This window comes from Gambusia affinis, linkage group LG21 (genome assembly GCF_019740435.1).
Source record: "Gambusia affinis linkage group LG21, SWU_Gaff_1.0, whole genome shotgun sequence".
NCBI classification, from domain to species: domain Eukaryota; kingdom Metazoa; phylum Chordata; class Actinopteri; order Cyprinodontiformes; family Poeciliidae; genus Gambusia; species Gambusia affinis.
Window position 1 is genome coordinate 8,251,632 of NC_057888.1, and position 264,740 is coordinate 8,516,371.

At 38.0% G+C, this 264,740-nt stretch overlaps 7 protein-coding genes across 16 annotated transcripts; 3 read left to right on the plus strand and 4 right to left on the minus strand.

The window, feature by feature from the left end:
- Nucleotides 1-932: 932 nt before the first annotated feature.
- Nucleotides 933-4,406, minus strand: si:ch73-174h16.4 (leucine-rich repeat-containing protein 14). Its single transcript, XM_044104329.1, has 3 exons — nt 3,822-4,406; nt 2,466-3,296; nt 933-2,016 (listed from the first exon to the last, which is right to left on the minus strand). Exons 1-3 carry the CDS (start codon nt 4,097-4,099, stop codon nt 1,449-1,451), a joined length of 1,677 nt encoding a protein of 558 aa, XP_043960264.1. The 5' UTR covers nt 4,100-4,406; the 3' UTR covers nt 933-1,448.
- A 1,263-nt stretch (nt 4,407-5,669) lies between these two features.
- wdr97 (WD repeat domain 97) lies at nt 5,670-16,092 on the minus strand. The gene is made up of 21 exons (XM_044104330.1): nt 15,862-16,092; nt 15,583-15,722; nt 14,930-15,507; nt 13,493-13,614; nt 12,678-13,398; nt 11,959-12,107; nt 11,642-11,878; nt 11,461-11,551; nt 10,965-11,094; nt 10,809-10,885; nt 10,651-10,732; nt 10,404-10,565; nt 9,417-9,548; nt 8,188-8,262; nt 7,902-8,114; nt 7,620-7,823; nt 7,404-7,528; nt 7,138-7,306; nt 6,495-6,664; nt 6,017-6,087; nt 5,670-5,937 (listed from the first exon to the last, which is right to left on the minus strand). The coding sequence occupies exons 2-21, from the start codon at nt 15,649-15,651 to the stop codon at nt 5,684-5,686; spliced, it is 3,831 nt and encodes a 1,276-aa protein (XP_043960265.1). The 5' UTR covers nt 15,652-15,722; nt 15,862-16,092; the 3' UTR covers nt 5,670-5,683.
- A 740-nt stretch (nt 16,093-16,832) lies between these two features.
- Nucleotides 16,833-25,913, minus strand: dync2i1 (dynein 2 intermediate chain 1). Of its 3 annotated transcripts, none has more exons than XM_044104332.1 (23): nt 25,784-25,913; nt 25,542-25,595; nt 23,751-24,381; nt 23,613-23,680; nt 23,254-23,505; nt 23,095-23,145; nt 22,734-22,781; nt 22,328-22,535; nt 22,122-22,224; nt 21,908-22,037; nt 21,690-21,801; nt 20,725-20,819; nt 20,453-20,582; nt 20,083-20,255; nt 19,703-19,865; nt 19,254-19,367; nt 19,102-19,163; nt 18,615-18,666; nt 18,445-18,505; nt 18,126-18,225; nt 17,914-18,045; nt 17,210-17,433; nt 16,833-17,124 (listed from the first exon to the last, which is right to left on the minus strand). In XM_044104332.1, the coding sequence occupies exons 1-23, from the start codon at nt 25,796-25,798 to the stop codon at nt 16,929-16,931; spliced, it is 3,174 nt and encodes a 1,057-aa protein (XP_043960267.1). In that variant the 5' UTR covers nt 25,799-25,913; the 3' UTR covers nt 16,833-16,928. The 3 variants fall into 3 exon arrangements, with proteins under 3 accessions (XP_043960267.1, XP_043960266.1, XP_043960268.1); XM_044104331.1 differs by having other exon boundaries at nt 23,751-24,420; XM_044104333.1 differs by lacking the exon at nt 22,734-22,781 and having other exon boundaries at nt 23,751-24,420.
- An 830-nt stretch (nt 25,914-26,743) lies between these two features.
- esyt2b (extended synaptotagmin-like protein 2b) lies at nt 26,744-63,147 on the plus strand. Of its 4 annotated transcripts, XM_044104335.1 has the most exons (24): nt 26,744-27,345; nt 31,495-31,536; nt 32,022-32,156; nt 32,435-32,511; nt 33,876-33,948; nt 35,678-35,767; nt 42,822-42,877; nt 47,266-47,386; nt 48,471-48,647; nt 48,886-48,968; nt 49,331-49,379; nt 50,630-50,719; nt 50,790-50,885; nt 51,914-52,015; nt 53,657-53,719; nt 55,629-55,703; nt 56,913-56,999; nt 57,073-57,222; nt 59,237-59,589; nt 59,710-59,808; nt 59,960-60,091; nt 60,614-60,719; nt 61,700-61,749; nt 61,848-63,147. In XM_044104335.1, the coding sequence occupies exons 1-24, from the start codon at nt 26,950-26,952 to the stop codon at nt 61,918-61,920; spliced, it is 2,775 nt and encodes a 924-aa protein (XP_043960270.1). In that variant the 5' UTR covers nt 26,744-26,949; the 3' UTR covers nt 61,921-63,147. The 4 variants fall into 4 exon arrangements, with proteins under 4 accessions (XP_043960270.1, XP_043960271.1, XP_043960272.1 ...); XM_044104336.1 differs by lacking the exon at nt 53,657-53,719; XM_044104337.1 differs by lacking the exon at nt 51,914-52,015.
- Nucleotides 63,148-63,565: 418 nt separating this feature from the next.
- ncapg2 (non-SMC condensin II complex, subunit G2) lies at nt 63,566-76,363 on the plus strand. 3 transcript variants are annotated; one of them, XM_044104340.1, is made up of 27 exons: nt 63,566-63,657; nt 63,861-63,970; nt 64,818-64,988; nt 65,138-65,252; nt 66,611-66,768; nt 66,936-67,070; nt 67,148-67,242; nt 67,323-67,479; nt 67,940-68,032; nt 68,120-68,245; nt 68,602-68,781; nt 69,404-69,556; nt 70,152-70,374; nt 70,474-70,571; nt 70,903-71,076; nt 71,165-71,235; nt 71,318-71,471; nt 71,599-71,772; nt 71,865-71,981; nt 72,940-73,080; nt 74,193-74,292; nt 74,428-74,618; nt 75,157-75,291; nt 75,417-75,520; nt 75,604-75,704; nt 75,788-75,887; nt 76,013-76,363. In XM_044104340.1, the coding sequence occupies exons 2-27, from the start codon at nt 63,893-63,895 to the stop codon at nt 76,062-76,064; spliced, it is 3,396 nt and encodes a 1,131-aa protein (XP_043960275.1). In that variant the 5' UTR covers nt 63,566-63,657; nt 63,861-63,892; the 3' UTR covers nt 76,065-76,363. The 3 variants fall into 3 exon arrangements, with proteins under 3 accessions (XP_043960275.1, XP_043960274.1, XP_043960276.1); XM_044104339.1 differs by lacking the exon at nt 63,566-63,657 and adding an exon at nt 63,658-63,752; XM_044104341.1 differs by lacking the exon at nt 63,566-63,657 and adding an exon at nt 63,658-63,752 and having other exon boundaries at nt 70,906-71,076.
- Nucleotides 76,364-77,674: 1,311 nt separating this feature from the next.
- Nucleotides 77,675-222,625, plus strand: ptprn2 (protein tyrosine phosphatase receptor type N2). Its single transcript, XM_044104342.1, has 22 exons — nt 77,675-77,984; nt 94,946-94,996; nt 103,563-103,676; nt 111,589-111,833; nt 114,173-114,620; nt 114,901-115,197; nt 115,401-115,441; nt 115,825-116,249; nt 120,961-121,047; nt 128,892-128,971; nt 161,188-161,252; nt 188,470-188,685; nt 191,526-191,729; nt 199,622-199,769; nt 201,803-201,876; nt 205,049-205,126; nt 208,746-208,865; nt 210,450-210,616; nt 213,204-213,257; nt 214,213-214,277; nt 216,815-216,888; nt 220,590-222,625. The coding sequence occupies exons 1-22, from the start codon at nt 77,900-77,902 to the stop codon at nt 220,659-220,661; spliced, it is 3,210 nt and encodes a 1,069-aa protein (XP_043960277.1). The 5' UTR covers nt 77,675-77,899; the 3' UTR covers nt 220,662-222,625.
- A 14,571-nt stretch (nt 222,626-237,196) lies between these two features.
- Nucleotides 237,197-263,548, minus strand: dnajb6b (DnaJ heat shock protein family (Hsp40) member B6b). 3 transcript variants are annotated; one of them, XM_044104343.1, is made up of 10 exons: nt 263,371-263,547; nt 257,870-257,984; nt 254,303-254,412; nt 252,419-252,472; nt 252,093-252,197; nt 247,697-247,831; nt 247,431-247,578; nt 246,528-246,598; nt 239,543-239,701; nt 237,197-237,803 (listed from the first exon to the last, which is right to left on the minus strand). In XM_044104343.1, exons 2-10 carry the CDS (start codon nt 257,932-257,934, stop codon nt 237,694-237,696), a joined length of 957 nt encoding a protein of 318 aa, XP_043960278.1. In that variant the 5' UTR covers nt 257,935-257,984; nt 263,371-263,547; the 3' UTR covers nt 237,197-237,693. The 3 variants fall into 3 exon arrangements, with proteins under 3 accessions (XP_043960278.1, XP_043960280.1, XP_043960281.1); XM_044104345.1 differs by lacking the exon at nt 263,371-263,547 and adding an exon at nt 258,606-258,710; XM_044104346.1 differs by lacking the exons at nt 237,197-237,803; nt 239,543-239,701 and having other exon boundaries at nt 245,959-246,598; nt 263,371-263,548.
- Between the last annotated feature and the right edge of the window lie 1,192 nt (nt 263,549-264,740).

Here is a 264,740-nt window from a genome sequence, read left to right on the forward strand (position 1 = left end):
GACGAGAGCCATTTGAACACGTTTTTAGGTGTTCTAAACCTCCAACCATCAGACAGAAATCATATCATCACTGGGAACAAGCACACAGTGCTTTGTAAAAGTTTTCATAGCCCTGTAAATATTTCACGTTTCGTGGCTTTAATTTTGGTAAATATTGCGAAGGTGAAATAAGTTGTGATCTTAGCCTATTTGCATGTTTTCTATCCATCTCATTTCTGCTTCCTACTCTGTGATCTTTAGCATTTTGGGCAAAATCATTGGCATCCTGTCTGAGCATCTGCTGCTGTGAGACTTGACATTACATTAGCACGTACAACTTAATTCAACACTTGGAATATATTAGCCAATAACTACTGCATTCCAAACACACTTAGCAACATAAACATTACAAAAATGATATGGTATATTTGCAATATATTGTGCTGCCCTGTCATGCAGCATCCTGTAGCTTATAACGAAAAAGGAAAATTTCAGAAATGTTTACAAATAAAATGTAACAGAGGTCACATATTGAGATTTTAATTTGTTAAACATTTATAAGCAATATATAATCTTCCTTTCATGTCACCATTATGCACTACTTAGTGTGGATCCACTGCATTAAATCCCAATAAAATACAGTTAGGTTTATGGTTGTAAAGTGGCAAAATGTTTAAGGGATGTAAATACTGTCAATCGAACTGTAATTGATCTAAACTGGTTGAATTAACCCTAAATATTCCATTTTATGTTGTTTTGGCAGCACCAGGCAAAGTGAAACAGATCAACAGTGGATACCATCTGCGATGTCATGGTTTCGTGTGCTTCATTTAGTAAAATTTGCCACGCCCTGACTATGAAAATAATTTATGACTTTCAGTATACATATCAGTTCTAGAAAAATAAAACTGGCTTTATTTCAGTCTTCAGTAAAGACAGAGTAAAAATGGAAGTAAAAGAGAACGTATCATCAACTTTTATTAAGACAAACTACATAGTAATAAAAGTTTTGTTTTCAAACACAAGAAAGTTATTGTCTTATTACATGCTGCTAGATTCTCATATGAACAGCAATTTAAGACTTATTTATTCTAAATTGATCCTGACATTTTGAAAAAGTATATTGGTAGGTGAGTGTCGAAGCATAAAATTGTGCATTTTATATGCTACAGATAGACTGTAACTGTGTAGTCAAACCCTGAAAGCGTCACATACCGGGCCAGATTAAGATTTGTGTGGATTTAGCTCTTGCTACACACATCTTTTTTTTCAACTCAGAAGAAAATAAAATACGGTTAACCAGGATTGTCTTATGAAACAGACTCAGAAGGGGAAAATATGTATGAAAAATTACAACGTGCTTGTAAAAAATTACAAAGCCTTTCCACAGTTTCTCATGAGGTTTAACATGATTGTCAGGTTTTCTTTCGCTGGTTTGATAAAATAATTAAAACCTCCTTGTCCCTTCTCTAGTCCACCATGTCTTTATCAAAATTAAGCAGGTCACAGGTCAAGAGAAGGTCAGAACGTCCGCTGTCCATCACCACCTTGCTGAGCTTGTTGCTGGTTGTGTTATTGTCTATGGATTCATCCAGAGGCCACTCCAATAGCTGGGTGCTAGAAGGCAGCTCAGGCAGCCCTGGCTGGTAATCTTCCAGAGGGTTTGGATAGAGCAACAGTCGCAGGCAGGGCATTCTTGCTGCCGTTTGCATCAAATCACAGAGACCTGCCCTGGACAGGGGGTTCAGGGCTAACGCCAGGCTCTTTAGGGCCCAGCAGCCGCCCAGTGAGGACAGCAGCATGCCCAGCAGGCCATCGGTCAGACCACAGCCGCTCAGAGAGAGGTGCTGCAGGCTGCTGGAGGCCTGACACAGGAGGCGGCGGATTGAGGGCACCGTGGTTTCATCCAGACAGTTCTCACTGAGATCCAGCTGCAGCAGAGAGGAGACATGATGGCTGCAGGACAGATAGGCGAGGTCGGCTGGTCTCAGGCTTAAATAGGGAAGCTCCAGGACCTCCAAAGGCTGAGGCAACGAGCTGTGGGAGAAGAAAAAGTTAAAATCTTTAATATGATGTTCTGTTTTTGCTTCTCATTTTAAAGGTAGTCTATATTTTACGGCATTTTAGTACTACAACATAGGGTATAGCTACAGAGTGAAAAGATTTTTTTAAACAAAATGATTCTGAAAAGTGTGGTGTGCATGTGTATTCAGCCCAACAGAGTCTACTTTGCAGAATGACTTTTCACTGCAATGACACCTGCAAATGTTATGGTTTCTACCAGCTTGCTGCATGTAGTTAATGAGATTTTGCTTTTTTTTCCTTTGCCAACTGCTCAACTTAAAAGTCTTTCCACAGTTTCTCATTCTAAATAAAATCGGGAATTTGCTTTGCTCATTCTAACACACAAATACTTGTTTTTTCATGCAAGCCAACTATATATATTAAAAAAATTTTTTTTAAATCATATGAGGAGATCGAAATACCTGAGCAACACCCGCAGCTGTCCTGGCAGCCGCAGGGCAGTGAGGCTGAGCTGTCGCAGTTCTTGCAGGTTTGAAAGCCCCTGTGACAGGTCCCTCAGGAGCCCCTCCTGAGCGAAGTTGTCTCTACGAATGTCCAGGTTGCAGTAATGCAGCCGCAGAGAGTTCAGCTCGGGGAAGGTGGAGAGAAGAGGTAACAGTTCAGCTAACCCGGCCACACCGAGGCTGCTGTAACGAATGTCGATGCCTAAGAGCGCCCTGCGAGGCAGAAGGTTTAGCAGAGTCCTGATGCTTGTCACTGAAATCTCTTCCACTCGCAGGTATCTGCACTGCAGCTTCAAGGGTCCTGATGTGCTCAGAGCCAAGCGAACACGCTCCCAAGAACGGGCGTTCACAAAAATATCTGCCCTAACCTGTACTAACACGTCCCAGTCTGCCTCTTTTTCTTCTGTTTCAGGTTTACTGCCTCCTGAGCCCGTCACTACAACCCCTCTTTTTCTTTCCATCTCCATCCTCCTTCTGATCCCTTTTATAAGCTCTTCATCACCGACAGGACTCTTGGATCTTGTCCTCTCTCTGCAAGTCCCATCGTCCTTTAACTCCTTCTCTCCCATCCTCTGCCCTCTTTCTCTTTTTAAATCTCTTTCCCTGTCGAGGGCTGAGAATCGTTTCCTGTCTCTGTCTCCTTCTTTCCTCTGAGTCCTGTGTGCTCCAGCTTTGGCCTGTACGACCATGGTGCAAAGGGCCACAGTAAGCGACCAGCCTCCCATCGGGTCCCCCATTCCTCCCTCGTCTCCCTGCAGACTACAAACGTCCAGTACCTGCAGGGCTGACCTGGAGAAATACAGTACACAGATCGAGATCTTAGTTCCAGTACTTCACAGACATATTCATGCAACTTCAAGCATTTTCAATGACACAACCACAAATGTTACTGCATTTTATAAGAATTTTGTGTAATAAGGCAACACAAAAAAAGTGAATAATTGAGGATCGAGATTATCAGATTATTTGAGGTTTGTGGTTATAATGTGACAAAAGCTCAAGGGATAGGGTTTCAGAGATTAGGGGTGGGCAATGTGGCTTAGAATTTTATTACAATATTTTGTGAACAATAACGCTGACAATACAAAAAACTAGAATATTTTAGGTAACTGTGTGCCCCGGCCTTCATAGCGCCACAAACAAAAATATTGGTATCTTGGTAACACAATTAATCACATAAAAGTTTAAGCAAACTGCATTTTTGATACTGACATAATGCGTCAGGGAAACTTTTTCCCGACAATGCTAAATTTTAAGAAATGCAAATAAATAAATAAATGAATAAATAAGATAAGAAAAACAACCAATTATCACCTTTGGTCCGTCAGTCCTCTGACCACAGCCAGTAATAGAGCCTGGATGCAGAGCCTACTGGGCGCAGTCTGCCCAGTTTTCCTCCGTCCTCCGACGCGCAGAGTTCGCTCGGGCCACCGCTGCACCAGTTCGCCCACCGCCAGCGGTCTGTAGCAGGCGAAAGCGGCCTCCAGCAGCGCCCCGTAAAGTTCCCTGGGAACCCAGCAAAGCCAGGTGGGTGACGAGCTGTGGTCACTGACCACCTCCCTGGCACAAAGTCTCACCAACGAATGCACCATGTTAAACAAAAGCAGGACAAATGATCTGTGACACGGTCTGTTAATACATCTGACAGGAAGCTAGCTGAGCTAATACAGCTCGAACAAGGCTAAGTTCATGGCAGCAACTAGATACGGTCTAGTGAAAAAATGATTTCATGACTTCACCTGACAGCTAAAGTAATAGAGAGCAAAAATAACTTATACAGGCTTAGTTAAACATTCCTCATGGTGGAAAGCAGACAGATCATGTTTGCTAACTCTGAGGCCCACCGGCTGCTACTGGAGAAGGTGTTTCCATTACTCAGACGCCAGGCAGTGACGTAACACGCACAGGCATTCTCAATGTGAAATATAAATAAATTAAAAAAATTAAATAATAATAGTAATGACTTTACTTGCGCTCCTGTTTACAAATTAAAAAATAGAAATAAACAATGACCGAAATATAATTGGAAAAAAGTTGCTTATTCAAAAGGCAAAGGTTAAAGTCTCGTTTAATCAGCGTTCAGGAAAGAGTTTAAAGCATAATAAAATGAGTCAAGCAAAAGTTTAAAATCCCTTCAAACATCTATTGTTTCTGTCCTATTTGATAATTTTATGTAATTGTCTGGACTGTTTTGTATAACCATGGCCAGAACATTAATGAAAACATCTAATTACTGGTAAACAATGTTTATATATTAGCAAATCACATTCATTTATCAATTTCAGGTGGTGGGAGACAGAAAAACTCTGGCTAAAATAATATCACTGTTGGGCAATATTTTTTTTTAATTTTTTTTTTTATCAACATTTATTTAATTAGGTAAAAAAGCCTATTAAGACCATTGAGGCCTCTTTTACAAGGGCAACCTGTCCAAGATGTCAGCAACACACACTTTGGAAACACAGATTGGTTTAAAACAGTACCTTAACATATAAAGTTACACAGATTTAAGACATTAATATTCAAAAACCAATGCAATGTCTCACACACCTTGAATATAGTCTGTGCTGATCTGAAGAGCTCCTTCTGTGACAGAGTGCGGCATCCTTACTGCAGATCGTTCCTTGAAGCAACTATAAGACTCTATAATCATTACTACTTCCAACCAACTCAATATGTCTTTATAAATTATAACAAATTCATGATTTTCACTTGTTTTATTGAAAGCAGCATGTATGTGGTGTAAATGAAAAAAAAGTTCCGTATATGGTCATTATCTTTGTATAAATGTTTAATAAATACACATCTTATGTAAATTAGAGTGGGCAGAGCAAACAAGCCTTTAGCTATAGAAGCAACTAAATCCTATGTTTAAAATTGATTCTTTCAACATTTACAGTTTTCAATCCAAATTATTGGACAATGTTTCATTATACACTAAAAAATAATCAGTCTTTAGAATAAGAAGAGAAAACATTAATGGCTGTGTCATTGAAGATTTCTTACTTCTTTCTTCCGTTTAAGAGGACCTGAATGTTGGCATGTTTGAGGCCCGAGTCCATTAACCAGGTCAACAAAATGCTGCAGGACAGTAAACACTCCCAACCTTGAAAGATGACTTCATACTTTTATTCTGAAAGTATAATATTATTTGAACTCATACCAACTATTAATTTTTATTTATTTTTGAATAATGTTAGGTCAGGAGTAGGTGGTGGAGTGACGGGTTGATGGGGTGGTGGTGGTGAGGCTATTACAGGCCTGTTTTTGAATTTTCGCCTGTAGTACTCCAGTGTAGACTGTTGAGGGACGAAGTAGGTTCGGGTAGGGAGCCTCACCAAGCGCTCATACGAGTTTGTATGAAACGGACGCAGGTTGACACGAGACAGAGGCAGGTGGATCCAATTGGGAAAGTTAGGCTCAAAAACACCTGCAATTACACAAGTCACACTTGAAGTTGACTTTCTTTTTAAGGCATTAAATAATAAGTGTCTGCTGACAGTACTGACAGTATCTTGTCTTCTTCCATTTTCTGGTCATGGTGTATGTCTCTCCCAGGCGAAAAATTGGTTTGTAACTCCTGCGAGAATACAAAACGTAACAGTAATCAGAATACTTTTGAACTATTCAGTGCTCTATTTACTTCAGCTTAAAATCAAAAACTGACCACAGAAATATTGTTAGATACTGATGTATGAAGTATTGCCAGTGCAGAAATTCATAAAGTGCATTTTTAAATGTAATATTTATCTAACTTATCCACCAGACTATATTCTACAATAACATTTCATATTTGTGTCTAAATGTTTCACTGCACCTTAGAAACACCTTAGAATTAGAAATTGGATTAAAATGATGCAACAAAACACAACTACTTTAAACTGTAGATGGAAAAATGTATCTAGAGTTAATTCGACTAAATCTTATAAAAAAAAATGTCTTCTATCTACAGAGGAAAACAACTATTTTAAATGTACATTCACATACCACTTCTGTTGAGGCACAAACACTTTGTATTTTTGGGCAGCAGGAATAAAGCAGGCCCTTCTGATCTCTTCTTTTTTAATCAAACAGAAAAATTTCAGGACATCCAATCCGCAGAAGGTGGGCTGTCTCCACTGCGATGAAGTTTCAATGTTCAGAAAGCGGTTATAATCCTGTGTTGCATAGAATGGAATCAAATGATGCAAATAATCATTCAAGGTATGTTTTCTGTAGTTTTGCCCCCACCCCGACCCTTTTCCATATAATTGCTGTTCCTGCTGATCATTATGTATATTTATCTATTTGCATGCAAATGTGTAGTTTGGTAGTTTCTGTCCATCCATTCAACAGCATCAACTTAACATAAAGCCGGCATCGCCACATCCATTCCAGAAATTTATTTATGCAAATAATGTCTTTTTTTTGTTTGTTTTTCATTAAATGCAAATATCCCCACTTTATACAATTAAAACAATTATATTTTAACTTCCTTGCACAAAGATTCATACCAGCAGGTTGAAAAATTACCTGTCCATTCTTTACCTTTCACTGAAAGTTAATTTAATGAATTTTAATATTGAACAAAATAAACATTTTGACATTGTTAGAGAAACAGGATAAGAATAAAATGAAAAGAGGAACTAACTTTGAATTTTGTGGTCCAATGCTCCATCCAGCAGTCTACTTTTTTGTTAATTATCTCCATCTTTTTAGGGTTGCCTTCCAATCCCTGACCCCAGTTGCTAAACTCGCGTTCCAGGAATTGCTGTGCCTGACGCACACCCAAACCCTCAAGGAGGCGGAGTATTGGTCTCCTATTGACAAAGAAACAGAATTTTTTGCCGTCTCTTAATAAAACAAACAAACAAAAAACACCACTTTTCTTCCAAATTAATGCTGTTAGGAACTCACTGGACATTCAGTTCCTTATTTGCCAGAAGAATTATAAGTTTTCTTGTAACATCGTAACTGACTTCCGATTTCAAATCCACCAGCAAATTCAACATCTCAACAACCACATCGCGTGCTTGATTTGACTGAAACGTGCAAAAAAAGCAAAACAATAATATATTAGCAAAGCTGTCAGTTGTAACTCAAGCTGTAGTTTCAATACTGGTTTCACTTTACCATTGATGGCTGTATGAATTTCTGCCAAGTCTCGGTAAGGATTTTGTACTGTTTATCTGTGACATCAAAGAGGTTCTGGCTTTGCAGAGCTTGCGCTGTACGAACTGCTCCAAGGACCTTGGAGTTTACTTTGCCGCCGGAGTCGTGCAGGTATTTTAGTAGCTGCTGGAAGACGTCCTCAGGAGAAATGTTGCTTGTGATATGCTGCAAACATTCAATCATCTATGCCTGAGCAGCATTCATCATCAAGGATGCATGTTTTTTCATATTTCTTTTTATTACCTTTCTGTCAGGAAACACATCAGAAAACCAGTCCATACGTGAAAACTGACTGAGGAAAGAAGATGGAGTATCCTGGGACATTTTCTGGAGTTGAGCTGGTGTTGTGGTAGGAACAGTAGAGACCCTCAACAGAGCTTGGGATCTCTGTCGAGATCCCAAGGATCTCGACCGGCGCACCTGGGTTGCATCCGCTGAACTTGAGACCCTTTTAACCTGCAAGAAAAAGTCTGATAAAATGCCACTGCCTGATCCAGTCCCAAAATGTATGAATATGTCTTGTTTTTACCTTCTCCATTTTGACTTGTTTTGCAAGTATAGCTTTCAACACTGGAGCCTTTTTGGTCACCTTTGTCTTCATAATCTGTATATTTTTCGGTTTTATGTTATACAGTGCTTTAGAAAAGTTATTAAACAAATTTGATAACAATTAGGTGGAAAAAAAAAATCTACCCAGAACAACGTTGCTACATGTGAAACTTAACTACCCCCTACACCTAATAATTAAGAGTGGTTGTTCCCATCTTGGTAGAAACAACTGCTATGAAGCACTTATGATAACTGGCAATAACTCTTTACTATCACTGTGGAGGAATACTCTTTAGATTATTGCTGCATAACCTTATTGTGCTTGATGTCAACATTACAAACTGGTGGATTTCTCCTTCAGAATTTCTACTGGAGTGGAAAATTTATGGTAATTTATGTGAGGTTTTTTTGTGTGCATTACATAAACAAAATAAGTGAGACCTTCACGATACAACTCCCTTGACTGTAGACATCATGTTCTTTTTCTTAAAAGATGTTAAAGCTATTGATGTTGCTGAGCAAATGTACAATCAGCCTTAATGTTCTTTGTCATCAGCACTATGTAAGTCATTTGTCCAAATGCTCCTGGAAGGCTCACTACTGTTCCAAAGTTTCTGCATTTCCTGTTATCGGCCACTTTTTCCAGAGTGTTACAGTAGCTAGGCAACCTTCTTATCTCCTCTTGAATTTCTTTAGATTGGAGCACAATGTTTTGGTTTTTGACACCTTTAAGCCTGCTTCATGTTGTTAGACAAGTTCTCAAGTTATTTCTTGGTCCTACAGATCTGGCAGTAATCAAACCTGCATGTAGCTTGTGAAATTGAACTCGGCTTTCCTACAGTAAAATGCAGTCAATTACAGATAAAGTATCTTTTAACAAGGGCCGCATATTTTCACATAGAGCAACATTGGTCAATATAGCTTTTCCCTTCTATTAATTGTAAAACATCAGTTCAAAATTGTTGTTTGCATTTACTATTTGTTCTATTTCTCTGATATTGACAATGGTTCAATGATCTGAAACATTAAAGAAGCAAAGCTAAAACAAACTTAAGAATGAGGAAAATGCTGTGATTACAAATGGGAAAAAAGAGAATGATACAAGTGTCATAGATTTTCTCCTAAAGCTATCACTTTGCTATCTGTTACAGGAAAATAAAAATCAACATTAATAGATAAAAAAAATATTGACGTTGTAAAGATTAATACCTCTTTTTCTGGAAGCACTTCAGTGGCCACAGGACTGACCGCTGGTTTTGGCTTTGGAACGAAAATGGTTCGCAGTAAACGTGCTTTGCTCTTCATTAAAATATCATCAAAATCATCTTCATCTAGACCAGACTGAAAAGCAGAATGTTTAACAGCCATTAACAGAAATTTGTATGATTTTTGCAAATGTTCTTAACATAAAAAATAAAGTAGCAAAACAAAAAAAAAAGATCTTTTGCATGTAAATAACAAACAGGATGTCCAATGTGTAAACAACCCTGGTGTACAATTATACACGTGGGGAGCAGATGGGTAATTCTTTTATTTTTTATGGATTTGTTTTTATTGATCTGTACAGCACTTTGAGCTGCTTTTAGTACGAAAGGTGCTTTTTAAATAAAATTGATTGATTGGTAAATACTGATAAATGATTTCTCTACATTTTCCACCTTAAATTTGACATGCTCTCTGTTGCCAAAAACCTGGTCATTTTTTACATGTTATGATGCAAATGAGAAAATGTATGAAAAAAAAAAACTATTGAGAGAGTAAATCTTAATTTCAGGTTGATCTCATTATGGAAAGTTTACTGTAAACAAATTAAATCTGCTTCAACAATGGGAAGTTTAAGGGCTTGCCCACTTCTTCCTTCTATACAGAATGTTTCATCTTCAAAAAAAAAAACAACAACAAACATTTCACTCCTAAAGGAGCTGTCATATATGTCCCATTCATCTGGTCTTATGACATCACAAAACCTGGCCATTTAACTGGGATGTGCATTAATGTATTTATTTGACCTTTCTTTAAACAGGTTGTCTCAATGAGATCCAAGATTTACTTTTCAAGAGAGATCTGCTTTTGAGGATCACTGAAAACTAGTCCAGTATATTAGAGGTTTATATACTGGACTGTTTGACAGTTTCATTTATTTTCAAGTACTTGAGAAAATCAGGTGGAAAAAAAAAAGTTTTTGCTGAAATATACCTGCTCACAAGGTGTCAATCCATATAACTCATGCATGTATTGGTCAAAGGCCTCTTTCTTGGTTTGTTTTGTACTGTGAGTTTTCTTTTGTGGGCAATTTACGTCTCCCTTTATTAGAGCCTGCAGGTCCATTTCTAGGATCACTGACGCCTCCTGACGCAGCTGGGAAAAAATTTATTTATGAGCTAGGTATTTTAATTACTACTGTGTTCAGCAGATCTTAAAATGTACCTTTTTATATACTCACCCTTTCCTGCTGCAGGTATATGTTCATTACGTTATTGCTACTGATAGCTTCCTTTATTATTTCTGCCTCACTAATTGATGTGCTAGAATACAAAAGTGCTCAGAATTTATTCAGATAATTGCATTGTCATTGTAACCTGAAAGTAGAATCTGTCTTACTCTGCTTTGTCGGGTGTTTCTTCAACCTCAGAAGGAGGCAGCTCAGAAAGGACATTTTCAAAATAGTAGCAACGAAGCTGAAAAAAAAAATCAGGCATAGTGATGATAAAACTTTCTTTTAAATTCAGGGAAATAATAAGCAGCTAATAGTTGCACCATTCGTTGGTATTTCTTTGGTAGAAACTGTGCAAACTCTAGCCTGTACAGGTCCCCATTCATGCCCAGAAATAGCTCCCCGTTTCCACTGTATTCCATACACTGAGGTGCTCCCACAAGCTGTTGCACCCTGAAAACAAAATATGTGGTCTTTGAATATTTATTCTAAAATGTGCAATGTCTTGCAAAAGTGTTAATGCCCCTTGAACTTGTTCCTATTTTGTTGTACACCAACACAAAGGAGGTTAGGGGGACGAAATGTGAACTTTACCTTTTTAAACAACATTTTGCATAGTGATCATATATTTTACTTTTGTACTCTTTTGGTATAAATTTAACACCCTTCCCTTCACAGAGTTGCACATTGAAGTCTGTGGTTGTAATGTGACAAAATCGGAAAAAGTTCAAGTAGTGTGGATAATTTTAGAACCCTAATCCAAAACTTCTAAACATTCTGGTAAACAGGGTTTAAAAGAAGATATGAAGTAAGTCCAACCAGATGAGCTTATTCTTCTCATTCCAGATGCGCACTGTCTTATCCAGACTGCAGGAAGCAAACGCATTTATTTCAGGAATCGCACACACTCCTGCAAAACAAAAACAAACCGAAAAAACGAGTCACTCAGGTAAAAATCCTCATTGCAGTTTCCCATGTAGAGGTTATACCAAGCTGTGACCTGTGAGGGAATCTATATGTGCATTTTTTTGCTGACATTCTGCTCGTTTCAGGTTTTCCAAATGGTAGAGTTGTAGGCTGTAGGACTTGCTGTTAGGCTCTTGAAACGCCAGGGCCACCTGCAGCTCCAGTGCCGCCAGGTAGACCTGAGGCTCATAACATATCACCGTCTGGCAATGGGTGAGACACGTTGCACCATCGGGGTGAATTTTCCACACCACCACCGCGAAGTCCTTACCTTGATGATTAGATTTAAAGCAATCAAACCTTCTTTGAAAAAGACGTGTGAGGTTAAATAAATGTTTGATTGAAATTCACCAGAAGAGAGGAGGTAGTTGTTGTTTGGGTAGGCCTTCATTGCTGTGACATCCTTGCCGTTGTGTGCCGGGGTTCTGAACAGGACCGTCCCATCATCCATTGCGAGGACACTCACACAGCCACCACTTTGGCCAATGATAACCCAAAATCTGATTCAAACACAAAATGTATAAAAGATTTCACACAATAGAACAACTTCTAGCAGTTCAAATGCACTACCGTATAATACCATAGGTGTTCACTCATCTGACTTCACACACATTCCTGAGTGACATCCCATTTTTAATCTGTGGAGTTTAATATGTCTGCTTCTCCTCCATTAGCACGGATTCCTTTGCCATTAGCACATAGAGCAGCACGAACATAAGCCTGATTGACAGTTTTTTCACAGAATATCACAGGTCTATTAAATATGTAAGCAACATACTATTTACAAAACTTGCATGCTGCACCTTTAATACCACTACAGCTGATGGTAAAATATTCAGCAGGGAGGACATTTAATGACTGGACTTGTTGTACACGAGGCATCCTATTATGATACTACACTGAAATTTCACTGAGTTCCTGAGGGCAATTCATTTGTAGAAGCAATTTGCGTGCTGAAGTGCTGGATTTTATACACCTGTGGCAACTGAGACACCTGGATTTAATGATCTGGAACTGGGAGCGAAAATATCTGGCAATATACTACTTTTATGTAAAGAGAAGCTGCTTACCTATTCTTGAAATGATCAATATGTCTGCTGTCCCTCTGACTGCTGCCTCTTCCACTTTGTAAACTTTTCCACTTCTCTAAAGCCTTCTCAGGGTCTCCCAAGGAGCTGTAAACCACCATGCAACAGGCGGGGCCAGGCATCGGCAGATTTTGGACATCTTTTTTACTTAGAGTGTCTGATGTTGGCCAGGGACTCTGGCCTCTGCCTTCCCATTCTTGTATCAAAGTGGCTGGATTAGCGAGTGGGTTGACTTGCAGTAAGGTACCACCCTGAGTCAAGACAAACAAAAGTTCTTTTTGAAGGCAGTAGGCAGCATATAATACCTTCTTTCCTGCCTTAAAGGAGGTCAGCATTTCTCCTGTTCCAGCAGAAATTAGATAGACATGATCATCTTCACTGACACAAGTCACTCGGGTTGGGTAGCAAGGAGGCAAATGTGAGACTAAGATTTGTTTCAAGGCGATGTCTTCATCCTCTTTGATCTTTGTGTGGAGGGTGTACCAAGCTGTTAGAAACCAAAGATCCACACCTTTGTGTGAAAAAGAGAAAAACGGGTGTTCGTTCTTTATGCCTCCCAAACACAGCGGAGGGGTGTTCTGGTCTGTGTGGAAGCAATCGATTGCCAAGTTCTTTTTTACATCCCAGCTACGGATGGTGCAGTCTGCAGAGCATGAGATCAGCAGGTTTGTTTTGGAGCAATAGAATAGCGAATTCACCCCACCTAAGTAGAACAAACAAATAGAAGTTAGACAAAATGAAGTCAATTGGTTATATAAGTAAATATTGAACCTGAAGCAGTTTAATCTTAAAGTTACCTTCATGTCCAAAAAATGTCACACGTGGAACCCAGTCAAGACCCCAGACTGTGATGGCGTAATCTTGGAAACCAGTGATCAAACAGTCAAGTTGGGTGCAGAACAACATTGCGGTGATTTCACTGTGAGAGAAAAAGTCTTTTAAAACAGTGCTCAGCAATACCCTTCTATATCGTTTTTAAATAACTTACCAGCTTATGACATAAGGATCTGTTTTTCAAATTAACACATATAAAATAATGATGGCTGGTTAAATAAAAAAATAAAAAATACGTAAATGAAAGGAAAAACTAAGTCATGCCGTAAAACATGCAGATAGGATTTCTATAAAATTATGGTGCTGATGCCACCAATATTTATGTCAGAAATAGATTACTAACATCAAGTGTCATGCAAAATTTATTTAAAGCCCTTTAACTTTTCACACTTTGTCATACTAAAATCACAATGCTAGACAAACACAAAATAGCACACAATTGAAAGGGGAGCATGAGGTTCATCACTAAACATACAACCTGACAAAATGATTTATGAAAAATTAATATTGTCCTGGGATGCTCCAGTCGAAGTCCAACTGAGAAATTTCAGCCTAGATGTGCAACGCCAGTAGCCATGGAGGCTGCAATCAAACTAAAAGGTGGCTTAACAACAGCAAGGGCGAAAGGTTCGAGACAGTGGCAGCAGCCAGAAACTGCCACAGCTTAGTAGTGGCAACTTTCAGCAGCTGATGCAAGGACGCCAGAGCTTCCACGAGTGCTGCTGCTATTTAGGTGAATGCTGACAACGATTTTCTCAAAACATGTTAGTTATATTGTCTGTTTGTAAATAATTATTTTTGAAATGATAATGTTTTTGGTTATTAAATCATGTAAGACCTATTTTGACTGCACTTGATGTAAAGTGACAGTTCTGGTGACAGCTGCCATTGCTTGTTACTACTTTGGTTTGGTAGCAGTGGAACTTAGTGGGATAATTAATATTTTGTTTTATTTATTTACAACAAATAGTTGAAACAAATATATTCATATTTACGTTCAATCAGTGCCAGCTGCCACAGTTTCAGTGGCACCTACTGGCAGCTGACACTGGACCTGCCATTACCACAAATTGAGCTTGTTTCTCTTTAACAAAGCATTGACTCTGGTGGGCAACATAAAACTGCAAAGTTATGTGTAAAACATTATTGAAATGCACTATTTTGTAGGACACATAAAATGTTGTGGTTGTAATTTAAGACAATAAAAAAAGTAAAACGAGTACATTTACATTTTACAGCTCTTCAAACTGAGGAAAATTTAGTCGTTTATATGCTTTCATGCTCCAGCTACGAAGGTGGTGCATAAGATTGCAAACCAAAGAATGAACTCAACAAAGGTAAAACTGCATAGATACCACAAAACCAATAATTGTGCATAACATCATCATGATTCTGCAGACCTTGGACAGAGTTCCTGCTGGTGTTCCTGAACCATCCCATCATCGAGGTTGATCACAGTCACATCCATTCCACATGCAACAAAGGCAAGGTGAGGCCTCTTCTTCTGTGGAGGAGCCAATGCCATATGAGTGAAAGCACTCAGTGGCAGCCCTTCCTTGATCGTCACTCTGCACCTCATGAGCATCACCGACCACACACACACGTTCCCAAAGCCTGCAGTAACCAGCTCCCAGGAATGCTCCGCTGCTTCACACAGTCGAATATCAAGAGCGTTGTCTGCAGTATCCAAATGCCGCAATTCGTTATCCAGGAGAGTGAAGATGGGCCCGGGGCCCCAGCCTATTATCCATCCCAGGATCTTTGTAGGAGTCAGGCCCAAAAAGGGCATTTTTCTCCAGATGGTCTCCCTGTAGCATTTAGGTCTGAAAAGGCTTACTTTGTTGTCTTCGTGGAGGCTAATGAAGGCACGAATTGCAGGTAAGTGTAACATGAAACGCACTGGACTCTCACAGGGGAAATGCTTAAAGTGATAGAACCCATGAACAAGGTAGTGCTCATCTTCTTCAAAGGCAAAAACCTGCAGACACAAATAGAATGCTTTGCTGACAGTTACTGCACTAATTTCCTGATAACCACCTTCAAGCTGATCTACCTTGTTTCCAGTCTCTCTTTTATCGCAAATGAGAAATTTCTGAATTTCCTGTTCTGTTAGTTCTGTCATCTTAGAGAGCTAAGATAACACCCTCTATGCTGAACCTTGGATGATTTGCTGTTCTGTCCAGGAGTCACTACCTGAAAGTTTTCATTTCAAAGTTAAAATCATTTCTCAATTATCTCAAATCCTTCATACTTAATTTGTGCAACTGATACTACTGCTACTACTACTACTACTACTAATCATAATAATAATAATAATAGTGCAATACAATACCAAGTTATGCATAGGTATCCAACATCCAATGGGTGTAAATCTCTGATGTTGTATTTTTTTGTTGGTAATTTGTAAAATATTAAAAAAGTACTGTTTGAGTCTATGAAAAATAAACAATAAAATCCAAAAAGTTGAATCTCTTTGAGCTGCAAGATTGCAGATTACTACTCTCATTTTGTATTTCTTTAAATTGTTTCCCTTGTTCTTTGCTTGTTTCCCGGCAACCATAGTTACTTGGCAGCAAAAACTCTTGCTTTATTTCAAAAATATTTTTTTTTTAAATTCAATTACATTCTAAAATAGTTTATTAGTCCCAAAAGGAAGATAAATGTTGTTGTGATTCATATCCCCCAAAGTTTTTCAAAAAGTATATGCTAAAAGCTGTTGATAGGATCTTCTGTAGCAGTCTGTATTACAGCTAATATAAAGAAGTCTCCACCTGAAGACACTCTGTTGTTGTCCAGTTTTATGATTTTGTTTGATGTACTGAAGTACTGTTTGTAATTTTCCTTGAATCGTGTAAAGTGTGAGTTTTTAGGAAAGTACTATATAAATAACATGTATTATTATTATTATTATTAGTATTATTATTATACTCCTGAACCATTTCCACTTCTTCTCCTATGGTGCAGTTAGTGTCTAACCTAATTCTGCTTCTGTGGAGTTAAGTCAAATGGAGTAATTTTACACATGACATTACTTTATGGTGTGATATGTATATGAAAGGAAATATAAAACCCAACATTGTATATACATATTTACTATATTTATTTAAAATAACTCACCTTGTAATAAAAATATTTTATAGCCAGAAAGTAGAAATATTTTTCATATATCCACAAATGTGTACAATATTCTTTTGAAACTAAGGACAATCAACAAATTGACAAAAATCCCCTTATGGTCATGTTCACCCCATGTTTGGTTAATTTCCCATTAAACTATAAAATAAAGAAACAGCAAGGTATATAGGTGATGTCTATAGAAGTTGTATTTGTTGAACGTTTTGCTCCTTCTGTGTTTAAAAATGAATTGAACCTTTAAAGTAACACTAAAGTGAGCCGGTATCAGTATAAAGTCAAGGTGGAGGGTTTCAAAAGGCCTGTCATTAAGCTCTCCAACTTTCCCTCCTCTGCAGGGTTGGGCAACGTCAAAGACTGAGTGAAATATTGCAGCTCTATGTTTCCTGACTCGTGTGCCAGCACAATTCCTGAGTATGTGTTTTGTTGTCCTGAGTCTCCAAACACAGCCATAGCTGTTACCCTAAAAACACAAAGCACACACCTGATATGAACACAGGATGGCATAACATTTTTGTTATATATGTCAATCATTTAATTGGTGTTACCTATCAGCACGAAATGTCTCTGTCATAACAGGCTGCCCATCATCTTTCAACATGTCCCATATGTGAAGGTTAGAAGCCGCGTCGAGGACACAAAACACAGCAGGCCTGGTCTGGGTCCACTGCAGCGAGATCACCGCTTCTCCACTGGTGCTGGTCATCCATTCTGCCACAGGCTGATTGTGGCTGACTGCATGCATCCTGATGCTGCCATCTGCACAGCCCACCTACAAAAAGGGAAGAAAAAACTCACAGTAAGGTACTAAAATACACCCTTGCACCAAAATATGAATCAAAGTACCTGGAATTCATCATTTCAGAGTAACATGAGAAGAATCTTCTTCGGAGGAGGGAACAGAATAAGGGAAATATTTGTGTAACTTAGTCTGCTTATTAATTATAAGCTTTTTAATTATTGTCTTGACTTAGAGAAATCTTTTCCAAGCTAAGAATCTTGAAGGGTACCGATGTTTTCAGGAGTAAGGATTTTGTTAAAAACAGTTATTTCATTATATGCAATTTGCTTTCAATCTGAACAATTGTCCCTAAATAAAAGTAAACATTTTCTAATGTTTTTCAGTGTGAAAGTATGACACTGCAATCAAAGATTAACATAAGTGTTTTATATATCAAGAAGCAGCACTAGTATGTGTGCAGAAGGCTGCATGTCTTAAAACTGATTCAGTTTGAAAAGGAACACTTCCTACCAGGAAGAGATTTGGTCTGAAAGGAGAAAAGTGGATTGAGTTGATGTCAACAGTTCTTTCTTCCACTTCCTGGGACTTGTAAAACTGTGGAGGAGCTTTCAAACCGTGACTTGTTCCATGTCTGACCAGACCCTGGAAAGAAACAGGAAGTCAAAACATTTCCCAAAAGGAACTAGGGATCACTAATCTGAATTGGGATATATTTTGCTCACCAGATTGGTGCCAATAAAGAAATGATTGGAGTCTGTCGGATGGTATTTTAAAAGCAGCGTCTGAAACGGCCTTGTTTTTGCTGCCTCTTTTAGTGACGGCCTTGGAGATGAAGAGAGCACATTAGATCTCACAAACTCTCCTGTCACATCGTGTCCCCACAGCCTGTACAGTACATGACCTCCAGAGACATGTCGAGGGGACAAACACTGGCTCATGTGACCATGAGAACAGCTGCATCCCACTGGGTCAAGCCACTGTGAGGTATTTTTAAGGCCAGCGGCTGACAAGTGCTCGTCATGAGCTATTTATCAATCTAACCTCGGAACAGTGAGGAGGGAGGAACTGTGAAGCAGCTTCACTCTTCCCCCGGGACGGAGACCTGCAGGGTGGGAAACACAAGACAGACTTAAGGCCGAAACACGTGTGGAAGAAATATGAGCATGTTTACTGGATAGAACAGGGAGGCCTATAAAATGTGACTCAATTACCTAAATCTGTTGGTGAGCCTGCCTCGTTGCCTTTAGGGAGCTCCACCACCACCTATAGGATGCAAAGAGGAAAACACATAAAAGTGTCAGTACATCAGGTACCCTGATGAATAATAATGATGCCAAACATTACATTTCCAAACAAATTTTCAGATGTTCCACTCAATATTAAGGGAATCTTTTTTTATATTTTATGCAGATCTGTACATAGGCACAACAGCTAACCTGGAGTAAAAGGGGTGACAGTGGCTCAGGAGGCAGGAGTTCAACCCCATGGTGGTAGAGAACATTAATAAACAAACATGATCATGAAGACCAAGAAACAAAGCAGACAAGTCATAGAATATGACATAAAAGAAATTTGTGTTGACGTTTTTAAGAGAAAAGTAATTTGCGGATAACAAATTAATAAAATAACCAAACGCTACAATGTTGCACCTCTCCGGATCACTTCATTAAACTTGTTTCTCTTTGTTGCCTAACCTACCCAGAAATTTAAAATCCCGCTTTCATCCAAGGAGGCAAGCTGGAACGACAATCCTGATGATTCTGAGTGATAAAAAATGTAATTTTAGTTGATTGATTTTGATTGAAGTAATGACACACCAATATTCAGTCACTGTGTAAAGAAAGTCACACCTTCCTCAGAGGCTAACAGTGGGACCTCTGGTCTCGGTCCTCCAGCAACAAAGGAGGGAACGACCTCTATGGAGGTGACAGGCGAAACATGGCCTGAGCCGGACATCACTGCATCTGTGTTGACAGAACAACAAAAGACAAGATGTCAGCACTCACTGCGTTTGTTCTGTTTATGTAGATAAACAGCTTCTGCACTGGAGGGATGCTGTAAAGGATACGCAAAAAAATCAACAAAAATAAAAACCTGGATTTAATAGAGACAGTTTATGAGTTTTATGTTTTGAAATACTGAAACAAATGTGATTATCTAATTTCTTAAAGCAACCCTGCATTTGGCGCACGTTTGCAAGAACAAAAACATTTCTAAAATATTTAACATGAAAATGAATATTAAGGAAACATCTATGTTTAATGAACATTTTAAGTGAATAAAACTTTTCCTGACATACCGGTGGAAAAGGTGGGATGTCTGAAGGTCCACTCATAATCGCCAATCTTTAATCTGTAATGGTTACTGGCAAACTCCCTCAGGTCCCACAGCACCACAGAACCAACCAGTGTTCCTGCAAACACCAGAGTGGACTTTCCTGGGCTGAAGCAGCAGCACTGGACCTGCAAGGAGCAAAAATGTTACAAGCGTTCGCTGTTATTGGTGTTAAATGTGGCTTTTCTGGGATTTTGTTTTTCTTATTAGCTTGGCTGTTCTTGTCTCAATTATTTTGGCCAAACTTTGATCAACTGGTGCAGAACAACATCTCTGTAAGGCAAGTATTATTCTAAAGTCAAGCAGACTTTGCTGAAGCTGAAATTCGATTGTGTAAATGTGAACCTCTGATTCATAGATGAGTATCTTCTGAGGTGTGGATGGCTCCCAGATGTTCCAAACACAGATGATGGTGCAGCTGTCGAGGTTGATAGTGCTGGCTTTGGATGAGGGCATGTGGACAGACAGCATGATGTGCTTCTGAACCTCAGAGAACTGCACCAAACTAATCTGTCGACCTGTGATTGAAAAATTAAGCCCAACTTTGTTATTTTCTGAATGGTGTACAGCATTCTGATAATATTAGGATTTTGTATTAAAAAAACTAAATACCACAAGTAGAATTAGGAGAAAAAAACAATGTTAAAGCAATGTGTGATCACCCTGAGTGTATTACTAAAGATTGTTTTTGGAATAGTTTTGCATGGTACTATACCTAAAAGAAAAGGGAACTTAGTGTTGAGTTGCAAACTTCCATCGGTAAAAGAAAGCGAATCTGTTTGAGTCTTCAGCTTTCTTAGGGATTTCTTCTCTGCCTGATCTTCCTCCAGTAGCACCACCATGACCTGCGTTGGGTCAAGAAGCACAACAAGTCGCTGCTTACAACTCAAAGAAAAAGCTTGAAATAACACATTTTATAACTTTATAAAGAATGACACAATGAAGAAATAATAATAATAAAAAAACCAGTTATAAAATATGTAAAACCTGTGAGGCTGAGCGCAGAAACGACATCAGACATTGTGAATCGAGAAGGAGGTCAATCCTGCTTTTGTCTTGTGCGTCATGAGAGAAGTTTGGATCTGCAAAATACAAAGGTGCAACATCACTGCCTATAATCAATCCACTTCTTCACTTTTTGCCCTATGCTTCAAAGTGATTAATTGGGATTTTATGTGATAAACCAACACAATGTGGCAAATTATTAAGTGGATAGGAAATGATTCATGGTTTTCAAACAGTTTCACAAATAAAAATCTAAAAAAAAAATAAAAATGAGACATGCATTTTTATTCACTCCCTTGGCCTCACAACTCTTTAAAAAATCCAACTTTCTGTGAAGGCCTCACAAAAGACAGCATCATGGAGCCCAGGAAACTCAGCAAAAAAGTGAAGGAAAAAAGTTTTAGAAAAGTTTAAAACAGGGTTATGTGATAAAACAATCTCTCAATCTCTGAGAATCTCCCTTAGCAGTGTTCAATCCATCATTTTCAAATGGAAAGCGTGTGGAACGCTACAAACCGTTTGAGACGTAAACATTCCCCTTAATCTAAATGGCTGAACAAGAACAGCCAGAGTTACAATTGAACTGTTGCAGAGATTCATAACACAATAATGGAGACAAAGCATTAGTCATGTACTCCACATATTGGACTTTGATTGGACAACAGTAAAAAAAAAACAAAGAAGACAAAGATGATCTCATGTTTGTCCTAACACTGCACTTCACCCTCCAGCAGCATAGTAACTCTAAACACTCAGGCAGAACTACATTGGAATGGTTAAAATCATAGGATGTTCATGTTTTAGGATCACCCAGTCAAGTGATAATCCAATAATCCGACAGAAAAACTGCAGTTAAACTTGAAAACTTCTGCAGTCTGTAAAAGTTGCTACTGTTGTTGGGTTGCAACCTGACAAAATGTGAAAAACCTTAAGAGACTCGTTCTTACCTCCACAAGCTCTATTGTATTCAGGGGGATGCTGAGTCCACTTTTCACATATTTCTACTTCCTCAGTCTGGATGGATCGGTCTGCGTTGTCCTCGTTACACTGAACGTAAGCCTGGGAGGAAGACAGTCCCATTTCTCATTCAAATGGGCCGTTTTCTTTTTATACTTGTATCTCAGGTGTTTCGTCACAGACTCAAAAAACAGAAAATGAACCTGACCTGCTTGGTGTTGGCATTTCCAAAGCTCTTTATGTACATTTCATATTCACTGACAGGAGGGATGTCCAGGAGGGAGAACGTCATGGAAAAATCCAGATCAATTAAACGAAGCAGCTCTGTACTTCGCTTCCTGTTGTTGGAGAACATTTACCGTCTTATAAAACATTATATCAAACTGCTTGAGGAATAATATTTTAGTTTTAAATTAACGTACTTCTGCTTTGTGGCAACTTTCTTGCTGATTTCACGTTGCTTTGCAGCCACAAAGTTGATAAATTTGCCATGCCGAGAAGTTTTACTCTCATCCCTTTCAGAGCCTTTAAACAATTGATTTTGATTAATTACATTGACCACAATGTCACATAAAACTTTGTTGAATTATCTAAGTTGTGTGTATGGTATTGAACATAAAGAGAGCACCTTTGGACCATTTGGGCCAGTTCTGCTCCTCCTCTCTGGCCGTACTACTCCTGGACTGAGCCGTTCCAACTCTCTCGTTCTCCTCAGCCATGGCTCTCCGGATCGCCTCAGTCTCTTTTCTTTGTTCTGCAGTCTGCCCCTCTTCTTCTTCATCATCCTCACCTTCATCAGCATTCTCATCCACATCTTCAAAATCCTCTTCATAATCCTTTGAGGAAATAAAGCAATGTTTACACAAGCAACACAGTGTAGCAAAAAAAAAGTCCAGCGCTGACTTCTTACCAGTCTCTTAGAATGTAAATCGATAAAAGCGTGCAAAAGTAAACAATTAAATGTTAAAAATGAAGATGTTGACAAAATAAAAGATGGAAGAGAACAGAATTAGATATTTCTGCTCCTCCTTCACCTCAAAATCCTCTTCATATGCTTGCTCTGCTGGATCTGCATTTTCTATCTGCAGATGAAAAAAAACAAACCATACGGAGAAAGGCAGAATGCAAGAACCGTGTGCAGTGATACATGCTGCACAGAAAGCACAAGCTGTGAATAAATGACCCATTGAAGAAAAAACAATCAACGCTTGATCTATGAAGGGATATTTTTGATACATAGGTTCAGGAATTGTGTCAAATCAGTAAACCTTCTGGTCATGTTGAATCTCTGTGATCTTATATAATGTTATTTTTTCCTAGTTTCTTTCCTTTACAATCATCAGGTCACTTTTCTGCAACACTTTATGTCCTCCTCAGTTTTGTGGTCAAACTTACATGGTCCTCTCCTTGTTGTCTGTCTGCTGTCTGCTGCTGCTCTTTCTCATCCTAGTTATTTGGAAGTAACGCAAAGAAGGAAAATGACAGGATATCATCAGAAAATAATTTTAAAATGAACAAAAACAGGTTTTAAGGAGAATTTAGGTACCAACTAACCTTTTTCTCTTCCTTCCTTTTGTCTGATGAGGATTTCTTGGAACTGCTTTTCTCTACATCCTCTTCCTCTGCCTCCTTGTGTCGTCTGTCTTTATGCCTTCCATCTGCACTGTCCTCCTCTTTTTTATGTTTTTCTTTGTGCTTGTCCCTTAACATTTGATCCCTGTCATCATGGTAACTCCGCACATCACCATCAGGTTTTTTCAAGTCTTGACGTTCCTTGGATTCACTTCCGTGTTTCCGTTTCTCATCCTGTAGAGCATCAGAGCAACAATATAACTCGATCCCACATTATTGAAGCAAATGTGACCAAAAAAACAAAAACAGAAGAAAGGAGGAAATTATTATCATTGTCCTACATGATGTCTTCTCTCCTTGTGTCTTCTTTCTCCTTCCTCTTTACGTCGTCTGTGGTCTTCTTTACGCACTACAGTAAAAAAGCTTTTCAATCAAATGGACAACCCAAACATAGGAAAATTGAGTTTAAGGAAGCCTACCTCCATCTTCTGTCTGCTCTGAACGCCTTCTTTCTTCTTGAACATCTTTGTCTCTTCGTTTGTCTTCATATTCACCTCTGTGCTGCCTGTCCCTCAGCTCTCTGTATAGTTTTTCAGTCTGACCTCTACCTATTTCACTCCTTTCATCATGTCGCCTTCTCTCTCTCCTGTGCTCCCTTTCCAGGCCTTCTCTTCTTCTTTCTGTTTCTCTTTCTTCTCTCCTTTTGTCCCTGACCTCCTCCCTTACTTTTAGTTCATCTTTCTCCTTATGTTTGTGTCTGTCCTTGATATCTCTACCATCAACTATCTGTTTTCTCCTGTCCTCATCATCTCGTCTCTCCCGGTCTTTGTCACCTCTCGTGTCACGAGATCCGTCCTTCCTTCGCTCGGGATGTCTGTCTCTACTGTCTCCTTGTCGTCTCTCTCTACTGTCTCCATGTCGTCTCTCTCTACTGTCTCCATGTCGTCTCTCTCTACTGTCTCCATGTCGTCTCTCTCTTTCCTTGAGCTCGTCTCTATCTCGTCTGGATTCATCTGGATCTCTGTGCCGTCTCTCTACGGACTCTCCACCACGGTGCTTTCTTTCATTGTCTTCTTTTCGTCTTGAATAGCCATCACCATTGTCCTTTTCCTTACAAACACATAAATGTAAGGCTATTGATTTTGATCCCTTTTGTGAAAAAAATAGGCCAGAAGTTTAAATCTACTCATCATGGGCAGGAATGTAATTTCAAGTTTTGGTTTTCAAAAATTCTTTTGATGCACAAGTTAAAACTTATTGTGCGTTTTATTTGGTCTCCACAGAGCATAAATGGTCAAGCTCAAATATACACATATATTCCAACTAATATTTCCATAAATGTTCTTTGGCAAATTGCACAATGGAAGGTCAAGCCAAAGTTTAATAATTTTACTTTAACCACCCTAGATTCAGCTGTGATGTGTCTTCATCCAGCAGGTCGTTGAAGGTTTTTATTCCATATCAGTTTTTTATATGTCAATTAGGGAGCAGGGCCTCTTTAATGGTCAGAATCAGCTGCCTTTATTATTATGAATCTATTTAATGTAGTATATAATCCTAAATATACTGAAACTGAAATGTTGATGTATTTTCTCTGAAAACATTTGTGTTTCAGATTTTCACATTTTTAAAACACTCATCTCTCTCTTATTCATGTCTGTTTATCCTACTTGTTTGACAATTCACTAATATTGTTTAGCAGTTTTTGTTGATTGGTTTGATTTGTTATTTTTAAATGCTTCTTGTTTTAGCCTCTCTGTCATGCGCTTTCTTGCATTTGATTGTATGAAAAGTGCTCTTTAAATAAAAACTGATTCAAAGGGCAATTTTTATTGTACTCCTCTTTGATTATGATATCGAAGAGGAGAATTGTACTCCTCTTCTTGATATCAAAGAGGAGTACAATTTGGCAAAGACATAAATTGACTGGATGTGTTCTCTAAAGGATAATCTAATGAGGGGCAAAGAGAAACAACAGACTATACTTAATGATGATCCCTAAGGAGGAGTTAATAAATCCTAATCTTGTCAAATTAAAATACACTCTGAAGCCTTTAACATCACATGCTACAAAGTTTGGGTGGATGTATGAAAAAAGCTAAATTAATTTTTGTGTGGACACAATATTCACAAACATGAGTATCAAACGTTCGTTTTTTAAAAATATTTCAGCTTAATGTTGTGTGACTATTTTATATTGGATAAATAACTAATGAAATAATCATTACAACCTCCAGAATAATCTGATTATTTAAGAACCTTTGACTTACCCTGAGGTATCTTTTCAGCTCAGCAGGTCTCCATGTGTCTTCCTTAGTTAATTTCTAGGAAAATATATTATCTGTGTTTACTATTTTATAACAGTGAGATTCACTTAGACCAGGATAAACATGGTTCAAATAGGAAAAAGTCAAATTTACTCAACAAGACTACGTCCCGAGTCTGAGATAAGAGATTTAACAAATCTCTGGCTTTTATTTGCCAACAGTAATGATAAACGTCAACCACTTACCTTATCACTGTGCATGTTTTCCTCGTTGTTTGGGGATTTCAAGCTCTTAATACTCTAAAAACAACATTACACTTTTGTATACGCGACGCCATAGTGATAACTGTCTAGACCGCATGCGCAGTGGGTTGAAACCATGGCGAACGCGTCACTTCGGCTTGACAACAGACCTCACTAATCATTGCAGGAGCAATCGATGCTCAAAAGTCAGTTTCCATGGCAGCGGTCCCGGCTTTATAGTCAAACTTGATTTCTTTTTCGTATACAAATCAATTGACGTTTTTCTAGTGCTGAACAAATAGCGATGATGTCTTTTTGTTAGTTTCCTCAACATCTTAGTCTCTTTTTTCTTCACTGTGGGACTTTTTAAGCTTTTGCTAATTTTGTCTGGAGTGTTACCAATCTGTCTTTTATAGCTGTTTTGTTATATTAGTTTCTAATATGTCTCAGTTTCTTCTCTATTTTATCCTAAATAGGTAATGCCATCTAGACACACATAAATAAATTAACTGCGATTTAAAAGCAGTCACATTACTGCCAGATCTACAGTATTAAACTTAAATGGGACCTGTCTAACTAAATGTAGCCTAAGATCTTAAACAGTGTCACATTATGCCCTGACAATGAAATTCAAGAACAGGTAACAAAGCTCATCTTGTATGGATATGGAGAGCCATTTCAGCCAGAAATAGTAAATCTGGGAATAAATAAATGTATAAATGAATAAATAAAAATGGAAATGAAGAGGCCAATTACTAATTTGTTTATTTATTTATTTTACCCATTCATTTGACTTTGGCTCAAGTTTGGCTCCATAGTCTTGACCTACTTTCAAGAAAAATAAAATAAAATAGCTTCAATTGTCAGCATTGAACACCAGATGGCGGTGTTTCTCGTTTTTAAGTTTTCAGAATCCATTAGCGTTCTTGGAAATGTTTATTTCCACCTCCCAGAGCCACCCCTGTGTAGGCAGGGTGAGCAGAACAGTGGACAGTACAGACATGCATTTTGCAAGCGGCTCTCGTTGAAAACTAATAAAGCAGATGTCAGCGCAGCCTCACAGGACCATGGGAGGTTGCGCAGGTGAGCCGACGTGAAACGCAACGCTCCGCACATGGGACTGTATTGTTCGACCTGACCCGCACTGTGACAGTTTGAGGACAAGAGACATGTCAGGAGACACAATGACAGCAGTCCGCGGAGCCCACTCAAACAATGCGAGCCCTGTGACTCCAAAGGAGAACGGACACAGCTTCCAACATGCGTCCAACTTTCCCCATACCTCTCCAGGGAGCGCACTCGACGACACCCCGGTGTATTCCAGCAGCGAGCTCACCCACACATGGGTCCACTTCGTCAAGACTTTTGTCATAATTTTCCCAATTTACGCCCTGGGGTATTTTGAATTCAGTTTTAGCTGGCTGCTGATTGGACTTTTTATCTTTTTCTGCTGGAGGAGAAACGCAGGAGGGAAGCTCAGCCGGCTGAGCCGAGCGCTTGCTTTCTTTGACCAAGAGGAGCGATGTGCCAAACATAGCCTAACCAGTTCTGATTTACCACCATGGGTAAGATATGTTGCTTGTACATTACCGAGCCGCCTTTCTCAGAAGCATTTATGCAGTTCTTGTGAACAGTTTGTTTTGAGCTTCCAGGAAAATAAACAATCACCTGACCAGATCAGGCGTTGCAGGTTTGAGCTGTAAAGCCGCGATGAAACAGCTGTTCACCCCCCTAGACTGTGACATGAGACCCCGGCCCCATTCTAAATACAGAATGGTACAATGGTCTCCACGCTGGGAGAGAAACATGCCCACTAAGTCTCTGTTATTTTAGGATCCATGCAGATTTACTGTCTCTCCTTAAGAAATTCCTCCTATTTCTGCACTATTTATGTTAGAAGGGCTTGAATTAATAATCAATGAAAACCCATTAGTGTTTCAAAAATAACTAGGACGCTATTGATAAGCTAGCATCCAAATATAGAATAATGAAAATCTGGTATATAACATGATAATAGGCTCTGAATGTTTTGTTCGCTGGTATCAAAATGTAGGGTTTTTAAGGATTTAAAAATCAAGTTGAAGTATTTCTGTTGCAAAACTGAGCATTAAATATTCTTCAGATACTATGAATGTGGAATTCCATAGGGTTCTGTTCATGGATCTATTGTATTTGTGCTCAATTGGCTTCCTTTTGTAATAATTTAAGATCAGTCTTGGACATCCCCTTCTTCTGTATAAGACTACTACAAATCCTTGGTCAGTATCAATTGATTCATATTACAAAATAACTATTTGTACAACAAATTTAAACAACATACATTATAGCACAGAGGCAAAGTCACTGAACTTTTTAACAGTTAAAGTTTCAAAATTGTTTTTTAAGTAATATTAACTTCAGATAATTGCTGGTTACGCTTATACAGGAAGTTCCACAAGGTTCTGTTCATGATCCTATTTAGTTTGTGTTTTTATTTTGTTCCTTATGCTTTGTCTTAAGGTCTTTCAGTGATATCTCCGGTTTACCACAGGTCAATTTGTCCCTTCGGCAATTTGTACCATTATCTCTTATCAAATCAATGCATTACCTTTTCTACATTCTTCCATTTCATAGCCATGAGTAAATGAACTAATGCCTAAACTTTGATCAATTTGCATTTAACCATTTTTAATGTTATAGAGATGAATTGTCAAAGAAAATTCTTCAATTTTACTTTCAATTTAATTTAATTGTATTAAATTTTCTGAAAAAATTCTAATACATCAGATTCACATTTATTTGGGTTGTTATTCCTGTTTCAGCCAGTTTTCTCTTCCTGCTTTCTGCTGGCATATATATTAGTAATTAGAGTCATATTACCACATTTTCATACTGTACAGTAGGAAAATATGAAAGCTCTTTTGAAAGGTCAATTGTCGACATTGGTGGGAAGTATTCCCCTTTTAGGTATGAAGTGATGCAAAACTTTCAGTTTTAAAGAAAATAAATGAGATCAACTTATACATTTGTGTCACAAATATCTTTGTAGCTATGAAAAAAATGTATTTATTGTCACTCAATTCCTTTATTGAAACGAAGAGATTCTTTCTTCGCCTGTCAAACATGTAACTTTTGCATAACATTTCATAGAACTGAACCGTTTAGTAGAAGAATTTTAATTTAGCTTTTTATGTTCTAAAAATATGAGTTCAAAACAGGACATTTACTAAGAATTATCTTTTTAAGAGCATCAGAGAGAGGGATTTCAACATTTGTACATGGTTTGAATTTAATATCTGGTGTATCTGGCCAGGTTCTTGCAGTGAGCTGCTTTATGGATTTACAACATGAAGTTGTGGTTTAAGAATTGAATTGCTTTACATAAGTCTTTTTTTCTATTTTTTTTTAAGCTTTTTTCAACATTACTGTTCATGCTTTTCTTGAGTGGAAATATTTCCAAGCTTCCAAATGTCTTCTTCTTGAGAGCCTTCTTTTTGCCAGCTGACTGGTAAAGTGGATCTAAAACAAAATGGCTCTGAAACAAGTCAAAATATTGAGACTTAAAGACAAAACTGCCAGGAAATCTGAGGTGCACTGTATAATTTGAGTCTCGATTGTGGAGGAAGATGTACTGAAGGCCAATGAGTTGGAGTTATTGAGTTCAAGCATCAATAGTTTGGCAGCAAGGTGCTTAATATTAGGATGTGATGGAACTGTTCAATGTTTTGATGATAAATTTGATTGATACACTTTCTCAACTCTATTCTTTCTCAACAGCTTTCATCACTCTCTGTGGCCTTTAGCATGTTAGGTACCGTCATGGTCCACTACAATGATCCTTGAGTGTTACTGACACTCAATGTTTACATTTACACTAAGAGGAGTACAATAGGCTGCAATTTCAAGAATATCCGACAGCTCTTTGTGATTGAACAAAATGTTTGGCCTATGGAGCTGCAAGGTAGGAGGGAAAGACAAAAATGAAAAAAGCAAGAATCGGTAAAGGAGGATTTGCAGAAGATTGTTGTGACTGAGGACGAAGTTAGGGGGAGGATCAGGTGGAGGCAGATGATCTGAAAATTAATTGTTGTAGTACGTAGATCTATTTGATATTTTAAAAATCATTTAAAAATGTCAAACCACCATTCAGGGTGCCTTTCTCTTAGGGGGTGATATGAATGTTTAAACAAGGGAGAAGTTATATCATCTACACCCACAGCAAGTTTTCCATTGCTTCATTCTTGATGCAGTAAGGTATGTTAAAGCCTCTCCGACACCGAAGATGATATTTTAGTTTAGATTCCTATCAGCTGCTATGCTAAAAAGCCATTTCAGAGTTTTTAAGAAATCTTTGACTGAATATGATTTTCTTCAGAATAAAGCCTACAATTGTATTTAAGCTGATACTGATTAAACCTGAACCTCATATTTTTAGATTGAACATAGAATTTTTTATAAACATAACTTAAGAATCATAAACCTTTCATCTTGTGTGAGTGTGTGTGTGTGTGTGTGTGTGTATTAAAAGATGGCAATAATGTAATTTTATATGAACGAAACCAGTGTGTTAGACATAGTTTAATGATCTCAAAGTCTTTTAAGTTTAGCACCACCTCAACATTGATGTCATAAACTGAATAATCAATATTCTCACTCCTATATGACTCTACTTGATAACTTTATTCAACTATCAACCTGACTTAAATATTAGCTGAAACTTTATGCTCCCCATTACCCTGCTCTTGTCACTTTACTGTCCACATTTTGACATGAATGCTGAGTCTTGAGAAATAGTGCTGTCTCTTGAAGCTGTTCCATCACATGTCAAATCTTATCTGAAAGCCACTCACATCAGTTCAACCGTTTTATGATAGGTTTTAAACCCCCAAAATCTCAAACACAACTTTCAGAATTATATACTACTTTTCAGGACACTCAAAGATCCTTTGCAGTGAAATAAGTTAGTCCCATTCATGCCCATCATCATGTTATCAAGCTACTGGATTGTAGCACCAGCTGACAGTTCAGGCACCTATTTCGTGCCATCTGCCCTTCTGACCACCACCAGCAGGCAAGGTGAGTGAAGTGTTTTACCCAAGGGCATTAGACGGATGCTCAAATCAGCGACCCACTGATTGCAGGATGAACTTCTACCTCTGTTGCCACCATAACTTAAATTATTTTAACAGAAAACCACTGACTCAGTCCACAATGCTCCACAAAATGCTGTTACTATTAATTGTGCTTTCTTTTTATTAGCTTTCTTCATCTTGTTACGATTTTGTGACAATACTGTTGGCTCCCATTGCTGAGTAAACTTCCAAATTGATCCATAAACGGTTCCATACATTACTTGTTTCTGTAAGCAGTGCACTGCTGTGCGACGGCAACGTTCTTCTGTGCATGCGGACTTCTTTGGGGTTATAAATCATTGACACTGACGTCTGATTGCGGTAGCATATAAATAATAGTATGAATGACCTTGCAAAAAAAGAAAAAAAAAAAGAAAATCAAACTTAAGCAAAACATTGGTAGTGAGCATTAAGACCTGCTGTGTGAATGTAGCCTTATTTTCTTAAAAAGAGAAAACATGAATAAAAACATACAGATGCATTAACATATGGAGCAAATATTTACTTACCTGCCAACAAGCAGAGCTGCAAAACTATTATGATTTTGTAAATTAGAATTGTATGTATTCTTTAAATGAACATGTCCTCTGTTCTTCACTGCAGGTCCATTTCCCAGATGTAGAGCGGGTGGAGTGGTTAAACAAGGTAAATAAATTGAACATCTGCCTCTTTTGCTTTATTTACTTCAGTGAATCTTTATTTTCCCCTTTTTTATTGATGTTTCCTAGACTGAAAGTCTATTACCCTGCTACCATTTCCTTTTCTCACTCTGTCTGTCACACTGCATCAAATTTAACTTAAACATGCAGCCTTGTGTCTGCACCAGTGTGAGAAGCATGCTGTACCCACTGTGAATCCCCATGGCAACAACCAGGATGTGCATTAGAAGTCACGCATGAGCATATATTAAAATAGTTGTGGCATTCTGAAGAGGGGTGATGAATAAAAATTGCATGCTCTGACGTCCCAGTTGATGGGTTCAATTCTGACCCCGCTTTCCTAAAATAGAAGTACATTTTCAATATTTTAAACCTATATGTCATTCACAGAGTGACACTAGCAGCAACGCATCTGAAGGATTTTACTTAAGTCGTCCTTAAAAAGTGACATATGCTTTTATTTTTCTGCAGACTGTCATGCAGATGTGGCCGTACATCTGTCAATTTGTGGAAAAACTGTTCCGTGAGATGATCGAGCCGGCGGTGAAGGAGTGCCACGTCCATCTCAGCACCTTCTGCTTCAGTAAGATCGACATAGGAAACAAAGTGAGTGTTACAAAAAGTGCCGATGTGTTCCTCTAGAAGTTATAAAACAGGCCGCTGTCAGCAGGTGCTGTCTGGCAGCTGGGGGAGGTTCTAACTCAACCATGAAAATACACGACAGAGAGGTCAGTGTCACAAATAGTTTCCATGGATGGGTGGGTGGGGAGTTGGAAAACAGGTCGACCTTGTGCCAAACGTGTGAGAGTTGAGGGGGTGTTGTCATAGTGTTAATCAGCTGGAGTGGTGTGGTTGCCATAATGGTTACTTTTGTTATTTTCTAGCCGCTCAGGATCAATGGAGTCAAGGTTTATACAGAAAATGTGGACCGGAGGCAGATCATCATGGACCTGCAGATCAGGTGAGTCAATAATATTTGCCATTTTGATTTGTTAAGATATTACTCCTGGCCAGAATAGTAACACATTTAGCACTGACAGCAAACTCTCAGTGAACCTTGTTTCAGAAAGTCAAGTTTTGCCAAGACTAAACTTCTCCATCATCTATTTAATTGCTTCTTGCTTTTCACATCTCCTCCAACTTTTGTGACCCTTAACTTGGCAGTTACTGAGAAATTGATAAATAATCAAAAGCATCCATGTTGGCACTGACTTTTGGCTTGCAAACTGCCCAGAAAGATCTCTGAGGGAAAATAGAATCAGTAAAGTATTTATTCTTTATGAAATGCCTATAGTTCCCTCCATAGTAATTGGCAGTAATCGTAAAAATGCTGAAGTTTTTTTGCTGTGGCATTCTCTCACACTGGAAAAATTTGAAAAAATCAGATTTTTACCAGTGAGGAAATTAATCCAATGTTAATAAATAAATAAAGGTTTCCAATGGGCTTTGATGGGAAACACAAAGGCCATTGGCCCACAGCATAAGAATTTCCACCATACTTAAAACTGGGCATGGGATGCTTTTTTATGTATTCATCTCCTGGTTAAGACAAGAGAAACCTGCACTGCCTATTGCTGTAAAACTGAATGTTAGGATCATCTGATCAAAACACACATTTTGATCAGCTGATCACATCAAAATGTATAGAAAGTGTATTTTTGATGGTTGTACATAAATTATTATTATTTTTTCTCCAAAATAACCTGCAGTTCTTAGCTACAGATGCTGACTTTACTTTAAGGTTTTTTACACATCCACTGAGGAGAGAATAAGCTTGGAGGATGTATAAGCATGGAAGCTAACTTTGAAATCTATTTAAGTATAATCCTTCAAAAATAACAGAGCTTGTTTTTAAGTAGTTATTTGTACTTAGAAAAGTCTGTTTTCTCAATGGCGGTCATGCAAAAATTTTCCTTTTTTTGACTGGAATCAAGAGAGTTACACAACAGAGTAATTAAAGCTGAAAATACTTTGTCAAGAAACATCCCTCACTGAGCACTCTATTACTATAATACAGTATTGAATTGTGTAGTCTACACTATAAACTATTGACTCATAAGTAGTTGTCGTGGCAATGACTCTAAATAATAAAATGGAGTGTAACAACAGTTTTATTTTTCTCAAACTAACATAAAAATAATAGAATAATCAACTTTTGTTCACTCGAAAGTTATTGGCTACAGTTTCGCCTGTTCTCAGTTTCCATGTATATTTTTTTAAGAGCATTCGATTTTTTGAACATTGTAACATAAAATCCTAAAAGAAATAAATCAAGAGCTGAAAATTGATATAAAAAGTTGATAAGATTTTGTCCCTGCCTCCTAGCTTTGTTGGGAACACTGAGATTGATGTGGACATCAAACGCTACTACTGCAAAGCTGGGATCAAGAGCATTCAGGTGAGGAAAATCCCAATGGTTTGATTCATTTCTCTCTTTTTGCTGAGGTACTTCCTCTCTTTCTCTTGAGTTTTGGTCTCAGCAAAAACCATCAAACAAAAGTCATACAGCAGCAGATAGAGAGGGACACAGAGATGGGAGGTAGAGGTCTGTCTTGTCGTTTCTTATTTATAAGACTATTCTGTAAAGCATATAAAGCCAGAATTATTTTAGGGAAATGTATAGAGCACAGCTGTCAAACTCCAGTCCTCAAGGGCCGGTGTCCTGCAGTTCTTAGATGTGTTACAGGTACAAAACACTGAAATTAAATGGGTTAATTACCTCTTCCTTGTGTAGATCAGTTCCCCAGAGCCTTGCTAATGACCTAATTATTGTATTCAGGTGTAGTGCAGCAGACTCTATACCCCTGGTATAGAGTCATAACAACATGATCAAGGCACTAAGGGAGCAGATTTATTCTTACAAACATTTTTACTTGGCACATAAATTATTATTAAATCATGTGTTCCAGTGCGTTGAATGGTTTCCTTGTTGATTATCATTAATAAGTATAAAGACAATTGTAATATTGCTTCACTGTAGAAATTGTTGTCAATATGTTCCCATATTGATGTCTAAACCTATCATTACTTATTTCTATTCCTGTTGACGATCATTAGGCGGTAGGAGAAATCTGCATAATTCCTCAGAGTGCTTTTATATCTTCTCCTGAGGAAACATTTGTTGCACCATGCTGCCATTATGCAGCTCATGGAGACCTGAAAAGAGCATCTCTTTTACAGTCATCATGAACAGCTCTAATTCAAGTGGTTGTTTTGCTTCAGGAGCACTTGGATTAAATCCTATTGGTCATTGATCATACAGTACATAATTAGCTTTCTGTGGGGTCAGACGTCAGTTTATCTTTTAAACCAGAAGCTGTATTCAGTTTAAGTCATTATTCTTCGTCGAATAGACCTTTGTGAAGAAAATCCATTCACAATGGTCTATCTATTGGTATAGAGTGGTCTATACCAATCACTCTGTTCTTTATTTTTATATTGTTCATTGAGACAATTTGTTCAATAATTTTATCAACAGTGTTAATATAAGATCTATATCAGAGGTGTGAAAGTTGGCACCGATTTTAGTTCACAAATGTGTGATGTTCTTGCACTCCAAAATTATGCTAATATACTCGTACTTTAATCTTTGTTATTTAAATTTGTTTTTTCTTAGGGACACAAAAACACTGTCAAGGACAAGTTTTCCTTGCCAGGTCAGGGGAAGTTATGTTTCCCCCTACACTTTCTTATAATGAATAACCTAAAAGAGATTTGAAAGAAAAAGTAGAAGTATTTTGTGTAAAACTGGAAGTAAGTTTTCAATCAGGAAATACATCTTCAACCAAAATGTCATTGCTGGAATTTAAATTTCCTTTGTACCCTGCTGGTGCTCTCAGCAGCATTTTGTTTACCACACAACACAACTAAACCTTTTCAGATTCTATAATCCCAGCAATTTCCATAAAACAATATGGAAAAGGGGGAGGATGAAACTGACAGGTGCAAAGCCTGACAGTGATCGAGTTTCCAGTCTATCGTGTGTGTGCGTGTGTGGGCGTGTGTGTGTGTGTGTGTGTGCCAGCTCTGGCCGCTCCACTGCTCAGGAATGTCGAGCGCCAACTCTCTTAAGCTTCCTTCTCTCATGTCCACATGCATTACTCTTGTTCTCTCCTGTGTTTCCATAGATCCATGGTGTGATGAGAGTGGTGATGGAGCCCTTGCTGGGGGATGTGCCTCTAGTTGGAGGACTGTCCCTGTTTTTCCTCAAGAAGCCAGTAAGTGCAAATCACATTAGGTTTGGGAATTAATCAATTTAACATGCTAAACAGAGAGCAATTATCAGAACAGATAACTTAAATGTGGAAATATGGGACCAGATATCTTCTGGATCTATTCCAGAACCTGTGTTGTAAAAATCATTCAGTATTATATTTGCATTTGTAATGCATGCATTAAAGGAGATAAAAACTGCCAGCACCATTCGGTTTGCCCATCTTGTTGACCTAATTACTGACACCAATTCAACCATAAAAGGTATTTTATATAGTATTTCCATAAAGTGGAAGAATTTTACGCATGAGAATCTGAAAGTGCCTAAATAAAGTCCAGTGGTAACAGTTGTCTTAGATACATGCAATTTGTCCACTGTGTGTGAAGACCTCAGAGAACGTTCTTAAGCAAACAGCATCATGACAACCAAGGAATACAACAAACAGCACAGGGATAAATTTGTGGAGAAGTTTGAAGTGATGATACAAAACAATATGTGAGCTTCATAGGGAGGCAGCAAAATGTTTGCCTTCATTTTACTGCCTTGAGAGCTTTAGTATGAAGGCATCTCCTCTAAATTAAGAGGCTGGGATGAGAGAGCAATATAGAAATGTTAACAAGAAGAGGTTAATATTTATATTTATATTTTATATTGTATTTTATTTATTCTGGAGTAACCTCATTGGAACCTCAAAACATTGACCTGAGCCGTATGCAACGAAATTTCATTCTGTATACACCCCTGTGTGCATACAAAATGACAATAAAGTCAGTCTAAGTCTAAGTCTAAGTTCAGAGATTCTCAGCTCAAGTTGGAAAATCCATTGATGGTCCAACTATTTGCCATGCATTATGGAAATATGTAGGTCTCCGTACAATCTGATGGAGCTTGAACTAATTTTACAAGAAGAATTGACAAAAATTACTCCATAACCTGAAAGAGCTGCAGTTGCATTTGCAGAAAGAAATAGTTTTGGCCCAACGTGGTCGAATACAAACATAAGGCACAATTTCAGATTGTAGTTGTAAAAAAGATTTTAGGACCATATATCATTTTATATCAATGTTTGTCCGTCATCTTAAGACATGTACGGTGACGTGTGTGATTGAATTTCAGTAAAAGGAGGGAAAAGTACTTTTCCCATGGACTGTATGTTACATCTTATGAGCCAGTTGTTGCTTCTCTTTTAACAATTTGGAAAAAATCCCCCCTTAATCACTTAATAAGGTGCCTAGATTATATTTTAGTGCTTCAATTTCCTGATAGATGCCAGTTATTTTCTCCCTTTGTTTCAAATGCAATCAAACACTGTCTGATAAAGTCATCTGGCATGATTTGCCTCCACATTGTTGGTATTTTCCAGTGTATGCGCTCTATCGATCTCACAATTCAACACCTCTGTTGAGCCGCCGCTGCAATGCTTAAAATTGTTTGACCGATTTATAGCAAATGCTTGGACTCAGTGGAGCTTTACTGGCGCTTTAAATAGCTGCAGATCAAGCCAGACCTACTTTGGCAGATTTCTTTACCCCAAGCACCGAGCTAAAGTTGAGCTATTACTCCTCTACAGGAGGCAGATTGAAGAAGCTGCTTCAGGCCATAAATTATGATGTAATCCCACACGTAAACAAATGGTAGTATAACAGCATTAGTTTAGTGTAACAAATGACATGCTAAATCAGCAAACCTCTGATATAAAAAATAAACAAAGTCACAAGAATTTGTGTGGTCCAGACTTTAAATAATATATTCTCCTCTCCTCCAAGGCTGGTCGCTGAATAATAAATGAGACATTCCCAGATCCCGTGAGGTCTTAGCCATGTCTGTGTGTGATCACAATAGATGTGACTCGGTGCGGTGTAAATAGAAGATGCAACACATTCTGCAGTGAGATTTTACTGCTGCAGCTCTGATGAACAAACACTTTGTTTAATGACTGCTGAAGCCGAGGACTGCAGTCGAGGATCCGTGGAGGATTCTTGTCCTGCAAACATGATTATTTCATTGTTAGTTTCAACGTGCATTTTTGGATTGAATAAATTAATCACACATTGAAGAGCTTTCACACACGCGGTTTGTTCACCGAAGATGTTGCTCAGCATTATGGGAAATTGCTGACATTTCCTCATTAAAAAAGTGTTTTGAGCTAATTTCCTGATTCTCTTAAGTTGTAATAGAATAAACATCATCATTTAAGCTAAACAGCTGCAATTCAGTGGTAGGCCACTTTAAAATCATGGAGTGGGATCTGCAGAGGCTGGGATACAGAATGTGCAGAGGTCACCAAATGTCTGAAGAGTCAGCAACTAAGTACCTCTAAACTTCATGTGGTCCTCAGATTATGTCAGTATCAGTACATAGAGAGCGCTCTGTTATGGATCGCCATGGCTTAATAGCTGCATACAAGCCTTTGTTTCTAATTGCATTGCAAAGCATCAGATGCAGTGATATAAAGCAGCAGAGACATGTTCTCTGAAGGGACAAATTATGCTTCTTTGTCTGGCAATCCAATGAATAGGTCTGGGTTTGACAGTTGCTAGGCAAACAATATTTTTCTGATTACACTTTGTCAAGTGTAAAGTTTTGTGCAGAGGCGATTGTGGTGTGGAGCTGTTTTTCAATCCCTTCGTTTCAGTAAGTAGAGCTTTTAATTCTTCAGCATATTCAAGTCATTCTGGTCAATTTTATGAGCAGTTTGAGGAAGGCCCCTACTTGTTCCAACATTACTGCACATGCTAATGCACAAATCAAGGTCTGTACCGACATGGATGAGCGAATTTGATGTGAAGGAACAGGACTGGTTTGCATCAACTTCATAGAAAATCTTTAAATGACCTTTTGCACCAAATCTTCACGCGTCACTGACAGATGCTTGCAGTTAGATGAAGAATATGTCAATTAAACACAGACTGCAGCATCTCTGACTCAGAGTTATTGTTTTAAATGAAATTAGTGAAAATTTGTATAATCCTCATCACCAAAATGTAATCAATAGCACTTTGTTTCCTTTTTAGAAACTAGGAATAAGGCACACATCCCTCATAAATTGTATCACCCACCGGAGACTTGGTGGGTGAGAACAGCTAATGTGCTTTCACCATAACAAATTTTGCCGGATGATATGTTGTCCCAGTACTTATTGCGATAAACGATTATGTTGTTTTGAGACCATTTTCAAGTAACATACTGATAACAGAATAATAATAATTTAAGTTTACCCTCTCAAAGACATATACATTTCAATCTTGAAAGAACACTTAAGACTGGCACTGGAAGATATTATAAATATCCAAAGTAAAACAACAACCAGAAACATTAATAAAATCGAAATAAAAAAACACAATCAAAAGCAAAAATAAAGTGAATTTTGATTTGTCTATAAGTATTAAGAAATATTAATCGTCAGAATGGAAATTATCAAGTTCATTTAAAATTGTCATGCAATTAATTGATTATATACTTATGATAGGCTTAATCCCGATTGTATTTATTATTTATTCAAATATCTGCTCCCACGTAATATGAAGAGTGCATTCAAGTCTTTCAGCAAAAGAGACTGTGTGGTTTGGTGTACAGTATCTCATTTGACCAAATGTAGGCAAAACAGGACCGAGTGTACAGTAGATATTGGCTCTGCTCTCTGGTATTCAGATATTAGTATTCCACACTGGAAGCTCAAAAATATTGACTGTGATCCCCAGAGATGTTCTTTTTAAAATATGCCCAATGGGTTGCAGATTGAGTGCTCACAAAGTTTTATTGATTAAAATCTCTGCAAGACAGCAGAGCAAACATGTCTGTGTGGAGGTCTAGGTGTTTCCTAAATTTGCTCTTATTAAAAAAACAAATTGTGTTTAAGAACAAAAAAAGTAGCAGTTGTGTGCAGGAGACGAAGTCAGTGATTAACCTTCAAAAATGCAATCTTTCCTGTTTTATCCATCACATCAACCAAGCCATCTCCAAAAGCTTCATTGTAGAATATTTTCTCAGCACACTTGTTTTGTCAACGAGCAAGAGTTTTGTATCTACACCACCCGATCATTCACATTCCCGCAGTCCTCCGCCTCCGCCTTGCAGCGTTTGGTGTTGTGTCCTGTAGTCTGCTGCAGAATAAGCAGGGGAGCCTGAGAACAAGAGTGAGAAAGGCTCATTAAGAAATCGCTGCTTTTAGAGCTCAGAGCCAGAAGCAGATCAAAGCCCTTTGAGAGGTTGATTCTGCTTGCATCCCTGTGCAATACTTTGATTCGTTTTTATCACAAACCTTCCCCTGTCCTTTTCTTATTGGAACTGGTAGGTTTCATGTGATCACAAATAACATTGATAGTAGCTTTTCCATGCAGCAAGAGTACAATGTCCCTCACCTCATTATTCTGAAAACTAATGAGACCCCAGACAGTCTCCGTGGCTTTTGTGAATATATCATTAAGCAGGTGTTTTATGTTCATTTCTGTTCAGGGATATGTGCTTTTAATGCTGTTTCTTAAAGCTGTAAACTCTGTCTAATGTTGAATGCATCATTTGTTTTAATCCTTAAGAACATATTCTTTCCTCTAGTTTCTGTAAATGTCCAACACTTTCATTTAGCTCTTTTTCTGCAGTTCTATGCAGAGAAATATCCAAGCTTACTCTCACTCTGTTTATATTGATATTGATGGTGATCAGGGTATGCTCTTGGTGTCAATTTTGTAACACAGGGTTACAAATTGCTGTTCTATTGGGACTTTCACACACGTCATCTTAAGACTTTGCAAACAAAGTTCCAAAGCAGGTAGCATTTCCAGAGGCCAAAGGATAACAGGTAAACTGGTTTAACATGACTGGAAGGCAAAAATAGCTCAATAGCAAAAATAGCTTGTTAAATACAAGGTGCATTGAATACCCTTGTATTGTATAGTTTAAAATGTGACATTTCAACACTTAAATGAGATGGGCTGTAGCAGTAGGATACAATGCAGGGGTGCAACTACCATCAGTTACTGTACAAAGAAAAAATGTGGCTGCATGTCACAATTTGACAATAGAAAATTTTATGACCATACTGTACTAATCTCCTAACAGTTACTGTAAGCAGGGTAGTGTACCATGATGGGAAATTTGTCTTCCAATCCCCCAATTAGCTATCTAACCAGACCATCCTTGAAATGTAGTGAAACAAGAAATTCACATAATAGATGTACAGCACACAGATCTACAGAAACCCCTTGATGTAATCATGTCTTTACAGAACAAAAGCTCCAAGAAATATTTGTGATTTCTTTTTGAATTTCTATGACTGATTAAGGCAGTTTTGAAAGGAAAATAATGTCAAAATATGTACTTGCAAGCTGAACCTAGTAAAGACAAGTGTGGTTTAAAAGAAATTGTGTTTATTTGTGTGGTGAAAATTGTGAAGTGGTATCTTCTTTCAGATGTTGTCAAACCAGCAGCATTCGGGAGGGCAGCAGCAGTTAGTATGTCACTTGACGCCCAAGCAACAGAAGGACTTGCCTACTGTCTGTGGACTGTCTGTCCACCAGCTTTTCTATCATTTTTATTCCTCGATATGTTTGTTGCATTGAGTATTTTACATAGTGTTTCACTGACATTATGGAGCCAAGTATCCTCTAGTTGGCCCCGAAGGTAGAAAAGACATTAAACTAACAAATGCTATTTTGTAAGAATGAGATAAAAAGGCAGAATGTTTTCTTTTATTCTGAGCTGGTTGATAATAGTCACCAGAACCCTACAGATGCTTTTTTGTTACAGTTATATCACCAAGTGGACAGAAGAGTTTCTAAATTCCACTTTAGGAATGTAGAGTTCTTATTAGAAAGTCATGTGACACCAGCTAGACTAACTGAAAAGGGTTAACTGGTGGACTACCCCTAAAACAGGTCTTTTGGATTCTTCCATTTTGACAAATTAGCTCTGGAATATTTCCCACTTACATAACCAGGTCTGGCTGCAGCATTTCATGACTTTCATGAGTTGTGGATTTGGTTGACAAATATTTGAAGTTTCCACACAGCATTTTTTAGTGATGACGATGATTGTCCTGTTGTTAACCTCTTACACCCTAAGCGAGCCGAGGTCACATGGCAGCTGGACCCACCGGTGGGTCCGTCGGGTTCTAGAGGTTAAGCTGGCTCCTCTAAAAAAATTCCTTTTTTCTTATCGCTTTTCATTGTCTAATGGAGGGTAGTCTCACATTTTTATAAAAATATTCTCTTAAGGTTTTAGCTTGGTTTTCAATTTGAGATTTCTAAAACAGAGATTAATACTGAGATGTTTGCTTTGTTACATATACATTTATGTTCTTCCAATCTAAAATCCTTAAAGAAAAACTTATTTCTAAAAAAAGATTTAAAACGTTTCTTACAAATTATCCTATCATGTAGGGGTTATTGCTTCCATCCCACATGTTACCCCCTTATGGAGCAATATATTGCAGCGTAAAAAGGACAGATGATGGTTTTAAAACTTCTACACAAAACTAAAGAACTTTATCAACATTGTCATAAATTAAAAATCCTATTAATTTAAATTAAAGTATAAAGATACATTTTTTAGTTGATGAAAATGTTGATATTACAGAGTAGTCAGTCAGGCCTGACTCCAAAATAGTTTTCTTTGTCACTGTGTGCTGTTTACTATTTAAACCTGTGAGAAAAAGAAGTTAATCCATTTTAAGATGAGTCAGAAAACTCTGATGTCAAGGGCCTAAAAGAGGTTGACAATGTTTTATAGGTGCTCCATCTGGGTGAGGCTTAGATAATAAATATGACATAATTATGAGGAAAGAAAAGTTTGTTGGAACCAAATAAGAGCAACTTTTCCAAGAAAACTTATAAGTTTGCTACTGCTTGAGACAAGTTTTCTGTGTGTGCTGTAATCAATCAAGTTTATTGGTCAAAAAACATGAAGCCTAGTGGTAAATGGAGGTTGGTGGCAGAAAACAATAACGTTAAGTGTTTGAATCCAGTTGAAGTCATTCACACTCTTTGTTCCTACAGTCTTACCCATGGGTATATGTGTAAGGTCTCATTGTTTTTTTTGTTTTTTTTTTTCCTATGGTTTAGCTTCTAGACATAAACTGGACTGGCCTCTCAAACATCCTGGACATTCCTGGGCTCAAGTAAGACAATGCAAACTTGATTTTCTTGTTCTTCCACAAAAAAGCAGCTCTTTTAAGACATGATGGAAGTTCTCAGTGCTACATCTTAGGGACATTAGAGGCATCTTTGTTTTGCTTTTCTGTAAACCTGTACCTTCATTATTTTAGTCATTTTAGACAAAGACAAGCAGTCACATGTTCCTAGGTAACACTTTGATATCTATGCTTATATTTAAAGCAAATTATCTAACTGAGCACAAGAAGGCTAGAAAAATGTGTATTTTGTAAACTCTTTCCTTGTCATTGCTCTTTATTCTTTAACTTTTTCCCCTTGGTTATTAACTAGGCAGGATAGAGAGCAAATGGGAGCTAATTAAGAACCACTTTCATCCAGACACAATTACTCGCTTCCATCTTGAGTCGGTTCCTATATTATTTAAACTGCTTTGAAAGTGACAGAGTCATTAATTTTGCATGTAATTTTCTGGGATTTCAATCTCTTGTCACGTACAGAGGTGGGGCAGAAAGACCTGTTGACAGAAGCAGAGCCCAGTGGATGCTGTCTTTCGTCCCTTTGTTCCTTTGCTCTGTTGCATTTTTCTCAAGTAAATGTTTTTTGCTTCATTTGTGCTTTGGATTCACAAGAGTTTTGCCACAAACACATCAGATATAGATGTTATCTGTTATTTTAAATCAATAGATGTGCCCTGGTACTGCCCTGCTATTTAGATATTATATAAAAATGATAGTGTACAGACAAGGTTTTACAAGGTTGATGTTAAAAATCCCTAAGAATAACCTAAAAAGAGAGCTGGATTCAACCTCATGTAAGACACTAAGATTATATTTCTTCCTTTAGAAAAATAATCTAACTTCTTAGTCCTTTCTTGGCATCCATTCAGAAGGTTCTAAGGTTCAGACAAAAATGTTTTCACCCCCTTCAGATTTCTTCAACATTAGTTTTTTTTTTGTCACACTTTCAATTCAGTTCATCTAATTTTACAAAACAAACAGGTCTTACTCATATTCAGATATGTATAACCATTTTCATTCGTATAGATAGATTCAAATATATTTACTTACTCTCCTATTTGATCTTGGTTATAAAACAACACAATGATAATAAACACTGAAAATATATCTTTATGTAGGCACAGGTTAGTTTGCATACATTTTAGCTCACTGTAAATAAAATTAACATAATAAAATTGCCTTTTGGAAATACTGAAATTATCTTTGTCTGATATTGAAGTTTGTTTGAAAATCTTAGACATGTAAATTTCACAAAAACAGAATTAACCGACAAAAGAGCCAGTACTTGATCACAATGCTGCACATTTAAACCTCTGCCATTGGAGAATGCGTAAAAAGATTTCTTGGGAGAGTTGTGAATATCTGTTACACCCTAATATAGGTGCCAATGAGTTGTGCTGATGAGGGAACATTTTACTGTGTAACTGAAAACATTTATATCTTCATTGTGCAAGAGGGCACATTCAGGGACTATTAAAGCCAACAACATTTATCGTCTGTGGACGATGAATGTTTGTTCTATAACATAGATTTTATGGCAGTCTGGTAGCTGCTACAGCAAAAATGATGAAGGGACTGGCACAACAATTAGTACAAATCTTACACTAGCACGGCGAAGGCGTTGAAATTTGTATGACTCAATGGTTTGTAAAAACCATTACCATAATGTTGTAAATTGCTGGTAAAGTGCATATACAGTATGCATGCAGTCCGTAGAAGTATACTAACATAAATAACTCACACACATAGATATGTGGCTGTTCTGGTGTTTATGCCAGGAGAGCAGAAATATGCCACTACAAGCACTAATGCAGCAGGAATCCTTTTGACTCTTTTTTCTAGAAATGTTTCACATAACCGTTTCCCTCAATGATTAACTGATGATGGATAAATTGAGAATTTCCTCTTGGCAACAGACCAGAGAGAAAGAAAGTCTCCGTTGAGAAGTAAATTTGCCTTATATTTCAGTTTCTAATTATTTTAATGAACCAGATAATGTTTCAGAAACATTTATTTGTAATTATTTATTATGGCTGTGCATTATTAATCACTTCTTGTTTACTTGTAATGAAGGGTTATATTTCACCTGTTTAATTAGTGGGTTTTGACCTTGTTGGTCTTATAATGTTACAATGCATAAAGCTGAAACAAATTAGGGAAGGGCCCTTAGTCCTTTGCAAATATGAAAGAAGTGGAGAAAGTTTATGATAAAGTTAATTATCACAAACTTTAAAAACAACTGCAAATCTGTATTAGATTTTAAGCATTTGAATGAAAGTTACTGTTAATTTATTAGTTTTAAAAAAATTGTTATTCTGTCATGTTAAAAACAGTAAGTATTTTAATAATTGCAATTAAAATCACTCAGAGGAGCCTGTTTGTAAAATTTGGGAGTAATTCTTACTATTCTTACCTGTAAGTTGTGCCAAATAAAACATATTTACTTGACTTTTATTTGACCAAAAATAGTGCAATGTAAAAGGATCCACAACTCTGGAATCTTTTCATATTTTTGCCACTTTACTAAACTACCTCAAACTCAATCTGATTAGACAGAGAACATATTTGAAAAGCAATTTTTTCACATTGCCACAGATTTTTAATCAGAATTGACTTTGATTGGGCCATTCTAGGCAGAACGTTGATCTAAACCCTTTCATAGCTCTGGGTATAATGTGGTCTGCTAAAATCTGAAACTAAGCCACAACCTCAAGTTTGTTGCAGGCTCGAACATTTTCTATTTCAGAATAACACAATATTAACCTCAATCAATTCTTAAAGTGTTGCCTTGATGCTTTCTTTTATGTCTGAGGAATCCTTTAATCTCCCGTAGCAACCATTCAGCTGTCCAAAAAGCCTTGCTGGACTTAGCACCGTCTTCAAGTTTTGTTTGAAACATGTTAAAACTTCACAGTTATACAGTAAATTCTATTGGTGAAACACACTTAAAATGTGAAAGAATACAAAGAGCAGGAATACTTTTGCAAGCCGCTGTAAATCAAATAAAATTAAATGTCAGTTCCCATACAACTAGTACATTTGTATTTTGTTTTAATTTACAGTTTGAAATGAATGTGAAACTCTTTGCTGACATTAGATTTATGTTGATTATTGAGTATTTACTAAACCTGCAGGTTTTCTAAACTAGCATGACTCTAAAAATAGTTGCAAATAAGCAGAAGTTTTTTCCTCTCATAATGCAAACGAGCAGTGTCAACGAACCCATATATAATATTATACTATTTTTTAACTTGATATAAAAATAAGAGTCAGAGAGATCATTTAGTGGATAGAAAGCATGTTGCATTGTGCTCACTGTTTAGAGACATAAATCATGCTAAAGACTGCAGCATTAAAAGCATTCTCTGACAACAGGATGACGCTGCTCCTCTGTAACCCAATCTGTCAGCACTCAAGCGTTTGTGTTGCACAGCATTCTGTCTTGTTGTTGTTTTGTCATAGTAGTCTTGGATTGCTTAAAGCTAACTGATCTTTAAGCTGAGCATGACAGTCATTTCTTAATGCAGCCATAAAATTAACTCAATACTGCTTATCCAACCACATAACTTGTGAACTCTGGATATGGAACAGAAAACCAGATCTCATTCTCTTTATTCTGTGAAACCCCCATTAACATGTCTTTCAAATAAATCCATCGGAAGTTTATTACTTTTTTTTTTTTATGATTACACTTGGATTTTTGGGATGTAGTCTATCAGGCTGTGGGTGTGATTCAAAAGTGCAAGGAATGAAACAGTTGTAGCCTAGGTCCTGAAGTTGTTGGTTCGTGATGCAATGACAGTCACAGGGAATGAACTCATTAAGTTCTGTGTGACAAGATGTTATTTGCTTTTGCAGCCTGATCATGTTTCCTGGAGCCAATGATGTATTTTCCCTGTTTGGCTGATTAGTGCTGAGAAATCACTCCCGAGACCTTTTCAGGATTGCATCTAATTCTAATCCTAAGCAATAATTTTCAACAGAATAGACACATCATGTTATTCGAGCACTTGCTTGGTAATAATAACCATCTATCTTAGAGGAGAAGCCTGACCAGTTGATGAAAATTCATTCTAATTACAGTTCTCAGTGATTATAATTTTCCAGTTTTGCCTCAGAAGTTAGCTTAATAAAAGAGTAGCACTGCACAATTTTGTTTTGCCACTTCACCATTGTTGTTATGCATCTCTGAAATATCAGAATCATCTGGAAGAAGCATAAACCAGCTCAAGCAATGTTCCTATATACCACAAAATAATTAGACAGTAAGGGGATATTTATAGCCACAGAATAGTCTTCCTGCCTTTGTTGTAAATCTAAATACCTCAGCCTGTTTATCTTCCTTTCCTCCATCTCTGTCCTTCCTGTCCCTACAGCGGCTTCTCTAACAATTTGATTCAAGACATAATCTACAGTTATTTGGTTTTACCCAACCGAATCACTATCCCTCTGGTTGGTGTGGAGGACCTGGCCAAGCTACGATTTCCAATGCCTAAGGTACTGAAGCAAGTCATAGTTCTAAAATCTGTGCTCAACCTTAGCTGACTTTAGTGCCACATTTAATTCAATGAAATGTATGTTCTTTGAGCCTTACTTTTATCAGAAAATGAAAGCGCTCTAGGCTATTCAGAAGATATATAGTATTTTGCTGAGAAAAGTCAAAGCTTTTCCACTCAAATGTTTATCGATGGCAGTAAGTTTGGAAATTTGCAGGTTTGATTTGATAGTTTCTGCTGGAAATTACACACATTTGCATTTTTATAAGAGCTATTACAGATAAGATTTTAATGTGAGATCAGATAATAATAAATTGTATTATAAATAAAAGATTAGGTTAATCTTTTATTTGTGCAAACGTTGCCATGAAATAGGATAAGATGATTTGAACCTTAGCTGACTTTAGTGCCACATTTAATTCAATGAAATGTTTGTTCTTTGAGCACTTTCATCAGAAAATGAAAGAGCTCCAGGCTATTCAGAAGATATATAGTATTTTGCTGAGAAAAGTCAAAGCTTTTCCACTCAAAAGATGAGTGGAAAGTGTATTTTTTTTACCCCTTACCTAATCACAAAATTAGGGTTATGTACAAAAACAACATATGAAATTGAACAAAAGAGACATGAAATGTTATGTTTACTGGTAAGATTATGTCCCTTTATACCTTTTATGTAAAGATGTTTTAAAACATTTGAGAAAGTAGCACCATGATCACTATCTTGCATTATTAATGTGTGAACAGGACTAACTCTTGACGAGGTCTGATTAAAGACCCATGGCTACCAGGAGCTCATAGAGACCAACAATTGTTTAATAGATAATTAAACATTTGTATATTTATTAAAATAATGTGTTGGAAATAATGAGCACACATATTGTGTGTGGACAATTTAAATTAACTTTTTTCTGTTACCAATTATTATGAATTTTCTTCTTAGCTATTCTGTTCATGCTTCTTTTAAACTTTTCACAAAGTTGGTGTCTCTCCAGGTGAGACAATCAAAAGCTATTAACAACAAGTAACTCCAGGAACTTCACTTAACAGTAAAACAATTTAGCCCTCTGGTCTGCATCTCTCCACAGGGAGTGCTAAGGATTCACTTCCTCGAGGCTCAAGATCTGGAAGGCAAGGATCAATTTCTCGGAGGACTCATCAAGGGAAAGTCGGACCCTTATGGCATCCTGCATGTCAGCAACCAAATGTTTCAGAGCAAGACGATTAAGGAGAGCCTCCATCCCAAGTGGAATGAGGTTTATGAGGTGCAATGCTTCTCAAGACAAAGGGCTTTTCTTAATCTTATAATCTCAGGGAGAACACTGTGATTGATTTGGTTAGGGGGAAACTGACATTGTTAGTTTCCTCTTATGGACGTTCACTAAGCCCCTTTTTAATTTCCAAATATTAGGATCGTCTTCTCCCAGATTGCTTTAGTTCAAAATCTATCTACTGATTAGTAGTTTAAGCAAGCCTCCCTCTGCGTGTTTCTGTGTCTATCAGGCTCTTGTGTATGAACCTTCTGGTCAGCATCTGGAGATTGAGCTGTTTGATGAAGATCCAGACAAAGATGATTTCCTTGGAAGGTTTGCTGCCCTTATTTCCTACCCTGCTGTGTTTTTATCACACATCGTTTAAAATGAAACAGGATTTGTTGCACCTCATCTGTTCAGCTGATGGATAAACAAAACTCCTTGTAATGCAGCTATTTATTAACATTCTTTTCACGTAGAGCTTATTCATAATGAGCCAGTGATTATCCCTCAGTTATTGCCCCACTAGTAAATTTTATAGATTAATTTGTGGTAAAGCTATAACTCTGCACTCAGTGCTACAACGCTGAGCAGCAAATCAATATCTGTCTACCTCTACTGTAATTAATTGGCCTCATTATATGTTTCCTGTTTTCTGCTTTGAATTTTCACTGATTATTAGTTATTATTTGCAGCCTCCTGATTGATTTGACCAAGGTATACAATGAACAAAAAGTTGATGAGGTAAGATTTGTTTTCTAATGTTTATTTTTAACATTTGGCCTGTAAAAAACCCATTTCAAAATATTTTGCTGTTCTTGCAGGAGAAAGGGGAAAAAAATTATTTAGTCCTGCTTTGGATATAGCTTAGGACCAAACTAAAAACAAGAAAAAACAGATACCCTTAATCTGTCAGAAATGATTAATTTCAACCACCGATGAACACATTTGGCCTATGTCCACAGCTGGGTTTTTTTTTCTCTGTGAGGCCAAATAGAAAGCAGTGCTAAAAGCAATAGTTTACACTTTTTACTCCAAGAAGCCACTCCTTTCTCTTAGTGTGACCTCTCTCTTACTGCCCAACTACAAATAAATAGTAAGACAGGATTTACTGATCTTTTGGATGACAAATTTGGAAAACTAAAATTTGCTCAGGCTGTATTTTGCTACCCATCAATCATTTTAAGAGAGGAATCGCCTACTGTCTATCTGTTTTTGTATACAACTTAAAACAGTTAACCAGACCTGTTCAGTTTATATAGTCTTGTAGAGGTAAAATATACAAATAATAATAACAAAAAATATATTTTTATTGTGTTCATATTTAAATTCTGTGATTTTGTTGAGGTGAAACACTGAGTCAATCAATAATAAATCAAAATGTATTTTGATTATTATTTTATTAAGAAATTAAGCAAAGAATATGAACAATATCTCCCCTGGCTAGTTCAGGGAAATGAAGAGAAGATGAAAATGCATTGCTTTTAATATTCTCCAGCTCTTTTACAAGGAGGAGAGAGAAAGCGAGGATCCCACCAGTTTCAGTTTACTTCACAACTCTGGGTTTTTGCACCTGCAGGTTGTGACTCTGGACGGTTCAAACCCAGTCCAGAAATACCCTTTATTTTGTGTTTCCATCGAGCTGCCTCCAACATGCAGGGTGCTTTATAGATAAAATTTACTGATTGCTTGATTGATTGAAAGAAAAACAAAGTTTTGTCATAACAAAAGCCAATCTTAAAATCCGATAACTTTAACTAAAGCAGACATAAAAGTTTGTTCAAACTATGTGTTTGTTAAGCCACAACAAAAAACCTGTGAATTTTTGAATTTTGTTTCATTAACTGAAAAGGAAAATAAAAGCTGCTCAGAAAATATTTAACCTGTTATTCTGGGAAGAGAGCCAGACATAATAAAATTAACTTCTTGCTTTGTGTGTCACAAAATAAGACCAAAATATTCATTCTGATTATTCTTTTTGGCTATTGTTTTAGTGGTTTGAACTGGAAGAAACCCCTACAGGGAAACTCCATTTAAAACTGGAGTGGCTGTCTCTATTCTCCACCCCAGAGAAGCTGGACCAGGTAACACTAAGTTATTATTTTTTTACTGAATGTAATTATGACATGTTAATGCATATTCCTGTATCCACAGGTTTTAAGATGTGTGCGTGCAGATAGAAGCCCAGCAAAAGATGGACTCTCGTCAGCACTATTAGTGGTCTTTCTGGACTCGGCAAAGAATTTGCCGGTAAGTCACTAAAGTCTCCTTATTTATATGCTGGTGATTTAACAGTTCTAGATGAATAGTTTGTGCTATTGCTTTCCTGTTTAGCAGGCTTCATATTTTCCATCTGAAGCATACATGCTTCAGACCTACAAATAAGTATTATTATTGTTCCGGTTTAAAGCCGAAAAAACCCCCCCAAAAAAAACATAAGGTGCAAATATACTGTCAATTTGAAGGCAGCAGAAATGCAAGTAAATTTTTATTACCATCACTATGTTTTGACAGTGACAGAATTTTATTGCTATTTGCTGTCAAAGACATTTTGATACAGTAAAATCTTTGTGCTGTCGATACACCAGGCATTTCTATGTACAGTTTTCTTGCAATAGTATTCACCCTTTGTGAATGTTTTCACATTTGATAACATTACAAGCTCAAATTAAATGTTTTTATTTGGATTCTAGGCATAGGATCGACTGAAATGTCACAACATAAGCGTGTTGTAGAGGGAAATTATGTTTTTCAAAATTCTACTACTTTTCTGATTTTTTTAATTTGTAGTGAATGGGGCTCAAAAGCAATGTCCTGCACTGCATACCTTTCAGATTTGTTTTTGTGAAAAATGTGAAACCATGAAGTATTTTCCTTACTGACAATTATGTCCACTTTTTATTTACTTATCTTATAACATTTAATTAAAATAAATTAAAGTTTGAGACTGACAAAATGTGAAAAGACATTCAAGAAGTTTGAATAGGGATTGCAAACACAATTTGAATGTAGAAATGTCTGCATTTAGTGCTTGCCGCTCAAGGACTCGATCTAATAAAAACATTTGTGGTCACTATTGTTAAAGGAGAGCCTTGGATGAATAAAACTTTTAGTTTTCAAAATCTCTCTTGAGATTTTCTTCAGCAAATGAACAAAACAACCCACATGTAGTCCTTCATTTTCTTAGCCAAATGGATTTACATGAATGTGTCAGAAATACGGAATCGATTTGAACTATCTTTCTGTTTCCTCTTTATTCTCCTGCGTCTCCACCCCAGGGTGTCTTCACAGGCAGCTTAGGCTGTGGAAACTTGAGTGAGAGGAGAGCTTCTGGCTTAATCTTTTGTGAAAGCGATACTTCTGAGTGTAGTGCAAATTTTGTGAGTCCACCGATGCTCCTGCATCTTTGTAACCTTAGCATTAGCACCGTGTGATGACATGGATTGAACCATAACGAGCTCTTTCAAGGTGTTCTTTTAGAGCATGTGTTAGCTGCATGCATTTTTGTGTAAAAAAATCCAATAACCATTAACATGAAAAAGACTTTTGGAAACCACAAGATCAAGCCATCCAAATAGCCCCTAGGTGCTTCTTTGTTACATTATGGCATTATTGTGCCACATAGTGCTCTGCTCAAGGCTGGAGTGAGATAGCTTCAGCACTAACACTACTGGCAGAGTTTCTAATGATCTGTCAGTGCTCATGTGGAGATTCATGCTCGGGTACAGAAAGCCTGCAGCGTGTGAGGTAGTCACACAGGGTCTTAAATTAATTCCACCTGGTCTTTTCTGTGGGGAATGCTTTTATTACGATGTTATTGTCAGATCCTAGCAGTGTCATAAAGACCAGCCCCATACATCCTGGTCTTTATTGTTAAACTGTACTATTCATACATATCATGTGCAATTTTGACACAAAGATGCATCTCAATTAATCAGAGTATTTTCAAAAAGTAAATTTTCATTTACTCAGTTCAATGAGAAAAACTTGTATTTTACATACATTGAGTGCACACAGTGGGATTTCTTTCTAAAGTGCTTTTTTCTGTTAATTTGAATGATTATGGCTCACATCTAATGGAAATTATTTCACACATAGCAGTAGATAGGAATAATGAAAATTATTTCTAATTTAACTGAAACGTATACTCATGTAATGTGCAGGTGTAGTTCTGGTTATGTTTATGCGGTGGATTTCAAAGCACTGACTCCAGGCTGAGTTGGCTGCTTTTATATCTGAGCCAAACTTGGCTGGAGAATATAGATGATGGTCAGCTGTACAATCTATCTTCCCCAGTAGGCAGGCTTAGTAATTATCCTCCAAATTCTTCAGTGGTCTTTGCTTCACAGTCCTTTGAAGACATTTTTCTTCCATTCAACTTTCCATTGATATGCTTGGATACAACACTATAAAAAGCCAAGTTTATTTAGCATTGATCTGTTGTGGTTTATATCAATGTCTGTGCATTAACATTCTCCAAACTCCACCAAACTATTGTTTCACAGTTGTTTCAAGGCTGGAGTTTTTTCTTCCATCCATCCATCCATCTTCTAACACCCTTGTCCCAAGTGGGGTCAGGATGGGTGCGAGTGCCTATCACCAGCGAAGATTCCACTAAGCTTCCCATGGAAAATTGAGTGGAAGGAACAAGTGCTTGGATGCAACTTTGTGAATAGCTAGGGTGTTGAATACTGCTCTTTTGTCACATACCCATCGTGGATGATGACAATTATTTGTGTTTTAAAAATCATTTTCTTATTGATCTAATATATGTATATTTTAATTGTCAAAACTTTCATTTGTTGCAAATCATAATCATCAAAATAAGACATAGATACACTTGAAATATATCATTCTGTTTGTAACACGTTTATGCAATGCATTGATATTCTAATTTATTCAGATTCACCTGTAATTTTTGGGGGTCTTTTTGTTCCCAGTGACAATTTTTGTTCCCCACGACTCATTTCAACTAACCACGGGTGTGATTTTTCTCCCTCAAATCTCCTTGTGGCTTAAAGATCAACCTGTCAGATATCACCCATGACGGGTTGAAGCAAGTCTCGGTCTTTAAGGCCCTGAAGGTAATGTGGGAGGAATGGTCTGCATGTCAAGATCACAACGCTACACTGGAATGCTGGGCCACAGCTGTGTCACCCTCTGTTGAGTGATTGTGATGATTATCAAGGTGTCAAAGTGAAACTGTGCATGACAATGACATGATTGTTGAATAAGGGTTTTCATTTCCTAACCCCCAGCTTGCATGCAGATGGTTTATATGACACAAAAACTCACTAATGTGATTGTTACTTCTCTGCTTGTCTGAGTATTTCTCTTGCTTTGCTGTTGACTTGAACTATGACTTTCATTTTACAAAAAAAACCAACCTGCAGAACCAGCCAGCTTCAGAGCAACATACGTGCATGTTTGCTAATCAGGAACATGGTAGTGTTGGAATTTGTGGTTCAGGATCCAGGACAAGATTGTCATGCCTGTTGGTTGGCTTTTTGTAATTTTCCAATGCAGTGATTCCAAGTTTCTTTGGAATGTGTACCATCTAAATTCTGACAGTGCGGGTAAATAGAAAAAAGGTTTGACAGCTGTAGTTGGATTTAGAAACAGCCCTGTTAACCTGCTCACACAATTATGATTGTTATGCTCTGCACTTCCAGAAGCAGGTAGATTGTAACAAAGTCTACAGTCCCTTACTTAGAAATCAGCTGTTGCACATTTCCAGTTAGTGTTTCGCTGTTTCTTCTTAGAAATTTCCAGCTTGCAATTGTTCCTCATACAGTGGCACTCCCTTTACCTTTCTATGGTGGTAGTTCAGTAGGTAAAAAAAAAACCCTTACACCCATATTCCGGCTTGACATTAACATTTCTCCAGAGTTTGTCAGCTTTAAGAATGAGTGTTCAGATTTTCCAATAAAACTATGGCTGACTACTTTGTGTTACAAATACTCTGAAAGAAAACATATAACATATGGAATCCTGACCCTGGATCAAATATGGACTAATACTGTACTATGTTCATGAGAGGAATAAGAGTTAATTTTTCAGCTCTAAAACTGGGTAAAAGTACCAAATCCAGGGTGTTTAACATGCAGCCTGGGGGGTATTTGAATGATTTTGTGCATCTATTGATCTAAAGTAGCAGAAACCTGGTTTGCTAACCCTTTTGATGCAAATACATAAAAACCCCGTTGTGGTGAAATGTCCACTACTTTGAAGCCTTCCAAAAAAAGATGCAGACAAATAAAAGATACTCAAAATGAACAATTTAAATATACTATTAATTGTTTGTTTGAATTTTCTTGCATTTTAATTTGTATGTTTGTTGTACAGCCCTACATCCTCCAAACACAATGATTCAAATAAATCAGTACATGCTCACTGTGCAAATGAAGTTTATGCCCTTGATAAAGCCTCTGACTGGAGCTGTGCACACTGTGCCTTCCATAATTATTTTTGCACATCTGTTAAAGATGTGCAAAAAGCCTATAAATAAAGAGATACCAGTCTTCAAAGATGTCTGTGTTTGTACACTACAGTAACAGATCTTGCATTAGGTCTGCTGTTTTTCTTTTGTATATTTTGTATAACCCTGCATAGTAAATGGTTGTGTTAATGAGCATTCAACAATAGGCCTAATCATATGCTGGTGAGAAATGGAAGACCTTTTCTCTCTTTTCAAATCATCTGGGTCTTTAATAATAGGGGCACAATCCTTCCGTGAGGAATACTGATTAATTCCCAGCTATTTAAACTCATCATGCTAAATTTAACCTGTAGACAAGACAAAGCCCTGCAGCGTCTTGGCATCCTGTCTGCCTGCAGCCTTACCAGTCTAATAATCTTTCCTCCTCTCCGTGGTGTGTGTTGTGCTGATTGTGTCCTCTAACATGTAGTGTGATTGTGCTGTCCGTCACTGAATTGTGTTTCACGCTGTTGGTGGTTACCTAACACCTCTCTCTTTCTCTGATTGTCTAATAGTCAGCCAAGAAGAACAGCAGTGAACCCAGCCCTTATGTCCACTTCACAGTTGGGCACAAAACCCTTGAGAGTAAGGTGGGTACTTGAAATACTTGCTTGAATTTCTCAATATTTTTTTTTTTTTTGCTTTCAGTTCTTTGTTTACTTTCAGTCTCACATCTTCATTTGAACTGATGACTGATTTATTGACAACTCACTCTGGCAAATGTTACTTGTTTGGCTTAGAGGAAGAAGAACATTTGTCACCCTTCCTGCTGTGTGCTATATTTAGTTATACATCATTTATTCAATATAAATGTCAGCTAGAAGAACTCAAGGGCTGAAACACTCACAGCTCCTTAATAATTGAATTAAAATATTTCCCAAATTAAAGTTTACAAGCTCCATGAGCAAGAATAATTAACACATTAAACACATAAAGGGCTAGTTGAATAACAGAAAAAACTTCATACTATGACACAGTTAAAGGTGTTACAGTTATAACATTAATATATTGGTGATGCTTGGTATTTCAATGAAACCTCAAGATAGCATAATCTGTTGCTTGCAGTTTTTACTGTGTTTGGAGTATTGTCAAAATGTCAATTCATTTCAGCCGCTCTATTAATGAAGCACAGCTCATGAATTAAAAAAAGACTCATTACAGTTATATACTCAATTTCCCTAAAACTTTTATTACATCAGACCAGATGTCAGTGCTGCTGATGCACATTTTTTACCACAGGTTTTCCTTTCACCCAACTTTCTGCTAATATGCTTGGTTAGATTATTCTGTTAATCCCAAAAGACTGCAAATTTTACTTACAGATGGGGAAGAGTGCTGAGTTGGTTATTTTTAAACAGCCACTGCCACAAATAGACATTGCAAAGCAAGCCTGCTCACAGAGTGCTATTTGACAACATATAAAGAGAAAGTTGAATGAAAGGAAAAAAAGGTGCACACAGAACAGAGTTCACTGGTATAATGTTTCAATATCCTTTATGTCCAGGCCTTTTTTTCAGGCGGTGCCTAACCACAGGAATGTGTCTATGTTGGCTCTCAAGTTTGTTGTTGGCCTTTTGTGATATTCTAATTTTCTAAGAAGATACATTTTGGGTTTGCATGAAGTTGCATGTCATAATCTTCAGTATTAATAGAAATGAGTTGTTTAAATAAATCAGTGTGTATACTGAATCTATATCAGTTTCATTTTTAGAATTCAGTTAATAAAAAAAATAAACTTTTTTGATATCCCAGTTCATTGACTATGTTTCTATGTTTCTTTCTTATATTTCTCCATCAAGGTCCGTTACAAGACCAGAGAGCCTCTGTGGGAGGATTCCTTCTCTTTCCTTGTTCACAATCCGACAAGGCAAGAGCTTGAAGTGGAGGTAAAGCCACACCAAAAAAAATGTGAGAATATATACTCCATGAAATGAAGGTTATACGGTTTTTTTGTTGCAGATAAAGGATGATAAGCAAAAATGTACACTGGGTATCTTACGGGTGCCTTTGAGTAACCTGCTGTCGGAGGAGGACATGACTCTGGCTCAGTGCTTTCCTCTGAAGAACTCTGGACCCAGCTCCACCATCAAACTAAAGATGACTTTAAGGGTAAGAACAGACTTTACACAGGTTCTGTCTGTGTGCCTGAGTCATTTACAGTTGATGTCACCCATAACAAATGTTCAGAAAAAGCCAAACAGCAAATAAATTATGTGAGATTATTTGTATTAATGATGCAAAATGTTTTATCTAAATAACTTTCTGCTCTCAGCTAGTTTCTTTCAAACTTTTTACCTCCCTCTTCTTTGTTTCATCAAATTTTTCAGACACCGGATTAATACACAACTATTTTAGGCCTTGTCATAAATGATCTTTCTTGCCTTCATAAAAATCAGTGCAGCTGTTTGTGACATTTGCTTATATTTATATTTGCGTGAGTGTTTTGGTACACTTTGCCTCATTATTGCCATGAATGCAGGTCTGGTGATGTACCACACTCTAACTTCTATGCAGAGTTTAGCATGTGGTAGAAAAAAGTTCATCACCCCTTACAGATTTTGATTATACATAAATGTTAAAGGCCATCACACATTTTAATTACAGGCAAGGACTAGCTGAGTAGATAAAAAAGTGTTTTTTTAATTATTTCCTTCATTAAGCTTTCTTAATCAATTCCTTTGTGTCAAAACAATTCCTTCCTGACATAAAGTTATAAATCTTTCTCAATATGTTTGACTTTGAGTTTAGTTGAATTTTTTTTACATTATATTGTTCCCTCTGATATTTCATTTTATTTCTGTGTTCCTGATTACTAGTGTTACTTTTACCTCAGTTCCTCAGAGTCCTGCTCTTTTGCACCTGTTTTCTATCTGCTCATTTACTCACCTCTGTTGCATCCAATAATGAAGACCCCAGTATATATACTTCTCAAGCTGGTTTTATGTCTGTTCAGTTCTTTAAAAAAAGTGCTTTTCATCTTTCTGTCCTCTGCATTTGGGTTGTCCATAGCTTACAACATGACAGAATAATTTGCAGTAACACATTTTTAAGTAGAACTTGTTTGACACTAGGAAGTAAACTAAGAGATCTCAAAAGACTACACATCATGCCCCGGTCCAAAGAATTTCAAGAACATTTGCCAGTGTATCAATGATTCATACAGGAGGTCACAAAAATACCCATAAAGCACTGCAGCCTCTCTTACTTCGGTTAATGTCAGCACTCATGTCTCAACAATAAGGAAGAAACTGGGCAAAAATGGCATCCAAAGGAGTTCAAATGTCCTCCTTTGCCAAAAATATCTTAGGGATTCTCAAGACTTTTGAATGAGTTAGTGCAGATAGCTCAAATGAAAAAACAAAACACAAGCAAGGTGTGAATGTCCTCTAGGTGTTGTGGTATGATCTAAAGCATGCCATTAGTGGTTGAAAAGTGTCCTTTGGTAAATTAAAACTTTCATGCAAAAAACGTGGATAAGAATGCCTTCACAGTGATGTAAAAGACCTATTGTTGTTACCCCAACAACCCTTAATTGTAAGATAAGTTGTTTAAGATAAGATAATCCTTTGACATTTTCTAACTAAATAAAATCCTTACTCAAAAGCTGAATTTTCTGTTCACTCAGGTTATCTTTGACTGATATTAGAAACTTTCTTGACAGTCTAAGCATTTAAAGAGTGATAACAAGAAGCAAAAACAGAAGAAAATCTCTCTGGAAGCAAATAGTTTTTCACATCCATTACTGATGCAGGTATTTCAGTTAGTAGTCAGTTACTACCTTGAATCACTGGGCATTAAGTTGAATTGTCTTTCCTTTGGCTGAAACTTAAGTTCATTAAATTGTTCTGAGCCACCACTAATCAGATTAAAAAGAAAAATGCATCCACATTAACGGATGTACTTCAAATTAGACTTTTTCAATTGAAGCCCAAGTAGTGTAGAAGTAATCAAGAATAACGTTGTTATTGTAAGTACAGATTTTAGTTTTAAACTACCTCATTTTAGACTGAAACACAGTACTTTTCTCTGATCATGGTTTCCTCAAACTTTCACTTACGCTATTGAAATTGCATTAAATATTTTACGGTTCTTTAAGCCTGCTATTGATTTCCTGTCTCCTCAGATACTTTCACTGGAGAAGCAGTTTTCTTCAGACCTGCCCTCTGCGGTCCAGGTCAGGAAGTCCAGTGTTCCCCAGACAGCTCCGGCCCCCTCATTGTGTCAGTCCGCTTCAGAGTCCCAGCTGCTTTCTGCCACGCCTTCAAAGCCAGTACGCGCCTCCACTCTCACCCTCCAGGACCCCGACGGCGAGCCGTACTCCGCCAGCCCTCGCCGCAGCACACCCAACCTGAGCACCAGTATGTCTAGTTCCCAGAAGTACCTGCCTCACAAGGAGTCCACCCCCAGCCTGGCGTCGGACATCTCTCTGCCCATCGCCACCCTGGAGCTTCAGCAAAGACTTCATCAGCTGCAGAAGTAAGACACAAAGACCAATGGATTTCCCTAACCCTACGTGCTCTGTGACCCTTCTATCCTTTTTTTATGGACACATTCTATGTCTGAAAGTGATCCTGACTGACTATGGTGTGTTTATAGTGGCTCGGCCTCCAGCCAGTACCCGCTGGGTAAGATCCAGCTCACTGTTCGGCACAGCTCCCAGAGGAACAAACTTGTTGTGGTGGTGCACTCTTGCCAGTGAGTTTTAAACCTGCTCTTGTAGCCAAGCATGGCTTAAGTTATTATTTAGCATACTTAATAGCTTATTATTCAGATTACATTATGAATAAATGAAGCCCCAAAGCCAGGCAGCATGACCATGACACAGTTTTGTTCAACCTTTCCGCAGAAACCTGATAGCCTTCACCAAAGACGGCTCAGATCCCTTCATACGGCTGTACTTGCTGCCTGACAAGAGCCGGTCGGGAAGGCGGAAGACGAGCACGATGAAGAAGACTCTTAACCCGGTTTATGATCAAACGTAGGTTTAGCACTCTCCTGTCAACATTTCTGCCACACAGCTATTAAATCTAAATAAAACAACTACCCACCTATATTTTCCACACCCAGACCTTTACTTTGTTTTACTTATATACCGTAATTATAATAACGCTGGTCCAAATACAGCTTTATGTCTGAAGTGATGCACCACAAGGGAAACAATGAGGCAAACAGATACAGGAGACTGAGATCTTACTGGTGAAAACTTAATAATATGTTTTAGAAGTTAAAGTTTCAGATGACGTAAATCTGACATCATCACTTCTTCCTCATTGCTTGTAGCATTCATATTCATAGAAAAATATCAACTTTTATTTTACAACCTTCTTCAAACCATCTCAAATGTAGTGAAAATTTAGTGTACAGTAATCTAAACTGCAATCTACCACTTTAGAGTACAGGTTCACATTTCAGGTGGACTTTAGATGTCACTAAATGATCTACAGGTTTTGATTTGAGTCTTTATAATGTTGATATTAAATGTATGAACTTGTGTCTGTAGGTTTGAGTTCAATGTTTCCACGGTGGAGCTGCACAGGAGAACTCTGGATGTAGCGGTAAAGAATGGAAGGAGCATCTTGTCCAAACACAAAGGCCTTTTGGGAAAGGTAACAGTAACACTGACAGGTGTTTTTAAGTACAGCACAGTATGTCTATGTCTGTGAAGGTTTTCTAAGCATCACATATGTTGAATTATAGAAATACACAAAATGAAGACAAAACACAATTCTCCTTGGTTGTCTTTTTAGGCTCTTTTAAGTGTCAGAATAATTTTAAATTAAATTTATTTTAAGATTTAAAATAGATTAAATTACTTTGACATCTTTCTTTTTGTCCAAACTTAACAAAAACAAAACTAAAATTGTAACAGCCTGACCCAGGACAAATCTGGGACACTGCTAGTCTATAAATGACGAAAGAACTTTAACATCTGGAAATATTAAAATAATACTTTTGAGAAACCGATTAAATTACAAAAGAAAGTCAATTTAGTCATGCAAGGTGTTTAAAGAACTAATTTATTTGTGCAATTTGTTTGTATATGAAATATTGTGATTGTTGTCCTTGGTCTCTTTTCTATGAACCAGTTTTTTTTATTACATTTGTGATAATATTAATAAATAAAGACGTTTTCAGATTAAGAAAAACATACATTTCTTTAATTTTTTTCTTTTTTGCCCAAATGCGGTGAACGCTTCAAACATTGCACAAAACTGGGACTACAGCAACAAAAACAAACACCAAATCGACCAGTATCAGAAGAACAACTAAATAAAAAACACATGATTTAACCTCTCAATATATTTGAAAAGAAAGCTGAAATAAGAACAAAATCTACATTTAAAAAGATGACAAAACAGCAGCAATATCTGAGAAAACATTTTTAAGTTTTTAAGGTTTTTCTGTAAGGGACGAAATAACATAAGACGTATAGAAATATCATGGAAAAACATTATCTCAAAAGATAGATCAAATGTTACTAATTAATTCATGTATTGATTAACTCATTCAATGTTTATTTCTGTACCTACATGTTTTATGTTTTTATTTATTATAAATTTAATACATTTCTTGTCCAAATTTGCAGGTGCTGGTAGATTTAAGTGGAGACGATATAACAAAAGGCTTCACTCAGTGGTAATCAAACCTTTTAATCTGAATTCTTACTCTTTACTTTTATTCAATGATTTGAAGAGAATCTTATCATGTTAGCTCTTTAATATTTTGTTCTGCAGGTATAATTTAACGGAAGATGGTTCATCATCTCAAGATTTGAGAAGAAGTCAAGAATCTCTCATCACCCAGTGAAACCTCTCTGTACTCTAAACAGTTATCTTATTTTTCAGACTGTTTATTATGTTTATTATGAAATTCAAATGAATTTGGGCATTTAAGAGATTTTCTTTCTTTCTTTTTTTTTAGAAAAACGGCTAAAGACACACTGTACTATAAAGTAGTAAAAAATGCAAACTGTCTTGTTTTTGTTTGCCAAGTTTTATGTAAATATCAAGATTGTGCATATTTATATAATAAAAATAACAATTTGCAGACTTTTTCATGGAATTATGTTTCCTTAATGGAAGTTTTGTTGAAATATGTCCAAATTCCTAGATATTTCTGTGACATTTATGCAAAACTGAGACAAAATCTGTTTGTGAAAATGAACCAAAGGAATAGATACAATCCTACGCATTGGCCTCATAAGTAGCACTCCTTTTTTGTTATTTATTTTAGTTTTGTTTTAATTTTTTGTCATGCAGTGTTATTGATTGTTTACGTCCTATTGTTCTTTATGCCTGTTAGAAAAATACATGTGATGCATGTATGCAAATTGGATTTATTTTTGGAGATTTGTACAATATTTGTGATTTTGAATTTTATCTGAGATGCTGAAGAAAGTGGCATTTAGGGCTATGAACAAACTACATAAGTATATAAAAGAGGATACTTGAATAAGAGTTTGAAGAGTTTCAAACCAAATGTGAGTAATGTAAACAAAGGAAGGTAACTTTTCAGGTTGCTGCAACATGTTGAGATGATGCATCTTTGGCTATGTGCTTGTAAATGTTTTGCCTTGCAATTTTAACTGTTTGTTGCAACTTTTCAACACATTTCTTCTGATCTATCTTGTGCCTTAAAAACCTGCGATGTGAGTTTTTGTTTTTTCTTCTAAAATATTAACATTTTCAAATTACCTGATGCCTAGTGGCTTTGAATAAATATATATGTTCTTTTGGAAAAGTCTGATTATTTTTTATCATTGTAATAAATACTATATTACTTGTATTAGAAACATGACTGCAATGATTGTGTTTGATTGTGTTTGCACAATCTCTTTAGATCAGATTCCCAGGTTTTATGCTCTTTTTTCTTCAGCTCACCTTGCAGGTTTTATATAGGATTACAGTCTGAGTGAGCTGTGAAGGAAGGTTCATTTTGCCTCCAGTGAATCATTTCTGTGTTGATTTTGCCTTGTTTTAAATGACTGTCCTGCTGAAACCCTTTCTAACAACAATCCAATAAAAATGTTTAAAACATGAGTCACAGATCTAAATGTTTTGAAACTTTGAAGACAAGATTTTGATTTTTCAAGATCTTAAACATTTTATCCAATTTTGCCAAATTGCCATAATGCATTGTGATGGATAAACCTTTTAAGTGTTTCTGTGTTATGAGGAAAATTCATTTTTACAACTACAATATCAAATTTAACTTGTGGAATTAGGTCTTTCTGAAAACATTTGGGTTCTTATGTATATATGTTATAGTAAGACCTCCTTATTGGTTTTACAGACGTTAATATTTTTATTTTATTTTAAAGCGTCTATGTAGGAGAGTATCTCAAAGTTGAGTTGCTGTGGAGGAAATATTTATGTGGTAGTTTGTCGCCCTCAAGTGGTTGAGAAATGTAACAACTCCTACGTCAAAAACAAACGCTTTGACGTCAGGACGGAAACAGTCTATCCAAATTTGCGCGGGTTAAATGCAGTTATTGTCGGCTGTCATTTCTTCCCGGTTCCAGATTACAATAACATAAACAAAAAGGTAACTAACAACTGAGCTTACTTTACGTCAGATTAATTATTCATTAGCTAGCTCGGAACTATCTGGTAACCAGAGAGGAGTTAAATTTATCAAAGGTAGTGTTAAATGTGGTCGACTAACAGTCGGCCGTAGTTGTTTTGGTTTGGCAATTACTCCGCCTGCTTATGAAGAAGTCAATGTTCTCACTTCTTTCAAATATTCAGGTCACTTCACATCGTTTGGATAACCCGGAATAATGTCCAAGCGAGAGGTGTTTTTAGAGGCTACCTCTAAGGAAAAGGTGGAGGACTTTCTTCGCTTTATTCAGCTTCATGTAAGTGGCAAACTTCGTTTTCTGTATTTTATTCCAGCGAACTATAGACTTAGACATCAGTAGCTTAATTTTCGGGTTATGCATTGTCTTAACACATGCCAGGGCTTTGATATACGGGTTTCAACATGTTTTTGTTTGTTCTAGCTGTTATAGACGTGTCCCTTCTCCAGTAGAATTGGTCCAAATGCTTGAATTAGTTCCCCAAAATGTTACCATCATTTTATTTAGGTGTGTCAAAACTATGAAAGATCTGAAACATAGATAACTTCACAAGTTTTTAGTAATAAATTTTGATTGTGATGAGCATAAGTTGACAACATGAATAAAAGAGTTTCTTTTAGAGAAAAATGTAGGTATGTCAAAAATGCTTTTCGAATATGAGAGTCTTTCAAAACATGAAAGTATTGCATTAAAACATAATTTGAGTCATCATGAAAATAATAATGTTGCTAATAATGCTGCAGTTACTTTTGCTTGGGTGCAAACATAACTTTAGCTGTTTTAAATGTAAATAGTTATGTTAAACAATGCCACTATCATTCCACTGGCCTGTAAAAAAAGGCATAACCCAGTCCAATTAAGGACTTTTTACATTACATAGGTATAATTAATATTTAATTATTGAATGAAAATAACAAAGGCTAATGCTTACCCTTCAGGTTTGGATGTATTTACCTCTGATTTCATCCAGTTTCGGTGCCAGAGATGCAGACAAATCTTTAACAAAATTGCAGCAAAAGTTAATGACATGCAAATGATAAAAACATGGTGCCCCAGCTTGCATCCTGGGTTTGTTTCAGGACATGTAAAACCCTGAATCTTCTTTATTTTTTTTTTTTCTGAGCAGAAGGACAAAACTGAGCCCTTCGATATTGAAGAGGTGGTACAGGAGATGCCCAGAGAGCAGAGGGAGGCTCTCTGGAGTCAGCTGGACTCACTCCTCCAGGAGATTCTGATGGATTTACCTCCAGATCGCTGGGAGGAGGACGCGATGCAGCAGGAGTCGGCTCCTGATCCTGTGAGTTTATCAGTCACTTCCTGTTCAGCTGGACGACATGAATCAAGTGTTACTTAAAGTACCTTCAATGTCTTGTTTTCTGATGGTTTTGAAATCTATGTCACATAATTTCTTCTCTTGATGATCGTATAAAAACCTCTTTTATTCAGAAGCATGTCATGGCGGTGGTGGACGGTGTGACCCAGGTGGCTGCTGTGTCTCTAAAGGTTTTACAGGATGGAGACACGTACAGCTCACTTTTAGATATCGCCCACAGACTTCATGGTGAGAATTGTCTTGTTCTGTGATTTGACAGATTTAATGGTAATTGTACTGGGCTGCACAGTTGGTAGCACTGTTGCTTTGCAGCAAGAAGGTCCTGGGTTCGATTCCCTGCCCAGGGTCTTTCTGCATGGAGTTTGCATGTTCTTCCTGTGCATGCGTGGGTTCTCTCCGGGTTCTCCGGCTTCCTCCCACAGTCCAAAAACATGACTGTCAGGTAAATTGGTCTCTCTAAATTCTCCCTAGGTGTGAGTGTGTGTGTGCATGGTTGTTTGTCCTGTCTGTCTCTGAGTTGCCCTGCAACAGACTGGTGACCTGTTCAGGGTGTACCCGAAACGTTCGCTGGAGATAGGCACCAGCACCCCTCACGAGCCCACAAGGGACAAGAGTGTTAGAAAATGGATGGATGTACTGAATCTTATATAGTACTTTTCTACTGACACCCACCACTCAAAGTGCTTTCACCCTCTGTTTAGACTTTTCCTCAACAATCTGAATGGGTTTGGAAGTCGATTTCAGGAAATTTCATGTCACATTCATCCGTCTCTCTGTTAAGGCTGGACAATATATCATGAATATATTGTCATTGTAAGATCATTGTGTTCAATATTCATTTCTCAAATGTATGTTTGGGGTGCAATAATAACTGACATTTTAATATTATATGTAGTCAGTCAGAGTCTAATGGCAGCAGATGCTCAAACAGGACACTAATGACATTGTCCAATATGCTAAAGGTCAAGAGAGATGGAAGCACAGATGAGAAAGAGAGGATAGAATAAAATGGGTTTCACAACTGATGTCGCTTTGCAAAATTTACCAATAATATTACCAGCACTGCAAGAATTTCTAATATCGTACAGCCCCAGTCTGTGTGTCTGTCGGTCTATCAGTCCATCCATGTGTCCTTTCCTGCCATTGCAGGAATGCCTGACATAAATTAACTCGGAATCTTTGGGTTTAAAACCACAGATTCTTAGATTGCAGAATATTTAAGAAATTAGCTGTTTATGTATTGTCTTGAATTGGATTTCAGCTTTTTCCAAGTCGAGCTAAGTATGAGAAAGGAAAAGATGCATATGGAAAATAAAAAAAATGTTTTTCCACACTTCTATTCCCTTGTTCTTATTCTTTTTTGTGTCTTTCTTTCTTTAGGTTTTTCCTTCCCCCCTTCTTTCCATTTATCCTTCATTATAGTCTCTGCAATCTTCAGTTTTTGATGCTTTAAAATGTATGTTTAAAGCAGAAATTTTAAGCTGTGACATCATGAACCTGTAACATCAGAACTGGGAGATGTTACAGGTTCTCTTGTGCCTCTCTGTGATTGTAGCTGTTTGTGTTTAATTTTTTTTCCCCATCAGATGTTTTGGTGTCCCTCCCTGTGTCCGAGGCGCCGCTGCAGCTCCACATACAGACGCTGTTTGAAACCTGGTGGAAGAAGGAACTGCTGGAGAGGGAAAAGTTTGGTCGCACCTCTTTCCTCATCTCCCTCCAGAAGAGCTTCATCTTAAAGAAACCGGTCAGTGTATTCTCCCAGGATGTCCAGTATTTTTAGAAACATGAGAGACATTTTCTGGCTGAGGGTAAGATCATTCTGACAGGCAGGAGGAGAGAAAGCCACAAGCACAACCTCCAAAAAATTCAGGACTGAAGACCTAATAGTCTCATCTCTGATCTCTTTGTCAGGCTGCTGAGATCCAAAGAGTGTGGAGTCTTCACAACGTTCTTAAGAGTCTGGAGTACACATCAGAAAACAACAAGCAGATAATCGACTTGCTGCTTCAGTGCTTTCACCATCCTACTCACATTAGAAACGATGATGTGAGTGGAGGCAGTCGTTATCGCAGTTGCGACTTTGTCCTTGAGCTGTCAGCCTGACGGTGTGTTTACTGTCGCAGGGAAAGCGATTCCTGGTGTTCCTTTTCAGCTGGAACGTTGATTTTATCTGGCTTATCCACGGCACCATTAAAAACCAGCTGGAGTTTTATCACAAGTAAGAAGTGCTCTTTATACTCAGTGACTGCAGTCAATATATATCAGGGACTTTAATTATTTGTTTTGCTTTATTCTCAGGAACCTAGTTACTCATATCGCAGAGATCTACTTTCGAGCCTGGAAGAAGGCTAGCGGTGACTTCCTGGAGACGATTGAGAGTACATGCATTCAGGATTTCATGCAGAATGCCATTTTGCTTCAAAGAACATCACCGGTTCACAGCAAAGTTAGAGAGGTCTGCCTCATTACAGCTTGTTCACATTTTGTCGTATCATAACAGTAGAGTCAGGATTTACAAATAAGTACAAAAAATCTGAAAAATTATGTAGATTTCTGCTTAGACCCCTCTAATATGATACTAAAATCCTTTGGCCTTCAGAAGACAAATAATTAGTGAGGCCTTTTTGCAAAAACACTGCTTGTAATAGAAAACTGCACTCTAAACATAACATACCCATTGTGAAACATGGGGGGGGACGTCTTGCTGTGGGGATGCTTTTCAAATTATGCTTTAAAAAATCCAAACATGTTTCCTTTACCTCCTTCTTCCCAATCATGTCCTATTTTTAAAGGTTTACAACATAAAATCCAAGTTAAATGCGAAAAGTCTGAAGTTTTCCTGTGATAAAATGAAGAGTAGTATCCTGTTTTGTTTTCAGTGTGTTCTGACTGATCCTTTTTCTTATTTCATGTAGATTGTGAGCTATTTTCACTCAAGGAAAGGATGCCCCAGTGTAGACAAGATGCTATACAACCTCTACAAGCCGATTCTCTGGAAGTCTCTCAGTGTAGGCAACACACACAAATAGTTTCTGGGATCATTCAGACTGTGCTTACATGCTCTTCTACTGTTAATGTCTGCTTGACGCCTTCAGGTTTCTAACTTTGAGGTGCGAGCAAACGCCACTTTGCTTTTCACCGAGGCCTTCCCAGTCCATGACCCGGATCTAAGCAACGAAAATGTGGACATGAACATTCAAAAGCAGCTGGACTCGGCAATGGTGGGGATTATTTTAAGAAATCAGGATGGAGTTTAGTTTTTGTGCCCTAATCAGTTCTTCCATCCTTCTTTTTTTTTATGACTTTTTATGAGTTTTTACAAATTTCATATATGAAGCCTGACAAATGCAGAAATATTTTCTTGAGGAAATCAACAGAACTCTTTATTCTTTTAAGAATGATTGAAAATGCCAGAGAACTTTGAACACTGGTGTTGAGAAAAGAAAAGTGCGACTTCTACATATGAAGATTGAGGGAAGGCTGAGATTTCCACCCTTGTTTTATTGTTTCAGCAGAAAACAATCACTTTAAGGGGTGAGCAAATTTTCACACAAATCTAAATATCTGTCCTCCTCAGGCGCTCCTAGATGACCCTCACCCCACTGTGCGCTCCAATGCTACGCTGGGGGTCTGTAAGATCCTGGCAAAATGCTGGGAGCTCCTTCCTCCAACGATCATCACAGATTTCCTGAAGAAGCTGGTAATGGAGCTGGCCGCTGACAGCAGCTCTCCTGATGTGCGCTGCTCAGTCTTTAAGGTAGAATGCATGGCCTTAGTCCATCTAAAGTCAATCTATAACCGAAAAATCCTGGAAATTACATTTTGGGGACTTTTTTTCCAAAGACATACAAGTATTCATGGAGTTCAGAGGCTCACAAGACTAACTTAGAAAATCAGTGTCTTTGCTTATGTGACTGATATTTGATTTCTTAACTAGATTTTTTTTTTATTTTAATCTTTTTGTGTTTGTTTTATTAAAAGAATCTACAGCCTCAATTTTATTTGACGTATCCCAAAATATCCCATATCAGTGAAAAACCTTTATTTACCAACATTTTAGATACTAGACAAAAAGCACAAAAACCCAATTTGTATCAGTATTGCAGAAAAAATGGGGGATTTACTTGTAATTCATATCTCTGACCTATAAAAATGAATAGAAAAGTGAAAAGTTGTTTGTTTTTTTTTCACCGCTTTACATTTGATCAAAGTGAAATCTTACCCACAATCAGCCAGACACAGGTCAACAACTACAATCTTTAAGGAATGTAATAAAGAGTCATTTTTGTTTCGTAAAACTTGTTACCATGAAAGGCCCCTATTGTTTTCATATGTATGTCTTTTTATGGATTCTTATGTTTCTTTTTTTTCTCTTGCAGTGCCTGAATATCGTCCTGGACAACCCACAGAGTCATCCACTGCTGGAAAAGCTGCTGCCCACTGTCAAGTACAGTCTCCACGACAACTCTGAGAAAGTCCGCACGTCGTTCCTCGACCTGCTCATCAAGGTTAAAGCAGTTCGTGCTGCCAAGGTGCGGTTTGTTTGGAGAAGAAAATATAGTTGCATTTTCATTCTGATATTCAGATCTGGAAGACTCGACAAAAAGTGCTCAAAAGGTGCAGCGATGTGAGGCTGAATCTAATCATTAGTCATCCATGATTTGCTTCAGTGTTTCTTGTTGTAAAAAGTGGTATTACAAAAACAAACAGTGAAGAATAAAACTGATTTAAGAAAAAAAAAAAAACATGAATTACCACTAACCTTCGGGATGGCTAAAAAGCAATCCTTAAAAATATTTTAAAAACTTCAGATTTCTCTTGTGTTACTGGCTTCTTACGGTAGACCCGCAAAAGCTGCTTACATAAATAAAAAATGTCTTAGATTATTTTTGTACTTTAAAATAAATATTGATTAATCCCAAAGTTATAACTTCTTTTTAAATGCAGATTTAGAAACTGACTCACTTAATGGCTTTTGTAAGAAAGAAAGTAATGGTAGTCAATCCATTACTATTATTTCTGAAATACATTTTCTATCACAAAGTCATTTCTAATTTAATCAAGATCCACTGATTAAGCAAGTGGAGGCTTTTCTCCTCACCCTCTCCTCTTTCTGTCTCCTTCCAGTTCTGGGATGTCTGCAGCATGGACCACCTGCTGGCCCGCCTTGCCATCGACTCGCTTTCTGTCTCCAAGCGAATCGTCGACCTGCTCTTCAAGTCCTTCTTCCCCGTCAACGAACCGGAGAAGGAGTGGTGCTGCAGATGCATCACCCTCATCCAGATGAACCCCATGGCTGCCAGGAAGTTCTACCAGTTTGCTCACAAACACACAGCTGCCACTAACATCAGTGAGGAACAAAAGTTTGTTTTTATGAGATCACATGACGGGCTGGAGTACTGAATAATTTAGTTGCTGTTTTTTGTTTGTTTGTTTTTTAATATTCCAGTAAAACTGATTCTGGCTATTCGTCGCACTCTGAACAACTGCATCCAGGTTGACTTTGACGTGACGGAGATTAACGACAACAACAAGGAGAACAGTACAGTAAGACGGAAACATTTGTAGACTCTGTTGAACTAATAAGAAGTGCATAAGTGAGAAGAACATGTTACATAGTATTCATCTCCATTCCTTCTGAATTAAATTTGGTGTAATAAACTGTCTACAGCTTAGGAGGGAGAACCCATAGACTATATACTTATGAGAAATGGACTAAAATGCATTGAAGTTTGTGTTATGGGATAAAATGTGAAAAAGTGGTTATGAAGACTCTTGCAGTCGATGCAGAACCAATTTAAACTTGATGCTCTGTCGCCAGCAAGCTCTAGAGTAACACTAAACTCTGTGTCAATAAACATGTGTTTGTTGCTCTCAGCAGGGCGGGCCGCTGGTGTTGGGACAGGATTTGTCCGTTGTGTCCAGTTTGCTGGAAGTCGTGGTCATCCTGTGGAGAAGTGTTGAGAAGGCGCTGAAGCAAAACGAAGAGGCACAAAAGTACATAGTTGCCAAGTTTGGAAATGTCATGGCCAAGTATTTCCAGGCTTTTGAGGTAAAATAGCTGCAGTCCATTATTATTTTAACGTTTTTCTAAACAACAGCATAAATGTTTTTTTTATTACTGTTTTTTTTTTTTTTAGGATGAGCGCTGCACTGTACCTCTAATCCAGCTGGCCTCTTTTATGCCTCCAGCTGCAGCTCCAACATTTAGGTGGACTATAATGCTGATTGCACTTGATTGTATCTCGATGTAAAACAGTCTAACTTGATTGTCTTGTGTTGAAATGTCCTAGCTGTGGCGTGCTGTCCAGACTGAGGAGGATGGAGTCAGGATCTACTCCTTCTCAGTTCAGCCAGCTGCTGGACTGCATCTGCAGCTGGGGTCAGGCGGCCGACGTTCTTGAACTGGTCTCTGATTGGCTGGGCGAGGCCGTTCCCAAGCAAGGGGTCAGTGATCAAGGCTGCATTATCTATGCTGTCTGGAAAAGTATAGCCCAAAAGTTTGAAGACCACCTTAAAAGTATTGAATTTTGCCAGAAGAAGTGTGTAAAATGTCGCCTGCTCCCAACACTAGGACAAGGTCACTAAAAGCAGAAAGGTGCGAATCCAGGAGACAGTGGAGGCCAAACCAGACCTGGCTCTGGCGTATCTGGAATACCTTTTCAGCCACACTTCCACACGGGAGAAAGTCCTAGCTTTGGGTGAGGGGCCCCTGAAGGAGCTGCACATGCTTTTAGGGAACTGGAAGGTATTTTATAAAACAGAAAGGTTGAAACACAACAGTGAATCCATTACAGCCTTCCTCTACTAGTAACATGTTTCTCTGTTTTGTCTTGGCAGTCGGTTCTCTACACTCACCTCAGATCCTCCACAGAAGACCCAAAAAGACCCAAAGTGGAGACGGCGCTGAAAGCCTTCGTTTACCATGGTCGCCTTGGTGCTCATCTCCAACATCACGCAAGTCTCTCTCTTGATTAGCATCTGTTGTCCGCCTGCTCATTTGTTTTGCTGAAATGAATGCTCCTTTTTCTAGCCAGTTATAGTTTGCTGAAACACAGTGGAAGAAACCTTTCTCTGTTTGATTGATTTCATGAATACATAAAAATGAACCTGTAAATGTTAGAATTTGTTCTTCTGGAAAAGAAACAGCAGTTTATGTGTAAGCCAAGATTTTGCTCACAAGTTCAATTATAAACATGCATGCAGCTCCATAGCATGATGCTGCCACCAACATGCTTGACATTAAGTACATTGTTTTTCTTCTTTGTTTTGGAAGCTTCACTTTGACAAATGCAAATATGCTTCTCATTATTATTTTCAATCTGCTAAATGGCCAATCATTTTCCTCCTGAGGGAATTTGGCCTCTTTAGTTTTCCACCAGTTTCCGGTTCAAGGCAGGCTCGATGTTTGGTTCTTCCTGGGTTGTTCCTCAACATCCCAACCAGTTTCCTTTCATCTGACTGTGGCTGTTTGTGTCTTCCAGGCCTCAGCAAAGTGGTGACACATCCTAGTAAATCACATTTATGTACATTTGTTTGAAACAATAATTTCTGGAACCATTGTTGTGTAGAAATTGCTCCAGAATCCTTCTTCAAACCTGCAATTCTTCTTAGATGTATTTATTTATTTTTTCTTAAGAAGTATTTTGTTTTCAGCTCCCTGAAAATATTCATAATATTCAAAATGAAGATGAAAGTTGCTTCATCTTCATTTTGAATAAACATCAACACCGTAGATAATTTCCTCGCCTGAGCTATTACCTTGAGCAGCTTCCAGACATCTTTCCAGATGACAGATTTTTATTTATTTATTTATTTTTAAGCCAATTTATTCCTAGCGATGAGCCCGCTCCTTCTGTCTTCAGCTTGACGAGAAGCTAAAATAAAAACAGGAAGTGTTTTCTCTGCCTGCCAGTCGACAGCAGGTCGGGAATACCTGGCCTCCATGGAGCGTGTGGCGGCGTGGGTCGCAGAGAGGATCCTGCCCTTCCTCACCAGGAGCGATGACGGCGAGGTCTCTGAGAAGTCGCGGAAGCTCGCCACACAGATAACCGAGGTGAACTTCACTGTTATCTCTTTCTGAAACACACAGATAAGCTGCAAAAAAAGAACTGCAGCTTATTTGCTTTGTGAGATTTGGTTCCATTAGGGCTCTGTAGTTATTAAACTTCTGCTGACCTTAATAATTACAGAATGGAGAATGGTTCTCATTAGGCACATATTAAAATTAACCCAAGAAGTAATGTGATCTTCTTCCATTTTCATTTTAAAACTGAATTTGTATTTGCATGATTGATGACTAAATAATCTTGTATTCTCAGACAGACAGAGCTGTTATTTTTAAAATAGTGCCTTTTCGTTCCTGGTATTTGACATGTTGAAGAACTCTGATGTTTTTTTTTTTCCCTACATCCAACATGATACAGATTTTCTATTTTCTCTTGGAGGAGCTAAATATGACGTGAATGTGCATCAAGCTGGAATCTGGAGTCTATTTATATGATAACTAAGGCATTTTAGACATCAAATCTGACATTATGCTGAGTTTAATATGCAGTATGGAAAAGTATGAGAGGGAAAATAGTTTTATTCATGTAAATATGGGTGCAAAGCCCATATGGCATTCAGTTTGATCAATAATTGGTTTGTCCATCTGTTTCAAAGTCTGTCAGTTTCTCCTTCGATTTGTGTCAATTTATTTGTTTTCCTTTAATTCATTCATCCATCCTGTTCTCCATCCAAATGTTGGTCCATCCATCTTTTCTACTTTTAAACTGGGTCAAAAATAGGCTGAGAAGTCTGGAGAAGTCTGGAATTTGGACATAAAAATGAGTTGAATTTCCTGACTTCAGCTGCTCCTTCCAACTTATATTTTTATTTTGCTTACTTCCACTCCGGCTCATAACCCGGATCAAAAGGAAGCATGCTGTTACCTTGTTATCCTGGATGTTTGATTCCGTTTAGCTTGTGTTCTTCCTCCATCTGGGACTCGGAGCGCTGCTCAGTAAATTTAGAATCCTCATTGATTTTTCTGCTCCAGTCCACACACACTGTTGTATGCATCCCTCCTTCTGTTCTGACTACTGAAACGGGTTGTTTTCCCATTTCTCCTATCAATCCCACTGTTTCGTCAGATCTTTAGAGTAACTGCAGATGTTTTTTGATCAGAGTTTCCTGAAGGTGTGCCGTGACATTTTCCTCGTCGGTTTGGGGGACGAGACGTTCAAAGGCCAAATCCTCCACCTGTGCTCACTCATCCTCCTCTCAGGTGAGAATATCATGATATGTGAAGGAGATGTTGCAGTTTGCCAAAACAGACAAGAAGGAGGCCGTTTCCCTGAGGTTTAGCTCGTCTACTCTTGAACATCTTACAGGGAAGTAACGGCAGCGTTTGTGTTTTCAGAGGCAGGCTACACGTGTATCCCAGCAGTGCTGCCGATTCTAAAGGAGGTGGCAAACAGCTTTGTGCCTGATGATAACAGCCAGGATCAGGAGTCCAACTTGGTCATTTTGGGTGTGGTGGCCAACATTTTCCAAAAGATCATAGAGTTGTTGGCACGTTGCCTGAGGAAAGAACCGGAAGAGGAAAAACTTGTAAGGAGTGTTTTATTTTTTTTATTATTGTCATTCAAATAATTCTGTTTTCTGTTTCAGTGGATTGCAAAAGTATTGACACAAAATATGAATTAGTGTGAAAATTTATCCATTTCTTACAAATAGAAATCTGATAAGTTTGGGTTGTTTTTTACCAATGGTCTCCATTTAGAGACTGAATTTTTTAATTTTTTTTAAAATTTATTTATACTGAAGTTAAATTACACAAACTTAGACTCTTTCTAGCTAAAGGACTTAATACAATTAGTTTTCCTGGATTTCATTTAGAGGCATCAAAGTACAGAGGTCTGACTGTATATTTGATATATTTGAATGTTAATATGTTTAAAAAAAAACCAACCTTGTAGCATATTGTCACATAAGAGCCATTTAAGTTGGGCATTATAACATTATAAAATGTAAAATGGATCACCAGGTATAAATACTTTTGCATAAAGTAGCAAGACAAGCAATGTGTAATAAGCTGCTGACCGTGGTTCTGGTTTTTGATATCATGAAACTCTCTGGTCCATTTCAGCTGTGTCAGTCAGCCGTTCCTGGCCTGTCGGACTTCCTCCAAGTGGCACAGACGTGGGACGCGGCGCTTCTTAGCGGGGTGCACTCCACCATGTTTGCGGCCATCATTGTGGAGAAGAGACATTTACTTCAGAAGGTAAAAAATGGCACAGAACAGAGCCAGTCAAAAGGATGGAAGTTACCTGCTTTCATCAACTTTAGTTGATGGAACCCTAACCTTTTGAAAGATGTATTAAATGGTTTGGGTTTGTTTATTTGAAGCTTACCTATCCTGAAGAGGTTGTCATGCCGCAGTCTGTTGATGAAATGCCTCCTTTGTCCAGCTTACTGCTGTCTGTCATCCTCAAATCCCCCTCTATCACAAGGTATTCACACCGAAGGCTGCTGATTTAGTCAAATTTGCAAGACGTTTTGTAGTTTTTGTTTTCTTTATGAATCCCTTCTTTAGGTCATTTTTGGCAGAGGTCTCGTCATCTTTGGAGTCGGACGCCCTTGACAGTCTCTCTGAGCTGGCGGCAGTTCTGCACGTCTTGGCGGTCGTTAAAGAAAGTACGTTTTCATGCCTCAAACGTTCACATTAAAATTTGCATGTTACTGTTTATTGAAAATGAATGTGGTTTGTTGTTCATTAGCGGGACACTCCAAAGGCGGCATAAAGAGAGCTGCTGTGTCTGTCCAGCAGCACCTTCATAAACATGCAGGCTGTTCTGTGGACAGCAGAGAAACCCAGAGGTGAGTTCTCTTTTTTTCTTCAATCAGGGTTTCTGTGAAGGATTGGAAAAATGGTTTTAAAGTAATTGTGAATATTTGACTGTTTACGGAGCTTAACAGTTTTTCTTTTTTTTTCTCCCCCAAAGGGTTATGTATGACTCTTCAGTGAAGACCTTGAATGCTCTTCTGCATTTCTAATCTTCCACCAATTAAAAATTATGAGTTTGTATGGCGTGTTTTCTTACATCTTGTCGTGTTCTTCAGATTTTAACTGTATCAACCTGTGGAGAATTTATATGAAAAATTCCAGTTTTTACATTTATAGTATTCACCCTAACAGTTTAGAGACTTCTTGTTTCCTTGTACACTTTTCAAAGCTCTCGTTTGTGTCTTCATATTTAAAATATATTTTTGATGTGTCTGTATTTGTCTTTATATCTGTTGGGTTGTCAGCCCAATTTTTCATCTGAAATAAAATGAACAGCTTGATGAACTTATACAAGGTGATTATTATTTATGGTTAAACAGGACACTTTGCATGATGTTCGTACGTACTAATATTACTATACCTGCAACCCATATTTTTTGAGTTCAGGCCACCTTAACATTTATATTTTTATACATCCCCTAATTCATTTATTAGATTTAGAGGGTAAGAATATAGGTGTTATTATTTTTTTGACTAAATAACATACTTCAGCCATAAGAAGTATGTAACTTACAATATCCTTCAGATTTGCTTAATGATAAAATCTAAAATACTTGCAAAAACTAGATTTAAAAACAAATATGATTAAGGGCATTAAAATAAAATCAACAAACAAAAATATATTGGACGTTTGATACGTTTTGAACTCAAATGCAAATGTATAAACGATAAGAAAATTGGTAAATTTGTAACCCTTTGGGGTTTCCTTATGTTGTGCTCCACCTTTTGAAAATTGACATTTAAATATCAGCACTGTCTTCATAACTACCATTATTAATTTCCTTGCAATTCACAACGCTTACTGTTTATGTTTGTTGTTTTGAAAGTACAAAAATAAGGGCTGATTTTTTTTTTCCTCTGCGTGTAAAATCTAGTTTCTTAAAGGTAGTAATAAATGAGAGTGAGAAAGTCAGCAATTCTTTTCCACTTTCATCAAAAGATGACATTTTGTTTTTTTCTGCATAATTCTTATTAATCCAAAAGTAGTTGTTTTTTTAAAATCCTTATATGCAAATTGGGATATTTGCAGTGCACCAGAAAAATATTTTCATCTAATGAAACTCAGTAAAACTTTTGAATGGATGTTCAAATCAAATTAAACCCCTCCAGAAAGGTTGTATATATTTTTTGGTATGTTAGTAAATAGCATCTAAACATACAGATTATCACAGGTATTAGGTCTTCTCTCCAAATAAGTAAATTTAGATCCAGTCATGAAATATTCTCTCCACTAAATATTTCACAGTCAACTGGTGTTGATTCATGGGGTCATGTGTGAGTTTGATCCTAATATAACACATTATTTGAGACTTTACAGAAAAGAAGGCAAGTTGACCTTTTCTCTTCCAACATTAGAAATGCACTTCTGGAATCACAGTCAAAACTCCCTCCAAAGTATTTTGTGATGACACAACAATGTGTGTGAAGGCAGGCGAGTGAATATTTTTTACTTGTATATGTATCACAAATCAATGTGTTTTGAGTACTTTCCAACATAATCAAATGTATATGCCTTCACGCCGTTTCGGGGTTTCATTTATAGTTCCTCCTGCTATCAGTCTCCTCTCCTCTCGCCATGTGTGCTGCTTGACGTCAGGACCCGAGGAGGGGCTCCTCCGTCAAACTGGTCGCTGTTCGTGGTGCTGAAACAACGCCTGGCTTCGGTTGTGCCTGAGCGAATCGTTCCGCCTCTCCCTGTTGTTCCTTCTCCCATCACTTTTAATCTCCTGTCCTGTGCAGCCGACCTCCCCCTGACGTCGAGGCTGAAAGCATGCAGTTTTAGTGAAGGTGTGCGGAATGGATTAATGCTGTAGGCAGGAGCGGTATGGATTCTCCTCGGTGTCCCGTCCTCGTCGCCGCGCTGGTCGTCTGCCTCTGCTCCTCACCTGCCGTCTCTGACAGGAAATTCGGTAAGAATCCGCTTTTTATTTATTTACTTTTAACATTATTCCACGGTCGTTCCCAAATTACACTTTTACCCGAGTGGGATCGTTTCTGCTTTGTTCCGTCGTCAGACTGTGGAGCTAAATCTCCAGATGCGTAAAAATAACAAAAAACAAAAAGAGACATTTAGTCTCTTTGCAAAACTTCAGGGGAAATCTGAGCGTGCAAACGCAATTATCTCGCAGAGTTTGCACATTGATGAAGGAGGTTGGATGAAGTCCGAAGATCCATCATTAGGAAAAGTTACGTAATCTCGCAGGCCTAATTGACGAGATGTTTCCTGTGGGACTTCTTCTCTACTTTCTACCCTATGTGTTTTGAACTGCACATCTGTGGCCCTCATTGTATATTTAATAGTAACCCACAGTGATTTATTTCCAGAATTTATTTAAATGAGCTAAAATTTATGGGAAATGTGTCAAATAGAGCGAAGTTTGGTTTGATGGACGTTTTTGGTGATGAGACAATGATAGTCATACAAGTGCTTCATGTTTTTTTTTTATTTCATTAACTCAATTCAATAATCAACACCTATTTAATTATGTGCAGATTGATTGCACAGCACAAAAACAACAAAAAAGATAGATGACAGAGGGATTCCAAGCACCAAGCGGCTTCTAAAAGCAAATTTTTTCCAGTTTTGGCCACTGAAGTCACTTGCTGTATCTTGGTGGGTAATTGGAAAATATGGAAAATTTGATGGAGGGACAAAGTTGGTGAAAATAGATATAACTGCTGTGTTGAATGATAGAAACTTCTGACATAAATTCACTGGTCCAAATCTATCAGGTGAGGTAAATGTGCTGTATCCTTTAAGAACAAGGTGAAGTTTGCATTAAAGACTGATCTCTTTCATGCCACATTAATGCTGCTATTTAAATAAAGGAGCAATGGCAACGTATTGTGTGCATACTTGGACATATCCCTGTATTAATAATGCATCTGTGTCAGTCTTAAATATTGGGTTAAGTCAGCTGTATATAATCGTTACACTTGACAGACAAATGTTTCATTTTTTGAATTGAAATACTAAAATAAATGACCTTTTAGACGTTGTTCTGATTTGTTTAGGTACACTTGTAGCAGAAAAATTCTGAAAATGTGCTAAAATTAATGTCATGAATAATATAAGAAATATGCAAAAGATAATTAAAAATAATACAAATTGTCAAACAACTGATAAACATCCACTATCATCTGTAAAACAAAATTAGTAAGTACGATAAATATTGTTATTTTAAAAAATATCTGAAGCTAAATTAAAAATATAACTACAGTTACAGTTGGATTGAAAATCAGGTTAAATGAAATGTACATTATTAACAAAAGAGTGAAAAGTCTTACATTTGTTTTTAAAAACATGGATGGTCTCTGCTGGTTTTCACAGAAGGCTTTTCCAGAGGCCAGAACTGAAATTCATGCCTCTCACTGTGTTTTTTCTCTCACTTGAGGAATAATCAGGGAAGATCTTCTTATAAGCTCTGGGGATCTGTATAACAAAGATGATAAGTACAAATCTTATTTTAAAATTTCTAAAATTCTAAAACATACAGAAAACATTTGCAAAAACCTTTACATAATTTTTATGCAAGCTTTGTTTCTGGTCCTCACAAACATCTTTGCTGGTGATTTTTCAGTCTGAGAGCAGTGGGAATACAAAACAAACCCCAAAAAACAGAGCTTCATTAAATGCAACACCAGGAAGCACATACAAGATCCATGAGCAGTCTGGAAAAGTTTGGAATTTGATTTTAGGGGTCTTCAGGACAGGAAATGAAAATTGGACCAAGGAAAATATTCCTATTTTCTTTTTACCTTCTTCCTTTGTGCTATTTGTTTGTTTATTTGTTTGTTTGTTTCTTTCCTTCTTTCTACCCCATGTCCTTCCTTCCTCCCTCTCTCAGCTTTATTATCTATATATATTTTTATATAGATATAGATATAGATCCATATCTATATCTATGTCTATATCTATATAATATATATATATATATATATATATATATATATATATATATATATATATAGATAGATAGATAGATAGATAGATAGATAGATAGATAGATAGATAGATAGATAGATAGATATATTTTACAGCGTACAGTAGAACATCTGTTGTGATAGCTGAATTTCCCCAGTTTTTCTCACTTCTTATCACACCTACTGCTTCATTCTGTGCTGCCAGAACACATGACACATGATGAGCACAAACTGGATCATGAACAGGAGGCAAATAAAGGTTTCCGGTCGGCATCCGAGATCTGCGATGATTCATACAGACATCGAACGAACTGCATCATAGTCAGTATATTTAGAGCAGGGGTGTGCCATTTCCCCCTTTTATTTAAATCAGCATTCGAGCCTCTTCTTCTGTCTTCCTTCTAATCTCATACTGTTTTTATGTTTTATTTTTTCCACGATGTTTGTGAGGTTATGGATGAGGATATTTGGTAATGATCCCGTGCTTATTCCCCATGTGAGTTATTTAAAAAGAATTTTCACACTGCAGTTCTGAAACACTAAGCTCTTGATTGTGAGTGTTGCGGAAAGCTGGAAATTCTTTCTTTTTTTTTTTTTTCATTAAATAAGGCCCCTTGCGATTTACAGCATGTAGAGCTCTGATTCAAAGTAAGCTAGTGTGATTAGTATGTGATGGTATAAATAGTTCTACGGATACATATTTATGCAGTTTGTGTGGGAGAGAGACAGAAAGGGTGTGTGGTGCGTAGGAGTCCAGAATGTCTGAGAGCAAATGAAAGCCACATTAGGAGTTTTAGTCTGCAGCTTATTGTTTTAATAATGCAAATATTCAAATACCTTTTATATATCTAATTTATAAACAGAATGTGCCTGTGTTTAAGTTAATCTCAACACAAACCCAGCTGTTCTGTGGACACTTTAAATGAAGACCAAGGAAGCAGACAGACTGGGGAGAGACTTGAAAGGAAGAGTAAAACCTATCATCTGACAATGGAAAGAGGGATGAAACCTGAAATCTATCAAGTCATGGTCGTTCAATGGGTGAAGGGAAAATTAATCAGCCAAGCAGCCAAGAGATTAATGGTAACTGCAGAGTAGGGGAGTTACTCAAGAACTACTGTCCTGCAACTTTCAGCAGGTCATTCAGTAATGAGATGTTAATTCAGCTGTTAGAGCAGGAATGCATCTTAAGGCTGCAGCATGGTGGTCCAGCCCTGCTCTATCTGGACAACCTGTAGAGACGTTCAGATACTGTTGGAAAATCCATTATCAGTTGTCTTTTCAGCATACAGGCTTTTATCTGAAGACCCATACACCTGGAGGGCACAGGAATTTGTTATTATGCTTGAGGTGGCTAAAACAATAGTCTGTTCATCTTTTTTTTCTGGCCAGAAAATGTCTTAAACTCACGTACAGAACTTTTGGAATGTCTCAATAGCTCCCTCCCAGACGAGTCAGGAACACGGAAATATATGGAGGAAGGTGCTCAGGTTAGATGAGAATAGCACTGAAATTTTAAGCCTGTATTCAATATGCTATGTGTGCCTCAAAACTAACACTTAATAATGTTAAATGGTAATTGCACTTACTCTGGTTAATGAGTAAAACAATTTGCAAATCCCACTGTTTTTTCTGATTTGATACCAGAACACGATCAACTGTGGTGTGATGTTATGCTCAGATCGAAGTTCCAACCTCTGAGGAAATGGAGCTCAGCTGAACCTCATCACCCCCACGAAACATGGTGGTAGCAGCATCATGCTGTGGGGATACTTCTCTTAAGCAGATACAGGGAAGCTTGAAATCAGAGTTGAAGATTCACTTTCCAGCAGTACGGTGACCCTAAAGTTCTAGTCACATCTAAAATGAAATGGCCTACATTATAGCATACTTGTGGGTTAGAACGGTCTAGTTAAAGTCCAGATCTAAGTCCAGTAGAAAATCCCTGGCAAGGCTTTAAAATTGCTGTTCACAATTTCTGTCCATCCCAACTGACTAAGTTTGAGCTGTTTTACAAAAATAAATAAATAAATAAATAATGAGCAACAAATGTCTAAATTTGACCAAACTGGTAGAGAAATTCTCCACAAAACTTGCATCTCGCTCAATAAAGTATTGATGTGAGCCAAACCTAACTGCACTGAATAAATTTTATATTTTTATTTGCAAAAGTAAAACAAAACAGCAACAACAACACAAAACACCACAATGTGTTGTCTTCATTGCGTGTCACATTTCCACATTTATTTTGTGTTATTCTGTCATATAAAATCCAGATAAAGCAAGTTTGTTCAGGGGATATCAATACTTTTGCAAGGGTCAATTTTTCCAGCCAGTTGATAAATTTGCAATTGTCTGCATCTATAAACAGTTAACATGTGTAATATCCACATTGAAATACCTGAGATGATGCACTGTTTGTTCACTGTGAGTCAAATGATGTCAGAGCTGCTTCTTTTCGGCCTTCGCTCAATGAAACGAGACCATAAAAGGGTTAAAGTGTTAACTTCCTGCCCAGATGACTCACCAGCCATTCTCCAGTCTGACGCCTGTAAGTGTCATTCAAAACCAGGCTTGTGAATTAATCGCAAACTAAGGTATTTTCTAATTTCAGCACTATTACTCACACGAAACATAATTATTTAGATCACAGCATGCTGTTATAAAAGAAATAGGAAAAATGCTTGACAAAGACTGATACAACCTACGTTTGAGGGGTGGCAGAAACTTATTCTGAGAAAGTCATTAAAAAGCCTCCTTTGAATAATGACTGTGTTGTCACCTGAGCAGTCTTTACCCAATGGAAAATGTGCAGAAATTGATTTTGGTGTGCAGCAACACTCCACTGCTTTGCCTTTCAGATTTGCTATCAGGAATGTCGTTAAGATTCCGTGCGGCGTCTCCGGTCTGTTTGCAAGGGGTACGGCAGTGCTTGGAATCCCAATAACAGCTACGGAAAATCCCAACAGATTTCTTTTCAAAAAGACAGTCGTTCTCTAGCTGCGAGGTCACGCTTTGAATCATGGAACATGAAAGTACAGATCCATGAAGACATGTGTCATGGATTTGGCAAAATGAAACATGTCAGTGTAAGTCTTATGGAAATAGCCCTTTGTACAGAAATGGCGAACAGAGGATTTATTGCCGAGACTGAGGCTTTCACTGCTGTGTGTTGATTAAGGTGATAACTACAGGCTTTTAAGGACTTCAAAACCCTGTTTACAGAAACAGCTCACTTATACTCTCATTCTAAGATGCAGTACAAGTGTTATCTCCAGTAAATACATAAATATATGGTACTCTAAGCTTCTGCTGCAGGAGCTTTTCATTGCACATGGCTATCAGCAACCATCTTCAAATGCACACAGACAAGTTAGAGTTGATTCATGGGCTATCTGTTTTGCCACAGGCCTCCTTCAGGTGATAGATTGCAGAACTGAGTAGTGACATCAAATTCTTATAAAGGTGCTAAGTCATCAAAGGGGGATGAAAAATGATTTGATGTAAAGGTTCATACTTCACTGGCTTGGTCAAGTGGGCCTCGCCTTACTGAATTTTCACCATTTTGTTCCATCATGCAAAGTAAAAGCAGGAGAATTCACATAAAAAACAGGTGTAACTTCAACTGTAGTGTTTGTGAGGGAAAACAATCAAAATGGAAACTTAATTATAGTCTCAATGTTTATTGGCGTCCTTGCTAAGATGTGCAAAATCTTTGATATAATCAGATGATGCTCCGATTATACTTCAGGTGGGTTTGGAAGAGAATACAGGATCGATATTTGGAACAGCACTAATGGCCACTTTTAAATTCTAGAGTTGCACCTCTCATGGTGGCAGTATTTTGGAGTTTCTCTGTTACATTTGTTCTGATTTGCTCTTTTTGGAAACTTTTATTTATATTTTTTTGGTTGAGGTGTTGCATGTTTGGACAATTGTTTCTTCTGGTTTTGTTTGTTGTGCATCTGAAAGGATTTCTGCTCTTACTTTCTTACTTTCTTACTTTCGTACAGTTGCTGTGTTGCATAACTATGGCAACAATTTATTGTTTTTACCACTGGGAGCAGCTGATTAGCATTTCAATAGCTCAAATAATACCTGAACTATAACTCCAAAACCCAGAAAACCTGAAATGGAGACTGGATGCAGAACAAGCCCAAAGAGCAGAAAGAGAAAGAGGAAATTCAAGCAATTTCCTTCATCCATCTTGATAGACAAGAATCATATCCCCAACGCTAACATAACATCTCTGCTCAACTTTTTAACTGTACAGCCAGACAGAGATTTAAAGAGGAGCAGCAAAAGCAAATAAGGTGGATTAGCAGTGCTTCCCAACTACTGATGATGTCATCCAGGACATGTTTCTGCTTGCATGTCATGACAGCCATGAGACTGTCACACAGATCCTTTCTACCCAAAGCATCACCATCCATAACTCGTTGAAGATACTTGGATGATATGAGTTGTGCCACAGCTACAATTTTGACACATTCAAATCACAAACGTAAACGGAATTCAATATGACTGGAGAGGAAGGAAAATGCTACACATATATTTTAAAAAGTAAAACCCAGAATGTGTAGTATCATTATGTAATACACATAATGATTCTCTACTTCTGTGTTTCCTAACCCTGTTCCTCAAGGCAAACTGCCCTGCATGTTTTAGATGTTCCCTTGCTTGATCCCTTCCTGATTTGGCAGATTCAGTTCCCTGTTTGCTCATGTTTTTGCCAGTTAATGATATGGAATGTTTAGACTTGATGATTGTAATCACAGTTAACAATCTGGTTAAACAAAACAACTTTTTGAGGTTCCTATGGTTTTCTGACCAAGGTTTTAAGGCTGTACCATGTATGAAGCTATAATCTTTTTTTCCCATTTTTATTACTTTAGTTAATAAATAACTGAATGTAGTAATTTGTCTCATGTAGTTTTAAATCTTGTTTTGTAAGACACTTTGTGATTTCATGTTTCAAAAGGTGCCATGTAGGTTTTACTTACTCCTTTTACTCACGTTTCCATGTAATGAAACCTCATTTTTCACAGCTCTGATGGAAGTGAAAACATAGATCCAAAGAGAGGCGCTAATAGTACTGCAAAACTAATATAACCCCTCTCTCATGCTCTCAATAAAGGTTGTGGGGCAATTTTTGCCTGCCTTGGGATTTCTGAGTCATCCTGTCAGATTTGTTAGAGGGTCAAAGTGAAGCACAGCGTGTTCAGTTGAGACTTTATTGACACTTTGAAAGCAAAACCTCTCTGGAATTCTCTAACAGCGTCTGCTCAATAATAACCTTTTGGTTGGAGCTTTATTTTACAGAACATCCTCTCTTTGTGTGCAGGATGGTTAAATGAGCATCCCGTGTGCTATTTGCAAAACCCATTTGCCAAAATAAATGAGCTCCACAGCTGCTGCAGTCATTGTGAGAGCCATTGATCAACATTAGGATTTTCTGGTATCATCTGCTGTTGGGCATTATATATGCCTAGTCTTAATAGTAAACACTTTACAGCGTTAAAAAAAAGAACATTTACTTAGATAAAAACTTTTTTTTAATGCAAATTGTTTTTTTGGACAATACCAATCGTGCACTTGGTGATTAATTCAGCTAAGTTATTAACCCTCCTGTTATGTTTGTTTCTGAGGTACAGCATAATGTTCATGGGTCAGTTTGACATGGGGAGTGTTCAATCATGCAATAGTGTCAGAAACCAAAAATTTCCTCCAAAACATGTTTGTATCTGATTATTAACTCCAATACTACACATTTCAATCCATATTTGTGCAATGAGTTTTTTTTATTTCTCACAAATAAAGGCTCAATGACGACAACTTACTCATTTGGAGATAAAAAATGGAATTTAATTTTTTTTTGTCCACTGAAAAACACACTTAAAGCTGTAAGAACTGATTTTCTGATCAAGAAAATAACAGGCAGTATGCTGTATATTTATGTTTTGTGAATCGGTGACAGCTGACATGACAATAAGCAGTAGCACATTAAGAGGAAAGTGGTTTTCTCCTGTCTCTTTGTCAAACATTAGAAGCTCTTAAGGGAAATGGCTCAAGCTGTGTCAAGTAGACATGTTAAGAGAGTATGTATATTTTTTCAGACTCATCTCTGCTTTGGTTTTAAGATAAAATTTGCCGATAATCTGAGTCCAGGAGGAAAAATATAACCTGAGAAGGAGAATGGTGAAAAGAGCTGTTCAAATGTAAGTTGATAAACTACAGCAATTAATCTATTGATAAACAAGAAGAGTATGAATTTTCTTGTTGCCTTCAATCTCTCTGCTGGGAGACATTGAGTCCTCACTTTCATGCAACTATAACTATGATATGCACTTAAGCACTGCTGCAGACCAAGCACATCTTTATGCAGTATTAATACCCTTCGGCATATTGACGTGTTACGACTACAAACTTCAGTATATTTTTACTGGGATTTAAGCTGGCAGGCAAACTCAAAGTAGTTGACTTTGTAGACTGTTATATAAATAGCCATAGTTTTTAAAATGATGTACAAATCTAAAATCTAAAATGTGACTTACATATGTACAGTATTAACCCACCACTACTTTGATAACTCTAAATAAGGTCTGGTACAACCAATTGCTGCAACCTTATTTGAATTCATCTGCATAGATTAATCTGAGTAATATACTGTTCGGTGAAAGCCTCAGAGTTTTATTAGGGGATATTAGTGAACAAACAGCATCATTCAGACCAAGGAACACAGCAGACAGGAGAAGGAATATTGGAATAAAAACACCATCCTGTCAGTGGATCAGTTCCCCACACATCAGTGCCACCAACACCCCAGTAGTGGCTGGTGGCTACTGTAGCTGAGATCTATGAATTTCTAGGTTGGAAATTTGGCAGTTGACTATTTTAGTGTTCAACAAGAAGTTTTTATCGCTCAGAGAGAATCTCAGTGAGTGACCGTGATGCATGGACTCATCTTCTCCTGAGTTTCACTTGGGGACACAGACTACATAGTATTCTCATGTCTAGCTTTTGATAAGACCATGTAGAAGTTCTCTTGCATATTTCTGCATCTATTTTTTTGTTTTAGATTGAATGCTGCTAGTGAATGAATCAGCCTGAAAGTCATTTGTGTGTTGATCGAAGTAGATGACAGTGATGCTTTTGTGAAGATTCAGAAAGATCTCCATGCTTAGCATAAAGTAATCAATACTGCTTCAGCTGTGATTAAAGCAGTAATCAGGCCTGTTTTGTCTCCTGGAGATGTTGATAATTACTTTACACAATTTATCAGTGCAGAGAAGAGGTATTTTTCTCTTAGCGACTAATTTATTTTCCTGTTCTCTGTTTCTTGTTTTATATTAGTCGTGTTCTTCCTATATTCTGCTAAGATCCATTCCAATTTGCAGCACTTTACAAAAGTATTCCTACCCCTAAAACTTTTTCACATCATGTTGAAACTGCATTGAATTGTAGTTCACCTTCAAGCAGTACAGTAATCATAAGCATAGAGCTGGAGCTAGAGTAAAATGGTAAAGATTAAAGCTTATGTGCTAGAATGGCCCAGAGAAAACTGGGTCTGAAGATTGGATGGATTTCTATTTTCATCAGGTGCTTTTCTGCTAGATTTGACTAAGGTTCATTGACATGCATTTAATTTGTTCCATTGACCAAGTGCTTTTGTCCTGCTTTGGGTTAGGACATCCGGATGAAAATACTAGCAGCACTAGTTGCGATGCTAATTCAGAAACTCTAAAGCAACATGTAGTGAAAATGTACATTAATATAGCTGAAATGGGAACTGAAGCTTCTTTTGCAAAGAAATATTTTTTTCCCTTGGTGGCATTTGGTGTTATTAAGTCACCAACTCCATGCTGAACCAGAACCTTGACATTTTTCATTTCCCCTGCATTTGCATGTCAGTTGGTTTCGCATGTGCAGAAAATTGGATCCCAGGATCACTGCAATGCTGGAATGACCTGCAGTTTATTTTGGGTTCAAGTGGCAGTAAACCCTTCCCCTCATCTGGAGAACTTGATATTTCCTTCCTGGCCAGGTTGATTCACTCGGAGCTCCTTGGAGCGTGACAAGGAGGATGCTTAAGTGTTTGACTTGCTCCGGTTCTGCACTTCAACACTCAATCACGTCTCAGATGAGGGGAAGAAAATCAAACGTCTGACTCACTCAGAGCAGGTCGGGGAAAAGGTCAAGCTAGCCTATTTCTGGGTCCTCAGTTGCCACGGTGATGCCATCTTTAATTCATGGCGGTCGTCGGGAGCTGTCGCCTCAAGCTGGCAACTGAGTGACTGAGAGTGACCTGCTTGAGAGGGAATTCGGACAGAATTGTTTTTGGTTACGCTCATCCAGATGTCAGGTGGTGTCAGGTCCTCTCTGTAGTCACGGTGACCTCAATATCTGAGCCTCAACCATTGGCTAATTACTCTCCTAGGCTTTTCATTTGTATTTTTGTGCTGCAGGAGAAGTTCTGCTCTCTGGAAACAAATTTGTGACTTGTGTCAAAACTTTTTTTTTAATTAATTTGAATAACCAATTAAGCTAAACAGAGCAAACAATTTAACCAGTTTTCCTTTATATTGACTCTGATTGAGAATTATTTATATTTCTTTTGAATTCAAATACTGAAGAAAATGGTGTTTTCATCCAGAACATGATCTCCCAGACTTTTCTTTCTGCACATGTTACGGACATGGACTCATGATGCTGTGGGCTTGTTAACCACACTCATAATTTACTTTCTTCATTTTACTAACACATCTACTTTCAGGACAAAATGTTACCCTGCTTCCCACTTTATTCCACTCACTAATTGACCCTATTACACAGAATTTATTTCTAATTTTTATTTTGCTGTCATTTTTTTTTATTTGGAGCTAATGAAAATAATTTTATTCCCACTTCCCCCTCATTAAATGATATTCCCTATATGCACCTTTAATCCGCTGTAGTTATCATGTCAGACCACTATGTGGCGCTGTGATACTTAGCGCCTCATTTAGAAAACTGCAACCTGTTTCTGAGGAAGCAACTGCGCATGTAACACTTTTATTGTCATATCAGAAGTTGCGTTAACCTGAACAGGTAAAGTAGCACATCACAGCATAATGCTATCCGCCATTGTTTTTGTTGTTATTTGTCTATGCATTCGTAGAAGAAACGCTGCAGCCATGTGTTCTGTGCTTTCGCCGCTTTTACGCCTGCGCAGGAGGGCACACCTCAGTGGGGGCTGTTCCCGAAAAGTTCTGAGATGAGACTTTGTTTCAAAAAGACTCTATTCTTTTTGAAACAAAGATCAGTTTCCATCGTGGCTGGATCGCAACAAAAATGTCAGGGTTTCACTAAAGAGCTGCTTCGTATAAATGGGGTAATTGACTGAGCGTCCATGATTTCCAAACATTTTTCTCAAAGAATGAAAAATGTTTTCCTCAAAAAATGCAAAATGTCCTTTGGTTTCATTTGCAGACAGAACACAATTATTTATCTTCCTATTTCTTTTTCAGTTAAAATTCTACTAACAGAGGCTCAAATCCAATTTCTGGTTTTCTTCTAAGTCTAACCTTCTGGTTTTGATTTTGGAAGACTGGTTCATTTTTATAATAAATATACTCTTCCTAAAACAAAACATCATCTGAGCATAATTTCCCTTTTAAGCAAGATGACTTGATTTGACTTATGTAATGCCAAGCCTACTGGAGCTACTTTAATTTTAGAAAGGGAAAGCCATAATGACTCAAGCTGTTTCAATGTAGACATGGTGTCAGGCGTGCGGTGATTTGCTTGCAGGTGATGTTCTCTGCTGTCCCTGCTGCAGCCATGCTCTCCCTACTCTGCTCCCTTGTGCTTTTATTGCAGTTGTCACCCACTGCGGCGTTCCAAAATGGCTTTTTTGGCAGGCAGCACATGTGAGTGTGTGCGTTTGATTAGGAATGAGTCAGGTGTCCTTGCTGGTAGCTTATATTTATTGTAAAGGCTCCCAGAGAGTGGATGAAATATATCTCTTAGCTGCAGCAGGCTCTGGGAGTGGCTGTCCTTGCTGCCAGGTTCCCAGCATCCTTCCTTGGCCCCCTCTGATATCGCAGATGGTAGCCCAGCACTGGCCAACCACCTGTGAGGGAAACTATCACAGGCTTCTTATTCAGGATTTGGTTTTGCCTCATGGGGACGTTTTTAATGTTCCCGGCAAGGTCAGCCAATCACAGCCAGATTTGTCAAATCTACAATTTAACTGATGGATTAATGGGTTTGAAATATGTACGGTACTTTTACTGTTTTTATTGCGAGATTTTTTCTTAAGGTGACATTCAGAATTCTTTTCCTTCCTCTTTGCTTTCACGCCTCTTAGGCTGGACACCCACACACTTTGTCCCTGACACACAGGGAGATTTAAGTTAAAGGTTCATAGTTTGTGAGAGTGTCTCTACGCAGACGTATGTGTCACCCTTGGGTATAAAACCAAGATACAGGTCATAGAGTCCAAGCTGTACATGAATTTTGGGAAGTTTTTGATTTTAAACAATACAAAGAAAACAGTTTTATTAAAATATATAGTGCTGTCATTTTGTTTTTATTGTACCAAATTTTAGCTACCTTCTGCTAAAAGGAACTGCATCACTAACTCACTTCAACTGCTGACCTGATCCTGGTGGATTCTCCCTGCATGCTGTGTTTATGAATCAGGTCACATAACGTCTATTTCTGGAGGGGGAAGCTTCTGCACATTTAGAACACCTGCCGCTAGCTCACAACAAGAGCTGCCACTTAAGTAAAACAAAAAGCCAAAAAAAAAAAAAACCAAAAAAACAAATCAACAACCTAAGCTGCTTGTTTCCATGGCCAAATATCAAATTGTCATTTTACAGTGTTGAATGAATCAACACTGTAAAACGTTCTAACATTATAACACAAGAATAGTGTTTGACCTAAACAATTGCACTCTGTGTTTAGGGTCATTGCCCTGCTGGAACGTGAACCTCCACTTGGAGCCTCTAATCTCTTTAGATGCATTTTTATTTAGCTTTCCATCAACCCAAAGCAGCTTCTCTGCCATTCTGTAAAAAAAGCACCCCCACAGCATTGTACTGCCATCACCATGTTACTGAATCTAAATCAATCTCCTCAGAGGTCAACTTAGATTTGGAATAACTTAAAACCTTAAATAGCTATTTTGCTTGTGTAAAGTTGAAAAAATATCAGTTTTCTTATTGTTGTGCTCATTAACTAAGCTAACAGCAATTAGCATTACAAACATTTAACCGTATGTGCTAAGTTTTTTGGGCACATAGTGTGTTAAAGTTCAGGGATGATCTGTTTTGACTGGAGTACCTTTTTCCACATTGTTAGAAAATAACTTGTGGTAATTTTCAAATTAGATTTCTTTAGATATCTTGTTATCCCATTAGTGCAGGTATCTATATCTTTTAGTTGCATATAGCATCCAACATTCCCACCTCAAGAAAACGTTGATGTTTTAAATTTGAATGTTTTCGTTTGTGTAAAATTGAAATTCATAATTTAGCTGGATCGTTCAGCGACAAGAGCATTCCTTATTTCTATTCATATTTTTAATAAAAACTCTTGAAAAGCCCAAATCCTGTTATGTTGTTGCAGAACAGTAGTGCTTTAAAAATCTGTTGTTTTACTGAGGTTGCGTTTATTATGAAAAAGTTAAAAACCACGGCACTAAAAGAAAAGGCTGTCACAGATGGAAAAAGTTAAAAACACTGACATGAGAGTTAAATCGCAAGCAGATAAACAATTCAAAGTTATCTTTTTTGGTCACTGTGCACAAACTACTTCCACTCAAATCCCTTCATTAATCTTAATTTATTGATGAGCTGTCTAATTATCGTAATGGTGACCAGATCAAAAAAAAATATATTGTTTTTTTCTTTTTTAAAGAAACATCATATTTGTTAAATTATCTTGTAAACTTGTTCTAGAATTAAATTAGATGATCCGGCTTGGCTTTGCCTGGATGTCTCATTAAGATTTACATTCTCGTTTTTTCTCCTAACAAACATTTTTTCCCAGCCTCAGGTAATCGGCAGCATCCACTGATTGCATTTTAATTAAAAAGCGCATTTTAATCATCCCTGCACTGACATGTCGCGGAGGGTGGATGTCCCATTTTCAGTGCCGTGTCCCTGCCTTTCACACAAACATACACGCACATTATATCTGAATGACTGTGCCTGGCTGGGTGCGTCATTAGTTTAAAGTCGTAATTAATATTGAGAGCTGACAACGCCTCCCTGAGAAGCCGTTGAATTATGCAGGGAAGTGATGAGGAGGTAAAGTTGAACTGACTGACACTAATTGCAGAATACAGAGATGCACGGTCAAGAGGGACAGAGTGAGTCCTTCAGCACTAAATGAGGCTTTCACACAACTTGGGTCTTGTGTTTCTGGTCTCACCACAGAGTTGTGTGACTTTTATTTTACACATTTCCAATTTGTGTGAAATGGGGAAACCTTGACGAAACACCAGACTCGTCTCCTGACGCCCTGATTTCAATATGCTCAAGTAAATATGCAATTTCCTCTTTTACACATGCCAAATTTGATCAAAGGCTTTGGCATAGACATCAGCTGCCCTTTCAGTGACAACGTTGAAGTCTACATAGACACATGAACCATTCTGGGTTTAAATTCAAACATTAAGCTTAAAGGTGATTAAAAAATATTTTTTTAACTGTTTTGAACTGCAGAGATGTTTATGTGTACAGAATTCACAAAAGGGTACATTTTTATTTTTATTCTAATAGCGTTTACGTGACTGAGTTCCTTATTTTTCATTTAGAAATTCATATCTTCATCACACTTGTTATGAAGCCTGGGCGCAAATTCAAACTGGAAGACTCTTTAGCCCCACCTGGCTCATCCTATCGGAGCATCCCGCCCATCACCGCTGTCCTATCAACGCTGGACCAAGCCACGTCACGTCCAATCGCCTTCCAAGGCCCAGCTGAAAAGGACCTCCATCCTCCTTCCGCATCCCAACCGCGCTCAACCCTCCTCCACCCCTTCTCCACCTTCCCTCGCCCGGATCCTCAAGCTCGCATCCTTCTCCGACCTCCACCACCAGGGTCGGTCCCGGGGGGATGACATTCCTATCCTACATCGGGAATGCTCATCCAAGCTTATTGCAATTCACAGCTTGATGACCACAGCTGGGGCCCGAGCGCCAAAGTACTTTAAATTCATGTCTGTCAATAAACCTTTTTTAATCGCTGTTCATTTTCTCTGTCTGAGTCTCTCCAGATTGAACTGGTCTTCTCATTGCAAAGTACTGCTTTCTGTCTGTCCATTAGTATGATGAGTACACCGTGTATGGAACAAAATAATATTCAGTAGCTTCTTCTGAGTTCAGGACATTCTGCTTTTCGTTACCGAGAGCTTAGTGACCCTGCAGCACAGTGATGATGCCTCCCTCTGCATCATTAAAGAGCCATTTTGCTGACATATCAAGGCCATTACCTCTGAAAGGAACAATTTCATGAAAAGCACCCTCTGCTCCTAAGTAAGATAGCTTTTCAGCATCTGTATAATTATATTTCCACACATGTGTGGCCAGAAAAAATTAAAACGGAACAGATTAATGATGTTGATGCCAAATCCGTAAGTGGGGAAACTTGAACAAACTTCGGTAACTTTCTCTCTCGTCCACACCTGTCCTCATTATCTGTCCTTTCTGTGTCAATCGATTAACGGGCCTGCTGCACTGGTCTCTTCTCATTATTAAAGAATTCTGACAGAGACGTCTCCTCCTTCCCAGCCTGTTCTTCGCTCACGGTCATGAGCTTCTCATTGTCGTCCATCGAGGCTATCGGACCAAGAGTGTGCATCCAATTCTGTCACTCAGCCTGATGAGCACAGGAGGGAAATAATAAAGATAAAAGACTAGCTGAGAGGCAGCCGAGGCTTGGCTCAGTTGTTTGTATTTCTCATCTTCGTTGCCAAACTGCAAACTCCACGAACTCTGATCTGTGCCTGTCCTTTTCTCAGATTTTGTGAGAGGTTTAGAAACTCATTTAGAGTTGTGTTTTCTCTACGATTCAGGACTAGACTTTGACTGGACCAAGTCTAAAGACTTGCTTCTACTGCACGCACCTTTTCCAGGAATTAAGGTAGTTTTCTGGGGTTATGCCCTTTTCCGATGCATTTACCAGGATTAAAAAACAAGTTAGCAGGGTAGAAAGTTTCCGCTTAAGAAAGGATGTTAGCTGGAGGTTGAGCCTCCACCCCAATCCTGGCATGATGCTGCCACCAATATTGCCAATAACTAGGTTACTACTGAAAGCAATTAGCTGGACTGTTTTTTTTTTTTTTTTTAACTAATAGGTACCAAAGTAAAACACACACTTACTACGTGTGTGGGTCTACGGTTCAATCCATTGCAGTGTGTGGGTGTAACATGACATCATGCAAAATTCTTAAAGAGACCTTCATTCACATGACAGCTAAACTGAAATACGTATCCACATTCAGCAGGTCCTCTTTGGTTCTTAAAAAATGTAAAATGTGCAAGATCACCTTTGCTGATCAGCAAGCAGAACAATGAGCCCTCTTTTATTTGCTGCCTCTCCCCAGAGAGAGATATGAATGCAGACAAGAGCTTCTCATAATGCTGCCGCCATCTGTTCTTTTATTAGTCTGGAACATCGGTTCTCCATCTGAGAGAACCGATGCGTTAAAGTTCATTAATATTCATACAACATTCATATAGTGAAACGTTGCCAATGGAGTTCTGGTATTAGTGTCAGTCAGCATAGGACAAGTCACATTAATTGATGACTGAACTATTAGCTTCGAGGCTCTTGGTCCAAGTCAGTGTACCACTTTAACTAATTTTATGGCTTCTTCTGAACAAACAATTTGACATTCTTGAGACATTTTGAAATGTGTTTTAATTGGCTCTTCTCTCTGTTTCACTGCCCTTAAGGTTGCCTGTTTGAAGATGAGCTCTGTGCACCGTATGAGTTCTGCGTCAACGGTAAGAATAACTGTAATGTACATTACTTCTCCATGTCCTGGTTCTCTCTACTTTTTAAAAATAAAGTACTAAATTTTTGTGGTAGCATCAACCATTACAGTTACACACAGTTGCCCAAAGCATAGGTATGATTTTTGCTGTAAAGCTGGTAGATAAAGGTTGCATACTGTAAACTGTGACCAACGGGTTAGATCTTGACACACTCTGTTTTTGCTCAGTTCAGATGGAGTCAGAGGGGAAAAGCTCTAAAATAGGAACACATCTACATCAGCAAAGCATCACAGTAACTGCAGCATTGATTGATATTGTAACTGGTTTCCCTTCACATGATGAGGTTTTCCCTGCACGCCGAGAACCTCTTATACAAACCATTTTGTGCTGGAAGATGGATGTGTCTGTCCCCGTGGTTGCCATGACAATGTGTCGCCTGATGAATGCATGAATGAAGAGGGGAAATGTCAGGTCTCCTAGACGAATCACACAGCAGATTGTAATTTTGAAGGGAATTGATAGGAGGTGGATATTGAAGATTGTCTTCATGTCAGAGCCAAGGGGACTGCAAATGTATTCCCCTATGCTGGGAGATTTTTATGTATGGAATAATCCTTTTTCTGCTGCTTTTTTCCCTGCAAACATTTTCACCAAATGTCTTTTCGCTGAGGTGGTTTTGTAGTTCACTTCATTTACTGTCTGCAATGTCTTGACTAAGTGCACCTCTTACACATCAAGACGAAGCAAGCCAGGGCTCGACTTGTAGTTGATAGACAGTAGGCCTGCTGAAGAACATAATGTGACTGAATATTGGAACCAGAAAAAAGAACTAGAGCTGAAAAAGATAGGACAGGTAGAATTTGTTAATTTAAAATAAAAGTAAGACTTTTGGAATATAACAATTGACATTTATTGTATTATTTTGATGCAGGTTTTTTTTTGTATGCCATGATAATCTAATAATAATACATTATTAGAGAATGCTATGGATAAAAAAATGGTTAGATTGGGTTTCAGAATAGCTTTTTTCATGTATATTTAGATTCAGTTAAGCTTCCTGAATTATACATAACTCTTAAAACCTTAAATACTAATAAGTAAGATAGCTTAATTTCAAAGGAAATGACTCTTTTTGTCAAAGATAACTACAAATATAGAACATTATGCAAGTTCACTGTTAAAAAATAAATGATTCCAAGTTGCTTAAAGACGATTAAAATTCTAATATTTATTATTTTAATTCCTCATCTATACATTCTGAGCTAGGTTCATCACCTTGAACATGAACTGGTTCAAATTCATTTCAAAATTCTGTCAAAATAAATAAATACATTGAGTTTACTCCTTGTTTTCTTGGTGTTCCGTAGAGGGTTTTTTATGTCTAGAATGAGTTGAATTCGCTAATGTTCTTTGATCTTTTAATTAAATAAAATCATGAAAAATGATCACTGTTATGATATATGGTTTTAGTTCAGTATTTTTTAAATTATTTACTCAAGCTTGACAGGTATTTAAATCCGTCCTGAAGAAAATATAAAATGTTATGATTTCTGTTTTTTGTTTTTGTTTTTTTTTAACTACACAGTTTCCTGACATGATGCAAAAATAATACTGTTCATATTGGATGTTTAGCATGAAAAATAAAGCTAGGGGACCTATAAAATACCTCAACCATACTCAGTTGATCTATTGTGTTTGGATGTGCACTGTATTGGAGCAGCAAATGTGGAGCCCTGCTCACTTATTTCCATATTAACCCAGTTTCAGGGGAACTGGGTTGGGAGGCAGGGCCGAGGAGAAGCCACTTTAATTACAGATCCTGCATTTGTTCAGAGGGGAGACTAATCGAGGAAAAATGCTGACAGCTTAATAACAAAATATCTACTGGCAGAAAGAAGGTTCTTCCTTAGTGTAGATGCATTAGCATATAATTCATGTTAATGATGTGTATTCACACCACTGTCTCTATCCGACTTAAATGGAATGTCAGCAATAAGCTGCGGATTTGTGCTATAAAAGTACCGTAAAGCGAAAGACATAAATAGTGTGTGTGTTTTCCACACAGTATGTAAATTAGCAGATATTAATGAGTTGTGTCACAACCCTCTGTGGCTGCAATGTGTCTGGCCTCTTTCACTCACCACTGGACTCTCAGTGAGAAGCAGCCACAGCACAGACAGATGATGAGTGGGAGTAACTAGGTCTGCCACTTTCACTCTCTCAAAGTCCCTGATGGAGTAACCTGGTTTATTCTGGGCTGGGCCAAACGCTTTCTTCTTCACCCGAGCTGTTGCCATGCAGGGTGGTTCGGGGGGTGGAGGGGTGGTGTTGGAAAAAGAGGTTCAAAATGACCAGATATTCTAGCGATTATGAGCTAAAGTGTAAATATCTTGCAGGTAATTCGGATCTACAGTGTCCCTTGGAACTTTTTCACATTTTATAAAACCATTCATTTTAGTGTGTTTTATTAGGATTTTATTTCCTAACACAAAATAGTGCAAAATGAAACAACAGCATCTCTGTGTGTGAGCAGAGAAAGGTCTAACAAGGGCAGGACTCTTGATGATTAGAGCTGGACACACCTGTCTTGCATGATGTAGAAAGCGCTGCGTCATCTCAGTTTAGAGAAACAGAAAATAGATGTCATTAAAACATGAGGTAATGCCTTTTTAGATATCTTAGATATTTTTACAGTGGGCCTTTGACTATTTGTGTATCTTATTGCATTTGTAGATTTTTTTGTGGAACATGACTCCAAATTATTCACGGAAATTTTTTCTGTACAGCATATCTAAATATTTGAAAGAAAATTCAGCTCGGGAATCTAATATCCCTCGGCGGATGCTTCTTGGCATATCATTGGTTGACATTTGCAAAGCTGCCAGTCCAGGAACGCCATTAATTTTCCTTGGCTGTGATTGGCTGACGCCCCAAAAGTGGAGATAAAAAACACTTGGTTTCTGCAGTAGTGCTAAGGCTGTGTGTGCTAATACCTATTAAAGTATATTTGTTGTTTGAGCTATAATAACAGTGTTTTTAGAGCAGGGTCTCAAGTATTAATGGGGCATGTAAAATCATGACTGCTGATAACTGCTCAGTATGACCCTAATAAGCATCATAGTCCTTATCAGGACTAATACTTAAAAGTAAATTTAGAAGGAGTGTCTTTAGTATTTAACAAAATTACTATCATTGATTTAATAAATCCATCATTCAATCTCTTGCTGTCAACTCACTCTCTTCAAAATCTTCGGAATAGTGCTGCTCTAGACATTTTTCTTAAAAGATAAGTGATTACCTGGAAAGGCATTTTAATTTGCTACTCTCCAGAGTGTTTGACTTACTAGTTGAATAGGCTCAAACCAAAGTGCAGTGGATAAGTGCTGGATGTTTCCCTCGGGGCGTCGGTTGGCTCCTATTAAACACTCAAACCAACAGTGCTGCATCGATCTGCGGTTATCCCACCTCCTCTCGGGCCAATACTGTCTGAAACGTCTACTCTGTATTTTAAACTTAAGTGATTTAGGTGATGCTTCTATTGATCAATGAGTTGAACTGCAGAGTAAACATAAAAGATGCAAATATCAAAGTCTGTACGAACTGAACAGAGGAGGCTGAAGTTCTGTATTTAAAGATGAAGAGACTGTTAGAAGAATAGAAATGCAGTAATTAAGCTTATTTATGCAGCAAAAGTGAATCCAGTTGGCAGGATGTTTTTGTTGCAGCATGGAGAGAGCTTATTTATTCCTCCATTTAAATGTGCATGAATACAATTATCATTTCAAAGCTACAACTGTCATAGCTAAAAGGCCAAAATAGCCCGTAAACACTCCATTAATCATAGCCTGATCACTTTAGCTTTTGTTCCTGAACCTTTTCTTCATTAGCTGACCGCATCTGATCCAGTCTCGGGGCATTGATTTAAGCCCATTCATTTTCATGACAAGACCTACACAACTAATACACCTGTTCCACTCCGTCTTAATTTGTCTCCCGGGTCCGTTCGACTCTCCTCCTGACATACAGTCTTTTACAGACGCTGTGCTGACTGTCAGCTTTAGTACAAGCTCCTGTTATCCTCCAGCATTAGCTTTCACAGTTTAAATAGCTTTAGAGTCAGAATGGTGTCGCTGTCTGTCACAGTGCGAAGAGAGACAGCGTCTGGATTTGAAGCTCCTTTTTTTTTCTAGTAGGAAATCTTCTTTTTTCTTGTCAACACACTGCTTATTTACATGAGGTGCTCTACTGTGAAAGTGCTGCTATTGGGTAGTGTTCTATACCTATAAAGAGTTTCATTGATCAAAGTGTTTTTTTTTTATATTGTTCATTCCATTATAAAAAGGCATAAATCACCCTAAAATAGTGCTGTAAAAATATTTTTTTATCAAATTTTAATATCAGACAGTTAAATTAGGAGAATAGACTATTCAGACCAACTTGGATGTAAGAAAAAAAACAAATCCCTCCCATATTGATTTAGTTGTTAGTTATTAATCTAATATACCTTCTTTGTATATAGTTTTTTCAAGCTACACCCTGATTTCATAACTACCCCAACTGTAGAATCAAGAAATCACATAACTTGGACCTCTCTGACATCTTGATGCAGACTAAAAGATCTGAAACAGCAATGATGTCCTGATCTAAAGAAATTCAACAGATGAGAAACAAAGGCAACAAAATTTATGAGTCTTTAAAACGTTTCTACAGGCAGTTTCTAAGACTTCAGGATTAAACGACCCACAGCAGAGCCACAAACTGCAAAAATTAAAAAGTGGTTAACCTTTCCTGGAGAGGTTGATCTCCTAAAATTACTCAAGAGTACAATAATGACCCGTCCAGAAGATCACAAAACCCCAGAGCAACCTAATGCTGCAGGCCTCAATTTCCACAGTCTAGGTCACTGTTCATAATTTTTTTTTTAAAAAGAGAGACCGGGAAAAATGTACTTACCAATAGTAACTTAAAGGACACCTTAGAGTTGCTAAAAAAACATATGATTACCCTCGAGACTTTTGGAGAAGTACTATGTATGCTGATGAAATAAAAGTGAACGTTTGTGGACGGTCAGCATCTCATTATTACTGGTGCAAAACTGAAACAGTATTTCTGAAAAAGAACATCATTACTTCAGAATCTTAACAAGCCGAATTTCCAACCATCGGTTTAGTCCAAGCATAAGTGGCTTATGTAGCAGGACAATGATTCGAAGTCCAACAGCAAGTACACATCTGAATGAGTACTAAAAAAAAGGTAAATATGACTGGAGAAGCTTCTATGTGACTGTGATTAGAGGCCCTCTGAGGTGACTGAACAGAAACAATTGCTAAAATCCTCATTGAAAAACTGTTTTGTATTTGTCTTTGATATTAAAGTTGGTTACGTGATCTCATACCAATTTCAGTGTAACAAAAAATAGAGGAGAAAGATGTCAGGGTGACATTTTTGCAGTACTGCATAGGATTTATATTTATATGTATGTTGTTGATCAAGGCCTTTAATTATTACTTAAAGACAAGCCAAAAAAAATCATCCTCATGCTAAGTATTTCCACACAAATGTTGACACATTTTAGTACGAACTCCCCGCTATTTGATTTGCTCAGCCTCTCTGTGCGTTATTCTCAGCTTCTGACAAGCCTCTATGGATGCAACACATGCTGCACTCCTCCAGGCCTGAAATTAAAATGTTGCTTTTCGCTGTCAAAAATAGCGTGGGGGAAAAAGCGGGTTTGTTTTTTTTGTTTTTTTTCTCCGAGCTGTCAACTGCAATGAGCCTTGTTCTGATCCCTCTGGTGTCAGGAAAGCGCGCAGAAAAGTGACAGAACAAATCTCTGTGTTTGGCGCCACCTCGATAATTCAATCACTTGTTAACGTTTGCCAAACAAGGATTTCTTTGTTGCAAAGCACCTTGAGCCTCTATATTCAAGGCTCCGAATCCCTGAACATCTCTTTGCTAACAGGAATATCCCTGAAAATGGACATGCGACATCTGCCATCAGCAAGAAAACTGGAGAGTTTAGAACATCAGACAGTGAGCGGTTATCACTTTCAGAATGTTTTTCTGTTTGTGACAGGAAAAATTGGGGATTCATTTTGTGAGTTATGTCATCAGGGATGGTTAGAATAGATTTCTGGCAAACAAAGTGAGCGAACAAAAGGCAGTTGGTGTGCTTTGATGCACAAAATTCTGTGGGTGGAAAGTTTCCTCTGCTCAAAATATCTGCTGAATATTATACTCTCTTGAGTGATGTTTCTCTGGCTCCTCCAAGCTTTGTCTGTTCAGAATTGCTATTTGAGAAGGAGACATGTAGAAAACACCCACTCCTCCTCTAGGATATGATTATAATTGCCAACTGTCAGATTTCATAATTTATGTAATAATTTCTCACTGAATTGTACTCTAAGCACAAAGCACAAGAAAAATATGACACTTTCAAATGGAAATCTCTTTGGAATTACCTGGTTTAAGGGGGAAATTATTTTCAGCAAGCTAAACTTAACTGGGCTGCTCTTTGTTTTTCTGAGGATCTTGAAGTTATTATGTCTTTTTGTGGTGACTCAAAATCACACTTCATACCACAGTCGGCCAAATTCTAGATTCAAATTTTATATATATATATATATATATATATATATATATATATATATATATATATATATATATATATATATATATATATATATATATATATATATATATATATATATATATATATATATATATATATATATATATATATATATATATATATATATATATATATATATATATATATATATTTATTTTTTTTTTTTTTGCACATCTTTTTTCTGACATCTCTGACTTGTTTGTGAAACTCTGGCTGAAATGGTTGCAATCGAGTCCAAATATCTGACATTTTTCTGATTTCTGTCACCTGTAACAATAGAAAAAATGAAAAGGGGGAAAATGGAAATAGGTTGGCAAGAATCAGATTCCAGATGTTATCGATCATGCTTCTTATTTGAGATCGAATGACATAGGATAAAAACTCAGACGTCTCTCTCCCCCAACAACATGCTCCAACTCAATTGTGGCTCAAGAGGATAATCCAAGCTAGAAGATCTATCATATAATCCCTTTCAGATACAGATGCATCTAAAAAATTTGAATACCAGGAAAAGGAAGCATGTTTTTTGTTCCTTATTTCATAAAATTAAACTCACATAATTTATAGATTCACTACACATAGAGTGAATTACTTCAAGACTTTATTTCTAGCAATTTCGTAAATTACGACTTGGAGATAATAAAAACAAAGAATCTGTGTCTTAAAAGTTAATATATGTGATCATTCTGTCTTGGTCTTTGTGGACACATATTAGATTGCAAGAGCCAAAGTTCTGCAGTTCAGTTTAATTCGTCTTACTTCAGTGTAAGGCACATGGTTGCATGTACGCTCATCACCTCCTGTGTGAAAGCTGCTAGAAATTAAATGACCGTGTAGGAGTCAGGTGAAGAGGTCATGTGATCAGGGTATTTCCTTTTGAGTCAGGGACAGACTCCAGGAGACACACACACCAGGCTGGAGAGACCATGAGTCCCCTCTTGTTCTGAAATGCCTTGGCATCCATCAGAGGTAGCTGTATAGTGTCGCTGGACCTGCTAGCCCTGCGATCCAATGCCAGATAATCACAAGTCAATGAATTGATAAAAATCTATGAGCTTTGCAATCATATGTTTTCCTGCTAAAGTGTTCAAACTGAATTAGAAGTGAAAAGAGAAAACCACAGCGTGTAATGAGCATTAACTCTTGTTTGTTTTGTGGTTCCAGGCATGTAGCCGAGCATCCGTCTTATTGATGTCTGCTGTCACTCCTCAATGTCTTGAGGCTAATTAATGAGAGGCTGTGGTGTATGACCAAGTGCTGAAGCACATCATTAGTCCCCACCTAATCATGGCACCATACCTTACACAGGCTCAGACGACTGCATTGCTGATGGCTCTCCTATGTGCACACAGGAGACGGCTCTGACTTCATCTCCTGCCTCTCTGCTGAACTTTGCATTCTGCAAGCTTTCGTCAACGAGGTGCAGGAATTCATCCTCCTGTTGGAGAAAACATGGCAGCTCAGTTCATTTAAATTCCAGGCCTTGTGTACGCTTACTGCTGCCTGACCCCCACATGCCTCCCTAAGCCTCTGCATCCTTCAGAGGTCCACACCAGTCATTGAATTATGTGTTGATAGTCTGTCTGTGGCGTTGGTTGCCTGGCAACCCAAGCGGGAGGCCTGCTGATAGGAAGATTACCAAGGTCTCAGATAAAGTCCCTTCTGCCATAAATGTCTGCTTATCGTGGAGCTGTCTGAGGAAGAAATGTCAGCTATTACCCCCCTTCACAAAAGAACACAACACAGGAAATCAGATGTACAAAACACTGCAGGAGCCTCACAGCGAAAGCTTTTCATCTGAGCCAGCAGATGTTATTTGACATCAACAGAACAGTCGAAAGAGTGCAGAAAAACGTGTACCGTGTGCACTTCTCACTTTGAGGTGCAATACAACACCTCATGAACCTGTTTTCACCGTTTCCCCTCTGTCTCCTTCCGCTGTAGATGGAGTGTTTGGAAGGTGCCAGGAGTTGGCCGGGACAGATCTGTACTCGTACGATATCTCATCCTCCGCTCTCCAGCGCCTCAGGATCCTCCTACAGAAGCTGGCTCACAGAGGTACAAGCTTTGTCTGAGAGTCTATCTTTTGCATTCGTCATCTATCGGTGGGTCACACAGACAATGCCTTTTCGCATGAGGCAAGCCAAATCAGCCAAGCTGTCTCTTTGGCAGGCACAACACACTGCCACAGAGCTAGAACGGGTCATTTGACTCATATCAGCCCATTGTTTGGCTGTCCACGCTTAACACCAATAGCCAGTCTTGTTGGCTCTTGTACTAGTTGGACATTTAGAGCTAATTTTGTGGTTGGGTAATTGTGAGGTGTGCAGGACAACCACATCAGTCTCTCCCACCCAGCCAGTGGCTGATGATGAGCTTTAAAGCAGCTTACAGCTTCAGGCAGTTTATAAACATCTATGTGATGAACTTGCAGTGCCTTGCACATCCCATGAATCTTTCAATATGTTGTTGCATAACATTCAACAAACTTAAGTTTGTTGAATGCTTAAGTTCAACACATTTAAGTATATTATGGCTCATTTATATTATGAGTGAGATCAATATAAATGAGTGCAAAATTGTAAGGTGTACTTTTTTTATGTTTTTGAGATCTGAATGGTGTGGCATGAAGCTGTATTCACTGCTCTAGGTCAGTATTTCTTTTTAGATCTGCAACTCTTGGGTCAGTGGTTTTTACCATCTTTGCCCATTTTTCCTCAACAGCTCCATCAGATTGGATGGAGAAAGTCAAGAAACACCAATCTCCAGGTCTTTCTACAGATTCTCAGTTTGGATTTTAATCTGGGCCATTTTTACACATAAATAAAATTTGGATGACGTGTTAGACATGATGTGCAGTATTAGTTGTTTTTACTTCCCATTTAGCTCCAAAGTTGAATTTTGTTCTCATCTGATCAGAGCACCTTCTGGAATTTACAATTTGCAGAAGAAAATTATAAATTGAGGTATTTTCTTTCTTTCACTTCACAAATAATTTCTGCTTTCTTTCTGAAACAGAAATTCCTGATAAAATACATTAAATACATCACATTTGTGACTCTGTCATCATGAAATAAGAAACTATCACTAGCCTAATATTATCTAGTGTCTTTATAACAGCTGCAAAAAAAAAAAAAAATATAGAACCAACAAAAATTTTGCCTGCATGTAAATTATATGGAGATATGTATTGTGATTAAAAGTTAAAAAAACAGATGCACTTAGTTTCTCTTATGGCTTCATGCTCCTGCACTGACAGTTATGCCCCACCAGGGAGCAGTAGAAACCTTTAACAAGACCATAACCACAGATGTCCTCCATCCAAATTGTTTTTGCAGGTCACTCTGAGCCTGATTCTCTTAAGCAGGCGTGGACAAATGTTGAAATTTATTAGAAGCGTGGGTAAAGTGGGAAGAAAAGAAGCATGAAATAATGGATAATTATTCAAAACAAGCCTGCATATTTGTAATAATTCATAATTGGAAATAAACGCATAAAAATGAGGAGGATGACAGCCAGATATGTAGTTGGGATTTTTTTAGATCCAATTCTTTAAATGATTTTCCTTATTCGTTGACCTTGTGCTTTAAGACAGCCTTCTACAGACATGACATCATCACTTTGAAACATTTCTCCCCCTCAACCGTCTGTAAGACTCCCGTCCACAGATGGCCGTTATCTGGCGTTGAGTCCACAATGCGTAGTTAATGCTCTGTGGCATGTTATTCTTATCAGCTCAGCAGCTATTGAAGTGTCATCTTTGAGGTGTGTAGGTTTGGGGCGTGGGGTCCTTTTTGAGCTTAGACAGGTTTGTAGAGACCATTGTACTGTTAGCTAAATTGAAGAGATGAAGGAGAGGGAAAAAAAAAACAGGACGAGCATCAGTGAAATCGATTTACAATCCTCTTTATCTTGCATCAGAGTAGGTAGAAATCACACAATCTCTGCTCACTGCACAACACGAATGTCAGTCAGATCAATAGAAATTGACCCTGGAACAAAGGGGGCTCGGGTTGTCTGGATGCGTCCCCATCGGCACGGCACATTGTCTAGTATTAAATTTTCATCACAATACCTGCGAATCCAAGGCACACTCATCCATCTGCAAATGACTTTCATATTTTACAGGCAGCACCCAAAGCAAAGCAACTTTAATATTCACTGTGTGCATTCACAGTCTGTCCACACGGTTTATAAGCACGAACGCCGCTGTCATACTGCTTAGGACTCATTAAAGCTCCACTAAATATTTGTGTTTGCCTAGCCTCGTACAGAGAATAACTTTGGTTGCTGCGGTTAATTGAATTTGATATACAGTCTTTTAAAATTAAATATTTGCTTTGCATCTTCCTAAACGTCCAGCCTGAACAGACATTGTTCAGTTGACAACAATCACTGAGCAAGCAGTCTGCCGGAGCTGTTCTGGCTGAGGCAATAATCTGGAGGTTGGAATAAGAAAAGCGTTTTGTTTCTCACACTTTCCAAGACTAACAAACATGTGCAATTTCTTCAGTTTTGTTTTTTTATTTGTTTATTTTTTATCACTCTTAAATGTTTTGTATTATCCACATAATTCCATTATAAGAGAAAGATTATTTGAGATACAAATTAGCAAATGATAATTTATTAAGGGGAGGAAAAAAGCAATCCCATCTTTCCATTGACAATAACCAGGCAACATAGAGACAACAACTATGCACACTCACACCTCATGATAACTTAGAGAGCCCACTCTACCAAACGGTCATGTTTTTGGACTGTAGGAGGAAGCTGGAGTACCTGGAGAGAACCTACACATGAAAAGTGAGAACCTAAGCTTGGCTTCGAACAGAGGACCTTCTTGCTTCAAAGCAACAGTCCTAACAACTGTGCCTTTGTCCATCCTGTTATGAGTAGCAAAACTATCCAAACAAACTTATTTTTTGCCGCTGAAAATCCATCTTTTGCATCCCAGTAAAGGAATTTTGGCCCACTCGTGCAGAATTGTTTTAATTCAGCAACAGTGGAGGAGCTATTTTGTGCACCAAACTAAGAGTCATGCTAGAACTTCTCAGTCAGATTTAAACTATGCCTTGCTGATGTTGAAATTGGGCTTTAGGGGGATTTTTGAAAGTAGACTCTTCTCTAATATAAAGGGGTAGGTTACTCCAGAGTTGAGGAGCAGCAACAGAGAAGGGCCTGAACCCTCCGAGCTTCCCCTAGACCTTGTTCCTTACAGGGACCAAGCAGGTGAGTAGAGATGAAGACGCTCAGAGAGGAATGAAGAGAAAAGATCTTAAGACATTTAAAAGCAGAAAGGAAGGATTTCAAACTTAACTCTAAATAGCTCAGGCAACTAATGGAGTGAGGGGAAATAGGGGTGATGTGTTGTGTTCTTTGAGAATCAGTTAAAAGACTTGCAGCAGTGTTTTGGAACAGAGGGCAAAGACTGGCATGAAGTCCATTTCAGTAATCTTAAGTGGGATTAAATAAAAGCATGGATCACACTTTCAAATAGTTTCCTTTACAGAAAAGATTAGACTATTGCCATCTGCCTTAAATGATTAAAGCAGGACTTTACAGCTGCCAATATCAAATCACTATAATATAATGTGTTGCAATGTTTACCTGAAAACCCTAATCTTTATTTCTGGAACCAAAAGGATGAAAACTCGGCTTTCTGCTTCAGCTAACACACAGTTGTTATGGACAGAGTGTTATAGCAGCTCAAACTACAGAGCAGACGGGACTCAGCAGAATGCACTACAGCATGAATCCTTTCACAAAGTAATTGTGATTTAGTTGATGGACCATGTTAAACTACAGTGGCCTGCAGTCGATTGTCCTCTCGACCTGCATGGTACAGCAGATATATTCTCATTGCAGAGACAAGTAAAGATGATGCGTTGTGACATTTGTATTAGCTTTATTGACAGGAACTGTCTATCAAGAAGAGTCATTGACCATAAACTGACATCAAAGAAACTCTCTTATTTTAACTTTGTTGCAATAATAATAAAAAAAAAAAAAGATTTCCGAAGAGCAAAAAAAACCCCAACTGTTCCTTCTCAACCTTGCTGGACAGAGTGGAAGATTTTAAACAGTGACTAGCACGCATGATAGAAACTGCTACAACTAAGAAAAAGAAGGTATAGGACTCCAGGAACAAGCTGCTTCTTCCCTTTCTTACAGAAAGGCACAAAACCAGAAGGAATTGGGAAATTACAAGATTTTTATTAAGTTAAATAAAGTTGGTTAGAATTTGTAATCTAACTACACAATTTAATTCTATCCAGGTATTATACAATATGGTCATATTCGGTAGATCATGATCTAGAATATAATCTTTCTATCAAAGCGGCTTCCCTTCCTGAGCAATCATGGGGCAGCAGTGGAGAGGAAAGACAGGAGAAAAACCCAATTAGAAACAGGCTAAAATTGAGCTATCACCACTGGCTGATTGATTGGATAAGAAAGATGGACAAAGATTAAGCACTGATGCACTTGGCCATGACCATCAATTAGTGGCAAAAAATAGACAGATAATGAATAAATGTTAATGTCAGCAAATAGTGTCATGACTGTAGAGTTTAGGGAATCCCAGCCCCTGTAACTTTTAGCCTTGTCAAAATTTTGAACTTCAGTGAAATCAGTGTCTGGTTCTCAAAGAAGACTGGGAGCTTGTTTCACAGAAGAGCCTGATGACTGAAAGATCTGCCTCCCGCTCTTCCTGTAAAACTTCTAGGAACCTGTAGAACCTCTGTACAACCTGCCAGATTTCAGGTAAACATGAAGTCAGACTCTGCAAGGTGGAGGATGAAGGTTTATTTATGAGATAATAGTTTTAGATTCTTTTATGGATTTAAATCTGAGCCAATGAAAAAACGCAACATGAAGAATTAAGACCTCCTTATATGTCTTGTATTTATTGTTGCAGCATTTGTTTTGTTTTGTTCAGCCCAGAAGTAACAAATGACAGACTAGTTTTTCTGCATCACTCAGAAAAAGATGTTCCTAACGTTGACAATATAGTGCAGGGGAAAGTGAAGGTAATTACAACATGCTTCTTGTCAAATTTTTGAACAAAATACCACAGTTGTAGTCTTGATTTATTGTCCACTCAAGGCAGAGTAAAAAAATAAATAAAAAATCAAAGAAAACATTGATGTATTTTTATTTATCATTAATATGATAATTTAAAAAGAAAAGTAAGCTTAGCACCATATTTAACTCTTTCTTAATCCTTTTCATTTATTTACTTTAGTAACACATTGCCAAACCACATTATGCATGCACAGAACCTCCATTTAGTAAACCGTACGGCTTATAAATTGACCAAGCAGAAGCAGGCTCAACATGGTAATAGTATCATTTTCAAAACTACAGCGATTGATCTATTTAGTTTCTAAATGCTTACAGACAGCTTTTAAGAAATGTTTCAACATGGTAGTAAATATCAAAATGTCACATAATGTGTGTTGCATGCATTCATAGTGAAGTACAGTATTACACAGAGATTTGTTTAACTATTGTGATTATTTTACATTCCATATTCACTGTAATTGATGAGTAATTGTAAACTGTTTTACTGATGAATTAGCGCTTTTTAAAATTTTATTATTAATTCAAAGGTCAAATTTATGTAATAAAAGTAAAATATATATATTTTTTATAAAATACGATTGTGAAATGCTTTATAAAATAAAATTATCTTATATATTCAAAACACCAAAATATGACATGGATGTGTTGTATTTTGCTGCTTGACTTCTCAATGGGGTATTTGTTACATTCGTGTGTCAAACTCAGAGTGACACATTTCATTTTGGCTAATTAGGCCCAACTTGCTGCTAAATTATTCACAGTCTTTTCAATTAATGCCTTTAAAATCAGTCGGTGGACAGACGTAAAGGAAAGGGGAAAATCTGCATTTCAAAAACACCAGATGAAGCAAGAAGACTTGTAGACAGGATATCATCTAATAGGCTTTGAATATGTAGGAGACCCCCCTCTCTGCCTCTCTGTGTCACACAGAAAACAGACAGGAGGCCAACTGAAATATCATGCTTGTTTGAAAGCTGTGCTAATGGCAAAGCGTTAATTAACGGAGGTGTTTGCCCGAGCTGGGATGCTACCGTTAACAGGCAGAAAGTGGCAGCACTTGACGACAAAGTCTGCTCTGACTCCGGAGTTATCGAGGATATTGCATGGCATTTGACTCTTCACTTCCAGATTAATCCGCCTACAGGTCCATTGAGAGAAATCCAACCATAAAAGCCACATCAGCGCTCTCGTTGGCTTTATTTCTGTACAAAATAGCTCGTTTTGGCTCTGTAATTAGTGTTGACATACCTTTTCCCCTCAAGGGTGCCCATCAGAGGCTCAGAAAGGCTGGTACGTATGGAAATGAGTGCATCCCCAGGAGATAAAGGGATAGAGGTGACACAGCCAATGAAGCTAGTCTCACCCCGTTTAGGGTGCAATAACACATTTACTCTGGAAGCGTTTAACCAGCTGCAGTAAACTGCAGGTAGCATATGGAACGCCAGCTCCAAGTTCCCCACTGACACTGATAATAGCGTAAACGATCATCACTGTGGCAACGTATAGTCAGCAGGCCCCACATTGGGTAAGCCATGGGTAGTTAACTGTCATTGTTTTGCGGATGGATGGCTGAGCTGCGTTCCAGAACGGTGACAACATACGCTGCTTTGTGCTCCGTTCAGCGCTGCCAAGATTGACTGGAGGCATCGACAGCTCCTCTGCATCGCTCAGATCCTCATCTGTGCTCATGGATGCCTTTGAAAATATCTTGTGTGGGTGGGAAACCAGGCTAATGAAGACATTCTGCGGCGTTAATACCTTCATGTTTCATATCTCCACAGTGACTTGTTAGTTCATTGATATTAAGCATGTCCACGTCATTAACGGAGGCATTGTTCTTTTATGAGTCCTGAAAATAAATCTTAATCTCTACTGCTGTGGATGTAGTTGTTCCTCATTAAAAAATGCTTATGTGCTGCAACCAAAGTGCCATCAGTGGGTATCTTGGCTCCAATGGAACGTATACCATCTAAGGTATGTCGATCTGCTTTGCCGATGGAATTCTGCGCCTCTTGGCATGTTGGGAAAAGAGCCATACTTTGGGTGTCTGCTTTGCTTGGGTAGCTCCATCTGGTCCTGGCACCGCTGTTCTTCGCCCCTGCCCAGGAGTTCTGCATCACAGCTATGTGTTGGCAATTAGCAGAGATGCTGGCAAGACATCAGGCCACTGAGCGGCATTCTCCCCGGGTCTGTTGAATGGCTGTTCTATGCATCTTTTCTTTCTTTACTGTCATTCTACAGCTTAATGTCAAGCACTGTGTATGTTAAGAACCAGTCAAAGCAAACTCAAAACGTAAGGTAATAGACTTTAGGGGCTGCAGGGAAGGCAAGTCCCAAAAACATAAAGACATAAAGGGAATGAACATAACCAACAAAACCAAGTAGAGTACATAATGAAGGAAGTAATGACTGAAATTTCTGGTGCAGGTAATGCAAAAAAGCCAAACAACCTAGCAAAAAACCAAAGCAAACCAAATAAACAAAACTGGAGTTTGCTGTCAGTTACAGTCTTTTATTTCATATTTGTCTTGAATGGCTCTTGTTTTCCCATTGCTTTTATAGCTTTACATAATCCACATGTCACCTTTAGAGATTTGAGTTGATTAGTTTGTAAGTAGATTTTATGTTTCCATCATATTTCCAGATCAAAGGTTTTATACAGTCAGCTCTGCTTCTGCTCCTTTTTCCGTAGGAGCTCTGTTCCACTATTTCAATTTATTTTCAAGAAGACTGACCAACATTAAGTGCTTGTACTTGGGGTTATTCTATATAGCTTTTTATTACCTTAAAAAAATTTACTTTTAACATTTTTTTTTATTTGACGTTCTTGTGAAATGAACACCTAAAATCCAAAGACTGAACAGTTTTCACCTTGACCCCTTTCCAGGTTTGACGTGGCGGGACGACATAACTCAGCAGGTTATCTCCAGAGAGCTCTCCAAACTGAGGAACATCCCTGTACGCCAGCAGAGCCCCTCTCCGAGTCAGCTGACGGCATACAGTAGCTCCAGAAACAGGAAGCTGAGACCGACTCAGGCAGAGCTGAGCAGAAACCTTCAGCAGTATTTGACGGGGTTGGGCTTTATGCCAGACGCTGACACAAAGCAACAAGAAAATCAACCAGTCATTCAGGTGAGATCCCAGTACTGTAAAAGAAATGAATACCTGTGACGAACAAGAAAAATTAAAAAAGCTACTTAAGAATGAGAAAAGAGATTTGGTATTAAAATTTGAGAGTTGTGCTATCAGGTCTTCACATCAATATGTCTTTTTGATCAATTTATTGAAAACTCAATGTGAAAGATTTTGAAACGTTTTGACATATAAAGTAAATTGAGTTTTCAATTCTGTTCAAAAGTATTTTATTAATCCTAGAGAAAAATTAACTAGACATAATTTCCCTCTGTTTTACAAGTAAATGCCAGTTTGTGCTCGTCTATCCCATAAGCTACCTATAAAATGTATTAATTTGTAGTTGTAACGGGATGATATGTGGTTCTTTATTAAATGTGACATATAAAGACTTTTGCGAAAGACTTTACATCTCCATTCTCAATGAAACATGTAAACAAAAAGTCATTTGGTGGTATAGTGAGAAAGGATATCTTCCTATCATACCTCTGGTGCAGAAGAGTCATTTATTGTCTTTTGCATTTGTCCTCTTGTCGCTGCTTTGCTTTTGTTTCTCTCTCTCCCACTGAGTGGGGACCCTTTTTACACAAAGGTCCTCCATCACCTCTTTACATTATTCAACTATAATATTTAGGGTGGACGTCCCGCTTTGTGCAAGATATGACTGGAATCTCTTATATGTGGACTGCTTCCTGCTGCTGTGTCACTGCATCCATAATGCAAAGTTGAAGAGTTCAAGACCTTTCTTAGAGATGGAACGGCATCCTTTGTGGTGTGGCGTGATGGAAAGAGGCAAACATGGTTAGCATGAATGGCAGAGCACCTCCGTCTTGCTGAGCTAATGCCATTATGGGTCTCTCTGTATGCTGGCCGTGGAAAGACTGACATTTTCTCTGTATACATTTGAAAGACAGAAAATGGCACCAGGGGAGAGAGCTAGTATTAGTGTTGCGGTGACATGGATAATAATGCTTTTCAGTGCATCAGATGTACTGTATGCTGTGTGCGTGGGCTCGTCTGACTCAGATGGAAAGAATGATTTGCCATTCTCACAGGACAGAATCACAAAAAAAGGACAAAATCACTCTGTTTGGTGCCAGTATCAACTCCATCTTCATTGCCAAATGGTTAAAAAGACCTCTAAATGTCTGTGTACGTAGCAGCGCATTGTAATGCAAATACATGTTTCATCATGTGTGAAATATAAACTCATAGGGGTAACTTTGAAATCATTTTTTTCCCCATTTAGATAAGGGATTGCCGCTACTTCTCACACTGGGAGGATATGCTTTTAAAGTTTGTGGTGTGTTGTGGAAATGCATGAAATTACTCTTTGAGTGACACTATCTCATCTGGGATTTCCATAATGCAATTTCCAAGGGCAGTTGTCTTTGATCTAGAATCCCTATTCATATCCTGCCCTGTCTGGTGGAGTGCAGGTTGCTTCTCTTCTTATTCTGAAGCTTGTCACATCAGCTCTGACCCCTACTGCAGCTCATTTGATGTTCTTGTTGAGCCAAATAGTTATTGAAGAGCCCAGGCCAGGATGAAAATGCATCCTGTGAATTTTCCCAAGTATCCCTTCTATAAAAGTGCAAAAGAAAACATTAGGTTTGCAATTGTTGATTATAACATACAGATGTTTTCAAAGTTCACCTTTTAACTAAGGTGGTATCTATACTGTTTTATACATTAGTCATAATAAAAATCTTCGTTCATTGTTGTGACATGCTGTCTCTTGTCATTTCACACATTTTGTTTCTGAGCTTAATGTTGTAATATGCTGTTTACAATATTCCACAAATCAGAATGTGATGCTTTTAGCATTGTAACATGTATTATTTATGTGTATTATTTTATCCACTGCTGTTTGATGCTACACTTCAAAATCTTATCTTATTATGACAAGTATGTATATTACTGAAACATTTAACATCCGATGCTAAAGGACACAATATGTTCATTTAAACACCTGATCATTCACATTTAAAAACTGAGAACCTAAGGAAAATTTGATACTAAGACGCTCTGTTACTGGCCACTTTTCTAAAACCCCAAAGTATTCATATTGTTTGAAGTAAATTTAAATACTTCAAAAAGTAAAGGATTTTTCTTTATATTGGCTAAAAGACAATCACAAATCCTAGCTCCTCCAACAAGCTGATTCCCAGTTAGTTATTACCTCAAACCTTTGCAAAAAAAATTAAGATGAAATTGAATAGTATTTGTCTTTTTAACAAGTTTTACTACAATTTTGGTTCATAACCTCCACTGGTTTCATGAAAATGGTTACACATACTAATAATGCTCTAAAACTGACTGCTGACAATGTGTTGTAGAATGAAGATATCACACCCGAGGCTCTGAAAAAGGTCAGCCAGCCAAAACCAAAGCAGACCTGGAAGGAAACCACCATCTACAGCCTCCAGAAAGGAGCTGGCCAACCTCCAGTTACCAAAGTCGTTACCAAGAGTGGCGATGGCAGACACCCCAAACTCAGTACAACGTACTTGAGCCATGAACCTGACAGGAGCAAACTCCTTTCCAACCATCTGCAGCAGCTTCTTCCCGAGGCATCAAGCACTCAGCAGGGCATCACTGATGGAGAGCCTGTATGGCCAAAGGGGAAACTCCACTACCTCAGCTACCTTCAGCCTACTCAGAGCAATCATGCAGACCCACAGATTGCTTTTGGCTCCAATACGGCAAAGCCTAATCTAGACAGACTGCTCTTCAAATCTGGCCCAAATCGGCTCCCTGCAAAAGACCCTCATAGCCTCATGGATGGTAGGTGCAGTTGTTTTGTAGCTTTGGTTTACAGATTTTACACTCCAATACTGATGCCAGGAGCTTTTAAATGGGGTGGTTCAGACGCAGCATGCAAAGAGATATTTAACTGAATGTGACGGAGGATGTATGTATACATTTGAGCTTGTATGTCTTAATTTTGACCATTCGTCAATTAGAATTTTTTTTTCAGAAAATTCATTTGAGTTTCTGGTAGTATATGAAACCCAACTGTAAAGTAAAATTATAAATAATCTGTTCTCTGTTCCTGTTTTTCCAGATCATCTCATCCTTAATGCGGTGAATCAGCTGGGGAGGCACAGCCTTAACATGGAGGCTTTGATGGGCAAAGATCTGGACCATCTTGCTGAGGTCATCACAGGAGCTCTGCAGGAGGCGGATGAGGAGCAGCTTACTGATGGGGTCGAGCCAGTACCCGGTGCTGGTGACCACAGGGGGGAGATGAGGGTTAACCAGGAGAAGCCGGCAGGAATGCTTCTGAATCAAGACCAGAATCTGAAATCAAATGAAGGACTGAATCCAAAACCTAAGGAAACTCTGACATTAAAACAACAAGGTTAGTGTTTATGTACGATATTATGTATAATAATGTACGAGTACAAGGCATTGTTGGTTTTGCATGTGTAATACTCATACAAAATACTGCTAAATACATTTCTCACTCTTTTAGATTTCTGTCATAATTTGTTTTTCTCTGCTAAACAAAGGAGGAACCTTGTTTCTGTACAATGCACTGACATACATTGTGTTTGTTTCCAGGCCAACGAATAGACGTTGCAGAAAAAGAGTCCACTGACAAGGTGAATTATAAATTACTCTGCTACAAAACAAATAGTGTTTTTATTTTTTATTTTTTTGAATGAGACGTGACCAAGACACAGTTTTGTTTACTTGTTCCTGCTGCTTTTAAAGGAGGATTTGAATAGACATGTAGTTTGAATTCGAAAGACACCACCCTACACAATTTCAGATTTTGTCTTCAGCATTTTCATCAACAGACAAGAGAAACTAATTAATGTGACCTTTATTATTTGTAAGGAAAAAAAAATATTATTCCTCTCTCAGTAAATGTGAAAGATGTATCATATATGTATCCCTTTTAACAACTAATTCTGTTCAATTTATTCCTAAAAACACAAATGTCCTCTTGATTTCTAAAATAAAATTGTTCTTACTCAAACAGCATGGGGCCATATTTTCCAAGCTGCTTGACTACCTCAACAAGGAGCCCTTTGGTGGTGCGCCGGGGGTCAAGAGCAGGCCGCCAGCTCCTCTCCAGAAAATGGTTGGACTGGAGAGAGTCCACAGCATAACGAGGCAGGGTCAAGTTCCTGCCCCTTACCGCTCAGAGGAGAAGATCGTGACCATCCCCGCGAAGGAAGGGTCCACCCTGCGGCTGAGTGGTGGAGCAGAGAGGCCTGATGGGAGGGTGGACTCTGAGATCCAGAGGTGGATGCAGGCCGACCAGGCCCCCGAGGGGGCTGCACAGCCAGAGGAGGCGCAGAAGAAGGACGTGAAGATTAAAACCCAGCTGGTCCACGTGGGAGTGAAGGAGTTTTCCAGCAGAGGGAAGGACAGACACTTTGGCTACATCATCACCAACTCAGAGTGAGTTTTTGATGATACAATTCAGAATGTTGCTTTTAGGCTATGCATCCTACTATTTTAAGATTGCCAATTTATTAAATTTGTACTGAACTGGATTATAAATGGGTAGTTTTGTTTGCACTGATGAGTTGAAGCCATCACTAATTTCTTTGCTTCCAACAAGTCAGATTTTCTTGCTTTCTTCTAAAATGAGGTCTTGAACTGTAGTTTTGCATGCTTCCTAGAGCTCTTTTACAGATTTTCTTGGCTCGATTTGTTTTCACTCGTTTTCTGTCTGTTCTTGTACCTGACCATGATGTCTTATTATGCAGTATGGCTTCTAAAATAAGACAAAGAGCTTACTCAAGGTTTTGGAGATGCATCATCCTTCGTCTGATTCATCTGATTCATTTGATTCATCTGCAATATGTTTTTAGTGTTTTAGATAAACATTGATGCCAGACTGCTGGTACAAAAGGATCCTTTTTAAAATTGATTTTTTGTTAGATTGAACTACTGACATGTCCGTGGTTCATCTCCTGTATTCAGGAGCATTTTTGTATTTAAATGGTTTATATGTTGAATAAAGAGACTTGCCTAAGAAATTTCATCATAAAAGGGCAAAGTAACACAGAAAAGCAGCTAAAATAATAATAATAAAAAAACTTTAAAAACTCTTAGAATGTTAGTAGACAATCAAGACAACTTAAATGATTACAAGAAAGTCCGATGCAACTTGACATGACTTTTGCACATCACTTCATTGTAGATCCATAATTTTGCATTTATCACATCATGATATGCTTATACTGGCAAAGAACCTCTGCTAATTAAGAGTTGCTAATGAACAGTTTACCAAGAGGAATTGGTTGGAACAGGTTGTCACTATGACCCCCATTTACACTTGATTGAGTGTAAATGCAGTCTCCAAGATATTTTCAACCATTTAAAAATGCCTGGATCATAGAAAAGGTGAAACGTCATATTTCTGTATAAAGAAAATAATGATGATACAATTTTATTAGTCCAGTCTATATGTGTTTGGAGGTAAGGGGTTTTAGTTCATCTGCAATATAATCAATATTCAACACCATCACCTACTTGGAAGTTTTTTTTTGCTATTATTTTTTGGGCATCAGTACTGATTTCTAGCTGAAAACATCTCAATGTTGTGGAGTGTTCATTGGGATGTGGAGCATAGACTGATCAGTGCAACGACATGATAAGATTTTCTTTAGCTAGGGGTCAGAGTAGAGATGGTTCACGTTGTGCATTGCAGGTGAGAGTGTTACAATACCTTACTTTGAGGACTGAGAGTCCTTGTGGACTTGATGAGTTTGAAGCCTTGACATGAGGACACAATGGCCTGTCCACCTTTAAATCCTACCTGCACCTCTTGATAAGCTGCCATCCTGGTCTCTCTGTGAAAATTTTGTGCATTTTTAAACTGAAAAGAACTTCTACACTACAAAATGAGCTCACTGCCTTTTGATGCACCCAGAGGATCTCTCTCTATCCCTGGAAAAACTTTCAATATTCTCTTTCATTTGTAACATTGTAGTATTGTTCAAATCTGGGGTAAAGTTGTCTTTATCTTTTTAAACATTTTAGAAACATTACTGTTTGGGCCTATTATGTTTGTGTTGCCTCTGCATTTGGATATAGTTTTTGTAAATTTACCAATATTGTGAAGTAACATCATGTTTGTCTAACACTTTATTTACTAAAAATGCCAAATTTGGATTGCTGAAAGCACAGATTTAAAGAAACAATCACTCTTTATTTAGTGTTAACTGTAACACTTTGCAGTTAGTGCTACAGTTAATTTTGGAAGTGAAATGTAACAATAAACATGAACGCTTTTCACATAAATGACAGCTGTCCTTGAGATGGCAGAATAACTTGGGTATTGGTTTGTGACCACATTTGCTGCACATTTCCTCTTGATGTATTTCAGACACATTAAATCAGATTTTGCACAAAAGCATGTAGGCAGCACAATCAGATGTAAATGCCCTTTTACTCTTAATGCTACCTGACTTGACACCAAAGTCCAAGTCTTCTTTGTAATGTAGTGTTTTGCTTCTGACATACTAATGGATTTGTTTCAAGTACACTCATTTTTGCACCAAGCATATGTCTGCTTTGTTCGCTTACTGACACAGCCTTTAAAAGCTCAGTTTCTGTCAAAGCCACCTACATATTCCCATCTTCATGGAATAGGGACTCTGTGGTTTTGACTCTTTTGTGTGTGCTGTACCTGATTACAATAGCGGAGATGATAAACTCCTCAGTGTGAGAGCATTACTGTGCAGCATTACAGCCTTAATGATGATACTTTGTGGGGAAGAGGAGCCAAGTTTCCGCCTCCCTTTCTCTCTTACCTCTGGCTCGGCTCCATCTCAACAGAGATAAGTTTCTATCGACTCCGTCTTTGCCCCTGGCACTCTCTCAAATCTCTTTATGGTGTTATCAAGTCTGGTGTCAGTGGGTTGTCCTTCACCTGATCAACAAACGCAGCCTCGTAAAGGTCCGATATGGGTCCGGTCGTTGTCACCGTGCAAATAGAAGTAGCAGATTACATACGGTATATATCAGGAAAGAAACGGGTCACCTTCCTTTTTTCTTCGCTGTCCTCTTGGCGGACACCCACAGTAGACCTACGAAGGTGTCTCTGCATTTGCTTCAGATGTCATGGCTGCACAGTTGTTATCCCCTTCTTCACATGCCATGAGGCCACACAGAGCTGCTTATCCAACAGCATCTGATATTGCTTTGGTTGTAGAGAAGTGGTGGGGGGTGAGATGTAGGAGGAGGAGGCTGCCTTGGCTTTGGGGTGGTATGTGTGGATGCTTTAGGGAGGTGAGATGGGGGTGGGAAAGGTATGGATTCAGGAGAATGAGAAAGAAAACCCCAAGGGGGAAAAGTTCTAGCATCAACAACCAAGTCACTCCTGAAGCTCTCCAGTTGCTCGAATTACCACAGAGGGATGGGGACGTGTCTGGAATTGCTTTGGTAAAGCTTTAACTTGTAAAACTCCACAAAAATTGCAGAAGAACGAACTTTGCACCCACTTAAGTGCACAGAAAACCAGCCACTTAGGCACAGCACGCTGTTACATCTGTTAGAAAATGTGGCTGAGATCCAAATGCAGACCAAGCACTAATGTATGAAAATAATCTGACTTAGATAAAGATGTACCACACACAATTCTTTGCAAAAGTATTTAGACACCTGAAACTTTTTCATATTTGTTTCATATTAAATCAATACCTTTTTATATTTTATATGTTAAACCAAGACAAAGTAGCACATAATTTTGAAGTAGAAGACATTTTTTGTTAATAAATCAGCCTGAATATAGCATCCTGACACATGGTGATGACAAAATCATAGACTGTTCTATGATACAGGAACAGAAAAGCTAGTGGGAGTCAACGGGAAGATGGATGGCCCTTACTTCTGTGGAATCCTGAAAGAAAACTTCGCAGAGGCTGCAAAGGACTTGAATGTAGGTTGAAGGTTCACCTAAAACATACAGCCAGAGCTCCAATTGAATGGTTAGGATCAAGGCAAATTCATGTAGGTATGGTCCAGTCAAAGCCCAGACTGACTGAGTTTCAGCCATTAAGCAAAAAAAAAATTGTACAAACTTTCTGACTCCAGCTGGTAAAAACAAATACCATAAAAGACATGCTGCTGTAACTGGAGCAAACATTGATGCTAAAAATTATTGATACAGGGAGCTAAACGCAAAATGCACACCATGCTACTTTATGTTGATCTTTCTTCTGAAATCCCAATAAAATGCTTTTGAGGTTTGTGGTTGTGGTGTGAAAAAGTTCAATAGTCTGTACAGATTTTTGAAAGGAACTGTATGCAGTAAATGATCTTGCACTCAATGCCCAGGCCTCCATGAAATTGTTTCCCTGCTTATTTCACATTTCTCCATTATATGGAATGGAGACAAAATTTAAAGATTGTCTCATCGCGATCCATGACCTCTTGCTGCATATCACCTTGCAGTCACCTGACAGCAATTCCCAGTGATTCCTGGTTAAGCCGTCAGGGGAAAAAAAGTAGCTTTTCTGATAGCGCTTGTGAGGAAGCACCTCTCATCTCCTGCGTACGAAGTTCAGCGTCCGGCAGATTGCCTTTGTTTGGTCTATTTCCTCCCTGAGTGAGAAAGCAGCCATAGACTGAGCTGAGATGAGGCATGGCTTTATCAGACCACCATTGCACTTCACCTCGATTTCATTTGCACCTTATTATTCTCATCTCAACGTGAAGGCGCGTGCGTGACCCCAGTGTGTTTGCGTTGTGTGTTTTATTTTTCGAGGGCGCGGCACATGCAGGATTGGCGAAAATGTCAATGCAGAAGGAAGGAGAAAAATGAGAGAAGGAAAAGAGAGAGAAAGGAGTGTCTGTATGATGCACCCATTACACCTCATGCAGGTTCCATTTGCACCTTATTGTTTGTATCATCGCTGGAAAAAAGCAGGTGATTTAGCAAGCCCGGAGAGGCAGCTGATCCCTTTTCCCTCGACACAGTGCTTTGTGTGTTTTTATTTGTGATTGTCTGCAATGTTTTCTCTCTTTTTTTGCACTACATCCACTCTGACAAGCATGCATTTTGCTTGTGTGCAATGACCCGTTGGCGGGAATGAAATGTGAAAGCATTTTCTTGGAAAAGCAGCATTTTAACACCTTAATATTTGGGTGTCTCTTCCAGCTCCCTCACCAATGACCGGGCCTCAGACCTGATGGATCGGCTGACCCAGAGGCTGAACCTCCACACGGCAGATCTCACGCAGCTCTCGTATGTACAAACACTGGTTTACCATGCAGTAGAATTATGAATATTTAAAGCATTTGAAACTTTTTGCATTGGAGTCTTTGAGTTTAGTTGAATAGGGTGACATTTTTTCCATTCCCTGAAAGAATTGTTTATGCAAAAACAGAAAAGTGCAGGAGTCTGTTGACGTTTGCTGTTTTTCTGACCTTTTGGGGTGTTTGACTTCATGCAGCGAGAGAAATCAGGCCTAATTACCTCTAGACCCACACTGATGTCTCTGCTGTATTCAAAACAGCTCTGTGACACTGCCACAGCACCTCTTGTCAAAAAATAGCAGTGCAGCCGTCAAACATTTTTTTTTTAGTTAAAGGCAAAGAGAGAAAACTGGAAGTACCAGTGGATACAGAGAAAAGGACTCAATGAGGAGGCGGTTAATATATTAATGAGCGTGCAAACTGTCCTTGAACCGGACTGATTTGTGTTTTTAACGTGGTTCTTCTGCCCGCTCGGTGTCAGATTGCGTGGGCGGCAGAGGAGACGTGTTCGTCTGAGATCTGACGAGCCTTTTGAAATGCTCCGGCAGGGAGAAGTGAAGTCTGTGTGGCTCAATAACACCTGCAGCATGAGAACAACAAAGCCAGACGACTGCAGTGTTCGTGCCAAACACTCCAACACAAGATGAAGCTTGCATAACGCTTCCTAAATAAAAACACAGTGACCTTAGCGTCAACGCCAGCTGCAGAGGCATTCAGATTTTCAATTCAACCTCCACATTTGGCGCTGCTGAGCCAAAACACCGGGACATGTAATATTGCTGGCAGCGGTTTTGTTAATTTTTGTTAATACACCTGTCATTTCACATCACATGGAATCAACTCTTGACGCACGACATGATTAATGCCTTCTCTCTTGATGCTAATGAAAGGTCTGAGGCATTATTGAACTGAACTCTTCTTCAGAGAGCGCAGTGGTGAACTTCTCACATGTAAATGAGAGACAGCCACTTAATCAAAGATACAGTTCCTGCATTAAAAGTAATTTATTCCAAAGTTCTGTTAAACGTCTGAAAACTAGCAGCTATTTTTCTTACTTTTAAGGCATTACTTCTAAGGACTGTAAAAAGACAACTGTCCAACATTAAATCAGGCAAACACAACACCAAGACAACACAACAGCCATTTACACAAACCCCTGGCTATTTTAACATTTTAAAAAAAAGGTACCTTGTAAACATGTGGAATAAGATAGATGAAATTGACATACTAATCCATTTTCTCTTAAAGATTGGAGAGAGGACCCAAACTCTGATCATGTACTTTATATATGGTGTCAAATTCCTGACCAAAACCTGAGGACTGCAATAAGCAATCATTACAGCACACTAATTAACTGAGATAATGGATAGCTCTGAATGATTTATGCTGAATTATTTATAGTAGTTATCCAATACTTTACCAATATAGAGTGTCAAAATAAGTCCTAATCAGAATGACTATTGTAGTGTTTTATGAGGAAATGGTTCCTTAATAACAGTACAGTCATTCTACTTATAAAATAACTAAATGAGTACCGGTAATGTTTTTTTTTTTTTTTTTTCCGTACATCCACTGCTGAAAGGAATATGTTACTTTTTAGTACAGAATTTCTAAAGGAACTTTGCTGCATTATGTTGCTATTTTGCAGTTAAATCGGTGTAAAAGCCGGCGTCAAATAAGGATTCTGCTGTGTCTTTGCACCTCAAATTTATTTTTTCTGTTCCAAAGACAAATAGAGAAAATGTTCCCTTTTGTTTGGCTTGTTTACCGCAGTTCTTTTTCATTTTTACAAAGCAATGAAAGCACATTCATTTAGAAATAGCCAAGGCGAAGGACATGACGCGAGCTTTTTTGTGCACCTTGTGAAATGCGTGCGACAGATGAGTGTTTGAAAGCTTATGCCTGAATATGTGCAGGCTGAAAGAAAGAGAGCCGGGTCAGAGCACGCTGTCCTGCTTTGTTTGGAGGGTGGAAGTTCTCACTTTCAGAAGCTCTGATAAGTCCTGACAAATGAAAAGAAACACTCAAATATGACCAAAGGGACAGGATTTTCAGAGCAGAGAGTTGAAATGTGTGAGGTTTTCTTTTAGATTTTAAATTTCGGGGACACTTAAGTTCACAGTTCCTGCATGTTTTTCATGTAAATAAGCTTGACACATTTCCAGATTTAAATTTCCAGTGTGAGAACTTTTGTCCTTTATGGCAATCTTAGAATCCTAAAGGAATTAAATAAGGATCCTGCAAATACCACAGTCTGGAAAGAACAACACAAGGATTGAAGGGAGAGGACGGACTAAAGAGAGAAAGAAAAGAAAGAAAACCGAAAGGAGGGAAAAAAAGATGAAGCGAGGAAGGGTTGATTTTTTTAGGCAAGGAAGGGAGTAAATAAAGTTTGAATATTCCACTTCCAAACTTTTCCAGATTGTGTTAGATCAACGCATAGAGGTGAGAACCACCTCTATGCTGTGGTTCTCACCACCACAGTTGTCAGTATGAAGCATTTCTTTTAAACTCAAGTTCTTGATGTTGATGGATCTTTTTCAGATGACGTAAGTGTTTTACTGCTCAACAGCACTAGGGGGAGTTGGACACACACTCACAAATCTGTGCTCACACAGTCTGTGAAAGTCAGCCCCCCACCCCCGACAAGACAAACTGCCATGCACACAGACACTCATCATGTCCCACCAGTAGAGCTAAAATGAAGTCCAGGCTCACACATTCAATAACAAAAGGGGCAGGATGAATTCCTCCAGATAAGTTATCTATCTCAGCTTCATCTCCCAACTATAGCAGTGTTTCCCTCCTTGGTATATTCAAATAATATTGGTGTGGTGTGGCTTGAGAGAGAAAAAAAAAAAGTCAATTCAATTTGAGATGCATTGTGATCTCAGTCAGGGCACCCTTGGCCAGGGAGAATTGAGGCAGGAGTAAAGATTGTGGAAACATTGACATTTACAAGAGCAAACTGAAGCCCAGGTGAAGGTGCTGTTGGGGGAAGGGCATATTTCTTTTCAGAGCAGTGTGTTTTCCCTTCTGCGTGTGCCCGAGCATGTGTATAATCATGTTCATAAATGCATTGTTGCATGGTCGGGTCCATCTGTTGAGAAGGATTGGCTCATATATTGCTCCTGGCTGGACCAGTGGAGCTGCGTCTGTAGCAGGCTGACTGATGGCGAGTGGGTCTGGGTCACAGCTCTCCGGCAGTCTGATGAATCTCCCTTTATGCCGCACAGGTTGGCAGTGAAGTATAGTAAAAACATATGTGCACTTTTCAGGACATTACAGAGCTGATACGACAGCATACTGAAGGACTAAGGCGTGTAGAAAAATGAGACACGCATAGATCGGTCACTTCCTTATAACCAAAGGGCAACAATGCTGTCAGTTAAATATAGTTTTATATGTGCAGCATTATCTGGTTTGAATAGTGAGCGATGCATTGGTAGGCCTTCAATAAACTTTATGAAAGTAGAACTGAAACATCTGTTTCAGTCAGCCTAGATTAGTACATTTAATACATTTTCACGTCTTTTTTATAAGCTGTTATGGTCAAGTTTGATTTCGGTACTGCAGAGCTGCTATCAGAAGGCAGTATGTTAACTGGAATAGATAGCAGGGGTAGATCTACCTTGGGAAGATTTAAGATGTGTGAGCAGGAAGAGTTTCCAGATTTATTTTAAATTTCATTTATATTCAAATGAATTTAGTGAGAATTGTTGCTTTAAAATGGTATGAGTCATTCATCTACTACAACCACAGAACATGGTTAAACACTAGCTTATTTCTCCTTTGTTCTTATCTTTAGATAAACTCTTATCAACTATAGGGCAAACAGCGACTATTAATAATTAGATGTATCAAAGAAAAGTGTTTATCAGTTGGCAGATATCGGAAATTAATACCTTGCTTATCTTTTCCATCAACAAGTATCAATGCAAAGCAAATCTAAAACGTTATGAGGAGAGAGTGGAATAAAACATGGCAGAAAAAGATGATAATGGTAGTTAAAACTGTCAGGAAACTGCCTCCAACTCTGGCCTCTCTTTCTGCAGAACTGTTTGGTTTGGCAATTTAATAAGCTAAATGATGTAAACCAGGGGTTTTCAAAGTATGAAAGGGTGAGCCCCCCTCCAAGGAGCCCAATGCCTGCCCCCCGTTGAAAAAGTAACTTTAATCGGACTACTGATTACTCCTTGAAAAAGTAACTTAGTTAGATTACTGACTACTTGATTTGGAAAGTAACTAAGTTACATTAAAAGTAACTTTTTAGTTACTTTCAGCAACTGCTAACAACAATGCTCCGCCTCCTGTGAAAATCACATTGATCTTTGCTAATACTTAATTATCAGCTATTTTATAATGGTAACATCAACAATGTGTCTCCACTGATAAGGTTGAACTAAAGAGGAGATTGTACACAAAATAAAAAACGTGAGTAATTTGTGTGGTCCACTGTTGTCTGGAAAACTCTAAGTAGGATTTTAAAGCCCCTCTCCCCCCAGCCTCCAGATTCTGCGTTACGGCCCTGCGTTTGGTGTCACAGCGCACAGAGCTCCTCCTGCAGCTCCACAGCTCAGATGGCTGCACAGATTTGTGACACTTACAGTAATATTAATAATTATAACGGTGCTAACTTGCCATTATAATTATTTCCAACTACGGACACGTTCATTCGTGGCTGTTTTTACGTTTATTGCGCTGTTCATATTGGTCTCGATGTTTGCAGTTTTCTGGAGCGCAACGCGAAGCTCGATGTCATTCAGAGGTAATATATTAACTTGACATTAACAAAGACACAGCGGGATGGATCATCCGGGAAATGATGGACAGGGAGAGACTGACTAAAACTAGCTTAATGACGGACAAATTCTGGGATTTATTATGAGTCTCTGCTGATTCCCAAGCCCAAATGAGTAACCAAAAAGGCGCAACCAGCAACTCGTTAAATTTTCAAGCGACTTTAAAAAATGAAGCCCAAAGCTGCTTATAATAATCGGACTTGTCGACAGAAACTCAAAATAGTTCCAGTTTTTCCACCGACAAAATGCGCATCTCCCTCCATTGTTTACATTTCTGTTGCATAGAGACGTCGGTCACTCGACAAGACGAGTAGAGGAAATACGATTAAATAACAAAAGAAGATAGTAACGCACAGTAACGCAAAAATGATTTTGAGAAGTAACTGTAGCCTGACTACTGGATTTGAAATAGCAACGCGTTAGATTACTCGTTACTGAAAAAAGTGGTCCGACGTCAGTAACGTTACTGACATCACTGGCCAAAACATCCTCTAAGGTGAGAAACATTTCCACTGATCCCCGCTCCACACGCGCACCCCACTACCAACTTTTTCCTAAATCCACAGAGTTGATCGTGTGCGTAAAAGACGTTTCTCTCACATCAGTAGATGGCAAGCAGATAGCTTTTCCGGTTTACTTTTTCCCTCGCACCGCGCCTCCCCTAAAGTGCTCTGGCGGCCCCCAGGGGAGGCGCGCCTCACACTTTGAAAACCGCCGATGTAAACAGTTTACACTCCACTAAATTTGGTTTACATTAACAACCAGTCTTAAGAACAATATGGATTTTTCCATATAAAGAACATCCAAACTTCACTAATTTACTAAGGCAAACTATTAAAATCGGCTCAATCTAAATTTTAATACTAAAGAAATCTGAGTAAAAAACTTTGGTTCAGAGGGAGTGTTTCACAATGCAGTTAATAAAAGTGCCTAAAATGCAGTGATGAACACTGAGGTTTCATGACAGGTGAGGCACTGACTCCTCTTGAGTCTGATGTGCAAACATTTGAAACCCAAAATTTAAGCCCATATATGAAATTACCTCTTAATTGTTACATTTGTTTGTCTTAAAAACTTTTATTTATGTTTTAACCCTTTAACTGTCATGATGACATCAGTATGGTATGAAATAGGTAGACTGTGAACAAGAAAAGTCAAGCTTCTCTGCTGTCTCGTATTGGTCCCAATGGTGACTGAGAGTTACACCACTCGGTCAGAAACGACCAATCAAAGCCAAAAGGACGGTATTAGCGCTGTCATGCTTGTGTATGTGCCGCTCAGGTCCTCCCTGTTCTCTTTGCTGTGCTACAGTTTCTTTCCAATGCCAAAGTCTGCCATGAAGGATCAGGCTAGTTAGCATAGCCACCTATGACGTCGGACATATAGTTTTTCTGTTGCGGTAAGTTGTTTATCCACCATTAACACATTGGGCAGAGCATACGTGACTGACAGCACCAAGAAACTCCCCCTGGCCCTGACTACTTCTTTTTGACCGGGAGCAATTCATTTCTGTAGATGACATTAAAAACATGAACATAAAAAAAACTTTTTTTATACATATTCCCTACTGCAGTGTTAATATGAAGCCAAATTAGATTCTTATTATTCTGTTTTTGGCTGATCTCACTTTTATTACAATTGAAAATAGTGTTTGATCTGTTATTTCTAGCCCATGTGCCTCTATTCTTGTTCTTGTTTGCCTTCAATGGTAAAAATCTGGATGGTGGAGTTGATCATCAAGGAAAGAGTCATCCTATAATAGTTCAATTACAACTGTGCTTTCAGTTTTTTTTTCCAATATGTTCAGTGTTTTCAGTGTTGAAATTGAAATTCTTCTATTTCAATTTCAATAGAAGAACACCTGTTGCCCATTATATCTCTGAGGCTCAGCACTTCCACAATACTTTTCCCTCACCCTCTCCATCCATAAGGCTTATTTTGCCACACACACATCTATGTATTTGAATATGTAATTGTATATACTTTTGTTAGTGTTCTCTAACAAATGCTAACTGTGTCCCAGTTGGAAGTTCATGTGTTGCGCTTTGTTTTTTTAGGGTTTTTGGCTTTTATTTGAAACAAGTGGGATTGTTGTCTTATATTACCATTTGGGTTTTTAAGATACTCAAAGCACTTGTTAACAAGTTGAATCATCAGCTCTTGCAATATAAAAATTTGCCTCACTATTAAGGGCCAATGCATTTGGCTTGTACAGCAATATTTTTTGCACATGCATTGTTTGGTCCTTAGTGTCTCAAGCTAGAGCCAATTATCTCAGTGTTTCATTGTGAAAAAAAACTTTATTTGTTGTTGATATTTCCTTTGAGTTTTCATCATTCATGGGGAATAAAATGTGTTTCATTAGTTTGTTGATCGTTGTTATGAAACTGAGACACAGTAAAGGTTTCTTTAGCAAAAAATAGCCTTTAGTTTAAATTAGCCTTTTAATTTATGCTTTCTGATTTATAAAAAATATTTTCGTTTATGATATAAGCAGGTCTACTAGACATGAGTGGGGTATTTCTTTACACATTGTTAGACTGTTATTTTTCTCCCCTGTGACTATCTCCAGGGATCGTACCAGAGCGTGTAGAAGTTGTTAGATTTTATTCCATGACCAACCTCGGGGACCTTCAGCAATTATTTTGCTCCAGGGAGAGAAGTCTGTAGCTGACTCAAGGCCAGACAGAAGAGAATGGGTGCAAAGAGTACAAGCTTCAGTGTTATAGTAAAGGGGTGCAGGGTTGCTCAGCCAATGACTGTAATTTGCGCTTTGGACATACTCAAACTGAAATGGAGCACAAAACCTATAGTGACTCACACCATCTTCAGAAAAATTCAAGTACTAAATTCACATATTGAGACTTTATTTTTCCTCCAGTTAGTAAGGTATACATTAAAATTGGGGCCTGAAAATGTTAATGCATGGTCCTTTACAAAGCTCTTTGAATCACTAGATAGAATTTGCTTCCGCCTTACACTCAGCTACATCAGAATAACTATTAGGACACTGTTTACTTGTCGTCTGCAGAGTTCTGGGTCCTGCAATGACATTCAGGGTCGGCCCAAATCCTAAAAACGTGACCACTGGAGACCTGGTTCAAGCTGCAGGTAAGACCAACATACATGGTCCATTTATCACCCTCACAGAATGATCCCATTGATGACATTCATTCCAACTCACCTCACCTTCACAAGGCAGTTCACTTTGTCACAGCTTTTGCTTCAGCATACAGTTCAGGTCTGTGGGTTTTCATCATCTCCAGTCCTTAAGAGGATTGTCAACACTGAGCATCAGCAACAGAAATGATGATCCCACCATCCTTCCTCTGCCATGCTTGCACACAATGCACAGGACAGTTTGTTTGGTTTGTTAGGTCCAGCAGACTGACAGCTTGGAAACAGGTTTGTGTTGGCCAGTCTGAGTTTGTATGTCTGCTGTGTGCACTGGATTGATGTAGACTGATGGGGATCTGTCACCCAGCGACAGGTCGCTGTCAGTACGCTCCTCTGCTTATTGTCAGTGCTCCGGTCAGTCAGCCAAGTGTGTTTGTTCAAAGTGTCTCCTTATTTCAGCCGGAAATGACTTCGAGCAGAACAGCAAAGTTTCAGTATGATCCAATATTCCCCTCGTGGAATCAAAATGGTGTTGTTATTGGCAGAGTTGTGTTGCTGCTCCTAGTCTCTGAAGCAACAAACATTTGTTGTCACTTTTCTGTTGGAGAAAGTCTGGGCAATGAGTGATGGGTTTAGATTGGCAGGTTTGAAGTTGTTCATCTGTTTTTTTCTTTTTTCTTTTCCTTTTTTGCTTCTCCTACCACATGTGACGGATTGTGATGAGGTTTCGTGTGGTGAGAGCTAATGACAGCCACGAGCTGGGCTGAAATGTCAGACCAAATGTTATGTCAACATGATCATGAGCCTGGTCCACAGTGATGAATTATGAGCACAGCCAGCTTGAATAGTAATTTGTTAAAGTGGAGGGAAGGGCTTTTCATAATTTAAAAAAAAATCACTTTCATCCCAAATAAACATGAGATGTGGTTCTGAAACACATTAAAATGGCACCAACAGATCATAGAGGGGACAGATTAAGAGTCCTGGCGCAGGCTTTATTCCCTGTATTCCCAAAACAGTGTGAAGTGGACAGGAGTTCCCACCCTCCTCCTGATGTTCTAAGCAATCTGAAATAAAAGCGTTCATCTTCACTTTCCAGCGACACAAAGCAATCACTGACATTGACTTCAACACGATGTGGCAAAGGCGCGATGATTTTCAAGCCATCACCGGGTTGCAGAGGAGCACCATGGTTTGGGCGCGATCTGAAAATCAAAGTGACGCCCACATACAGTGGCCACCTGGGTAATCCTGGCTGACCTTTGCCTTATGTGTGACTGTGCATAAGTGACGTGGCCTCCTAATGAACTCATCAAAAACCCCTGCTGCATTCAGAACTCAGTCTGCTGTGAGAAGCTTTGTATTAGTTAAGCAAAGAGCAAAAAAAAAAAAAAAAAAAAAAATCCAGAAAATTCTGCAATTCTTATGAAGACATTTATTTATTTTTTAAACCAGTAGCAAATGAAGATGTTTTGTCTTGTTTTTTTTTTCTTTCTCATTCATTACCTCTGAAAGAAGACGTGTTTTGCATTTATGTAAATGCTTCATTTGTTTTTTTGTTGTTTTTTTTTTTATCATGCTTGCAGTCTATCTGGTAGCCCATTGATGGTTATGTTCAATGAAAATCCACAAACTATCCCCATTGCTTCTTCCCAGTCAGCCATGTTTGTTTACGCTGAACTCATGTTTGGTCATGAGAGGTTTTGTTAGATTTCCTGTCTGACATCTGAATGTTGGTGAGTGAAATCGATTTCTGTGTGATGTGTCGCTCCTGTCCTGTTATTTCTAAGATATTTTTTTATCATCCTATGTGGTCTCTCAGGGTCTATCTCTACTTAGTCATTGTTTATAAATAATTTAACTAGAAAAAACACCAAATTGTCACAAGCATTTTCAGTGTTTATTGATTTTGAAACAATAAACACAACAACTTCTTATCAGGAGTCATTGTGTATCCTACATTTACTATTTAAATTCCAGCTATTGACAATTTAAAAAATCAATTATGTTTCTTGCAATGTTTTTTGTCTTTAAAGGTCAGAAAATTGGAGGAGTGTTTGTTTCAATTACTTAGTCTATATTGCAGCATAAATTAAACCTCCATGGTTGATAAGTTCACTGTACTCTGTGGTATCTAAACAAGATTAATATGGCTCTGCTACATTCTGCTGTCCATCTATCTGCCCATCAGTTCCATTCGATGCGTTCAATGCCCCATTGAAAGGAAAAGACAAAAAGACTTGGCTGAAAGGCACGGACAGTATAGAGGAGATTTGATAACTCATTGAAAAGCATCTTTTTTCTGCAGCAGGTTCTTAGCGGCTGTGCGGTGAAAGGCCTGCTGGGAGGTCTGACTGTATTAGTAGAGGTAGAGTTCTCTTGTGTGCTGCTCAACTGGAAAACTGCAGGACAAAGCCCGGCACTGCCTAATCCCTGCTCGGCTACGAAACAAAGGAGAAAGCTGCTGCTTTATCAAAACTACAAGGCATTCTGTGTGTCCGTGTTTGTTCGTGCGTGTGTGTGGATGTGTGCAACTCTAATTTTTTTTTTTTTTTGCAGCTGTGTTCATACTGCGCCAAGAAAATGATTTATTCAATATTTGATGAAGTGGCAGCCAAGCTGCTAAAAGCGACACTGGAATGAGTTGTTTAGAACTCTACTTTTTCTTGCTTCCTCGCAGTGATTTCTAAACATGTAAATCACCTTCGGTGGGGGATAATAGATCTGCCAGAGCTGCTTTTGCTCACCGCAGAGTGACGTTTTGTCGCCGATGATGGATTTGATCCACTTACACGTTGGTGCTCTTCGCAAGTATGTAGGCGGTTTTATATGTAGGATGAGTGCTTTGGCTTCATAAAGTGTTATTGTACAATTATATCCTGGCGGGATTGTTTCTTTTTATTTGTGATATATGCCACTTTTATAGCTGTGATTATAAGTACGCCTAATGAATTTGAGTGCTTTGCATGAAAAAAAATTGAAGCATAATCACTCAGATGGGATCAAGATGTCCAGACCAAACACCGGTATTTGTGATGGGATATGTGTGTCTTAACCATGGCTGATAGGTGGAGGGTGGGTAGCTGGGTGAGGACACTCCTATTGTCTTGGCTGTCATGGCTGGGCGACCCCGGAGCCCTTTAGAGGCCTCAAAGGCCCCAGAGGCCAAGCCACAGCAATGAGCCGGCAGGCCCCCAGGCCGTGAGAACCCCGGCCTTGGTCAATGAACGCTGGGATCATAAGGACCATGGGAGCAACTTGCTGGGCCATCTGGAAAAGAGAGCAGGGACCCTGACACATGGCTGTCACCCCGAGGGAGACACGCAGAGATGTGGACGCAGACAATGTCGGCCCCCGTCTTTCCTGCCTCAGCTTCTGTCTTTTTTGTCTTCCACACACACAGAGTCACACGTAAGTGAAAACCAAGGAGGTGACGAGTGAGACGGAAAACTTTGTTGAGAAAATTTCAAAGTAAATCAAGTGGAAAAAGAGCAGAATTCAGAACTTATTTATATAATGAAACACTGCATTAAAAGCTACAGCTACATTAAAAGCTGCAGAAAAAATATTGAATAAGATCTTGTATTTGCATGTTTCTGAAACTGTTTAAATGAAGAGTGGAAAAGCCCAATCCAAAGGTCGAAATACACCAGAGAAGCCACTGCAGCAGATCAGCAATTGGGGAAGGGTTACAAGGGTAACAGATGGTGCAATGTCCAGAGAAATTGCAACAAATATTAACAGATACTGCCATGTACTCTCCAAAGACAATGTGGCAGAGTGGCATGGCTTTCCAAAATTGGATCTGAATAAACAACAAACTTCAAAAAGAGAAAATAAAAGAGAAGTATAGTTGTTTAGTCATAATGCACAGCTTCATGTCTGGTCAAAATCAAATGCAGCATATCAATGAAACATCTTGTAGCAACTATAAATCAAGGAAGTGGTATGGTGGTGGTTTGGGTTTGTGTCTCCTACAGTCTAATGTGATGTTATTTATTATTGATAAAGATGCTCTGCAGGAATGTATCTAGTTTTAGCTTTCAGATTTTTTTCTTCCTTCTTTGATAAATAGTGACATATAGAATTCAGCTGTGTGCCTTTGTCCCCTCTAGGTTAGATTTATATCATTTAATAATTGGAAAATACATTTTAGGAATGACCTTGATACATAGAACTATAGAAATTGACAAAAGGGTGTACTTTTTTTTTTTTTTTAACCACACCTTAGACATACAGTATATAATGTATCTTTTATATCGTTGCTGGGGGTCATTTTAGGAAACAAACATTTTCAGTGACATCAGAATAGAAATGACCATCTTTCCCCAGCAGGTACTGATATGTGTGGTCAGGATCTGCCCTGATAATTAAAAAAAGACTGATACCTGTCCAGACCAATCAACTCCGTTTCACCTTTTCTATTTTCCTTTTATATGGTCCGTCTACAAATAATTCTGGAAAAAAAAGCTATAGAATAAATAGGAAATAATTTCAATGACACAAAAGCATAAACTAGAGGTGCGGTGTGTTAAATATGACCGGTTGCTTTGTACTAAAGACATGTGAGAGGCATCCTATGTATGACTTGAATTCTTTCACCTGTCACTCCAGTTGTCTGTCTGTGCGCCTGGTTCTGGCTGTCTTTTCTGTCTCCTCTTTGGAGGCCATGTAAGATGTGCTCAGAGGCCCACGCACTTGTGCTCACCCTCTTTCAAACGCACACAAGAACCCTTGCAGACAACTCTAAAATGGAAACACTGTGACTGCGTGATGGAGCCAGCTACCATTTGAGTGGTGAGTGGTAGTCTTTTCCAGCTGAGCAGATTAGCATAGATCTCCCACGCAGACAGAGTTGACCTTCACTCTGGCAAACACTTGTCAAAATGCCAGCGATAATTACCTGTTCTCTTCGCAAACAGCACCATGGTTTATCCACCTGCATCTCAGGAGAGGAGGATGAATCTGTATCTCCGTTGGCTCCCCATCTTACAATGAATACTGCTGTTATTTTCATGTGGCTTTAATTTTTCATCATTTTGTCAAACTACAATCTCAAATTCTTACGAATCTTAAGGAACATGTGTGAAGCGGTATAAAAACAATTTACCAGTCAAAAAAATATTTACCAAATGTTTGTATTCAGCCTCCTTTACTCTGACACCTCTAAATAAAATCCAGTTCAACAAATTACCTTTAGAAGTCACATTATTAATAAAGAGTACTCTCTTGTGTGTATTTGAGCCATTGCCTTAATACAATGAACCCCCACCTATTTTCACTTCGGTATTTAAGGATTCAATTTTTCTGTGGAAAATAATTAAAATTATTTGTGCAAAATCCACCTATTTGCAGATTCTTTCATAGAACTTTTCTAAAATAGTCAAATGAATTGCATCTCGGGAAGCTGACGTTTTTAGACAAAAAGCTATTTGACGTGCTTACTGCCTGGCGTTTGCAAAGAGGAGTGCCATGTATTTTTCTTTGCACTGATTGTCTCTAAATCTAAGAGTATAAATGAGGAAATCAATAGGTATTGCCTTGTTAGCTTGTGCCATCATGTTGAAATATGTCAGTTGCAAGTGTTCCTAGAGGGATCCTGAAGCAGGTCTCAGCTATTTACTGACAGTTGTGGTTTCTAATTTCCATGAATGTCAGGGTCCACTGCTTTGTAAAAGTCTTGGAGGTCATTAGAGGTCCAACAGCTTCCTTCATTCTAATAACCCAAAGGTTTAGTAACTTGTTCTAAAAATAAATCATAAGAAGTCCCATAATCACAGTACTAAAATTTCAGTATTTCAATGCAATGCTGAGAAAAATATATAGCAAGAACATGTCTATTTGAAACAGTTTTGATAAAAGATTGTATGTTTGTTTTATTTTTTTTTTTTAGTATTGAATATATGTTCAAATAGAAATTATTTTGACAACATTAGCCATGACTCCAATAGGGGACACAACAGTTACTAGGAAAAAGGTGTCCTGGTCCCGGGCAAAGTTCAGATCTATTTTCAAGGAAGTACGGTAGCTGTGGCAAGAGTCAAAACTTGCTGTTCAGAGAAGTTCTCCATCTAGATTGACTGAGCTTGAGAAGAAAAAAAAATGGGCTAATCACACATATATACAACACTTTTCATGCTTTTGTTTGCAAAGATATGAAGATTTCCATGTCACAATTATTTACTGGTTTATGTTGGTTTATCACACATGCCTAATTTTGTGGATCTAGGTGTGAATACTTTTGGATGGCACTATGATCTGTAGGGATTCCTGTGTGACACACCTGTGTCTCTGCTTGGTGTTGCAGCGTATTAACCCTTCAGAAGTCAGCAAGCCGCCAGCAGCTGAAGAAATAAGTGTGAATCAAATCTTGGGAATGCTGCTTGTTTTTGGGGCGCTCATGTCCAGGCACATAGGGGCTGAAATGAAATTACTTTTGTCAGTTATGGTTTGGCTCCATCACGAATCATGTCAGGAAAAACATTGCTGGTTTTAGAGCATGGCTGGATTCGTGCTGGATGCCTGATCACCTGTATGTTCATACCTTAACATCTGTATCAATGAGTGCAGAGGTCAGAAACAACAGAATTCCTTTCTCCTCATCTCCCCCTCCCTCGCCCCCTCCTCTTTTCTTCCTCCCTGGGTACTCTCCTCCTCATCACTGGCTGCCCTCTCTGGTTGAGTGCTTGAATGTGCTCAGTTCGGTGATCAAAGTCTTCCTCAGTCTCTTCTCCTCCATTGCCCCCAGCTCTGTGAGTGAGTGAGCGTGTGGAAAAAAAACCTGTGTGTATGTGTCATTCGGCTACAAACATACTTCTCAGTCGTCACTCCTGCTATGTTCTCTCAGTCTCTCTGGTACTTTTTTTGGCTTCTGTGCACCATCCACCCGCCTGCTAGAGGGCAAACACACCTGCATATACATATATACAGTATGTACATGCACACATGAATATATAAACCTGAAGTGATGCTTATCCGATATGACACATCCTACTTTCCTGTCTTATGCATTGTTGATCACAGAAATCTTTACTCACTGTTACCGTAGGTAATTTATGCACTGCACACACACGTGCATCTGTCTGTGTGTGTGTGTGTGTATGTATGCATGCTGCAGGGCGCCTGATAACCAGAGCTGCATGACTCACAGTAAACGATTAAATATTGTGTGTTTGTTTCAGCAGAAACGCAGCGTTAAACATCTTTTTAATTCCAAGGTCACATTTATTTATTTATTTATTTTTCATCCTCATGCTCCTCCAGGAACAGAAAATAGTTGAAATTGTCAAAGACAAGTGTTTAAAAAAAAAAAAAAGAAAAAAGAAAAACATTCCAGTAACTGTAAATCAGTCTTAAACGTCTTGTTTTTGTGCTTACATCTAACCCCGGAGAGCGAGGATTCGTCACCACTGACTCCTTTCGTTTGTCACAGTGAAAGGAGATGTCATGTGCTGGAAATTTCCGATCTGAGACTGTTCCAGAAGATGAATCTGGGCCTTGTCTCACACTTTTCCTTCATCCTGTTTATCCTTGTCACTCATATTCTTCCAGTTCTTGCTCTGTTCCTCTCTATTTTGCCTCTGTATTATTCCCGCACCTTTAGTTCGGGGTCAAAGAGGCGGCACTTTAAACGTGTTTACTGTGTCGATGCTGCTGTTGCGAGTCAGCCGAAGACAGTAACAGGTGCCTGTCAACAGCCGGCCTGATCTCCAGTGCATTAAAAGGATCTGTGCAATAGATGAGGATTAGTGTCGCCTGGCATTGTTTATTTGCTAATTCCATCTCCAAGGTATTTGTGGAAAATGGGCGTGAATAATTGAAAGCAATTTCTAGTGGACACAACGAAGCTATCAGCGAACTGTGGGAGATTAATGAGTAGGGGGTGAAACACGGTGCTCCAAACCTTTCCCAAACACCCACAGAGACCATGAGCTTGTAAACAAAAACTGAATATGCATTGTTTCAGAGGTGGATAAAAGCTTTGAAACGGAAAGCAGGCATGGATCAGGAAGGAAACAGAGCAGTCGGCTTAAACACAGAATGTGTCAAAGCATGATGGTAAAGCATTAAGGTGCCTTTTACTTATTAGCAATTAGCATTTCTAAATTGTACCAGTACATTCCAGATCCTTAAACTGTGCTTGTGGCTAAACTCCTGATTCGAGATCAGAAGGAAAATCTTGCAAATTTAAATTCATTGTTCTTGAGGAAAAAGCTTTAATTGTTTAACTTTAGGTTTTAAAAAAATATTTTCACAGATTTATTTTAATATCAGTCTGGATACTGGCACTGTCGTAAGCTGAGCTATTTAGCAACAAGAATGTTTTAATTTTAAATTGTGTTCTCCCCGTGCATACCTGGGTTTTCTCTGCAAACTCTGGTCTCCTCCCACAGTCCATAAACATGATTGTTGGGTTAATTGCTGATTCAAATATTGCCCTTGGCTGTGAGTAGGTGGTTACATGGTTGTTTTGTCCTGTTTGTCTTTCTTTTGCCCTGTGATGGACACTTTACTGTGAAATGCATTACTTTGTATCTCTTATGCTACATGATGATGGTGTTGCACTGTCCCACATCAAACGAAGTACAAGTGGAGCACAGTGAGAAACTTAGTAACCCTTGTTGAACACTGATCATGGAACACTGCAGCGAATAGTTGCGAAGCAAATAGACACAAGATTTCTCTCAAACTGCGCCAGAAATTAGTCGGTCAGTGAAAAACCCCCCCACTTTTTTTCAACTCTACATTGCTCTTTGGGTCATACTTTATCTTCTAGTGTAAACATGAAGGGGTAGACCATTCAATTCAACAACCTACATGATTGAAAGAACTTTTTCTACCCCCCACAAGTTCCTTGGCTATGTTGTCTTTATACCAAACCTGTACTTGTGACAATTAGAGCCTCTGTGGCATCTTTCAAATCAGCTTTTTACAGCCGCTGATGGGAGTTCTCAGTATCTCAGCCACTTTTTGAGTCTGCCAATGGCTCATGCTGTGCAGGGACGTACTCTTTCATAGAGTTTGCTTGTCTTTCTCTTTTTCCACCATGAGTTTCTGCTGCCTGAGGCATTTGCTTTGCAGTTTGTTGCTGGGGGCCATTTTCCTGATCTAGTCCTGGATCTTTGAGCTTTTGTCCTGCATAGTGGCCTTGAGATTCTCTACCCACTGCCTCAATCCACGTGCTTTGTGTCATAGTCAGAACGTGCTCGACTTGAATTGAAACCTTCCATTCCCTGTAAGGAGCTTTGTTGCCTTCATTTTTGTAGCTTTTATGTCACATTAATACCAAGGATGTATCTGGTGACCAACGGGACAAATTTGTTTATTATTACCATTTAGGAGGCTATTCTGGATCTGGATTGGTCACTATCAATGTCGCGTTCATGGTATGTCTTGATCTAAGTCGTTTTATTTTATCTTTTTCTTTTCATACCTAGTCTTTTTGCTAAAAGCATTTCAGTGGTTTTGAAAGTCTGCCAAGTTGATTCCTGATAGTAATGTTTTTTACCATCCTGCCTTTCACAATAAATAGCTCTCAAATAAAGACATGTAAAAATCCTTAAAAATTTTACTTCTGCAATACTGTAATCTAACTTTGAATTTTGTATTTTTAATGTTTGAAAAATACAAAATTTGTTTTGAGTCCATTAATGACTAGAGAAAAAAAATGCTTCTTCCTTTTTACCATCATAAATGTAAATGTATTTAATTTGTTATACATTAACGCTGTCCTGCCTAAAAGGAGGGAGAAGAGACCAGCTCCAAGACAAAGGCAATGCTGAACTTCTTTCAACATCATTGCTGTAATCATTTAGTTGTTGTTGCAAATATTTCAAGAAAATCTACCTGTGGCAGGTCATCAGCAGGGTAACGTATAAGAAGTCTCCAGACTAACTGCTTGGTCTGATATTTTTTTTTTCTGATTTCTGACATTTAGGTGAGAACAACCTGGTATAAAAGCACATCCTAACAGCATCCCACTGGTACAAATAATTCTGAGATGCTGGTAGCAAGGTAAAAAGACAACACTGTGGAATGCATACATCCAGCCAGAACTTAGTTGAGATATTACTATCGAGAGCAGAGATGAGAGGTGGAGCTGGAGGACTTAACTTACTATTCTGCTTTCTGCATTTTCTACACACAGAAAATGTTTGTAGAAACATTTGTAAATTTGCACAAGAAAATGTTTCCCCTGCTTAATTTCTCATCCCTCTAATATTCAGCATGTAGGAGCAAATGGTAGCACAATTAAATTTTCAAAGTAAAAATATTTATTGTTTGCATTGAACCAGGAGTTTCACAGTAACTTGTAGTAAAAAAGGAGATAACGTTGGTCCTAACTTTTCTTGAAAGAAGTCCAGCACATCCGACACCTAGATAAGGCAAATACTTTAAAAGTCTCACAGCAATACTGCTGGTATTTTACCTGTCGGTCAGATGAGACTAAGAATAAGTGTGTTTAACAACTGACGATTTAGGTGAATGCAAAACCAGGGATGATATGTGCAGCAACACCTCAGCCTACTGGAGTTTCTGTGTTGTGGGCCTGTTTCTCCTTCAAAAACCCAGGAACCTCGTTACCATTAACAGAATTATGGGTTCTTAAAGATGAATGGACATTTTCACAAAAAAAAAAAAAAGCAACAAGAGTGACCTCTGCCAGAAAACTGAATAGCAGTTTACATTAAACATATGCCAAAATCAATACAGAAATAATTCACAGGACACAAAATGTATTTTTATGGCCATTTCACCTCAGACAAAAATCATTCAATGAGAATACACATGTTTTCAACAGTACAGCCTTTTATGCTGATCCTATTCCCAAATACATATCTGCGCATAGAGCTGATAAACATGTTGTTGGCCCTCGGGTAAAAAGAACTCCAGTTAGCAGAGACTCGTTATTATGCGACACCAAATTTTATAATGAATTCCAGCTGGGTTTGAGCCAAAGAGTGGATGATGCCATTTTTATCTGACCGAGGAATTTGCCATAATTTAATTTTCCAGCTAAGCCCTGCACTGGCACTAGAACATTTCTCACACATGGTGGTGAAGTTAATGACAAAATGGCTCACTAGCTTCATGTTCTGTGAACTGACAAAACAACATGTTTTACCTCAAAGCTGTAATGATGGTTAACTGAATATGATCTGCAGAACTGACCTGATGTCTTTTGCATTGGGAAAAGGCTACATAAGCTTCTCTAAAATCAGCAGTTTGAAAAGGTTTTGTTCTCGGTAGTTCATAGGGATGAAGGCATACAACTCTCTGTGTCTGTTTGCAGGAAATCCAACCTTCACTTCAGTCCTGTCGACAGTGGTGATCTCTCACTTTCTCTTTGCTTCATCTTGACCCTTTCAACCCCCATCTCTCTATATATTCCCCTGTCCCTTCATCTTCCATGCCCATGCCCTTAGTGATAGCTACTCAGATTGAGAGACCATGTGCCGATGGTCCTTATGTCAAGAACAGCGGGTACTCATAGCATGTTTCCTCTGTGCGCAGTGGTTTGTATACTCAATGGATGCTACTTTATGAAACAGCCGATACAAACAGCTATGCAAATGAAATTCTTCCTCACTCCTGCTACGAGCCATATTCAACAACAGGCAAATCAGAGAATATTAATCATCATGCTGTATTATACTGAGCATTTCTGAGGGAAAAACAGGCTTCGCTAAGTCCCCTGTGTTCATTCCAAATGCCAGAATGAGCACTGATGCTTTATTGATTTAAAGCTTTACACACTGTACCATTCTCAGCGAGGGTGAAGATAGGCACGCTTTGGTTACACAGGGGTGAAAATTGTTTGCTTATGTACTCAGGTAGACCGGAACACCCTGTTACGGTGACTCCAAGATTTGACTTCTGTAGCGATACCTTTCTCTATTCTCTGATTGCAATAAGTAGTTATGTAAGTTACTATTACATTTATTTGTCTCTAAAGCAGCCTGGTCATTGTTCTCTAAGAAGACACTCACTGGATGCTAACGTCTAATTTAGGCAATCAGTCCTTATTAGGTTGGTAGAAAATCCGAGCGATCAGCTGAAAAACTCCCAACCAGCTGCTGGGCACAAATGACCGAGCCACATTTAAAGAAACTTGGATCACATTTACTCCCCGCTCTGAAGCCTGCTCTCAGCTCCACTGCATTGTCTTGATCATAACTGAAGGCCTAATTGCACTGAGTTACCACCAAGTGACTGGCTGATTAGATGTTTGCTTTAAAGAGGATCCTAAATGTTGCAGTCAGGGAAGTTCCCATTGACTACTAGTGAAGCCAAACTTGCATATAGTACATTTTGTATGGAATGGAAATGCCATTATTCTGCCTCATGATGGCAGAAAATACAAAGAGATTCCAAAAGACAGAAATGAAATGATTGATGGAGAAAAAAATAATAATTCTTTTATATTACTGATGTTTTTAGTTATATAAAACATAATGTTTATATAACTAAATTCATCCCCCCCTGAAAAAAGTTGCACTGTTATGTTATCTAAAAATAACATTTTACATGAGTCTAAATGAAAGGAGTGAGTTGGGATGAAAATTGGGGAAGAATTTATAATTTATTGCTAGAAAAGACAGAGTAAGTTAGTTTGATAGTGATTGATATAGGCTATACGGACATTTACTCAGTAATGTATAGAAATAGGGGATGCACACAAACATATAAAAAACATACATAATCTGTGATAACAACTTAATTTTTTCTTGGCCCAGAAATTAGGTGATTTTCTGCATTTTGATTGGTTGGGTAGAGACAGAAGGAGAAAGGCAAGGGCACCGAGCAAACAAGAAACTCTACTGTTTGTACATAAAACCACAAAGACTTTAAATAAAATAAATCTCATCTACATGGTTTCACTTTCTGTATTCCTGTGTATTCGGATTATGTTGACAACAAATAAAGTCAGAGAGAATTATACAATGAATGTAGTAGTCAAAGTAATTATTTTATCTCGACCAGAGCAATCGCTGTTGTTTTTCAGCTTTAAGTAAAGGTAATTAGATCATGTTATTCACTTTGTTTCTTGGTTTTACACTTGTGTTTTTAATTGAGTGAAAATCTTATTGCATGCCTATGCACAATGTATGTTGTGTTTTTAAGTCGTGATGCTCAAACGAAGGAAATTTTGGACTGAATGTGTAGCAGACTAGGTTGGATGATTTTTCATTCTTTTTTGTTTTTTCTAATGGGTTTTTTTATATTAATCTTACTGAATGATCACTAATGAATTATCAATAAAAAGACTGCTTCACTGAGATTAGCATGTATCCTGAGGATAAACAAACTTTTTTGGAAGATGTTCCCATTAATGGACCAACAGACCTGTATCAGTCTATTAAAGAGGCCTCAGATGACACTTCAGTTGCTGAAACCACAAAGGCTTGGAACAAATCAAAGGGGGACAGCCGTACATCTGCTCAATGAACCCAGGTGTGTGTACGTCTTCATCTGTCTTTGTATTTCTGCAGTAGATTACTCTCTAAGCTTGTGTGTTTGGGTGAGTGTTGTGCGTTTTTTGTTCTTCTTAATGGTACATCCATGCTAAATTGGCCCCTCAATGCATTGCTCTGTGTCAGTGGTTTTTGTGAGCTACAAGTGTAGAGAAACAAAGCAAGCCAGGGAGCTTCAAAGCAGGTGGGTGACATTTTGGGCTTTCAATCTTCAAAGCTCTATTTGCTTTTGTAGTTCCTCTTTGACTATAATTATATATTTTTTTCTCTAAAGGTTTACAGCTGTCTGAAAACGTGGAGTAGAAGTTGAGGGCCATTTCATAAGAACATCATTCGAGGTTTAACAATGAGCTGTCTTTGTTTTTTAATACATTAACACCTGTAAAATAGGTAGTTCTGAATGCATTTCAACCTTAAAGCAACATATAGAAAGCGATGTCACAGTGATGCTCTTTATTATTATTGGTACTATTGACTTTGAATTGATCACGACCCCCCCACCCCTTTCCTCACCAGTGAGTGCCTCCAGATGGGGTATATGTGGAACCTATCCCATCCCCTTATTTCCATTCACCTCTCCTCTTCTTCTCTTCCTTCCAAGTGCCTCTCTATAATTCATGTCCAGGTGCAGGAGCAGCTTTCTTTGGCAGGGGGGCTTGAAAAGGAAAAAGGGGACAGATGTTCAATTTTCACTTCCTTTGTGCCGCTCTCCATACATGTCCATATGTGGGCACACCTCTTGTTGCCCATGATGCAGATTGCGGTGTCTCTGTACTTCAACCAAAGCAGTAATTAAATCGAGTCACGGCCATGACTAACTGCTGGACGATGCTCCATGTGGATCCATGGATATGACATGGTTTGCATGTTGTATAAGTAAAAATAATGAACAAGGGTTGTTGTTTTTTGTTTTCTAAGAATGTTGGTTGCAACTGATTTTTCGATCCTGCAGTCATCATGAGAGGCTTTATGCAAAGACATGCGCATGGTGCAGCTGTATTTACAAGTAGCTTTTGTGGAGCTTGCTACCCCCCACTGATTGTTTGACTGACTGAACACTGCTTCTGGGTACTTCTACCGCAAACGAACAAGTACTGTTCAGTTCAGAGTGGAGTGTGCAATTTAAGGCATTTACTTATAGTTGCAGTTGTAAAAGCTGAATGTGTTTCTCCTCTCACTACTGAATTTAATGCACCTGAAAAGTCTTTTAGAACAGCGATCTTTCCTAATACAGAGAGACTGTGAAGGTTTATGGAAGAAAAGTGGCAAGCGTTTACAGCCTGACGAACCCACCACAGAAATTGTCCGATTAGTGCATTATTGTTGTGTCTAGAACTCATAAACTTTAAAATTAGCATTAAAATATGTATAAAATTATTATGAAAAATGAATCTATTTAGGAGTTGCTCTTGGTCTGTAATGTCTGTCCACCAGCTTGTTTCAGAGACTCCCTAGTATTGGGTAGTCTCCAATACTTTGATTATGGCTTTTGATTTTAACTCCTATGTTCACCAAAGCATCATGATATAGTTTTCCCAGCAGCTCCAACGCATGGTACTCTGGGCAGAAGACACTTTGAGACAATCTTTGATAGTGTCCACTTGAACTCAGAAATGGTGAAACTGAGTTGGTCAAAAAATAAATCACAGCAATCTCTTATTTGTGATCCTTGTTAACCAGGAATTGAACATCAGAAGAAAAAGTTTATGCAGGTCAGCTCTAACCTATGCTTGACTAAAGGCTCTGCTGCCCTGTTTTTACACACTGAAAACAGTTCGTCGTCACTCGGTCATAGGGGAAAACTGCCTGCTTTCTCTGCAGTTGTTCAAGCTGTCTTTTATTGTTCATACATCATTGAATGGTTTTGTAAGCACCAACAAAACTCCTGCATGGTTGCACATGGAGCCAAAAAACACAAACAAATTTTTTCCTCGGACAAGAGTGGTTGCTGCGAGCATCCTCATGGAATATCGCTCACATTCAAGTTTCAGAGTGAAAATTAGAGAATTCAGGATGTATTTTACAAGTTTACATGTACCTAAGACATTTATATAAAGAACTTTCAGAAAACAGAAAAATTTCTGCACTAATTGGAGACATTGAAATGCAGATTTTTTTATTTTCCCTTTTTGTCCCATAATAATTAGAAATTGAAATTAAAATTATTTTAAAATTATTAGACATCCCTTCAAAGGTATACATAATGTGACTGATTATGTAATCTCACACATTTAACTATGATTTTACCTATGTTCAGTGACAAGAGACACCGTTTTTGTTCTCAACAAATGAATACACCATAGTGCATGGAATATTCTTGATAATTAATTAAATGGTTATGTTCTGTTCCTCTTGTTCCTCTATGATTTTTTAAAAGCCTTTCAAGCTGGTTTTAAAGATGATGCTGGTAGTGAATTTATAAAACTGATATTAAACAGCTGTAGAGTGTTTTTGTTTGTGGCATTTGTTATTAAATAAACCTCTACAGTGCTATTTTGCATTAAAGTCATTCAGAATAATAAAAGGCTTCATAAATGCATATGTGAATGGGAATGGAAAAGTGGCAAATTCCCTTGGCATGCCTTTTCAAGTCTAGTTTCATTTATACAACCACAATGCTGTGCTTTTGTCATCGGCATGTCCGTGTTTTTATCTCTTACATTATGAGCATTAAAACTAGCAATTATGGACTCACCTTGTTGTGTGAAACACAATAGTAATTTCACCATAGTAACATCATAATGACTCTTTCTGGAACTTATATCTATTTTTCCTTTATAGGTAATTTGGCTGTACAACCCTGGATGTGTCTGTCGCTGTGTGAGCGAGGCATTTTAAAATAGGTTGGCACTAATCCCCTTTAAAATGTCATATAGCTTTCTGAAAGGGAAAGGAAATGTAGGAGGAAGTATAAAGGAAAAGGAAATGAATTATGGATGAGTTTTAAAAAGGATGTTACTCCCTGCCCTTCTCATTGTTTTTCCATTCTTCCTTCTTTCTCTTCATCCCCTGATACTCTCCTTTCTCTATGTCCTCTGTGTCCTCTGCCTCATCCTAAATCGATATAGGCTGGCTGTCATGGGTCAGTGGCCTGTATGTTTTGGAATGGGCCGCTACAGAGGGTTATTGTGGCTCCCAGGGTCCTTTCATGGGGTGGCTACTTGTTTCTCAAATGCAAACCTGTTCCCAGTTTAACTACTATGCCAGCTTTAGGCTTATGTTGTTGATTTATATTCTCAGCCACACAGAAAGACATTTTTATTCTAAAGGCAAATTCAATATAAATATTCTACACCACAATAAGATATTGTTACTATCTTGGCTCCTTGCAGTCTTGCTATCCAGTCATTCCTCCAGGATTACCTTCAGTACTGATTTATGACAAGTTGTACTTATAAGACATTCTTGACATCAATCATCATTTAATCCATACGGTCAGCATTATGCAGCAATAGTAAAACAAAGCCTCTTACTAGTAATACATTTTGCAAACTAGTCACATCTTTATCTTATCACATCCACCATCAGTTAGATCACAAACAGTCTCACAACCTTTGAAGCAATGGGTGAAGCTTTAGACTGCTACGTTTCTAAACCTTTGTATCCACTAGCTGTGCTACAGCTTGTAATATTTTGGTCAGCTCAAACCAACTTTGCCTTCGTTTGTTTGGTTTAGATAGGATTTTAAAGAAGCTACATCTTAATTGTTCTTGGTCTGCTCTTGAATGTGATGCTTCTTCATATCTTAACGTCTTTTATGTAAACATCTTAAAAATCAATGTATAATATGAATCAATAAAACTGTCCACCATAGGCAAAACCCAAGGAATGATTGTGTTTGAGATTATGAGCACATTTAAAATAAGTCTGCTTTGTATGTGTTTTGCAGTGCTGGCAAGTATTTAGCCACAGGCATCCTCACACTCCAAGTCCAATTACCTGTGCTAAGGCCACATCTCAGACAGGGGGATTACAACATATTATTCTTGCACAAACAACGGTCTTTCTGCCCACCAGCCTGCAGGCAGCCACTGACAAGCAACCAGGGAAGGTGTGAGAGGTGTTACATTAGCACCTGGATGTGCGAACAGCAGCCTGCTGACCTTTTATCTGTGGCTGATACACTAGCTAGAAAGTTGTTCAACCCCCTGGAGATTTTATATATTGCCCTCAATTTTTCAGTCTCTTCTCCCCATGCCTCTCACTTTGTTTGTCCTTTCTTGTCTCTATCTTTATTTTCTTTTTCTTTTTTTTGTGGTGTGATTTTGTTCCTTTATTTTCTGACAATTGATGTTTTTACTGGTAAATGTTTGTCAAAGTGTCTCATCTTTCATTCTTGACTGGTTGTCACCACTTTGAATTACCTTTTAATATATTTGTGGTGCAAAACAATCTATTTAGTTGCCATTCAAGTTGCTTCCTGTCCCCTCACAAAGACTCAGCTGTCACAAAATTCTGAATCCACAAGTTTTTACTTTTGCTGTTTTGTCATTTTCCTTGGCTACATAGCCTGTACAAATTGCAATGTCTGAATATCCTCGAGGCACACAACTTCCTTCAAGTCACCTGCCAGGGGCTCTAATTAGACTGATAAGCAGTGCAACTGGAATCAGCTCTTCCTGGTAATCAGCCCCACGGAGCCTCGACAGAAGGCTAAATGAGGAGGAGATGAGCCATGCAGCCCAACAGGTGTCCTTAAAAAGACAGGCAACTATTCCTATAGAGTCTTATCTTTTTCCATTCCCTCCAAACTGCTTGATAGTTCTGTTCAGTGGGGTTGGAAACATGGAGAAATTTTGTGGATATTTAGGAAATTAATTCTGGAAAACAAAAAACAGTATGGTGCCCTTCTGTGGTGTATAGATTTAATCATCATGCTGTGACTTTGAATCGCGCTCTCGCCTCACTTTTAAAAGGAATTGTTTTAGAAACTCTGCTGTAAAATGATTGATTAGGTGTGGAGCGAATTTTAACAAACACACTCGTCAAAGTGTGTAGTTTGATTTCTGAATCGCTTCCCGTGCTGAATACATGTTTTCTTGCTCCTTTTCTCTTTGCAGTCGCAGCTGCTCTGCTTTAGACGTATAATAATGATTATCACATTTTGTCCTAAAGCAAAGTAGTAATGCCAGGCGGGCTGAATACAAAATGATTTGTGAACTAATAAAGTCTCAGAAGGGAAATGTCATATTTCACGTTTTGACACCTGCATGAGACTGTTGTGTGACACTTTCATTTTGCGCCCACCACTCCCAGCTGTACAAAGAAACGGAACGTGGTGAGATTAACGCTGGAGCTGCCAGGATGCCTCATGGAGACGGAGATAGGCGAGCTCATAGGATGCAGCTCTCAGATGCTTTATCCACTCTGTGAGAAGACGTGCACTAACATCTGTAGACAGTCACTAAAAGGCTGTGTGTCCAATAGCCTCTACCAGATGGGAAAACATATTGGTCTCTTCTGAAAAATTGTAAAAGTTGCAAAAAAATTGCTTTAACTCTAAACTAGTTGATAAATATTATTTGTAAAGCGCCAAAGCACAAAGTTTTATATCCTTGAACAATTTCTGGAATCTGTTTTCTTCTTTTATGAATGCAAGTCACACCAGGGTTGTAAAGTGTTCACACAGGAGCCTGATTATTGCCGAGTTTAATCAGTAGTATGAGTGACCACACAAAAAATAAAGAAAAAAATGCAATTGAGAATCAAGATCTGCTGTGTGAACGTACCCTAAAACATCTGTAAGCCCTACTTACAGATGTTGCACTTCTTAAAAAAGAACAGCATAATTGTGAAGTAGAATTAATAATACTTGTATAAATGTTATTTGCAAAATCCTGTGGCAGAATAATACGCCAGCATATAACTCTCAAAACATCAATATGGCGCTGGCAGCTTTTAGTCAGCAAGGAAATGGAAGCTGGCCAGATTTAATGAAAAAAATGAATGGAACTCAATTTAATTTCCTTTATTTTTATTTGTCAAAGAAATAAACTGTTTATTGATGAAGATTATGAATAGCATAAATGTAAATGTAACCAAGACAGATTTTTGCCACTATTGTCAGATTCACAGCTATACCTTTTTTTGTGTTGGTGTTTCACATATAACATTGATAATACCTATAAAATCTGTTGGTGTCATGTGATAAAATGTGTTGCGTTTCACAGGGCACCAATTATTTGCCAAAGTTTTCGTGATCAGAAGAGCGCAACAATCTCCAAACTGAACAACCAGATCTGATTTCTGAATTTATCTTGCCGTGTATCAAATTAGTCATAGATGTGATTTTAGTTGGGTTTTATTGCTGACACAAATATTGTTTTTGCTTTCAACTATAAGCTACAGCATGTGTTGCAGTCATGGATGGTTGACGATACGTCTTATTCTTCAGATCAAATGTGCTTGATTACAATTAGAGCCCAGCAGCACCCTTCTGCTCACCCCTGCATACTCCACTTCATCCTCTCCCTCGTTCTCGTGACTTGAGTGATGGCGTTTGTGATTCTTAATGACAGTCGGAACAAATCTATGGTAATGAGGTCACGTTGGCATCTTTTCTCTGAAATCACCCTTCACACTTCTGTACAGTCAACGTGTCTCTGAAAGCCAGACGTGGCTCTGGCTTCGAGCTCCAGTGAACCAACGTGAATCTGCTCAGCTGTTTCCTCCAGGAAACTTCTCTTGCAGTCAAAATGGAAACGCTGTCCTACCTGTGATTTAAAAAAAAAACTTTTCTCTCTGTGCTCAGAATGTTGAGTCACTGAGGCTCATATCCTGCCATTAAATTAATGCTTCTTCTCATTTCCAGACCTGCCATATGATGTCTTTTACATTTATTCAGGCTCTCCCATGCAGGTGTTTAAAGATGACAAATCTTTTTTTTAAATAAATTTACCTGCATGAAGACGGAAGAAGAATGTGTACATGCTTGCACGAGCACCCACCTTCCACTTATTACTGTGTGTTTTCTCCTGCCGTGAGCAGGATGTCTGCACCAACACACTGCTGCGATTCGCTCGAGCCATTAGCTTGTGGAGAGGGAATTGTGGATGAAAAGCACAGCCGTGTGTAGCTGTGAATATGCACAACGCGTGTACATGTGGGTGTGGCCTTTTGTGTACCATCTTGTATACTCAATGTAAGTATGTGAGTGTGTGTCTTTTGCCCAGTGATGTGGTTAGTAATGTGGAGACCTGCAGGAGACGGTCCGTGGAGAGAGCCTGCAGGATAATTGCTACCACAGTGACAGGTAGGGCTGCCTCTGTCAGAGTTCTCTCAGTGGGGAAGCAGAGGAAGAGTGTCTGGGTGTGTGTGAATGAATGCATGCATGCGTGCATGCATGTGTGTGTGTTCAGCTTAATTTTCCTGTCCCTCCCTCTGACAAGCTTTTCCCCTAAAAGGATCTCTTTAAGTATTGGCAAGCCTGCAGACATACTCCAGAATGTGTTTTTGAAAACCTGGCCTTCAAAAATCTTGGTGTCACAGTGCAGAAACCCATAAAAAACTGTTTATTTATTTCCCATTTTGTTACACTGTAAACAACATCTTCTGTGCATTTGATTGGGTATTTATGGAATAGAGCAGCAGAAAGTAGTTCATAATTGAGAGGTGATAAAAGAAGGATACATTGCTTTATTTTAATTTATAAGAAACATTTCTAATAAATTTATATAAATAAATGGCTGTTTTTCAAAATGAATATTAAGAAAAAATTTGAATTTGTGGGAAATGTCAGAGGCTTCTCACCAACCATGACTTCTCCATCTAATATGGCTGCCTTGTGTGTAAAATTGTGTAATATCTGCTTTAAAAATATTTATTTTTGCTTTTTTCTAATTATGGCCCCTGCAATAAATCTTGGGACAGGATGAGCCTTAAGGATACAAAAGACTCCAGTCCTTTAAATTCTGTGAAAAGTAGAACGTATTTGTTGGTCGCATTTGGAGCTTTCGAATTTGGGCAGCCTTCTGTGGACCACTGTGATGCAATTGGCCTTCAAATGCCGTCCCTGAATTTGGCACTGTATTTAGCGAATGTGATTTACAGGGCTAAGGTCTGAAGTTGCAATACATTTTCTCCACACAGTCATATAGTTTAAGTGTTTGCTTTGTAACATGCTGGACTTCTGATCGCCAAGATTGCTGCAGATGTGAATTATTTGCCTCGTCTCTCACTGTAAACCACAAACCTTTCCGCTCTTTTTAAGCGATTGTCAGATGCGGTTTGTGTGTGGCGCGTGTCACACATCTGCCAACTGTCATCTCCAAGATGCAGCGTAAACGATCTGAGCGCGCCCCGGTGAGAATGTAGAGTGACATCTGCGCAGGGAGGGTGGGGGTGGCTGGGTTTCTCCCACATCTGGAGTCATGTGCCGTCCAAGTCATTTGCCAGTGCTTCTCCCTTCCCCTGGTCTCCTGCAGTCCGCGAAGAATTGGTGTCAGCACCTATCAGAGGCAAAATGCCTATTCTACACAGAGTGTCAGAGCAGCCACAATCTATTAATCAACACGGCAGCAAAGAAAAAGATATTATGTAGGCGGTGGTTGGTGTTCTGTGTTGGTGTGTCTGCTAGTTCAAGAGCAGCAGGCAAAGCCTCATCTAGGTGTATTACTCAGGCATAGTTGAGAGGGCTCTCTAATGAGGCAGGATGCAATTATAAATGTCATATGTGCTCTGTTTGAGAAAGGAAGAGGCTTGAAAATGGTTTGATAGTGTCTGCAGTGGACTCAAAGTGCATGCTGATTGCAGGACTCCAGTCATCACAGATCCAAACAGAGGCTATTTAATTCTCTTCTTTATGACGCATCAACTCAACAATCAGTTTTTGTTCGTTTATTTGCAGTATTTTACCTCCGAGTTCATCATCATTGCATTTATTTAGACAGCAAAAGGACCTCTTGTTGATTTAGGCTGAATAACAGCAGTTGGTTTGTTTGGGGGGGCACTGTTGGCCTTATCCGCAGGAAACGATCGATTGGGGTGAATAAACAGCGAGCCAGCCAGGACCCCTGCTGTTAACAGCATGGCTGAACCATGTGACAGGCATGGGGCTTTTTGATTGGCACTTCTTATTGGATATTTGAGCCTAATGATGTCATGATGTTTGGTTTACTGGGAGAGACTTGTTTTATTTGCGACAGAGATATTTGGCTCAGTGTAAGTCCATATGGCCTACAACGGGATTTAAGTGACTGTTACTGTTTTTTAAACTATTTTTGATCTTATTAGACTTGCAAATGATACTTTTTATAAGATGGTATTTAAGAAGAGAGTAATTAAATTGACAGACACTTCTCCGACTTATATGAATCAACATTAGCTGACTGATAAAAAAATGTATCACCCTTTAACACTTTCTAAATTGTTAATCCTTGAAAAGTCCTCCATCAATTTAAGGAAATAGGCATTTGCTCCTTTGAGTTTCTGAAATGTCAATAGGTTCATTTTCTGTTGTTTATCAAATATAAACAGGATATTTTTGACCATTCAGTACAATACTGACACGTTTTAAACAGAGGCATTCAAAATAGATTCAAGTTGTCATTTGTTGCAACTTTAGCTATGTTGTGCCTAAGGTTCTAGAAGTCTTGCTATAAGCTGTATCACTAACTCCAAAAGAAAAAGTCTTCTTACCTGCTGACGATGCACATAATACTGTGTGCTTCAACACCAAGACAGGGAAATGAAGGCACTAGCAAGGAAGCAGGCAATTTTGCTGAGGCCACTCTTACTCTATGCACTTCAACAAGGTTGTATGTGTTCCCAATAGATTAAACCTTCAATAGATTACAGAAGAGTATGTCTTTTTATAAGAAAGTAGCAGAAAACTGGTCAGGTTATCACTGTCTTACTACCTAACTAAGGGGTCATCTACTGATGACTAAACCTTAGGATTTTCTCACGGAGCGCAAAATTCAAGGTTCTATCAATGGCGAGAAGTTATCCAAGCCCTAAAGCAGTGCCAGACCATCAGGCTGCCATTGCCATGATTGACTGTAGATATAATGTTCTTTTTATGCTGAGGTTAGTGTTTCATTTTAAGCACTATTCTTAACTGAGGCAAGTTAGACTTGCAATGCTTTGTTTTGGGATATTTTGTGGCTTTCTGACGGAGTTGTCAACGCACTCCTTAAGGAATTTTGGTAGGCTGGGACTCCTGGAAGTGTTACACACTTTTTCACACTTTCCCCATTTGTTGATAATGGTTCTCATGGGAGTTTGCTGACATTGCAAAGATTTAGAAATGCCTTTACAACACTTTTCATACTGATACATTTAAATAACTGCTTTCTTTTGCATCTAATTTAATTTCTTTAAATTAGAGAATGATCTGTTTCTTTTTTTAGATCTTTTGGCATGTTGTCAGACAGATCCTCTTTAACAGTTTTCTTGATTTTAAATGGCTAAAGTTGAACAAATAAATTGGCAACCAGAGTTAAGTCATGATTTGCATTATGTTTGTAATTGCACTTTTTTATTTCATTTTATTTGTTTAAATCTTTATTAAAGAAATCATTCTAAAACTGCTTTTTTGAATCAACTGTCTTTGTCCATTAATAAATCTATGCCAGATTCATTGAAAGATTAAAGTGTGATTAAAAAGTAACTTCTAAAATTATTGATAGTTGTTAAGAGTACAAAACTCAGGGAATTAACAAATATTCATATTATTAAGAAAGTGAAACTTCCATAGATAAGGAGCTGAAATTATATTACTTATTGGAGGAAAAAATGAGAAATGACGAAAGCTTTTTAACTTCTAATTAACCAAAACCTGACCAAGTTTAATCAGGTTATTATTCATTCATGATATGTTAATTAAAATCAAGGGTTAAATGACTCTAGATAGAACGACCTAAAACTAATAACCCACTACCCAGTCTTTCTTGAGTAGCTAAATGTATAAGGATTTTTTTACATTATTGATGAAGACAAAGGTGTCAAAAAGGACAAAATTTTAAAAAACCTCTTTTTTAAAATTCACCTCTTTACCATAAATCTTAAAGTATTGCTAAAACAGTTTTCTCTAGTTTGCATTCACATGTTATAATCTTGTAGTATGCAATAGATCAGTGACATGGAAATGCTGAAGTATATGTTTTTTACCTTTACCTTGTTTTCTAAATCATGTCTGGTTTTCTTTCTCTGCTTTTCAGTGTAAGATATTAAACAAGCAACAATGCATTAAATTTATATTCATTAAAATATAATGTCAAGTGTACAAAGGGTTTGGAAGGATAAAAGGATAATGTGAGTCTGAAGCTATTTTTTAATTGTGATTTGAGAAGTAGGTAGGAATTTTGAACATTATGCATCTACCTTTGTACGTTTTCCCATATATTCATCTTGAATTTGAGTGTCTGTTGCTTTCATATATCTATTTTTACAACTTTGTGTCATATTTTTATTTGTCCTCTAATCTTTAATAAATAGATTTCTGTGCATTTTTTTATCACAAAAACTTAAATTTTTCAATGAACCCTTGAAGTGATCTTAGGTAAAAATGATCTTTTAACTTTGGCTTTCATCCAACATTTTTTAGGACTCTTGTTTTGTTCCATTTGTTAGTTTGTTTGGTCGCTAAAATATGAATCATGAATCATTTAAGCATACAAAGAGTGAACAAGTGCTGTATCTACTCATTAAAATGGGACTAGAAACTAGTTATAAAACAGATAGTTTGAAACCAACAGCTTTTCACAGTGACACAAATTGCTGTGTTGCTGAATGTATGAAAAACACCAAAGATAACAAACTTATTTACTAAAAGTTTCTATAAAAACTTCAAGTATGCAGTAAAATATCTATAGATTGTGTCAATATTTTGGAAATATATTTCCGTTTATATAGACATGACTTTCAGATGTTGTGTATGAGAAACTGATGTTTGTTCTAGGCTTCAAATAACAGCTAACAATGCCTTATATTTTAGTCAGCCACTTTTTCAGATGTTGGACCAAACACGCAGTAAGGATTTTTGTTTGGTACATTCCTTAAACAATAAACCTATTATCAAAGTGGTATACAAGTTCTATTAAGACAGGGATTATTTTTGCCCGGAATTAATCCTTTTTCATTTTCCTCATACTCTTTTTTTTTTATTATTATTATTATTTAGTTATGTAAAAACAGTCTTTGTTCTGAAAAGTTTTGATTGCCATTTTTGCAGTTTTACTACAATAAACTAGAGGATTAATCAAGGCTTTGATTAAATAATAAAAGCTTTAAGATGAGTTTATAATATTCATCTCTAGCTACAACAATTTTCCTCTTTTTTCCTCATTTGCATGATGTGCCAGATACGTCCTTTGATTTAATTAAGGTTTAGCATATTTAATTAGCTATAGCTCGATCAGTCTACAGATTATAGTAACAACTTTAGGTTTTTCATCAGGTATTAATGATGCCCCTGAAACTTCTCTTTGTTTATAAGATTAATTTAAAGTTCTTTTGTTGTGCATTTAGATACTGGGCAATGTTTCTTTTATATTTAATTTATCTCAATCTTCAAATTCGCTCTACCTCTATCTGAAGTCCTTTATTAGCTCTTCTCTTTAAATTTCTTTATACTTCTCAGCTAGCCTTGCTCAGTGAACAGTTAATAATGTGTTAATAATGTTACCTAGGTTTCTGGTCACTGTTTCTGACAAGAAAATCTACATTAAATAATACCTCAAGGGGTGTAGTTAAGGCCTAGTATTGACCATTTTAAATAGCCATGGTTATTGTACAGTGCGTGGAAACTAATAGAAACACCTCTAGTTTAATTCTTTATGTTTAGTATGCATGTGGCTGCACGGATCCCAGAATTTTTTCAAGGCTTTTGCTGCAGTTTCTGGTTTAAAATGCTCAGCATTGGTATTGGCAACTTATTTTATACATAATATGAAAGGTAGCATCTGAGAATGACATGCAAACATGTGTATCAAGATAGAAAATTTTGACTTTTATTGAAGTCTTTTACCACTCTTATCTCGTATACTTAGCTATATTGGGCCAAAGAAAAAGCGTAATAGAAGCAGCAGCTATGCTTGTGCAGCTATTTACATTTTGATAAGCATCTGTGTTCTGATGTCGGGTGTAAAGGAGTCACGTATGTTTTCTGTCATGCATGTAATGAATGTGCGTCTGCTCTGAAGTCGGCGCTGTGGTTCTCTGTATTGTTACGTTTTTGTGTTTCTCTCCCAGGATTTTGACTGGAAAAAATGGGCTGTCATGCATCTTATCAGTTGAGGTGATGTGCGGGGGGAGGGGAGAGATCAGGTGCATCTTCTCCTTTCCTCCACTTCCTCCTCACCTCAGTCTCTACCTCTGATAGGTAGAGGCACCCATCATATGCAGGGGTGGTGGGGAGTGGTGGGCAGAATGGCAACTTTAATATTGGAGCGATTTCCTGCTGATAAGGCTAACGGCTGTGGAGAGGCGTGAGCGTCAGCCCTCCTCCGCAATAAACACTTTCATTTTGTTTGGTTGGAGTGATGGATAGAGTGATGGAAGTGGTGAATATGGACGACCTAAGGAACACGAGAGAGAAGGGTTGGATAGATGGAACGGATGGGGATGTTATTCAATATTAACAGATCAATCAGAGCAGGGTGAAATATGCATTTTGTCAACCATATACCCCTATTTGGCCAAAGAAGCAACATAAAACTCATGTGACTTTACTATTTGCTGTGCCATGTTGCTAAATATTTGCAGCTCGCAAAGGGTGATTTGTCTCCTCATGCTGAATTTATATTGCCTCTAACAATAACAACGCTGTCATATATCAGTAAAATGAATATATATATTCATGGTTTTAAGCTCTGATGGCTTCATGATAATCATTCGTGATTTGCAGTTAGAATCCATAATGAAGAGTGCTTCAGTTTTCAGCATATGGCAGAGAAAAGCAGCAATTTAATCAAATTATATCTCACCGCTTGATGCATTTTGGTAAGTGCATATCCTGCAGAGATGTTTAAAGGTCACAGAAAAATCCAGCTTTAATTTCTGCTTGCTTGTTTTATCCACATTTTCTTTAATCAGTGTCAAAAAAGGCAGCAGCATGTTTGATCACCCGTTTGATAGTTGATTGAAATGATCTTTTTCCTCCTTAGAATAAGTCTACATGCACATCTCTGTTCTTCAATAGTTGTGTTGATGATTAAAGTTGATTCAGTGTGCACCACAAATATATTATAAATAATTGTCAGTAGAAGTGACTAAAAAAACTGCAAGTGAAATAATTCAGAAGTTAGCTGTCTTTGTGAATGTAGCAAATGTGGTTATGAGAATTAATCTAAGCAAATCACTGATTGCAGCCATTATAGGCAACATATTCAGAACTTTTAAAAGCTGAAGAATAAACTAAGGTTTTTTTTAATACCCCCAAAGTTCTGATCACACTCTTTAATCAGAAGAATTCTGATTAAGAAGTTTCTATTATTCTCATTAGGCTTTGTTTTTGGCCATCCCAGAGTTAATTGTATGTTTATACTTTATGGTTAAGGATTTTTAGTATAAATCCCAGAGACAAAAGATTATTACAATGTTCAACTCTCATGCATAATTTAAACTATTATTTTCAGAAAATTCTATATTGTAATGGATATTTAAAAAAAATATTCAAACCCCTGTTTAAAGTGCTAGCTATATGAGATATAAACATTTTCCACCTTGATGTGCCCATACACCACAAAACAAAATCTGATTTACTGATCAAATCATCATCATCTTGCACATATCTATTGTCAGTTTGCAGGAAAATAAATAGGAAGGAGAGCTGCACTATCCCTCTCATAAGTCACACTCTCCAGCTCATTCTGAGTCTTCTGAGGATCTTCTCCCAGTGGGACTTGCCTGGTAAACTCCCAAAGGGATTTGTTCAGGAAGCACCCTGGTTGGAGCAACCTTAGCTGTTTCCTTTTGAAGCAGATGAAGAACACCTGCTCTCCCATAAACTCCTCATCCTACCTCTGAGGCAGAGTCTGGTGACGCTATGGGAAAAGCTCAGTTCAGCGATACTCTTCTTTATTATGAAAACTGAAAAATAAATGGACTGATCAAGAAATTTCAGCTTAGCTGCTTTATGACCGCAACAGGTCAGATCGCTATATCCAAGCATTCAAATGCTTCTGGTTTAATGTTATGAGTTTTCAAAAAAAAAAAAACATGTATCATAAAATGGGTCAAGAAAATTTTTAATGGAGATTAATTTTCTTTCTAAGTTAGCAAAAAAAAGCTGAAAAATGTGTTTTCTCTCTGCATGATTCAAGTTTTCATTGGATACCTGCAGTTAATATCTGTTGCCTTTGTGCTTGATTTTTGCTAAAGATTATGCAAATAGTAAGCAAAAGACAGGGAAATCATCCATTTTAGTCTCTTTCTTTGCCTGCAGAACATCAGATGATTTGACTCAGTTTGATTCAGAAAATTATCAAACGAGCAGCAGTGATCAGATCTTCACTTTAGAAATCAGCCTCGATAGTGTCAGACAATTCCTATTAAAAAGGCTGGAGGAGTCTCTTTGAAATGAGACCTGACATCTCTTTTCCACAGCCTGTCAGGGGTATTTGGTCGCTAATTTGAAACCTGCAAAATCTGTGCCTGCGTGTGCGAAAAGAGAAAGTGAGGGAGCTCCAGAGGGAGGTTAATAGAAGAGGTGACCAAAGAGAGACGCCCAAGGCTGTTATCTGTCCAGCCGGTGAGAAGACAAGCATTCGTCTGGCTGGATTGTAAGAGTCGCCCGGATCAACTGAGTCACCAGCTAATGAGCTTGGAACTACATTGTATTTACATTTAAAGTGGCTGTTTTGGGACAGTACTTCTACTCAGGTTGATTGGAGACTTTTTAGCTTTGATTCTTTGCTGACCTTCAGGCCTTCAGGCTTTTCTTTGTCTCCCAATAAGACGGTTAATGTCAGCTTGTTTGTCAAGCCTGAGCCACCATGCCGGCTGCCGCTGCAACACGTATATCTGCTGTTGATTCCTGGCTAATCTTTTCTAGTTTGACTCATGATGTCTTGGGACCCTAGAGGGGTCCTCATTAGGACCAAAACGTTGTTTGACCTTTAAGCATCTTGGCCTTCCTCCACCACCTCACCCAGCTGGGCCCAATTACCTCGCTCATTACCCCCTCCTAAACAGGTACTGGAGGTACCTACAGAGAGTCAATATGGCTACAGGATTGGAAACTGAGTGAGATTAATTCTCTCAAAATGGCAAAAAAAAAAAAAAAAAAAATTATGTATTTTTCTTTTATTCACCTCCTCGTATTACTGGCCATTTTCTTAGACACACCTTGTTGATATCAAGTTTGCCTTAATTCTTTGTGGCATGTATTCCGCAAGCTGTCAGCAACATTCCTCTGGGAAGTCTCGGTCCACACTGACAAGATTGCATCAGATTTGTTGACTGCATATCCATGATGCAAATTTCTTCCTCCACATGCCCATGGTATCCTATTGCCCCTCTAAGAGGGGGCACTAACGAGCTCATGGAGGGATTTCATGCCAAAGATACTGTTATTAATGTTTTGCACACAGTTAAAATCTAACTTTAATTACATCAAAAAATTTTTTTACATATCCTGTAAAGACCTAAGTTATTCATAACTGGCCAATTTAGAAGTTGTGCCTGACAGATAATTAATCGTTAATAAAAGACCTGGTTATCTTTATTTAAGCTATATTTAAATTAAAAACATTGCACCTCAAAACCTATGCCCTTTTTAATAAGCTAAGGTAAATATTTTAGTGCCGTTATAGCATCAAACTCTTCATATAATTGCTGCAGTTTTTTTTGTATGGTTCATGTTTTTGCAACATCTACAGGTCATGGTTTGGGAAATTAAGTCTTGCTTTACCGGTTTCACTTGTTGGACTTGGCCCAAAGGCAAAAATAAGCTCCTTGTTTAGTTTACTTGAGGTGTTCTCAACTTTCTTCCATTCAAAAACACTTAAATTCTCTGTCTTTTTCATTCTTTTGCTCTGTTGTACCTGATAAAATAACCAGGGATATCTGGAATTGAATTGATTCATATGTACGTTTAACCTTTCCAGCCCCTTAAGTAAAATCTCTTTTTGTCCACTTTTGCCATCCCTCAAGAAATCATTGAATGACACCTAAAATAGAAGATGTCTCCTCGCCTGCCATGTTGATAGGATGATCAATGTTTGCAGGATCCTTAATAAGCAGAAAGAAAAAAGGTGATGGAGGAAGGGAGAAAGAGATGGATGATTACCCTAAAAGTAGCAGCATCCTTAATTAGATAGAATTCTGCATACATTGTGGACTGAGTGCAATCATTGGGATAGATTAAAATACTAATTAAACAGGCCCATTGCTGAATTTGGAGTGTGAGGTTGGGTTCAGCTCTTAAGGGTCATTTGCATAGCCTTCATCTGGGGAGATAGGATTTAAAGGACCTGCTCTCTTTCTCCTTTTTTTTCCTTTTCCAAATTAGCAGCCACATTCACATGCTAACAAACTCAATTAAATGATGCTGCATTTTCCGCTTTGGCTCTATAATTTGGCTTAATCTATTAGGGCCTCCTTTGATTTTTGTTTTCTAATATAAATGTTTCCATCAAAGTGAGGAGGGGACGTCGAGGACAGTGTGGAGGGAAAAAGTCGGCAAAACTGTGTGATCTTGAGTGATGGATATTTAACATCGCCTCACTTCAGTTTGATTTGCATGAGAATGTCCTTTGTGAACAAAGCATTGAAAATAGCATGCCATATTTGATTAGATCACAAGATCTGAGGATCAAACTCAGGGGGTGTGTTAATTACTGCAAGAACAAAGGCAGGAGCTCAAGTTATTGTGTGCTGTGAATGTACAAGCACTTCTTCTGCTTTCTGGTAATCTTCAGAAACAATGGATACTTGTGCATAATAATAGGTGCATTTTGATGTGCACTTTTTAACTTGCAAGCCAGAGTGGTGCTTATAGGACACAGTGCATGTTCAACGTCAGGGTAGTAGTAGATAAAATAAATAGTTTCCATAATTATCCACAACCTGGAGTGTATAAATTGAGATAGCTTCTCTTAAATTGTTGTCAAGAAAGGCTGAACTTTCTCAACACCTATCACCTATAAACTTCATGCTTTTTGTTAGTCCACTTTCTGGAAGCAGGGGTAAAACAAATCTCGCCTTGTTTCTGAATATGTTCATGCTATTTTTAAAACTGCTGCACAGCTAGCTGTTACGTGTCCTGTGGTAAAACCCACTTATTGATTTAACAAACTAATTATGAAAATTGAAATCCATGCACATACGGGTGCCAGGTTGTCAAGTGGGGGTGGGGGATGGCTCTCACCATGGTAGCTTAGAGGTGTGAGAGATTCTGAGTTTGACCATGAAGTAATACAAGCAAGATATGCTAAATATTAAGCCAATTTAAAGAGCTTAAAGCTAAATTTAGTTAAACAATGTCAAGGCTCCAATGTTCCTATAATGGGGTGCCAGTGGTTTGCAGGTTTGGTACAGTCTGCTGCCTGTATCTGCATCGCCATAAAGAGCTTTTATATTATATTGTCAGATTTTGGGAGGGGAATTAGAAGATAATTGTTCAAACATTTAATAGCTGATTCATTTTACTCTTAACTTTCCCCAGTTTGACATCTGACTGATCCATCCACTGCATCATTCTCAGTTTCACTGATTCCTTGCTCTGCCTCGAGAACTGAAAAATCCTGCGACTTTGTCACATCAAATCTCCTCTGCTTTTGTCTCCCCTTGCAGTCCAAGAAAAGCAGCAACTGGAGAAGGAGACAGGCCTGAAGATAGTGGAGGCCGGAGTGAGTGATGTAAGTGCAACTTATTGAAACGGCTGCCAAAAAAGTGGATGCCATGTTCGCGGTTTCTACTTCTCACACCTGCAGTGGTCTATTTCACACGCATACTTGTTTAAGGGAGCCACCGTGACTGCTGTCCCCCTAATTGATTTCCTTTAAGTTTCTTGGAGCTGTTATCCCCGGAGTAAATATAAACAACAAGACAGAAGCCTGATGCAGTTTGTAAAACCTAAAGAGAGTGTTGATCTCTTGCAACAATGACTGGATTATTTCGAGTACTGTCACTTGTCATGATCCCCAATGCTTCGCTGACATATTCATTGGAAAAAAATTAAGAGGAGGAGGAGTACTCTCTGGATGATCCAGATGAAAGGAGAGCAAATGTTATTCAGCCATGATAAATATTCATATGTATCAAAGGTAAAGATCTAATCAAGCCCCCATTGATGCATCATAGCCCTCCATGCTTGCCTGGTAAATGAGTTTCTTTATGTAAATGAGCCAGACAGCCTTAGACCTCTGAGCTATCCTGATCCTGAAGCACGCTGGGAGCTAAGTGGATGTGGCCCGTGCACTGCAGGACAGTTGCCAATGGCAACAACCGTCACACATTGCAAAGACAAGATCATTTCCCCATGTTAGTCCTCTCTCCATGCTGCTTTTTTTGCCCATCTGCCTCCCTCTTATATCTTTTCTTGGTCCCGTAATTTCTCTCATCTCATACCACATTGTGTCTCTGTCATGTTCCTCATAATTATCTCAGATTTTGCCTCTTTTAAAAAAATATTTTTTAAATGTATGACTTTTTGTTCTGGTCTTTGTCTGTTCCCATTTCTTTTATATCATCACAGAATGATTCCTGCGCTTTTAGCCAGCACTAGCTTGATTCTGTGTTTGTCATATTGGGTCTATTTGTAGATAATTAGCTGCAATAATAGCCTCACTCCAGGAGACAGTCTGAGGGAGGGATGAATAGAAGAGAGGGAGGGGAAGAAAGGAAGAATTTGTCTTCCACCTCATGAGAAAATCTGCTCCCAGCTGGATTTTGTGAGATTCGTATTTAAAGAAGCACCGCGCTTATTGCTTTTCAAAAAGTGAACTAGCAAAGTAGAAATCCTGAAAGGACACTTAGAGGATGTTTTATGAGCTCTAATGTGCATGTGTTGACCTCACCAGTTTGTATCCAAGAAGTGGAGAGTTAAGGCTAAGTTGGGAGAAAATGGTAGCTTTTGACAGGAGCGCATGTGGAGTGCGCTCTCCAAATACATTAGTTTAAAAGGTGTTAAACCAAAAGCCCGCTTTCAATAAATTTCCTCTAAATTGACTGCAGTTATGAGTGAATTCATGCCATGGTTTGTGGAGAGGTTCTTCTTTATTCTGCTTATTAATGGAATGGATGGAAATATGCTGGGTAAAATTGCTCTATGAATCCATTACAGGTACCAAGCAGGAAATTAAGCCGTACTGTGAATTCTTTCTTCTGAGTTTGTATGAAACCACCACTGTGGTTTGTGTCATTAAGCCTTATCACTGTCAGCTCCCACAACTCCTTGGTTTTTATTTAAGAGGTGACAAATGACAGAACAGCTTAGGAAGATGTCCAGATAGAGCAAACGTCAATACTGGGAGATGCTCATGAGGATAAGCAAATGTCAAAGTGGGGAGGAGGGGACATCAGTCAATAAGCTAAGCAATATCCACTCCATTATAGATTACATGGAAGTTGGCTCACAATATGATAGAAAGGCATTACTTTTCCTGCAGGATGCATGTGCAAGTAGGACATATGGTGTCTTTAGAAAGAAATCAGGCTCATATTTTTCACAAGTTCAGTCAGAAGTAGAGCTGAAAGAATGTGTGAACATCAATTTTCATTTGTGGAAAGAGATTCTTACAGATAATCAGTTGGATTTAAGTCTGAAGAGCCAAATACAGTATACCCTCTGTCCTACTATATGCAAGTTGGCTAAAGCTACAAAAGCAACAGTAACCTTAGAAAAATTATAGTGCTGTTAATTTTTACGACTACCAAGACTTAAAAAAAAATTTCATTTTAACACAATTTTATTTTAATTTTTTTGGTTTTAGAAAAAAAGATACTTAATGCAATTTTTCTAATTTATATTTATGGGAAATGAAGTGGCAAAAGGATGTGTAACTATTTCCAAGCCTTTTGAAATGGTAAATTATTTATACTTGTATTCAGTCACTCATCCATTCACATGCTGATGGTCGAATTACTTTTGCAAGATAATTGTGGCAACACTGGTTCCTAAAGATCTTCTGACAACTGAAGGAAATACAGAAAGAAAGACATGAGGAATAAAGTCATGGTTGATGTGGACCTGCACTAACAGGCTGATCTGTATAGATTCAAACCACCCTGAAACCATATGTAGAGGACATGTTTTCAGATCCTCACAGCTCTCAGTTTGGGATATAAAGTCCGGCATGTTGTAGCACATGCTGACACCTCAAACATAATTGTTCCTAAACAGTTGCTGCCCTTCCTGCCTCCTTCAGCACCTGGAGGCAGCAGCAATGATATTGATAGCCACTGATGGTGCACGGCTAGAAGCAGCAAAGTAGTCTGTTTGGTTTAGGACTGTCAACCAAAATAGTAGATGTTTTTAAAATAATATTCCTCAGTTTTCATATGTTATTCAATAATTACTACTCTTGTTTTTAAATAAGGATTGAATGACCTTTAAATCTTACTTAATGTTTGTGTGGTTGATATTTAATCCACAAAATACACCCTGAGATTCACAATTTGAGTCGTAATGACCACAAACTTACTCTGTGATTAAAAATCAAGTAATGATTTACCCTAATGTGCAAGATTAAAAATGCAATATAATAATAACTTCTTATTTAATTGCTCTGCCAGTTTGATATGGAAACTGAAAACTAATTGTGTTTTCTTTGCAACAATATTTTTCTAATTCTCGCATTTAGACATGCAGACAGCCTGCATAACATGGTCCCCATGTGGTTGAGATGGTGGTTAAATTGAGATTCATAGACATTTTGACAGCAGTCTTGTGTTCGGAATAACTCCGGCAAACTGCTTATGTGAAGAGGCATTCATTAAGCTCAGAATTCCCACAGCTGAATGCAGACTGATTATTCCACCACTAAATTTAAATCATGTATGGCAGATGAAAAGCTTCAGTGCTGTGCGTGCGGGACGTTAATGCATTTTCTCTCCAAAATAACATCAGTATCAGTATTTGTGTGGTTGTAATATAACAATTTATATGTTTCTAGTATGCCTTTCCACAGTTTCTACCATGCCCTTTACAGACAGTGGGTTGATTTTCCCCTTTCCCAAACTCATATGTAAATATATCCATCTGCAGGTTTTGGGAAACTGCAACTTCCACAAAAGTGATATATAAATATATTAGAAAGCAATCTCTAAATTCTGAACAATAACAGGTTAAAAGTCACTTCAAACTATAGACTAAAAAATACCTTCTACACTCTAGAAAATAATCTTTAAGATCCATGAAAGTAACGTTGCTGTTATTATGAAAGAACCTCAAGTTTTGGACACTAAACATTATTTTCATGGAAAATAAGTGGTAACAAATTGATTTAAAAAAACTTCCAAGTCCTCATGTAAGTAACAGCAAGGTGATGTCTGAAGAATAACCTCTGACATGTGGAAACTAAAGTTTACGTTCTAGAAAGAACCAAGTTAGAAGTTAAACTATAAAGCAGACAGGATCCCAAAACTTACCTCTGAGTTTAGAAAATGTAGTAAATATGCCCTCTACGATCCATAATGTAAACTATAAACCCTTGCAAGTGATTGGAAAGTTTTGTGAAATGTATCAGATCTTAGAAAGTAGTCTCTAAATTTCAGAAAGTAATCAGTTTGTACCAGCCAAATAACATTCAGTTTGAGGACTATATGAGGTAGATTATTTTTAAAATAACTGAGAAATGTTCATTTTCATTCCAAATATTTTATCTAACATAAATTGGTTTTGTGATATTAGCATAATAACTGAAGTTCTCAGTAGCTTATGCAAACCCCACATTTCACTGACAAAAATATCAATGAATCTTGATGAAAGATTCAACATAGCTGCGATTCCAACTTCAGGTTGGAAAGGCAAGTCATCATAAACACTTTTTAATGTGGCTACTTGTTTTCTTGTTTTACAGCATTTGATTTTACTGTAATAATGCAGCCAAGCATACAAATATCATTTAGTAAATTTTCCAAACACTTTGCCATTTTCTATTGCTGCAGAGTACAGGACATCAGCGATAAAAACATTTTTGATGTTTATACAAAAGTATATTACATTAATTGCCATATGAAATTATTGGGTTTTGGATTTAATTGTTGGAGTCATTAATCAGCCAGGGCTCTTGCTTCAGTGATCAGAAAACTGTTCCATCAGACTTGAATGCAAATATAATAGATTTATGTTAGATAACCTAAGAAGTCACATTTAGCCTAACTATTAATACAAATTTCAAAGAAAAGCATGAGAATCAATGTAATTCATACAGTATAGCACTCTTTAAATTTAAGCAGAATAAAAACCAATAACCTCATAGATTTTAACACATCTACAGAAAACAAAGTATGAATTGTGCTGTTTCAATCTAAACCTGGTTTGCTGATGCCACAGATTTCCTGAAAAAAAAGAAAAAAAAACCAAACCTCTTAGATACTAATCAAGTTAACTTGCTATTTTTATCATTTTTTGTGTATTTTGGTCTTTTAGTGATGTATTATATATACTTAGCTTTTATTTTAAGATAAAATTCACTCACTGGGTTTTGATATGTTCTGGTGGAAATATAATCATCCAGATTAGCATTTTGTTTTGATGGAAGATTTGTTTACCATGAATATTTATTTCTGTGTTGTTGCTTTATTAACAGGGAACAGCACATGTTGCTTTCTTTTTATCTTACAAAGCTTGCATATTGTAAAAAAAATAATTCACTTCAGCAAGTAACAGGCACTGCAATTTCCCCAATCAAATGGAACAAATCGTCTCAGCAGCGGCTTCAAAGCAAAACTACACAAACGGTTTCCTAACAGAGAGAGGGGGCATGGCGACTCAAGTAAATAACCATGACGAGCTTTACATGGATACATGTTGTACTGCTTTTTTTTTTTTAATGAAAGAATCACAAGATAGGATAAATATATTTTATGTAAATTTGAGACATTTTGTTCTCATTCAAGTTTGCATTTCCACAGAGGCAATAAAAGTGGTTTTTCCCGTGTTGCATCATGTGAAGTTTAAGTATTTGTATCAGCCAATCATTCCTACATTGGCCCCAATTGCCTTTTTCACAAAGACAATTTTCTTTATACACTGTAATAAGCCCAAACAATATAGGAATGGCTGTCTATAAAAATTTTAACAGTGCAGGAAGGCCAATCTGGCCCTTTTAAAAGTGGCTAAAATGCCATTACTGTGGCAGATCTGGATGTGAAATGTCATATCCGAGCAGCCCCACTGTGCCTTCAGCCCCAAGTAACGCTGCCTCTTTGGAGACTCCAGCTGCCTCCCACTGATGAAAGCCCGTCCAGCAACTCTGTTTCTCAGCAACCTTTTACCATCACCTGACCTTTGGACTGCAGAAATGCCTTTGATTCCAAGCCATGCAGCTTGGTATTTGCCTCTATATAGCATGACGTGTGCTCTCTCGCGGGAAAGGCTGGACTTGTCTGTTTTTAATGAGTACCAGAATGTAAAGTGTTTACTCTTCCATCTTCTCCTCACCTCTTTTTTTCTTCTGCATTCTTTTTTAAAAGAACCCATAGTATCTGAGTGTAGCCAACATGATATTCTCATTGAACTTGTTAAAAGGCAGTTCTGTGCAGTTTTGCAAAGAAAATTTGTTGGATGTTTATATTTCCTCCTGAAAGAAGAGTTTAAGGTGAAGCTGCCTTTGAAGGAGGTTTAGAACTTTTAATTAAACAAAATAAAAAATGCAATCATGAAAGATTTTATTATAATATAGCATTGATATATTGTTTTTAGCCCCACCATTGTTGATCCATCCAACAGAAAGTCATAATCAAAGGTTTTTATTTGTTTTAGCAGAATAGTCCTACTTGGTTGATTTCCATTAATTCATTTTTATATGGTGTCTGCCGTGAGATGTAGTTACCAAAATAGCTTAGATCCATCAGGATAGGCCAGATGGTCATCCTTTGCATGTTTTCTTGGACTCTTGCACAGCCATTCTTGCCAGCTAGGCACCATATTCCCTTCTGAAACCAGACAGTATTTGCTCTATACAGATATTTCTTTTTTTATGTGAGCTACCACAGTGCACAGATATTGCTACTTGTCTTACTTTCACAGTCTTCTTTACAGTTTTCTGCCCCCCAAATAAATAAATGTACCTGTCAACAAGTTGTAAGGCATGTTTTAAAACCTATCAAGCTTCTTTAGCTGCATCCAAAATGCAGTGGAGACATTTTTTTTTTATATGTTTTTTAGAATCATATAAATGTAAAAAAAAAAAAAAAAACAGTCAGTTGCACACTAATGATTAAGGAACATTAAAATAATTACTTAAATAAAGTTTCACTTGATAAGAAGGGATAGATCCTTTATTCTCCCCTATCGGATACATTTTTGCGTTAACTATAATTTTAAATAGAGACTTTGGATCAAATATTTAAACATCATTAAGTCACAATTTATTCTTATTACTTAAATATTGAGAAGATCTCCTTTTTTTAGCAATAGCAACAGTCTTTCCAACACAATACACAAGGAAACCCTACATACTTATCATGGACATTTTGCATTGGATAGCAAAGCCTTAAACAGTATCAGACTCCAATGACACTCTTAGTTTTCTCAAAGAAATGTACATTTTAAAACTGTTGCGATGTGCATGTTTGAAATATTTCACAAATGTATGGTGGACATTATCACCAAACAATTTCAGACTTGATTAAACAAGTATATGTTTGTTGACTGTCATCTGGCAGTAGCAGCAGTGGGGTTCAGGGGCCTGGTGCCTGGGAGAGGTTGGGGGTACGGTGCCAGGGGGGGCCCCGCGATGTGCACAGCTGGATAGCATGGCAGAGGTTCTAAATGTCAGCGTTGAAGGGGGACGCTGCTGCCATTTGGCCCGGTGTGCTGCATGCCAAGGGACTGGCAGCGGGATGCTGGGGCAAGGTGCTCCTGCTTGCAGCCATGGAGCTCTCACCTTCTGCCATTTATCATGCAGTTACTTGCCTAGCGCATCTGGCACCTCGGCACTGACAGCCCGAGGAAAAGCCCTTGCTGCAGGCCAACCGCTGGCCCGTGGTAATCTTTCTAACATCACAACAAAATACTAGGGCACGGCAGTATTTATTTTACTAATTTTTTTTATCTCTTTCTTTGACTATTGGAAAACGAAGTGAAATTGAAATAAAAGATCAAGTCTTATATGGAAAGAGTGGGAAACTTATCAAAAGTCTGAATACGATCCAAATTTTTGTCTTCATATAGCTGTCATTTTTTTAAAAACCAAACTCAATCTGAATTCATGGTAGCTCTGAAGCTGCACATTAATTATTGCTCAGTGAGCGCACAATTCGGAAACCACTTTGCTCCCAGTAAATTAAACGTAATCAACTGTCATATCATCTTTTATTGACTTTAATTGACTATAATTGCGAATCCTGCTGTAACTGCTAGTTACTTTCTGCATGGCAAGGTCAACTAAATTGCCTGATGAGCTGTTATGGTCTTTTATATGATGACCTTGACTGGGAAGCTGGTGTATGAGGTTCTTGTGTCTGTGTGGATAAAGCATGAAATGATGGTCTGCTGTGCTGCTCCTCTTAGTCGTTTTACAAGTTCTACTTATAGGCTTTGATTTCTGAGAGATGGTATGTTGTAAAGGCTTAGTCATATTTAAGCAGGACCTGGATAATAAAACAATATTCATATGAATTTGTTAAAGTCACTTGCAACAGTGAATGCCTTCAGATTTTTCCACATTTTGTCACCATTCAACCACAAGCTTCAATGTGTTTTATAGAGGGTTTTATGTGACAGACCACTGTACAGTAGTGCATAATCATCAAGTGGAAGGTTACAAATTCAAGATTTTCAATTGTTTTGACACATAAGAGTGTGGCATGCATTTATTTTCAGTTTGAGTCGATCCTTTGAGAAACCACTTTTTGCATCAATTACACCTGCAAATCTGCATCTCAAGGAATTGAAATGTTTGCCTATTTTTCTTTACAAAGTTATTCAAGCCTTGCCAGATTAGATGTGGAGTATCTGTGAACAGCAAGTTGCAAGATTTGCCACAGATTCCTGAGTGCATTTAGTCTGAACTTTGACTGGGCCGTTCTGCCACGTGAACCAGCTCTGTAAGGTTAGAGCAGGAAGATGAGCCACTGCCTCAGTCTCATTTATTTTAACAGGATTTCCCTGCATTTAACTCCATCCATATTTCTATTAACTGTCCCTGTCCCTAGAGCAGCATGATGCCATAGTGTGTCATTGTGAGAACAATGTTTTCAGAAGAATGTGCAGTGTTAGTTTTCCACCACAAGTGGCATTTTGTATGTAGGAAAAAAAGTTACATTTGGTCAGGTCTGACCAGAGCACTTTCTTCCACATGTTTGGCTTTAAGAAAATTCATGTTGCTTTCTTTCATATTTTCTTATGTCTTTTTTGTGGTACATGCATAACTAATAGTTGTCGTGACAACTTATATTATTCCTCCTGATCTCTGAAGTTCCCCCAGATTTAACATGGGACTCTCTGTTATGGTGAAAAGCTAAGTCTACTTGCACTGGATTTTATTCAGGGCTAACAGAGCAAACATTTAGAATAAAAGTAAAAATAAATCTATCATTTGACTTCTACTTCACAGAGATGTACTAGTGTTCAAAGAAACTGAAATCCTTATAGAAAATATAGAAATGTATGGTTCTAATGTGACAAAATGGGAAACGGTTTAGTGGTGATAATAATTTTAGTTTTAGTGTTCAATTTCAGTACTATTTTAATACATTAAACTTTGCGCATATATTACATCAATATAGGTGATTTACAGACTTTTGTTTCAACACCAACTCCATTTATTGAGTCATATATGGGCTAAAACTTTGGACAGTTGCATTAATGCATGTTGGCTTTCATCTTACTTCATGATGCAACCACAGCAGATTCAACTTGTGAAGAAAAAAAAGCACTGATCAAGATCAGATGTAACACCTTTCTGTGTCCTGCTGCGAGAATAGCCCTGCTTCCCATTTCTCAGTCATGTTCATGTATGGATGCCTGCCAATAGACCTATTTGCATTCACTTGCGTTCCCGTCATGTCAGGTGTTTGTTGCAAATGCACAGATGTAGTGAACACCCGGCGTGGTTACAGGTGGTGCATCGGTGTAAAAAAGAGAGCTTTTGATCAGTAGCTGCAATACAAATAATTTGAGCACCAGCAGGCATAATACTAAGCTGAAAATAATTAGAATCAGGCACTTGTGAGATGCATTAAACTTGATTTTTCTTATAGAATTTGTGTACTGGAGCAAAGAAGAGTAAAACAAAGAAACTGACATCCTTCTACTTTGAGGCTGATCTACAGCAATTTTACTGTTATCTTTTAACATTAATAGGTGAATACCAGTAAATTAAAATCCTCAAAAGGTTGATTTATTTTAATCATTTCAATCAAAGAATGAAACTCACATAGATTTAAAACATAGTAATATACTTCAACTTCCTCATGGTTGTGTAGTACATTGTACCAACATTTCTGCATTTGCGTGATTTGGGATTTTCAATAATTTTCAGAAACATAAGACTCTGTGTGAATCTCAATAACATGAGTTGATTTTTTTTCCCTTCCACTCAACTTTCCATTCTTGTGCTTTGATACAGACGTCAGCTTCTTTTGGGGAGGGTGTCGGTGCAGTCTGCTGGGAAACTGCCAAGTCAGGATTCCTTCGCATGATTATCTAAAACATTTATATTTAAAATATATTTGTCCAATGTAATATTAAAATTTTCTCAATAATTTTCTGAAACTTTGAATTTTGGATTGTAATTAGCTGTAGGCTATTATCATCAAAACTAATAGTTATACACAAACTGACTATATCAGTTTGTGTATAATGAATGTGTTACATACATTCATTATGTATGCACATTCATTGAGCTATACTAATTTAATTTAATTACTGAAATAAATGAACTTTATCAATAATATTCCAATTTCAAGAAGCACCGTGATGCAGTCACATCTGTTGCTATTCATTACATACGTATATAAAAAAAGGAAAGTACATTTCCAAAGCTTCACTGAAAGCTATAGAGTGTAATTATGTTTGTGGTATAAAAAATATGGTGAATTGATTGCACGGCGCAGATTTACAATAATGAGCCACTGACGTATTGTTAAATCATAATTAATTTCTGCCTTTAGAATTTCTGATCAGCCACACTTGGTGTTGTTGTTGCGAGCTGCTGTGGTTTGAAGCGGTGGGAGATGTGAGCTGATGCCGTACTATAGACCTTGCAGCAGCAGCTTCATTAGGGATTCACAGAGAGGCCTCTCCACGAGCCGCGGCACTCGCTTTGGCTCGAGGGCAGACTGGTTGTACAAAGCTGCTGAAGCTGTGAGACAGACAGACAGTGAGACATGCTTTGTGGCTGCAAGCTCTGGCCCCAGCAGCGGCAGTTCTGTTCATGCGTAGAGTTGCTTTAGCGGTGCGCAGCCCCTGACTCCTCCCAGCTGATTGGTGTAGCTTCATTAGCATGGACTTGGGCTCCTCCGATTAGCAGTAATTAAAGGGAGAAATCAGAGCTCCTGCCTGCAGTCCAGACACAGTCAGAGTCTGACACTCAGGCGGACGGCTGGAGTCTGTGCCAAGTCACCCCACCCCCGAAATAACCCCTGGGGTTACACCGGCACACACGCCTCCCACCCCCGTAGGGTGCACGCGGGGCCAGCGTTGTCATAGCAACAACAGGGGGGGGGGGAAGAGAACCGTTTAATGAAGACGCTGATGAGAATTTATGAGGCTGCGGCGTCGTGCGTTTTACAGGGATACGACCCTTAGCCTATTACGCACCGTCTCCTGTGGCTCTACATCTATATCTTCACTTACACAAGCCAGAGCTTATTATTGGGGCGTGTGCTCGGGCAGGTGGCCCCAATATGCTGCACGTCCTCACGAACCAAGGTGGCAGCTGGAGACATGTGGCACTGGCTGTCCAATAAACCTGATCCAAAATGTTTATTGTTTTTATTTAATTTAAACTGGGAGAATAATAATCTGCTAATGTCCTCTGAGGCACTTCCATGGAGACATTTTGAACAGAAATTGTTCAAACCTCTAACCTCCAGCAAGGCTGGAGCAAAAAGACAAGAAAAAAAATGCACAAAAGAAAAACAATTTTGCTGCTTTAAGAGACCATTTAAAAAAAGGATAACTGCTTTTAAAGTTCACCTGCTGGGTGGGCTAATCATGACCAACACTGTTTTGGCTCTGAACTTGTTTCAAAGGTGTCAGACTTAATTCACATGACATCCGATAACCTCTGAGTGCATGCATAATGGCAGCTGAAAAATGAGCATTTATATTTCGAAAAATATTTCCTGAAGCAAAATTGTACTTGTTTAGATTTTGAAACATAAGACAGTGATTGGATGGAAGAAGCACCTATCACATCTCTTGACATCCAAAGATCAGAAAGTGACTCTGGTTAGCATATAAAGTCCCTGAACACTACATGTATCCATGGCAACCATATGCTCCATTGAATGATGGGTGGAAGTCCCCAACACTTCCAGTAACTCTTCAACTTTCAGCACATAACCAGGACAAGAGACCAACTGCTTCTTTGTCCTTATCGATTCAGAGAGATTGCTATTCCAAAAAAACCATGGTAGTCTCTTTAATCTGGGTTTACATGCTGCATATGCTGGGAGTTGTAAATAATGAACATACAAACTTTGAAGGAAAAAGCAGTTGTGCTGTTGTTTATGACTGATTAACATGTTTTTGGCTTTAGGAATTTTGTTCCAGTTTTCCTCGATTTTTTTTTTCTGTGGGCTTCTAAAAGAAAAAATAAAAAAATAAAAAAACTTCATTAATAGTACAAAGATTAAATTTTCTACAACCTTCAGTATAAGTTTTAGAATCACAGCCACACATCGGTGAATCTTTTCTTTCTATAAACCTTTTCTTCAGTTCAGCACTTACACTTGGACTAGAGCTCACTAGGTCTAGTCCAAGTGTAGCATGCCTTAATGGGATTCAGTATTTTTAGTCAAATTAATAATGTAGGAGAGCAGCTCCAGCCAAGGTTTCCACAATCATGGCTAATTTTTAAAATTAAGTCCTGTAAATGTGCCATTTTGTCTATCTATGTTTTGCTGTCTATAGCTCCTTCTTCCAAAAGGAATCAGTTTTGGTAAACCTGGAGTTTTGATGTGGTTTTAAACAGAGATCTTCCTCTCCCATGTTAATGATTCAATCATTTGAAATCTACTTTATGTGTAGATGAAATGGTTTAATATATTGGTACAGTTCCTTATTTAAAAACGGAAGGTTTATGACTGATTTGCAGACTCTTTTCACTTTCTTCAGTAGGTGAGAGCAGACTAAATCCTTAATGTGAGAAGTTTAGACAAGAAAAAAAATCACCTGTCAATCCAGAAGAAGCCTCTTATCATTGGCACCTCATCAAGAACCCATTTTCAATTTCTCTGGATTTGAAAGTGTGTGACTGAGTGCATTTTCTTCTTCAATAACTAAAAGCATAGATCTACTCTAAAGTTGGAGTTTTATTTGAAAAGGATCTAAGTACATCTGAAGGTGCAGTGTCTGAAAGAGCCTTAACCTTGATTACAGTATTGCTGTTCTTTTAGTGTCATTTTAAGGTTTCTTCCTATGTTTAAAGAAATGCTACAGTAAATTGTATCCCCTTAGACATAAGACATTGTAAATCTATAAAAATATATCTAAAGATATTCAAAATATCCCTACGAAAAGTGTTTTATTAGAGTAGAATAGGGAAACTGAAAACTTTGTTACATTTCCATCTCAAACTTTAGAGATTTTTTTGTCATAATTTTTTATTTTCCTCCTCTCTGTTCTTACTGGCAGATGGAAATGAGTTCTCGGCCAGCCTTGTTTGCTACAGTTCCAGTTGTTATTAAGCCTCTTAATTATTACAAAAATGTCATTCCAGTAGCTCTTTACTTGTTGCCATTTTCTTAAATATTAAGATCAACACGCATTTGAATGACATGTTCTCTTTTCTTTCCCATTGTGAATATTGGCATCTGGAAAAGGGAAAGTCATGGATCCGTCCATCCATCCATCAATCCATCCATCCATCCATCCTTCTGTCCATCCATCCAGCTTTCCTTCCTCTATTCCTTTGATTCATTCTTCCATCCTTCATTGTTTTATAGTCTTAGGTTTTCTTGGGTGCAATATTAAGACTCTAACAACTTCAGAAATTTCAGCAGGAAACTTTTATATCGATGTTGTAAAAGTGTGTTGAATCTGAGTCTACAAAAATATGGAAATCTGGCATAAAAAATAAATGCAGTCAGTTTAAAGGGAGAGGTTTATATATATATATACACACACACACACACACACACACACAGATTGTATGTTTCCTTTTGCAATAAAACATAGATTTGATTTTAAGGCTTTTTTATGTATTTATGCCAGCAGTTTCAGTAAGTATCAAGGGTACAGTTTGTGCAACTTATATAAGGCCAACATTTTTTCTTTTCATCATGACTGGTCCTTTCTGCACACCTATAAAAATGACTAGTTGAGCTTCTTTTATATGTGGATAAACCAAAGCAAAATATTTATACAAAAGTCTAACAGAAAAAAGTAGAATTTTGTCTCTCTTCACAAACATACATATATGCTTTGTGTAAGCTTACCCGTGTGGCAGAATTTTGTGTTTCAAATGCTTTCAGATGGATTTGTGTGGAAAGAAAATGTCCTGTAGAACCTGTGAATTCTCAGAGTGCTTCACTTTAAACATGTCTCTTTGTCCTTTTCTCTGTCAGTCTCGGTGTCAGAGTCTAACAGCACACAAAGTCTCTTGTGAAGAGTTTCAATTATGAACGCTACCTTTGACTACCTTTGTTATTCCGCGGCAGACCACATATCCCTGCCTGCCACCACTCATGTGTGACTTGATGTATTGTCTCAGTGTTTTCCCCCACCTCTCAAAATTAATTGCAGTTTTATCTTTCTGCTAGATAAAAAAATAAAATAAAATGCCTGGATGGCTTTCTGGGAGCACTTTAGTTAAAAGTAGTGTGAATTCCAGTCGAATAAAACAATTAAAGATTTAGTTTCCTTGTTGTCTTGGACTCTGGTTGAGATTCATGTTGGTCTTTTATCTTTTCACTTAAAACGAAGCATTACCATCAATTTCTTTTCACCAATTAGGTTCTGCTTTTAAAAACTCGGATCAAGATGTGGCCATTTTATTTAGCTTCTTCTCACCCACACACCACATTATTACTCCTTTTCAAAACGGCTCAAATATTTTAGATAACACCTCTCTGATTAATGCAAACTCATTCCCTCTAAGACAGTGAAAACATTTTCTCTGATAGTAGGTGGATTTTAATTATTACTGTGGTTACGAGCGACATTTTCTTGACTTTGTTTAATTAATTTTAGATGAACGTGTCAGGCATATTGGGACTGTCGACACAGCTGCTAGTAGAAAGCATCACTCCTGTTAGCTGGAAGCAGTTGGGATCTAATCCCAACAAAATACCGGAAAACACAGCCAAAAGTTTAGATAAATTGGTTGAGCTTTATCTAGATGTCTTTGTTTAGGACTTGGATTAATGAGTCTGCTGCTAAAAGCGATCAATATTGGATTTTTAGAGCTGCCCTTTATCACAGATTGGAGACTTTAACTAAACATGGCTCTTATAGCGTTTTCACCACAAGTGAGTAAAGAACAAGTTTTAAAGGGGGCATTTGCAAAATTCTAATTCAGAAGGTTTACATAAGGACTGCCCAGTGTTTGCCTTTTATTCCCACTTAAGTAGGCACTGGATGGTATCTGAGTCCACTGTCTTCTTTATGTTTCTGCGCTCCAGTCACATGAGAACAGTTTTGGCTTGTATGCACAACAATATCTGGATACTCATTGCCCGATTAAAACGGTTTATACTAGTTCTAACACTAAATTGTCGTCTACGCCCAAAAGACCGAAAAAAACAAACAAACAATGCAGTATGTTGCTTGTCCTGAATTTACCCTTCAAGGTGGCAATGGGTCTAAACATGTAAATAGGTATAAAAGTTATCCGAAACAGCAAAAAGAGCAAAGAGCCTGATTTTAGCCTACAGAGTCCTTGTTTCAACAACCATTTCATCAGATCACATGGTGCAAACAAACCCAACCCTCACTCTACTCAGAACAAACTACCTGCCTTTAAAAAGATTTTTTAAGATCTTTTTTTTTTTTTTTTTTTTAACACTGTTGTGTCTGTGCAACTCTGAGTCTCTTTCTGCTTAAGATATAATTGAGGTGACAAGTAAAGCGCTCATATTGATGTTTACTGCTTTGAACTACACAACGAGGCAAAGCCTGGGTGGAGAATGAGGCCTATTTGAACAGGTTCATCTGGGAGGAAATCCAGAATGAGATGACTGACACACACGAGGGCTTTAAATGGCTTTAAACCTCTGAACAAGTGATGAGCATGAGACAACAATTCAAGTGTTTCAAGTACAATCCAAGGATGAGACCTTTTCTTGTGTCTCTGAGCTTCATCCGCCTGGAAATGTAGGATTTCGCACAAAAATGTCCAAGGGAGACAAGAGAATCAAGCGTCATTTTTAAAATGTTTTTATCTCAGCCTAAATGCTGTTTTATTTCTGCTGAGGAAAACTACACTGCAGCACATAGCAGTATGATAAAGTCACAATCCAGTATCTGGACAGACAAGATATTCAAACCAAATCCATCTCATCTTCAACTCAATTGAGAGCGCTTTGTTCCATTATAAATGCTATCAGCATATTAATCAAAAACATTTTAAAAATAAATGAGTTAAACCCCAGATGAGGGTGGATGTTTCACTACCGTGCACACATTTTGTAAAATCACTTCACAAACAACAAAAACAGCTGGAGGATCTGAAAAATGAAAAGCAAAAAAAAAAAAATGTCTTTTTTGTTTTGCATACATTTCTCACCGCTCAACAATTCAAAGCTCAACCTCCAACGCTTTCCTATATTGAGCCTCAGCAACGGCCTGGCTCACATATTATTATGAATAATTTATTGCAGCCTATTTCAAGAAGGCGAGCGGAACAACTATTTTTGGTGCATCCCACATTTGTTAAGTTTGCAGGTACGCAACACAGCTGTCGGTTTTCTTGTAAAAGGACTGTAAATAACGTTATCTTCTGCACAGATGCAATTTTGTTGTGATTGCTCACAACCCACTTTTATATATGTTCCAGTCCCTGGCAAGCAAAGTTTCTCTTCTATTTGATAAACCGTAGATAAAACAGATTGTATCACCAGGTGAGAGGTCTCCACAGAGGTATGGATGCTCAGATGCACTGTGGATAAGTTGCTTTTTTTGTGATGCAGTTAAGAAATGACAGATGAAAGGATCACTGATGATCAAATCGAGCTTTGAAGCCCGAAGAAAGCATACGGAGAAAACTGCTCAAAGGAAATTAGTCCGTCAACTTTTCAGAGGAGTGGAGGGGTTGTTTCTGAAACTTGGGTTTTGTTTCCTTGTAACCAAACAGAAAACAAGTGATTTTAGCCCCTCTCCAGAAGACTTCTTTGACTCCGATGTAAGGAAGGTCTAAAAAACACATATTAAAAGAGCACATCTTCATCAGTGGAGAACAAGATCATTTTTTTTCTGTGCTACCTGGATGTAATTTGGTCATTTGAAGGACTGTTGTCTTTTACATAACCAGCCTACAAATCTCACATGGTCTGCTTTAATATCATTCTTGGAGATCATAGTCCTTCCAGTAAGTTCTGGGTCTTTTCTGCCTTGTGGGATGAAGCTTCTTTCTTTGTCTCAGAATTCAAACACCCTGAGGAAGAAGTGAATTTCAGCCAATTGCCTGTGACATCTCTTTCTTTTGGTCATAAAACATCTCATCACCAAAAAGTAGGTAAGGGCTGCAGGACAAGGACCAGTGAATGGAGAGCTTTGCTCTGCCTTCACCATGACTGACTGCAACAGTACCTGCATTAGCGCAAAAAAGGCTCAAACTTGTTGATCCATTTTCTCCTTCATACTGTTGTATCAGAAAGACTTAAGACTTTTAGAGTTTTGGCAGACATCTTGTGACTTCTTGTTATTGTGGCCCCAAAGACTTTTGGATTTGCCCCTCCAAGACTTGAGATGTCACCAGGTCTCAAGACTTGAGGGTTCATTTAGACTTGCTCCTCAAAGACTTGACTTAGAATTTACACTTAATTCCTTAAAACTTGTCTTCAATTTCCCACTTAAAATACTTGAGGCTTGAGGGATTCTTACGTAGCAGGAACACACTTTCCAATTTAATTTTCTAAAACAGAACCACCAATCAATTCCTCAGATATTGTCTGAGGCGTTCATGTGATATTAAAAGGTGGATTTTAATTATAATTTTGTCTATAAAAACCAAAATGAAGACAAACTAGCTGAGGTCTATAATATCTGATCAGATACCATACTATAGTATCTTGAACTCCAAAACTAAAGTATAGTCACTCTTATACTTTGCCTTTTGTTTTTCTGGTCATCTTATGTTAAAGCGTCAAACTGTGGATAAAACCTCCTTATGAATGCCCTCCAAAGCTTTAAGGAAATGTCATTGAACAAAAATGCCTTTATTTTATGCTCTCCACTCAGATTGAACACACACGGGAACAAGGATTTATCCCTTTCCTTTTCCTAACCTACACAGGCATCAGTGGAAATCTTTGCACTGCCGTGTCAGGTGGAGCACTTGACCCTGGGATTTGTTCAGCTTTCTTTGCCACTATGGTATGCACCACTCATTCCTGGCACTGCTTAGACAAAGACATCACTTTTCTGTCCTTTAATCTTAAAATAAAAAAAAAATATGTCATGCAGTAAAAAAAAAAAAAAAAAAAAAATGAGAGAGAGAGGAACAGGTAAGCCTGGCAGTAAGAGCAGAGACTGTTCTACCTCATGTTACCCTGAGGAGATACTTACAAGAGAAACAGCAGCTATCACTGGAGACCATGGCAGTGACTTGGATGGTTTCCTGAGTACATTTGGATTTCGGTCTTTGTGGGAGCCAATCAATGCATGTCAGACCTCCCTGTTGTGACGGCCATTAGCACTGGTCTCCCCGTGCGATGCGACATGACTTGTGACATTGTGGCATGCTGTCATTTGCAGATGAGATGTGAAAGCTTCATGCACAGTGAGAAAATGTCTGGAAAAATATGGAAACTTCATTTAAGTGTTGTGTAGGTCCAGATAAGTATGGAAAAATATAAAACAGGAATGTGTTTTCATTTCTGGACTTTATTACATCAGTTTATACATAAATCCATCTGTAACCATATAATCTCTGATTTTGACTATCAGATTTTAGAGAGACCTAAAAATAAAGGTAGTTGTAATCTTTGTATTTATACTATTTTAAATGTGTTAAATTTTGATCAAGAACTCTTATTATGAAAAATAAAGGAGAACCATGGACACGTAAACATGTTCAGTGTTCTCATAATTGATATATTGAGGGTTGCCACAAAAGAACAGGTGAAATAATAGCTTCTCTCTGACTCTCCATCCTTGTTGGTACCAAGGGGACATTTTTATTTGTGCATCCATGGATTTAAGACGAACCTGACAGGAGATTGACCCGGCTGTCTAATATGGGCCATAATGGAGCAGGATCTCCTCCAGATGGTTGACGTCAAGAGAGGACTGACTTTAATGAGCTTTAACTTCTGCAGCTGCTATTTATTTCTCACTTGTAATAGAAGTCGCTCACCAGAAGTCACGGAGTGAGTACCATGCATCAATTCTGCATCCATCCTCCACTGCAGAAGGATCCCCCCCCCCTCAAACTAAATGAAAATATTGGAGATAAAAAATGTGCTTCTCTAGCCTGACAGTCTGCCTGTGCCCTCTGGGAGACAGACGGAAAACAAAATCTGAATCCAGAATAATTTCTGTTCTATGGAGATAGGAATGCAAACAGCATGACGTGATGGTTGTCACTCACAGGGTCTTCAAGGAAAAGAGGGAACAGAAGCATTTGAGGAAACATCTTTTTTTTTCTAGCTTTAATTTGATGTTGAAAGCATGTGCTACAAATGTTCTGATTGTAGGGTCAGTTTGAGGTTTTACACCCCTGGATACAGTTTATATATTTATTTTTTTTATTTATTTTTATAGTTTATAAAGGGGTGGCGTCCGATTGGGCTGTGGACCTGAGCTCTTTTTTTTTTTTTTGTTCTCCCTTTTGCATTGCCAACTCCAGCTGTCACACTGAGGGACAATGGACAAGAGGAGGGGGTGTGTGCTCGATGAATGGAAAAAATAAACTGGAGAGCACTCCCTCCTCCCCATGACTCGTCATCTGCATTTGACAGGACCCCCGTTCTCCTCTCATCACCGCCCCTTTTCTTTTGCTTTCTCCTTTTCTGTCCCTGAGCGCTCCATAATCCCCCTTTCTCTCTCTCTCTCTCTCTCTCTCTCTCTCCCTGTTAAGTGCAGCTGTTGCTCTGCTTTGGGGGGCTCTCTGTCCCCCCACCACCTTTTCTCCTGCCTGATTGCTAATTAGGATAACAGTTTAGTGAGTTTTATCTCCAAAACTTGTTAATGTTGCAATTTTCCACCCCTTCTTTTTCTTGAGCCACACAGATCTGAAGGGAGCAGCAGAGGAAATGTCTAATTTCCCCCCTTTGTGTAGAATAAATCTGCCAACAACACTACCTGACAACCATGCAACTTTTACCAAATTTTGGGTCTAGATTTGTGCCCATAGTTTATGTTATTGCTTTTAATTGAACGATTATAGATGTCAAGGGACCAGCAGGGAAAATAACTCATTCTTAATTTCCCTTTGGGACAAGCAAAGTATATCTAAATTTTCAATTTGAAATTTGACACTGCAAACAGTGCAGGCCCACTGCACTGTTTGCCTAAACCACCAGGGCAAAACATAAACAATAGGAATAGCGTTTAGGGAGATTGTTCACCTCGTTTTATCCTCCACGTTGATCTGAAGGAAGCAACAGGGAAAATATCAGATTTCCCCTTCAAACCAGCATTTCACTGTAACCAGTTGTAACATACAGAATGACGAAACTGTGAGAAAATTACAAACAAATAAACAAAAAAAAATTTAAAAGGACTTTTTCCATCCAAACTTGTAACTTGCCATTTTTGTTGTCCATCCGTCGTTCCCCTGCATTTCTGAAATCAACAGCTCCAGTGACGTCTCTCTCCCCAACAACTCTTAACATTTATTCTGAGGAATCCCGAGGCATACCCACGATACAACGGGATATACATTTCCTGCAGCAAATTCAGGGTCTGCCCTGAGGAGACTTCCCAGAGGGACGTTCCTGGGTAACCTGCAAAGAGCCTCCAAGAGATGAGCTGCCCCAAACTGATTCCTCTATGTGGAGGAGGAGTAACTCTATTTCTAACTCATGGCACATATCTCATGGCTGTAAGTGGAGGTTGGACCATGGAGGAGCCAGTGGTTCAGAGTTTGCAGGGCTTTTGCGATTGACATTGCATGGCAACCCGACCCACCATAGACTTTGTCTAAGCTGCCAGGACAAAGCAAACAAACAAAAAGGGGACAGCATTTTTAGGGAGTTTTATCTCCAAAGCTTGTTAAACTTGCAATTTTCAACCCTTTCTTCTTCTTAAGCCTCACAGATCTGAAGCGAGAGCACAGAAAAGACTTAGCCAATTACACATGATTTACATTATGGACCAGGCAATTGCCTTTTTTTTTTTTCTTTTTTTTTTTTTTTCTCAGAAAGCAACTAATCTCCAGTGTAGCATTCATATACTTTACAACTACTGTACTGTGTGGCAAGCTCTTATTATAGCGCTCACTTCAGCTTTGAATGCAAAATAAATAAAAAAAATCCCACTTTGAAGTAAAAGAGAACTGCCTTACTCCGAATCCCTGAGAGAGAGATAGAGAGAGAGGGGAGAGAGAGGTAGAACAGGGGGGAAAGGAGAGCCTGAGAAAACAGCAATTCACACAGCAAACACAGAGACCCCTGGTAGCTCAACAAATGAGCGACTAGCCCCTGCATCCATTCATATCGGCCCTTTCGGCCCGCAACCCTATTAGCCAGGCATCGCTCCTTGAACACTCACTGTCGACAACATGTGGAGGCATCGCTATAGCAACCGGTGGATATGACATGTGCAATGGACGGGGGACTCCTGAGCTGCTGAATCTAAGGAGGGGCTCAGCCTTAACTAAATGATGGCAGAAAAAACCCTCTAACCCCGCCACCTCCCCGTCTCTTTTCATTGGCACGGAGGAGCTGAAAGGACTCACTAGTGGGGCTTCTGCACATTCTTGCAAAGCTCGGAAAATCAGGCGGGCATATCCAACATTCTTCTCCCCTTTTTCTTATTTTCTCTGGGGTTTTTTTCCTCCTTTTTTCTTCAACTATACGTGTTGAAGTGAAGCCGCGCTCTTTTGAGAGGTGAGGTGGGGGCGTGGGGGGGCGCACGCATTGATGGGACGCTCTCGCAGGGGGAAGGTTTTGGTGAAGTGGACCGAGCTGGGACGCGCACAGACGCTTGTCGGAGCTGCGGCGAGTGTTAGCGGTTCCCGGCGCTCGCTGGAAATACGGAGGCGCGGCGTCAAGTCGCTCACTGCGTGACGCGGCGGCATGGATCTAGGTAACAATCTGTCCGAACACACCGCCTGATCGCTCCTGTTTTTGACAGACTTAATTCATGAAACGTGACGTTAGATGACTGGTTTTGCGATTACCTTGTTTATTTATTTTTTGCGAGATTTATATCATTTTAGGAGTCTTTCTCGTGCGGCTTAATTTCATTTTATATTTAATATTCCTCCAAAAGCTTTTATTTCAGGAGAAAGGAAGAGTTTTGAGAGTGCTAATGTTGTTCTGGAGGCAAAGTTTCTGCACGTTCAGCCTCATTAGCGCCCAGCAGCAGGTTCAGAAAGTTTGCAAATGAGAGAAACCTCACATAGAAAATGTGATTTTTAAAATTGATCTTACTTGTGTGCATAATAGAAATAATATTTTATGCTTCAATTTTGCATATATGTCCTGTTTAAAGCTAAACTTTATTTCATTGGAAATATCTACTGCTATCGTGATCTTTTTCAAATTAGGTCCTAAACACCTCGACATTTTCTCCATTTTTTCTGTAAAAATTTGTGCGACATTAAATCTATGAGACTAAATTGTAGCATAAAATCTATTTATTAAACTCTGCTGTAAGCACATAAAGTCCTCATTTTGACCATGTGGAATAATTAATCAGTAATAGCAGCTGCGGTTGGGAAATCTTGATTTTAAGGGTTATTGTGACTCGTCTCTGCCCGACCTTTCTCTTTATCATTTGAATAATCCAGAGCACCGAAATCCATCTGCCCCCTTGTCTCCTTCCCAGATTGGCTCATTCTCCACAGGGGCAACTTCAATAGAGGGAAGAGGGAGAGGGTAGTTATTGAAATGGGGAGCCGTTTTTTTTTTTTGTTTTTTTTTTTGTTTTTTTTGGACGTAACACACATCACGCATAAAGAATATGTTTAAATCCGTTAGATTAAATATTTTGATGCGTTAATATTTTGAAAAAACCTTCAAATTATATTTTACAAAAGAATAAGCCTGTTAAAATGATCATGAAACCATTAGGAAAAAGTACCAGGCTAGATTTAAAAATAATAATAATAATATAATTAGTTTAAAAAACGTATTGGATGTTTTAGGGCTTTTTTTCCTGTGGAAAGTTTTTCTTTAATTTAAAAAAATATATATATAAATTGTATTTGAAAATATGAATAAGCCAAAAAGCTTTAAGGGGTAAGGCTGAACAGGCCCATAATTGTAAATTCTATCCTCAATCTTTTCTCCTCCTTTTTACTAGCTATTTGTACTCTTTTTTCCTCCCCTTTCTGTCTCTCCCTTGTTTCTTCCTGCACGATTACCATCTTCAAACAGTCTTTTATGCTTCCGTTGAACTTCAAGGCTTTTTGCTCCCACAGTGGAGATGCTTTTCAGTCGTTTCAAGGTGAATATTTTTCAAGAGTAGCCAAAGATAAGAGATCGAAGGGAAAGATTCTCATGAAAGAAAAAAAAAATTGAATGTAAGAAACAATTTAACTTCTGGAGATTTGGAACTTGGGTTCTTAAGCACTCTAATGATATTTGATGGGGCATAAGATAAAAATTGAGTTTCACATGATACGATTTTGATTTCTGTCAGAATTTGCAGTGAGACAGGAAACAGTTTGTGTTGATCTGCTCACTGAGACAGACAATCCTTTGGATGGAGGCCATTTCTCTCCCCTGCATTCGGGCCTTTTCGAACCCCGCGCTCTGTTGTTTTCCAGCCTCTTAATCCCTGATTGAAACTACATGCTGGAACCTCAGCTTTTGCAATCAACAGTGAACGCTGTCAGGCCCAACACAGCACACTGAACAGAGCCGTCTTGCGAAACCCCACTGGCAGTTATCAGCCACAAGGTCAAACCGGAATGTTGTTGGTCTGAGGTAGAAGTGTCTCATTTCTGGAAATGATAACAAGTTGTAGCAATCCTTCAGCATGCCTATTAGACCCCCTTCAGGCTACATGTCAAAGCTCCTCCATTTTTTTTTTTTTTTTCGTATTCTCTTCTGCCCATCAGTCTCTCAGTATTGCATTCAGACAATTAGGAGCCTGCTGATGTATGTGTTCGTTGTTTATTGATATTGCCCTTTTTACAGATGCATAGCTTCTGCAGTCGGGAACATTAGATCAAAATTGTGTGCATAGCTGGCTTTTTCAGAAACCTCCTCTTTTCACGTCAATCGTAGAGACAGTAAGGATGATTTATGGGGAGAAAATTGTTTTGGGCAAATTGCATCTTTCCTATTTTGAAATCTGGCTCGACAGGACGCTTTGCAATCAGTGAAGAAAATCTTACTTGTTCAGCCTCGATTTTTGAGCTTTTAATGTGGATTGGAAGATCGCATGGTGCACTGATTAATTTTTGGGGTTTCTGTTAGATTTGACTATTTGATTCTAAATACAAACAGTTCTGGCATGTTTATTTTAAGGACAATAATTTGTGACATGTTCTGTAGGTACTTTTATATAGATGTTTTGTTAAAGAAAATTCAAAACAGTATTTTAATTTTGAATCTTACAGAGAATAAAGAATTATCCCAATATATTCATCTGAACATCACTGACCTTTATCGGATTTTTTATTTTACTCAAAAATGGTGTGTTAAAATGTGTTATTGGTTGATTTGTTTACATGCCCCAAAATGGTGGAAATTCATTTTTTCATGTATTTTATCAGCAGGGGATTGAGAAAAATCCTATTTTTGACCTGCTGACCACCAGTCAGAACCAATTAAGGATTCTGATCTCTGCCTGATAGATTGGTGCATCTCTAATGTGGCCTTTAGCAGAATATAATCTAGGATCCCACTTTGAGTTAAGCCCATCACCCACCAGGCACCACAGCAGCAAAAATACTGTTTGCATGCTGTGCATGTAACAGCTCTTACTAGTAAGCCCACAATTAAATTGATGTTATCACACAATCTGTTTTGCTTGACCCTCAAATTGCTCACCCCGCAATATTTATTAAATAACTTGCATAAATAAATTGTGAAGATAAGACTGTTTCTCAGGCCTACGTGGAGACCCAAGGAAGTCTGAAGTGACCAAGCAGCTTAATTGGTTGTGCTAACAAGCAAACTCACACAAGGATAAGAAAATATTAATAAACAATATGCTACTGCATTATATGATGACTCTTGACATAATGTTAAAACTAAATTAAAATTTTTGGTAGTTTTTTTTTGCATTTTTAACTATAAATGTTTAAAGCCATTTTAATTTAATTCTGATCTATTTAGTTAATTTAAATAACATCAAATTAGAGCAAATGTCACCTGAAAGTGACAGTTTGCCTGAATGTGGAGTCATTTAAATTTTGGTCCAGATTCAACTCATGTCCATGTATTTCCTTTCAGTTCAATTTAGTAACTCTTATATGCTATTTAAAATGCATAATTTATTTAAAATGTCATTAAAGATTGAAAAAACATTGTCTGTTATAAAACTTCAAATCAAATTATCAAAGTAGGTTCATTATTTGTAAATGCTACAACACAGTATTTTAACATCCTTACTCTACATTAGAAGTCTTCAGTGCCCCCTAATGGTCTGGGGGTTGCCAAGTAGCAGCTTAGATTTATTCTGCTTTCTTTTGGCTCTGCTCTAATTAACCACTTCTTAATATTGCTCAAGAAATTACTGCTGGCCAATAATATTCTTGTTTTTTAGACATAAACTTTGTTTTTTCCCCCCGTTGTTCAAATACATCAAACTAAGAATTCACACCATTTTTCACCTGTTACTTCATAAACCAACACCTTGTACTTTCCTGACTGATTTACAAGTTTAATAAAGAGTTCATGAAGGTTAAGGCTATGCTCAAAAGTACAAATGAGGATAATCTTCTAATTCACAAATTTTCTGTGGAATATAAACCTACTACCTCTATCAAAAAATAATAAACTTTTGTTACATGTCTCAGTCCTTTTAAATTCTGAAAAGAACTAAGAATGTAAGGAGTTTTAGTTCAGTTCAGTTCATTTTAACAGCCCTAACTTACAGGAACAGTTACCAAAAGGTTAGTATCAAATGCAGCCATGCAGAATCTGGTTCAGGTCAAATTCAGTCCAAATAAAACCAGTTTATTCTGATACAATTTATGGTTACAGTCACATTCAGATCCAGATACATGTATTGCAATTCAAATCTATATTAAAGCTACCCCATTAAATCAAAGTCAGCTGGTCATATGAAGTCAAAGTAAAGTAAAAAAACAGAAACGAGCAGCTTAGTTTGCTTATATCTTGGGCCAACTCCTCCTTAAATGAACAATTTACACTTTAGAAGGAAGTTAGATCTATTTTATGATATATTTCTCTTTTTATTATTAGTTTTACTTTTGTGACCTGGTTTTTCTTCCAACTCATAAGTTGTTACATGTTCAAAATAAGCTAAAATGGAATTAAACTGAATTGAAATTGCTGCTAATAGCTGCTGTTATCTATCTAGGGAGTTTAAGATGACAATTAGAAAGGCACCAATCAATCGGTCAAAGATTTGACTCGCTCGATTTTTTATTAATTTGCTGTGATCCCTGATAAGCAGGCCAATTGAACAGAAATGTGTGATCTTTTCCTAATGCATTCTAACTAAAAAAAAATATATGTTTTTCAGAAAAAAAGGGGGAGTAATCTTACGAAACCATCATTATTTGTTGGATTCTAATACCTCTCTCACAGAAGCTGAAACACATTTTTTTGTTTGATCGAGTCTTTCTGACCCTGTTCTAGCCCTTGGCAGACCTCAGTAAAAACCAACTCGGTATCTGTCAGGAAAAGCCTGATCTCGCTATTACAAAATATGGCCTTTATGTTTAAAGTGCCATAGTTCCCATAAATATATCTTTCTGGCTGTATTGGAGTTCAGATTTTATTTTAAAGCTTTTTCATCCTTCTGCTGGTGGGTGCACTTTAGCCTACCTGTGTGTCCCCTCAGCCCTGCTTTGCTCAGAGCTTAATCCAGCCAACTCTGGACCAGAAGAGCTAATTAAGCACAAGCTTTACGTATCCCAGCATCCTGCAGCTGCACAGTGCCAGGGTGGCTCATGCCAGCACTAAATGGGGTTGTAAATATCTGTAGTGGGCCTCAGACAAGAGACAGCACTGGGCAGAGGTTGGTAATGGGGGCTGACTGAGCCCGAATGCAAATAATGAGGTGGCTATCAGGGATATCTAATGAGTGGGACCAGTGAGATGGTGGCTGTACATCCAGATTTTCTGTATTTGAAAGTCAAAACAAGCTTCAAGGTCAAAATAAAAAATTCTCTCCTGACATGAAGGGAATGCATCCATGTAGAGAAAGTCAGAGAAGCATAGTTTGCTGTTCTGACAGCATGTTCTCTCTCTGTGTTTGTTCTCCAGAGGGGCAGCCTGACCCAGATCCCCGTGGTGAAAGAGACCAGGGTGGAGTCTGGCCAGTTCCTGCTGCTCTCCGTCCTCTGCATGCTCTTCATCCTGGTGGCGCTGGTCGTGTCCGCCACCTTCTTCTGCATCCGCAAGCGCTCACACCTCCACATGAAGGAGAAGCTGGCAAGCCTGGGGACTGACACCAGCCATGACGCCACCACAGCCTATCAGGTTAGCCCCAGCCCCCTCTCTATGCTGCCAGCCAATCAGATGCCAGAATAACTATTCTGCTCTCTGCCATTGGTGGAAAATGCACTGTGTTCATGTAGAGTGAATTATTCTATGAAAGTGTGTTTGGAGACCTACATCTGTATTTGAGATCATCCGAATTGATCTCCATCCAACGTTTTCTTCCTACCTTTTTGAGGTCTACCTTTTGGAGGAGAATTGTGTGTGTGAACCTGAACGCATGCGATCGGAAACATGTCTCCACCCTGACCTATTCCCACTGTTCCTCCAAAGCAGCAGGCGGTCTGCTCCGTATTGATTTTTGCAGGGTTGGGACTCAGCTGTGCCCAGCGTGCCACTCCGAACACATTTATCCACATGTCGAGTTAACATTTTCAATGTTTAATCAGGCTTCTGCAGGGCTGCTCTGAGAACGTGTTAACACTTGCGACCCCAGATGACTTTTACTGGAAAGAAAAGAAATTAGCATGAATGGGAAATCACACTTTGCCTCACAATTATTAAATTTGAGCTCTGTTAGTGTGTATTTCCTGCTGGCTCTGAGATTGGTACTCAGGCTTTATACAGGGTGGCTTCTTCTTCACAATATATGATAAAAAAGGATATGCAATTAAATTCACTATAGTTAGGTAGGTAATATTGACATTGCAACTGACTTTCTTTGATTCATTGCAAATGGGATTATTATGAGAATGTTTAACTACAATGTTAAAACTGCAAGTATTCTAATATAACACAGTCCTACAGAAGAAATATGACATCTTTTAATGATTCCTGTGTCGGGTCCTTGCTTGTGATTTAGCTTGTTTTTCTTCTCATTAGTAATCTGAAAGGCGGAGGCAGGAGTGAACCTGTAATCCTATGACTTGTGCTCCTCTTTGTCTCTCCCCTGGAACTGACTGTATGCTCCTTTTTCTTCTTCTGTGGAAAAAAAAAAATTGTCAGCTCCAGCAGCACAGCACTGGTGCTTTTGCAGAGACGCTGAGAGGTGGGATGAGTTATGAGGTGGACCTGGACGCTACCCCAAGGCCAGGGCCCTGGGCACCATTTGATGGCTGTAATCATTAAAGTCTGATGGTAGAAAAGCTGATCCAAAACCAGGAGCTTAGGAGTAGGAGAAGAAGGAGGAGGGCTGTGCTCTAAAGGGAAATATCACTGCGATTCATCATGCGATAGCGTGCGCTTTCATGAGGCATTTTCTCTGGCCTGTGCTGTCCTCGTCGTTATTAATTGGGTGTGAAAATTAATTTTGTGGAGAGAAAGGGAGCTGCTTCGCCTCCTCAAAAAGAAAGAAAAAAAAATTCAAACATGGTGGGCTTCACAGATTATGAATTCCAAATGCAAATATCAAATGAGATCACAGCTCGAGGAAAGAAGCAGGGGGAAAACAGAGCCTGAAGTTTGCACACAGTTTTATGATGCTGTGCTACAGGGAGCTAATGTTTGCACCGAGGCATGATGGGAGAAGAGCTGAGTCATTAGGAGAGGTGTGGGGCTTTTAGTGGGAAACATTCAGATATCAATCAGAATAAAGCATTTGATGGCTTTTGTTTAAATTATTTATTTGGTTTTCTGCAGTGATAAAAGAAAGAACAGACTTTGCAATATACCTAAAATGAGCATCACTTCATATTTATCACTTTTAGGTGTGTCCCACCCAAACCTATTAATGTAACCACAACATTGTAAAACTCCAGAATTGTTGCTTTAATTTTGAGTTTAGTGCTTCACCCTATAGTTAGAAGTGCCTCTCCTTTGACCACACTTGTGAATTTGCTGACACTCCCCTGACACAATAGCATGGCATCCTTCATCTCCTTAAAGCATAAATCAAAGAGCAGGAAAAAAGCTGTAATTTGTTTGTCTAAATTTATTATTATTATTATTATTATTTTATTTGCAAATATCATATATTTGTTTGCATTTTCGTATCCAGATTTTACATTTCAAGTGTGTGTCTGTGTGTATACCTAACTGTAGAACTAAGCATAAAGCTTCAATTGTAGTAATTCATTTAGAGAAATAAGTTGAATAGTTTGATTGAAAAAAGACTTGTGTGGAAGACATCCCACACATAATATTTACTTATAATTTGTTTTGACAATGACAACAGCAAATAAATTACCTAAATAAACTAGTCTGTAAAATATAAGCTGTTTTTTTTGGGGGGGGTGCCACTACAAGTTGATCAGTGGGCACCGTCTGGCCATCCAGTTAAAAAGCTTTTATATTTTGTACAATCTGACTGATGGTTGAATTCTCCCAATGTATTTCTATGTTTGGAGGCAAGGACCACTCCCATAGATTTTCTTGCCCCTTCAGTGAGTGAGTTGATACAAATTGATTTTCCCCAGTATCTGTCTATTCTGGCCAAATAGGAGTCTAAATGCTCCTATTTGCAAAAATAATACAGTCTCTGTAGATGGAAATGTGTGAGGTAAATGCAGTTTTGTGCCCATTCTTGAAAAACCGGAGAAAGAGAGCGAGCGAGAAAGTCATTGTGTGGTATTAAGGTGCAGCATTTATACTTGAAAAGGCGCAAGCTTCCTCAGCTCGTGTATTTTTGACATAATTAGTATAATCTTTATAATCCACAGGGATAAGCCATTAATCTACAGACAAGTGAGCAGAGATGCAGGATTTTTATGAGGTGCATTTATAGAAGTTGGCTCCTCACAGCATAAGGATAAGCATGTAAAATATACCAGCAATTGTTACGTGTTTGACAGGGATATGAAATACATGACAGCTTCCAAGGGAAAAAAAAAAATCCTGATTACTCAGTCTTTCAACATCGCGCTCTGTAACCTCTCCCTCTACAGGAACTGTGTCGCCAGCGCATGGCGATCAGGACGTCGGAGCGCGTGGAGCGGCCAGAGACCCTGCGTCACTCTCGCCTCAACAGCGTGTCGTCCCAATTCAGCGACGGCCCCGTGGTCAGCCCGTCGACACGCAGCAGCACCTCCTCCTGGTGTGAGGAGCCGGTGCCGTCCAACATGGATATCTCCACAGGTCACATGATCCTGGTAAGGTTGAGAACATCTTAGTGAGGATTTATGGGATAAAAACAGTGTCCAGGAAGGAGACTCGAGTCTGAGGCGGAAATCCCTGAAAATTATATTCATGGGTGTGAGATGTGGTCAACTTTAACCCAAAGTCAAGCTTTCAGTTCAGTTTATTTTCACATAATCTTAAAGCCCTTTACAAGGCATGCAGGTCCAGTTCAAATAAAGATTAAAGACAAATATAATTAAATGAATCAAATTCGTTCAAGTGTAATTTAATTATACTTACTGAGATTCAGTCTCATACAGTCCAATTTACAATATAATACTGTCTAGCTGAGTCGATCATATAATGGCATTCGGTAAAATGTAATCTACACTTGGAAGCCCCGCTAATAGCATCAAGCCACTGAGCATAAATCTGACATGCAGAGCAAGGATGTGTTGAAACAGATTGGTGAGAAATCAATTTCAGAATTGGCAAAATCCTTACTATAAGTACAGGACATGAGTGAAAACTGAAAGGAGCAGTGAAAATTAAATGACAAAGCAGGTTTCCTCCTTTAACACTGATAAAGCACTGCTCAGTAGTTATGGGAAAAAAGAGAAAGTCTGCTTGAGATGATATAAAAATGGTGGCTGAATAGGATGTGGTTCAGGTTTCACAACTCTGCCATCATTCTGTTTCTACTTTTCAACTCCCTTTCAATAAGATGCCAGAGAAAGTGAATTAAGTTTTCTCTACTTATTTGGAGCATAGAGTCATGCAGCACTTCCTTCCCCCACATGTTGCTGCACATTGCCCATCAGCTGACTGAAAGAAGCCTTTTCTAATTTTCTGGTTCTTATCAAAAGTAATTTTAAAAAATTGTTATTTTGAAATAATTCAAGTCAAGACAATCACAGTGTGGAAATTAAATTAGTACCACACTTTGCTCATACATACATAATATTTTAGAAACGACCGACTACAGGTTGACTAATTGAGCAGATAGCCTGACTAAGTAAGCACCAAATATCAGCTTGCTGTGTTACTCTTTAAATGTTTTGCTTATGTCTATGTATCAGAGTTAAAGTATTGATACATTTTAAAATACAATATTTTGATATTAATTATCTTACGTTGTTATTGTAGAACTAGGAATAATATTTGCTTTTCTGCTTTAAATAAAAGCAAATAGATTTGTTTTATGGTTTTGCTTTAAAATGTTTAAACGTATCATTTTTATTAGAGGTAATCACATTATGAGAATCTCATTCTAATAATGATAGATTATTTTTTTAAAAGTCCAAATTAGATAGAAATAATGTCCTAATTTTCTTTAGTTTTATATATATTTGAGGGACGATGTTGAGATCTTTGATTGATTTTTCTCACATTAAGTTCTCATGAATGCATCTCTACTTTATTTCTACAGTCGACATCTAGTCTCACTGTTATTTGAAGAATTCTGTTTTTGTTGTTTATTCTTTCATTTCTCTTCCTGCTGTTTTTATTTTGCCTCTTGTTTTTATCTTGGCCCTCTTTCCTCCTTCCGCCACCTTTCTTTGTCTTTCTCTCAATTTATCATTCCATCCAGCTCTATTGCTCCTTGTAATTTTCACCTTCTCCTCATCGTGTTTCCACCTGTGCCGCTGCAGCTCAGTCCAGGCGTCGTCTCCTGAGATGAGAGCGACAGAAAATTAAATCCCAACAGCTATCTGATTTTCCTGATGTTTTAAAAAAAATTATGTGTTCAATTGTGCATATTTTATTTCAGTTTTTCTCCTAAATGAGGAAGCTCTCACAAACACACAGTGGACAGTTTTAATTTTGTTCAACTTTCATTCAGGGGAAAAAGGAAAAAAAAAAAACATCTTGATAGAGGAGATGGATAGATGCCTCGCAGTGTTTCCATTAATGGAGAAAGCATTCATCACACTGCATGTCTGGCTTTTATACTGGGAGGCTGTAATGAATGAGAGGGAATCTGAGTAATGTCTCGTATTTGGTGGTAATAGATGGGTTTTGTTGCACTTGTCAAGGCTTGTTTGTGAAGCCCCCTTTGAAAACACTGACAATAGAAAAGCATTTAGCTGCACAAATAACAAAAGGAGCCGCAGTGAATAATTTCTAGGAGCTGTTGTTATTATTAAGCCTCGTTTCTTCACAGCAGCACTGCAAGGATTAGACCATAGAGAAGGTAAACACAATAATAATAATAATAATAATAATAATAATAATAATAATAATAATAATAATAATAATAATAATAATAATAATAATAATAAAAAGACACGCTGGGACCTTTTCTCTCTCCATGCTGTGATTGACATGGAGGTGTCCTATAGAGGGGCTCTTCTTTGAAATTCTCCCATCATCTTAACGTGAAACCATGTGTGAGATTGCCTTGTTATCGCTGATCTCAGACCTATATTTCCCCTCCTCATCTCTGCTCTCCTCTCCTCTCACATCGTGCAGAGCTAGATGATGAATACTGAACTCTCCAAAGCTTACTGGGGTGTTTCTCTCTTTTTTTTTCTTTTTTTTTTTGCTTGTTTTGTTTCTTTAGACTCGATCACCTCATTCTCACACACACGCATACACACGCACTCACACTTTGTAATTCTTTCAGAATAAATATTGCACCCCACAGCGCAGCCCACCTTGAGACTTGCATAACGACTTCAAACTTCTGAATTGAAATTGGATGTGCTGACTCATCTGCTGGGCGTGTCTTTTTTTCCCCCATTTTTTTCTTTTGACGCTTCGGCACGCCTCTAGTGTCTGACGATTTGCATCTTCTTTACTTTTTCCTGTTTCAGCGGCTCTGTGGTGCTGTAACTGGCACTTTCTATCTTCTGAGTGGTTAAAAATATCGGAAAATGATAATGGAAAATCAGCGTGTGGCTATATTTCTGCAGCGTTAGGCTGTTTCAGCACCACGGACAGCGCAGTAGACTCACCAGTTTGTGGACAAACAGGCTTGAGTTGCTTTTTCTAGATCTTATTACAGTTCCCTGCACAGAAATATTCATGCCTCTTGAATTTTTTCACACTTTCATTATTTTGTCATTCTTTGACATGTACGGTAACTACAGTAAACCTGTCTGCATATTATTAGGATTTTGTGTAAAAAAACAAAAAAAAAAAAAAAAAAAAAAACAACACAAAGTAGTGCATCATTGTGAAATAGAAATAAAACATTTTTACAAATACAAATGTGAAATTGTGGTCTGCAGACATATTCAGTCTAGTCTGACACCACTGATGCTGCACATCAACTTAAAAACACCATTCCTGTGGTGACGCCTGGGAGTGGCAGCAGCATGCTGTGGGGATGCTTTTTTTCAGCAGGGACTGGAAAGCTAGTCTGTGCTAAAATGGCCGAGACCTAAATCTTATTCAGAATCTGATCCAAAAGGTAAAAAAAAAAATCTCTAAACCATCTGACTGAACTTGAACTATTTTGTTAAGAACGTTCAAAGCTTCATTTGTAAAATGAGAAAATGTGGTAGAGACATATCCTAAAAGATTTGCAGCTGTGATAGGTGGCTCTCCAAAGTATTGAATCAGAGGAGCTGAATACAAATGTACACCACTCTTTTTTATTTAGATTTAATTTCAGCTTTAATCATGAAAACCATCCATCGTTTTTGTTCCACTTCACATTTAAGGATTATTTTCTGTTAGTTCGCCAAATAAAACACCTCAGAAATACATGGACATTTGCGATGTGAGGTTATAACACGAAAAAATTAGAATATGTTCATTCTTCCAATGGACTTTACCCATCTTGAAAAAATAGATAAGTTGCTGCAGGCTCTCTGCTGTTTACCAGTTTTCCCTTTTTTTTTTTTCAGAATAATAAATTATTTGCCTAGCAGGAAAAACAAAATGCTCTGCTTTCCCTGTTTTATATTTAGTTCCTGAGCAAAAACACAATTTGCTCTCCCATTTAAGACCTCCTTTTGTTCAGCTATTATTTGTTGCACAAAAATCACTCTGCACATTAATACCCCCTTTTTTCCACACGCCTCACAGCTGCTTATCATACCATAAAGCCCCCGGCCCAAACTGCTTGCAGCATTTTAATTCGACAGGGACGTGTTACCTGTTGTGTCTGGTCGTGCCTTCATCCCAATTTCATCCCTCTGCTGCCGAGGAGACCGCTGCTTAGGAAGGATTAGACATTGTTTCCCTGACACACACAGGCCTCCCATCCCCAGCCCTCTGATTGGCAGACATAATCCCCCCCTCAACCCCCACTATTCTCCAAGCCTTCGTTACCCTGTCTCTGGAATACGCCACGGTCCACTGCCTCCCTCCTAAAAAAAAAAAGGGAGGGCTGAATACAGGGGCTCTGCTGGTTGCATCGCATTAAGCTTGCAAATATATATATATATATATATATATATATATATATATATATATATATATATATATATATATATATATATATATATATATATATCTGAGGGCGAACCAACCAGACATAGTCGTGGTGGATAAACAACAGAGGAAAGCCGTTGTGGTGGATGTGGCAATACCAAGTGACTGCAACATCAGGAAAAAGGAGCATGAAAAACTAGAGAAATACCAGGGCCTAAGGGAGGAACTGGAGAGGGCCTGGAAGGTGAAGACCACAGTGGTGCCTGTGGTCATCGGGACCCTCGGGGCAGTCACCCCCAAACTGGAACAGTGGCTACAACAGATCCCAGGAACAACATCAGACATCTCAGTCCAGAAATGTGCAGTCCTAGGCACAGCCAAGATACTGCGCAGAACCCTCAAGCTCCCAGGCCTCTGGTAGAGGACCCGAGCTAAGAGGAAGAAGAATCACCACCCGCGGTGGGTGAGAAGGGAAAGTATATATATATATATGAATTTGGAATGCAATCGATTTGGCGGCTATCAGTTGAATAGATGCAATTCAGACTGGATACATGGAGTACATGGAGATGTAATGCTGGTCAGGAGAGGGGGAGGTGGGCTGCAGAGAGTACTTGTGTGGGGTGACAAGAGTGCAGTGAAAAGTGATTCTACTTTGCGTAGAAGGCGCCCACCTCAGTATGCAAGCATCATTCATCATTCACTGTTAAAACTGATGAATTTGTTCACATACAGCAAAATAATAAATATTTTTATTATTATTCAACTGCAATAATCTCTGGGAGTGGGACTTTTTCAAAGACTTTAGAACCTGGGAGTCATCTTTGTAATCGTTTGTACTGTTTCTCAAACCAAGGTTCTTGAAAACGTATGTTTTCCAGGCCTGGGGGGGGAAAAAAAGCAAAGAAAAAAGGGGATGAAAAATATTTGAGTTTAAATTTAATTTTTTATTACATAGAGAGTCTGTGGATAAATTAACATATTTAGAAAATGAAGTAATTTTTATATGAATTTAAACAAGCCAAGCAAGTTTCTGTCAAACTCTTTTTCACAACTCTCTTGGTCTCAAGCCCTGCTTAGATCAGTTCTTTAAACTGATTTTTTTTTTATTATTTTTAACCTTTAAAATGAAAATATAGAAAAAGTAGATCCCAAAATGAGTTTGAAGTTGATTCAGATGCTAACAAAATGAAATGCCACAATGCTGAATGACAAGCCAGCTTCCGCATGGCATTGTGTCAAGGTTTGTAGAGGATATAGTTTATAAGAAATGAAGAGATCAACTTTAGTTGTGTACATAAACAAAAAATTCACTTCCACTTTGTTCTTTGTGAAGACATTTTGAATATAAATATATAAAAGATTTTGTTAATCGGGTAAATGTTTTATATTGAAATGTCACCAGAAGTGTAAACAAAAGCAAAATTTGTGGAGAGTAAATGTTTCAGCTTCAGTTAAAGGCACGACTAAAGAATAAGCATCTGTTTTGCAGATGACAGATAAATTGAAATTTCTATCAGAAATTACCTTTAAAATTTATTCATATTGTACTGACATCCTCTATCTTTTATTCAATGCAGTACAACTTCATTTGTTTGTCCAACTAATTGAATCTATTTTTATTATTGTTGTATTAGTTACTAAAATAAAACCTTGTCTTCCACAATTTTTAAGAAAAGAAAATCTAAGTTTGTGAATAAGCTTGCACTAATAAGAAATTTTGTGATTGGAATCTGATCACCAATTTTGTAAAGATTTGACCTACCGATACAAATTTTAGCTGATTCTAATGTCTTTGTAGGACTGAATAACAGCAAAATACTTTACAGCAACATGTTGAATTAAAGTGATTTGGCAAATGTTTTATAGTAAAGTAAAACAAAGTCTTTTAAAAACAGAGTTTTAGATCTGTGTCTCTCTGCTTCACAGATTGTGGAACATAAATACCCATAAAAATAACACCACTAAAAAGAAGTATATTTCATTCACTCCTTTTATGAAATAGACTGCAAAATAGACAATAAATGATCAAACATGAGTCTACAAAAGATTGAAATATAGTAGTTTACAAGTGGAGCACCACTTCTATGAATTTATCTTAATATTTTTTTCCTGAACTGTCTGTCAGTTTCTGAACAAACAGGAGCTAGAAAATAGAAAGTAAAATTTTCTTCTCACAATCTTCTTACAGCTTTTCTGCCTCCTTTGGCTCCATTTTTAAACTCCTCAATGATCCTGAATACACCGGTAGCTAACCGAATCTTGTTCCCAAAGTAAAATCATCCAAAACACAGATCTTGTCAGCTCCCCTTTTAGTCCTTATGTGTGTGACATTCACTGATCAGTGAAACAATCTGCTTTTCTAGCTTCCAATCAACTAATCTCTGACTGAAAGATTTGTTTATTCTGGTTGGTGTTGTCTATTAAAATGTTGTGAAATACCCCTTTACCACATGTCCGAATGATATTGTTGCCTAATTTGTGGAACATACATGTAATATAACAAGTACAGTAAACCTTTTGTTTGTATGTCAAGAATGTTATAAAAACAGAATTCTTAGAGGAAAATCTATAAAAAATAAGTCACCTCAATCTACACTCCTGATGTCTCACAGGTTAATAGCCTATTATTCTGCTGGACAAGCTTATTTGTGATTATCTTTTTGGAAGTAATTGTGACTATCCTTTTTCAAAGACTTCCTTGTGGTTGACAGGCAGGATTAATGAATGAATCGGATATAATGAAGGCGGACCATCACCCCTTTGCACGGCCTACCTATATACCGCTCTTAATATGGGATAAAAATATGGCACATCTGGGTATCATTGTCATTGTATTAGCCAGCTGATCCCTGACATCAGTTTATGAGTCTGTAATCTTCTCTCTCACACAATAGGCGGACTGAGCCATCTAACCCCCGTCGGGAAGAGCGCCATGATACAGGAATAACGTTCCACACTGAAAAAAATAAAAAGAATAAGAATCTCCTTGCCAGCACAAACTCTAAGCTCCATAAGACTTGCCCTGGTTTAGCAGAATGCACAAACACACACACGCAGACAGGCTGCTACTTGCCCCTCCCCATTTTTTCTTTCTCCATCTTTGTCTCTAGAGCGAATTCAATTTTGTCTTCTCCAACCAACGGCTTAAATGCAGACAATCTTATCAGCGGCTGTGCAAGCAGTGAGGGACGTGATTGAAACACCCCTGAAGTATTTCCAAAGCAGACAAACCTTTCAGGAGTCCTAATTGTGTCAGTGTGTAGGCGTGTGAGTGTAAGTGTTTGTCTATGTGTGTTTCTCCTTGATCAAACACACATGAACAGATATGCCGACATTATTACACCCTTCCCTACTTTGATCCTTCTGTTTCCAGAGTTGCTCAGGAATCATAATTTGCAATTTTTATTGTTTAATTACTATTTTTAGAATTTTGATTGATATACAATAAGCAATCACTTGAAACTGCTGGTAGAAAATGATTATTTTTCCTTTTTGCTCTGGCTGCTTGTTTAAAATGGTCTCTCCATTCTCCCTGCAGTCGTACATGGAGGACCACTTGAAGAACAAGAACCGTCTGGAGCGCGAGTGGGAGGCGCTGTGCTCCTACCAGGCCGAGCCCAGCGCCTGCAGCATTGGCCAAGGCGAACAGAACTCCAAGAGGAACCGAGCTGATGCTGTGGTCGTTTGTAAGTTTGCTCAGACCTGTTAGTTTCCTTTTTTGTTCTGTTTGGCTTGTGAAAGTGTCTCTATCATGTCCAAGAAGGGAAGAATGAGTGGTCAGCAATGTGTTTGCATCACTTTCTTTAAACAGATGGAATATAAAAGCAGACTGATAAACAGGCCAGAACAATACTTTGGAAAATATGCTTCCAAAGCAAACAATCACTGGCAGCTCTGCCTGTATATATATATATATATATATATATCCTATATCCCGGAGTGACCACAAAAATTCTGTCTTTAAAACACTTTGTACTGTATTAATAAAATTAAATGTGATACGGAGCTGTATCTTTTTGTTATGGCGGTGAGGGTGACAAAGTCATGACTACAAGTTGGCTGAAAAGTGCATCTGTTCACCCTTTAGCCATTGAAACATTCCCTTTAGGTTTGTTTTTATACAAATGTGGCATAAGGGATCTGTTTTCTTTTTTTTCTTTTCTTTTTTTGGATACTGTAGGAAGCAGTTGCAGTGACAGTTGGTCACAGCTATAAGTCTGGCAGGCAAAAGCAGCACTGGCTTATTTAAAACAAAATAATAATAATCCTAACAACTAGTCATTCATTTAGAGAAATGCAAAATGCAAGAAAAAAAAAGAAGACTCTTCAATTATACTTTCAGAGACATTCCAGTCCAGCTAATCACAAGTTGTCCAAATGGATTAAGATTTGTTTCTGTTCTATTTTCTTCCATTTTACTTAGTTTTGTTCGTAGTTGGGTTTTTTCCCTGTGTGTTTCTGGTACTGTCTCTATTTTGTTTCTTATTGCTATGTTTTCTACGATACTAAATCTCTGCTTTGTACTATTCAGTTTAGCAGGTTTTTAAAAGTTCATCTTACAATTTGAAATGCTTCAGGTTCCTCTTTAAAGAGTCTAGCTGAAGGGGGGGGCGTGCTCTGGTGGTGTAGAGGTTAGCGCGCCCCACATTTGGAGGCCCTCAGTCCTCGACGCGGCCGTCGCGGGTTCGATTCCCGGACCCGACGACATTTGCTGCATGTCTTCCCCCTTCTCCTTCCCCCTTTCCTGTCAGCCTACTATGATAAAAGGGACACTAGAGCCCACAAAAAGGACCCCCTGGTGGGGAAAAAAAAAAAAAAAAAAAAAGAGTCTAGCTGAAGGTGATTAACTTAGCAAGAGAAAAAATCATGACTTTTAACAAAAAATGGCTAAAAGTGTTGACGTGAAAAAGTAAATCCACGTCCTCTAATGGCCAGTGACATGGTTCTGTTTTTGATGGTGATTTTCTTCACATTGTTAATTTTATATCACTAACAAAAATCTAAAATAGCAAAAATAACATAAGAAGCTTTATGATTTTGGGAGAATATTTATCCCAGTAGTACTTTAGTCTATGTCCAGGAAGTTCTTCCTCTTAGTTTTGATGTCAGTTTTAACATTACTGCCACCTACTGGCATGGCATAATTATCTCAGTCTTTTAGTTGGTATTTCAGAGCCCATCTTGACTGAGATTTTTCTCCAACTGTGGAAAAAATTACTGCAGATAGCTCACAGACCTACTTATAAAAACATATATTAAATATCAATGTAGGCTATTCTCTAGGGTGGAGCCAAATTAATGTTGACTAAGTTTTAATCACACCAATTTGTAAGTATCTTTTAAATTCAACACTGTGTCTCACAAGAATACTAAACAGGTTTTCATATTTGTTCAATGGAGATTAATTAGCAAAAGTGAATTTGTCTTCATTGGAAATTAATCTTGAGGCTTTTTCAAGTTGGCATTCTTTAAAAATGTCAGTTTGACAGATTAAAACCGAACCTTGTTAGGGTCAAAAAATGTTTTATTTAGGGTGAAGGGAAAGGTTTGGAGACACACCATGTGTGTGTCTTTTTTTTTTTGTCTGATGAAAGTCTGGTGAAACTGAAGGTCCTTCAGTTTTCATGTTCTGGTGCTGCTGTTCAAAATCCTGCAGTTCCTGTGCAGGAAAGAAGGGATGTTGAAACTTGTACAAATGAATTATGCATCTTCATTACAGATGATCATTCCCGCATCACCTTGAAATCGGAGAATAACCACAGCAACTCGGATTACATCAATGCCAGTCCCATGGTAAGTATTGCTTATTTTAGTTGCAATACACGCCGATGCTCACACCTGTTTCACATTTTGTCATGGAACAATCACAATCCTAACAGATTTAATGAGATAGAGCAACACAAAGCAGCACATAATTGTGAAGACGTTCAGTCAGATTGAATGAAAACATTATAGGAACAGTAATTTTCAACCTCAGATTGGATGGTCTTCTGTATTAAGGAGTGACACATTAAAGTAAGCTAATTCAGGCATTAAATTTGATTAGATTACAAAGAAATTTGTAACTATATTGTGAGAAAATGTGGAGAAGGCTAATGTTTTTTTTTTAAAGGACTGTGAATTATTTTGCAGCTATAACTTGTTGTCTGAATTAAATTTTTGTTGATCCATTTTGTTTTGTACTCCATACAGCAAGCATCGGTAAATTTGGTCTTGTCAGATCACTTTTACAACCAATACCTTACTCTCCACTCTCACTCATGAAAAATTCCAGATTTTCTGACTGAGAAAATACATCCCATGCAAATACAGAAAGGACTCCGTATTGGCGAGCACTACGACCTATTTTTGTGTCTGTATGTTTTTTGTTTGGTTTTTTTTTTTTCCCCAAAAAACATTGTCAGCCATGATTTCCCTTGAGGCCACCGAGAAGGGATTCCATCAAAGAGAACAGGAAACTATGCATTTCAAATACAGTGCCAAAATCTTCTGAGCCGAAAGATGAGGATGGCACACACACAGCTGCTCTAAAAGCCTATTGCTCTTCAGAAACAAACAATGGAGACCTATTTATAACGCTTGATTATGTACCAGCATATTCATAGAGCTATATTTATCTTAAACAGGGTGTCAGGGTGCCACATTTAATTTCATAGTTGGCAAAATTGTCACTGAGTTCATCAGTCAGAAATAGAAGTTTGTAAAGATTCACATTAGAACAGAGATTTTTTACATTTTTAAACAATTCAATTAGATTTTTGCTGACCACCATTCTGAGCCAATCGAAGGGGAATGGGTTGATTCCGATTGTTGGGGAATCTGAAGTGTATCTCTAGATTAGAAGGATTAGAAAAGTTTTCCAAGACACTTTAGTTATGGTTTAAAGAAAATGTTTGGGATAGATGAAGTATTGGGGTATGCAGCAATGTGAGAATGAAAGGACAGTAACTGAGAAAAACTATAATAATTATGCCTGCTGCAGTGGCTTCTTCTTTCTAATTTACTTCAGGGGACTTTCAGTAAATAATCTGGCACTTCGTTCTGGGAATCAAAGGTCGTGGGGGGGAGGGGAGCATATCTGTGCTCCCTGCTGAGCACAGGGTGACATCTAGCATTAGAAAAAAGGCCAAAAAAAAAAAAAAAAAAAGCAAAGGCTCGACCATGAATGATGTGAGAGCTCCTGGATGTACAGCATCATTAGGGTGAGGAATAGTTCAAAGGAAAGTGCAGACACAACCCTCATCTTGGCATTTTTTTGCAAAATTTCAGCAGAGTTTCCACCCAACGTTTTTGTCTGGGATTCTAGGTTGAGTTTAGCAGCCATTTACTGCCCAAGCCCTCTATCTTACAGAAAAGCAGGATCAAGGCACGGTGTCTGAAAGCTAAGATGTTTCTCCTGGAGCAGATGTTTCGTTTGAGCCGTTTTCTGTCCAAGCAATTTCACTCGAAGCCAAAGGAGCACTTCTTTGCATTTCTCTTTTGTTGCAGTCTATCTTCATTCCACAACGGCACAGGGAACCACAGCTGAAATGCAGGGCTGCTCTTTCCTCTTTCATGTTTCTGCTTTAGTATTCATGTTAGGATGCAGGCGCAATAGCTACAGCAGGCCTGCATCCTTGAGATTGGCTGAAACGAGTGGCTAGCATTTGGCATCGCCGTTTTATTTCTGTGGACTTTTCTTTCTTTCTTTTTTGTGTCTAATTTATTTGAGCAATTTTAATCAGGAAGGATGAAGGGGAAACTAAGCGACATAGTTATGGCTTGTATGTAATTTAAGACTTATTTTTTGTTGTGTTTTTGCAGAGCATTTCAGCCACTTTTTTAAATCACTTTTACCTTCCATAAACAACAAGCTGATATTAGTAGCTTAACTTGTCATGCTGTGGTTGCTAGTCTGCAGTCCCGTACTTAGCAGATCTGGTGTTTGCAATTTACTAAATAAAATTTAAAAACAGTCGAGTTTACATAAAAGACACCATGACTATCTGATATTTTTTTTTAAATAGAAATATTTAGAAGCGGTCAACATTGTTTTTCCAGTAAATTTTATTAACTTTCTTTCAGCCAGCTGAGCAGCAGTGCAGAGTCACAGATGAGAGAGGGGCAACTTTGTGCCAGAGAAAACTGAGGTTACTCCAGTAATATTCCATTTTAGGGAACCTTAAATTGCACATTTTAAAATCGTAAATATATCAAGGTATTGATATGTGCCATGTAATTGGCCCATATATACTGGAAAATATTTTTGAAAAACATAAATAACATTTTTAGACGTGACTCATGCTTATAGTAAAAGTCAAACTTTGAAAAAAAAAAGAATTCCCTTTTAGATGTCACACAAACTTTTTGTCAAACTTCATTGAGAAAGTTAAACATGTATTAATAAGACCTCCTTGTTATTCTACAAATATTTACAGAAATATTGTTTTGCTGATAATTATTTTTCTTAAATAGATACAGAGAAACCTTTCTTAATGCTTGGATTTTAATATGTTAAAAATACAAATATTTTAAAATGCAGGTAGGGAATGAAGCTTCTCTACATTCTCACAGTAATTCCCACTCCTTAATTTTCACCATTAGTCTCCCTCATCTCAGCTACTTCATGGCTTTGAAGCCATTCTACAAAGTGTTGGAGAAAGGATGTGCATGTGAAAATACTAATAGGAAATCTCATTCAAAATCAGGTGTATAAAGTCAGGTTAGTTACCAGATTTGCAGCCTTTTTCCAATCATAAATTTCAAAAAGATCTGTTGCATCATAAGCTTTGGAAGTGCTCACAGGCAAAGTTCAGTGTCTATGTTCCCCTCTTCTACGTATGTAATGTTGGGGGTTATAAGTTATAAGAATGATTGGAAAAGTGGATTTCTGTCAGTGGGCATTTTTGTGTTTCTGCATCCATATTGAAGCGTTGATAAAATCAGACTGAATTTTGTCTCACACCCTTTGTTCTTCCTCTCCCAGATGGATCACGACCCTCGCAATCCTACTTACATTGCCACCCAGGGGCCACTTGCTTCCACTGTGGCAGACTTTTGGCAGGTAAGGCTTGCCCACTTACCAGCCGTGCAACTTCTATTTTTATTTTTCACATTTACTTTTCTGCAGTAAAAAGAGCTTTGGGTTTTTTGTAGGTTTCTTGATTCTCAGTATCTGCAGATAAGGTATGATCAATAAAGTAACAGCAGAAGAAATGGTGGGTTGAGCACACAGAGGTCTTTGCATTTGGTGTGACTTAAAGTGGACAAGAGTTCTTATTTTCCCTGCCGATTGCATGACTTTTTAATATTGTTAGCATCATCAAGGTTTATTGACCAGCAAATACACAGCAAATAAGGCATATGACTAAGTTTTACTGTGACATTGAGAGGTAGCGTTTTGAAGGGGTTTAGGATTAGAGCTGCTCTGGTACAGTAGATTCACTTCTGTTACTGTTACTTTACAATTTAAACCCTTTTTATGTGGCAGCATCTAAATCCTTCCTGAAAGATCTTTTTTATCATGTTGGCTAAAGGGAAAGCACTTTGACATCACAGTTTTATGCTCTTGGTGTGAAGTAGAAAGGCTTGTACACAGCCAGCAAGTCAATGTGGGATCTCACGTTTTACCCTGAGTTGCCTTGTATTAAACATAAACAAAAAATAATCCCTGATAAATGTTTGTCAAAATTCAGCTCCGACATTCTTATGTGAATTTGAATCTTAAGCTTTCTAGCTGACTCTTGAAGGCTTTGGACTGAAATAGATGTTTGGATTTTACCTAAAGAAAGTTAATCATGAACATGAAGTTGCTATATTTCATTATGCACAGTGTTGTGATTATGATCAGTGTAGGTTTTTGGAATAGTGGCTAAAAGGTAAAGTTTTATTTCATCAGCCGATAATCTATTCTCCAAGATGGTTTTGGGATTTCTTTTTTTCCAGGTCCAGAAGTTTTCTTGGAAGTAAAGACTTTTGTCCCGCATTTTTACTGGTTAGCCTAGACATGTTGACCATAGAGTGGAATGCTGTGACATGGTAAATACAAGTAGTATTTTTGGAAACTCCTGCATGCCCTTCAGGGTTGCCATTCGCCTCCCTGACCAGTATATATAGTCTTTTCAGTAAATCTGTACAAATTTAAAGTTTTTGTAAAATAACTGTTGTGCCGGTTATATTACTGCATTCTGTGTAATTATTTGTCCCCTTCTCCTGTCATATATTGTACATTTGTACAATATTGTATAGGGGATTTTATGAGGAAAAGCCAGAAAAGTTCAACTAGGACAGTTGACTTTTATTTCAGGTTAATTAGGTTCAAAATAATTGATGGTAGATATGAAACTGAATACTTCAGCAAGTATTAGTTTAAGAGTGTCTATACCTAGATTGCTAAAGCTGCTTGTTTTTCCATGTTTACATCACAAATTAGTTTTTTGTATGTTTCTTCAGGTGATCTGTATTGTCGTATAGATGTATCTCATGTATCCTATTACATGATTTTACTTGTTTATCATCATAACAAAAGCAAGAATTTAAAAAGAGTTTATTGACCTTTGAAAACAAACCGGATAACAAAAGCAAAACTATTGTATCTATGAGCTAAATGGTGCAAGTATTAGCTCATATTTGCGTTATATCTGAAAGCCATTTCTCAACTTGTCTCTCAGTGTAAATAAAACCTCCCATCAATTACTGCATATGGAGGCTGTCATAAAACATGTCAGGTTGGGTTGAAATGCGCCTTAAATGATGCACGGTTGCCAAATAGCATTCTTCTGTGTTAATAGGACAGCACTGTAGTAATTAGTGGGTCCATCACCTCCATATGGTGAAGTGACTCCAGATAGACGTGACCGGGCTGTGGAAGTGAGAGGCATAAATCCCGGTGGACCAGCTGGTCCTGCACTCTGCATCAGAGGCTGAACTCATAATCACGATGATGCTGAGTTTTAGTTTGAAAGGAGGTGTTTGGGGCTTGAAGAGAGCAGCACATTTAGAGTGGTCTTCTCCTAGGCACTAGAAAAATAGTATCCATAAGAAACTTGTAATAGTGTAACTTCTATGGGAGGTGAGTAGGCAGGAAAACAGAAACTTTCAACTGAAGGAAATAGATACCAAGACAAGGACTTGTAGAACAAATGTATTTCTACATATATTGACTTATCTGGAAACCAGAAGCTAAAGAACTTACTGACTTTGAGTCATGGCAGTGGAAGTGCCATAGTTCTAGGGATTGTTTGTTTCAGCACTTGGCCACCCTACCACTATAGCATCCACCATGAACTCTGGGGGTGCTTGAGGAAAATGTGATGTCCTCTGTAAAATAGATGAGATGAAACAAAACTGGGATCTGTAACATGACAGTGACCCAAGACATTCCAGCCAAACCACCAAAGACTGGCTGAAGACTAAGAACTGACAAGTCAAAGCCCTGATGTTGTTTTTGATGTATACCTACAAGAAGTCCCTTAAACATCTCACAACTAAAGGTGGGGAATGAAAGAAACTTTCCTCAGAGATTGATAGATCTGGGGAAATGAGTATAGTGTATATATATAGACAATGAACTCAACTCGTAATCTTTCCCAATTAAGCACAAAATAACAAAGCAACGCACACAGTTTGATTGACATGCAGAATGCAGCTGTTCATTATTCAGAATGGTGAACATTGGTTTGTTGCAGGACTGAAAAGAAACACACTTTCACCCATTAAAAGCAAACAAACACAAAAAAACACTGGCACACTCATGCAAATGGACCATGCAGAAGGCGAATCTTTTTGCTCTCTCCTATCTAATCCACGCCGGGCCCCAGGCGGTGCTCTGAAAGGCTGCTTGGCTCTAATCCTCTGCTCCTCATTCCTCCATCCCTTCATCCTTTACTTTACTCCTTCATCCATCTCCCCTCTATTACCTTAGTACTGCTGGGCCTTCATGCTTGCTTCCCCTCAAAATGAGAAGCCAATCTGCATGAGTTCACCGAGTAAAAGTCAGTGGGTTGATGTATGCTCCATGGAGTTTAGAAACTCTTAATCACATTTAAAAAAAAAAAAAAAAGATTGTGGGGTTGTTTTAGGTAGAGATGGGACATATAGGGCTCCACTTTTACCTCAAACGGGCTAAATTGCACAAGACTAAATGAATACATTTTCTCTCACATTATCACCTTGCCAAATCTCATCACATCTTGGCACAGTTGGCACAGTTGGCGTGTAATGTGTCCACTGGGCTGGATCGCAGAAGCTTGTGATTAGTGTATAGTCAAGGCCATTGTGTTTTTATAGCAATCATAAAACCTGCATTTCCTCCTCATTTTCCTAATGGCTGCCAGTGGGCCTCTATGTCTTCCCAAGGACGCATTAGATCACGATAAGATGAAATGGAGCGGCAGTGGAAAAGATGTTGTGATCTCGTTCCGACGCCAGAGAGAGCGACAACAGGCACTCCACACCCCCACTCATCCGCCCAACATTCACCATTTCTCACATGCAGAGAGGTGACATTTATTCATACCTCTCTTGTACAAAGATAAAGAAAACAACTTCACCCTAATACAAGAATGCAGCGCAATGTGCTGCTCTTAGTGGTTCAGGTGCACATTAGTTCTTACTAAATCTGAATATGTGAATGCCGATTGTCCTCTGACATGTGGATGTGTTTCTGTTCTCCTAATGTTCAGATGGTGTGGGAGAGCGGCTGTGTGGTCATTGTGATGCTGACCCCTCTATCAGAAAATGGAGTAAAGCAGTGTCACCACTACTGGCCTGATGAGGGATCAGACATCTACCACATATATGAGGTATGCAATAACAGGCATAAAGTCTGTGTACCTGAAAAAACTAAACTTAGGATTTTGGAAGCTGCGACTTTAAGAAATTTCCCTCTTGACTAAAACAATAAACAAAGCTTGTTGCAAAACAGCAGCAACATGTTGGTACTATATTTTCAAGCCTCAGTGTTTCTGGTTGTTTTCTCTCAAAACTTCCATGCCATTTTGAAAACCCACTTAGAGGTCCAAAAGCTGGATCCAAGTGATGAAATCAAGCGTTTGTCAAATGTTGATATTTGGTTATTTTAGCACTGTTGAATTTCACAAGCAAAACCATTTATATTGACTGTTTGATATTGTTTTAAATCAGAACTAAGTGCAGAACTTCATTATATTGTTCTCAAAATGTTCCAAATGATTAAAAATCTATTCTGCAAACCAGACCAAACGTTTGGACACACCTTCTAATTGAATCCAATTAGAAGGTGTGTCCAAATGTTTGGTCTGTACTGTAGATTTATAACAAAATGTTATCTGTGCAGCAGGAATACAAGATATCTTTAAAACTGCTCAAAATACGCAGAAAATGTAAACCAGAAATATTAAAGGGCCAAGATCTGGTGCTCTTCCACTCGACTTTCCATCAAAATGCTTGGATGCATCCAGCTCCTATAGCAGTGATTTTATTTTTTGTGGCTTATACTCCTCTGGAAGGTTGTCTTGATTGTATAGACTAAAACATGGTCATTACATATTATTTCTGCACTTGAAATAATTTTAATAAAACATTTTTTTATATATATATTTTGATTTATATGATTATAGTTGAGTTATCTGTAAGTCAAGAATATAAAATTAATTGAAATAAGTTTCTGAAATATATCACGCTTTGTGTGTTTGTAGCATAGCTTCACTTTCGTAATTAGAGTTACTGAAATAACTGAGCTTTTTGATGAAATTCAAAATCACTGAGATGCATGTGTACATTTAAAAAAAACACTAAAAAAACATTAAGATCTAAGATGCAAAAGTAGAACTAAAATGTTGTGAGTAGGACTATTCATCCCAATGTTATTTTCTGTCTGTCAAAAACTGCAAGGTAAAACATAAACTCGTTAAGGAAAATGGGTGTAAAATTTTCAAAATCGGCAAATTACAAAACACCGCAATTCTGCAGAGGGGTTGCTCCTTCAAATTATATGTCTGAGTTCAGAATTTCTAGTTCCAACAACAAACAAAGATAACCTAAAGTTTATTTGTCTTCTCAGTTCAACACTGAAGCATGTGCATATTCATAGTGAGCTAATTACTCTCACATTCTTTGTTTTCTGACTTAGTTACGTCTCATTTTGTCACAAAATGACTTTAATTTAGGAGAAGGAGGAACACGAAGTGTTCAGCAGTACATGAAGAGTACAGCAGGTTGTCCCTAATTATGCATAATTTCTTCAAAAGTTTCTTGGCCAAAAAAAATTTTTTTAAATCTCTTGAAATGTAGCAAGAGCCAACTTGGTTAATTTGATTGTGTTAGCTAATATATGAGCAGATGTGTATTAGAGTTATGCTTACTGTGCAGATTAAATTCATTTCTGCCTTTGTTTTGGCAATATTTAGGTCAATTTGGTGTCTGAACACATCTGGTGTGAAGATTTCCTGGTCCGGAGTTTCTACCTGAAAAACCTGCAGACCAACGAGACGCGCACAGTGACCCAGTTCCACTTCCTGTCCTGGATGGACCGCGGGATCCCCAGCTCAGCCCGGACCCTTTTAGACTTCCGCAGGTAACGAGAAGAACCCAAGAGTCTTGCCTAGCTAAATTTCAGACAGATTTTCATATTTACAGCTGACCTTTTATTCCTCGCTTGTTTTTTAATCACCTTCCCTTATCCTGCCTCTCCGGTTGTTCTTTTTGCTCCCTCTGCCTTTTTTTGTGTCCTGTAGAGAAGGGTTGTTCTTAATAAGGACCCAGTTTCTGTCCCATCCCTTTCATCCCAGGCCGATCTCCCTCACCTCCCTCCAGCACATGTGATGCAGCAAATTAACGGCTCCACTCTGCCTGGCTTGGCTTGGGACAAAAAGAAAGAAAGAATAATAAAACACCTAATTCAAACGCCCAATTAAATGAGAGCTGTCTCACAAAAAACACAGGAGACGGGGCGGAAAGCTAGTGACTGAATAACCTCACTTTTTTCTCCTTATAATGTGTTCTGGCAGAGGAGCAGGAGTATTCCTCTGGGAAAACCCGGGAGGGATAGGCAAAACCCTCCAAATGAGAATAGATGCATCTGATTTGTGGATGGAAGTCTGCCCCTCTCGTTTGTAATGAGAACTTTGAAAGATTGTGTGATGTTCACACACTTACCTAAGCCGGTTTGTGCTATTTCTTCCAAATTAATTTCAGTCATGTATTTATTAATTGGTGTGTAGGTTTGAGCTGTTTAATTTACCTGCACATTGTTTGCTCTGCTGAGATTCAGTTAGCTTTGACTGAGCTTTGTAAATGCCATTGTAGGTTATTTAAAGCTCTCCGATCCACACAAGGCACTCCAACACTCTCAGTGTTTGTGGTTTTTGGCCGTGTTGGTTTTTTTGCGGTGGCCAGTGTCATTTTTGTGATGTTGCAGCTAGTAATATGAGCCCAGTTGCATAGTCACAAAAGTGATCATTGGAAACTGTGTCTCCTCAGCCAGGCCTGTGCACACACTGTCTTTCTTTCACTCCTGACTCTGTTCCCCTTCCCCTCCTCTCACTTGCTCCGCCCTATGGCTTGCATGGGAACTTCAACTATCTTAGTAGGTTGTGTTTAATTTTCATGTTCATTTGTACAACAAAGTATCCAAAGGACTTACTCTGGCCATAATAACATTTTTAATTAAAACAAAAGAATGCATGCCGCAGATTTATTTAACTAGACAGCTAATTTTGTGAACCAAAGTTGTAAGTTGTACAATGTTAGCCCAATTCAATTTGAGCTTAGAAAAATCCACTGCCTGTACTCATTAACAGGGATAAAACATCAAATCAAGCAAAAGCTTGCACATTTTTTAACATTCCAATGCTTATTTGCTTAATGTAGGTTTGCTATTGGGAATACCATTGCCAGCAGACATGCTAACTCTTGAGGATGTTAACACGTGCAAGAATTAGCATGTATGTTTGTAAGATACCAGCAATCTGGAGGCTTAGTGTTGCTGATAAAAATGCAAATTATCTAATTCAAATATCTTTAAGCTTGTCAGACTTCCATACAGCCTTGTTTGTCTCCGTTTTGAGCCTACAGTACATTCTGACAAGCTTACTCTTGAAAGGGTTAGAACAAATTAACGTGTCTGCAAAATAAACAACCAACTACAGGTTGACTACTAGCAAAATTAAGGTTAATTTACAAGATAATGTTAAAGTGTATGACTTGTTATCCCCTGTTGTGAACCAGGAACAAGCTGTTCGTCTTGCATGCAGAAATGCTAATTGTTGTTTGTAGAGTCTCAAGAGTTAGCATGTCTGTGAAATAAACAGTCTACTTCATATAGCTTCCATCCTTTGAGGCATACATAGTAGACTTACATCTCACAGCAACAAGTTAGGGAGGCGGTTTTGCTGCACCAGAAAGAAAGTTGATTTTCCGCTTTGAGCACAAAAACAGTGACGGTAAATTTTGTAGTTTTGAAAGCAAGATTTTGTAAAATTGTAAAATGGCTTTCAGTTCTCTCATTGCATTAAATTCTTTTCAGTGCTTATTGTAAAAAACATATTTGTGCAAATGTATGTTGACTTTTTGTTGAAGACATTTCATAATACCATCTATGTTAATTTCATATTCTAAATATCACATATTGAAACACTATAAAAACAAGAATGTTGCCAGTAAATTGAGATATTTTCCTATTGGAAAAATGAAAGGAAGCGAAGAGACGCTGGTGGAAGGTCTTGGTGTAGTCAGTTGCCATGGTAGCAAAGGGGTGTGAAAAGGCTTGTTGGCCTTCACCATTGCCCGTGGTGTATAACATTCATAATTGGCCGAGGTTAATGCGTTGGCGTACCGCAATCACAACATCACACCACCGCATCCATCATCCACACGTCAGAGAGAGCGATTCACTGTTACAAACCTGATGGTGGTTTTATTTTCGTGTTTCTTTTTGACTGATTGACAGGAGTACAAGGAAGCATCTCAGATTTGTGTTTGTTGCTTTGATTATTGTAAATTTTTATCCAGATCGTAGTGCAAAAGTCCCTCTTGAGTCACATTTGTTGTGATTATCGCTATTTTTGTTCATCCAAGAAGAAACTATTCCAGCCCCCCTGCATCTGAGGGTTTTTTTATCAAGCTCGCAGTAACATCATCTTTTCTCTTTTGCTTTATTCCAGAAAGGTTAACAAGTGCTACCGTGGCCGATCTTGCCCGATAATTGTTCACTGCAGGCAAGTACACCTGCTTGGTGTGTGTGTGTGTCTGTGTTACAACTTTATATTTTAAAATCCACTCTTGGTCCACTGCTGTTTATTCCGCTCTCTGTTTCTTATGTAAATAATGTGACACAAGCTTATTGAATGGTAGACCATTCCATTTCCCATCTGGTTGAGTTAGTTAACCAGCTTTGATTGGCTTGCACTAAACACCAAGTATCTGTCAGACCACTTTTGATAGTCACGTCCTGTTAAGTCATGCATGGGGCCAGTAAGCCTGCTCTTTCCCTCTCTAAGGAGCCGAGCATCTAGCACTGGATTAATGAAGCCGTGGCGCTCAGGCAGCTCTCCTTTTTTATTGGCCGTGCCTTTATTAGAGAGATGTCCACGCCTTGTTTGCAATTAACATGCAGAGCTGCTGAATGGCCGGCGGGCACAAAGGGAGGCTTTTCATGGGGCTATCTCTGGAGTAATGGAAAAGCAAGGCTCTCCAAAAGCTGTTCTCGAACCGCCCCTGGCCTCTCAACCTCTCCTCTGCTCCTGAGGTGCATGAATTTAAAAGCTTTTGTCCCTAGTGTGCCTTAGAAAAGCATTCTCTCTCTCTTTCTTTCTTGCGCTCTCTCTCTCTCTCTCTCCAACAGTCACTCTGAAGGCCACACATGCGCTCATGTGCAAAGGTTTAGCGTAATTACATTTATTGGAAATATTCAGATCTGTTTGAGTATTTCTCCCAAGAATGCTAAGGAGTTAGATCATTTTCTTTCTCCTGCTTTACATCTAGCATCGTGTTTTATGCAAATAAAGAAGTGTGCTTCTGTATGCATGGACTAATTTGTGTTTAAATATACTCAAAAGTCTCACAGCAGATGCTGATGTAAATGAGCAATTTGTTTCCTCATAAGAACACTCTGAGATTAAAGCGTTTTGTGCCGCCACCTTAATGATCTCTGCATCTCCACTGTCTCTGCAGTGACGGAGCCGGCCGGAGTGGGACCTACATCCTGATTGACATGGTCCTCAATAGGATGGCTAAAGGTAACGATCAATGGCTCCACTTTTCTCTCTCTCTCTCTCTGTTGGTTTGAAACCCTGGCAACGCAAAAGCCTCTCATTCTCCTCGGAGGGTCTTCGGGATGCATTAGAGGGTGACTTCTCTGAGGCCTGGAGAGGCAGCGGAGGCGAGGGGGTAGCTGCTGGGAGTGGGGAGATCCGAACAAAGAGGGAAGACAGGGAAGGGAAATGAAAAAGAAACCTCCGCCCACATTCGTAATTATCTATTTAAGCAACCTTCACACTGTATTGACCTGCGCCGGCAGCTGCAACATGAATTTAGATAGCACATGCATGGAAATGAAATGTTTAAAGTAGAAAATTTATTTTAAAAATAGCTGTTTGCTCTGCTGGTTCCAATCAATATTTAATATTTAATGGAACATTGTTGATTTTGTTATTGATTTATTCTTAAAAGAACGGTGTTGACAATTTCTTTTTGCAATTTATGCAATTATGCTGCTAACTGTGAACATAGTTAGCATTGATGGAAATCTTCAAGGTGCTTTATTAGTTTTGCTTTGTGCCGCTTTGAATTGGATTATCTCTGTATAGTGCTCCGGTGGCACAAACCTGCAGTGCTTTGCAGAGGTATTCAGAAATTTGGAACAATCATAACCTTCAGTGGGATTTTACGTGCCAGATCAACACAAAGTCAAGTCATTATCAAGTGGATGGAAAATAACACTTTTTAAAAAGAATTCTGCAAGTACAAATATTTGCATTTCTATTCAGCCTCTCTGAATCATTACCCATTTGGGATGTGTGTCTCTGCATATCGTTACTATTGTCAATTCTTTTTGCAAACTAACTCTAGCTCAGTTTGGATAGAGAGCATCTGTCAACAGCAGTTTTCATGTATTACATCAAAATTCCCATCGGATTAGGTCTTGACTTTGACTGGGGCATTCTAATACATGAATGTGCTTTAACTTAAACCATCCTACATGTGGATAACTTTCTAGAAGATTTTTCTCCAGGATTACACTTCCATTCATCTTTCTATCAGTTGTGACAAGCTTATAAGAACAGAGGCGTTTACCATAGTTGATCAGTTTCTGGTTTTATTTTTAGTCTTCATAGTATATTTTATCTTTATTCTTATTGGGCGGGGGGTTTGTTGAATAGTATTATTATTCATGCCTTGATTTCATCTGCTTTAGTCCTGTACAACACTTTGGTTCAGCAGGGGTTTTTCAATGTGGTTTATTAAATACAATTGATTTGGATTTTCTATTTGCAGATGATAGAATAAACTGTATGAGTTGGTCAAAACTTGAAATATTGTTTTTTTACAACATAACCCTTTAACACATCAGTAACTTTCATCCTGACCTGCCTACTGTGTTCCTGAGTCTTCATGATGCTGCTTCTTCATTTTCCTTCCATTTCACAACCATCCCTTTAAAACATGTTGCAGTCTGTGGTATGTAAAAATGCTCAAGGGGCAAGAATACTTTTTGGAAGGGGTTGTAAATCAACATTTTCTGAAACAAGCAGCTAAAACAGAAGTGGAATAGTTTTAGTCATCTTATTTTGCATGAATGAACAGTTTAATTTGTCTTCTAAGCTCTTTTGAGAAATCCAGATTATAAGCATCTATTGTTGCCTCAGACTTTGTCCCCCCATGGCTTAGTCAGCTCTTTGGCCCCTGATCTTTGCCCTTTACCCCGTTAGCTTGCCAGCCTAGTCAGAAGAGGTTAAAAGGACGCCTCGCTGCACTGTCTGTTAAACAGTAATAAGACTGACCCTTCCTGGTGCAATTCAAGCACCTCTGTGACAAATGTGCCGTTGCCTGTGGTGATGAAAGCTGACTCGCTGTCCGCTTTCAACCTTTTGTTTTCTGCATCTGGAATCAAAATGCATGAAATGAACGTACGCTCTCCAAAAAGCTTTCTTTTTCCCTTTCGGCCAGAGAGCTTTCTCTTCAGTGTAACTTTGGATTCCAGCTAATCTAAGACATGAAAGAACGCTGGAGTACCTTTGAGTGCATCGAGTCCCACTTTTCCCCTCTTTCTCTCCCACATACAGGCAAAAATCTATTCTTCGCTATGTTGTGTGCTTCCCTTAGATGCGTTTTCTAGATCCCTCTTATTCTCAAATCAGCTCCAGCTTGCTTTCACCCCATACATTTGGAGTGGTGTGAGATTTTCCTGAGTAACATCAAAGACTGAAAGGAAGCTGATTACAGGTGAAGCAACTGTTGCACAGGTTAATCATTGAAATCACTGCTGCAGAGAAAACCGTTATAATAAGCGAGTCGGACATCATCTTTTGAATGTGATTCTTGCAGTGAAGGCAAGGTGTGCTGTATATTTTATGTCCCCAAAAAATCTATGCATATTTTATCAAGAAACAGTCCATGGCTTCCATCCAAGTTTTCTTTTCTGAGGATGAATGTAATAATTTTCAATCGCTGTGCTGTTCCAAAGGGAGCGCAGCACGGCATAAAGAGGGATTGACAGATGTGAGCAGGATTACGGCGTCGCTTTGAACTCAGTCCAATTCTCGCTCTGTTGCAGGTGCTAAAGAGATTGATATTGCCGCTACCCTGGAGCACTTGAGAGACCAGAGAGCTGGCATGGTCCAGACAAAGGTAAGTTTCCCTGGCTTTGAGTCGGAGGAGTGGGGGTGGGAGGAGGCGGGAACACAGGGAGGGCAACGGGGTTTTAGGCGTTTTAGAGTGATGATCGTCTGCTTCATCCACGCAGGATCAGAGGAAATGATGACGATGCTCTACTTGATAACTGCTTTCAGGATTGCAGAAATATTGCTTGGGGGACAATAACTTCACATTTATCGTAGGGCCCAAAGAAAATTACCCACAATTTGAAAGAAATATATTTGCACAGTTGCACAGTATGATTTGAATAAATTAGATGGATAAAGTATTGCTGAAATGTGTGATTACTTCTCAAGGGTGTAAATTTTTTTTTCCAAGTTATGAATGATTGTCAAATCTACATGAAAATAATTATCAGAATATCATTTAGAGCCCAAAATGATTCACAGTAGTTCCCAACAAAAATATCCGCAGGGAATTTTTGCATTCTGGAAAAGTCTGGAATATGTTTAAACTCTTTTGCAACTTAACATCCATCCATCCAACCATCCTTGTATTGGTTTGAAACTCGAAAGATGCTGACTTTTAAAACAAAAATGTGGATAAAACGTGAATCGCCAATAAAGTTAAACACTAAAAAATCTAGGCACATGAATTTAAAACCCTGTTTCATTATGTATATCTTACATAGTTGTTGTAGATTTGCCTTAAAGGAATCATTTGCCACAACATGTTGTATATTGTCCCAGTCTCACCTTACAGGCATCACAGACATCTCTCTGTACAGTTCACATTACAACAGCCATTTTTCTTCATCCTCAACTCAAACACAAAGACTTTCCCCTTTTTGTTTTACTCCCTCAGTTTGTGAGGTTAATAATAATAAAATTGACGCTGCAGTGGGTGGTAGTGGGAGCTGCTTGCTTACACACTGCACTGTTTCTCAACGGTCTATTAAAGCAGCCTTTAGAGCTCTGCTCTCTTCTCTGCAGAGGAAAGCCTTTTCAAAGACTCTCTTTTTCAGTATGACAGGAATTACAGCGGTTTATGGTTGATTCTCCTTTGCAGACTCGTTCAGGCTCCTCAAAGACATTAGATCGTAATGAGGTATGAAATGTAGAGTTAGCTTAATTTTTTTCTTATGTTTAATGATTTTTCCGCTGTTTTTTGGTGTTAGATGTATTTGTCTTGGTAAAGATCTCAAATGAGATGTAACAACAGCAGTGAAATTGACAACAATTTCTAAGGAAACGTGTTAGAATTAATGTAAAACTAATTTTCGTCGTATCAAATAGCTAACGAGCTCTGACAGTTTCACGTCTGGATGTGGTATTTGCACGTATAAACACACATTCGGTAAGGAAATGCAGAGCACTGTATTCATGTGGAGAGAAAAACAAGATGTATTTCTCAAAAGTAAACCTCATCTAAGTTTCAACCTATTTTTATGCTCCCATGTTGACTTCCTGTCAGTGGTGTATAATGCATTTCAATCTGGGTTTTACATGAGAAATTCAGATTGTTAAAGATTCCTGTTTATCATTTTCTTTTCAGCCCCTTAAATGCATAATTTTCTTTTTTTAAAAATCGAACTTCCTAATATCAAAAACAGATTAGCTTGAATTACTGGCAGAGGAGCACATTAGACACACTTTTGTTCAAAATAATAGTGGCACGTTTAAAAAAGTGACTAAGCCTCAAAATAAATGGTTGAAGGTCAGGCAAACAAGTTCTTATTTCATTAATCTGGCCTGTCTACTTTGATTTAGTCCAGTCTTGATTTAATGAAATCAATCATCTAATTAGAGTACCATCAAGACACATCCTCTGTGTAACAAAACAGCCGTGGTGCATGTAGGCTACCAGTTTCTCTACATGGTGTTAAAAAACTGAGACTGGATGCCCTTTCTTTACAAACGCAAACATTTATTGTTCAAAGTAAAAAATGCCTAACACGCATTAGCTGTGTGACCACCATTTGTGGGAACTACTTCATATCTATTTTAGCTGCTGTTATCATTGTACTACGTTTCACAGTTTCTCTGCTTTTCTTGGTTTCGTCTCAGAAACGGCATGTCTGATGACTTTCCTCAAGTTTCCCATTGAAGTAAGATCTGAGGATTGTGCTGGCCAGTCCATAACTTTGTGGTTCCACAGTCTGGAACCACAATGATATTTGCTTAATGATGTGTTTAGTCATTGTCTTTTCTTCAGCATAGTGCAACATGTTTACTTCAAAAGTCTTGATGATTCTTGGTTTGCGATAAATACCACACGCTTAAATGAAACATCCCCAACAAATTGAAGCCACCATGCTTTAATTAGTTGGCCTCTCACCAAATAACCACTTAATCAAAACCATGCTTTTCTTCTGAAAACTGTCTGGTACGACCCATTTTACTGCGATTTTCAGCAAGGAATGCTAGAGAAACAACATTTGCTGTCTTTGACCTTGAATAAGAGAAAACTGTCCTGTTTTTTAAAAGAATGAACAATTACATTGATCTAATATCACACTGTCATTATTTTGAACACCAAGCCTCCAATTAATGATTTAGTTAACCATAATCAGCTACATTAATGTCATAACTGTTTCCACCAAATCCAGTGGTGTATCTGGTTATGGAGGCCTCTCTTTGTTTATGTTGAACACAACAATTGTATCATCTGCATAAAATTTAATTTTACTATTTGGTAAACTATGTAAACTATTGTGTATATAGAGAGTGAAAACCTGGGGCCCCACTATTGATCATATTGTAATTGAGAATCAATTTATACAGACAAGCCAATATGATAAAATCTTTGGAGCAAAAGAACAGCAGCAGTATTTGTACTGTTTTCTGAATTATGACTCATGCTTTGAACTATTAGTAATTTACCCTTAAGTTTTTTTAAAACTTTAAGCTAAAATTGCTTAAAGAAAAATATTAAGTCATTTTTGGTGGTGGTTGCTTTTGACAAATGTCTGTATGTGGCAACAATGATACATGTTCATCCTCTCTAGCATCAATTTCTGATCTGTGTAGCAGAGATTGATCTCCCCCCAGTGGTTTAAATGGGAACCAGGCAAAAGGAGGATTTAAAATCTATTTTAAAATTTTGAACTCAAACTACGAGTCAAACTGAGTTGGAGACAAATGTGGATGTACTTATACATTTTTCTGGACCATCACAACTTCAGAGGACACGCGAAAATAGACACTCCACATAATCGCGGCCACTGGTGGCTTCGCAGTATTGATTCAGCCTATCCTCGGGCCACACCATGGCAGGCTGTGTGTTGACACATCTGAGGACTGTTCCCTCCAAACCTCCTACGTACCCTTTTCTCTGCGAGAAGACCCCATGGCCTGCAGCCTGGGGAGAGGAGAGGAATATAAAAGCGGCAAGTCCACAGGGCAGACATCAATCAGTTCCTCTGGGATAACCATGCACTGTTACACAATAAAACACACAGAGTAAAAAAAAAAAAAGCTGAGAGACAGTTTGACTCACAAAGCTGCATTTTAAGACACACCTGGCTGGATCGATGTTGGTGCCGGGCTGTGCGTGCGCATCAGGTTGAAAGCTCACGGAGCGATCCGGCTCGAGATGGTGGCCAGGCCCAGCCGGGGTCAGGAGATATGGAGGAGGAGGAGGCGCCAGCTGTCAGTCATTTCTAAATGGCATTCAAGGCGTGCTACAAAGCTGGACACACACTAACACTTTATCCTCTTCTTTCTTCTCCGCAGGAGCAGTTTGAGTTTGCTCTGACGGCCGTGGCAGAGGAGGTGAACGCCATCCTGAAAGCGCTCCCTCAGTAAAGACCTTCTCTTCTTCCATCTCGGAGCGCCGGTCTTCTCTGCCCACTCAGTGCAGACGTCGCACCCCTCCAGTCTCCTCTTCTGTTGCAACCTCCTCTGCACCTACATGCAATGCTGTATTCTGAATATCGTGCCGGATCCGTCCGTATTCGTGAATTCCAGAGTTGGAACGTTGATTTGATGGATGTTGTGGTGATTGAGGATAATGGAGGCAGATCTGTGTTCCTACTGTGCAATTTCTGAATATGAACCCATGGTTCTCTATGCTGTGGTGTTGTTCCTGAACATACTGTTGCAGTGCCACTGATGAGATGTGTATGTAACGTCACGTGAAGATTACTAACTGAGCTGTCACCTGTTAAAAACCACTCTCTGGCTGCAGCTATTTTTTGTTTTTTCTCTTTTTGTATTGGTTAAATTTTTTTGTGTGAAATCCTAAAAGAAAAATTGTGATAGAGTCTGTGTTCATTTATTTATCATCTTTTTGTGTGGCTGACATTACTAAATATTCTAATCTTCCAAAATTTACTGCTTTGACAAAAAAAAATTTTCAAAGGCCTTTCAAAATCCTAACGCATAATTCAATGCATTCTATTGGGATTTCATGTGAGATACCAACACAAAATGGTGCAAAACTGTAAAAAAGAAAATGAAAGTTGTTAGAAATGTGTGGTGTGTGTTTGTATGCTACCACTACCTCAGCATTTTGCATGTATGCCAAAAAGCTCAATTACAGTCTGTCATTGCAACTTCTTCCTATATTATAAAAGCAAGATTTGTGGAATACACAATAATAGTTGTGCTGTCAACAGGTCTTTCCACCTGAGTTAATAGGACTGTAGCTCATCCAGAGTCACCATGGGAGTCCGGGTGACTACTCTGATTAATGCTCTCTGATCTGTGCATTTAAGTCATGCTGTTTGTTATCTAATGTTGCAACAGACCTCAGTCTGCTTCACAGAACAGGTGGATTTATGGATTTAGGTGGACTCTGTTGGTTGCATTGGATTTTCAGGGGTATAAAGGTGTGACAAAACAAATGCACACCACACCTTTTTGGATTTTTATTTGTTCAAATTCTTGGAAACAAATTTCCCTTCTCCTCCCACTTTGAAATGAATGTGCTGCTTTGTGTTGGTCTGTCAAATAGATACATGAAATAAATTAAAGTTTTTGATTTGTGAAAATATTAAATATTTTGCAAGGCACTATTTGCAACATAAAAACTAAGAATAGTCCTGTCAAGCAGGAAGCAGATGTTATGTTTGTGTTTTTGCTTTAAGACATAAAGTCACCTAAATGCTGCAGCTCTCAACTGTAACACTTTCAGACCAAGAAAAACATGAAATCCTTGCCTGTAAAACTCATCCTTCTGTACAGATTCTGTCCTCCAGATGAAGTGCTGTTGATGGAATTATAAACTCCGTACATTTCTCCCCCTCTGTGAACAGAAGACACTAGATTAGTATATATACATATATATATTCATCAGCATCACATTGTCAGATGTTGATGTGCATGGGTATTCTTGTGAATATGGATCTCGGACTACGACAAAAAAAAAAAAAGGCCTCACAGATTGTAATAATTACAACGTATCACATCGATTTCACATTTTTTCTTCAGTGCGTGAACATCTCTGTGAATATTAAATGTGAAATATACCAAACTGAGATAGTGATAGCCTCTATTTAGAAACCATGTCCTCCTGTATCAATAGTAATAAGATTATATATTTAGGAAGAGAATATATGGGGATTTTGTTAAATTTGTCCCTCTTTTGCTTGTATATTGTGACATATTGTGCAGGATATTTGCTCTATAGACACTGAATGACTTAAAGAATCCTCATATTGTGCTATCTGAAACACACCGAGGGCCTCTGTGAGAACTATATATTTTGTGTGAGAAGTAAAATATTACTTTATTCAGATTGATAATAAATCTACCGTACTTTAAAACAACACTGCTCTGCTGTCCACTGCTTGACGTCATTCTGATGCAGTTTCAAACAAATTGTCTGACCGGCCACTGAACAGGGTTTGATTGAATGCTGGAAGATGATGTGGAGCGATCCCTGGGGGAGGCTGGTGTCTGGGGAAACACTGGCTTGTACAGATGAAATGTTTGTTTCTGCAGCACAGAAGGAAACCGGGATGTGAAATGAAATCGGTTTTGTTTTTTGCTCTCCAAGGAAGTCGGGCCATGTTAAAGCAAGTTGAGGTCTTAATAATCTAGTTTGTTTTTTTAAAGCTCTGGAATATGTGATCTTAAAATAATGATACCTTCTGTCAAATTTAGTCTGTTACAGCATTGTCATGGCTTTCTAAAAAGTGTTTTAATAATAACCTGAAGGACAGACAACATTCCAGGTTGCTTTTTAGTAGCATTATAATAGATCCATCCTGTGATGGATTGGCACGGTCAGACTGAGAGACGGGTGGAACATTAAATGATGCTAATTACACATAAAGGTTTCAGTTGTTCTTAGTCAAATGCAACACAAGAGTAATTTGGTGTATAGACTACCAAATTATGAACTGAACTGTTTTAAGAAACAAAGTATTTGCAAACAAAAAAATAAAGCTGCCAAAAGCATCTTGCTAGAGATTTTCATTCACTTGCAAATTGTTTTGGCTGATTTGTTGTGATTTTTTTCATGACATCACACAAGGAAGCAGTGTGTTTGAGGGGTTGCCTCATCCACAAGTGTCCCTTCACTTAACTGAAATGTCGTGAATTGCCCTAATGGACACATCCTAATTAGTCATTCTGAAATGTTGAACATTTTTCTGAGTTAATGCCAGACAGTGAAGGGGAAAACTTGTTTTTCTTCTTATGTATAGAGTTTGTAAACAAATGGTTCAACTGCAAACCCAGGAAAGACGAGGTCAGAAAGGGAAAACAAAATAGAAGAACTATGCAGCGTTAAACGTGAATACAAAGACAGCTCATCATGGTGTGGGACACCCTAAAAAGTGGAAAACTCGGACACTGATTATATCACAAATAGAAAAGTGATGAGAAGCATGTATAGAGAATATATAATTTCTTACCGCTCAACAATGAGTGCGTGGGGTTCTCATTCAGATGCATATTCATGTATGTGCTACCCGCTGACATGTCCCTCCCCTGACAGTTCTAATAGGTGGGAATGAAGCTTCATGCACTTCCTGAGGCCTCATTTGCATATGATTCACTGATGAGCTGCCACCACTAACCAGCAACTCCAAACCAAAAAGCTCTATTAATATTCACCCCATTCAGCTTGTAAAGCACACAAACCTAATCAGCTTAGAAATTACTGTATGGAAACCATAATTACGCCTGTTTAATTGCTTATCATCTGATGGGAACAAGTTTATTAGAAAATGTATTTATCATAATTGCTTCCTGAGGTATGTGGTTAGCTACAATAGCCTGTGATATCCTGTCAGCTTCCATTTGGGAGGATTAATGTAAAAGTCCCAAAATTAGAAATTATGCGTTGCACTCTTTTGGATGGTTGTTTTAACTCAAAGTGATTTTTAATTTAGGGTTTTTCTAAATTAAACTCTAAGCTCAGATAAGTCTGCAAAGTGAGAAACATTAAATTCAGCATCTTACTTTGGTTAAGGAGCGCTGCAGCATCACAGGGACCAGAACTTGGAGTAAATGGCCCAAGAAAATGCCTGGTTATGAAAAGCTTTGCCGCTGAAGAAGAAACCCATAGAAAGCAGAAGAAAAAATTAACAGGATTGATGTTAGGAAACAGCTCTCTAAACAGGGAGGTTTAAAGGGAATCTCAGAATTGATGAACGATTTGACCTTGGAAGAAGCAGATTAAAACTCAGAGAGGTCTCCAGACTGCCAAGAATCAAGGGGGCCGTTCCAGCCTCAGGCCTCAGGCCTCAGGGACTCTTATAGCTCCTTCCCATTTGTTGATGACCGTGGTTTATTGTAATCACTGTTGGCTCTGTCCTTATATATTTGTGTTTTTATGAAAATCCCAAGCAGATTTCTTTTTTGCAAATAATTTTAGATTACATGAATTATTCCCAACTTGAAATTGTTGGATATTTATTTAAAGATTTTATGAGCAATCAATAATTACTCCTGTACTGTAGTAACGTTATTTCACAATGAACAATGTAGAAAAATGCAACCATTAATTTGAGTATTCAGAAGGAAAAAAAATGTCACAAAATGTTCAGTAACATATTAGAAGTAAAAGTGCATTGTTTTCGTCTGCCTCCATTAAAAACAAGTAAATATACTTTTATATATAACCAAAACATTGCAACTATTTTCTATACAGTGTTGTTTTATCACATTATCAAACAACAAAATACTAGTCAAATTTGGTTTGTGCTGCCTGGCTTATATACTTTGAGGTTTCTATGGATTTGTAGCTGATTAGGTGAGATTTAAATGGGCCTATTATTAAATGTAGACATATTGTCTAAATATGGATTATGTATAGACTTGATGGATCTTAGGCCAATGTTGAAATCAGGTCAACTGCTCGGTGAGATAGACTGGGGCGAAAATGTGTCAGTTTTTAAATGTGATTGCAGCGAAACGCAAGGTATTACCGCAGTGGACTGAATTCAAATGCATGAAATTCTATTTATTTATTTATTTTCTTTGTAAAACGGAAATAAGGCTGTCTGTTTTAACCTCCACTTTATGATTTCAATTAGGCAAAACCCCAATAAAACACATAGAAGACTGTGGCTGTAATATGATCAAATGTGGAAAAGTTCAAGGAGAATTGATGCTTTCACCAGGTATTGTAGAATGAAGTCTATCTGGAATCGAGTCTTCGCCCCAATCAGAAAGAGAAGCAGAGCTGCTTAACATTTCGTGTCACGTTCAGATTTTGGCTCCAGGTCTGAGAGGCGCTTTAGCTTATCAAACATAAAAGGAAAAAAATAAAAGACGAACATGTCATTTTCATGAGGAGTACTGTTGGAAAGTCCCTGAGTGTTTGCTTAATGGGATCTAGTCCAGGTTTCTCTACAAAGTAAAGCTTGTTTTTTTTCTTCTTTGCTTACGTTGTTAGGAGTGAATGAAGAGCAGAATGCAGAAGCTTCTCCTCTCATGTCTGTCCAAGGCCTCCAAAACCTTTGATCTTATTAAGGAACGAACAAGCTTTTAAACTTACACTCCCTGAAAGGCTCTCTCCTCCCCTTCTCATCGCTGTCCATCAAGATGCTGCAAAATCCTCAGAACATTGATACTGCATGAATAATATTTCATACTTAAAACTAATGTGTAGTTTAAAGTGTGAACTCCCACCATCCCCATGCAGAAAATTTGCTTGATGCCCAAAGAAATCTTGATATTCCAGCCTAAACAGATACAATGTTTAACTATTCTGCAGTATAAGAGAGGCTAATATTAAACACAAATATTTTTGAATCATTATGCAGCTCTTCTCCAGAAGGCATAGGGACAAAGCTTCACAGAAGACTTTTAGATTTTGTTCTCTGTTTTTGACGCATTAGGAAGAAAGTTTGCAGTAGGCAACATCAGACACTTGATAAATAAACAAAATAATCGGCAATCCTTACACATCTATATAAATATAATTTTTTAAAAATCTTTACACTTCAGACCTTACAACGTAAGTTGATTGGTCTTCAGTCAACTTATGTTGAAATGACAAAACACATTTAGTGATTTTTCTTTATGAAAACAGAATTATTGCAGAGTGACAGAGTTTAAAAGTAAGCTCACCATGTGATCTAGTAGCTCAAAGAACCAAAATTGTGGCAATAACATTAACTTATTTTCTGCTATGAGTCATTACAATGAGCAGCATTATGGGATACAATTGGCAGTCATGCATGTTTTGCAAGCTTTCCTTGCACCTCGGACCATTTAGAAAACTCAATATATTAAGATGTGTTGCTTTTTCAAATTTAGTGAAGGATTCATAAAGTGCACAACTCAGTCCAGGTGTACAAGGGTCACATTGGTGCTTCATGGGATTAATGGTCCAGCCGTGATATTTAAAGAGATTCAGTGAAAGGTTATGAGACAAAGGTGAGGAGTCGTACTCAACATCTGTCTGAGCAGGAAAGCCAAAGATGATCAGTGGGAAAATCTTCTCTCATTACCCTTCTTGCTTCTTCCTCTAAGGTTATTAATGGCTGCACAACAGCCCCAATGACATTTTACACAGTTTCATCCCTGTACCATCATGCATCTTGGGGATTCGCTGGCATTTGGCTGTAGAGTTTTTAATCAGTGTCTGCGGCAGGACTGACCAGCGCGGCTTCAATCCCGCTCCCTGTCACTCATCATAAGTGAGTTTATCAACACACATCTAATCGCCACACTCCGCAGGGACCTTAACCATTTGCATACTAAGATTGCTTTCTTTTGCTCGGGTGAGAACTCGCCTCTTTTGCATAATTATTAATGATAAAGACGCCGTGAACAAACGTGTCAGGAGGTATTAGCATCGGGTACACAACTGGCTGCTGAAGGATCCATTCGGTGACATGCCGGGGGGAAAAGCTGGGGGCAGAGGGTAGCAAAAGTAAAGAACGGAACTGTCAAGGGAAGCACTTTTGCATGAAGACGTTGGGTTAATTAAAAGGCCAATAATGGAAAATATAGATAAAGTGAGACTGGATGTGAAAGAGACACCCCACAGAGATTAGGTTCTGGTGTCAAACAGAAAATAGTCAACAATGTTGGACTCAGATACAATCCCTTTTTTTTACATTGTAACATTTTGTCATGTTAAAAACACAAACTTCAAAGTATGTTATGTGGATTTTATGTACAATGTTGTGCATAATTATGAAGTAAAGGGAAATGACACATGAATTACAATGTAAAGTAACTGGTAAATTGGGAACTTCACTGTTGCATGAGGGTTGTGGTAACGGTTAGGCTAATGGACTAGGGTAAGGGTTGGATGGAGGGTTGGAAAAAGGGTTACAACTCCAACACTCCTTTCAACTTTTTTCCCAAACCTAATTTTAACCCTAATTCCAAAAGTCATAACTCTAATAACAATCCTCCTTCCAATCCTAGAGCCAACCCTTCTTTAAACCCTCCTCCCAACCCTAATTTAACCCTAACCACAACCCCCTTACAACCATAATTCTAACCCTCCTTCCATATCAAATGTGTACCTGAACAATAATATTCCAAGGTCCCCCTTTAATCATGGCAGTGGTAGCCTTATAATCCAGGGATGCATTTCTTAAGTGGGTTCAGGAAAGCTTTTCATATTGCATAAGATTTTAACAATACCTGAATATAAATGCACATCACTCTTTTTGGGTTTTCATTTGTGATAAAGTCGAGGCTTTATTACCACTTCACATTGTGTTAGCTCTCTCACAAAAAAAGAATCAAATACATTGAAACTTTTGGTTGTAATTTCACAAAGTGTGAAAAAAAAATTCAACTGCTAGAAACACTTTTGCAAACCACTGTAGTGGAAAAAGTAGAGAAAGCGAAAGATATACCCAAAGGATTTCCATTTAACATGAAAGCAGAAGGATGCAGCAAGATGTGCCAACTCTGATATATGGCAAATAATTACATCAAAGGAAGTATCACCCCAGTAGAAGAAAAACCTACAGCGTCAAACAGCACAAGATGTTTACATACAGCAGAGTCACTGTAGCTGCTCGTTTCTGTATTTCTGCTATGTAGCATTAAAGCAGCAGGCCCATATTGTTTGTCATCTGTTGGCGGTAATTACCACTTTTTACACTGTCCTACCCTCAGTGGGTAATGTTCACTGTCTATACGAGAAATGTTTCATCTGAACGGTTTAACTGTTTCCTGCTTTATATAAAACAGCTGCTCTGTTGTTTTTATTTATTTATTTATTTTTTTACTTTTTAGAGGACAGGAATAAATAAGTCATGCATGCTGTGGTTCAGTTGGAGGGCTGTAGCATCCTCTCCAATGTTGTGAGCTAAACACAGTCCTGTGTGCCCTCTGAGCAGAGTAACAGTGTGATATTAAAAATGCCCAAGGCGGTTGTTAAGTCACAGTAGCGCATTTGTGCTGCAATTGATGACCTTTTGTAAACACTAATGAGGCTCTTTCATGAGTTGGTTAAACAAGAACATTGAGTTTTCTGTGTTTAAGTTCACTTTTCTTACCTTCTGCTCAAAAGAAATTGATCTTTTTTTTGCATGCATCCTCCCTTTCAGGGATTTTTCAAGATTTCCAAGTCATAGGGCAATCTCAGGGGTCACCACTGGTCTTTGCCCCTTCAATAAACAACTGATAATAACCTTTAACCTCTCTGTTTTGCATTAGAATTGACATTATTATTCCTCTTCCCTCACCTTCTTTGGAAACCACAGCACCATTTGAAATGCCAGCCCATGAAATGTGAACTTGATCTTTTTTCCCTTTAATGAACCCATCCAGAGGTAGAGGGTGTGTGTGTGCGGGCGTGTGTGCGTGTTTGAAGGAGAAGGGTGGGCTTTGGGCTCATCTGCATCACAGATTAGGGTGCTTAGAGAAAAATCAACCATCCATGATTCATTACATGTATCCTGCTGAGCTTTCCGAGCTGGCAGCCATCCTAGCAACAGCAACAACTCTCCACCGTCGTGGCAACCTATCAGGAACTTTGATGTCTGATCAAAATTTAGCCAATGAAAAAGGTGGAGCGGGCAGGCAGCGTGATGATGCATTATCTTGAGCTGTTCTTCAGACAGGGACGTGTTGAGGGCTGCACACTCGATTGATAAAACAAATAAGTGTTTACACTAACTACCTAGGTGGAAATCTGTTCATTTGTGCAGTTACACCTTTTAGATGAGCTTGAATGTGGAATGACTGTAGAAACTCAAACCAAGTGGTTACTGCAAGGCTGAAATGTAGAAAAAAAAAAATTGTTTATTATCTGCCTGAAAGTGAGCATATTAGACCAACAGATGACTCCTTCAAACCTTCTTTTGAAGTTCATTCTTTTGACGTTGACTTTATGCATTTTGGACAAACATAAAAAATGAGGCAAGCTCTACACAAACTATTACTGCAGAATATAGTCCAGAAAATAAAGCGTTATGCTTTTGTGCTTACACACATTTACATTTCTGATAATGGAAACATTTGTTTCCTTCTATTGAAAAGGAAACAAACAAAATAAATGTCTATTGAAAAGGAAACAGATATTTTCTTTTCCACTATATAGTGGGATGGAAATTTTGCATACCTGGGAAAAGTTTTACATCTTTCCTTACGCAAACATAAGCTTTATTGGGATTTTGTGTGATAGATCAATACAAAGTAGTAAAGAATTTGGCAGTGGAAGGTAAATGTTACATGACCATCACATTTAGAAATATTAACCTTAAAATTGCAGCGTGCATTTGTATTTAATCCCTCCAGACAGGTGAAATCCCCTTGTGCTATGATTGCAAATCTTCCAATCACATCAGAACAGCTTTGTCTCCGGAAACCCTCAGCACTGTGCAGCCACCACCATGTTTCAAAATGTAATAGGTGTGTGCAGTGTTAACTTTTAAACATGTGTAATAATTCACATTTGAAAAAATTACAATTTGGTTCCTATCTCACCAGAACACCATATTTTATTCATCTACTGTTGCTTTAGGGAACTTTTAAATTAAACTTCTTATGACTTTCTTTCAAAGGCTGTCTATTTGACACCCTTTCAAAAGTCCATCTTGTCAAAAGACCTAATAATATTTGTCCTTCCACTTCACAATAATGTCATGTAAAAATCACAATGGATTTTATGGAAGCTTATGATTGTAATATGACAAAGTCTGAAAATACTCAGTGAGTATGAACACTTTTGCGAGACTTTAATTTTAAAGAAAACTGACTGAATTTCCTTTTAACCAAACAAATATGGCCATTTAAAGTGTTCATATGTGTACTTTCCTGAAAATGTTGCATTTGTGTGCATGCATACAGCTTAACGACAGCATTACTGATTTCCCACTCAATCTTCCCACATGCAGACAATCCAGCAGTGTTTGATGTTTGATCACTGGCTTTTCTGAAATTGTCCATCAATATTAAAGAAGCACTTTGTCCATCATTTGATCTCTGATAGGTCTGATTTTTACTTCAATGGAACATGCTCTCCGCTGCTTTCAAAAGGTCTGTGATGATGTCTCTCTCTGCACTGTGGAGTGTTGGTGCTCTCTGCAGAAGCAGAGTCACTTTCTCCTTTCACAGCCAAGAGAATGAACAGACAAAAGGTTCTAAACCATCCATTTAGCACTGACATTTTTGGTCCCGGCAGACCTGAAAATATTAACTTCAAGAGGAATGCCACAGAAAAATAACTTCTTAAACAGTTTTTATGGCTCTTTAAAGTACAACACAGAGATCCTGAATGTAAATTACTCTATTATAGCAGCGTTTGTTGGTGCACTCAGTGAAAGTACATGTTCTTGATAACAACCAGTCTAATCTACAAGACGCCTTATATATTTGTATTCTACTGTTGGAGCGGAAACCATAAATACTTTCTGGGGGAAAAAAGTTCAAATAGCACAATATTTGTGTCAACAGCCTCCATATATGGGGAGTAAATGCTTCTTTCAGAGGCAGCTCTCAGAATGATTTACATATTGTTTCGTATAGTCGCTGCTTGTATGTTTTTGTGCTGATTGCACGCAGCAGGAGAGCGGTGTTTTTGTCATTTAAATGGGGTTGTAGATTGTCCCTTTTATATTTCTGTCTCACTTTGATTTTATTTTTTTATTCTATTTTTTTACATTTTTCTGAATTCAGAGTTTGCTTCTAATCAGCACTCCGCTTTTATGTGGAAACTGTCTCCCCCTGAAACACATTTCAGATCATTTCAATCACAAAGTAACATCTCAGCGTTTGAGGGGGAAACTGCATCCAGTTTTTGATGGAAGACAAAGCTTTCCAGGTGAGGTTTTCATTGCACTTGAAATTACTGTCCTCAAACCTGTAGCAGAAGCATTTTATGTTAAGATGCTGGACTTCTCCTGATATTGAAGAAAATGTTTTTGAGAACTTTTTAGAACAAGTGTTTGAGAGATGATTAAGAGACTGAGAGGTTGTGTGAGGTTTATTTACAAGAAAGAGACAGATGTGTGAAAACGAATGGAGTCCTTCACCTGGAGTGAAAAGGAAAAGTTGATTAAAAACATTTTGAAGTAAAAACGCAAAAACAAGATTATTGATTTTAAAGGACATAATTTCTTAAATTCTTCATCTACCAAGCTCTATCCACATCTCCTATCCCTGATGAAAAACAGCATCATCACGGCATGACAAAGCCACCAACATGTTTCACCATAAAGGCATTATATAGTGATGAAGTGTAGTTGTACAGCAAAGGAGAAAACCATTTAATTCCCAGCAGTGATTTGGACAGGTTTTCCTCCAAACAATGTCACTTTACTTTTTAAGAGAGCATCTAAACAGCTTTCTTTCTATATCTCCTGCAAACTGGGACCCAAAATAAGTACATTTTGGACCTCCAGTTTCTTGCTGAGCTTCACTCTCCTCTATCTGGGGATTAAGTGGCACCCAGACTGTCCAGAGAAGTTTCTGTGTCTGTCAGAAAAACAGCAACTCTGTCAGACAAAAACTTCACTTACTCTCATACATCCTTCTGACAATAGTCTGGTGTGCTGCCGCAGTTCTGAAATTGCCACGGATTCATGCATCCATTCCAAATTGTAAACAAGCATAAATTTCAAGGCTGCTGTTTTGGCTTGTAGAAATAATTCCTCAATTCTGAAAACAAGCACAAGTAATAGTTCTTTTCTGGTAAACAGGAGCACAATCGAAACACCACTAAGAACAAAGAAGCAGCCACTCACTCAAATGTAAAAATGTGTTTAATTTTGCTTAGTGTGAAGAAAAAGACGCCTTTTAAAAACCCTAAAAAAATAAAAATAAATAAATAAAAACAGGTTTATGTAAAGTTATGTTTCAGGATTGATTGATTTTGTATTGAGAAACTAGTCATTTACATAAATCTGTTCCAAGTAATTGTTGGAGGTGGAAGTATGAATGCTTTCTCCAGCTGATGAAACACCCCCTCACCTTACCTCTAATCTGCTGAGTGCACCACTGGAAAAATATTCTCACTCCAATTTAGTAGCTCCTAAATCTCTGTCTAACAGCTGATCCACAATATAAGGCTTTTCAAACTTCAATGTCTGTTTTTCTTTAATGGTTAGCAGCCATGAAGAACACTATCATTTCAGACTCTACTTTTTTTTATTGTCCACAGGCAAAAAAAAAAAAATCCCTTTGCAACAAGCAGAGAACTGCTGCACAGTGTTGAGTGTTGAAAACTTGTTTGATATGCTAGAGATCAGTGAACAATACAGCAACAAACCAGTTAGTTGGTTTTGAAGAAGAAATAGGCTTTTTTATGTACTTTTAATTTAATCAGGCATGCATCTAAACACAGCTACAGTCACTGTATTTCACAACAGGCTGCCACAAACAGCCTACAATTAAGATAACTTCGGAGCTAGAGTCTAGGATGTTAACTAACCTGATAGCAATCTAACTACCAAGGAAGACAGTGGAAGAGAATATAAAGAAGCCTAAGTAGCTAGAAAGTTCTTTTTTTCTTTTCAGCACTGTGAGAATCATGGTCTTTAATTTCTCCAGAGAATCGAACTCAATAACTTGATTTTATTTGCCAGAAACTCCTGATGATAGGTAGAGGCTTCAACAATCACCTGGATCAATGCCTACCTGACAAACAGACCACATTTTGTAAGACTGAAGGGATGTGGGTCTAACCAGGTGGAAAACAGTACAGAAGCACCTCAGGGGACTGTACTCTCACCATTTATTTTCATTCTGTACAACTCTGATTTCCAATACCAAATGGACTCTTGTCATCTATCTACAGAAATGACTGCAGTCATCTGAAAGACCATCACTATCAGAGATAGTGAAGAAGTTGCATACAGAGAGCTGCTGGGGAAACAATAATCATATCTTGAATGTGAACAAAACAAAGGAGATAATTGTAGATTTCACTATTTCAATGATTCGAGAAGAAGCTGAGGAATATAAATACCGCATTGCTCACTTGGGCAACAGACTGGACCAGAATTGCAACAGTCAAGCTGTCTAGAATAATGGACAGAGCAAACTGTGCTTTTTGGGGAAGCTTAGGTCCTTCATGTTTTGCAGCAGGGTACTGCATATATTTTGTAAGTCTGCTGTACAGAGTGTAATCTCTTCTGCAGTCATTCCTTTGGGTTGTCAGGATGACAACAGTGTATTCTGTCAGAGGCTTGTTCAGTTTGCTGTATTACAGACTGCTACAGGAGTTCTGGCATGCCCACAGTCACCAGTATCTGCAACAACTTTTTGAAAAAAAAAAAACAACTATTTGAGATACAGCATTTTATTTCCCTGTAGGATTATTGAAATGTTTTTAAATTTTAATTACAAACTAGAATTTAGGAAGTTAACCGAAGAATTGGTGAACTCACTAGTTTAACTGTGCAACTAGTAAGCCTGATGCCATGCTGGCTTATTTTTAGCCTGCTAGAAAGATAAGTACATAAAATAGCTTGATAGCTTGTTCTTTAACAAGTTAGAAAGCATCCCAGCTTGCTTCCTCACCACTGAGTTTGTACTTTCCCTGCTGACAAGTTCATAAGTGGCTTGTCTACCTGTTAAAGTGGACTGAGTCACACTTTACAAGAGTGCTATCAAACCTGGTCATTTTGTCAGAAATTATCTTTTGTATTCTTGTATTTACAAAAGGCAGATCTTTAAGGAAATTACAACTAAAAACTACAGTTTTGTTCTCTTAGTGTGAAGATACAGTTAAAATGAGAATTCATAAATTCAATGAAATCAAAACTTACATTTAAAAAAAACTTGTATTTATATGAAAAATTAAAATGTTAGATTACATTTGTAACAAAGTTCTCCATGTGTACATGCATTCAATAAATTAGAATATTACTGTTAGAATAGTTTATTTCACTAAATTCACTAAGTGATATACGGTATTAATCACACATTTAGTGATGTTTTTAAAGCCTTTATTTTCGTTAATTATGGGGATTTTCTACTTACAGTTAAAAAAAAAACACGTAATTGTACACCTGACCAAAATAAATATTTAAATACAGATATGTGGACCTAATAAAAATTATATTAAATACCTGCTTAAAGGTTGTTATTTTTAAACAGTACTTTTAACCTGACAAATTAGCCATATTTGGATGATATTCTAAGTTACTGACAATGGCTGTATTATGAGGTCTAGTGTTGGTTTCCCATGAACTTAGAAGGGGAAATTAGGGCTAAATTCAAAAAGGAACACTGCCATTGAAAATGTTTTGTGAAACTATTTTAGCCTTTTACTGTGTCTTCCACTTATGCTCTGATATTTTGAAGGAAGCATGTTTTTGGTTTCAGCAGCTGGTTTTCAAATCAGTCTGATTCAGGTCGATCCTCTCTTTTTATTCTCATTTGCCTTACAGTGTAGAACACTTACTTGTGACCTAATTTCTCTCTGTGTTGTAATGGGTGTCAATAGGCGCTCCACTTCACTCAGGTGCTGTTTTCTCTCAAGCAGCCACCGGTTGACACAGAAGAGCTTGACATTGTGCTGCTGCCTCACCTCTTTGCTCTTCAGGACATCGACGTCCTCTGAGTGGAAGTCAGCGGGAGGAACGTTTGCGAGATTTTACGGCAATGGCAAGACATGGGTCTCTGCTTCGACACAGTTTAATTAAACCCACAGAGACTGCTGGCTGCATGGGAATAAGGGCAAAATGAGTTGCTGGGTCATGTGCAAGAGTTCTGCCGCATGAATAATACACACTACTGCAGGCAGACTCATTCAAAATAATGTGGGAATGCTGCTATTTCTAAGGCACTGCACATGTGACAGGGAAATTCAGGGTGTTTCGTCTCTGGCACCATCCAGTTACTGTTCCCTACAGAGAAACTGGTAAACATCCACGCATACAAAAAGAGCAGATGAGTCTTAAATAATAAACTGTTTGACAGTATAGAGAAACTTATGCGTCTGAATACAAATGTTTTTAAGTCTGACAATGTAAAAAGACGCAAATAACCATATAAATTCCTTGCAGAAGCACAAATGCCCCTTAAACTTTTACACATTTGTGACAACTTAATGTGTTTTGCTGAGATTTTTTCTGATAAACCATCACAGTCTTAGTTTTTTGCCACAGATGTTCATTTGGGTTTCATTTCCTTTCTGTCTTCGTGCTAATCTTTGATTAAGAACAAATTTGTGAAATTTGCAGATTTCCTAATGGCACTCTTTTCAATTTCTTTTGGAAGGAACTGTAAACAAAACCTTGAAAGTGCCCTATACACAGAATTTTAATCTTCTATACTGTTAAATGGCATGTGCAATGTTTGTATGAATAATTTTTTTATTTAGGATTTATTGGTACAATGCATTTGTTTTACCAAAGTATTATTATTACCGTACATGTGAGTGATGAAAATGTTGATCGATTTGGCTCAGCCCTGAGGATCAGCTCTTCTGCTTCAGTAAGTTCATCAGCAGTTGTTTTTCAACACATGCGTTTGACAAGTGACTATTAGTGTGGCGTAAAATCAAGCAACAATTTGTAAAATAGCACCTCATCTTCACTGTTGAGTGTTGTGGAGGACCGGTGATGCTGTGGGCCTGTTTAACTTCCAAAGGAAATCTTGTCATGATGCACTAGAACATCATGAATAAATATAAGTCAACATTTCCCAGAAACAATAACAATGAGTCATTTTAAATCTTTCAGTTACAATAATTATTCAAATCATATTGTCAACATAAAAAGAAATAACTCAGGTTATGTTTTCTTTAAGCATTTAATGATGAGCGTCCATAAAAAATGAACATTTCTCTTGGATTTGTCAGGAGTCATCAAATGAGGAAAACATTTCTTGAGAAAATTATTACAAATAATAATAATAGTTCACAAACAATTAATTCTATAAAGTAGTAATTAAGAGGGCTGTAGAGTGGCACAGTTGGTAAAGTTGTTGCTTTGCAGCAAGAAGGTCCTTGGTTCGATTCCCGGCCCGGGGTCTTTCTGCATGGAGTTTGCATGTTCTCCCTGTGCATGGTGGGTTCTCTCTACATAGTATTTAAGAGGGGTAATCATGTCCTTTCATGCTGTGGAAAAATGTGATTCAACTGAGCTGAACAAGTTAATAATTTCCTAATACTCTCCAAAGCTTTAAGCCTTTGTACCACTCAGTCTTCTCTCTTCCTCTTTGTCTCCTATTAAAGATGGATCCACTAAATAGTTTGACCTTCACTGACTCACATGTTGTGCAGTGTCAGAAACTTTGTGCTAATTTCTAACAGAGCTGCTCCTGTGATTCTCCTTCCACCTGTAGCTTTTCAAATACGCACAAAGCAACCGATAAAGCTCAATCAGAAAAATTTAATTTAGATTTTTTTGTGCGTTAGCTGCAAATCTTCAAGGCCAAACCCATGAATGATTTTTATATATATAAAGCTTTTGATGTGGAGCCATATGGCCAGTTGCCTAGGGTTGAGTTGGAAAGGGGAGCACACAAGCATCAGGTAAAAAACATAAAATTAAATTAAACCTGAAAACCTCGCATTTGCACCTTGAACAAGTTTTCTATTGCTTTTATTCATGTACATTCAATTCAGAGCTGGTGTCTCCTGCTTCCTGTTGGAGAACGGGAGACGTTTACATGCTTTGTGTGGAAATCCATTGCAATTTATTCCACCTCAGAATATAGATGATTTCCTACATTTTAATGGTTGGGTCTCAGCTAAGGCCCCGTTCATGCAAGAACCACCACTGCCAACTAGTAAACTACAACGAATGCTGTACAAATTTAAATATTAAGCGAAGGGCTCAAAGAGAATGGTTTTGGTTAATACAAGCAGGAGAGACATAATTCTCATTGCTGCAGTTAATAGAAAAAAGGGAACTATGATGCAGCAGCAGAGGAGTAGCGCCTCCGAATTTTAGCCAAAACAAACTAATGCCACATACAGCTGAAGGCGCATCTGCCAAATATAACTGAGAACTGTTCAAAAATAGGTACCAAATCCACTGAAACGAGGGAAATGTCGAGGAGCTCGCTTCTTTTTGGATTCTGCCTCCTTCAGCCACAGTTTCTTCCTCTTGGTGTCCACATGTCCTACAAAACGGCAAAGAAGAAAACAGCATCAGTAAATATTACGATTGTTTAACCCTTGGATTCTTTTGGGGTTGATAACTCTTAAATTGCCCCATTACAAATAGTGTACAACAAAATTATTTACACCTACCAAAAGTTTCCAAATCATTGTTACAGCCACAAACTTTAACCAATTTTATTAGGATTTTATGTGCTAGAGTAACACAAAACAGAGAATATTTGTGAAGTAAAAAAAAAAAGATTATTGCGTCTTCAGGATGTTTCTTTTTTTACAAGTAAAAGATTGAAAGATGTGGTTAATTTATATTTAGCCCCCTTGAGTATTTTGTATAAAACATTTTCCTGCAATTACAGCAGCGAACCCTTAAGTGAATGCTTCTACCTGCTTTTCAGAAACTCAAACTTTTGCCCATTTTTTTTTAAATAGACTGAAAATGAGGAAATCTGTGAGGATCCATTTTCAAGTTTTAACAGATGTTCTTCTCTGCTGTTTTTCCAGAGTTGCAACAGCCTTTCTCTTCCCAATCAGCTGAGATGGACAGCCATAAATTGTTAGATTTGGAACATTGTTTCACATATATGTCTTTTTTTCAGCAACTTTATCCATAACCTGTTTGTTGTGACTCTTGGTGTTCATGATGCTGTTTGTTCATCAATGTTCTCTATGAGATCCACGTATAGCAAATGTATTTATACTGAGGTTAATTATGTTACTTTTGCATGCAATTTGTTACTCTACATTTTATTTTGGTGTATTGGAGGAAAAGTAGCTGAATACAAAGGTATGCCATGTTAATCCAGCTTTTTTAAACCATTTATCATATAGTTAAATTTTTTTAAAATCTTGCACACTGATATTTGTTAAAGTAGGATGAATATGTTTTCAAGCATTTTGCTGGTAATTAATAAAAAAAATTATTAATTTTGGAAACAGGAATGCAGATGTTTTAACTGAATGAAGCATTTTCTTGCATTTTAATCATATATTATGAGGGTCTGTCTTTAGTGCTAAAATTGAGAACATATAGCTATTAATTGGAATTATTCTCATTACCCAAAAAACTGAACTGTACCGCTCATCCAGATGGAGGTCTTTTTCCAGAAGATCCACATTTTGCAGAGCACATAAGAGTCATCAAAGCAACCACAGGTCATCCATAATGTTTTGCAGCATGTTGACATGGTTTTGTGAATGATTAATGAAGTGTTAGTAAGCTACACCACATTTGGCTTGTTAAATTTGTAATTTAGCATTTTGTTTTTGGACTCGTCAGACCTCGCTGTTGATTTTGCCCTCGTTTTCTCTGGGTTTCAGACAGGAATGCTAGTTAAAATCTCCCTGAGAGGACAGAGAGAGCGAATGAGAATCAGGCTCTTTGTATCTCAGCAGGAGCTATGCACGTTGAAATTAAAGGTTCCCTCCTCAGCTAACGAAGCTGCCGTGTGTAAAACACTCGGCGGCTGTGTGTAATTGCTCAGCTTTTGTGCCTGACTTCCTGACCCCGAGAAGGAAAACAGGGGGCCGACTCTGACCTCTGGTCGTTACGGCGACGTAAAACAGAGCTGGCTAATGAACATCTCTGTCCTCTGTGTTTACATCTGCCAATCAGACGTCGTCACTGTGCTTTGTGAGGCCATCAGGCACAAAAGCAGACAATTAGCCGTGCTCATTAGGAGTCTTTAAGGCAGAGCTCTGTGTGTTAGTAATTAATCAGGCCTGCAGTGGCAGCAGGGCGGACCTCTCGTTAGTCCCAGGCTCTGCGGGCCATTCTCCTCCTCTTCCTCAGAGGGGTTCTGGGCGGAGTTCCTCAGGTAGCGCTGGTGGAGGCCCAAACCGGGGAGCATGTTTTGTCTGCGGCTGCGAAACTCCTCCTCAAATGGGTCTTGGGGGGCGATATCTGTGGGTGTGAGCAGAGAGGGAATGAATCACACGTAAGCTTATCGCTCTCTGGTTGGATTGCCCGCGGTGTTCAACATAAAGTTGTTTTTTTTCCCTGTCCCTTTTGACATGAGATGTGTTTGTTGCAAAAGAGAAAAACATATTGCCTTCTGATGCCCTTGGCTGTTTGAATACAATCAGACACAGGAATAGAGATACAAACTTATATTACTGCAAGTTAGGCACGAGTCCGAAAAGGTATATTGATGTAAGCAAGAAGAAAAAAGCAGAGATGATTTAAACCAGGCACCCTTAAGGTAAACAGACCCCCCCCCCCCTTCAATAAAACTCCAGGCATATATTTCATTCATTTTTCATCCGCCTGACTTTGATTGTGATTAGTCATGTAAATAAAATGAGATTTGGTTATTCTTCTCTCTAGATAATTTACATTTATATTGAATTAGTGGCAGGCAGGGAATGGTGTGAGGTGGCTGAGGTTGGGGGTGGCAGTGGAGGGGTGATTATACTAGAAGATTACAGGCAGATCGGATCGCCATTGTGTTGTGTAATTAAGGCAGCGCTGAAGAGAAGAAAGGAAGCCAGATGCTCGCCTTCCTGGAACCGGTCCCATTAAGACTGCACCAACTTATAAAAGAAATATAACTAACATGAACACATAAGCAGTGGGATGTTTTTTTTCTTTTTTGTATATAAAACACGGCAGAGCCCAAAGCATGATTAAACCTCTGCTGTGTATATGGAGGGGTGTGAAAAGTGTTTGCTCTCTTTTCTACATGTTTGTTACACTTTTATATTTCAAAACATCAAACAACACAAGTAAACAGAAAATGCAGTTTTTGAAATGGTTTTTATAATAAAGAGAGAGAGAAAAAAATCCTAACTCACATGGCTTTGTGTGAAAAAGTGATTGCCCAGTAAACCTAATGACTGATTGGGCAGCAACAACTGCAATCAAGCACAGAGGTCTCTTTGAGAAGAATTAATCTTTATGTTCAATAAACCAGCTTGAGATGATCAAGCTGGTTTGTTCTGTGTATTGTTCTGTTGAAAGTAATAATTGTTGTGGCTGGATGGACATTGGCAGGAACAATTCTCAGATTATAGTGTGTAAATAATGCTCATCTGGTAGTGAAAGGTCCAAAGTATCCAAGAAAATATCTAGCACACCTTTATACTTCCATCACCAGCCTGAAATTTTGATACAAGCTACGTTTAACTCATGTTTGTTAACATTAATTCATATAATTGATGTTAACAAGTTGTTTTGTCCACACAGTGATTATTTGACTACTGTCTGTCTGACCTGTGGTTGAACATAAAAAGTGGATCATCAGTTCTTGGGAGAAAAAAAAAAAAAAAAAAACAGACCAGGATGGCTGGAACTGGCAGCAATGCTGCATTCAGTCATCAAAGTCTTCTTTTTTAAATTTGATCTTCAACATGTTGTCTTCAGCTCACCAAGATGCCTAAAATCATCGGCTTTCTACCAAGCCATTTGTGAACAAGCATCTTGAGGAAACATACAAAGTAAGCTGGCTTGTGAATGTATGAAATGTCTTTCAAATGGTTTTTGATTGTTTCAGGTAAAACCTTTTTCAGTTCCAGCAAAAGAATGTCATGATACCCAGGTTTTAACGAACACATTTCACCCAAGGTCATTCATCATGACCCAAATCTGATTTATTCCTCACAAAAGGACTTTGTTTTTTCTTACTTATTCTGAAACAATCCACGGAAAACGTATTTATCTTCTCACTGAAAAAGCTCACATTTTAAGGTCATTTATACTATTTTAGCCTCAAACCAGAGTGCCTTTTGTTTTCAGAGTTTACAAACCAGCTTATTAAACTGGACAACCAAGAGTCGACCCTACAAGGAGACAGCAGCTCTCAGTGGACCACCAGACAGCGGGAAAATTGGTGGCTTGGCTCTAAATTCCAACCCATATTTTGTTTCACGATCCCATCAGGTGAAGCTAGATAGCTGGATCAAGCCTAAACATTTGTGACTTTAAGGCCGCCTGCTTCATTCCACTCTCCGCTACTCCTGAGGATCAATATTTGCATCTATTAGGCATCCTGCTACCTCTGTAATAGGGCTTCTTCTGCTTCCAAGTTGCAAAATCCAGCAGCATTTAATTGAATAAAACAAAGACAATATCAAAGAGCTATAGTGATAATGAGGTTTTAGTTAATGTTCAAGTAAGTGGTCTATTACTTTCTGGATTAAAGACTTAATTTAAAAAGTTAACACCCTTCAGCAGTAAGATGTTTCAGTTGCAGCTATTGTGCTGAGAGGACCTGTCATTTGTCTCCAGGTTAAATAATGTGGCCAGTGGTAATGCAGGCATGAACACAGACACCAAGTTACATCTTAACACTAAATCTATATGAGAGAGACATTTACAGCGTTACACGCAGCAGACTGGAGGTTGAATCATGGACTTAGAGAGTCTGAAATAAATCACAGCTCCAAAGGAAGGCTAACCCTAGATGACAACTGCAGCCAGATTATATTCAACAGTCCACCATCGCTGGGTTCAGGATGTCTGGTGTCGTGCTGATGGGAACCCCACTGCTGAGCACTGACAGATAAAATCCTTGTTCAGACACGGCCGAGGAGAAGCAGGCGGCTTATCTTTTCCCATCGTTCATAAAATAGCCAGTGGCTGCAGGCTCTGGTGTCGTGCTAAGCTGTCAAGCAGACTGTGTTTCTGTGTGTTTGTGGGAGGAAAGGCTGTGGGGGTATAAGGTGAGGCGAGGTGAGGTGAGGATGGGGGCGGTGTAACAAATGAGACATGTGTGTCATACTGGAGCAGATGGATGACAAGGGAATAGCAAAAGCAGCAAGAGTTTTCTTGGTTACTGTTTTTCTATGCAGAGGAGAAAAAAGAAACTTTTTCTTTTGCTGAGGAGAAGAATAGCAATTTTTGTACCTAATTAACTGACATTGGCTCACTTTTTAAAAATATATTGTTTCTTCAGACTTGCTTTCGGTAGTAAATTGAGTTCAACTGAGCTCGGGGCTTTGTGATTTCTTTCCCTAAATGGTAGTTTTATCTGTTTTTTGTTTGGTTTCTTTTTGTATACAAATGATGACATCTAGTGGTCACAAGAGATACACTTTTAACCCACCTAATGTTTTCCGTTAAGCAAATAAATGTATTATGATTGTACATTTAAGTTGTATTGTTTATTTTATTTTTTCAATATCAGTAATATTTGTTGCAAGAAATATATTATCAACTATTATGTCCTCTTTTATGAATATTTGTGGATGTTTGTGTTCTGTTTACCAAGAACAATAATCTCTATCAAATATCAGATTTCCAAATTACAGTTTCTGCCTGTGACTCCAGAGAAAATAGCCTAATTGACCAGGTAGTTTGTCTCTTGTAAACCTCATAGCATTTGTTGTTAGTTTTGCCGCATCTCATCTGCAGGATCTATTTGCATCAATAAGTTTAACTGGAGGTCAAATAACGAAATAATTTTTTGCTGGTCCGAGAACTAAACTAAACAGATTTGAGAACTTTTGCACTTCAGTAGGATTTCTTTGCTTTCTCATTTATTACAGGAACATCTCAGTTAGAATATGTGTTACGAAGACGAAGTATAGAACTGCGCAAAAAATACTTCTAGTAACATATCATGCTTACTGCATCTCTACTTCACTTCAACAAAACAAGTCTCACTTTAACAAACTGTTAAAGTGAGACTTGTTGGGCATTTTCGTTTGCAAGAGGTTCGTATTTTATTCAGTGAAATAACTAGAGGTGGCTAAAGTAACCACAAATTGTACTTAAGTCAGAATAGCTATTCTGTTGAACTTATTTTGAAGTTCAAAATAATGTTAATAGTGCAGTGAAAATACATATCCTTCAGTATCTCGACATTTTCTATTTATATCTAATCCTATTAACATGCTAAACACACCAAAAATGGCAATACTGTTCAAATTAACAGTAAGGTTGAGAGATATGACCACCAGTATGACCGGAAGATGGCGCTATTGCGCAACAAATCCGACACCTACACCCTGAAGAGTTCTTCAATCTCTTACAATGATTGATTCTGGGGCTCTAAAATACAAGGTTAAAAAAACAAAACATTCAGCTTACACTTCACACTTAAAAACAATTATACTGACTGAAAAGAAGCGACACGGCCAACCCGAAGGTTTATAATTGAAAGCTTTTAGTCTAGCATTTAATCCATTGCTCATAAGAGAAATCTAAAGAGGTCAAACTGAAATAGATTCTGTTAGTCTAAGCACCAGTTCTGCCAGACACATTTGGAATCAGATATGTAAAAAGTTAGAAATTCAAGTGGAAGCTCTACAGCCTCAGTTTGACTCGTTGCAGGCCTCACCCCGATTTTATTGCATCCTTTCCTTGACACGTCTCAAAAACTGAAGTGGGCCCTGTTCAAATAAACTAGCCTTGAGCACATTCCTTTAGGAACACTCATGTTTTTCTGTGTGTTTCTCTGAGCAAGCTGTAAAACAAATGCAGTCTCCATGACTCTAGCTTTATGGTTTAATACAGGAAATCCCATGAGCAAAAGTGTCTTATCTCGTGTACGTCTTCATTTTACACTCCATAAAACATTGAAGAGCTTAAGCAGCAAATCAGCAACATTGGGGGTTTAGTCTAGTCTAGAAACAAATGAATTTTCATGGATAGTTGCATCATTTTGAAATTATTTTATACTAAAGCATTATTTGACAGATTATTTACCTAAGCTGTAATGTTTTATTAATTTAAATTAAATGTATGTAGCAGTCCTATTTGGATATGTTTTTTCTTTTGCAATCAGGTAGAGGAAAATGTAAAAATGAAGTAGATGAACTGAATTATGATTTGCTGTGTTGCAATCCAAGTTCCAGCTCATTCTCATCAGGCTTTAAATCAGGAACCTAGAAAAAACAGAAAGGACGGCGACAGGACACAAGGGGATGGATGGACATATACTGGACAAAAAGAAGGGATGGATGGTTTGATGAATAATTGACAAAATTATTCTTCAAAATTATTAGACAGGTAATGTGAGAATAAAGGAAAGGATAGGTGAAAGGTTAGCTGAATAATGGATAAAAACAAATTGGTTTGTTTTTGGATGAACAATGGTTGGATGAATGGGTGAGATACTGGAAACAAGTTGAAGGCTGAATAAAGAAATGGACAAAAAGGGATGGATCGGTAGCCAGATAAATGAATAATGGAAGGATGGATGGGAGGAATAGATAGATAACTGGACAAAGCAATGAACAGTAGACAAAAGAATAAATAAACCCATGGGCAGTTGGATGAATAATGCAGTGACAGACAGACATTGATGGATAAAGAGAGAAACAAAGAGACTGACAGAGATAAGATAGGAGAAAACATTTGAAAATCTTCCCACACTCATTAACATATAGACCTCAAAAATGCTTAAATCTTAATGTGGAATTCTGGTGGATATTTAGGGGAATTTAATTTCCTCCTTTAATGAGATCCCGGGATATTCAACAAACATTCAAAGGCTTCAGTTTTTATCTTTAGCAGCAAACACCGCCAAAACTTAAATGTCTCTGCATTTAATGGGTTCTATTGGTGAGTAAATGCTGTAACCAACATAACTTTTATAACCTTATGGACATGTGTGAATAGGAAGGGGACATTTTAAAAACCAGTTGACTTGTTCAATGGAAATATACCCATCAGGGAACAGAAAAAAAAAAAAAAGTTCCAAGATTGAAGATAGATGAAATTCCAGTGAAGACTCATCTAACAATGACAAGGGTTACTTGAGTGAAGACATACAGGCACCAAACCCTAATGTGAGTCACTAAGGCATTAGTAAGTTATATAATACACACAGTGAGCTGTGTGATGGGTGGTGAGTGAGTGTAGATCAGGAAGCAGCCGGTGTGGTTCCTTTTTAGTGCGGTTGCGATCAGGCGCATAAGCAGGTAAACTCACACATCCATGAGGAGAGATTATTCAAAGCCACTCAAGCCACAAGAAACACACAGACACCAAATGAGGGCAGTGGGGTTTCCATGACGTTTCACAAACCAAGCTTTATTGATTGAATCTGAGCTGCATGAAGAAAAAAGGTCCTCAGTGAGTCCCCTTTGGCTGGTGTTGCTGTTTAAATTCACAGTCTGAGCTGGCAAAGCAGTTAATGTGAAATCATAAAGGTAGCCTTCTTCTATCATGCAGAAAGAAACCAAACACACTTCCAAATAGAGCAAATGAGCAAAATATGCATGTTATAATTAATTTATTAATGAACACAAATTTTATTACACTCGCATGAACAATAGCCAACAGGTTAGCAAAGTGGAGTTTATGTTAAAGACATTAATGTGAGGTGGTTAAGCTTCTCATTCACTTGTTAAACTAATCAAATAAAAAGGAGCAAAAATGACATGCGCAAGTTAAACATACAGCATCTTTTTTCTGCCACAACACCTAAGACGATATACACCCTGAAAGAAGGAAAAGGAAAATATACAGCACACAGCCAACTTAGCGTTTATGGCAGAAAAGTACAATTGAATAAATTCAGAAAATAAAAACAACAAATCCCAGCAAGCTGGTCCCCCTAAATAATGGAATAAATACAAATATACAAATACTGAAAACATGTCCCTCTTCTCCCTGGCAACTAAGCTAACATGAGAAAATTCTTCTTTGGGAATGAGATGCAGGAGGAACAGAGAAAGAAGAGACTTTTTTTTTTTTTTTTTCTTCCAGATGAGACAATTGCATGTTGGTCAAATTTTGTGGTGAGATATTTACTTGTTATCCAGTCTTAGTAGCTGCTCCTTACCATTAACTGTAAGGGATTTTAACTGACCATCTTCCACCACTTCTACCCGCTCCTGGCCGTTCTCCACAATCCTGTTCACACACACACACAGAAAGACAGCAGCTTCTTCAGGAACCTGGGAGCAACAATTATTGAAAATAAAACATCTTCTAAAAATAGTCACACTTAATGATCCTTTTCAGATTTTGTTTGAGTTTCAAATAACAGCTGAAGCATGGTGCATTTATATTTAACCTCCCCGAGTCAAGACTTTGTAGCACCACTTTTCACAGCAGATACAACTGTTTTTTTGTATTTTTATACATTTAGTGACTGACTTTATCCACCATATTGGACTACATGGAACAGCTGTATCTGTAGTGAGATTAAATTAAAGTCAGACTGACTGCCTTTGCTAATGAGGTTATTTTTGCAGGCAGGTTATGGCACTGGATTTTATTTAGGGGTATCAGAGTAAAGGAACCTTGCCGCTTTTTAGACCTTCATTTGTTAATGAAAAATACTTTCTTTTTGAAATGATGATCACATTATTTGGGTCAATGAAATAAGACTCAAACTAAACGCTTACATTTCTTCTGTGTACATTACATCCCATCAAATTTGAACATACATCTAAACTTGTCTGATGGGATTATCTTCATATCAGCAAATGTAGCACATATGCAAGTTTATATTCTGCATAGTTTACATTTCTGTACAGTTTATGTCTAACTTTATATTTTATGGTTCATTTAATACTTTATACCTAAATTTTTGGCATCAAACTAAGAATGTCATTGCACAGGAAAACATGTCCTTACTGTTCATCTGTTTTGAATCTTAAAAATATAAAAGACTAGACTTAGAAAAGTTCAAAATATGAATGTATTCCAAGGCAGTGTAACGCGAGTTCAACGCTCATACCGCTTTGTGGTGATTTTCCTGCCATTGACAATCTTGGTAGAGGTTGACACAGATCTGAAGTTGCCCATCCCTCCTCCGTTGCCGCCGAACGAAGAGGAAGAAAAGGAAGTAAATCCTCCACCACCCATATCGCCAAAGGAGCTAAAACCTAATAATCGGTAACAAAACAATGTATTAATTTCAGTTAACAGACAATGTAGTTCTTTTTAATGCCATTATTTCAATAAAATATGAAGTAATCACAAAAATGTAAAGTATGTGCAGACCTGATTCAAACCCTGAGAAGCCAGGCCCAAACGCTGGGACGCCGCCGAAACCAAAGAGCGACCCACCCATCCGGCTCCTGTGCGCACCTCTTTGACGACTGCGGCCTCCAAAGAAGTCATCAAAGGGATCATCAGCTGCAAAAGCAAACAGAGTTTGGCATGGTGATGTATTTATTTCAAAATTCTTGCAATGTTTCACCATCAGATTTCCTTTTTGGTTCTTCAACGACTAAAGGTCTCACTTTCTCTATGACCGTTAAGAGTGGTTTAAATTTCTGTAGATTCTTAGAATTTTATAGCACATTTTATAAGTATTTTTCCAGTGGTCAAACGGATGGAAAGATGGATGGACAATAGGTTGAGTGGTGGATGGATAAATTGAGGAACTGATTGATAAACAGCTGGTTAGATAACGAACAGATTGAGGGAAATTTTGATTAATGGGGTAGATGTGGTTTTATGGATTGATAGATGGCTGGATGATGAATGGATGGATTTATATATTAAAAAAATTGATAGATGACCAGATGGCTGGAATAACGATCAGGGATAGATGGGTGGCCAATAAATTGATGACGGTATGAACACAACAATTGGAGAGATTAATGGATTTATAGATTAATAGATAAGAGTAGTGGATGAATAGATTGATGGAGGGCTATTATTTAATCAATACTTGGCAAAACATTACCAAATTTAACACTTTTCCAAGCCGAGTATCAATGTTGAATTATTTCGAGTATTTTGTTTGAAGAAAATGGTCCCAGCTTGAAAAAAAGAAAAAAAGGGGCGGGGGACTCTTGGTGACAGAGCGTTTATTAGTCATTTCTGGAACAACGTTATCCGTTAAAAACTGTCCAAGTGCTGCAAACTCATTTTTATCCAAAAGCCCCCAAGGAGCTTCCGCTAATTGTGTGCTGCCGATCTGGGTCACCCTGGCAGGATAAGGCTGGAATCACTGGCACTGAAAGAAGACTCCTCCTTCAACCTTGAATGTACCAAGGGTGCATTTAAAGGAGAAAGAATGATTTGCTTGTTCCCTCTGAGAGAAAAGCTTAAAATAAAAGTCTCCCGTGTTTCTGTTTACCAAGAAGTGGACCTCTGAGCGTACACGGGTGAGCTTTAGAAGGGAAGTTACGCATCAGGGAAAAATAAGGAAGAATGTTAGCTGTGAGGAATGTTGTTTAACACTTGAACTGTGATTCAGCTTTTGGAAACCTGAGTGAAGAGTGAGGCTGTACTAAAAAACTAAATAAATAAAGATTAAGGGCATCAACGCAGATGTGAACTCAGACCGTAAATTACACACTGAATAATGGTCTTAAAAAATGCTGTGGCATTACTCTAGCAAAAATTTGTGTAAGTCGAAAGTCCAACAGAGCTGTTGTCAAAATTTCTGCTCTGTAACCAGCGAGGAGGCCAGAGGAGAGTCAGCTGATCTCTCTCTCCTCCAGCATGATTCATCCCATGTTCATTTCAGGATAAGTGTCTGCTGCTCCTGGCAGACATCTTGATCGGATCGCAGTGCGAGTCTGTCTCTCAGGGGAACACTGCAGCCACTGCACTCCCTCCCTGCAAGCTGCTAGTCCCTCTGATGTGGCTGAGTGACAGATCTACAGGACCAGCTGCTGCTCGGCAAGACAGACTGCTGGACCATCAGGAGCGGAGGGACGGACGGGACTTAGAAACAAATCAGACATTCTCCGACTGAGCTCATTCTAAACATGCCAACTGAACTTCATGTACTGTAAAAATTGGCATGGAAAACAATGTCCACTTTTTTAAAAGACTTAAAGTTGCAGTATGTGACTTTTATTAAAAAAATATGAATGCGCATTTGTTGAAACCGTCACTATGTTGTGAAAGAATAAGAGATAATCTGAAGATAAGGATAAAAATCAAGCTCATCTGCCTTCTTACTGTGGTCCTATTGCCATCTGCATAAATACACCACTCTGGCAGAAACAACCAAGCAAAGCTACGCTACAACTAGTTTCCCACAACGGAGCCTGTCATAAATGCTCAAGCTAGTTAGCATAGCCACTGATGATGGAGGATAAACAGTTTTCCTGGAATGGTAAGTTGCTTCTCTGGCGTTGGTACGTTGAGCTAAGAAGTTTTAAGTTACTCTATGGAGTTCCATTAAGACTAACTCACTTGACACTCAAAAGCATTCCCACAGCATGGTGCTTCCTCTGCCACATTAGCTCATGAGGATGGTGTGGTTAGGCATTTATGCAGCAGTTGTTGCAGCACAGAACGTTTTGACTTTCATTTAAAATCCTCTGTTAATCCACTGCATTAACAGCACCATTTCTTGCAATCAAAATCACTGATTTTGTGCTGATATTTTAACAAGGAATTTTTTTTTAAACTGTTCTTCATTAAACTCGTTCCAAGAGTATCTTATTGCAAGGTGCACAAAATAATCCCCCCGCCCCCAGTTTGCAATAAAGTCACAACTATGCACTGGTGTGAAAAAAGAAAGAAATCTGTTGATTATGCGTGAACTTTCACCATCACTAAAAACCGGAGCGACTGGATAAGCGCTTCAACAATCCAACGCCACACCCTTTCCCCTTTGGCATCAGTGATTTGATTGACTATTGAAGTAAATCCTGTGTACTTGGCGTAATGCTGCGATTAGATATTGTTTGGATAAATGATTTAAAATATCACTTAGATGAGATATTAACATGGGTTCTTTGCTGTTTTCTTTAAGCTAGTTATTGGCTTGTTTTTAGGTCAAACTGGGAGTTTAGGCATTGCACGTATGTTTTTTACAGATAAGAAAGCTTTTACTTTCACAAAAAAGGAGTGTTTTTGTTTAGTTTGACCTTCGAGACCTTGAAGTTTATTGCTTCCCTTTTTGTTAAACCGTGTGAAATCCAATAAAAGTCACTTTTATGCTTGTTGTTTGTTGCTAGATTTATTTTCTATATTCCGTGTTACATCCTGTGCCTCCTGGACTTCCATTTTAAGGGTAGTAATTCATCGTTTGGTTTAATCTGACCAGAGCATCTCCACTCTGTATCCTGCAAACAGATGTTCTTATTGCTTTCTTTCAACAAAGGTCAGAATTAAGTATCGCCTAAGCTGAGAAAACACCCATAGGTGGATGGTACCAACTAGTTAGAAGACTTCAAGGCAATTGTTTGCACTCTATTTAAAAACAAAATAAGTAGTTGGATTACAGGATGTAGTACACATATTTTTGTGAAGTTTACTAAAGAAGTTCAAGAGGTATGAATACTTTTGCAAGGTAATGTATCACTCTGTTTACCAGTCAGACAAATGTGATAAAGGCTATTTAAAGTCAAAACAGAAACTAAATCTCACTCTTCCACTCGGCCATCTTGTTTTATGGTCACTGTTTACAAGTAAACAGCAACAGCTGAGCTCCACCGTCCCACCCTTTCCATATCAACACAACTGCAACTTCACTAAAAAGAGGAAAAATCTTGAATCAGTATATTCCATGTCCGTTCAGACAGAAGGTGAAGACACGCTTGCCGTTATTACATCTGCTTTTGTTTTAACATGGAAGCTATTTTTGAATGCATTCCAGTTGAGTGATGTAGATGGTCCAATCCATCCTCTGCCTGCGTCTGAACTCCTTATTTAGAGTTACACGAGGTGAAGTACAACATGCTTTCCAATCAATCTTCTGCTCAACCCAGACGCCCCTGAACAAGCGCTACGTGTGCTATAAAAACGATAAAACTTCTGATATTTTTGCCTTCTTACTATTATCAGGAGACATATTTTAACAAATAACACAGAAACCAACCAGAACCATTATTTACAGTCCCTTTGAGGTTACATAAGATCTGATACAGATGTCAACATGATGGAAATGCACTCCGATGCAACGGAAATATTTGTACAGAGAGGAATCAACAAGCAAACTTACAGTTCCTGTCGTAAAAAGAACCTTCGCCATCTCCAATGAGAAAAGGTCCATTACTTTTTAATGCAAGTTAAAGATTATGTTACAGGAAAGGTCAAAACAATTGCCAAATGGAGGAGGTTAAGTAATGAAAGCAAAGTCAGCAGTGAATCTACATGAGACTTCATTGGCAGAGGACATCTTTTTGGGAAGAGTGTTGAGTGGACAGCGGAGGGATTAACACCGGGACTTTTCTTCTACGTCTAAAGATGCACTAAACACCACAGGAAAAGCTGGGAAATGGCTGAGAGAGCAAGCGAATTAGGTAATAAAACATATTGCTCTCCATACAAAGAAAAAACTTTTTGGAGGGTTGATTTTTTTACCAAACACATTTTACAAGGTAATCATAGCTCCAAGGTGCAAGTAGACAGCCTCTTTTCAAACTTCTGAAACATGTTAGCGTTTCAGGATGTGTGTGTGCGGAGCAGAGTAGGGTGGCCTTACCAAACAAATCTGCAAACGGATCTCTCCCACCAAAGAATTCCCTGAAAACATCCTCTGGGTTACGGAATGTGAAGCCACTATGGCTGAAGTTATCGTAATGGTTTCCTGTAAAACATTATAGAAAGAGAAGAAAAAAAAAAAAAGATTTAACTGTATGACAATCTACACACGTCACTTCAAATACAACATGTCAGTACGTCAACAAGGAAATAAGATGGAAGAGATATGTCTCCTAAAAATCATCTTATTTCGTCATGACGGGTTAAATCTCATCAGTCAAGTCTAGAACACTGGAAGATCCTCAGCCTGTTTGAACGCTGTCTTACCTCCTCCATTGAGGCCATCTTTTCCATATCGGTCATAAAGACTCCTTTTGTTTTCTGGGAGAGAAAGAAAATTTATGTGAGAAAAGATAAACTGAAAATTTCAATATATGACCTGCAAGATTTAAATTTGCTTCAACATTTTTTTCCCCCCATTTTGGTTACCCGTCTTTTCTTTGTTAAAAAGGTTAATGTCATGTCCAACTACACAACAAGAAAAATATGAAACCTTTCATAGCAGTTCAAAAATAATTACAAAACAATCTCTCCTTTTGAGGTAAAATCATGATTATATTTTAAATTTTTCTACTTAAAATCATCTTCCATAAAGAAGATGATTTTCGGGTGCAATGAAAATCGAGGAACTGTTTCATCTGTTTGCTCAAATATTTTTAGCTTATATCAAATACTATTTAAATTAAATAAACAATAGTTAGGGATGTTCAATTTGTTCATTTCCCATTTGTTTGTGTAAATGTGAACTCCGCGGTAACACCAGGGTGTTGATGCCCTTTGGAAGAAGTGGTTATATGAATCAAACAAACTCCACAGTGGTTCGTTTGTGGCGTCCATGGGAGCCGACGTCAATCAGAAACTGAGTCAAATGCCTTCTCAAAGCCGGGTTTGCATTGCACTGTGGGACAGGGCAGTGTAAACAAATAAACAAAGGCAGTGTTAAACTAAAAAGATAATACACCATGTAAACTAACACATCTAGTCTGAAAACATACACAAAGAAATACTAATATTCTAATTAAATTCTCTGTTTTTGCTGTAGGCTGAAATACAGCATCTTCTTCCTGGATTTACATTTGGCTCCAACACATCGATCACATCTGACCAATATACAGACTGAATATTCTCACGTGGCTTTTGGAGACATTTCCTGGTCCACTTACAGTTTCCTTTCTGAAAAGAAACTGAACCACTGGAAACAGTTGCAAGTCAAACTGATCAACTGCGTTAGACTGAAGTAAAAAAATAAAAAATTTTGCTAATAGTGAAAGCTTTTTATTTTTTAACAATCAAAATCTGTAAATTAGAGGTTTATATAAAAACCATAGAGTCCATCAGCGTTATGTTGCCACTTCCAGACACGAGTGAGACATCCAGACACATTTTATTTATGAAACGGCTTAATAGGTTCCTGTATAAACCAAACAGAGCAGTCAAGACTGCCTGTGTAAAACTAAAAGTAAAAATCATAATAGGCTTTCTTGAGAAAAACAAAACAAAACAGATGCATTCCAGAAGTCCGACACTGTACAATGACAAAAAAAGTCACAGGAACTGCTGCTGCAGGCATCTTTCACCACTGTAACATTGATAACTGGATTCCCTCTGTTCCTCACAACCAACCAATAATAGAGTACCTCTTGAAAGTGCAACCAGTAATTAAAGGAACAATTTCACTGCTGGTTGCATTTTTCAAGAGAGGTGCTACTATGCTTTTGAAAAGTTAGCAGCCTCATAACAATTGTAGAGTTGCAATAGGTAGAATGTTATTTTGAAAGGGATTTATGGGTCTATTGTTTCCCTTTTTTACCCCTGCAGGGTGTTCATTTAGTCCTTGAGCTCTTCACTCCCTCTTCATTTTGAAGAACAAACTTTTTTTTTGGAAAGTCAAATAACTAAATACTTAACTGTATTCCCTACAAAACTGAAGAGGCTTTCAATAAAAACTTGTTAAAAAAAACTTGTAGTTCATTACTAAGCAACTTTAAAACAGATTTGAAAAAAAACATACCAAATCAATATTTTATAAACTGTTGTCCCTCAAACAAAACCACTTAACTTGAATAATAAGAAGTAGAAAAACACAGAGGGTAGAGTCAACATATCAGGGATAAAAACAGAACATTTGAAGTTAAAATAGACCCATCTTACCATCTGACAGGACTTCATAAGCCTCTGACAGCTCTTTGAACCGTCTCTCTGCCTCTTCCTTGTTGTCTGGGTTCTTATCAGGATGCCATTTCAATGCCAATTTTCTATAACTGTGAGGGAAAAAGACACATAGTTAAAACAAGCAGCATAGCATATAACACACAAATATGCCAAAAAAACCCCCACAAGTAATACAGAGGTGGAACAATCAGCTGTATCAGAGGTGGACAAATCAATCAGCCAGAGATGAGAATTGGCTACTTTTACATCACTCAGTTTATCCACTGAATGCCTCACAACCAAGAATTCCCACCTTTCTTGGTCTACAAACACATCAGCCACCAGCATTTACTCAACACACTTTTTGCATCATTTAATAATAAAAAAAAAAAGATACACATGCTACCTTCACTTTGATACATAGCGTAATTTAATATTGAATTTAAAACAGATACTTGTGTCATAAAACTTGAAACCAAAGCTCTTTGTTCTTTTACACATTGTCCTCAAAGAACAAATGAGGAGGTCAGACATTACAGAAGTCATAAGTCATAAGATTTTACTTCAAAGACAATGACACACATTTTTATGAGTATTGTATTATGACATCTATATCAAAAATCACAACACTGACAAATTTTAAAGAAAATTGGACAAGATGGTAGAATTTGTTAATTTTAAACAAGAATCCCTACTGCTGTTAAAATAACAGATTATTACAGTTACATTATGTGTAAGATTCATTTATCGCCAGATAAGTTTATATCAGCATTTATCTAAAACCAATTGCTTGTTTGACAAGTAGTTTTTTGCTCTTTTTTGCCTCATTTCATTTGAACAAACTTCTTTATACATATTAGCCATTCCAAACAATTAATTAATTTTGAGACAAGTTGGAATCTCTTGCTCTTTAATGAAAAAGGCTATTCACGAGTAAGAAAACATCTAGGATATTTGCCAGTGATTCCAGGAGTGGATGTACAAGCAGGTTCGCTCAGAGGTCAGACAGAACAATGCTCCAATTACGTACACACACACATACTCAGAAAAAAACAACAAATGCAGCTTAACTTGTACATGCCTCTATCAGGAAGCTAAAAGTCCATGACAGTATAGTTGGATGAAGACTAAATATGTATAACTTGTTCAGTCTTGTAGGGATTCTTCCCCATCTAAAGAACACATTACAGTGCAGGCACACAACGTCTAGATTAAAGTGTACAAGGTTGTCTTGATGTGCAGTTTTGGCTTTCACCCTAGTCGATGCTTTACTTTATGGTGGTACATCTGATAATGAATGCATCTCCGTTCCAGGACAGTGTAAAAAGGAAAAAAAAAAAAAAACAAGCTTCCACCACTAAAATAAACTTCTATGCGTTCTGACCTCAATGAGCTACAGGAATGTTGGAAACATAAGGAGGCCAAAATTCCTCCACAACACTGCTAAGATCACACAGACCACCAAACCTTTTAAATTATGACCTGTACAGAGTTCAAACGGTCCTTCCGTCTTATTTACTGCTGCTCATTTCAGACTGTACTTAAATAATTATACAACCCTTTAAGAACCAGATGATTTTGTTTGTCACGTGTGGAAAATACATTCCTCTGTGGAGAAATGCATGTTCACGTCGGGGGCTTGTATGGAGGCAGTGACCATGATGACGCCAAACCCAAATGGACAGAGACGGCTCACCTCCCCTCCCGAGCTGATTTAACAAAGACAGACTGAACTGTATTGACCAGCAGAGTGGGCCTTGCAGAACGGCTTACGCTGCATCAGCTGTTTGTTTCTAAGCCCAGCAGCAGCAGAAACACAGAGGCTGCCGATAAGACAAGGGACTTAAAAAACGAACGGGGGTTCATACTATTCAGGGGATTCACTCCCTTTGGTGAACAGGTTTTGTTGCTCACATCTGTGTTGTAATCTGTCTTATTATCTTGCTGTCAAACGCCTGTATGAGTGGTCAGAGGCCAGACCAGGTCAAACAAAGCAGACTGCTTGATAATTGTGCAACATCCAAATCAGTGGGTTCACAAGGGGAAAAAAAAGCAGCATGTGCAAACTTTATCAGTGCAATCTACATTCCACTGAAGTCAGTTGCCCTCAAATACATCATTTGGCAAGGATGAAGCAGCTGCTTATCTTATTGATAAAAAAAATAAAAAATGTTTAATCAAATTTTTGTTAGAAATGGCATTTTCAAAATGAAGACTTAATATTCCTGGCAATCCAATAAGTTAGTTTTCTTTTAACTGACCCCCAATCATGTCAATTCAAACCTGATTAAAATCTGAGGGACCAAATCCTGAACCTCAACAAGAGTGGTGGAGTCATTCTGATGTGGATTCCTTATTTTTTAAACAATATCCAAACAATGTCACAATTTTAAGTTTTCAAAATATCATGCAAGCTGCGGACTATGATTTAATCAACTCTTCTTCAATAAACTCCAAGACAAATCCAAGATAGTCTGTGGTATAGGCTGGACCTGAATTTGTGAGGTATATAAACTATAGAAACTGATGTTCAACATGGTAAAGACACTAAAGACACCAGTACCCAGGTAAGTCTTATTTTCTCTCTCTCAATAAACAGCAGACATTGCTCCATAACAGACAGGAGCAGCTTTTGTTTTCCCTAACTTTGCGTAGAAACATTCAATTACTAACAGGGATTTCTTCCCTCAATAACAACTTCCACACCAAAGAGTGTGATCGGAAGCACTACCCAATAAAACACAGATATGCAATTATTAAGAAAAAGATCAAGAATTTATCAAGAAAAAGTCCCATTGCGATAATTTCTCTGTTTAGCGAATAAGCAGTTCTTCCAGAATGTTAATAAAATGTCAGTGCCAAATCAGAGATTTTGTGTCAAAGGGTAGTGTAAAACGTATCGACTCCAGAGATATCTATACCAGTTCTAAGTGGTAAAACTTTCTGCAAATTAGTGCTGGCTGATCACATCAGTGATCAATTTTCCCCAGACAACATTTTCCACAGCCAAAGGTTTTACTTTCACCGATTAATTTTCTGCTTTAGAAGAAATACTCTTGTTTTTGTCCTTTCCAACTATGGTGAGATAATCGCTGTGATTAAGATTAAAAGTGATTATTACAAAAAGCATTTACAATTTCTTTTAGGTCTTTTGTTTTAGGCAACTGTCTGGTTGTGACTGCTGTTACAACCCCACAAACAAAAACACTGCTTAAAACAAAAAAATAAATAAAGGCTTACATTTTGTCAAACTTTTCACAGTAAAGATAAATTTCCATCCTTATTACTAGCAGATGACTAGGTTTCTATTTCTTTCCTTAACATTGTTATGATTCCTCAACTCTACAGACGCCTTTTCCTTATCGAAGCATCTGTTCACATAAAACCAGGGAGGAAAAACAGGTAGTTTGAACTGTATTGGTCACTAAATGACTCAAAACTCCTCATCTTTCCTTTGTACCAGGCTGCATTATTTCCTTATTACATACCATAAGAAGCTGACAAATTGTAACATCTGCAGAAAGCAAAAAATAAATAACACAAAGCTGCAAACACTCAAGCACTTACGCTTTTTTGATGTCCTCCTGTGATGCATTCCTTTGGACTCCCAATATCTGGTAGTACTCCACCATGGCTCTGTCTGTTTTTGTGCTGATTTACTTCAGGCTCTTCTGACTGGCCTCTGTGGGAAGAAGTATACTTTGTTAGGAACTAAGACATTAAATCAAGCTCAACAAAAAGCAAAAGAGCAAGGTCATGCGTGACCTGCAGGACTTCTGCACTCCAGATCATAGAGAAGAAACATATTTTAAAGGGTGGAAAAACCCAACGCTGTTCCTCTGTTCTGAACCAATGATGCTGGAAAGATGACAGCTTAGCTACTAATGCAAGCCAAGCAAAATGACACCACTGAAAACATCATTCAAGCCTGAAGCTATAAGAGATTATGAAAAATGTTTTCCTTTAATTTTTGAAGTTCGCTGCACAGCCATAAAACAAGGAGTTATGAAACGCCTTAAAAAAAAACACACAAGCCAAAACAAGTCTGATACAAATCAAGAGACTATAAAATTGAGAGTTTTCACTCAGCGTGAACCAGCATATAAATCTGTTTCCCTTTGCAAATCTACATTTAAGCTTCCAAATACAAAACTAGGACATATTTAACTTTATGCGACTGCTACAGTTTACATGACAAAGTACTTTCAAGTTCAGTAAAACCTTAACCCAGAAAAAAAAAAGCCTACTAAGTGTGTTTTCCACAGATGTGAGAACCACACACTTAATAGGCAAACCCCAAAACTTTTGATTATGAAAGATGTCCTCTGAGAAATCTTCAAAAGATAAACAACCCAGAGAGTCGGACATGAGCGCACGGTGTTCTGTTTGTTTGCTATATATAACCTGTGGCCTTTGCCGTTAGATTGTGTTTGGGTTATTTGTGGGGAGCTGGGGGCCGTTTGGCACGTGTTGGTGCCAAACACCGACTCCAGCTAGGAAAACAGTCCAGGCACTGAGCTCTGCGTTCTGACGGCTGCAGAGGGGTGTACATTCAGACTGAGCTCTTGCCTTTTGTCAGGTAAACTTACCATCTACTGATAAAACATTAATCAGTCAACACTGATCACCTTCACGTCCTAATATAGACCATCTAAATTTAGAGACATGACCCAGAAAGTGATTCTTTTCCTGTAAGACAGACTTGTCCCTTTATATGCATCTTTTCCCCAGAGAATGTAGCCATTACAGATCCATTACATATGTATAATATGTCCATTATACATGTGCTGTATAATGGAAAATAGTGACTCCAAGCTAGCTTATTGTTCTGCACATTGCATACGTTTGCACACTTGGTGATATAAGCTTTGGGTAGCATTACACTCAGATGAACTCCAGCCAAAGTCCTTCAAATTATTCAGATTGCAGAAGTTTTCAACTATAAATATATATATTTTTATATTTCATTTAATAAATACTAGGCATTGCAGACCAAGAAAATTAGATTACTCATGTTAATTTGTTTAGTTATGCTTTGTAAGAATGAACTAAACAGATTTGATCATGATGACAGTAAGCCTGATAATATAGAAAAAAAAAAACATTTTATGCAGCCTGATTCCTTTCAGTCAGATGTAAAGCATATCCATCAACAGTGACTTTTTTTTTTTCAGAATTTTCTTTTTGTTTCATCAGAGTCCCAACAATATCTACTTAGTTTTCTAATCAAGACCTATATCTGTGAGCAAGGCTGGGAAAACTGGGTTAGAATCCATGAATACTAGACTGATCTAATCTGGAAATTCCTAAACCAACCAAGTATTTTTCATTGTGAAGAGTTTTGTAACGCTTTTATTGTCTAGTGTGCTGTCTCAGCTTTCACTTTTTTAGATAAAAATGAAAAGGAAAAAAGCGTTAAAAAAACCAGGAATGGTGGGACAGGGGTTGATGCAGGAACATAAGAAATAAACACAGAAACACCAACGATCAGGTACTTGAATGCTGTGACAGATGGAAGAAATAAAAATTAACAAAGTTCCTGTCATTATGGAAGTACGCAAGTATTTAATGTTTGTGAGTTTTTTGGTGGGTTTTTTTTATGTGGAAAAAAAAACAAACAAGATTCTTTGTTTTGTACATAATGTTTCACATCTGAAACACTTTGTAAAAGCATTTAATGTTAACATTCTGCTGAAGCACAGCCTTTAGTTATATTGAACAACTTTAAATGTGAACCACTAACTATTGATTTGTTCAGTTGTTGTACAAACTTTCTGGGTTAATAAATATGGTTAGAATGGAAAAAAGGGAGAATTCAGATAATAAAACTTTTAAAATGGCAGGCTTGTTGAGCAGCAAGAGATTAAAACAACATCTGCTCAAGACTTTGTTCAGCTGAGTCATGCTGGTGTGCCACGAGTTTCCCCTTTGAGGGGTGACATTATGTAACAAGTTACATTAAAACTCTTAAAATAAGATTTGAGTCAGTATTTCAACTTTGCCTTTAAACGACAACAATGCAAACGCCAAAGAATTATTAAAATTATTTTGCAACATTCTGATTTGTTAGTTCACTGTTATTTTGTTTCAGTCGATGCGTTTCTAAACTCTAGAAGCACAAATGTTAAATAATCCAGACTTTGTTACAAACTCAATCCTCTGAAAACACTGAATGTGTTAAGTTAGTTACATAAGTTAATATTCCTCCCACTTAAGCCATCTCTATGCAACTCTTCATATGTTTTTTTTGTTTTTTTTAAAGTAATCTGGTTAGTCCTGAAATGCAACATGGGACTAGGAGATATCCAAGTCTATATTAAAACTGCCTATCACTGTAATTAAGTCTTTCCCAATATATATTTATTTTAATAGATTCTCAAAAACTAAATGTATTATATCCATAACATTGTTTTCTTGATAGAAATGACTGCTCAGGTCTATAAAACACCAATAAAAATATACATCATTGGTCATAGATGAGACTCAACCCTTTGTGTCCCTATCAGCCATTTACAGGCCAACATTATCATCAAAACATCTACATAAACACCCAAGTTAATCATCTGCAATTTTTAAATTTAATAATAAGTTTCCAAGATTTCAACCCGAACTCCTAATGTTTTTCCGACAACGTGACTACCCTCATACACAACAAGAAGAGGAGGTTTGTCTGTGCTTGGAAACATCCAGAACACCACAGTAAATGTGACATTAACTAGGCATGAGCCCCGCACAAAACGACAGGGAACAGGGAAGATCCAACACAAACCACAGCTGACAGAGAAGAAAACCAGGTGACTGCAAAGAACACCATAATAAAATCCACGCCCTTCCACCTGAAATGATTCAGGCAACAACAGCTTGAGAAAACAGGAGAGAGAAACTCTTTTGGGCTGGATTTTGCCGTCAACTTTCCCTGTTTAACTGTGGCGTGAGGGTATTGTCCATGTAGATGAAATTATTAATATCATCAAGACACTTAATTTGACAAAAAACCACGAGGCACAAAATAAAAAAGTTTCAGGCCTTGAGGAAATAAGTCATGCAACAACACGCAATATTCAGAAAAGAGTTTTACTGTCTGTGATAACAAGGAAATGACACACTAAAATATTATCAAAGTCATTAAACTGGGACTCGTGAACACTGTATTTCAACTGGAGTCTTCATAAGCAATTTTCTATTCAAATAAAAATAGATCTGAAGAAAAGGTTAAGTGAGCAGCTGTACAATTAAACAATTAAAAAAAAGAATAGGTAAAGGTTTTCAACATATTTGTGTATTTAAATTTGTCTATAATCTATTAATGAAAGAATAACTTGCTAAAAACACAAGAAAATAAATTTGCCATAATGTGTTCCAAGAACCCTACTTTATAAGGCCTGGTTCAAAATTACTTTTAAACAAATTGCTGTAAATGCCATAACATTCCTGCCTCACCCACCTTCTTCGCCTGTTGGTGGTGGCCAGAAGGGCTGATGACGCAAAATGGCAGCCTCATTTCTTTAGACTGTCCCAGGGCAGTTGTGGCTACAATCAAGTAGCTTGCCCTCATCAGCATGTGAATGTGCCCTTTGAGATCTCAATTTGATATGCCAATGGAATGACAAATAAAACTGATTATTATTAATGCACATCTCCTTGACAATTTCAACTTTCCAGTTGGGTCAAACAAGGTTTCACAGGAAAGTTATTTTTTTTCCCTTTCCAGTTATACCAGTTACTAAGAGAAGCACTCTTTAAATGTTTTTCACATGGAAACATTTTCAGGCCTGCATTAATACCTGACAAATAAAATCCTACTGATATAAGAAATGACTATTTTAAAGCAGAAGAAACAAATTATAAGAATTAATTTCAATCTATGGAATTTTTAGAGGAGAAATATTGCTCATTTTTTATTCACATCAGGCAAATTCAAAAAGTTAAAAAAGGTAACAATCCCAAACATCCTTTTGAGGATTTGTAAACATTCATCATGTGACAATTCATTTTTACCCTCATGTTCCTATTGGGGTTAACTCTTTAGGGGCTTTCCTCGGTAGGTAAACATGAATAATACACTTATTTGGATCAGCATTGATACAAGAAAAAACAATGCAAGAAATAGTTCAAAACCAATGCCCCAAATGTGAAGGATTGGTATGAAATATTTTTATTATGGAAGGAACAGGAAAACCAGAATAAACAGTTATACTATTGAAAATACTAGATTAATAAAAATAGATTGGCAGATTTAATGCTAAATTCAAAGTTGATGAATCACTATCATTTGTTGAAACGTAATTATTCCCCCAGGGACTCTGTCCCCAATAGCAACTATCCTTGTTTACCTATAGTAATTTTAATCACTAAATGTTAAATGGAAAACTACTAAATATGTTCAGGTTTTCTTAAAATTAGCACAAACAGGCCAATCACACGTCTAAAATAGCGTGTTAGCATATAAAATGCGGTCGATCAGATAGAAATTTCTAGAAAGTCTCTCAGCTTGTAACGCACTTTGCGGCAGAAACTATTAGCGACACACCGATTAAAAGTAAACAACTTTACGCAAAAAATAAACTACCTCAAAAAGTAAAGTCATGGTAATTTTAACATTAGACTGTGGACCTTGTCTTGCTAACAATAGCTTTACCCCAAGATTTTAGGACATTATGAGCCAAAACATGAACTTAAGGTTCTCGTAACCTGCGCAATAAACACTACTTATAAACACAGTTAAAACAGTTGCTGATAGTTACTAGCTAACTGTAGAACAGCTAATGTTATTTAGTTAACAGTCGTGGCTAGTAATAGCAATTAGCTTGATTTGCTAAACCGTAAAAGACCCCCCGCTACGATTTCGAAAACCGCTTGTACGGGTGCAGGCGTAAAGTGAAATCGGACATAAAAAGGTGTTCATAACTATAGTATATTATCAACGAGAGGACAGAGGACAACACAGCATCACAATACGACTCTATGCGGCACGGCAGGTTTTAACCGAATTTATAGAGGCCGATCCCAGCCTTAAGGCGTTTAATGTTCCGTAAAAAATTAAACAACGGATTTATTACAATACATACCTCTGAAACAAAGACGTTCACTTTAATGCCCCCTCTTACTTATTGCTGTTCAGACGATCTTTTTCCTGAGAACAGAAAATGTAGCTGCAGTCGGCGGCAGCTGGTTAAGAATGATGGTGGAGGTTTTTTGGCCTTGCCCACTAGCTGCGACTGCTGCTTTCAGGTGCTGTCGGAAATCCAACAATCGGCCTTTTTACGGGTATCCTTTAAAAGCTGTACTTTTGCAGCAGTAAAAATATTCATATATCTCAAATCACAAATCTAGAAACAGATACAATTTACAATAAACCCTAATATAAATAGCTTACATGAAAGAAGTTATACGACTATTCTAATACAATTTTGATTATGTTGCATTTAATTTCCAATGTTGAGTTCGATTATTGTCTTACCATCGATGAGAATTCATTAGGTTTGTACAACAACAAAAATACAAAGCATAATTTTATTCAGCAATCTATATTTACGAGGAATATCTAAAGGTAGCACGTCTTTCAGCGTCCACACAGACGCTGAGTCTTCGGTATCGCTGACCTGCTATTCACTGTGGAAATTCATTAGACATCTTGCAGTGGAGGTACATTGGGGATTTATACCGAATATTTTTAAACGGAGTTACCAAGTTAAAATGGTATATCGTTAATAGAATTTAATTTATCGGAAGGAACAGACGTTATCCGGCATGGACGAAGATGGTGCGAATGGTGCGCCATCTATCGACAGATTAAAAACAATACTTACGTTTTGTATACTGTAATAATGTGAAAGACTTCGTGGCAGCATTGCTTCGTCTCATGTCTCCAGTCAGGAGTGGACACAAAAACCGCTCCTCACCTTAGCTCCGTAAAATTTGATCAGAACCTTCTTTTCTGCTGCATCTTGGTCAGGAACTAATTTGCAAAACTAATTAAAACTAATAACTATTTAAAATTGGTTTAACTGAAGAGCATTTTACAATTCTTAAATACCTTTTTAATTATTTTAATGATGTCTTAATCGTATGCTCTATTCTTGTTTGTATTTACAGTTGTTTTAAGACACTTTAATGTTTTGTGTCTAATAGTTTACAGTGCACTGGCGTGTCACACAAAATGTCACACGCTGTTAAAATTTGCGAGGTTTGAAATGATTACGTTTACTCAATCACATCCTTGGAGATGAGAGGGCTTGGAGAAGAAATTGTCTGACACATGGTCTTTTTCTTCTTGTAGCCAAGAAACTGGAAATTCTTAAAATGTTTTCATGTACCAAATCAGCCACCAGATGGCAGTATGTCATAAGCAAAAACAGAATAGCCCAAATACACATTTAATTTCAGCTAGCAGTTAATTGTAGATATCTATGCTTACATCGTTTTCAGGACAAAATGC

What these genes read in the sequence shown, in the direction of transcription:
- si:ch73-174h16.4 (XM_044104329.1), bottom strand. Translation starts at nt 4,099, where the DNA reads ATGGTGCATTCGTTGGTGAGACTTTGTGCCAGGGAGGTGGTCAGTGAC. An exon ending in AGAGGACTGACGGACCAAAG is followed by an intron (nt 3,297 to 3,821) that starts GTGATAATTGGT and finishes GTATTTCTCCAG; the next exon opens with GTCAGCCCTGCAGGTACTGG. An exon ending in CAGCTGCGGGTGTTGCTCAG is followed by an intron (nt 2,017 to 2,465) that starts GTATTTCGATCT and finishes CTTCTCCCACAG; the next exon opens with CTCGTTGCCTCAGCCTTTGG.
- wdr97 (XM_044104330.1), bottom strand. Translation starts at nt 15,651, where the DNA reads ATGACAGAACTAACAGAACAGGAAATTCAGAAATTTCTCATTTGCGAT. An exon ending in ATTGATCATTTCAAGAATAG is followed by an intron (nt 12,108 to 12,677) that starts GTAAGCAGCTTC and finishes TGTTTGAATCAG; the next exon opens with ATTTTGGGTTATCATTGGCC. An exon ending in TATACCTGCAGCAGGAAAGG is followed by an intron (nt 10,566 to 10,650) that starts GTGAGTATATAA and finishes ATTTTTTCCCAG; the next exon opens with CTGCGTCAGGAGGCGTCAGT.
- ncapg2 (XM_044104340.1), top strand. Translation starts at nt 63,893, where the DNA reads ATGTCCAAGCGAGAGGTGTTTTTAGAGGCTACCTCTAAGGAAAAGGTG. An exon ending in TTCTCTGGAAGTCTCTCAGT is followed by an intron (nt 68,033 to 68,119) that starts GTAGGCAACACA and finishes TGACGCCTTCAG; the next exon opens with GTTTCTAACTTTGAGGTGCG. An exon ending in CTCACTCATCCTCCTCTCAG is followed by an intron (nt 74,293 to 74,427) that starts GTGAGAATATCA and finishes TTGTGTTTTCAG; the next exon opens with AGGCAGGCTACACGTGTATC.
- esyt2b (XM_044104335.1), top strand. Translation starts at nt 26,950, where the DNA reads ATGTCAGGAGACACAATGACAGCAGTCCGCGGAGCCCACTCAAACAAT. An exon ending in GTTCTGATTTACCACCATGG is followed by an intron (nt 27,346 to 31,494) that starts GTAAGATATGTT and finishes TCTTCACTGCAG; the next exon opens with GTCCATTTCCCAGATGTAGA. An exon ending in AACCCGGTTTATGATCAAAC is followed by an intron (nt 60,092 to 60,613) that starts GTAGGTTTAGCA and finishes TTGTGTCTGTAG; the next exon opens with GTTTGAGTTCAATGTTTCCA.
- dync2i1 (XM_044104331.1), bottom strand. An exon ending in ACAAGGAGAGAAGACATCAT is followed by an intron (nt 23,506 to 23,612) that starts GTAGGACAATGA and finishes GATGCTCTACAG; the next exon opens with GATGAGAAACGGAAACACGG. An exon ending in AAAGGAAGGAAGAGAAAAAG is followed by an intron (nt 23,146 to 23,253) that starts GTTAGTTGGTAC and finishes CCAAATAACTAG; the next exon opens with GATGAGAAAGAGCAGCAGCA.
- ptprn2 (XM_044104342.1), top strand. Translation starts at nt 77,900, where the DNA reads ATGGATTCTCCTCGGTGTCCCGTCCTCGTCGCCGCGCTGGTCGTCTGC. An exon ending in AAAAAGAGTCCACTGACAAG is followed by an intron (nt 115,442 to 115,824) that starts GTGAATTATAAA and finishes TTACTCAAACAG; the next exon opens with CATGGGGCCATATTTTCCAA. An exon ending in ACATCAATGCCAGTCCCATG is followed by an intron (nt 201,877 to 205,048) that starts GTAAGTATTGCT and finishes TTCCTCTCCCAG; the next exon opens with ATGGATCACGACCCTCGCAA.
- dnajb6b (XM_044104343.1), bottom strand. Translation starts at nt 257,934, where the DNA reads ATGGTGGAGTACTACCAGATATTGGGAGTCCAAAGGAATGCATCACAG. An exon ending in CAGGAGGACATCAAAAAAGC is followed by an intron (nt 254,413 to 257,869) that starts GTAAGTGCTTGA and finishes TTTCCCTCACAG; the next exon opens with TTATAGAAAATTGGCATTGA. An exon ending in AGATGGCCTCAATGGAGGAG is followed by an intron (nt 252,198 to 252,418) that starts GTAAGACAGCGT and finishes AATGTTTTACAG; the next exon opens with GAAACCATTACGATAACTTC.